Genomic DNA, 262,374 nt, shown 5'->3' with positions numbered 1-262,374 from the left:
TACTTGAGGTGGAGTTTTGGAATGTGCTACACCACAATAAACTTTGGGAAAATGATTAAATACAATTAAATGTGCCCTCCTGTGTGTGTGTGGGGAGGGGGGGGGGGTGCGTATCAGTTGAACTTAACCAATTGTGAACTGATCTCTACATTGGAACAAGAAAAGGCATACACCTAAATCCATGAACACTTTTTTTTTTGTTTTAGATAAGATCAGTGAGTTGCTACAGCCCCAAATAATTCTTGGTGTCTAGAATTTTATCCAGTATTAGGCAACAGTATGCCACAACTCTTTTTTTTAAAAAAAAGAAAGAAAACATTGAATTCAAAAGCTGTATTAACCAATCCAGTGTAGAAAGAGGAAGCTTTCAATTAGGTAAAATGTGGATTTAGATAGGAAAACTTCATAAAATTGCAGCCAGATAAGCTGAACAAAGTTCGCTCAAGCAATAGGCATACGTAGAAGACTGCAGAAGAAACACAGAGTGCCAAAAAAGTGACATGGTAATGTAAATAACTTATAAACAGATTCTTCTGTTACAACATGTTGGTTCTTGACTTAATATATTGTGGTGCTCTGAAAGAGAAAGTTAATCCTATAATTAGTGTGATATCTACAGTAAAGGTGAACATGTCAGGTGATGTTTGTTGTTTTCATCAGGCTGTCATTCATGTGCTTTGCATTCAAAAACTGTGTATTGTATGCATCAGAAATTGCAGAGATGCTTTCAATTGAGTGACAATGTATTAGGAATCATACATTTTGAGAAGCAGTGAAACTCATGACAACTCCCAGAGCTGGCAGCTTACATGCACAGGTCATATGCTCCTGTCCAATTTCTGCGAGACTGTCAATACTGGTGAATATCTTCTTCAGACCTCCATGTGGCAATTTTGTTTCTTGGGGACATGCAGAAGAACCATAGTACTGTCTTACAAGCAGAGTCCATGCATATTTGTGATCTTGCAACATACCACACTTCAAACATTTTATCTTCTGTGACATTTTATTGACCTGTAATTGGTTTTAAATTTCTTGATAAGCTCCAAGAGGTTTTTGTGCTATGCATGTTTGCTAAGATGCTGGTATTCAGAGAAGATTAAAAGGTATGACAAATAAGAAGAAAACATTTAAAAGACAAAAACTTTACATAAACTTACAATTATTTGGTATCACTTTATTTGTTGCAAATTTGATAAGCCACTTCACAATATGGCTATATAAACACAAGTTGTTTACGTATCAACAAGTGTTCAATGTCTGTAAAACCAAAGTCACAAAATTGCCATAACTGTATAACCACAATATTGTCGCTAGCTGTGCTGCATGCTGTGTGGAGTAGTGTTTTGTGCCGCTTGCTGGATTGCTGCGGGTTGCCAGATCAAGTCTGATTATCAACAAATATTCATTATTCATCTTGTCTGGAAGGTTCTCAAAATTTCTTGTGTTTGTATTATTCAGGAATGTTATAATGTTTCTATGAATAGCAGCACTCTCCAACCGGGAGGCTATTCTGTTCTGTCTGGATGTTGATGTGTGAAATGTATATGCTTTCAGTGTTATGTTTTGTACTCCATTGATGACTCTCCTTTTGGATTTGGTTGTGGTTATGATGTGACAATATGAACCTTAAAATGAAAGCCATGCTGTTATGTGCAATACACCAAACTGCTCTGTGTTGATAGACTGAAAATGATTTTCATAAAACTGTCTATTTCTTTTGGATAGTTAATAGTTGTATCATGGCACACATTACAAAATAGAGATAGCCAAGAAAACTCATTTGTAATTGTCTGCCTTTTTATTATTACAGCATGTGTCACAACTTACAGTATGCTTCTATTGTGTTAGCAGTCACACTTTAAAAGTACTTAAGCAAAAAGGAAAATCTTCCTCCACAGTAATATAAGTAGTCCATAAACTTTTTCTTCTTCATTAATGAATGGGGATGTGGTGAAAATGATGAAGGATGCTGTGCCCGGCACGGACTACCATGTAACAAAGAACACAGGAGATGTTGTAATTGCCCATTTCTTCCACAATGCTGCCACTCTACCTGTAGTTTGTACTGAGCATTTACACTAACTCCATATATTGAGCTCTCCTTTCAAAGGAGAGGTTGTAGATTGTGCCAATACTTCATCAGTAACTGCTTAAGCACTTATTTTAGTAGGAACAACCTGAACGCAATGGTATTAGTGTACACAGTACAATTCATTCACTGAAGTGGAAATGGCTGGATGCAAGACCCCCAACTGTTTAGTTGTCAGAAGTCTGACTCTACAAAGCTGAGCATATAGTATACAGATCAGGAACATTTTGAATATTATAGTTTATATGCTTTAAGTAAGTTAGTTTATATCGGAGCACCATTTACATTACAATTTTAATACCTGGAGAAATAAGCAGAAATCACATAGATAGCATTGATAAAATTTCATTGCAAGAGGAATGTAAACTGTGCCAAGGACCTGACAGAAGGGAGGAGATATAAAGAGGATGTCTGAACAACGTCTTAATACCTTACACAAAGCATGCTTCAACAGACACATGTAAACACACTTCAGACATTGATTTTGTGCCATTCAGTCCAAGGTCAGCACCTGGCAGAAGGGGTCAAAAGGCTGAGCCATAGAGAAACTATAGCCTTCTATAGTAAACCCTGCATTTGTGCAATTGATAGACCTGCAGCACGAAACAAAATGTAGCAAAAATTTGGTCATTTCATTTGAGTTGTACAGAATGCAGTACTGCTAGGGAACATTGATGGCAGTGAAGAGACAGTCATGGGCACAAAAATATTTCAGGGGTATTGTGGAAAATAATGTGCAATGGTGTATTTGTTCCCTACATATTAGTTTCAAAAGCTGAAATACAATGCACATGATGTTCCAGTTGAAGAGCTACAGAATATTTCAAGGCAAATGGACATCAGTTGAGAGCTCTCTCCTCTGTATGTTACTAGTGCAGGTATGATATAATGAAAGTACACAAATCATTTTCCAAGAATGTAACAATACCAGAGAAGGAAAGTTGCTACTCACCATATAGTGGAGATGCTGAGTTGCGATAGGCACAACAAGAAGATTCGCACAATTATAGCTTTTGGCAGAACTGAAACTGAGTGTGTGTGTTCAGTTCTCTGAGACTGCAGGTGTGTGTGTGTGTGTGTGTGTGTGTGTGTGTGTGTGTCTACTGCTAACAAAGGACTGAATGGCCAAAAGCTATAGTTGTGTGAATCTTTTTGTTGTGCCTATCACAACTCAGCATCTCTGCTGGTATTGTTACATTCCATCCTGGATTTTCCATTGTTTGATTTTCCAAGAATGAAAATTTTAGCAGTACGACAGAGATAAAACCTTATTATTGTGTTACCAAACCATGCACGTATTAGACTGATTGTCTTTATAGTAGCTTCATGCAATTAATTTCTCACTAACTTACTTATGCCCTGTCTTAAAGTACTCTGGGTGTGAAACGTATTTGGAAACCTAGTCATCTTCATTTTGGGGCTTGTTTGGAAGGCATATGGTAAGAATTAAAAATTGTCACATAACAAAAGCTTTAAGCAGTCTCACATTTTAGGTATGCAGACGTGTATTTGGAGACATAGTATTGTCTTTTAGTAATTCTTGTGGTCAAGATGAAGTGCTAGCATTTGATTGGATGTCTCCTGGAAACTACGTAAGTTTTTTGGCATGAAGGCAATTTGTCTTTGCAGATTGTGTGGAATGAAACAGCAACAGGCAGAGGATACTGAAAATTTGAAATTATGACTTTTTAAAATAACACAGTATACACGGTCATTTCACAACATTAATAGATGTCTCATTTCTTCTGCATGAGTTCTATTTGGAAGCATTTAATTTGTTCTGTCAGTTTCAGTGCCTCCACTGCCACAAGCGGCTTAATTATATTGCTTTTGTTTGAAACACAATTGATTTTAGTGCTTGGTACTTATTACCACTGTCTTGTTGCAGGATGAAATTGTTTTCGTCTATATGTTACCCAAGCCACACAATGATGTATGGTTGAGGATACGTCTGTCCGAACTTCATTTTGTTCTTGATCACACATGCTTTCAGTGAATCACTATGCCACATTCCACATTGTGTTATCAGTGAGAAGCAGGTTTATGTTTCTAGCCCAATTTATTATGCATCATTAAAAAAGCACTAGTTCGCCCTTGTACTTCATGGTTGGAATTAATGCACAATTTTTGCTGCTCTATGTAATATGTGTATTGTTAAAAATTGAAGTAAAATCATAAATCATCAAACTAAATGAAACTATGGAAAGTTCAGGATGGAATAACAGTATTGTTACCACATAGAAGAGACGTGTCACAGACAAATACAATGAAAAGAGTTTTGTATATTTAAGCTTTCGGCCAAAAGGCCTTCTCCTAAAGTAGAAAAAACACACACACATTCACCCAAGCACAACTCATACACGACCCCTATCTCTAGTCACTGTGTTGTGTGAAAAATACACTGTGTGTGCCTCAATCTGAGATCCGTGTATATTCAGGAATGTAACACAGCAGGAGCAAGGCACAGCATCGTGAGTGGCGTAGCACTTGCTGAATGTGGCCTTTTATGCCTTGACAACGCCCATTGAAGGTGTCATGCACACCTCAGAAAATGAACATGCCACAATGTAAAGGCTCAAAACAAATGAAGATTGCAAATCTTAGATCTTAATAGAGTTTGATGTGATCAGACATATTGATTGATGTTTTTGAATTCTTGAGTTACTTATATTTGGATCCCCCCCCCCCCCCCCCCCGCCCCCCCCATGAACCATGGACCTTGCCGTTGGTGGGGAGGCTTGCGTGCCTCAGCGATACAGATAGCCGTACCGTAGGTACAACCACAACGGAGGGGTATTTGTTGAGAGGCCAGACAAACGTGTGGTTCCTGAAGAGGGGCAGCAGCCTTTTCAGTAGTTGCAAGGGCAACAGTCTGGATGATTGACTGATCTGGCCTTGTAACAATAACCAAAACGGCCTTGCTGTGCTGGTACTGCGAACGGCTGAAAGCAAGGGGAAACTACGGCCGTAATTTTCCCCGAGGGCATGCAGCTTTACTGTATGATTAAATGATGATGGCGTCCTCTTGGGTAAAATATTCCGGAGGTAAAATAGTCCCCCATTCGGATCTCCGGGCGGGGACTAAACAAGAGGATGTCGTTATCAGGAGAAAGAAAACTGGCATTCTACGGATCGGAGCGTGGAATGTCAGGTCCCTTAATCGGGTAGGTAGGTTAGAAAATTTGAAAAGGAAAATGGATAGGTTAAAGTTAGATATAGTGGGAATTAGTGAAGTTCGGTGGCAGGAGGAACAAGACTTCTGGTCAGGTGACTACAGGGTTATAAACACAAGGTCAAATAGGGGTAATGCAGGAGTAGGTTTAATAATGAATAGGAAAATAGGAACGCGGGTAAGCTACTACAAACAGCTTAGTGAACGCATTATTGTGGCCAAGATAGATACGAAGCCCACACCTACTACAGTAGTACAAGTTTATATGCCAACTAGCTCTGCAGATGACAAAGAAATTGAAGAAATGTATGATGAAATAAAAGAAATTATTCAGATAGTGAATGGAGACGAAAATTTAATAGTCATGCGTGACTGGAATTCGAGTGTAGGAAAAGGGAGAGAAGGAAACGTAGTAGGTGAATATGGATTGGGGCTAAGAAATGAAAGAGGAAGCTGCCTGGTAGAATTTTGCACAGAGCACAACTTAATCATAGCTAAAACTTGGTTTAAGAATCATGATAGAAGGTTGTATACATGGAGGAACCCTGGAGATACTAAAAGGTATCAGATAGATTATATAATGGTAAGACAGAGATTTAGGAAGCAGGTTTTAAATTGTAAGACATTTCCAGGGGCAGATGTGGACTCTGACCACAATCTATTGGTTATGACCTGTAGATTAAAACTGAAGAAACTGCAAAAAGGTGGGAATTTAAGGAGATTGGACCTGGATAAACTGAAAGAACCAGAGGTTGTACAGAGTTTCAGGGAGAGCATAAGGGAACAATTGACAGGAATGGGGGAAAGAAATACAGTAGAAGAAGAATGGGTAGCTTTGAGGGATGAAGTAGTGAAGGCAGCAGAGGATCAAGTAGGTAAAAAGACGAGGGCTAGTAGAAATACTTGAGTAACCGAAGAAATATTGAATTTAATTGATGAAAGGAGAAAATATAAAAATGCAGTAAATGAAGCAGGCAAAAAGGAATACAAACGTCTCAAAAATGAGATCGACAGGAAGTGCAAAATGGCTAAGCAGGGATGGCTAGAGGACAAATGTAAGGATGTAGAGGCTTATCTCACTAGGGGTAAGATAGATACTGCCTACAGGAAAATTAAAGAGACCTTTGGAGATAAGAGAACCGCTTGTATGAACATAAAGAGCTCAGATGGAAACCCAGTTCTAAGCAAAGAGGGGAAAGCAGAAAGGTGGAAGGAGTATATAGAGGGTCTATACAAGGGCGATGTACTTGAGGACAATATTATGGAAATGGAAGAGGATGTAGATGAAGATGAAATGGGAGATATGATACTGCATGAAGAGTTTGACAGAGCACTGAAAGACCTGAGTCAAAACAAGGCCCCCGGAGTAGACAACATTCCATTGGAACTACTGACGGCCTTCGGAGAGCCAGTCCTGACAAAACTCTACCATCTGGTGAGCAAGATGTATGAAACAGGCGAAATACCCTCAGACTTCAAGAAGAATATAATAATTCCAATCCCAAAGAAAGCAGGTGTTGACAGGTGTGAGAATTACCGAACAATGAGTTTAATAAGCCACAGCTGCAAAATACTAACACGAATTCTTTACAGACGAATGGAAAAACTAGTAGAAGCCGACCTCGGGGAAGATCAGTTTGGATTCCGTAGAAATACTGGAACACGTGAGGCAATACTGACCTTACGACTTATCTTAGAAGAAAGATTAAGAAAAGGCAAACCTACGTTTCTAGCATTTGTAGACTTAGAGAAAGCTTTTGACAATGTTGACTGGAATACTCTCTTTCAAATTCTAAAGGTGGCAGGGGTAAAATACAGGGAGCGAAAGGCTATTTACAATTTGTACAGAAACCAGATGGCAGTTATAAGAATCGAGGGGCATGAAAGGGAAGCAGTGGTTGGGAAGGGAGTAAGACAGGGTTGTAGCCGCTCCCCGATGTTATTCAATCTGTATATTGAGCAAGCAGTAAAGGAAACAAAAGAAAAATTCGGAGTAGGTATTAAAATCCATGGAGAAGAAATAAAAACTTTGAGGTTCGCCGATGACATTGTAATTCTGTCAGAGACAGCAAAGGACTTGGAAGAGCAGTTGAATGGAATAGATGGTGTCTTGAAGGAAGGATATAAGATGAACATCAACAAAAGCAAAACGAGGATAATGGAATGTAATCGAATTAAGTCGGGTGATGTTGAGGGTATTAGATTAGGAAATGAGACACTTAAAGTAGTAAAGGAGTTTTGCTATTTGGGGAGCAAAATAACTGATGATGGTCGAAGTAGAGAGGATATAAAATGTAGACTGGCAATGGCAAGGAAAGTGTTTCTGAAGAAGAGAAATTTGTTAACATCTAGTATAGATTTAAGTGTCAGGAAGTCATTTCTGAAAGTATTTGTATGGAGTGTAGCCATGTATGGAAGTGAAACATGGACGATAAATAGTTTGGACAAGAAGAGAATAGAAGCTTTCGAAATGTGGTGCTACAGAAGAATGCTGAAGATTAGATGAGTAGATCACATAACTAATGAGGAGGTACTGAATAGGATTGGGGAGAAGAGGAGTTTGTGGCACAACTTGACTAGAAGAAGGGATCGGTTGGTAGGACATGTTTTGAGGCATCAAGGTATCACAAATTTAGCATTGGAGGGCAGCGTGGAGGGTAAAAATTGTAGAGGGAGACCAAGAGATCAATACACTAAGCAGATTCAGAAGGATGTAGGTTGCAGTAGGTACTGGGAGATGAAGAAGCTTGCACAGGATAGAGTAGCATGGAGAGCTGCATCAAACCAGTCTCAGGACTGAAGACCACAACAACAACAACAACAACAACAACAACAACATATTTGGATCTGTCTTCACAGTTGATGTACATAGTTGAAACAATACAGAAGATTATCATTGAAGAGGTGTTTGTTATTAAGCAGCTGGAAGTAGTGTGACACACACACCTTCATAAAAAGGCCCTTTGGTTGAAAGCTTAAATGTATAGCAGTCTTTTTGTTGTGCACATCTGTGAAAACTTTTTAAATGTATAGTACTTCCTCTATATGGTGACTAGCAGTGTACCTTTTGCTTATATTGCATCAAAGTAGGACCTAAATAATTATTTTACATTAAGACATTATTTTTGGTAAGATTTGAATAAATTATTTACTTTTAGTGCACTCATCTTTGCTGTTGAGGGGCAATCTGTAATAATTAATCCTACGTGAGAGAAGATGATCTTCTTAGCAAAGACACTTGTAAGCAGCCTTTATTGTTGGTAACTTGTTCGGTAAGCATGTTTACCATCTTTAGATATGGTCCCTCGGCTGCACGCATCTGGTGATGTAGTAACTGCCTGTTGTGATGGCAGTTCCTGTTGTGTTAGCTCTGGTCTGATCTGCTTATGTGGCCCCTTGCCTTAACCATGGCTGGTGTCTTAATTTTAATAAACTGAACCCAATAAATTATTTGTAGTGCAACAGTGGCTCTTGGTTTACATACAAATGATTTCCTTTAAATATTTACAAGCTTTGTGTCATCACCTGCGCTAACCTATTAGTGGATCTGGATACCATCCAGTGAGAGGTACAGCCTTGGACTCAGATCCAGTAGTTCTGAGTGATGGGTGACTGCTGTGTGGTCATGGATTAGTATGGATTCACCAACAGTGTTAATGTGTTGCCACTGTTGTTGGAGCAATAGGTGATGCATTATGCTGCTATGCAGATGTATCTAATTCACACACACACACACACACACACACACACACACACACACACCCTAATCTCGCTGGTGTTGTTTTTAGGGCTGCCCTCCCACTCTCCTGCAAGATGATGCAAGATCCTGCTTCAAATAGACATTAATTAAATAATTGTACACATGTTCTTTTAAACTTTTTACAAGCTGCAAATTTTCTCCATCATGTGAAACTGTTCATTGTGTTTACGTTCTTCGTAAGTGTGCGTGTGCGTGTGCGTATGCGTGCATGCGCCTGATGCGTAAAGTATGAAATTGTAATATGCTTTTTCAGTGCATGTAATTAAAAACTATGGAGGGTTATTCCAGCATCCAAGACTTCTTCACATATTTAATCGATGTTGGAGAAATAATAAGGTACCAAAAGACAGGCTGGAGTCAAAGTAATATCTATCTTTAAGGAGGGTGATAAAAATAAATGTAGTGACTATTGTGGTATAAGCTCCGTGCATTCAGCCTATGAATTATATGCCAAAATCCTGAATGCAAGACTTAAAAAAATTCATGAAAAAGATAGTATCTGAAGAACAATCAAGTTTTAGAAAAGGTCGATCAACTATGGACAACGTTTTTATACAGCAACAATTTATATAAAAGAGACAAATGTTTAATAGGGAAACCCATTTTGCTTTTGTAGATTTTGATAAAGTAGTCAATAACTTGAATGGAGAAATGCTATGGAGTATCATGGCTGATTGAGGTTATCCATCTAGCCTCATAAATGCTTTTTAGTGTCTATACATAAACACCAAATTTGTTATAGATATGGGAAATATAACAACAAACTCAATGACGAAGATGCTGTATTTTTCCAATATTCTTCAGGGAAAATGTTGAACATAAATGAAGTTCTTTCAAATCGTGACACTAGACTAAATGTAATTTTATATGCAGATGACCCAACACTGATTACAGAGAATGATGACCACCTCGGGAGCTGTAAATTGCAGCAGTTAGCCTCAGATTACAACCTAACACTGTCGATAGATAAAATGAATGCGATGGCATTTCAGGGGAGACTACCAGTAGGATCCATAATTGTCGTAAATAATAAAATCTTGGAACAAACCATTCTAAATATCTACACTGCAAAATCACTTACATATATAACTATGATGTGGACCAAAAATTAAATAAATTTACTTCCATATGTGGAACCACTGTAAAAAGTTTGCACAGTAAACACAGGGAAAAAAAACCGGCTGAAATTTTATAAAAAAATAGCAGTATGAACCTCTAGTTATGGAAATAAAATATAGGTAAGAGTAAGACACCAAGAAAGTAGAATACAGGCCCAAGAAATGATGTATCCAAGAAGAATGGAGGGCTGTACAAGGGAAGATTGAAAAAGAAATGAAGGTATAAGGAAAAAGTTAGGAATATATAACCTAAATGAAAACATAAAGGAAAATGGAAGGAACATGTAGACGATGTGGGTGGAGAAAGATTCTCTGTAAAAGCTCTGTTATAAATGCGCTGGGAGAAGAAATGTAGGGAAACCATACAAGAGATGGGCGTTGTAACAGGCAATTTGCCTAATATATAAAGTGAAGAAGAAGATAATTAAAATAAGGAATTTAATATTTGTGGACATCTGTGCGACCATCAAACCATTTCTTGAGTATATTTACAAAAACATTTGACATAATCAGTTTTACCTATGAATAGAATGAAACACAAATTAACATTAACTTTTGCCTGCCAAAAAGTTAAAAAAAATGTTACAAACAAAACATGGTCAAATACTCACCTACAGATTAATGATGGGTGGTACACAGGTGAACTTAACAGACCAGAAACACACCGGTGGCATCACAGCTGCTGGACTTGGAAACTTTGCCAGTGTGAGGGGCTGGTGTGCACTGTGACACTTCGGCCACCGGACTGCAAACTGTCTACAGTCCCGATGGTGGAGGGGTGCTCTTGCAGCTACCTAGACATCAGCCATCATCCTGTTGGAACCCTGGGGGATGACCAGAGCCTTGTTGCTTAGCATCGAACTTCTAGTATTGGGTATCACACCCAGGCACACAACACGGGAAGCACAAGTAAGCGCGGGGTGCATAGCCAGCCAAACTTCAGAGTCCCTGAGCGGACCACGCCTACACTTCTTTACCAGTTTGTGGACCACACAGCATCATGGAGGTAGCTGCACAGTACCCAGGGCAATGCATGTCACAGCACATTCCACAACAATCTGAGCTGGCATGTGCACTGAACGGTCTTGCTGCTGGAAATAAACACTTGTTAATGCTACCAGTGTTTCACTGCAAGCATAGGCATAAATCAGCTCTCTCCTGCACCATTTCTGTCACCCACCCTGACACGTTGTGGCTCTGAGTAGGCTGGCTCACTACAGTTGGTGTCAGTAGTAGTCGTTATACTTCCCGACATGGCAGGTTGTCTTGAGAAGTGTTTGTCCAATGTCCAGACGCTACAGTTCTGTGAAAGAAGTGTATGTTGGGTAACTCTTGGCACCCAAATGCTGGAGTTCGGTGTCACATAGTAAAAATTCCGTACTTCGGTAATTATGTATGGGCAGTGGTACTTGCCATATCACCAGTTCAGCAGTATCGTCTGAAACGATGCAGTGCAGTGAGTTTCACTTAGCTTGTTTCATTCTGTATCTTTTTCAGTTATTGGACATAATTTGTGTGCATACTGAATAGAATATGCTTAACACTATGTTTATGAAGCCATGTGAATCCGTAATGACTCAGACAGGATTCACAAAGTCAATGTGCAGGCATAAGTACCTACACAGAATTCAGAGACCAATAAGATGTTACTGCAGGAAGCAGAAAACATTTTGTTAGATGTTTTCTTGTCTGGAATACCCATAGAGGTGTCACAAAGTGTTCATGAATCCTACTGATTTTACAGCAGCTCTTAAGAGTTATGATGCATATAGAGGGGAGAGATTTTGCCATGAAGTAACAGGTAGATCCACAGTTTATTTGCTTTAGGGATCTGATGTTATAAGTGTGGATGTAAGGGCCATACACAGAAACAGTGTTGGTAACAGAAGTGTTACTCATATGGGAAGGTGTGTCACCAAGCATCAGATTGTTGGGTACAAAAAAATGGGAAACCTTGCCAAGTGAAGCAGCCATTAAAGTCAAACAGGAATACTTTTACCTTCAGAAATCAGTCCCAATAGGCTGTAACACTGCACAAGTTAGTGCACAGACAGGATGATGCTTGGTGGGCTTAGTGAGTGGCGAGGAACAAAGGTTTCTTGTCTTGTAGACACAGGGTCACACATGTCCATTTTCAGTTTGGACTTGGTGAACAGGAGGAGACTTGGGCTACCACAACATAGGTTACATGGAGTTGGCAATAACTGTTCAGTCATTGTGTGGGATGGTACTTGATTTTACTATTGGCTTCAAAAATGGTTCAAATGGCTCTACGCACTATGGGACTTAACATCTGAGGTCATCAGTCCATACTATTGGGAAAATTAAGTTTACTGAGTGTATGAAAGTTTTGCCATATGTGAGTGAAGGATATTTAATGATTCTCATTCTAGGATTGATCTTTGGCAATACACGGTTGAGCTCAGTGAAATATTGCTTCATTCCAGTAGGTACAAGAAAAGTAGTGTGGGTCTCAGCGGGTACCGTTTTGCCTTGGGACTTTGCACATGGTTGAGCCACTCTCGAATAATGAAATGTTGGATGATTCACATTGTTTTGTGCATAGAAGCATTGTGCATGCAAGTAATATAAATGGTGAATATATGGTGCCTGTTAGCACTGTGGAAGTATTAAAGGAAAAAGATTTTGATAGATTAAGTCTATATAAAACCCATTAACCAACGGCCAATACAGCAACATTAGGTGAGAAAGTGGATCACTTGAAGGGTAGTGATTGCACAGTTGTGGGAGAAGAATTGTCAAACTTAAGTTCCTTTTTGGTGCAGATGGATAATTATCAGAAACTCTGGTAACTCAGTACCATATACCTACAGAGGATAGTAGACCAATTTTTAGGAAACCATATCGCACTTAAAGGCATTTAGAGCCATTTACGGAGGGGTTCATTGAACAGCAACTACAGGATGGGATCATAGAACTTAGTGACAGGCTCTTGAGCACAAATATTGTTATTGTTCCTAAAAATCATTGGGTGGAAAGAAGAAATATAAGTTTTGCTGTGATTAAAGGTTTCTGAATGCATAGACAGTTACAGATACTTATCCAATCCCTGACGTTATGGAAACTGTGGATAATTTGGATCAGTGTTGTTACTTTACTACAGTGGATCTTAAAAAGATTATGATCAGTTAAGAGTAGCACTTGAGGATAAGCTAAAGACAGTGTTTACCACACCATGCGAACATTATCAGTGTAAGCATATACCATTCGGTTTAAAAATGCACTTGCTACTTTTCAGTGGCTGTAAGATGGAGTTTTAAGATAGTTAAATCATAAGACCTGAATGGTCGATTTAGATGTCATAATAGTGTATCCAAAGGGTATACCAAAACATGTGAGGTGATTGGAGGCTGTATTTAATAGGTTACAGTCGGCACATTTGAGATTGAACATGGATAAGTGCCATTTTGCTCAAACTTGAGTTAACTGTCTGGGACACACAATTAGTTAGTGTGATGTGCAGGCCAATCCTTAATTGAAGGACGCATTGATTTCAGATCCCATACTGGTTTTTCCACATTTTGAAATAGAATTCCTCTCGGGCAAGGCTTCTGATGAAGCACTCAGCTGTATTTTGGGTCTGATGGTTCATGGACAGATGCACCCAATAGTGTATGCCTCAAGACAGTTAAATAATGCAGAGTGTAACTACTCAGCAACAGAAAAGGATATGGTAGCAGTTATATATGGTATTAAATATTTCCAGTGTTACTTGTATAGTAGAAAATTTCAAGTTGTGATGGATCACATGTCATTAAAATGGTTGCTTGGCCTGAAAGGTCCACCTGGTCATCTAACATGTTGGGCTTTTAAGCTCAGAAAATTCGGTTAGGTGATCCAGAAGCCAGGTAAAAAACTCATGAACACAGTCACATTAAGTCGCAGAGTAGCCATATTGAGTATAATGTGCAAGAGAATGTTAGAATGACAACAAGCACAGCCAGAGGATAAAGGCTTTTAATGCTTCACTTTATTGTACATGAGAATCTGATGTGCAGTCATGAGCTGCAGACCACATGACGTGGTCCCAGCAGCTTTTCAGAATGAAGTATTGAAACAGGCTCATGGCAATGTGTTGTCAGATCGTGGTGGCCGATGAGCAACAAATAGACATATTGCAAAATGGTTCTGATGGAGAACTAGAAAGTGCAATGTGAAATGGTATGTCAAGGGCTGTGTCCCATATGCTCAGAGAATGGATATTTTGCATCAGAAAATCCCTTTGCAGAGGTTACCTGAGGCATTTGACTTGGTGCCCCACTGCAGACTCCTAACTAAGGTACGAGCATATGGGATTGGTTCCCAAGTATGTGAGTGACTCGAAGACTTCTTAAGTAATAGAACCCAGTATGTTGTCCTCGATGGTGAGTGTTCATCGGAGGTGAGGGTATCATCTGGAGTGCCCCAGGGAAGTGTGGTAGGTCCGCTGTTGTTTTCTATCTACATAAATGATCTTTTCGATAGGGTGGATAGCAATGTGCGTCTGTTTGCTGATGATACTGTGGTGTATGGGAAGGTGTCATCGTTGAGTGACTCTAGGAAGATACAAGATGACTTGGACAGGATTTGTGATTGGTGTAAAGAATGGCAGCTAACTCTAAATATAGATAAATGTAAATTAATGCAGATGAATAGGAAAAAGAATCCTGTAATGTTTGAATACTCCATTAGTAGTGTAGCGCTTGACACAGTGACGTCGATTAAATATTTGGGCGTAACATTGCAGAGCGATATGAAGTGGGACAAGTATATAATGGCAGTTGTGGGGAAGGCGGATAGTCGTCTTCAGTTCATTGGTAGAATTTTGGGAAGATGTGGTTCATCTGTAAAGGAGACCGCTTATAAAACACTAATACGACCTATTCCTGAGTACTACTCGAGCGTTTGAGATTCCTATCAGGTCGGATTGAGGGAGGACATAGAAGCAATTCAGAGGCGGGCTGCTAGATTTGTTACTGGTAGGTTTGATCATCACGCAAGTGTTACGGAAATGCTTCAGGAACTCGGGTGGGAGTCTCTAGAGGAAAGGAGGCGTTCTTTTCGTGAATTGCTACAGAGGAAATTTAATGAACCAGCATTTGAGGCTGACTGCAGCACAATTTTACTGCCGCCAACTTACATTTTGTGGAAAGACCACAAAGATAAGATAAGAGAGATTAGGGCTCGTACAGAGGCATATAGGCAGTCATTTTTCCCTTGTTCTGTTTAGGAATGGAACAGGGAGAGAAGATGCTAGTTGTGGTACGAGATACCCTCTGCCATGCACCGTACGGTGGATTGTGGAGTATGTATGTAGATGTAGATGTAGACATTTCAAATGCTTGGACTTGGCATCCTCAGACCACTCAAAAAAATCCATGTGGGCAGTGGTTGTGTGCATACGATCATCAACCAATTTTCACAGTTTATAGTAATGATAGCAATTCCAGACCAATAGGCCAATACTGTAGCACAGGCATTACTTAACGGGATATTGAAGTTTGAAGTACCCCATACATTAGTCACAGATCAGGGTACGAACTTCATTTCAGAACTTATGAAACAGCTATGCCATGTGTTATGTATTCAAAATTTACGAATGAGCCTGTTTTACCCTAAAACCAATGGTAGAGAAAAGCGTGTCCATAAGACCATTTTGAAAATGCTAATCTTCTATGTGAATGGTAGACAAGATCTGTAATATGTGGCATGCGCATACAACTCAAAAGGCCCAATAGGAAAAGGCACCTGAGGGGTGTAATGGAGGAAGGAGCCATCCTCCTCTGATGTTTTAAGTCCTAAGTTGAAACCGGATTGTGAAGTTTGCGAGAGGAATAAGGGAAGCATGAAGAAATGTGCAAAAACCACACACACAGGCTCTGAAATACCAGGAACAGCTGAATAGGTGCATGGGCAAACTACCACAATATTGTATTGGGTGGTGGGTATTGGTCTTTAATCCGTTTACAACAAAGGGAAAGATGAAGAAATCCTTGGCCAAATATCGTGGGCCATTATATCGTGGAAATGACTTCACCAGTTACTGTAAAAGTACAATTTCCCACCAAAACATCTATTGTTTTCATCAGTCAGCTAAGACCATTTAAAGGTGTGGTGGATGTGTTACCACAGTTACCTTCTGAATGTAGGATTATCATCATTTTTTTGTGGTGTTTCTTGTTTTCTATTTGTCATTTACTCATTTTGGAAGGAGGGAGGGATTGATGGACTGTTCCACTCCTCAGATGGCGAGTTCATGGGGCATTGTGCTTTATGTTAGGATTATGCCTTATGGAGAAACAGTTCCTAGCAGAATTAAAACATATAGCGGAAATAACAGAAAGTAATATAGCATTGTTTTTCCATAAAGCTAGGATAAGAGCAGGAATTGATGGAGCAAGGGCAATATATAGTGGTCCACTTACCTACAGCAGGAGTTACCCATTCACCCATATCCATTGAAATGGGGGGTGTTAATGAGGGATATTCTTGTCTCTCCATTAGGACTGGTATAGACTGACATGTGAGGTGAATATGTTTTATGGGGAAACAAATGAGACAAGTTGCAAAATGAAATCTTGCCGAAATGGTCTTACTTCCAAAAGTTAGCGATGCATTGACTGTACTTGGACTTCTCGCCAGAAACTGTGTTGACAAATTGCTATGAAAAGCAGAAACCTGAAGCGTTTCGGAAAATTAGAGTTGCAGGGGAGTAGTGCTATCATTCATGGTACAGCTTGTGATACAGTTGAGATGGATTTCCACATTCCAGCTATGCTCACTGGTACAGTTGCCATGGCACTGACATGGTGTACATTGTATTGATCAGAAGGGTCACTAAGGGTGCTACCCACCTAAAATTTAATCTACCTTAATGCCACACTCAACCTTGAACTTATGCATTTATTAGAGAAATCACAGCAGGGGAAAAACTTAAATGCAGCAGATGTTACAACACAGGAATATATATTTCAGCTGCCGGGTGCAGCATGTTTCTACCAGGTATTTGCATATTTTATTTTGATAATATACAGAGTGGACAGTCTACTGATCCACCAACGCATCAGTTGCCATTCGAGTGGTTAGCTTTCATAGTGTAGGAAAATTTAATGGAAATAGAACACTATTTAATTAGTACAAGCAAGCATTAGATTAAGGACTGCATTGTACTAAAGTTCTGGAAACTGCACATTAAGAGTAAGCTCATGTTAATAGTAGATAAGGGAAAAACCTATGTGGGTCATTCTGTGTAAAATCACAGATACTTTGGTGGATCCCAAGGTGACTATTTCAGAATTTAGTCGTACTTGGTACATTAGCACTTACATACCTTAATCTGAAAACTGCCAAATAGCACTGTCCTAACTCTGACCACTTTTGATGAATTCAGATTTGAAGACTGAAAAGTGTGTACCCAGTCATTAGTTAGATACCAATTTCTCTATTTTCAGAGACCTACTACTCAGTAATAAGTTGAGTTACTGGCTTCAGTTTTTTTATACGTCTAGTATGTAGGCCACTAAGTTGATGTAATGTATAAGAAGTAGGGTACATAATTCAGATTTTTTATGAAAAATGTTGACAAACACACTTTTTTCATGCTGTGTTCTAAATTTGCATTTTTTTAAATTTTTATTTATTTTTTAATCAAAACTTTGCACAGGGAAAGAGTAGAGACCTCATCTCGTGCACTATAACTCTTTAGTCATAGTATTATGTTAAATGACAATGAGAAGCATTTGGCATTGCAATTAGTAATTCTTACCTTCGCCTAAAGATGACTCCATTGCAAAAAAAAGTCAAATTTGACAAATTTCAAAGTCCTTTGGAGGCGAGGAGGGAGGGGGTATGTAGACAGTTGAATCTCAACATGATTTTTTGCTGAAATGTTTACGTATCTGGTAGCAATCTTAGGTGGAAAGAAGAATATCCTAACTAACTTTATTCACTGGCAAAGAACAAAATGAAAATGCCACTTACACATGCCATCCACATTCAATACTACAGGGCATTGGTAAATAAAATCCATTTGTATTCCTCGAAAAATTGTTCCTAAAGTATTTGTGGTTGACCTGAGGTCAGAACAGTAAACAGGTGAGAGGTGAAAACAGTTATCAATCATTTTTCGCAATGTATATGTTGCATTTATTTATTGTCTTTTCTGTGGAATGAATTAGAAGAGACAGCTTCGGTGCACAAATGGGGTGATATATCATCCCTCAGTCACTATAACTTAAAAAGATAACTTCAGTGAAACAGAAAAGGTGCAAGCAATAGTGAGAGACATTAATAACTTTTTAAATGTATACTGGTATAAAAACTCTGCAAAGAACAGTTTCATAAACAAATTCAAATATAAAGAAGGAAAATGTATTTTTAAAATTCTTTTACCTTGCATATAACTATGTTTTTCTTGATATCTTCATGCAAAAACAAAATTAGTTCACTTAAAGGTGAGAGATATGATTTTTTTCGTAGCATTTATTGTCAATTTTATACAGCTGTGGACTGCATCTTCGTAAGGATGGGATGTCCATTTTACATATAACATTGGAGAAGGGCCCCCAAACAGCACCATTCCTATTGGGCCTGAAAGAAATTGTGATTTAGCAGTAGGCATGCAGTTAATCTCAACATCTTTAAATCCAGTTGATGCCGGGGAAATACGCCCTGTGTACCCAATCTCATGGTAAATGAAAGCCACATTCTGCCTGACCTGCAGCTGTTCCCACAAGGCATTTTTATGAGCTTCCATAGCAGCAGTGCTCCCATTTTTGTCTGTTGGAATTCTCTTCATTAGAAAGTTGTTAGTAGCAGTGACTGAAAATGCATGGTTATATCATGTTCCTGGAACTCATTGTACTGTATCCATGTGCCATATATGACTAAATGCCGGCCGGTGTGGCCGTGCGGTTAAAGGCGCTTCAGCCTGGAACCGCGTGACCGCTACGGTCGCAGGTTCGAATCCTGCCTCGGGCATGGATGTGTGTGATGTCCTTAGGTTAGTTAGGTTTAAGTAGTTCTAAGTTCTAGGGGACTGATGACCACAGAAGTTAAGTACCATAGTGCTCAGAGCCATTTGAACCATTTTTATGACTAAATTCTGAAATGGTCACAATTGTCACCTCCTGTGAGATTACATGGAATATGGAACAGATCCACTCGTCCCACTTAGGACTATATCAGAAGCGTAAAGAATGACAGCCTGCTGAGTTCCAGAGACACCATGACTAACACTTGGGTAGTGAAGATCTGCTGGTTGCCTGGGTGCTGACCAACTTGTCAGGTGCCGGCTTGAGGTATGCCACTCCAATAATGTTGCAGCTGCTGGATTTGGGGAGCTTCACCATTGCAAGTGGCTGTGTGTAGCCACCCTCCATCCTCTGAGACACTTTCGCCGACAGACTGCAAGTTGTCTACAGTACAACTGAGGGAGGCATGCTCTTTCAGCCTCCTAGCTGCGTAGATGTCACCGGCCACCATCCTGGTCAATCCATTATGGGTGACTGGGAACTTGATGCTCGGTTGTCAAACTTCTAGTGTCAGCTATTGCACCCAAGTGCATGACACAGGGATGTGTAGCCTGCCAAACTCTGGAGGCCCTGAATAGGCCGTACTCCTGGTTTATCCCTGGATCATAAGTCACACGGCACTGCGGAGGTAGCTGCCCATGACCCAGGGTAAACACGTCATGGGCACCACCAAGGGCATCAGTAAATTCTGCAACTGGCTGCACTGGCCTGTGGGCTGGACAGACTTGAAGTCGGCTGTAATACTGTACATTACCAATGGAAATACACTTATTAATGCTGCCACTGTTTCATTATGCACCCCATTGTAAATCAGCCCTCACCTGCACCCTGGTAGAATTTTTCACACAGCATAACTTAATCATAGCTAACACTTGATTTAAGAACCATGAAAGAAGGTTGTATACGTGGAAGAGGCCTGGAGACACTGGAAGGTTTCAGATAGATTATATATTGGTAAGACAGAGATTTAGGAACCAGGTTTTAAATTGTAAGACATTTCCAGGGGCAGAGGTGGACACTGACCACAATCTATTGGTTGTGAACTGTAGATTAAAACTGAAGAAACTGCAAAAAGGCAGGAATTTAAGGAGATGGGACCTGGATAAACTGAAAGAACCAGAGGTTGTAGTGAGTTTCAAAGAGAGCATTAGGGAACAATTGACAAGAATGGGGGAAAGAAATACATTAAAAGAAGAACAGGTAGCTTTGAGGGACAAAATAGTGAAGGCAGCAGAGGATCAAGTAGGTAAAAAGACGAGAGCTAGTAGAAATCCTTGGGTAACAGAAGAGACATTGAATTTAATTGATGAAAGGAGAAAATATAAAAATGTAGTAAATTAAGCGGGCGAAAAGGAGTACAAACGTCTCAAAAATGAGATTGACAGGAAGTGCAAAATGGCAAAGCAGCGAAGGCTAGAGGACAAATGTAAGATGGATACTGCCTACAGGAAAATCAAAGAGACCTTAGGAGAAAATAGAACTGTTTGTATGAATATCAAGAGCTCAGATATAAAACCAGACCCAAGCAAAGAAGGGAAGGCAGAAAGGTGGAAGGAGTATATAGAGGGTCTATACAAGGGCAGTGTACTTGAGAGCAATATAATGGAAGTGAAGAGGACGTAGATGAAGACGAAATGGGAGATACGATACTGTGTGAAGAATCTGACAGAGCACTGAAAGACCTAAGTCGAAACAAGGCCCCAGGAGTAGACAACATTCCATTAGAACAACTGATAACCTTGGGAGAGCCAGCTATGTCAGAACTCTACCATCAGGTAAGCAAGGTGCATGAGACAGGTGAAATACCCTCAGAGTTCAAGAAGAGTATAATAATTCCAATCCCAAAAAAAGCCGGTGTTGACAGGTGTGAAAATTACCGAACTATCAGTTTAATAAGTAACGGCTGCAAAATGCTAACAAGAATTCTTTACAGAAGAGTGGAAAAACTGTTAAAAGCCAACCTCGGGGAAGATCAGTTTGGATTCCATAGAAACGTTGGAAGACATGAGGCACTACTAACCCTACAACTTATCTTAGAAAGTAGATTAAGGAAAGGCAAACCTATGTTTCTAGCGTTTGTAGAATTAGAGAAAGGTTTTGAAAATGGTGACTGGAATACTCTCTTTCAAATTCTCAAGGTGGCTGTGGTCAAATACCAGGATCAAAATGATATTTACAATTTGTACAGAAACCAGATGGCAGTTATACGAGTCACGGGGCATGAAAGAGAAGCAGTGATTGGGAAAGGATTGAGACAGGGTTGTGACCTGTCCCTGATGTTATTCAATCTATTTATTGAGCAAGCAGTAAAGGAAAAAAAAGAAAAATTCGGAGTAGGAATTAAAATCCATGGAGAAGAAATAAAAACTGTGAGGTTTGCCAATGACATTGTAATTCTGTCAGAGACGGCAATGGACCTGGAAAAACAGCTGAAAGGAATGGACATTGTCTTGAAAGGAGGATATAAGATGAACATCAACAAAAGCAAAACGAGGATAATGGAATGTAGTCAAATTAAATCAGGTGATGCTGAGGGAATTAGTTTAGGAAACAACACACTTAAACTAGTTGATCACTTTTGATATTTGGGGAGCAGAATAACTGATGATGGTTGAAGTAGAGAGGATGTAAAATGTAGACAGGCAATGGCAAGGAAAACATTTCTGAAGAAGAGAAATTTGTTAACATTGAGTATAGATTTAGGTGTCAGGAAGTCTTTTCTGAAAGTAACTGCATGGAGTGTAGCCATGTACGGATGTGAAACAAGGACAATAAATAGTTTATACAAGGAGAGAATAGAAGCTTTTGGAATGTGGTGCTACATAAGAATGCTGTAGATTAGATGGGTACATCATGCAACTAATGAGGAGGTACTGAAGAGAATTGGGGAGAAGAGGAATTTGTAGCACAACTTGACTAGAAGATGGGATTGGTTGGTAGGACATGTTCTGAGGCATCAAGGGATCACCAATTTAGTATTGGAGGGTAAAAATCGTGGAGGGAGACCAAGAGATGAATACACTAAGCAGATTCAGAAGGATGGAGGTTGCAGTAGGCACTTCGAGATGAAGAAGCTTGCACAGGACAGAGTAGCATGGAGAGCTGCATCAAACCAGTCTCTGGACTGAAGACCACCACCACCACCATCACAACAGCAACAATGCTGCCACTGTTTCATTTAGCACCCCATTGTAAAGCAGCCCTCGCCTGCACCCTGCCTCTCACCTGTCCTGACATGTAGCAGCCCTGAATATGCCAGGTCGCTCCAGCACTCAGAGGAATAGGACTCCATTACCTTAACTGCATTTTTTGCTGCAGCTGCAATAAGAATATCGAAAACAGTGCTATGTGATGATATCCTCCAGTGTGTCACTGCTTGTCACAAGAGGGAATGTTATTAGTGAACACATGTAAACTTGGAACAATCTCACTTGTAGTGTGTCAAGTTTCTCCACCTCTTGGTTGGCCATGAGCTGTGAACCCGTAGTTCTCAAAAGTGTAAGAGCATTGAAATATGAAATTGTGGGGAAGGGGGGTGGGGGCAGGTATTAATAAACACATATAGCATTTGTTTTTATGGGCAGTGTTTTCCCACAGAATATGCAATCCTTGATGATGACAGATACTAATCGCTAACACAGTCTCTTAATACAAACACCATAATAATTGTTCAAAGCTCATTTACATATCAGTGCACAGTTGAAAGGTTAAGTAAATAATTTTGCTTGCCTGCCATTATTATTGCATTAACATAGTTATCAACAATTCAGACAATATTTCTGTGTGGTACACTTCACACAGGTTTTAGTCCATGCTCTTATTGCGTCCTGACTCTTACTCATTTGCAACTTGACTGCTATTCACTTCTCCCAGCTATTTATAATCTTGCCCTTTGGCAGGTGTTCCTCACATCATGGTTTTTGACGATTTACAGTAGAATCGCTACAATAATTATTGACACAAAAGAAATAAATTGTAAGGGTAACCATCCCAACTTTTAGAATCATTTACTTCGATCATGTACCAATGTTTTGTATCTTTGTGTTTTACAGAAACTAAATGCGCTACATTCCGAAATACTGATGATACATTCAGTAAAAATTCCCTGGCTTCTACGAGAACCACCACATATAGTTTATTTAACAGAAGTTGAAACTTTGAATATTTCCTTAAAAAATCGAACTATGGAAAGTCTTGGAACATCACAGTTTGCGAAGAAATTTTTGCCACGGTATTATCAGAACAAAATTTTGAAATATTACAAGGTACAAAAATAGTTGGTGTGCTGAAGTTGTGTCTTAATTAATTAATAACTTTTCAATTACAAACATTTAAACTAAACTAATTACTTTCTTGGAATAATGAACAGAATGTATTTTGGTTCTTAGATTTCAGTTTACACACACATTTTTTGCACTGTAATGAAATTGCAATATTTTCATATCCTGGTATCCACTTAATCAATTAACTTTAAATGACAACAGTTACACCACCATTTTCCTTGTTGGATACAGCTGATCTGTAATAATAATAATAAGAAGAAGAAGAAGAAGAAATCCTTTACAAAATGTGAAAGTTATAAATTCATGTACACTTTTGTGATGAGGGGTGTGGGTAGCACTTTAAATGGATCCATTAAACAAGCTTAATTTGTTATATATCATAGTGAAATCTCTTTATAGGAATATGTATCTTAGAGAATTTGTTAGAATGTTGATTCTACATTCAACCTACTGAAGCTAATGGGACATGGAATTTTGTTCAAATTCATAAAGCACAGGAAAGGACAGGAACTTTAAGCAGTCCTTGAGGAAAATTATTCCAGAAACAGAGTAATCAGTTAGTATGCATGTTAAATGTCCCAAGCCGGGCAAGGGGATCTGACTGTAATGGGGCAAGTAAAATTAACAAGTTGCAGAGAGATTTATAGAGAAGCTGTCAGTAGAGTAACAGGTGGGGAAACTAACCCATAGACTGCTATGTGGCTGACAGTAGAACCGCATACCTGATGCCATGTGGCTGCCAATTATCACAGCAGAACCTTACACATGACGCCATGAACATGACCTGGCTTAGTGATGAAACACCCATTACTAAGTGTGCAGCAGTCAATGTTTTCAAAGGGGCAGTTCTGTTAGTTCAGTCTCTAGGTAGAGCTTGTTTCAGATATAAGTATGTAATGATAGAGTCCAAACAGTTGTGAGAAGCCAAGGAGATGAGACTGAGTTGTCAGCTGCAGTAGAAATAGCACTACACGAAAAAGTTGTGTTAATTTCAACGAGTGAAAGCAGAATAGTCATAGAACTTGGGCTTCCAAATGAGACAGTAAGAGTGATCAGAAATGCATGAGATCTTAAATGTTGTACATACCAGGTCATGTTGCCAGGAAGTGTTGAAGCAATAAGCTAGAGGGCTGAGTTCGTGCAATGACAGCCAGAGAGTTCTGAAATTTTTGTTATTGGTGTGATGAGAAAGGTCACACAGATGCAGAGAGGTAAGTTGGATTAATGGAGCTGACTGATATTGATCTCATCATTTCCAAAGGGAACTGCAGGGAGACTGAATGTTTACAGCCAAGGAGATGCTCCCAGTATACACAAATAGGTCACAGTGGCTGTTTATGAGAATAAAACATCTTATGTGCTTTAAATTTAAGCAAACAGAGCACTACACAAAGGACTGCAACAAAGGTGCATGGCACACATTTAGAAAAATCAGGTTTACAGTGCCAAGCTGAAATGAAAAGAATCACAAAATTAAAGATGTGACAAAGCTGCACATTTTGTAATTGGGCATTGTTTCATTAATTATGCCCAGAGTCTGGGTAATAGGCTGTGCCACAGTGAAAGATGTATTAACAACATATTGTGTAGAACGAAGGAAGCACTCAAAAGTCACAGGCACAGCTATGCCTGCGAAAGAGAACAAGTATTCCTGTTACTTTTAATGTTAGAGTAAACAAAGCAGAAAGGCTTTAGCTGAAAGGTTTCACCACTGAAGTGATAGGCCTAAGTAGGTGTTGTGAAGACACATGTAGGTGTGATAGCTGCTGGAAAGGGGAGGGGGGGGGGGCAGGAGTTCATTTTGAATGGGTTGGGGTTAGACGTTCCATGCAAATGGCTTGATCGTTAGAGATTTTCTAACATAGCATAAGGTTAAGCTAGACTATGCAGGAAAAAAGTTGTGAATACAAGGGCCTGACGTATCCTTGAGTGTAGAACCTAAAGGTTATGGGTTCAAGGCTGATCAGCAATTCTACGGGCAGACTGAACCACAAGAGAAAAAGGTAATGTTATTAAAAGTGGACAATCATGTACTGCGAGGCAGTGAAAGGGAGAGTGTACAGGGTGATTATAATTAAAGTTAAACTTTCAGATCGCTGTAAAAGTAACACCATTGGTCAGAATGACATCAAATTGCAATGGAATATTATCAGAGAAGGGGAAAACGTGTGGCAGAAGAAAAATAAATAGTTACAAATTTTGCAATACATGGTTCTGTAAGCTCATAATTTGATAGTGGTCGACTGCAAATGACAAATGAATCATACAACGATGTGTAAGGTGTACATTTGACATTAAACAAACTGTACTACTCAGTGCACATGGGTGTTCAGGTGTAATACTATTAGTTATGTAAGCCCATCCACCATGACAAGGTTGTATCACATCACATGGGAAAAATCAGTTTTTAATTGTCCTGAGGCCACAAACCTCATAAAAAGCATCGATCACATTGGTTTTTAATTGTCCTGAGGCCAAAAACTGCATAAAAAGCATCAATCAAAATCAAATTGGATTATTAATTTCCGTGTTACTGGCGCAAAACATGTTCAATATGCTGTCCACCATTTTCTGCAACAAGTTGAAATTGAGAAACATCATGTTCCACAACTGATCAAAGTGTTTTCAGGGTCACGTTCAGAAGTGTTGCGCAATGCTTGCCCCCAATGCAGCTAAGTTTGCAGTCGGAACACTGAACACAACATCTTTCAGATAGCCCCATAGCCAGAAGTCTCACAGATTAAGATCAGGTGATTGGGATGACCAGGCTGTAGGGAAATGGTGGCTGATAATTCTAGCATTTCCGAAATGGCGCTTCAGCAGCTGCTTAAGTGGACTTTCAATGTGCGGAGGTGCTCCATCTTGCATAAAAATGATACCATCCATGCTGTTGGAGAGCTGGAATGACGTGGTTGCACAAAAGACACTGATAGCGCTTACAAGTGACAGTACAGGTAACAGGAACGGAAGCCCTGTCTCTTCGGAAAAATACGGTGCTATCATAAATGATGCCGTAAACCTGCACCACGCAGTGACCTTTTCAGGATAGTGGTACTGATTGATTTGCATGTGGATTTTCCGTTGCCCATATTCAACAATTCTGTGTGTTGTCTTATCCTGTCAGATGGAAGTGGGCTTCATCTGTCCACAAAATCTTCCACGGCCAATCATTGTCCACTTCCATGCGAGCAAGAAATTCTAAAGCAAAGGTCTCTCTTGCTGGCAGGTCAACAGGAAGCAACTCGTGCACATGGGTAATTTTGAATGGACAGCAAAGGAGGACGTTTCGTAGGATTTTACGCACTGTGCTCATGGGTAGGTTCAATTTTTGGGCAATTCTCCATGCACTGCACATTTGCACACCACCACTCATCTCCTCCTGCCTTGCTGTGACCTCTGCTTTCACTGACGTCGAATCAGTTTGTTTCCTCCCTCTACCAGGTTGCACACCAAAAGAACCCATCTTTTCAAATTTGTGAATCATTTTCTCCAGACCCACAGCAGTCATCGGACGAATGCCTTTTTTCAAACTCTTCAGTGTCTGGAACTTCTGCAGAGCAATGTGTGCACAGTCATCATTTTTGTAACACAGCTTTACAAGCAGAGGGTGATCCTGCCTTGAGACAGTCATGGCGAACATCGCAGGCACAAAAGGAGGAAAAGCTGTGTACTCGGCGTGTTTATACAAACTTCAATGGTTCATGTGCATGACGTGTTTCCATTTACATATTCTGACACACAGCGCCATCTATTGATCAATTTTCACACTTTTTTTTTATTCTTCCGTACTTTTTCCCCCTTTCCAATAATATTCTGTTGCAATTTGACATCATTCTGACTAGTGGTGTTATTTCTACAGCGGTTTGAAAGTTTAACTTTAATGATAATCACCCTGTACATAGGGTGTACATAACCAGAGTCATTTGGTAGCATCCAAAATGAAAGGTGTAGTCAGTGCAGTGGTCTTTGAGGATTAAATTCAGATAAAGAGTGTCAGGTTAGTGATGGAAGGAACAGAACAACTAGTGAAAGTCTGCAAAGTAAAAGGCACTAAAGATGCCATAGAAGGAAGAGAGAGAGGGAGAGAGAGCCAGTAGGAATCAAGCAAATTGGTCATTCAAATGCAGAAGAGAAAAGTGCAATTGTGTAGGTTCGGTTGACTGCCTCTGTAGCCTAATGGTTAACATTGTTATCTTCACTGCTGAAGGAATTAGGTTCCATTCCCGGTACTACCTCAGATTTCTCTGAAAAAGGAAGGAAGAGTAGAGTTGAACATTCTGTCAATCACATGGTCACTAGAGAAAAAACTTTTTCTGAGGTAGGGAGGTCTGGAGTGGAGTTAACTCAGCCTTGAGACCAGATGAGCAGCTGCTTGAATAAAGAAGCAACAGCATCACCAGGATTCGTCTACTGGCAATAATGGATGGAGGAATTGGTGACATGCTGATCACATGTTCTGCTATCATAGATTGCTCTTCATATCACCTTGTAGGCAGCAGTCAGCCTAGTGGAACAGGCCTAACGTGTAATCCCCGAGTGGCATTTACATTTACATGTGGGTTTTCACTGAATGTGGAGATGCATTTGTTCTACGAAGTGACAGTTTGTCATATATGTCTCTAGTGAAGCATAGGATACTATAGTTCTGGAGCACGCTGCTGTTATTGTTGGTTCTGAAAAAGATATTCCAGTGGCAAAAGAAATGGAGAGTTGTAGTGGAATACAGGCAATTAAATGGTGATATTGCTGTAGGTGGTGCATTTCCACTACTGAATATATCTGATATTTTGGACCAAATAGGGCAGGCAAAGTAATGCCATCAGATATTAACAGATGAAGACAGAAAGAAAACTGTATTCATTCCTAATTGCCCACACTAATGGGACTGAAAGGAGCTTCAGGATGTTTTCAGCGGTTTATGAACACAGTTTTGGCAAAGGAATAAAATGTTTTGCTTTTCTAAAGTGTGTAGTGTGCTGTGGAAGAAACGTAGGAGCATAATGAGAGGCTTCAGGAAATCCTTGAATGGTTGCGAGAGCATAATGTAAAGCTGCAATTGGGTAAGAGTGAATTCCTAAAGAAAAAGTTATCTACATAGTTCAGTCCATTACAGACAAGGTAATCTCATCAGAAGTGGTAAAGGTAAAGTTCTTCCCTCTGCTGAAAACAACAAATGAACTGAAAAGTTTCTTATGCTTAGTTGTATATTATCGTAGATACATGGGGAAGTGTAGAAAAATTGTTAAGCAAATTAATGAACTATTAAAGAAAAAGAGTGAAATAAAAATGGGGTAAAAGGAGAAATGGAGCTTTAGAGGAACTGAAGGAGATATTGATTATTCCTCCAGTACTTCAGTACTTTGGCTATGAGAAACCATTCATAATGGTGACAGATGCATCTAACAAAGCACTCTGAGCAGTATTGGCACAAGGAAAGATGAAGAATTCAGTTGTTGAATAAAGCTGAATTGAACAACAATATGACAGAAAAGGAATGGCTAGCGCAGTCCATTAAAACAGACTTTTAGTGTGAAGGATCAAAGTTCGAGACACCTAAAATGGAGACAAACTTGAAGAATTCAAGGTTCACTTCAAAAGTTCTGCATATTGTAAAACAATTGAAGAAAATAATTTATTTTACAAAAAACCTTTACAGGCCTTCAATATAATTTCCACTCTTCGTTATGACAGCTTCCCAACATTTTTGCAACTTCCGTATTACGGCTATGGCACCTCCATTGCTGAACTGTCTGATTACTCGAGTCACCTCACTAGAAGCCCCATCAGTTGAATCAAAAATTTTTCCATGAAGTTGTTCCTTCATTTTGGGGAACAAATCAAAATCTGGCAGGCTCATACCAGGACTTTACAGTGGATGGAGAAGTATTTGCAGTTCATATTTATCAAAATTTTCTCCCACTGGTAGGGCAATATGTGGTCTCGCATTATTGTGCAAAATGAGGACACCAATCACACGCAAGTTAGGCCTTATTTCAGGTGCAAAACATTTTGCAGATAAACGTCTTGTAGAACGCACCTGTTACAGACGTCTACTGGGGCACTTTATTTGTAGCTATGACTCCATTCATGTCATACGCAGAGATCATTTTCAGTTTCATTTTTGATTGTTGGTGGCGGAATTTTTTCAGGCATGTAGTGGGAACTTTTCCATTGTGACATCTGAAACTTCAGTTCTGGCTCAGAATCTTGTATCCAGGTTTTATCAAGTGCAAAAATTCTTCTGTTCAATAACATTGAAGCAATTCTTCTGCAACCTGCTTTCTGCTCTTCCCTCAGAGCATGTGGAACCCATATGGTAGCAAATTTTCTCATCTTTAACTTCTCAGTTATGGTTCTGTAAACTGAAGTGCAAGGCATTCTGGCCTCATTTGCATTTCCTTCACATTTGTCATTGATCCTCTCTCAGAATTTCATTAACAATAACCTGAGAGCTGCAGTCCATTGTAGTTAATGTAGTCTGCTGCAGGTGATGGCCTTTCACCTCTTGGATTGTCCATAGTGATTACGTGACCTTCACAGAAACAAGCAGACCACTGTAATACTGACTACAATCCACTACACTATTCCCATACACCTCCATCAAAGTGTAAATTTCCATTGGGTTATTTCCACATAGGGATTTGATTTTGATGTAAGAATGCTGGTCACTATTAGTTATGTGACCTGCCTTGTTTTCAGCTTCCACTTTAAAACCAAATCACTCACAGCAGAGCCATGCAAACCAGTAAACACACATATGACCATCACACCACAATAACGGTCATGCGTGCGCAGTGTGCAGGACTCTTGAAATGACCCACATATGATTACCAGTTAATCTGCAAAGCAGGCAATTTGACCAGTAATGTGGATACACTTAGAACGTGGTCGAACCATACCCACGAGAAACAGATGGCCTGAGCTCTGTAACGAAAGAAGGTGTAGAGAGTAACCCCCCCCCCCTCCTGGTCCCCTCCCCTGAATTTGCGACAAGTGTAGGCAAACCCAAAGGTAGGAATGGAAGCAGACAGTGACAAGGGAATTAGTTTCCAAGAGAAGGAGAATGCATTAAAAGTAAAGCATGATTATCCTTCGAGAGAGTGCCAAGGCATGTGAAGGATGTTTGAGATAATTAAACCGTACAAACAATGGCACAGAAGGAAGCATGATACAGAGCAGTATATGGAAAAGTGTCCATCCTGTCAGAATGATAAGTACACACAAGCCAAGCATGTCCTTAGAAATCATGAGACAGATAGGGTAATATTTGAAGTGTTAAATGGACATAGTGGGACCTTAAAATATATCAAATCCAGGTAAGAAGTGCATGTGAACTTAAACAGAACTTGAAAAAATTTAAGGCACATGACAAAGTATTACTCTTAAATGATTCATTGAGATGTGGCAGATTCATAAATATTTACAGAACCAAGAACCATTTGTCGTAGTAAGCATAGACACTCTGACTGTAATAATAAAGATTAAAAGAAACAAAAATACATGTGAACATATTAATTTTATATTTTTAATTTCAGGTATGGCACACCCAGGGAGAATGTTCCTACTACTAGAAGTCCCAGTGCAACATGCAAGTTCCAACATGGCAAATATAATAATTAATTCTGAAGCAACAAAAATTGAGGAGCCATCAGGACTGCATTAATGATAATTTGAGGAAAGTCTAGTTACTGTAGGAGGATACAAGAGGACAGACAAAATTTCTAGTTGGTCGGATGAATGGCAGTTTGCTCTAAATGTAGAAAAATATAAGTTAATGTGAATGAGTAGAAAAAACAAGCCCATAATGTTTGAATACAGAATTAGTATCCTGCTTGACACAGTCACGTAATTTAAATATCTGAGTGTAACGTTGCAAAGCGATATGAAATGGAATGAGCATGTGAAGACTATGGTAGGGAAGGTGAATGGTCAGCTTTGGTTTATTCAGAGAATTCTGTAAAGGAGACCACATATAGGACACTGGTGTGACCTAATCCTGATTACTGCTTGAGTGTTTGGGATCTGTACCAGGTCAGATTAAAGGAAAACAGTGAAGCAATTCAGGGGCGAGCAGTTCAGGAACGAGTTGCTAGATTTGTTACCAGTAGATTCGAACAACACCGAAGTGTTACGGAGGTGCTTTTAGAACTCAAATGGGAATTCTTGGAGGGAAAGTGACATTCTTTTTGAGAAACAGTATTGGGAAAATTTAGAGAACCGTCATTTGAGGGTGACTGCTGAATGATTCTACTGTCGCCAACATACTGGGTGGTTATAATTAAACTGTCCGTATTTAATACGGAAATTAATTACTGTATGAGTACCAACCTTGGTAGGAGTAATGTCCAAAGTATGGATTGCATGATTTCCATCTGTCACAGCACCACCGTCCAGTTCCAATTATGGCCACCAGGTGCCATGATCGGTCTTGTTGCAGTGTACTTGTTGATGTGTCAACATGAGCTTGGACAAAAGGAGCAGGGCATTATTGGTGAAACTCTATCATCAAAACAACAGTAATGCTGCAGCTGCACTTTGAGAATATCACCGGCTGAAAGGATTACAGAAGGGTCCTCTTTGTCCACTGGCTGTGCAGAGCATGATGCAGAAGTTCAAATCAACTGGAGAACTGGGTGTCACTCTGGCAAGAGGCCAATGACTGGTTGCACCACAGGTTGGTAGTTAAATCACTGTTGTTATGGCAGACAATGCTGCGTGCAATTCCCAATCATCAGGCAGTGCGCTTGCTGTGTCATGACAGTTGAACATCCCGTAGTCCATTGTATGAAAGGTGCTTCACACCATTCTCAAATGGTATCCATACAAGGTCCATATCATACAGCAGCTTGCACCACAGGACGCACAACGATGTGCTGACATCACTCTCCACTTTCACGCAAGGATGGAAGTTGATGAGGGCTGGCCCTGGACCATCCTATGGACAGACGAAGCTCATTTTTCTGTGACGGCACCTGGTGGCCATAATTGTAACTGGACGGTGGTGCTGTGACGCATGGAAATCATGCTCCATACTCTGGACATTACTCCTACCAAGTTTGGTACTCATCCAGTAATTAATTTCTGTATTAAATAGGGAAAGTTTAATTATAACCACCCAGTATGTTGGCGACATTAGAATCATTCAGTAGTCATCCTCAAATGACTGTTCTCTAAATTTTCCCCTACAGTGTTTCTCAAAAAGAACGTCACCTTCCCTCCATGAATTCCCATTTGAGTTCCAAATGCTTGGCTGGCATGATCACCTGATCTCACTCCCTATGATTTCTGTTGTGTGGCTACCTGAAGGACAAGTTTTACCAGGGGAACATTCACACGTGCTGATCTGAAGCGCAGCATATCGAGAGAGGTAGCCAGCATATCTAGGGACATGCTGCGTTTTGCTGTGCAGAATTCAATCCTGCACTTTCAGACTCTTGCGGTCTTTGATGGGCGCCATATTGAGCCCTTTTTGTCGCAGGAATGGTACCGGTATGTAATAGCATGATGTACTGTAGCAGCACATTAAGAGTGTTTCAGTTAAACTGATTCTGCATTATTTCTCTTCCCCATGTCCTTGACATTAATGTTATCAAGTTTGGTATTCATACGGTAATTAGTTTTCATATTATAACATGTTAAATAGAGAAAGTTTCATTATAACCACATGGTGTATTGGGTGTAAGGATCATGAGAAATTAGGTCTCATACAGAGGCATATAGACAACCGTTTTTCCCTCATTCTGTTTGCGAATGGAACAGGAAAGGAAATGATTAGTAGTGGTCCAGGGTACCCTCCTCCAAATGCCTTATGGTCGCTTGTGGAGTATCTGTGTGGATGTAGTTATAGACTTGCACTACCACTTCGAGAACTGTACATATTATTGTTCCAGAAGAACTCTGATGCAACTGCAAAATTTGTCAAATCAACTTTATTGCTTCAGTTATCTCAGAAAGAGGTAGTGCTTACAGTCAAACATCATCTTAACTGCTGTTATACATCATGCCACTATAAGATAGTTACGTCTTTGTGGAAATATCAAATGCTGTGACAAAGGTTGGGAAGAACATCGTCGTAACTGGCAGTTGTGTTTTTCAGTTTGATGAGTGAAGTAACATATCCAGTGAAACGACATTGCAAGTGTTGAATAGTGGGAATTGAGAGTCGCTTCAACTCATGCCCTGGATGTGATAATGATGTAAGTGTACAATGTTCACTGTTTTTCCTACATTTGAGTAACTTCTGCAGCATTATTGTTCTTAGCCTAATTGTTTTCTAAACATTAAAATAACTTTTGTTTTAAAACTGTTCTTAGCATCATTGTTGATGTGAGCAAAATGACTTTGAATACATTTAAGTCAATTTCATTTCTATTTTCTGTTTTTTAGGGACAAAAAGAGTGATCAAACAAAGAAGATCATGCACCTTGCTCTTGAAGGGCTAATGGAGGATAACAAAAAGACAAGGGAGATACGTTTTTTTTTTTGTGAGAAGTGAAACACAAACATGATCCAGCACTTTAGAGGAACAGCCATCAACCCCACATTGTGAAATAACAAAAAACAAGTGAGCAAGGTGGAGCCACAGACATCAGCATCAAAGCATAAGTTCAACGTGACACAAATGACGGAAGCTTCAAGTGTGTATGTGATTGAAAGGGCAAACACGACAAAATCAGTTTTGAAAAGATTACCATTGACAACCCCTTTGCTGAACAGCAATTCTGAAAGCAGTTCAGATTTGTCCTCTGGTTCAAGCGACAATTATCAACTGTCAAGCAACAATGACTACTATCAACCATCAAGCAGCGATGAATCATAAAATTCAGGTGAAAGATCACTCACCAACAAAGAAAAATGTCCCATTAAAAAACCTAAAGAAAGAATGCAGAATGTTAGTGATTGCCAGAGTAGAAGCTAAAACATTGAGAAACAGTGAAAAAATTATATAACAAGAACAGGCAAAATTGTCAAGGTTCAAAAAATGGGTGCTGCATGTACAGATAAATGTATCCTCTCTTTACATAGAAAGTGGTAGAAGACAACAGGCATCAGCTGTCCATGAGCTACTGGGTGCTGGGAACATTACAAAGCCAACGGGATTTTCTGAATTCATGCGTTGACACACTCATTCTCAAATATCATCGCATTACTGCCAGAGAACCTAGAAAGCTGAACCACTTTCTATTTGATGAAAGATGAGTGGAGGATTCATGTGTGTAAAACTTTCTGATAAATGCTTTGGAAATAATGGAAAGGCAAGTCCGTACTGTTATCAAGGTGAAATGACTGGACTAAGATGGCACCTGCGAACAAAATGGCCCAACATGAAAAACATTGTAAGACTGATCAAAAAATCTTGGAGTCATGTAGGAATCACATAATGTCAATTCCCTTTACTGAGAGTCACTTTGCAAGGCGTGACATAACAAGAGCTTTATCGACAGTGACTTATCCATCACTGAAATGCACAGAGATTACTCTTCAGCATGATGTTCCACTAACCTGCCAGCTGTGAATTTGTGACACTTACATGCATAAATTCAATCCTGAATTTAATATTGGATTTCTTTGCACCAAAGGAGGATCAGTGCATCCAATGTGAAGTTTACAAAAAGCTACAGATAAAGAGAAAGCAGAAATACAAGATGCATTTCAAGAACATCAGGAAGAAAAGAACTGAGTCACATGGAGAAAAACATGGATAAGGAGATACAACTAGCTGTTCATGATTTAAAAGCTGTCTTACTAGTGCCTACAGGACAAACAGCTGCCTTTTTCTACAAATCAAGGCACGACAGTTTCACAGTAAGTGTCCATACATACATTGTTTTCACAATTTTTTTTTAACTCTTGAAGTCTGTTTCACTTATTTTTGTTGTTTCTTGCAGGTGCCTAAGTATTGCAAGGGTTTCTGTGATTCTCTTTCCACATAAATGTAATGTGTTGCTTTTTATGTCACTTGTTTGGAAGTTCTTTCTTTTGCTGACTGTATTACTTTATTTAATTTATAAGATACAAATAATAAAAATGATAACAGAAAAATGAAACTCTGTAAGAATGACCAAAAACTAATGATTTAGAGATACATTGAATTTTTTCTGCACATCTTTTTCAGTCGTATTTGTTATTTGGCTACTAATGCCAGAGAAAAACTGACATATTTGTCAAAAGGGTTGCAAGGGGGTGAATGGGGTGCAATTTAGAAGTAATGTTTGTGTTTTGTAAGGCACACTTAGTGTCACAATAAGCTGAGTTTCAGTTCCATAGATAATTTTACTGTTGTCTATTGAAGTTTTTGGACAATGTTGTTTGGTTTTCTGTTTCTCCTGTAAACTTTTCATTTTGACAGTTGTCATTGTTCTTCTGGAATGGCGATATGTGAATCTAAATTCTATACTGCTGGAAAAATAGAAATGCAACATCTGTAAGCACAAGATAAATTTACTGATAAGTTTTGTGAAGGTATTTTATCATTGTAGGAGTATATGGTAAGAAGTGAAATGTCACAGTAAAGGTTTCCCAAATAATTGAATTAGTATACAGTGTGCCCCCTTTGATGGCAACACAGATGTGTATTCTCACATGCAAACAATCATAAAGATACCGAATGGTATCCCGCAGTGGATTGTCCCAAGCATCTTGCACCTTTTTTTGGAATTCAGCAATTGCTCTTACAGACTGTAGAGGATGAGTAAATTCCTGCTTCACCATGTCCCATACATTGGTGAGAGGTATGGTAATCTTGCTGGCCAGGACAGTAGTTTCACACCTGAAATATCAGGTTGCATCGCAGCAGCCATATGTGGACATGCATTGTCTTGCTGAAAAAGCACATCACTTCCCTGTTGAAGAAATGGTGGTAGCATAAGAATAACAACCTGTGAAATGTAGTGAGCACTGGTTACTTTACCCTGTAGAAACACAAGATGTGACCATGAGTCTTAGCTACACCATGAAGCCTGGGGTGGGACCTGCGTGTTGTGGATGAATACACTCTGGAAAAGGCCAGTCACCAGCTCTTCACCGTACACATGTACATCCATCACTCGCATACAGACAGAACCTACTGTAATCAATGAAGATGATAGATTGCCATTTCATCCTCCAATCAACTCTTTCAGACACCAAAGTAGCCATGCTTGGTGGGTGGTGTCGGTGGCTGCCAAGCCAGATGCACATGATCTTAGTCCTGCTGTGAGCTGTTGGTTCACAGCGGTCCTTGGTGACACAGCAGGTGCAATATGTGCCCAAATTTCTTCCTTGGGTCATGTTCGGTCAGCCACTGCAGTTTAGTAATATGTTGACCTTGACATGTGTCTGTACAACACGATTGTCCAGAATCTGGTCTACCAATACACTGTGCCCAACAATACATCATGGCATCCAACCAGCTTCCCGCAGGTCCACATTGCGACCCTGTTCAAATGGCTGCAGTTGTCAGTGGGAGTATGTACTTGTCTGTGTGGGTGGTTGTACCCTACAATGAATGTTTCAATCGCTGTTAACTTCTAAACTCAGCACAGACAAGCCTCATGAGTGTTGTCTGATCACCAATGACTGTGTCAAATTAATAACTAACACCGCAGTGCCTCAATATGCACATATTATACCATACGCCACCCAACAGTCCTTGAGGGTGCTGTATTTTATTTTATTTTTCCAGCAGTGTACAACAATGTTTTCAGAAGGCAGAGAGAGAAGTAACACAAGTATTGAAGAGGCATAGGGACACACAAAGAGCTAAATGTAGGATTAATAGTCTGTCACCTATTAGGTCAACAAGTGACACGACATGCAAAGATACAAGATTGCAGAAGTTCGTACACCAGCTGGCAAGGCATGAGGAGAGATGGGGTGAGATACTTTTCAGAACACTGGACAAGGCAGATGCCACGTATAATGAACACACAGAGGCGATGGAAAGGAACTCTGAATTAATATTGAAGTTAATTAAAGAACAAGTGCTCTCCCATGAGACACAGCCTTACCAAAGACACCTTCAGTACTGGGTGGGAGAGTTTGCACACTCCAACAAAGTTGAGGGCTATGCCAGCAGTGGCGTAGCTACTGGCAAGGTCACCCAAGCTGGACGGGCCTCTACAGAGGTACAGAGGAGTCGGATGAATCGTGTATCACATAGGGCAGAGGGCTCTATAGGCGTAGGGAAGCCAAACCTACCACCCCCCCCCCCCCCTCCCCTCGCAGGGAAAATCCTGATCCTCCACGTTGGGGTTTTGAGATGGGGGCTAACAGCCCTACCTCACAAAATGTAACTGTCAGTCTAGAAGGATACAAATTAAGAGAAAAAGGTTAATGGGAAAGAAAATAGGTATCATGATAACCCATGGGAATATAAGAGCACTTAAGAGAACTGACAAATTGCAAGAAATTAGAGAAGAATTGTATAAGTCTAGAGCGAAAACTTTTATTTTTATTTATTTATTCTTCATAATTACAGGCCATTATCTGTAAAGCCAAAACACGCCATACAAATCACATTTCCTTGGATAGTAGTAAATTTTATGTTAATTATTTATTTCTGATACTGAATTTGAAAAATGAAGAGGAAAAAAAGAGAGAAATAAAAAACTAAAACTACTTCTACCACTACAAAACTATAACGAAACCTTTAACCAACTACTAATCTACCACAAGCACTACAGCATTTGTTCTCTGTGTGTTCATTTCTTTTTGTTCATTCAACTTGTAGAGGGTTGTATCTGCTACTGAATCCGCCGTCATACTACCCAGGACAACAGCCATTGTCTGCTGGATTCTTTGGGCTTTGGGCAGCATGTCAGCAGCGTTCCACTGTAGCAAGTAATTCCACTCATTACTGTTAATTCTTGAAGTCACACTTCCATGATCACTTGAACAAATAAAATTTATATTCTTGGGACAGTACTTCATTTGGTGGTTGCCAACCTCTGTTATCGTCTCTCCATCTACAAAGTATGTTGTGTAGCCTGGATGGCAGCATGCTGACTTATGACTTATGGTTCAATGCCTCTTGAAGTCTTCCTTGGCCTTCCTGGATACTTTGGCTGCAGTTTCATCTAATGCACACCAGGTCAACTCACCCCTTAGTGCTGCTTTGGGATCCAACATCCTTAATACTTGACATCCATTACCTCACTGCATCCTCATAGAGCATGCAGTTCCACAATGTGTGTTCTTGTATGCTTACACTGCCACAGGTGTTACTGTCATTCGTCTGTCTTCTGATTTTGCATCGATACGTAGCATATGGGCCATGGTGAGTCAGGCAATATATCAGTCCACTCAACGGGTTAAAAAACCTCATATTTAATCTCCCCCTGACAGAGAGAAATTGGGGTATGTTCTCTTGCCTTTGCCTGAAGTGTTTCATTCATTTTGCCACAGTTGTAATATGCGATCTTTTATTGCCATTTTCGAATTGTCCTCCGCTCCAAGCACCCTTCGTAGTTCCATTTGATTGCCTTTCTGTAACCTGGAAAAGTCTCCCCATTTTCCTAATTTCCAAGTCCAGTTGAACATATTTCTAGAATTTCTAACAAAGCATCATTTGGGGTAGTGCAGCAGACGTCTGTTAATCTTAGTAGCACTCCCCATTGAGCTCTTCTCCCTAATGAGGCTGGCTTCACTAGCTGCAATCTATGAGCCCAAATGCTCACACCATATCCTACGACTGGTGCTAGTACAGATTGGTGGTTACTCTGATTGTTTTCAGGGGAAGCCAAAATTGCCTATTTGCAATGGTTATAATTTTATTCATCATGTTTGTACCTGCGTCTTCTCTATGACGTGCAAAGTTACAATACCCCTAGATATCTTGTTACTGTGCTTCTCCTAGTTGTTAAATCATTTAATTTTGTTTTATGGTTTCTTATTAGGTTCCCTTTCAGCAGGAGGTACATTGTTTTGTAAGTGTTAGCAACAGTTTAACACTTTGACACCAGCCCTCATTACATTTGTCTTCTGTAATTCTTTACTTACAAACAAACAGCACATCACCTGTAAATGCCACCAGTCCACTTATGTTACTGCTGTCACGTAATGTCTGTAGCAAGGGTTCCAGTGCTACATCCCAAAACTCCAGACCACACACCTATCCATGCAAACAGCCTTTTGTTACTATCTTTGTTATTTTCTTTCCTGGGCATGTTACAGAAGCATGTTGGCCGTGACAATAATCTCTCAGGCAGTTGTACAGCACTTCTGGGCACTCCAAATCCCAAAGGTGGCCAAAGAAAGACGGACACCATAGGTTATTGAAAGTGCCAGCTATATCAAACGTCATCACTAGAATGCACATAGAATGAGTATCTGTCCTAGCGAAATTGCCTTATTAATAGCGTCTTCAGTTGACTTGCCTCTTCTAAACCCATACTGGTGAGGGGTCATCCTAAGTACCAGTCTGTGATCTTGTAATCTTTTGCATATCAGTTTTTCAAATACCTTGCCAAGAATGTTCAAAAGACAAATTCGTCTCTAGGATTTTAATATCATTAGATCTTGCCCTTTACTAATTATTACCACTTCAGCATTCTTCCATGGTGCAGGGACCCTTTCTTGCGAGAGAGACTTATTGTACAGTTCATACAAGTAACTATCTAATTGGTTTCATTGGGCTTGTATTACTTCGTCAGGGATCTGATCTGTCTTGCCTTCTTCTGCATAATAGTGTTTCCATTAGCAAGGCAGCTGACTGTTCCCAACAGGGATCTGACCTGGTGCTGGAGATTTTTTTCTTTTTCGGTCTTCAGATTATTTGCCTAATTTCTTCTTGTGTAAAGGGGTACACAACTTTATTGTTTCAATAGTCTTCCCGTAACATTTGCTGTAACCTACACGCATCACCTGCATCACCTTCTTCTGCATAAAAGTGTTTCCATTAGCAAGGCAGCTGACTGTTTCCAACTTTCTGTTACCATCCCTTCTAAGCACAGATAAAACTGTTGGTGACTGTATTTTTCTCACAGACTGTTTTGTACAGTACACCCCAGGGATCGGTTTCTAAGTTACTCTCCACGAATTGCTTGCATCATTCGTCCTGTGTTTTCCATATCTCTTCCTTAAAACGTTTAGCATAACTGTATGTTATGCCTTCTGCCACCGAGCAGTGTGTCAGCAGTGCGCAAGTAGCAGCAAGTGGCTTATTTAGCGTTCATATAAGTGTTGTACTCAAGTTGAAAATTTGTTTGAGTGTTCTTAGCGCACTTTTTTAGTTAAATCCGCCAAATCATTGTGTAGTTTCGTATTTAGCAGGGGCAGATTTATATTTTAATATCTGTGACATGTAAAGTCGGGTAGTCGTCTCTCATTTGTTTATTTCCTTCAAATAGTCTTTGTATGTTACTGACAGTACAGTTAGCCTTCTGCCGCCAAGCAGTGTGTCAGCAGTGAGCGAGTAGCAGCATTACTGCATTTACTAGGCAGTCTTGTATTTTAATAACCATTTAAATTTTGTGTCAAATTGTTTGTGCTCTCTGTAGATTAGTTCAGACATTCTTTGCACAACAGTATTTAGCATGGATAGGGACTGCGACTGCTGAGTTGGCATCCCTTCGCTCCCAGCTTCAGGCAGTGTTGGCTTCGGTCACACAGTTTGAGGCTGTTGCCAATGGGCAGCACTGTGGGGGTCCGGACGGGGTTTGTCGGGGACGACCAGCTCGTCCCACGCATCCCCCAATCAGACTTCAGCTGTGGCTGCCCGGAATACTGTCCACATTGAGGCTGACCCCTCACCTGTGGTAGAGTGGGAGGTCGTCTCGAGGTGTGGCAGGGGGCGAAAGACATTCCGGGGGGCTGAACAGAAGGCCTCTCCAGTTTATCTGACGAACCGGTTTCAGGCTTTGTCTCAGGCTAATACTGATCTTCGGGCGGACATGGCTGCTTGTCCTGTTCCAGAGGTTGCCCCTCAGTCTGCAAGATCCGGGCGGTTGCAGAGGGTGGGCTTACTGGTAGTTGGGAGCTCTAACGTAAGGCGCGTAATGGGGCCCCTTAGGGATATGGCTGCAAGGGAGGGGAAGAAAACCAATGTGCACTTCGTGTGAATACCGGGGGGGAGTCATTCCAGATGTGGAAAGGGTCCTTCCGGATGCCATGAAGGGTACAGGGTGCACCCATCTGCAGGTGGTCGCCCATGTCGGCATCAGTGATGTGTGTCTCTATGGATTGGAGGAAATCCTCTCTGGCTTCCGGCGGCTATCTGATTTGGTGAAGACCGCCAGTCTTGCTAGCAGGATGAAAGCAAAGTTCACCATCTGCAGCATCGTCGACAGTACTGACTGTGGACCTTTGGTACAGAGCCGAGTGGAGGATCTGAATCGGAGGCTGAGACGGTTCTGTGACCGTGTGGGCTGCAGATTCCTCGACTTGCGTCATAGGGTGGTGGGGTTTCTGGTTCCGCTGGATAGTTCAGGAGTCCACTACACGCAACAAGCGGCTACACGGGTAGCAGGGGTTGTGTGGCGTGGGCTGGGTGGTTTTTTAGGTTAGATGGCCTTGGGCAAGTACAGAAAGGGCAACAGCCTCAAAGGGTGTGGGGCAAAGTCAGGACATGCGGGGACCAAGCAGCAATCGGTATTGTAATTGTAAACTGTTGAAGCTGCGTTGGTAAAGTACCGGAACTTCAAGCGCTGATAGAAAGCACCGAAGCTGAAATCATTATAGGTATGGAAAGCTGGCTGAAGCCAGAGATAAATTCTGCCGAAATTTTTACAAAGGCACAGACGGTGTTTAGAAAGGATAGATTGCATGCAGTCAGTGGTGACGTGTTTGTCGCTGTTAGTAGTAGTTTATCTAGTAGTGAAGTAGAAGTAGATAGTTCCTGTGAATTATTATGGGTGGAGGTTATACTCAACAACTGAGCTAGGTTAATAATTGGCTCCTTTTACTGACCTCCCAACTCAGCAGCATTAGTGGCAGAACAACTGAGAGAAAATCTGGAATACATTTCACGTAAATTTCCTCAGCATGTTATAGTCTTAGGTGGAGATTTGAATTTACCAGATATAGACTGGGACACTCAGATGTTTAGGACGGGTGGTAGAGACAGAGCATAGAGTGACATTATACTGAGTGCACTATCCGAAAATTACCTTGAGCAATTAAACAGAGAACTGACTCATGGAGATAACATCTTGGACCTACTGATAACAAACAGACCTGAACTTTTCGATTCTGTAAGCGCAGAACAGGGAATCAGTGATCATATAAGGCCGTTGCAGCATCCCTGAATATGGAAGTAAATAGGAATATAAAAAAAGGGAGGAAGGTCTATCTGTTTAGCAAGAGTAATAGGATGCAGATTTCAGACTACCTAACAGATCAAAATGAAAATTTCTGTTCCGACACTGACAATGTTGAATGTTTATGGAAAAAGTTAAAGGCAATCATAAAATGCGTTTTAGGCAGGTATGTGCTGAGTAAAACTGTGAGGGACGGCAAAAACCCACCGTGGTTCAACAACATAAAGTTAGGAAACTACTGTGAAAGCAAAGAGAGCTTCACTGCAAATTTAAATGCAGCCAAAACCTCTCAGACAAACAGAAGCTAAACAATGTCAAAGTTAGTGTAAGGAGGGCTATGCGTGAAGCGTTCAGTGAATTCAAAAGTAAAATTCTATGTAGCGACTTGACAGAAAACCCTAGGAAGTTCTGGTCTCACGTTAAATCAGTAAGTTGATCGAAACTGCATATCCAGACACTCTGGGATGATAATGGCATTGAAACAGAGGATGACATGCATAAAGCTGAAATACTAAACACCTTTTTCCAAAGCTGTTTCACAGAGGAAGACTGCACTGCAGTTCCTTCTGTAAATCCTAGCATTAACGGAAAAATGGCTGACATCAAAATAAGTGTCCAAGGGATAGAAAAGCAACTGAAATCACTCAACAGGGAAAGTCCACTGGACCTGGCGGGATACCAATTCGATTCTACACAGAGTACGTGAAAGAACTTGCCCCCCTTCTAACAGCTGTGTACCGCAAGTCTCTAGAGGAACGGAAGGTTCCAAATGATTGAAAAGAGCACAGGTAGTTCCAGTTTTCAAGAAGGGTCGTCGAGCAGAAGCGCAAAACTATAGGCCTATATCTCTGACATCGATCCGTTGAAGAATTCTAGAACATGTTTTTTGCTCGCATATCATGTCGTTTCCGGAAACCCAGAATCTACTCTGTAGTATTCAACACGGATTCTGGAAACAGCGATCGTGTGAGACCCAACTCACTTTATTTGTTCATGAGACTCAGAAAATATTAGATTCAGGCTCCCAGGTAGACGCCATTTTCCTTGACTTCCGGAAGGCGTTTGATACAGTTCCGCACTGTCGCCTGATAAACAAAGTAAGAGCCTACGGAATATCAGACCAGCTGTGTGGTTGGATGGAAGAGTTTTTAGCAAACAGGACACAGCATGTTGTTCTCAATGGAGGGACGTCTACAGACATGAAAGTAACCTCTGGCGTGCCACAGGGGAGTGTTATGGGACCATTGCTTTTCACAATATATATAAATGACCTAGTAGATAGTATCAGATGATGCTGTAGTATACAGAGAAGTTGAAGCATTAGAAAATTGCAGCGAAATGCAGGAAGAGGATAGGCACTTGGTGCAGGGAGTGGCAACTGACCCTTAACATAGATACATGTAATGTATTGCAAATACATAGAAAGAAGGATCCTTTATTGTATTATTATATAATAGTGGAACAAACGTTGGTAGCAGTTACTTCTGTAAAATACCTAGGAGTATGCATACGGAATGATTTGAAGTGGAATGATCATATAAAATTAATTGTTGGTAAGGCGGGTGCCAGGTTGAGATTCATTGGGAGAGTCCTTAGAAAATGTAGTCCATCAACAAAGGAGGTGGCTTACAAAACACTCGTTCGACCTGTACTTGAGTATTGCTCACCAGTGTGGGATCCGTACCAGGTCGGGTTGACAGAGGAGATAGAGAAGTTCCAAAGAAGATCGGCACGTTTCGTCACAGGGTTATTTGGTAAGCATGATAGCGTTACGGAAATGTTTAGCAAACTCAAGTGGCAGACTCTGCAAGAGAGGCGCTCTGCATCACGGTATAGCTTGCTGTCCAGGTTTCGAGAGGGTGCATTTCTGGATGAGGTATCGAATATATTGCTCCCCCCTACTTATACCTCCCAAGGAGATCACGAATGTAAAATTAGAGAAATTCGAGCGCGCACGTAGGCTTTCTGGCAGTCATTCTTCCTGCGAACCATACACAACTGGAACAGGAAAGGGAGGTAATGACAGTGGCACGTAAAGTGCCTTCAGCCACACACCGTTGGGTGGCTTGCGGAGTATAAATGTAGATGTGTGATCTTCAGACTTTTTCTTCTTGGGTCATGTGGCTCCAGTATAGCTTTCTAGCTCTTCTTGTTTCACGTCTTAGTTTCTGAAACTTCTCTGTCCAGTTGCGAGATACTCCTCTGGTAGGACCTCCGCTGACAGGTATCAATGCCTCCATTGTTCTACGTATAGCCACTGTCAGTTCTTGTGCTTTAACACCTACATTGTCACCAAGCGATGGACTTCCTGGACACTGAAACACCCTTCTTAGTTCTTCCCTCGATCTTATTTTTGGGCCTTATGCACACATTTACTGTGGAATTTTGGATTCCCCTTGCAGTAATGGTATAGTGTATGATATTATCGTCACTCGATGTCATTCCATTCTCAGCCTCCCAGCCTTTCACACTGCGCGCCACTGCCACAATACTGACTTCACATTTGCGTCAATGGAGTACTAGGTGACTAATATTCTGTAGTCTCATCACTAAATTGAAAATACTTTGAAACCAGGATGCAACTCTCCCTTCCAGCTAACATTTCCACACAGGTTATGTGTTCTGAACAGTATTGTAATATTTTGTCACTGTTATGGTGTTGTTAAGTACTATTATCGCTGCCATAGGACACTGCCCATTTGTGACTATCTGGACAGTTATTAGCATACTGGGAATCTTTCCTCTATTCATACACAGTTCTTGGAGGCCCAATACATCTAACTGCAACTCTTCTACCACTCTTGTAGCCTCATGCTGACACTTTTCTTAGCAGTAAGCTGTCCTATCTTTATCTGCATTAGGAATGATGAGTGTATATTCGACAGTCTTACCCTACTTGCTTTTAACAACCCAATGCTATACGATCACCCATCATCACAAAGAGCTTGTACAACATATCTAAGGATAATGATTCATTTCTTGTGGCAGAAATCTGCTTCAGTAACTTCTCCATCTTTCCCACTTTTATTGGCAGATTGTTCACTTTGAGATGGATTATACCTACGCTATCAGGCACAGAAAAAGTAGTATACTCCCCTTCTGGATGTTTTTACCTTACTAGATATCTGAACACTGTAGTAAATGTCATCGGTTCTTCCAGTCTAGTGAGTTGCATAACTTCCTCTAAGCTTTGATAAATCTGTCGTGGATCTGTTCTGGTCTGTGTTTTATTGTTTACTTCTTTGTAGTAGGTGTTTGTTTCCTGTACAAATAGCTCTTGAGTCTCATGTTTTTGTTACAGATTCACGTTCTGCATTGGCGAATCTTCTTTTACTTCTGTAGGCAGTGCAGTGTATTCCTCAGGATGGATGCTGTCGCATTCTGCGTACAACTGCCCAGTTTGTCACAAAACCCTGATTGCCTGTATCATTTGTCACTCCTACATCTGCCCCTTATTTTTCTTCTCTGTTATACTACAAAGTTCTGAATGTTTGCAAAAAAACTTCTGTAGTGCTTTTCCATAGGTGCATGAAGTTCTATTTTGGTCTGTGTTGCATGCTCTTTTCTATGGTACTTACTGCTCACTTTTTGCTAGAAATTCTTCACTTTTTTGGTGTCCCTTTTCCTCCTCGATAGTGATTTATGTTTACTACATAGAGGGCACTTGATGGTGTCATTAGAGCCCTGATTGCTTTCTAGTATTAAGAGACACCTACCTAAAATCCGCCTTGTTAGGAGGTTTTGATATGTGTGACATTCGTCTCGCTTCCCTGTGCATTTTTACCCCTATATTTACATGGCACACAGACTGCCACTTGTTTGATTTTATTGCAGTCTTTTCTTATATGGCGTCCTTCTCTACAATGTCCACAAATTATTACTTGTTTATCACAATATTTTGCCAAATGACCAAGGTCTTGGAATTGAATGCAGCACCTCAGTACTAGATAGTCTTTCACTGAAATCGAATGTAACCCAAGATATACTTTTTGTCACTTCATGAGAGTTGCTCCAACCTCGGAACACACTTCAATAACTTGATGGAGCACTTTTCTTCCCCTTAATCCTGTCCTGAATTGTACTGTAAAGCCAGTTTCAAAGCTTTCCTTATACAGTTCACTTTCAAGGTTCTGCATTTATATTGTGTCATTTAGTGTCTTTACATCTGAGCCCTCTGTGATGTCGTAGAGTATCACTGAAGGTCTCTTTTTTTTCTTAGGCTGTTCACAAATCGGTCTCTCTCGCATCTTTTTGTTGTTCATTATGTTTTCCATGTCACTTTGTGTAGCACTTGTCATGATGACTACATTATTGGTTAACGTGATATTTGTTATCCAAATTTTCTCTTTTGTGGGATTTATTAAGGTCATTAGTTTTTGGTGCACTACCTTTGCCTCTTCAATTGTTCTTGACCTTATGAACAATGTATTTTGTTGCATTGTTTGGGCTGCCGCAATTTCAGCTCGAGGAGCTGTTTTGCTTACATCTCTACAAGGTGGCACTGTTTAGTACCGAATTTGCATATGTTTTTTCTGGTTATTGTGAATTTTCTATATAACTTTCATTTTCTTTTTCTAGTTGTTCCAACCTGCCAATTAATAACACCTGCTCTGTCACCCGTTGCAATATTTTCTCTTTTAATTCCACTTTTCAGTTCATTTGCTCGTCTGTGTTATCTTTTGTTGTATATTCATTGCTTCTCTAATTGTTGGAGTTTTCCCTTCAGCGTTATCATTTAAATTAGCTGTGTCAGTCACAACCATTCCTTTCCATTTCTTTCCTACATCTGTTTGTCCATTAGACGTGGAACTAGCTGCAATGCACAGCTCTGCACTACAAAAAATATAATGAAAAGGACAAGGAATGATTGGACCACGGAAGCATGCTGATGTATAGCGGTGGGGATACAGGTCATCATAGGTGTACACAGCCCAGTGAAGGTAAATAATTAGTTTTGAAGCAGTTAGTGACATGTTGTTTTCTTAGAAATTTAGAGCAAAATTTTTCAGTGTTACTATGATGTGTGCCTATGCTGCACCTATGGAGGAATCAGTGAAGATGAGAACGGTGAATTTTACTCCAAACTGGAGGAGGAAATCAACAAAGATCAAAGGAATGGTGCAGCAGGGAGATGTGATCTCTGTGCTTCTTGTTAACTTCACACTAGAGAAGGTGATTCAGCAAGTGCAACAAACATGGGGAACTATATTTAACCGGCAGGTCTAGGTGGTGGCAAACACTGATGATGCAATGTTAATTGCAAGGAATGTCAGAGCTATGGAGGATAATTGTGCTGCATTGGAAGTGGCAGCATAAGAGTTAGAACTGGAAGTGAATATAGTTAAAGTCATGTATATGATGATGGGAAATCCTGGTGGGGAGAGAGGAGAGACTTCATTAAAAATAAATGGGAAAGAGTACCAAACAGTGGAAAAGTTCCAATATCCATGTTCAATAATAACAGACGATAACAGCATAGCAGTAGAAATTCAAAAAAGGATAGCAGGTGGAAAACCAATGTTATTATTCCTCACAGAATATACACTATGTGATCAAAAGTATTTGGACACCCCTAAAAACATATGTTTTTCGTATTAGGTGTACTGTGCTGCCATCTACTGCCAGGTGCTCCATATCAGCGACCTCAGTACTCACTAGACATCATGAGAGAGCAGAATGGGGTGTTCCGCGGAACTCACTTTGAATGTGGTCAGGTGATTGGGTGTCACTTGTGTCATACATCTGTACGCGAGATTTCTACACTCCTAAACATTCCTAGGTCCACTGTTTCTGATGTGATAGTTAAGTGGAAATGTGAAGGGACACATACAGCACAAAAGCATACAGGCCAATCTCGTCTGTTGACTGACAGAGAACGCCTCTTCAGGTCATAATGTGTAATAGGCAGACATCTATCCAGACAATCACACAGAGTTCCAAACTGTATCACGATCCACTGCAAGTACTATGGCAGTTAGGCGGGAGGTTAGAAAACTCATATTTCATGGTCCAGCAGCTGCACATAAGTCACACATCATGCCGGTAAATGCCAAACGACGCCTCACTTGGTGTAAGGAGAGTAAACATTGGACGACTGTACAATGGAAAATAGTTGTGTGCAGTGACGAATCACGATACACAATGTGGCGATCCGATGGCAGGATTTGTGTTTGGAGAGTGCTTGGTGAATGTCATCTTCCAGCGTGTGTAGTGCCAACAGTAAAATTCGGAGGCAGTGGTATTATGGTGTGGTCATGTTTTTCATGGAGGGGGCTTGCACCCTTTATTGTTTTGTGTGGCACTATCACAGCACAGGCCTACACTGATGTTCTAAGCACCTTCTTGCTTCTGACTGAAAAGCAATTTGGGGATGGCGATTGCATCTTTCAACACGATCGAGCACCTATTCGTAATGCATGGTCTGTGGTGAAGTGGTTACATGACAATAACATCCCTGTAATGGACTGGCTTGCACAGAGCCCTGACCTGAATCCTATAGAACACCTTTGGTATGTTTTGGAATGCTGACTTCATGCCAGGCCTCACTGACTGGCATTGATACCTCTCCTCAGTGCAGCACTTTGTGAAGAATGGGCTGCCATTCCCCTGAAACCTTCCAGCAGCTGATTAAACGTATGGCTGTGAGAGTGGAAGTTGTTATCAAGGCTAAGGGTGGGCCAACATCGTATTGAATTCCAGCATTACTGGTGGAGGGCACCACAAACGTTAAGTCATATTCAGCCAGGTGTCCATATACTTTAGATCACATAGCGCATTCATGTCCATTAGTAGGAATACGAAAATTCAAATATATTTGACAACAGTAATGCAGGCATCAGAAGGCTGGGAGAAGACAAAGAAAGGAGGATAGCTATTGAGATTTTGAAAAAGGTAGTTGAGGCAGTGAGAGATGAAGAAAGCATGAGAATGAAGATGCAGAACTGCAGATACTTTTTGGGCAGATGAATATTGTGGTGAAAATCAAGAAAGGAAGAATAAAATGGCCTGATGATGTACAGAGTAATGCCGGAAATTCAATGTATTAAGAAAGAGTTTATAGGAAAGCCCCCAAGGGGAGAAGCAGAAGAGGAAGACCCAGGAAAAGGTGACTTGAAGCAATGGGAGTCACAAACTGGAGAAGGAAAGCAGTGGACAAAGAATGGAGGCAGGTGACAAAGAAGGCCAAGGTTCTGCAAGGACTGCAGCATTGACAGCATGTAAGTCTGGATCAAGCGGCAGTAACAACAACAACACTTTATCTGGAGTAAATAGAACAATAAGTCATACAAAATAAAATTAAAGCACTTTAAAATTAGGAATGGAAAGGTTCATTAAGTCTTGTGTTAATAAAACAGATATGGAACTGAAAAAAAGAGTCACATTGTTTGTAACAATATGTGAACCAGTGTTGTAATCATCAGACAAATTTGGGGAAATACAAACAATATGAGCATAGGATAAATGAGGTTGTAAATGAACAAATGGGCATATTGCAGCTGCAGATAATAAATCTCATACAAATGGTAAAGTTCCTTGTGTAATATGAGTTAAAAAACATAAATTTCCTGTTTCTCTAGCGGAGTCATCAAGGTATTTACTGCTGAAGTTAACTGATTTACATATATTCATAGCCTGGACTATATCATGTTACATAATAAATATTCTCTTAGTTGTTGATAATGTGTTCAATTTGTACAAAATGTTTCCATCGCCAACAGATTTTTTAGTAAAAAAGAAACCTATGTTTTTATGTAACCTGACAAAGAATTTTTCATAACTGTTGGAGCAAAAAGACAGTATGTAAAGCTGTTGGCGTAACAGTTTAATTGTAAAGAATTAAACAAGAACAAACAGTTGTGCAGAAAAACTTTTCCACTGATATTAACTTTTGAGCAGGAAGAGTGTGAAGCAAAGTTGTCGCTAATAAGTAAAATTCCAAATGACTGTGTGAAGAGAACATTGTAGCTTTAATTTGACGGTTGAATGTAGTTTCTAAAGAGGAAGGACTGACAGTACTATGCAGGTAACAGGCCCCAAATGATGTGCTTATGAAAGGAGTTGGAAAATGTAAAGTGTGTGGAACAAGAGTCTTCATACAGACAGACAAAATTATATATACCAAAACAACTAAGGAAGAAATGACAATGTATAAATTTGGAAAAAAAACTAACATTTCCATGTTAGATTTAGAGTTGCCCTTAGACCATGTGGTTAGCCAACTCTGTGACTTGAAAGTTGTGGAGGAGAAATGTTAAATGATTTAAAGAGAACCAGTAAATCCCCGATTTTGTAAAGAATCGAACACCCAAGTACAAAACAGCTTCAAACTTCTGATTATGGTGCTTTACAAATGAGTTAATGTGTTCAATATTTGATGTTAAGCATCTAAGCGAGGAAAAGGTTTGAAAATATTCTTGAAGTCCATCGCAAATTGCTAAGTGTTCTCATTCTCAAATACTAGATAAACATAGACTGTGTGTGCCATGAGCTACACTGACTCAACGCATATACACATTTTCTAACTATAATACTTGTCCTACTGTGTTAGACTTTTCGCATGTATTTTGATGGGTAACTAAGAAAGCATTTTCAATTTTTAAATTCGGTCAGTAATTATATGAAACACTTGAAAATCAAATTTTTATAGTCCCCAGAGGCTGTTAGATGGGCAACCTGCTTTGGGACCAAATATCATGAACTGTGTTAGCTGCTAAGTAATATAGATGACTCAAAACAGCAGGAGGAGATGACACACTTGGGAAACTTAACACATTTTTGTTACTACATAAGCAAGTATAACACTGGTTATACTGGTCATATTTAAATGCTGCTGTAAACAGGGTTAATATTACAAAAATTGTTTTAAGGCAATATGGAACTAATTTGACATTGACTGCTCTGGAAAACATTTTGTTAGAAGAAACCAATGTCCAGAAAAATATATTATCAAGACAACCTGTTAATAGAAATACTGGAAGGAGAATAATTTATTAAAGGAGTTCTCAGACTAAGACAAATGAGTATCTTTTAGAAATAGAATTAAATTTCAGAAAAAAGTACTGTTATCCTGGGAGGGAGTATGTCACTGTGTCCTTTATAGGGACAACATTGTAATTTAAAACACTTACTGATGTAGTAATATATTCATTTGCAAAATAAAAAAAGTAATCCACAATAAAGAATCAGATGAATCACTTTCTTTATGTGAGGTACCAAGCTGCATGTTTGTTAAGGATACTGTGCCCATCTACCTCAACTGTTGTTTACATACATTTACTTTATTTAATTTCACATGACTGGTCAATTTTTAACAATGAAAGTGAGCACATGCAGTGCCTAACAACATGACAATAGTTTCTACAATGGTTATTAGTGTAGTCAGTAAACATTCTACTTTAAATTTGACACTTTTTCATATTTGTGCTTGCTTTCAGAACTACCATGTTCCCTGCTAAATAATTTGATACTGCAGCACTTTATAATGGTTTGTAGGTTTGAAATTGGCAAGCTGTGTGGAATTAAATAAAGTAAATAAGTGCAGGCAACAGCCGACATGGATCCTTCAGAATGTCCTTCAAGAACCAGGTTAATTGACACTACTCCGAAGAGTAACGCCTATTTTCCCAAGGAAGGTGGTGGTATGTTCACAATGAAATGCCAAATCCTGGAAACAATATACATTGAAGTGCCAAAGAAACTGGTATGGGCATGTGTATCCAAATACAGAGAGATGTAAACAGGCAGAATACAGTGCTGCGGTCAGCAACACAGTTGTTAGATCACTTACTGCTGCTACAATAGCAGGTTATCAAGATTTAAGTGAGTTTCAACGTGGTGCTACAGTCGGCACACAAGCGATCGGACACAGAATCTCCTAGGTAGCGATGAAGTGGGGATTTTCCCCGTGTATTGTGAATATCGGGAACTCTGTAAAACATAAAATCTCCAACATCACTGCGGTTGGAAATAGACAATGTAAGAATGGGACCAACGACGACTGATGAGAATTGTTCAACCTGACAGAAGTGCAATGCAACCCTTCTGCAAATTGCTGTAGATTTCAATGCTGGCCATCAACAAATGTCAGCATGTGAAACATCATCAATATGGGCTTTTGGAACCGAAGGTGCACTGGTGTGCCCTTGATGACTGCACGACAAAGCTTTATGCCTCGCCCAGGCCCTTCAACACCGACGTTGGGCTGTTGATGACTGGAAATATGTTGCTTGGTCGGACAAGTCTCGTTTCAAATTGTATCAAACAGATGGATGTGTACTGATATGGAGATAACCTCATGAATCCATGGACCCTGCATGTCAGCAGAGGACTATTCACACTGGTGGAGGCTCTGTAACGGTGTGTGGCATGTGCAGTTGGAGTGATATTGGACCCCTGATACAGCTAGGTATGACTCTTGACAGGTGACAAGTACGTAAGCATCCTGCCTGATAACCTGCATCCATTCACATCCATCGTGAATTCCGATGGACTTAGGCAATTTCAGCAGGACAATGTGACACCCTACACATCCAGAATTGCTACAGAGTGGCAGGTGTTCCAGTTTCTTTGGCTCTTCAGTGTAGAAAGGAACTAATTAGGGCATAGCAGAAGGGCAACCACAGGGTGCCACACTGTCAGGCCAGACATGCAAGCGAACAGAGGGGCCTGTTAAAGTAATGTGACATAAATAATCAAGGAAGTTCCTTAAATGATAAAGGAATGAGGAAGGAGACAGAATTAATGAAGTGAGGTACTTAGGCAATGAATAGGTAAGAAATGAAAAAGAACAAAAACCGTAAGAGATAGTGATTGTGAAGGGTAATACACTAAGCTATTAGACACCAATGAAGGGCTTAGGACACAGTTTGAGACCATACAGGGAAAGGCTTCCCTACCCTCTGCACAGTCTCTTAAAAACAATGCATAAAGATAGGAAATAAGGAGATAAAAACCCTTCAATATTATGCCGCTTCTGCAGCAGGAGGGGTCTGATGGGAAAAAGCAACATTCCAGGACTGAGTGTCCAGAAGAAGTCAGTTACAAGTCAGAGTAGAAGTCTGAGACACTGAAAAGCAATCTTGGACAGATGCAGCCATATTTACAGGCACTGAATGACCTGCAAGGCTCTGCTGGTCTTTTATTTCAGTGAGTAGGCAAGAGTGGTAACAGTCACTGTCTCTTTAGAAGGAGAAATAATTCAAAAGCCAAGAACGCTCAAATACTGTTTACTGAATTACTGGTTTCAACACACTAAAGGTACCATCGTCGGATCTGTGAAGATATAACGTGACAGGTTTGAGGGAGGGCTTACACGAGTTACACTATATACATTACTATTAGTACATTACCACATACCTGAATGTAGATTAACATTTATAAACTATTGTCCGCAGCTCGTGGTCTTGCGGTAGCGTTCTCGCTTCCTGCGCACAGGGTCCCGGGTTCGATTCCCGGCGGGGTCAGGGATTTTTCTCTGCCTCGTGATGACTGGGTGTTGTGTGTTCATTATGGAAGTCAGAAACTTACACATAGTAAGCTGTTTGTAACACAACTTAGATACACTGTGACGAGTGATTAAAACCTATATACTGGGCTTTACCTGTCTGGGCACTTCCTTAATTTCATGTGCCTATGCAGGTTTTCATAGTTGGTCCGTACTACATTCATAATGAGTGCATAGATGGCAAGAGCCTTTTATAGCAGGTTAGTACTTTTTTAGCGCTTACAATATCTAAGACCATAGTGCCCAGACAGGTAAAGCCCAGCATATAGGTTTTAATCGCTCGTCACAGTGTATCTAAGTCGTGTTATGAACAGCTTACTGTGTGTAAATTCCTGACTTCCATATATGAATTATGAATAAGGGTAAATTATAATATGTAGTTTTGTATGGCACTAATATGGATAATGCCTGTGCTTCAGATGTTTTTACTCTGTAATTGATGTACTTAACAGTATGTGCAGTAAGTGTATGCAAAAGTGTTTTTTGCATGGGTATTTGATTAGCAGTAATAGTAAAGTTGTATTGTAGTAGTAATGAGTGGGACTGTGTGTGCACTGCTCGGACAGCGCTATCTAGTGGCCGGTTGTGAACCACTAGAATCGCAGCAGGTAAGCCTGCGCGGAATAGGGCAGTGTGATGCCGACCATTGTTAGTTGAGCAGCGGTCATGTACCAAATGGTTTTATCTTGTGACTTCAGTTTTACATACCTTATGGAAAAGAATGACCATGAGAGCAGTTGTTTTTTATTTTTTTGTGACTGATTTTATATCAGCTGGTCTGCCTCATGTATGGTGTATAAATGTTAATCTACATTCAGATATTTGGTACTGTACTAATAGTAATGTATATAGTGTAACTCATGTAAGTCCTCCCTCAAACCTGTCATGTTATATCTTCACAGATCCGATGATGCACCTTTAGTGTGTTGAAACCGGTTATCCAGTAAACAGTATTTAAGCGATCTTGGCTTTTGAATTATTTCTACAACAGAGTGATCGCCCCGCTACGCACTGTGTGTTCACTGCAAAAAAGTCTGTAGAAGGACTTGGCTACTATTGTGCTAGGGAGGTTAATTCTGTAACTGATATTCTAAATAAACATTGAATGTTAATTTTATTTTTTTGAGTTTATTATTCTCCTCATCATCATCCTCCAGTCCACCTTACAGAATGTAATCCAGCCAAACAAGTCTCCCTCTCATTTTGGTCTACCTATAGAATGCCCATTATTATGAATCCCGCTGCTCAATCCCTTGCAAAATCCGCACTAGGCACCGCAAACATTCCCCTATGGTAAGTGTGAAGCTATTTGACATCTAATGATTTTGACACTCTTAAGAATGATGTGCTAAGTTCTGTCTCCTAAGACCCACTAATCTGAATCACAGAGCAGGTGCAGTTCTCTATCAGTTTGCATTTTCTTCCCTAGGCAACAGTACAAAACTGTACCAACATGTCTGGAAGTCAAGAAAGATTGCCTGGAAATAACTATTTCAAGACACTGAACTACTTGAACAGTTTCGCACTATCACCATTTGTAGAATCGGTATCAATTCCTAGAGGTGGTTCAGAACCTCGAAACCGGTCGTAACATGTAAGCATAAAATATCATTGAAGTAAACCTATAGTCAGGAGCATCAATCTGATAATTCTTATTATAAATGGGAATGGCTTGTGTCACCTTGTTGTCACTTGAAACACTATTATTCCAGGAACCTATGACTGGTAGAACAGGAGCAAGTGCATTCATGTTCTCTACATAGAATAGAACGATAGAATCTTATCATGCCCAGTCTCCTTTCCTGGGCTGAGCAATTATAGTAGCTTTTCTTATTCCATGAACAAATATCACAATATTTATTATTTCAGCATTTGTGCAAAAACTGACACGAGAAATATAATGACAGTGCTATGAGAAAATTACAGAATTTAGTATTTTTGTCTTCTTTTGAGTCATCCTCCTCGGATGCAAATATGATAGCTGAAGAACTGTTTAGACAATTTATATATGGCAATAACTTGTTAAAATTTTTCAGCAGATCAGTAGATAATTCACTTAAATTTTGTCCCATTTTGGCTTTTTATTTGTCATCAAGGTGTGGTGGTGTAACATCTCTGACTGGAGGAAAGGAAGATCACTGGTCCGGACGGCGAGGAGAGTTTGTCACTATGCCAATTTCACACCTCTGGTATCCCATTTCCCTCAGCGGTGATTTTCCACATAACACCATGATTTTGCTGTTGAGCCAAAAATCTGCCACGTCGGTTACACGATTGAGAATGCTGCCATTACCAACGGCACAACCTCACTGTTTCTTCAGCAATGTCGACAACATCTCTCAAGTGCTCATGAATTCCACATGCAAAATTGCTAAATATCCACCAAGGCTTGGATAATACTACAGTGCCAAACAACATAGCGACAATGTCTTCATTGTTCACCACATCTTCGGACCAACCTCGCATCACCGCAGATGTCAAGCAGTGAACTGTGTCACGACAAGTGTAGAATTTACTGAGTGTGTTTGCGATAAACATTCCAGATTTGACACTGAGCGAGTCTATTCCTGGCACTTTAGACAAAAGTGCTGCAGAGAATCACAATAAACAATAACCGCTCACCTCCATAACATGTTAATCTAAGTGCCTTCGACATCCACACAGGACAAAACATTGCATTTTCCAGCGCTAGTGATTATGAGCGTGTATATGAATGTGTCGAGCATATTATCAGAAGAGACCTATCTTTAGATGAATTAATGATTCGACTATATATATAAAATAAAAGGCATGAAGATATATATGCTGAACATTCCAGTTGGTTTTATAAACACATGTGCTGTGTACAAATTACTTGGCGATATTGGTGGAAAATTTAACACTAAAAATGTTGTTTCACGCTTTTCAGAGAAGCTGCATATTGGCCATCATATTTACATGTACGATTATTACAATAGTCTTGTGTTTGCTGTGTGATTATTAAATCTGAAAATGCACTGCTGTGAAACACCAAAGTTAAATAGGAGGAATGCTCCTAAAAATGAAGTACCTAGAAAACGGAGCCAAGGAAACACAATTGCTCGCTATCTGCAAGGTTGATCATTGAAAATGGATGGAAGAAGTGATGTTAGTTTAATTTCCACCAAATTTCAGAACAGACTGACACAAGTGATAAATGTCATGGCAGCAAATAATCTCAGAACCACTACATTGCAAATATGTCTAGGACTAATAGGAAGGACTAGATGATGTTGACACGTTTCAGTTTGCAATCCCTTTACAACGAATACTTACAGAATCAACTGAAGGAAAAAAAGCAAATCATGAGGAAGAGGTGGAAAATTGTGCCAAACAAGGCAAGTATACTGACAAAACTTACAAGTATAGAGACTGTCCGAGCAATCCTGGATTATGCCTGGCATAACGTATGATAACATGATTAGTGAGAAACGTTTTATAATGGATACTATTAACATTTCTAGAGAGAGCTGTTTCTTGTACGAATAACGTCAAAATGTATTTTGTGTAATATTTTACTGTTCAATGTTTTCAAGGTCAAACTTTTTCCCTTGTTTGTCAAAGATGCAAATTTGCTCATTGTTTGTATTGATACTTTGCAGTGACAATAAATCAGAGGTGCTATTGAGATTTATTGAAATAATGTTCATGACACATACAATGTTATTACACAATCTAAGTGCAACTCATGCTTGTGTGTGTTAACTGTCAGCTTCTAAAGTGAAGGACAAGAATTGCATAATGTTGCTTGAATAATATTTCAATCCATAGCGCACACACACAATTACCAGTCTCTGCCTTATAGATTGGTGGCTCGTGCCTAACAGTTCTGAGAAGGAGCTGAGTCTCTCATGCATAATGTTTTAATATATTACTTTTTTACTACTAACTCTATTCACACCAAATTTTGCAGACAGTATCCATATACACTATTGAATGTGCCTGCAAGCTTATATTGTTGTACAACAAATAGTTCAGGATATATGACATCTATGGCAATGGACCAGTACCCTTGTAAGATTCAGGCCCAACCAAAAAGTGTTAAGCCTACAGCAAACTTATTACCTGGTCCAGAACCAAAAGATCTGAAATTGCCCCAAGAAAGTTGCTTCAGGTAATTAAAGAAGTTTAGTCAGTGAAATTTGATAAACCAGAAAGTATCAACCTAAGGTGAAGCTCACAGCGTGCCATTTGGAGTAGATACTTTAAGTTTTGCATGCAGTCAAAGATGGGCTTCATCACTGATAAGGAGGACTCAATGTACAACTGTTGAAACAGAGAACCACCGTTAAGAACAACGTTGTGATGTAACAGAAAGCAATTGCAGTCAAATCCACACTACCTTTTCTATGGCATTACTTCCACTTACCTTCCTAATTTGTGTCAATACATACTTTTTTTTACATTTATTATACACTGGTGTCCAAAATTAAAGCAACAAACAGAAATTTAGAATGATTGTGTTTATTTTGCCACAAAACAGTATGAACAGGTGATTCTGGGATTCAAATCGGGAGAGCGAGCAGGCCATGCCATGTCATGTGTGCAATATGTTCCATTACCAAGTAAACACCAACCACACATGCTCTATGAGGTGGAGCATTGTTGTCCATCAATACAAAGTCTGGACCCACAGCATCTCGCAACAACTGCACATGATCTTGTCACCATAGCTGACAGCAGTTGCTGTTTCACCCTTACAATTTCATGAAGGGGGGTTCAAGTGAAAAACATAATCCCTCCCCACATCATTAGGGTGGTGGTGGTGGGTAGTGTTTAACGTCCCGTCGACAACGAGGTCATTAGACATGGAGCGCAAGCTCGGGTTAGGGAAGGAGTGGGAAGGAAATCGGCCGTGCCCTTTCAAAGGAACCATCCCGGCATTTGCCTGAAACGATTTAGGGAAATCACGGAAAACCTAAATCAGGATGGCTGGAGACGGGATTGAACCGTCGTCCTCCCGATTGCGAATCCAGTGTGCTAACCACTGCGCCACCATCTTTAGGGATCTTCCTTGATATCGGTCTCTTTCTACAATGTTTGGGTCCCAAAATTGTGTTCCATGTTCCCTCCAGATCCGAATCCATTGAGAATCACTCTCAAATCGGGACTCATCTGTTAAAACAACATTGGTCCACTGTTCGACCAACAAACACACATTGGTGACTCCACTCTAGACATTACCTTCTGTGAAGACATGTCAGAGGTAGACAAGCAGCAGGTCTCCAACAGTAAAGGCCACTCTGCCAAAGTCTCTGCACACCAAAGGCCACTCTGCCAAAGTCTCTGCACACCATTTGCCTCGATACAACACGTCCAGGGTATGCTGCAAACTCACATGCCAGTTGCTGTGCAGTACTAAGGCAGTACTGTCGTGCCCTTACAGTCAAATAATGGTCCTCTCTTCTGAAGTTACAAGTGCTCAGTTACAGTGTCTTTGGGACACATTTTCTGACTGTATACACTGTCGCTACATTCAAGAAATAACAGAATGATTCACACTAAGCCATCGGACCACATCAGTTTACGAGTGTCCTACTTCCTTTCTTTCTCTGGTCCTCCACTGCAGAGTGTCTGGTAGCATCTTCTCTGTGCCATACTGCACTGTCTGTGACTGTGTACACAGCGACTGTGGATGTCAGGCTACCCAGCAAACACTACCTCGTTTCATAGGTGCCCGAAATCATCACTGGCACAGTTGTCTGTTAACCAGAATGCCATCTTCTGTGCGGAACACGGTACGGAGGTCTTGTTTACAGTTTGTATGATTATATCGTGAATTAGACACAGGTCAGGAAAATAGCAGTTCTTTAATTTTGGATACCAGTGTAGCAATATACTAATGTCACAAGCTGAAAGCAAAAAACAGTGTACACTGTTTTGATGTGAGGTATGTGCCATTTTGATGGACAGAATAAGTTCTAAGATTGTGTTTTTTAATAGAAAAATAATTTTGAGAGAATCTTATAAAAATCTTTTATTAAACACTGCGCATATATTTCATAGATTAGCACACATTTATAGATTTTTCAATGTAATACAAATTCTTATGGCAAGAATCTAGTTCACATAGGACATCTTTCCCAAACATTTTTGTATCAGCATAAACGAAGCACAATATAAATGACACAGTGAAAAAGAGGCACTTCACAAACTAACCTTACATACATATATTTTCTTCCTGGCAGTGATAATTTTATGTCTTCTTCATGTTATCCATCCTCTCTAAGTTTAGCACCAGTAGTCTTACTACAACTATGTAGGAGATTACATAACTCCAACAAATTAATGGCCTGCAGAAGCGGATAACAGAAGCTGACAGCAGTAAGCTATTAGTGCACCTCAAACAATCATTTTATTAGTAAGGATCTGTGACTGAAAAGAATATTGTAAACACAATCTAATGAAACTAACTGCAATTCTGGCAGACCAGTGAAACAGTGATCACACTGGTAGTACCATTTTAGTGGCCAATCATTATCTCGTTAAATCATAGTTTTGGGATGCAGTGGGAGTGGTCAACAGATGATTAATTATTTCTATATTAATTTGTATTTTAAATAATGGAAGGCAACTGTTATACATAGATTAATTACTTCTACATTAATTTGTGTATTAAGTAATGGAAGACAATTGTCACACATTGATTAATTATTCCACATTAATTTGTAATTTAAATAATGGAAGACAATTGTCACACATTGATTAATTACTTACACATTAATTTGTATTTTAAGTAATGGAAGGCACACATCACACACAAATTACCAAAATCTTGTTTTAAACATAAATAAAAAAATTACATGTAATGAAGTTAATCAAAACATATTGAATGTGTCTAACAATGTAGTAAGACAACATCAAACAATCTGAGATCAGAATTATCGGCACAGCAAGTAATTAACTTGCAAAAAGAGTTGTCAAACTCTTATCTAACCTACTAATTCTTATTTTCTATTCTCCTTTTTGTGATCTACTGTACATAAAAGTTGCAGATCAAGGGACTACTAAAACACTCTGGTTACTCTACATATTCATATAGAAAAAACACACATTTATGGAGAACAAAGGCACATAATGACTTAAACTAAGAACAGACATGCACTGTCCGGTTACAGAAGACAAGACACATTTTTAATCTACAGTCAGCAAAAGGTAGGCTGTGGCTCTTTTGCAGATAGCAATGCTCCACAGGTGACATTTTTGTTAAATCTGTGGTGTCAAGCAAATATGAAGTTATGCATTTTGAAACTGATGAAGACAATACTGTATTTAATGTTCCTGTTATGACAACCATTCATTTTCTGTTTACTGTGATTATAGTTAATCTCAACTAGTAAAGCTCTTGGCTTAACACCTTCGCTGCGGCTGACGCTTATAAGCGTCACAACAAGCCACGAGCCAGTATCGCTACACGCTTATAAGCATCTGCGCTCACTGTCGGATTACTCAGTCTAGTTGCAGCGTCTAAGCTAGCATAAGAGCGTGTACACCTTTGTGTGGTCAGTTATCGAACATATATTGTTCGTAATGGTGACTAATGAACAGACACCTGGACCTTCGAATGTGAAAAGGAGCAGGAAAAGTGTTAAACTGACAGAGGAACAGTTACTTAGTGTACTAGACGACAGTGATTTTCTGTGTAGTGAGGACGAGGCATACCATGGAGATTATCATTTAGAGGCTGCAGAAGAACTGCAGAGTGATGATAGCATGGAAGCACAGCTTTCGAATCCATTTCATGAAAGTACCTGCCATTTCAGAGTGTTACCGGCCCGCACTCGCACGTTGCCGGGCCGCACTGGAGAGTTGCGCACCTGCACCGATGCCGCAGCGGAAGTGTTAAGCTTATTTCTATGCTAGACAGCGACTGTCTCCAATCTGCTTAATTTCAGCTCATGTTTTTGTATTTTGTGAAAAGGTTATATAATACTCTGAGTGTTGATTTCAGATCCAAGTTGACAATATCTGGAAACAAATTAGATTATTATTGACTTCTTGAAACACCTGACTGTAAAACAGATGAATAATAGACTATTTCTAAACAGGAAGGTTAACTAGCCATGAAAATTATTTCACAAAGAGTTATGACTGATCACTGTAAAATAATATATAGCTAAAAAAAATGTCAGTTATAAAGAAGTCTACATACCTTCAGGTCGAGCTTTCGGCTTAGCTAATCCCACATCTTGCATAAGTTCAAAGGCAAAGGCAACATTATGAACTTTTTGATCAAAATCTTGTGGTGTTAAATGAAAACTATATAAAGGCACAAAGAAACCTTCCAACAAGCCCATCAAAAGAGTTAGATAAACACCATCATGAAACTGTGTATCAAGATCAGTCACATCAAGATTTACTTTGTTCAGATGCTTGTTGACAAATGTAACCAAAGACTGTAAACAAAAGAATTCACTCAATTTTCTGACATCATTAATATTCAAAGCAAATTTTTAAATTGGTAACATACCTTTTTTACAACTTGCAGTTTGTCTGGTGCGTGGTCAAATAATGTATCGAAGGCATCTCTCTCACAGCGCATCCCGAGGTCATCATAGGTAGTTGTTATTTCTTCTAATACTGTCCGATGGCTCAGTGAGCCATCCAGTTTCTAAAGCAATACAAATTCCTCAATACACTGTATGCTGAGTCCCATTAACTTTTTTTTTTACAAAACAGATGATTAATGCTGCATGATTTCCTTTTGCTAATGGCATTTTTATTGCATCTCATGAAGTCTCTACATCAACCAGAACTGAATCAGGTATTTCCATACTCACTACATGGCAATACAATTACCTTCATTGAAAGAGTGTGTGTGTGTGTGTGTGTGTGTGTGTGTGTGTGTGTGTGTGTGTGTGTGTGTGTGTGCGCGCGCTCGGTTTCTATATAGATATAAGATTTTACACAGTTAACATTAAATACCACAAACTGATTTGTTCTGTTGGACAGTCTTTCATCGCATACGTACTTTCTCATCTGTCATGTGCAAACTAATCGAAAGAAGTTCAGTGAAGACTGACTGAATGTTATGCTACCCGTTTCAAAATAATAGTTGCGGTTAGTGGCCATTTTGTGTAGTAGTTTCAAAACTCCTTTTTTTGTAAAACAATCTACCTTTTTACATCCTGCAATACAGTACATCTTTATTTTACCCACATAATTTTTGCATTTGTTAAGAAAAAACATGTTCTGCTAGCCTCCTTTAATGCCGAAACTCTTTTTTCCTCTGATGCATTTTATTACCGGTTTCCCTGCTAGTTTACCAATTTCTGAAGTAAATGATAACTTTTTTATCATATTAACTCTTCCGTTTTTGCTCAACCTCTCCCCACAACCACATAACTGCTTATCAATCCAGCAATGCCCATCACACACAAACACAAACGCGCTTGTAGGGGCAAGTGATGCGAAAGTGTAGTGAGACTGGCAGGAGGGTGAGGGGCAAAAAGACATATTATTTAAATGTTATATTATTTAAATGTTTCAGAGAGAAGTTGTTAGTTATTAAAGGGCAATGCAGATGCCATAGTTGGAAAAAAAAGCATCTGTCATAACATTATACTGAACAAAAGGACTAGAATCATCTTGGAAAAGAGCTATTCATATAAGAAGGCACCTCACTCGAACATAATCCAAACAAAATGCTAGACAGTGATTGTAGCAAGATAACTGTAATGTCTGACTGCTTTTGAAGATAATGGTATGTGTGATGAGGCAGAAATGGAGTAGACAAGGAAAAGTGAGTGTTTTAATAAAGGAATAATATGTTTATGTAACTTGGACATGGGGCTGAATATTATGTATGAGAAAATAGGGAGAAGGGGGGTGAGAGAGAGATTGTTTTAGATCTTGGAGATCTTGGCTAACAGTACTGTCACAGGAATGTAATGGCATGGAAGATTTATTTCTGCATGAAGTGAAAAGAAACATGTTTTCTGGAAATGGTTACTAAATGTTTACATCACACAGGCAGTGTTAGTCAAACAAAGGCTGTGGAGAAGTAGTCTGTGTGAAAAGCATTGCAGTTGTTTTTATTTGCATACTTACTTGCTAAATACATGGTCTACAATCCATGGCAACAAACAAGGAAAATGTCTGAGAACTGTGAATGCCAGAGCTAAGAAAAGGTTCTTTGGATAAAATATCAAACTAAAAACCTGTGTCTCAAAAATTCTAGAGAAAATTGTTTTAGGGCATTATTTTATCCGTTTTCTTGTATGACATGCTTTTAAGTTTCATAAATAAATGTTCTCCTCTTGCAGTACAACAACATGGTTTTAAAAGTCTAAACCTAAACAGACAGTGATTTTTTAATTCTTAGACTGTGCTTTAAAATCCCTTGATCAACATATATTAGCTGTAGGTATTTTTCTAGAACTATCAAAAACCTTTGATTCCTGGATCATAACAGTCTGCTCAAAAAATTAAAAAGATGGGTAGTAAAAGGTGTAGCACATAACTGGTTGTGTTCATATCTAAAAAATCACATGCAGAAGATATCACTTCAGTATGAATTCAACACTAAGAATTAAACAAGAAACAACTCCTTCCTTTCTAGTGGATTGCCAATAAAATATGGCATACTGCAGGGCTCAATTTCAGGTCCACTATTCTTCTTGATTTGTGTGTGTGACTTTGTTGAATACACGAGTCCTCAAAAAACTATCCTATTTGCTGAAGACACCAGTATATTGCTTACTTAAAGTTAACAGAAAGCAAAACAACAGTACTGCAGGTATACTGTGCACAGTTAAACTCATTCCTTCAATATGGAATCAGTTTCTGGCAACACTCAACTCACAGCATAAAGGTTTTTAGAATGCAATGAGCCCTAACAATAATTTGTGGCCATAAAAAGATGCAGTCTTGAAAATCTCATTTTCCGAGCTTGATGTTCTGAATGTTCCAAGTTTATTCATTTATGAAACTATCTTGTTCAACAGAGACTACCTCTTGGAAACAAATTACTACAGAACAAAGATGTACACAACTATTGTACCAGAGGGAAGTCAAATATACACCAAAAATATCACAGAACAACAGCAAATAGAGGAGCATAATTAACATTGGCGAAATACTATGCAATAAAATATCAGAGGAAATAAAAATTGCTATATATCCAATAATTTAAGTTAAACTAAAGGCATTTCTAATAAAGTACTGTTACTAATCTGCAAAAGAATTTCTGAATATGTAGCAAAAAAGTTACTTAAAAATTAAATTACTTAACTGGATAGATAAAAAATCTACTCACCAAGCCACAGCAGAACACACACATTAAAGATGGTTGCAATTGCCAAGCTTTTGGAGTCAGTGGCCCCTTCTTCAAGCAAAAGGGTTGATGGGGAAGGAAGAGGGGTGAAGGAAAAGGACTGGAGAGGTCTAGGACAAGAGGTAGATTTTGGGGAAAGTCACCCAGAACCGTGGTTCAGGGGAGACTTACCTTACGGGATGAGAAGGAAAGACCGATTGTTGTGGTTTGCATCGGACGAGATTTGAACACCTAAGAGCTTAAAGGTGGAAGACAGGGTAATATGCAGATAGAGATTACTGCTTAAATATCATGCATGATTTAATGAGTTAATAAGAGTGAAAAGCTAAGTGCATTGTCCGTAACAGAGGTCGGAGGGGGTAGTAAAAAATAAATGGGAAAGATGTGGAAAACTAAAGTGGATTGAAGCAAATGTAGTTACAGGGAAGAAATGCAGAATCGGAAGAAACTAATGTAAATTAAGGCCAGGTGGGTGGGGAGAACCGAGGACATACTGTACAGCTAGTTAATTGTAAGAGTAGGTTGTTGTTCTTGTTGCTGTTCTTCTTCTTCTTCTTCATGTGGTCTTCAGTCCAAAGACTGGTTTGATGCATCTCTCCATGCTACTCTATCCTGTGTAAGCCTCTTCATCTCTGAGTAACTGCTGCAACCTACATCCTTCTGAATCTGCTTAGTGAATTCATCTCTTGGTCTCCTCCTACAGTTTTTATCCTCCATTCTTCCCTCCAATACTAAATTGGTAATCCCTTGATGCCTCAGAATGTGTCCCACCAACCAATCCTTTCTTCTAGTCAAGTTGGGCCACAAATTCCTTTCTCCCCAATCCTATTCAATACTTCCTCATTAGTCACGTAATCTACCATCCAATATTCAGCGCTTCTATTCTCTTGCTGTCTAAAGTGTTATCATCCACATTTCATTTCCATATATCGCTACTCTCCAGACAAATACTTTCAAAAAGGACTTCCTGACACTTAAATCTATACTCGATGTTAGTAATTTCTCTCATTCAGAAACTCTTTTCTTACCATTGCCCGTCTACATTTTATATCCTACCTACTTCAACAATCATCATTTACTTTGCTCTCCAAATAGCAAAACTCTACTACTTCAAGTGTCTCATTTTCTCATCTAATACCCACAGCATCACCTGATTTAATTCGACTACATTCCATCATCTTCGTTTTGCTTGTTTGATGTTCATCTTACATCCTCCTTTTCAAAACACTGTCTACTGCATTCAATTGCTCTTCCAAGTCCTTTGTTGGCTCTGACAGGATTACAATGTCATCGACAAACCTCAATTTTTTATTTCTCCTCCCTGGACTTTTATGCCTACTCCAATTTTTTCTTTTGTTTCCTTTACTGCTTGCTCAATACACAGATTGAATAACATTGGGGGTAAGCTACAACCCTATCTCACTCCCTTCTCAACCACTGCTTCCCTTTCATGCCCCTTGACTCTTACAACTGCCATCTGGTATCTGTACAAATTGTATATAGCCTTTTGCTCCCTGTATTTTGCTACTGCCATCTTTAGAATGTGAAAGAGAGTATGCCATTCAACATTGTCAAAAGCTTTCTCTAAGTCTACAAATACCTATCTTCTAGGAGAAGTCGTACAATCAGTATTGCCTCGCATGTTCCTGCTTTGCTCTGGAATCCAAACTGATCTTCCTCGAGGTCGGCTTCTATCAGTTTTTCCATTTTTCTGTAAGGGATTCATGTTAGCATTTTGCAACCGTGACTTATTAAACTGATTGTTTGGTAATTTTCGCGCTTGTCAGCACTTGCTTTCTTAGGAATTGGATTATTACATTCTTCTTGGAGTCTGAGGGTATTTCACCTGTCTCATACATCTTGCCTGCCAGATGGAAGAGTTTTGTCATGGCTGGCTCTCCCAAGACTATCAGTAGTTCTAACGGAATGTTGTCAACTCCCAGGGCCTTCTTTCAACTTACATCCTTCAGTGCTCTGTCAAATTATTCATGCAGTATCTTATCTCCCATCTCATCTTCGTCTACTAATCTTCCATTTCTATAATGTTGCCCTCAAGTATACTGCACTTGTATAGACCCTGTATATATTCCTTTCATCTTTCTGCTTTCCCTTCTTTGCTCAGGACTGGTTTTCCATCTGAGCTCCTGATATTTATGCAGGTAGCTCTCTTTTCTCCAAAGGTCTCTCTAATTTTCCTATAGGCAGCAACTATCATTCCCATAGTCTTTCATTTGTGCTGTAGCCATTCCTGCTTAGCCATTTTGCACTTCCTGTCAATCTCATTTTTGAGACGTTTGTATTCCTTTTTGCCTGCTTCATTTACTGCATTTTTATATTTTCTCCTTTCATCAATTAAATTCAATATCTCTTGTGTTACCCATGGATTTCTACCAGCCCTTGTCTTTTTACCTACTTGCTCCTCTGCTGCCTTCACTATTACATCTTGCAAAACTATCCATTTTTCTTCTACTGTATTCCTTTCCCCTGTTCTTGTCAATAGTTCCCTAATGCTCCCTCTGAGACACTCTACAACCTCTGGTTCTTTCAGTTTATCCAGGTCCCATCTCCTTACATTCCTACTTTTTTTGCGGTTTCTTCAGTTTTAATCTACAGTCCATAACCAATAAATTGTGGTCAGAGTCCACATCTACCCCTGGAAATGTCTTACAATTTAAAACCTGGTTTGTAAATCTCTGTCTTACCATTATATAATCAACCTGAAACCTTTTGTTGTCTCCATCTCTCTTCCAAGTATACAACCTTCTCTAATGATTGTTAAACCAAGCGTCAGCTATGATTAAGTTATGCTCTGAGCAAAATTCTACCAGGCAGCTTCCTCTTTCATTCCTTACCCCCAGTCCATATTCACCTACTGCTTTTCCTAACTTTTTTAATTTGCCTACTACTTGCTTATACTATGTATTATTGAAATTTTCTTTGACTTGTCCAATATCACTTGTACAATTTGTGCTGTATGATAAAACTATAAAACTGGGCCAATAACACATCAATCAATCAGTCAATCGACAATCTGATCTTTACAAGCAAAGTAGTTGAGAAGGATGATCGTAACAGGCCATACAAGGTCCAATTCTTAATTACGTTTCACAGGATGCTGAAACATGACATCAGGTGCTAATTATGTACACTGATTCTTTATGGCGGAATTGTCTTACAACTAGATAGTACACCAAAGTGATACTGTGAGAAAAAGGCAGCACTGGCCATAGAACATAATAGTTCGTGTAGGAGAGAAATGATCATATAAAAATGTTCAAAATGGACACAAGGAAAAAAATTCAATGTGCATCATTAACAATAATAATAATAATAATAATAATAATAATAAAAACAAAGCAGGGTGAAAAGAGAAAAGTGAGAAAAACAGACAAAGTTAGGAACACCCACACCTACATTCCGAATTTCCAGCAAGAATTACTCCCTAGCTTATCTTTCTAAATAACATCCAGTATGTTAAACAGATAATGTTGTGAGGTCCCTTATCCTCCCACATTAGAATACCTGTTATATTTCAAGACATTTCTTGAGATCTTGGTGATCACTTTTACCACAGGGTGTGTGTTACATAACTGCAACTACCACTGGTTTACCACTGGCATAGCACTAAGGTGGCAAGTAGATAACTACTGGGTGATTCAAAAAGAATACCACAACTTTAGGAATTTAAAACTCTGCAACGACAAAAGGCAGAGCTAAGCACTATCTGTCGGCGAATTAAGGGAGCTATAAAGTTTCATTTAGTTGTACATTTGTTCGCTTGAGGCGCTGTTGACTAGGCGTCAGCGTCAGTTGATGCTAAGATGGCGACCGCTCAACAGAAAGCTTTTTGTGTTATTGAGTACGGCAGAAGTGAATCGACGACAGTTGTTCAGCGTGCATTTCGAACGAAGTATGGTGTTAAACCTCCTGATAGGTGGTGTATTGAACGTTGGTTTAAACAGTTTACAGAGAATGGGTGTTTGTGCAAAGGGAAAAGTTCTGGACGGCCGAGAACGAGTGATGAAAATGTAGCACGCATCCAGCAAGCATTTGTTCGCAGCCCAGGAAAATCGACTCGCAGAGCTAGCAGAGAGCTGCAAATTCCACAATCACATTGCCACTTGGCACTTATCTGTCCGTAACTACCTGAACGTCAACTACCCGAGGCGATGGATCGGCCGCCAGGCAGCCCGTGACAGAGCACTTCATCACTGGCCTCCAAGAAGCCCTGATCTTACCCCCTGCGATTTTTTCGTATGGGGGTATGTTAAGGATATGGTGTTTCGGCCACCTCTCCCAGCCACCATTGATGATTTGAAACGAGAAATAACAGCAGCTAGCCAAACTGTTACGCCTGATATGCTACAGAGAGTGTGGAACGAGTTGGAGTATCGGGTTGATATTGCTCGTGTGTCTGGAGGGGGCCATATTGAACATCTCTGAACTTGTTTTTGAGTGAAAAAAAAAAACCTTTTTAAATACTCATTGTAATGATGTATAACAGAAGGTTATATTATGTTTCTTTCATTAAATACACATTTTTAAAGTTGTGGTATTCTTTTTGAATCACCCTGTAGAATCTGTCGTCATCGTGTAGCCGCACTCACTACTGTATTCGGGATAATTATTCCCACTCTGTTCAGATGTGCTTAAGGTTTCAGTGTGAAATGATTAATGTTGTATTGTGACATACAGAATCCTGCTAAAACAAAGTGTAGTTAAATTGGCTTTGAAGTGAGTAATAATTTTGATAGTAAATTGTACAGTATGTGAGCCTGCATTAATTGTTATTAATCAAACCTTTCATTGTCTGATTCCTAAAAGATATCAGGAAAAGAAAATGTTTCATTAGATCACAGAGATGAAGAGGAGAGAAGTATCATTGGTTAATACAGCATCACTGAGGGATACTCTTATGTATGGAGACCGGTGACAAGGACTTGGCATCCTGCAATGATCTTCTGATCTGGAGCCCCAGTGCAGTGTCAACATATAATAAGTTAATTTGCCATTTTCAGTGGTACCTCCATTTCTCAAGCAACTTTGGACTGGAGAAAAGATGTAGATAGTGAACTGCTCTTCTGATTATAAATAACAGAGTCTAGTCAAAGTGAGAATCGAGATGTAATTAGTAAGGGCAGTGTTGATTTGGGTAGTTTGGACATCAGTGGATGAATCAGGACTAACTGACAAAATTCATATTGTAGAGACAGCTTAATATTACAGTTCAAAGTTGAGAACAGACACAAAATCGAAAGAGGCAGGAATAGACAACAACCATGCTGATAATGTAGGAAAGCAGAATGTGTTAATGCATTTATTATAAAATCTGGGTGTAAGTTTGGACAAGAAAATAGAAGATAATAAGCACGAGTTGAACCAAATATGTTCTGTGGTTACTCATCTTTAAGAAAGAAAGTCATCATTGCTCAAAAACCTGCTGCAAGAGTAATATGTGGTGCACACACACCACCATTTTGACTACTGCTTCACACTATATTTGTTCCCTCATTAAATTTGTTATAAACAAAAGGAACAATGATGTACATAATTATAACAGCAGAACAAAAAATGACATTCATTATTCAACATTAAGGTTGCCTTTACATGTTTGATATCAAGATGATAATTTTTATCACTCTCATGTAAAACTAAATTTTTTGACAAGCAAGGTTGCTGTTCAACACTGTCGATCTAAAGAAAAAAACTTTTGTAGATATTCGGCATGTAGCTATAGTTAAAAATTAATTTGTGTGATCCATGGAACATGAAACTCAGTAACTAACTGAAGGCTGATAATCAAAAATTAAGTGCATATGTAAACAAAAAAGCTCTATGAGCAAAACCAAAAATTGAAAATAGATTTGAATGGAATGTTGAATAAAAAAGTTATAAAAAATCATTATGACATGTAAGAGTTATTCAAGGATTTGAAAAATGAACTTATGTAATCAACAAATGCCAAGCATTCTGATGACACGCAGGACAGTAAACAATGAGAAGAAGAGAGAGAATCCAAGGAGACTGAAGTTCAATCTCACGGTAACAAGAAATTCAGATTGTTGAACCAAATACAATAATTATCTATACCAATTTTGATATGCAAAAATCATGTGACAAAAGCAATTCAGATTGCAAGTAGATTTCTGATGTATGACAACATTCTTCCAATCTTGAAATTAAAGTTAATTAGCTGGATCAATTGGACAAGATCAAAGAAAACTGCAATACTGATACTGGCTGAAGCTGGAAATGACAGGATACTGATTTGCTGATGCAAGAAAGCTCCAATGATAACTGCTACACTAACTTAATAATAACAGTGCTTAGCAATAATATTAGTACTCTTAACTTAAGGATCAACTATTTTGCTACCGACGGACAATTTAGCATTTCGTGTTCACAAATTGCTGATGATGTGCATTCTACTTGTAATGTTTGTGACTACATACAAGGTCAGTTCAAAAAAATTCTGGAACTTTTGAGCACAAAATTTTTCTATGCTTACATTTTACTTATTGTGTATGGTCACTTTCAAAATACTCTCCTCCACAATTGATACACGACTCCCAATGCCATTTGCACTTCTGGAAGCTGTTTTGGTACACCTCTTGCTGGACCGCACAGTGCCCAATCTGCAAATTTTCTTTTATCGCATCTATAGCAAATCTTCAACCTTCCAATGGGGTTTTCACTTTGCAAATAAAAAAAATACCCGCAGGGGCTAGGTCCGGAAAGTACGGAGGGTGAGGCAGCAAAGTGATTTCATTTTCTGTACAATAGTCACGCACCAACAGGGACAAATATGCAGGTGCATTATCATGATGTACGAGCTACGAACTACCTCACCTGATTTCAGGCCATTTCCTTCTCACATTTTCTTGCAGGTGTCCGCCCTGGTAGCTGAGCGTTCGATTCCCGGCTGGGTCGGAGATTTTCTCCGCTCAGGGACTGGGTGTTGTGTTGTCCTAATCATCATCATTTCATCCCCCATCGACGCGCAGGTCGCCGAAGTGGCGTCAAATCGAAAGACCTGCACCAGGCGAACGGTCTACCCGACGGGAGGCCCTAGCCACACGACATTTCCATTTCCATTTCCATTTCTTGCAGGTATCGCAACACATCCAGATAGCAACATCGATTAATACTTTGTTTTTGTGAATTCACAATGAACCAATTCTTCAAAGTCAAAGAAAACTATCAGCACGGCTTTGACATTTAACCTAACCTGTTCAGTTTTCTTTGGTCTTGGAGAACCTCTCCCAACCCATTGTGAAGAGTGAACACAGGTCTCAACATCATAACCATAGACTCACTTCTCATCACCATTTATGGTTCTCTTTAAGGAAGAACTTGTTCTCATTTGCGTGATCCAAAAGCTCTTCACAGATTGTGAGGTGAAGGCCTTTCTTGAGCCATGGGATGAACTTGGCGGCAGCACAATGCATTCCAAGGTGCCAGGTCCGGATTTCATGGCATGATCCGACTGAAATGTTACATTCTTCTACAATCTCTCAATTTCATTGATGTTCCTGACATGAGCATATCGATGGATGTCAGAGGGCTTCCTGAATGAGAGTCATCTTTAAGTTCCGTCCAGTCATTTCTAAATCATATGAACCATTCGTAACACCAAGCACAGCTTAAGCACTCATCACCGTAGGCTTCCTGCATCATTTGGTGTGTGTCTGTAAAGGTTTCTTGAGTTTCAAGCAAAATATAATGCAGACACGTTGCTTCTCTAACTACATCACCTCAAAATTTGCAAACTGTGCGACACAACGTTCTACTCAATACAGCACTGAACAATAACTAACAGAAATACAACAATGAAACTTCCAGCAGTTATACATCAAACACAGGCATGAGCAGGGATGGCAAGTCAATTTCACTCCAACACAACACTGGCACGAAATTACAAATGTGTCAGAATTTTTCGAACATAACTCATATTGTTAGTGTGGAAAAATTTACAACACCTGCAGAGTTCAAAAGCACTTTGTCAGGTGTATGTTTGTGCAAAGATCAGCAGAACACTGTCTATAATTTACTAATCCACGATGAGAACTGCAATTGGAATTTCACAACAAAGGAGAAATTCCACTGGAATAGTAGATCAAAAACAGCATGAATAAAAAGATGAGGATTGTAAACTAATTTTGGAAATAATAAGAGAAAAAGTAACTGAAAAGGGAAGAAGAAGAAATTTCAAGTTTACTGCTGAGAGATAACATGACGACTCTGGCTTGTGTAGAAATTCATTAACAGGGTTTCAAACTATTTTTTGTGTGTGACTATCATTTACACGTTCAATGGTGTGGGCAGCAAGTGTTTCATTTTTGTTTTCTTTACATTTGAATGGTGTTGGTGCACAGCACATCACCCCCAAGCAATAAGGTGGCTCGCAGGAGGGGTCTGACATTACTTTGAATGACCCCAGGAGTTGGTGTATCTTCTGCTAAGTGGCACTGCCAATCTACGTTGGATAGCCCAGGCTGTGCACCAGTCAGTCCACTGTGAGCAACATCAAAGCTGTTTGTTTACCAACATTTCCATTTGAGATGCAACAATAATATGAGCCTTTCATTGTGTGTAATGAATTAAATGTTACCCATGTTCTTTACAAAGCGGATACCTGCAAGTGCAGTGAATGACACAAATGAAATAATGTGATATTAAATGCGTTTAGTCTGGATACATAAAAACTTTGGTGCTAGTTATACGCAAATACATATTTACTTATGTGAACTGTGTGCCACAAATTATCTCTGCCTCTTTCTAATTTTCTTTCTTCATTTCTAAACTGACTAGATTAACTTTGGAAGATAACACATTTTGTGGATACATTTTATACCTGATATGATTACTCTTGCTGCATGATTGTGTACTTAGTTAATGTTTGTCTACAATGACAATCTCGTTAGAGGATTATTCTCTCTCAAAATACAATTTTCTGAACATAATGGATTTTGTTTAAAGAAAGACTAGAAGTAACAAAATAGGCTGGTGGAATATGTTGATCTGAACATTATTAATTCTTTCTGTGAAAGATATTTTTAAAAAATCTTGTTGGAGAAAAGACAATTCTTCACTCTGTTGCAATTAGCAGACAATGGATTAATTTCATATACATCCTTTACTCATTTTTCTAATTACATTATGTAAATAATAACAGTTCTTAAAAGTATAAATAAGGATTTGTTTTTATAAACAAGTAGTTCAGATTTTTTGCACTAAAGCATGTCCTCATATTAATTGTTGTTGTTCTAAATGATAGACAAATTCTGTAAATAATAGTATTTTTTCCAGTTTTTCCACTTACACTTCCTTGAATACCACATTTTGAAGATTTTTTTCTAATATCTTGTATTTATTTTCTGAAGTTATGTTTTCATGTAATCACATTCGTTAAGAGTATATAATCCATGTGACTTGTTGGTTTATATTATTTAATATTTAATTATGATTTCTTTGCTATCTGTTTGGGTCTTTCCTTTTTCATTGAATTCATGGTGAATAGAAGGCTACGGTCTGTTGTTGCCAATTGGCGGCCGCCAACAATAATGTGTTAGCGCTAATTATCTTTGCACTTGCCCACAAAAGGCAAAGGTCCAATTTCAAGTCTCGGTCTGGCACACAGTTTTAATTTTCCAGTATGTTTCACATCAGTGCACACTCCACTGCAGAGGGAAAATTTCACTCTGGAAATGTACCCTAGACTGTGGGTAAGCGATGTGTCTGCAATAGTCTTTCTTCCAGGAGTGCTAGTTCTGCAAGGTTCGCAGTAGAGCTTCTGAGAAGTTTGGAAGGTAGGAGATGAGTTACTGGCAGAATTAAAGCTGTGAGGACAGGCTGCGAATCATGTCTGTATAGCTCAGTCGGTAGAGCACTTACCCGCAAAAGGCAAAGGTCCTAAGTTCAAGTCTCAATCTTGCAACAGCTTAAATCTGCCAGGAAGTCTGTTGTTGTCATTTGGTGACCACTATCACTAATGTGTTAGCACTAATTATCTATGCACTTGCCGGCAAAAGGCAAAGGTCCAAGTTTGAGTCTCGGTCTGGCATACAGTTTTAATCTGCCAGGACGTTTCACATCAGTGCACACTCCACTGCAGAGTAAAAATTTCATTCTGGAAATATCTGAGTCCCATTGGGACAGACTTAAAATTTCAGTGTGAAGTGATTAATGTCATTCTGTGCGATGTAGAATGATGTTAAAATTGAGTGTACTGAAACTGATCTTGAAATGCGTAACAATTTAGATAATAGATTGTAGATTAACTGTTATCAATCGAGCCTTTCATTGTATGCTTCTTAAAACCTATCAGCAAAAGAAAATATATCATTAGATCAGACTTGAAGAGGAGAGAGAGAGGCAGCATAAAGTAATATAGTAGCACTCAACAGTCTGCTGTAGCTTCTCTCTTCAGATGTTTTATAAAGCTAATGATTTATTACATGGCTTCCCTTCTCGGTGAGATATATGTTTGTGCTTGTACTAATAGCAAATACTGTTAAGAGAAGGATTGGACATCTTTTTTTTCAGCTGCTGTTTAAACACCTCTTCCACCAATGTAACTCCTCTTTGCTGCTTCAATTCTAAATTTTTTGTACACTGCCAAAGGAGGAGATGCTGGTCAGACCAAACTATGCAAAAACTTGAAATAGGAGAAAATTGCTAACCAGTATCACTCTGACTATTATATGAAGATTTTGTTGAGAATATGGTTAATCCAATTCTGTGTTAAAGAATAACAACAACAAGATATACATAAAGCACTGCAGAAATGTAACTAAGGAAAGCATCATAATAACTAATCTGAGAAAGGTAGCCACCATGCGTGCATTTTGTCAAATTAATAGTTACATACAAGGAAGAGACGAAATGAGTCAGCTACACTTCGCCAAAACACTGTATACAAGCTTTACTACACTCTACGTATATTATTCTTTAAATTATTTTTTTGCCTATCAATGTAATCGACTCTAAATTATTTACACTTCAGTTGGCAAAAGAATGACATAAAATATTTAGTTCATACCTGTACAACAACAACATGGACAGCTACATTTTCGGGTAAGCGAACAGGTGCTCTGAAATGGCGGGCCAGAGCAACAAGCAAATGTAAAATTGCAACAATATTCTTTGAATGAATACTTTCAACACTCCATTTTTGTTGTGACCAACGGGGAAGTCCCAATACCTGCAAAATATTACAAATATATATATATAGCAATGAAAAAAAAAAACACACACACACACACACACAACCAACAACAACAACACAGAGTAAAAGCATGTGAAGTGAGATATTTTTGCAGGCTTTGGATCATGAAATTCAACCATCTCACTATGAGACATGCTTCAGTGGCTCAGTTTAAAGAAGGTGTAAGTACTCCAAGTGACTGATTTATTTATTTATTTATTTATTTATTTATTTATTTATTTATTTCTTGTTCCGTAGATCCAGTTAGTGAGTCAATCACAAGGATATGGAACGTGTCAAATTGTACATGTTTCAATTTAAACTTACAATAAATACAAGGGCAATTCAATGGCAAATTGTACATAGTTTAAGTAAGACATACTATAAATACAGTAACAGATACAATGTCAGCTAGATAACATAACAACCATTTGACAGAAAAAGAAGTTTCAAATAAAGGTTAAAGACTGACTAACTTCCTGCTTTACATTGCCACAAATGTTCAAAATAATATACTGCAGAACAGAGAAAACAGACTTTAAAGTACAACCCGACAAGACAAAGAGGAAATGCAGCAATTGCAGGGACTAACACATTATTTAGTCACACTCCGATTAAAGTAATTTGTATTGTTATGCCACAGTGCAGGAACGGAAGGTGAGTTCAAAAAGTTCTTTGCAAACAGGTGAGATGGTTTATGGTTAGCATGATTACATTTGTTGATGATTAACAGAGAAGGGATTTATCATGCCAGTGGAGAAGGCAATGGGACATGCAACCAAAACATTAAAGGTGAGCAAGAGGATGGTCTGCAAATTACAGAAGGAATGACACACATCAGAGCAGAGGAGTTCACATTCCTGCACCAAAGAAGGAGAGGCAAGGTGTTAACAATTAGTATTCCACTGATATAGATATATGTATTATCAGATAGCACTGACATGGGTTTCATTAGAAGTTAATTTTTCATATGTGACTCAAAAATCAAAATATTTGACTACCACTCAGAAATGGACCATGAAATCTTTTCTTTATTTATTTGAAGAGGGTCATATTTTATCTTTGACAAAACAAAACACAAAAAGCAAAAATGTTTTCTAAATTAACAAAACTAATTGGCAACAACTGTATTATCCTTCATAGCATGCAAATTTGAAAATAATTCTATCCACTTTCTCTTACTGGCAAACACTTTCATCTGCAATGCTAGTGACAAAACATTCAGTAACTCACAAGGGGAGGAGTGGGATCAACTTTTGAAAGTCATCTATTATGTGATGGGCATGTAAAAATGTTAATACAATGGTTAAAATAACACAGCAAAGGTTAGAAGTAAAAAAATAAAAAATAAATAAATAAAAAAGAAATAAATAATAAAACACACAATAAATGTAATAAAACTAATGAATAAAGCCATTAAGGTAAATTTTTATAAATAAAATTTTATAACACCTGAAGGGATTCAAATTTACTACTTCTTGCTTGTCATAAATATGTCTTAACCTCTATGCTACACTACTGCTCGGAACAACATTAATAATTTTAAATACTCTAGAACACCATGCAAAATACTTTCAGCTGATTACTCGCAATGACTTTATTCATGCGGGTAATACTGGAGTGTACACCAGTAGTACTTCCTGCTCCCTATTTCTTGGGCATAAACATGATATTGCTGCCCCTGTGCCAAGATTTATAACTTCACTTTGCTGAGTAATACAGTCCACAGTTCTGCCTTGCAATTATTTCACTTTGGCTTATTAAAAATAAGCATCAGTTTCTTATCTTTTCTTTTCAGTGGGCAGTGTGAAATAAGCAACTGACTTAATACTATATATTATATATTAAGGATGACTCTAAACTTCAGGCAATGAACTCTTCAATTGTCACTATGTCGAGGATAGATAGTTTGCTGGAAAATTGTTGCTGCTTGAGTCAACCGCCATGGGCAACAATGTGTAGTTTATAGGGGGCACTATCCACTGTCAGGAATTGTAAAAGTAGAAAGGAGGACTACATTACACATCTCTCCCAGCATACATGCTATGTACTCTAATATCGACAGTCTCTGTCAAGCAAAAACCAAACTGCTCCACAACACGGCAATGGGTGCACTATATGTATTCAACACAGTCGCTTCCTCTAATTCAATGGCTATTTATCTTACAATAAATTGTAGAAATTTTAAAAAATACCAGTTTCAGTAGCAAAACAAAGGAGACTAACCTCAGTATTCATGTAGAGTGCAGTCATAAAAACTAAAGGTACCAAGTGAACTTACCCTGTTGGTAGCAGCTAGAACAATTCCTAACTTCTGCTTCTGACCCTCTTCTGACTGTGTCACTTCAGGCACATCTAACTTTTCTCCACTAAGTTTCTCTAAAATTAAAAAGAGAACAATATGATACATAATTTTCTGTTCACATTAACAAATACCCAATACTTTCAAACTGATTACTATCAATAATCAATATTAACTTTTGGACAGAAGGATTTTTTTGTGCAGCTTCCAGTCTGTTTGCCTCAGTTACTCTATTTCTAATTACTGTTGAATAACAATATTAGAGAAGGAAAGTTGCTACTCACCATATGGCAGAGATGCTGAGTCGTGATAGGCACAACAAAAAGATTCACACAATTAAAGCTTTTGGCCATTAAGGCCTTTGTCAGCAACACACACACACACACACACACACACACACACACACACACACACACACACAGTGTGTATGCTTTAGTATCTGTGTGCACTCTTACTAGCAAAAGAGCAAGAGCTCAAAAGCTACTGTTAACAGTTTTCTATTACGTGTTTCTGAGTGCCAGGCATCAGGCCTCTATAAGTAAGCAGTTGTTTTTCCCTAATTTTACATATTTTTCCATCCAGGAATTTCCATCATTTTATAACTTTACACTCATCATTTTTTCTGAGTTCCTTAGTCAATTGCCAAACTCTGTCATATGTTACATCTTACTTTGCTTTTCCAAAACTTTTTACACCTCTCTGTTATTGATTCACTGACACACAAGCCAGTAACACCCTTCCTAAACACTCAGGCAACAGATCATAGAGTCTCACATTACATGTAAAATGAATACAGTAAGAAGGTTCAAATGTATGTAAGCTGTGGAGATCATTTGGAGATGAAAAGGCTTGCACAGGATAGACTAGTGTGGAGAGCTGCTTAAACCAGTCATCAGACTGAAGACAACATCAACAACGATGATGATGATGATGATGATGACATCTCTGGTGTGCTTAGTGGTGTAGGCTGAATAAATGCCCAGTGGGCAGGACATTTATAAATGGGCATTTGCCTGGAACAGGTTTAAATGCCCTAAATCTGGACATTTATATAAATAAGTACTTTATAAAAAGTTTTAACTGTTATAATATACACTTTATCAAGTACAACCTCTTTCCCCACTACCTTAGCCAGCTTCATCCTGACCCACAACTTCTTCACTTTTGAAGGCCAGACATACCAACAATTAAAGGGAACAGCCATGGGTACCAGGATGGCCCCCTCGTATGCCAACCTATTCATGGGTCGCTTAGAGGAAGCCTTCTTGGTTACCCAGGCCTGCCAACCCAAAGTTTGGTACAGATTTATTGATGACATCTTCATGATCTGGACTCACAGTGAAGAAGAACTCCGGAATTTCCTCTCCAACCTCAACTCCTTTGGTTCCATCAGATTCACCTGGTCCTACTCCAAATCCCATGCCACTTTCCTTGACGTTGACCTCCATCTGTCCAATGGCCAGCTTCACACGTCCGTCCACATCAAACCCACCAACAAGCAACAGTATCTCCATTATGACAGCTGCCACCCATTCCACATCAAACGGTCCCTTCCCTACAGCCTAGGTCTTCGTGGCAAACGAATCTGCTCTAGTCCAGAATCCCTGAACCATTACACCAACAACCTGACAACAGCTTTCGCATCCCGCAATTACCCTCCTGACCTGGTACAGAAGCAAGTAACCAGAGCCACTTCCTCATCCCCTCAAACCCAGAACCTCCCACAGAAGAACCCCAAAAGTGCCCCACTTGTGACAGGATACTTTCCGGGACTGGATCAGACTCTGAATGTGGCTCTCCAGCAGGGATACGACTTCCTCAAATCCTGCCCTGAAATGAGATCCATCCTTCATGAAATCCTCCCCACTCCACTAAGAGTGTCTTTCCGCCGTCCACCTAACCTTCGTAACCTCTTAGTTCATCCCTATGAAATCCCCAAACCACCTTCCCTACCCTCTGGCTCCTACCCTTGTAACTGCCCCCAGTGTAAAACCTGTCCCATGCACCCTCCCACCACCACCACCTACTCCAGTCCTGTAACCCGGAAGGTGTACACGATCAAAGGCAGAGCCACGTGTGAAAGCACCCACGTGATTTACCAACTGACCTGCCTACACTGTGATGCATTCTATGTGGGAATGACCAGCAACAAACTGACCATTCGCATGAATGGACACAGGCAGACAGTGTTTGTTGGTAATGAGGATCACCCTGTGGCTAAACATGCCTTCCTTGGTGCACGGCCAGCACATCTTGGCACAGTGTTACACTGTCCGGGTTATCTGGATACTTCCCACTAACACCAACCTATCCGAACTCCGGAGATGGGAACTTGCCCTTCAATATATCCTCTCTTCCCGTTATCCACCAGGCCTCAATCTCCGCTAATTTCAATTTGCCGCCACTCATACCTCACCTGTAATTCAACAACATCTTTGCCTCTGCACTTCCGCCTCGACTGACATCTCTGCCCAAACTCTTTGCCTTTGAATATGTCTGCTTGTGTCTGTATATGTGTGGATGGATATGTGTGTGTGCGTGCGAGTGTATACCCGTCCTTTTTCCCCCCTAAGGTAAGTCTTTCCACTCCCGGGATTGGAATGACTCCTTACCCTCTCCCTTAAAACCCACATCCTTTCGTCTTTCCCTCTCCTTCCCTCTTTCCTGACGAGGCAACCGTTGGTCGCGAAAGCTTGAATTTTGGGTGTATGTTTGTGTGTCTATCGACCTGCCAGCGCTTTCGTTTGGTAAGTCACATCATCTTTGTTTTTAGATTATATATATAATCCACACACACACACACACACACACACACACACACACACACACACACACACACACACACACACACCTCTTTTACAATTTCCTTTTTCTTCTTCCATGGCTTTTTCAGGTTTGTGCCATACTCGAACCCTATCATCAGTTCTTTCAAACTGAAATCAGACTCATCCAACCAGGCCATAGTTTTACAGTCTTCTAGGGGCCAATCGATATGTTTCCAGTCACCTAGGGTCCAATCAATATGTTCACAATTCCAGGGGAGGTGCCGCAGGAAATGTCGTGCTGTTAGCAAGGGCACTTAGCCCATAATGCCAAATTTTGCCGCACTGTAATAACAGATATGTTCGTCATACATCCCACATTGATTTCGGCAGTTATTTCATGCAGTGTTACTTGTTTATTAGCACTGACAACTCTACGCATGTAGCTCCAACTATAATTCTGTGTTCAAAGTTTATTAATTCCCTTCATGTGACCATAAACACATTGGAAATCTTTTCACTGAATCACCTGAGTACAAATAAGAGCTCCACCAATGCACTGCCCTTTTATACCTTGTGTACGCAATACTACCGCCATTTGTATGCGAGTCCATTCCTATCACATGACTTTCGTCGTCTCAGTGTATTTACTTAACTGGGCAACACAGCGGATCTGTGTCGAATGCTTACCGGAAGTTAAGGTACACATGAGCCAGAGCGCTTGCTTATACTGCCTTCTTGGTATCATGGACAAACAGCGCGAGTGGAGTCTCACACCATCAATGTTTGCTGAATCCTATTAATTCATCAAGGGAATTTTCTGTCTCCAGAAAGCAAATAACATGTTTTTAAATTTGAAGAGACATTGGTATCAGCAATGTAGACCTATAGTTAAGTCCATCTGATTGACGAATCTGCTGAGCAAGTTTAATGGTGTTTCTATTCTCCAGTCACTCACTCACCTCAATATCTGTCATTCTGGTGTTCATGTGATGACTGAAAGGAGGAAAAACAGTAAAAAGTTCCTGAATGAAACAACTTTAGAAAAATAAAATAAAGAATTTTGGCCTTCTCTCTGTCATCTTCCATTTCAGTGCCAGTATGGTCATTGAGTAGCTGGACAGATGGTTTTGATTCATTTCCTGACTTCAGCTAACAAGGAGAGGTCCCCAGTGGTGGTACTGACTCAGGGTGTATACGTGCACAAGGGGGGGGAAAAAAAAAAAAAAAAAAAAAAAAAAAAAAAAAAAAAAAAAAACAACCTCCCAGATTTTTGCCGGAATTCTCGGTTAAAAGTACATTTCCTCCCGGGTGAAAATACACTTTTTCCGTGTTAAGTGAGAGTATACTTTTCCTCAGAACTGTAAAACTTATCAGTTTTTTGAATGGTTATGGTTTTATACATGGGAGTAGAATTTCCCGGCACTTTAGAAAAAGAAACTCAGGGAACCAAACACGCTGTGGGAAGATGTCTGACGTGCAGCAACATGTACGCTGCACATTTTCATATCACGAAAGTATAAATACAAATTCCACCAAACACCGCATGTTACTTTCTGAAGCATTGAAATCGTCATTGCGATGCGCTTTTGTAAGCCAGTCACAGCTCACGTCACATGATCTCGCCAGCCGATGACAGCAGATATTCAGAATATAGGACACGTGATGTAGTCGGCCAAAAGCAACATCACTGTTAGGTAACGCGAATACACAATATGGAAAGTTAATGGTTTAAATTAATATACATAGTGTTGCTACAAGAAAAGAAAAGCTTCCACATATAATGTTGCCCCTTTTTTGCGTGTGTTACACTTTAAGATACATCACACAAATGTGCCAGTAAAATGTGTAAGAACGACATAAACGTTAGATCGTCTGGGCTCGAAATTATTCTAAATCATTGTACTCAAAGAGTTGATTTTTAAATGAAGAGTCAAAATCTCTGGGATTTATGAAATTCATTGTACATTCTCGCACATAGTTCATCTTGTGTAAAATGAAATTTACTTTGAAAGTAACGCTTTTCAAACCACCATTCACAATATTTTCCAGTGACCTGTTAGAAATAGGTTCGTTTCAGCAGTTGCCAGAGGGCGCCTGATAACAAGCGTCTTACATGATGTCATAAAAGAAACAAGACATTCGAGGATGCTCGAAAAGCACGGGTATTTCGTGAACCACACTAAAATGCATAATTCGGCTTAAAGTGCACATTCGTATGTCCAGATTCGGATGTAAATATTCTTGGAGTACCGGTACTGTATTATCTCGTTTGGTTCTTTATTATGGCATAATGCCATATGTTCTAGAAGATGAAAATATGAACAGTTGAAACTAGCCAATAGTGTGGAATTTAACACTCCATTTCAAATAAATTGGCTGGTTCAGCGGAAAAGATTAATAAAAACCAAATTTCTTTAGCAAATCAACAGCGGAAAAGATTAATAAAAACCAAATTTCTTTAGCAAATCGACAGAAATAACTTCATTGTTCTGCAATGCAATTAATGTTTGACTATCAGAAAGGGGAAATAAAATAAAATCTGAAACTAATAACATATTTTAGCCTTCCATAATTATGTAATTCACTTGATAGCTCCCGGTCACAGAAATCAGCTTTATTTCATTTGACGTAAGAGCAATCAACGAAAAGAAAACAGCAAAATCACCAAATGTAAACACAGGTCACGTGAGGCTACCCACTTACCCATTACAACTTAAGACTGCTCTGTAGATCTGCACCGGATCTATGATATTTCTGAACCGGGGCAATACTAGATAGTGACACCCCCCCCCCCCCCTCCTTGAGCGTTTGAGGTAGGACACGAAAAATTTAAAAAATCGACTTTTCAAAAAATGTCTATTTTGTAGTGCACATCTTTCTGAAGAGTCTGATACATAAAACACATGTGTTTGAGGAAATGTAAGACGTTGTTTGGTCTTAAATGTGCCAAAGTGCAGTCCCACGCCTCTTCACACAGCATTCTATCGCACGTCACTGTATTTCATTCTGTGGAACTCAAACATGTAACATTTTTTAATGGATACCATCAAACTATATTCAGGACAGTGGAAATTAAAATTTCCTTAGGTGCCTCTCCTGCTCCCAATCGGCCAGTTTGACAACCTGCCCCCGTTTAGAAGAAACTCAATAAATACTGGATGGGATTATTTGTAACCGGGAGAACAGTAACTCTTGAGAAAATTTGCACTCTTTATTGCCTGTTAGCTAATAACTTGTATGTTGTGTGTGACATAATAGTAATTATAGGATACATAAAACCAGTAAAGACAATAGACAAGCAAGACAGTACACATTTCTTCAATCTTTAAGTCCTTGCATTGTTTTTATCACTAACCTTAGTACAGCTTTACATGGCGCGCTTTCCTTTTGGGTAAGAACCTATTAGCTCAACAAAGTTTGTCAAACGTTTTGCTACATGAAAAAACCAAATGTTGTCCAATACTGAAAATGCTATTAATACGAATAGAACCCAAGACTGGCATGGTTTCTCAATCTGATTACGTGTATTTTGTCACAAAATAGGTCTGCCTAATATTGCAGCAACTGTAACACACACTGAATAAACGACACTGTTTTGGCACAAATGGTCATTTTTATAACATGACAGAATATAATCAATGCCTATTAGGTCTACTACAAGCAAAAAGTTTCAAGTTAAGAAACAGTTTCACATTTCATTCATACGCTCTAGCTTCTGAAGCAGTAGTACGAAATTTTTATATAAATTTGGAACCGTCATATTTTTCCAAAATTTGTGTGATGTCCCCGTTTCTTCTCCTTCCTTGTTCTAACAATTTTGTCATCACTAATTCTGTGAATATTCCTGCCAGGGTTAAAACTTATTCTCCAGTTAACTTGACTAACCCTGCCACAATCACCGTTTTAGTTATTCGGTGTTTTTTCTCTGGTTAGACGTTATTACGTGTTCGTACAACGCGTTTTCCGCGCTGCTCCCACAATAGAACTTCAGCGGCTGCTAGCCGGGGACTGTACAACTGGCCTTTACCAGTGTAGCGTTCTGGCAAAAAAGCTGGAGAAGGTACTACTCATATGCGACTCAACTGCGCATGCGCATGAACTTGCTAGCAACTGCTCAAATGAATCTACTGTAAGCAGTTGTGACGTCACGCTAATCGGAGGCAATTTGCTGTTATGAAGCATTGCATAGTCTTCCTAAAGCTGTTGACACATTTTGCTGTTGGCAGACGCTTGTGTGAGCACTGTGTTTTGTTGCTGTATATGGTGCATTTCCTTGACAACTTTGTTTGCAGTATTATTCTGCAGTAGCGAAATACAGTAATATCCTTTGTTAGCGTATTGGTTCTTACTGGTCAATGTTACAAAAATTTAACTGAAAACTAAAACAATGAAAAATTCCTGGAATTCTAAAAAATACCGGGTTTTTCCCAGTTTTCTCCCGGATGAAAAAATTACCGGGTTTTTCCCGGATCTCCCAGTTGTCCCGGGTCGTATACACCCTGTGACTTTTTGAAACCAAATACATGGTGATGTAGGTTAAGATCCAAGGTATCACAACCAGCAACCGTTCACACTGGTGAAACATTGTTTGTGAGTAATTGACAAAAATATTACTGAATTCTGTGTGATCCTCAATAGCATTAAAAAAGTCGTGTGGCATACAATGGATAGGGTAAGGGTTGCACTTGCAGGGTTTCACTTGTGGGTTTGAATCTTGTCAGAAGTCTCATTTTCATTTTAAAAATCTTTATCGAAATGATTTTGATCATTATTTTTATCCAATTAAGTGGTTTACATTTAATTTTTATTTCTTTACCTTTGTCACATCATTTTAATCACCATTTCTTTATCTCACTCCTTCTCCAGTCATACCGTATTTACTCGAATCCAAGCCGTACTTTTTTTCCGGTTTTTGTAATCCAAAAAACCGCCTGCGGCTTAGAATCGAGTGCAAAGCAAGTGGAAGTTCTGAAAAATGTTGGTAGGTGCCGCCACAACTAACTTCTGGCGTCGAATATATGTAGCGCTACAGAGGCATGCTTTGTAGGCACAAAGATAAATACTGGCGCCAAAACCTCTGCGTCAGTAAATAAATTTAAAAAGAAAGGTGGAAGACGAGCTTTTTTTCTCCGCCCCGAGTTTCGACCACTGCATTTTCGTACATTATCCAACGAAGTAAATACAAATTCCGTATTGTTCATCTTCGAATGTAGCAGAATTTCAATATGCTACGAAAATCCGACTGGCAAGACTGTTAGGGATGTTTGTCAATATGGCCAACTCTACGTTTTGAATTTTTTCCTGCCTGTAAGAAGAGATGGTTGCTAATACCTTATGAAATGTGAATCACATGCAGTATTCTCTTCACCATAAGAATAATATGAATATAAACATTTTGCCATGTATTCTTTCGTGTTTGCTGCTATCTCATTTAAATTCTGTCTGCCTAATAAACTATGAAACTAGAGTGACACAACAGTAAACGAGGAAGAATATACATATCGTGTCATGTTTATATTCATATTTTTCTTATGCCTAATAGTGATACAGTCAGAAATGAAGCACGACAACTGACTAGATTTTTAAATCTAAGATGACTAATTTCTGTGCAGAATTTGATGTACTAAAGAAGCGGCCGCAAAGATTTTCAAACAGACAAAAATTTTCCCCTAACTCTCGTTCAGAACATGTTCTATCATACACAGTCTATTATTTGGTTCTTGTTGATCATTATCAAAGAAAGCAGCAGTTTAAGTAACAACAAATAGAAGTCTCTTGACATTGTTTCGCTAATGAGACGATTCTTTTTTAAAAAAAGCGGCGGTAGCGCGCACAAAAGCAAGCTATGCCGCGAGCGGCGGCAGGCCGTAAACACGCACTATCAGAATGCGACAAACAATGCATGACACAGTACAGTAATGCATTTTCAGCTTAGAGTGACGTAAACACCTATAACAAAGAAAACGGCACTTATCAGATCAAAGCAAAATAAGCAATCGATTCAAAGCAGACGAAGCACATGAAAAAGGAAGGGTAACCATATAAATACGGATGGAGCGCCTGACGCATAGCATTGGCTACCTGGTAAAGCCTAACTGCTAAGCTTTACGACTCTAACCAAACTACTGTAGCTGTATCATCATTCATTCGACCTAAATTGTGTCTCATATTACAATGGACCAACTTTGTATCGATTTGGAGGTGCGGCCTAAAACTTTTCTCTCCCCTTGAATTTCGAGTCTCAGATATCAGGTGCGGCTTAGATTCGGGAATTTTTTTTTCCTTTATTTCGAATCTCATTTTTCAGGTGCGGCTTGGATTTGAGTGCGGCTTAGATTCGAGTAAATACGGTAATTTTTGTGAATGTGAATTTTATATATATAAAATTGAATTCACATTCACAAAAATTCTGAGTGGAAAAAGAGCGACATAAAGAAATAATGAAATGAGGAAGGGGAAGGGATAGCACTATACAGATGGGGGGAGTGTACGGGTGGGGGGAGTGCAGTGTCAGGAGGTTTTGGGACAGGGAGGTGGGGAAAAGAGCAGTGAAAAAGGACAGGAGAGGGGAAAGATGCACAGGCGCACTGGTAGAGGGCATAGAGGGCAGCAAACAAAGAGGATGGGAGACAAGAATGGGGAGGTGGTGATAGGGAATAGGGTTGAAACTGTTGGGTGGAGGGTGTGGAGACAGTATGTTACCGTAGGTTGAGGCCGGAATGATTACAGAAGCGGAGAATGTGTCTTAACGATAACTCCCATCCATGCAGTTCAGGAAAGCTGGTGGTGGAGGGGAGGATCCAGATGGCTTGGGTGGTGAAGCAGCCATTGAAATCAATCATGTTACATTCCACTGCATGTTGTGCCACAGGGTGGTCTACTTTGCTCTCGGCCATAGTTTGTTGGTGGCCGATCATCCTGGTGGACAGCTGGTTGCTAGTCATACCAATATAAAAAGCTGTGCAATGATTGCAGCAGAGCTGCTTCCACAGGCGACCCGGCCCCTGATTGAGTAGGTTAAACCTGCAACAGGACTGGAATACTAAGTGCTGGGTGGGTGGATTGGACAAATCTTGCACTTGGTCTTCGACACAGGTATGATTCTTGTGGCAAAGGATTGGGATTGGGCTGGTTCTTGGGGTTGGTGGGAAGATCATGAGTGTGAGGGGAAATGACATTGTATATCTGTTTGCAGATTAGGTGTGAGGTATACCTGTCTGTGAAGGCCTTGGTGAGACCCTCAGCATAGTGAGCACGGGAGTTCTTATCATTCCAGATATGCCATCCCCAGGTGGCCAGATGGTAGGTGAGGAATTTTTTTGTGTGAAGGGGACGACAGCTGTCGAAATCTGGAGCCAAAACATACCCCTAATTGTCAGCTCCAGAGAAGTCTCAGTCCTATCCAAGGGCCCTACCTTTAGCCCTACACCCAAATTTAACCATGCTGGACCTGTCAAAGACCTACTCTCCTTCTCCTGATCCCTGCAATGGAAGCAATTCTTTACCGCCAATCCCTCCAACCAAAACGTACCTAATTCCAACATTGAATCATGCATCTTCCAGTTCATACCACCATCCAACCATGATCCTCCACCTCTCCAACGTCACCAACTGGTGGTCACATTCCAGGAATTCCAAACCTCCAACTTAGCCTCACCACCCTTCCCCAGGTCCCTTCTTCAGAACACCAAACTTTCAAAAGAAAGAATAGCCACACACAACCTCAAAAACAAATCATGACCTAATCATCTTGTCTGCAGACAAAAGTTCCACCACTACTTTTATGAATCACGGTGACTACCTGCCAGAAGACCTCTGCTAATTATCTGACTACTCTACCTCAGCCAATTATCTGATTACTCTACCTATAAACTTTGCCAGTGTGGTCCCATCCCAGAAGTCCAACACAACCTCCAATCCCTTCTTGGAGCCTTAGGCCTTCCCAGAACCTCTCCCTTGAGTCTATTTTCCTCATCGCCCCTATGACACCCTGCACACCCACCTTCCACATGCTCCCCAAAATCCACAAACCCAACAATCCTAGATGCCCTACTGTGGCTGGTTACTTTGTCCCTCATGAACTAACACCTTCAACCAATTGCCCATAATCTAGTCTCCCACGTCAAAGACACCAATCACTTTCTTCACAAACTCCACTCATTTACCCCCTGAATCCCTACTCGTCACTGTTGATACCAGCTCCCTATACATCAACATCCCTCATGTCCATGTTCTTACCGCTATTGAACACTATCTTTCCCAACATCCTTCAGGCTCCAAACCCATTACTTTATTCCTCATACACTTACTGACTTCTTCCTAAACCACAACTACTTCTCCTTTGAAGGGGAGGTATACAAACAAATCTGCGGCTCAGTCATGGGCAGCCCCATGGCCCTCTTCTATGCCATTTACACAAGGCCTTCCTAGCATCCCAAATTGACTAATCCTAGTCTGGTTCAGGTTCACTGATGATATCTTCATGACTCAGGGCCAAGATACCCTATCTTTGTTCCCTCACAACCTCAGTACCTTCTCTCCCATCCACTTCACCTGGTCCTCCTCAAACTAGCATGCCACCTTCCTAGACATTGACTTCCTCCTCTCTGATGGCTCCATCTGCACCTCTGTTCACATTAAATGCAATTACTAACAGTACCTGCATTTCGATAGCTGTCACAACAAAAAAATCCCTCCCATACAGCTTTGACATCTGAGGACAGCATGTTTGCAGTGACAAGTAGACCTTTGCTTAGTATGCTCTGGATCTCACCAAGGCCTTCTCAGACAGGCACTACCCCAGACCTAGTCTGCAAACAGATCTCCCATGCCATTTCCCCTCATATCCCCAATCCTCCCACCAGCCCCAATAACCAACCACAAAGGAGTGCCCCCTTCATCACCCAGTACCACTCCACACTGGAATGACTGAACCACATCCTTCACTAGGGCTTTGATTATATATCATCATGCCCTGAAATGAGGGACATCCTACCAGAGATCCTTCCCAACCTCCTAAAGTGGTGTTCCACCACCCACCCAACCTCCACAACATCCTAGGCCATCCCTATGCCACTCCTAGTCCCAATCCCTTGCCACAAGGATCATATCCCTGTGGATGGCCAAATGCATGACCTGCCCAATCCACTCACCCATCACTTACTATTCCGTTTCAGTCACTGATTTATCCTACCCCATCAGAAGATGAGCCACCTGTTAAAGCAGCAATGCCATTTACCAACTCTCCTGCAAACATTACACAGCATTTTTTATTGATATGGCTACCAACCAACTGTCCACCAGGATGAACGGCCACCAACAAACTGTAGCCAAGAGCAAAGTAGACATGCAACGGAACATAACATAATTGATTTTAATGGCTGCTTCACCACCCAAGCCATCTGGATCCTCCCCTCCACACCATCAGCTTTTCTGAACTGCACAGCTGGCTGTTATCTTTACAAGACATTCTCCACTCCCGTAATTATCCCAGCCTCAACCTACGGTAACATACTGTCCCCACACCCTCCACGCAATAGTTTCCACCTTCTCTGTAATATCATCTCCTACCAATTCTCATCCCCCACCCTCTTCGTTTGCTGCCCTCTGCCAATGCATCCGTCCATCTTTCCCCGCTCCTCTCCTTTTTCACTCAGTCTTCCCCACCTCCCTACCCCCAAAACCTCCAGACTGTGGCTGCTGGCATTCTGCGCACTCCGCGACACAGTGTTTGTCTCTCTCCCCATCCATACACTACCATCCCTTCCCCATTCCTGTCCCCTCAAGACTGTTGCTTACATCCCAAGTGATAGTGGCATTCTGGCCCATACCGCCACAGTTGGCGGACATGTGTGCATGAGGTGCGCGTGCTTGTGTGTATGAATGATGTATTTTTGTCTTTTGCTGATGAAGGCTGTGGCTGAAAGCTGTAGGTAAGAGTCTTTTATTTGTGCTCATATGCAACTTAATGTCTTTTTATAGTAAGTAGCAATTTATACTTTCCTACATTGTTAATACTATATTAACATTTTATTTCTCTCATCTGCAATAATGAATGTTGTAAAAGTAACAGGGCTAATATTTCACCCACTCTGAAATCAGTAAATAATTTATCAGCCCTGTGGAGAGATTTCTCTATCCTAAAAAACCCATACAGGGATGCCAGCCCCCCCCCCTCCCCACACACACACCGTTAGCCTTATACCCATTCCTATATGTAGTGTGCTCTGATCTATTAAGGCGATCCCATAATTCTGCTTCCAGTAACACTGGTCAATGATTCACATCTAGGATCACCACAGAATCACCAAGGCCTCTAATTTAGGACATCCACTCTGTTCCAAACCAGATGACTTTTTCAGTTCTGGGAAAAATGATGCAAAATGAAACTCAGCTTCCACTCCGTGTGTGAGGCTAGTTGTTTTCATCAATACATCCAGTTGCCTGTAGGAACCAAATGTCACCTCTGAACCCAGGTAGCCGGTGTCACACACAATTCGCAGCCATCTGTACCCAGTGCATTCAACTGTCCCTGGCTGAGCCCCCTAAGTTCTGACAATTCCACCCAGCAAATATCCATTGGAAATGGGCAATATCTGTTTTTTAGGCCTAAAGGGGCAGCTGTTCTGCATTTATCCATTTTAGTGTTTCACCCAAAATACGCATGATCCCTCCATTGTTGGCCGTTCACTCTTAGAAAAGTGTGAATCAGCCAGGTCAGGCAAATCAGAAGGCACTGCAACATCAGGGATTCCAGGTGATACTAAATGTCCACCAGAAGTGCCACGTCTTTCATGGCAGGTGTCTAGACGACACCATGGCTTTAGGCAGCAGCTTTCAGTCAACCGACCACGGCCAACACAGCTTCCAACTGTTTACAGACAGTGGTGAATTTCCCATCCAACAAACGACATAGTCTCCATTCCTCTTCACCTATATTCAACTATACAACAACAAACATACCACTACCCCAAGCAGAATCTGAGTACAACCACACTACTCTTGGGATCACTACTAAAGTAAGTGTTGAACATGAACAAGAGATACTGCTGCTGACGGTGGTGGCTGGTTGCTGCTCCACATCTAAAGTACAACTGTGCCAGTACATGTGCACATTAGGTAGTTATTAAAATAAGTTCCAGAGAGACATCTAATTCCCCAACTTGCAAGAACAGCCAATGAGGTAAGTGTGGCGTAGCTTCATACATAACTATTCAAGAAACTTTTGCCACCATGAAGGAATCACCAGACATGAATGCAATTTACTACACACAATATTTATAGTTTTATGAAGAAACACATGTATATACTACATTTACTTAAAAACTCATTGTTTGGTGAAGCCATGCTGTGATAATAGCCTGTACATGTCATAGTTTTTATTTAAATCCACAGTTTTGATGCACTGATTACTGATGAGTAATTATGATGTAAGATCTCTCAGAACACAGGATTTACTATGTCTATCTCTATGCTATTTATTCAAATCAATTGTCTTCCTCTTAATGGAACAGAAAATGACAAACATGCACTTTAGCTACTATCTGTCTCTAAGCAAAAGCAGAGGGCAAGTTTCCAGTCTGCCATAACACAAGACCAGACAAGAGAGTTAGGATCTGCCATTAGACAAAAAGCTAGAGAACATACACCACTGTAATGGAATTCAAAATAATTGTAAGAGAAGCATACTATTTCACTGTCTAACTACGAAAAGACTCAATTATTGACAATATAATATAATGACAATATAAATATCCAATTACATTATCAGGGTTGCCACAAGTTTCCCCAAGTGAAATTCCCTGATTTCCAGACAAGTTTTAGCATTTTTCCCATGACAAATTTGGGATCTCAAGGGTGAGTTAAGACATATGTTGACAATCTGTCTTTGCAGCCATGGTACAAGAAATAATAGCGCAAACAAGGAAATATCTAAAAAAAATACTTGCAAGCAGATGAAGTTTCCTGATGTGAGCAAAAATCTTAAGGACTAACATCAACATCTTTTGTAACGAACTGTTGTTAGATGGAGAAAGCAAGACAAATGGTGTTTTTCATTAAGACCACTGATGTTATTTTATTTCAATGAAGCAAAACACATTTGGTGACAAGAATACGCATTTCCTTAGAGTCGCACGACAGATTTAAAATACCTTCACTGCTTTCAGAAATAACCTAAAAAAAAGTAGGCCTCTTGAAAGAAGGAAAAGAATTATGTATACCAACACTGTAGGTGACCACCAATAAAATGTTGGTTCTACTATGTTCATTATTGTCTGTTATTACCCATGTGCTATATCTATTATTTTGCATGTATTATGTGATTTCTCTTTTGAGAAATATATGAGTACATAGTGTACAAACTGCCAGCGACTGACAATTTTCTTCTTCTTATCATCCATACTCTCTAACATATGAACTACCTTTGAAGTGCCAAAATGTACTAGAACAAATAAAATGTGTATCAAATGCAACACTGTACAACATACTTGCAGTGAGACAGTCTGAATTCCTGAAATCCATCGATCATGGCTTCTGGCCTGCCGAGGAGCACCACAGTCCTGGGTCCATGGATAAACCATGAAAGTCTGCTGCATTACACCAAACACAAACAGATCCAGCCTGCAGGTAGATCAGTGAGACTAGATCCAACAGGCAAGGCCTGCACATTAGGGGGAACCAAATGGCTTCAGATCGGCAGGTGCGATCCATTACAGATGCCCACAGAAATGGCCTGTGGTTTTGGCCTGGCATGGAAATTCACAAGCCATAGACAGCATCTTGTTGAAATGAGACCACAGTGATCAATCTATGCAACAGATAACTTGTTCAAATACTCTAAGAATGAATAATGAGGATGGGTAGCAACTCACTGTAAAGATGATTGTTGAGCCACAGACAGACAGACACAGACAAGACAATCACACTCTCACAACTAAATTTTCAGCCATGGCTTTTGTCAGAAAATGAGAGCACACAAACATTAACACAATTACTCAGACACAACTCACACACACATGACTGCCATCTCCAACTGGTGTGTCTACAGTCTCTGGAAATCAGATCCAAACAAACTACTACTCACACTTCCCTGACTCTCACTGGCAGCTGCTAGGCTAATAGCAAGAAGTGGTAGCAGCTCTGACTGCAAGCTGAGGGAAGTGATAATAAGGGAAGAAGCAGTAAGAATGAGGGCAGTGTACATACTCAGTTACACCCAGCCAGCAACGATGCACGACACCTCAGTAAACAAACTATTTCATCTACTGAGACAAAAACGAGATCTTTCCTTTTTTTCCCCCAAATTCCCCTGATATTTCCCTGACGTGTTTGAAATTCTGATTTCCAGAACCCGTGGCAACCCTGATTATACTATTTCATTGGTGTGATGACAAAATAACCAAAGGTACGTTATTTAAAAACTTACCAGTGTGCTGTAAAGATTGATTAATCATAGCTTTGAGATTTTTGTTCCTATTCCTCCATCCTGTATCTATAATTTTATAATATCCTGCTACTGAGTCTCTAAGCAATTTGAGTACAAATATCAATGATATAACTAATTTAAAGACCGGCCTTTACAATAGCCAGACATAATAAAGATTGGAAAAGGAGGATATATTATTATACCTCCCACGCCACGCTATCCATAACCAGCATACTGTCTACAAGGTGGCCAATACTGAAGCCTGTTCCACTCTTTGACAATGGCCTTCCTGAGGTCATCCTCATGTTATGGCGACAGCCCAAAATATGACTGATCCACTTCCTTGGTGAACTTGTCTTGAGACATGCACTGGCACCTGGCTGCTGTTCAACAACCACAAACTACCGTCAGACAAATCCTGCTCTCATCGGTGACAAGAACCCATTCCAGATTTTCCCCATGCCAACTTTCTTTGAGCAACATGTTTGTTCTGTTGTTCACACTAGATACCTGCAGACTAAAACAGTCATGCAGAGATGATTGTATACCATCTGGGTCTGCACAGCTCTCCCAGTTGCCTCTAAAAAGACAGTGCACTGTCTTGCATTCTTATCGGAGTATCTGCGTGTCAATTTGCTGGTGGTGGTCAAAGGCTGGTGGCGTTGGGTGCTGGTGATCGTTATAAGGAAGAGCTTCAAAGTCTAGTTTGTCTAGATAGCAGCTGAATGTTTGAAGGAGGTCACTGTGGTGTGTGCCAAATATGGCGGGCAACTTCCTATGCTGATAATCCTTCTTGCCAAAAAGTGGCAGTGTGGACATGGCCTTAGCTTGAAATGACCCTTTGAAGCATGTTGACAAACTAAACAGTCTGTACAAGCTACACCGTCACTTTCAAGATTAGACACACAGTATGTTTTATTACACTGCAATCAGAATGCAGGCGTTTTTTCACCTCTACTTAACAGGTGGCTATACAAAGGGAAATTTTGTGGTCATATAAACAGAAAATAGTATATAGTTAAGGTTTCTGACTGTAATAAACTATGCATATCTTAAGGATAGTGCAAAATCTTTTTTGAAGTGTTTACTAAGTCAATAGGCAGTTCAGGGAAGACACAAAATCCTTAACACTTTGAAGAGTCTTTAAAAGTCCTTACATCATACGAAGAAGTTATAAGAAACCAAATGGATACTGCTCTTGGCTCTTCAATCTATTTGGTGTAATGGTCACTGCCAAGACCAGGTACAATCAGAAACAGCCACAACTTCTTATGATATGCAATGCCACAACAGAATATTAAAACAAATGTTCATCTGATATGACACTGAACAATGATCTGGAAGATAATGTTCACTTCCCTACCAACTCCGTCATCACCCTGACTCATGGTGACTTTAACCTCCTCAGGAGTGGAGGAGGGAGAGGGATGGAGGGAGAGAGAATTTATTGCCAACTGGCATGCAACTTTGAGTGTGGTACCATACTGTAAGACTATACAACAATTACATATTACTGGAATAACGTTATATGACATCTTGATATATCAAGTTCTTGCATTCTCTATTAAATTGTGCAACACAAATTTTGAGATTTTCTTTAATTACTTTACGTTTTCATTGTAGGAGTAAAGTTACTATTATTTTAGGAACACTTACCCAATAGCTTCTGCAGTACCTGCCCATCATATAAATCTTCCTCAATATCTTTGACTATTATCCTCTGATCTGCCAGTTCATCATTTATCCATTCAATGAGTACTGCAATGAGTTCTTTCAGCTTTGGATCTTCAAAGGATCTTGGCTCTATCATTGACCGCTCCTCATTTTCCTCTAAGAGTACAAATATTGAGTATCCATAATTGTTATTTTTGCAAAAAATGTTAAGCCAATTCCATTTCATGATATGGCAAGAAAAACATAATGACAATAATGTTATTATTTACCCAAAACTAATTACAGACATAAGATCACAATGCAGCCTGCAGAGCAACAGGAAGTAAATCGTAAAATAAGCAAGAATGTTAAAAACAATGTGCTAATGCTGACAACTTTGAACAAAGCAACAGTATCACCATTCGAGGTGTCAGAAAACTGAAACAGACAGTTTTGAAAGATGGTGAAAATACACCTACAATCAACACGAGGCAATAGGGGAAACTAGTAGCCTCACTTTTTTCCGCATAACTTTGATGGTTTGCTTGCCTTGAAACACATGCAGAGCAGCCACCTAGACTCTAACTTGACACAATCACTATTATGTTCGATGGGTGAACCACTGCATAATGGAAATTATGACAAGTTAGTTGCTGCACACACATGCACATATACACTAAAAATTTGTGAATAACTACATTGTTAGTTGACAACAAGTGAAAAGCACTTCCATAAATAATAATATGTATGAATGAAAATTAAATAAAGATAGGGATAAAAATACTGAATAGGCAGAAAAACAAATAACCATGATAGTCATGAAGGAAGATATCAATGATGGAAGTACAGGATAAAGCTGAAAGTAAGGTACAAACAGTTAAAAATAATTACAAACCATACAGAAGGGAATTATGCACTCGATATCTCTGTAACATCTATAACTATCTTGCAAAACTCAAGAGTTTGTGATAATGGCATTACATCATTTAGTTATGATCACCAAACTGTCACAGTTTTTTTTGCTTCCATCTGCTGCTTCTATTATTATCTTTACCTCTGTAAAAATTCAGTGGTTCAAATGGCTCTGAGCACTATGGGACTCAACATCTGAGGTCATCAGTCTCCTAGATCTTAGAACTACTTAAACCTAACTAACCTAAGGACATCACACACATCCATGCCCGAGGCAGGATTTGAACCTGTGACCGTAGCAGTCACGCGGTTCCGGACTGAAGTGCCTAGAACCGCACGGCCACCACGGCCGGCTAAAAATTCAGTGCTGTAATGCAATAATTATTTGTAAGTGATGTCAAGCGGTTATTCTACTTGCTAAAGCATGGCTACAATGACCTATGAATTATCATATGCACCTCAGTGTATTGAACATCTGCGTGTTTTATAACAATTTAATGTTAATGAAACGTGTTTAAATTATTTTTAAAAAGAATTTCTATTATTTTAATGTGTAAAAGATGGGAAGTAGGAATTACTAACTCATATCTGTATGTTTTAAACAAAAAACTTATAAGTGTTCAGCAAGTCCCCACATTTATAAATTAATTTGCGATTTGTATGTAAAATTAGTCACATAATTACAATTTATCATGCAAAATGACCCATGGAACATGTTTTTAATTAAGTAACTTATTCTACATCTATGAGGACCATTTCACTTGGAATAATTGAAAGATACATTTGATTTTCTTTGTACCTGTTTACTGTGTAATCTAGTTTTCTGAGATGTTCTACGACTTGGAGGATCTCCTCACTATGGATCCATTACAACAAAAAGTACTTCTAACCTAATCTATCTTAACTTATGTAATTGACCAATGAACTGCCGGCATTATTAAATAGTTTAATTACAGGAACTACTGAGATATGGATCACATCAAGCACTATGGAATAAGGGTGAACTAAAAATGGCATATGAACATTGCCTGATAAATAAAACTATGGCCAGCATTGGTACTTATAAGAATATGAAGAGACTAAGAGAAACTAAATTTAGTTTTTACCAGAATGAAAATTAGATACCAAAAAAATTACTAAGCCCATATGGTATCAAACAAATAGGTGTAGGAAAGGTTCCAACTGAAAAGATAACACTAACATAATTTTAGAGAAAAATGAGAAGGAATGTAGAGAGCCAACTAACATCAGTGATATTTTTAATCAATATTATAACATTTTTAATCAATATTATGTTGAAGTAGTGGACAAACCCTGCAGAAATAAATTACCAGATTAAAAAGCATTGAAAACACATCTGTATTCAGAAATAAATTACGAGGTTATTTAGTCTCTCCATCTCTACATAGCCTAAAAGAATACCTACAAGCTAAACAGTAGAGAGGATCTCCATCCAAACAAGAAGTATCTATGCATATATAAACCAGGAGTCATAAATATACAATATATTATGTATGTACTTTATGTAAGAACACTGCTGATTGTTCTCTCTCTCTCTTTTTTCTCTCAAGTGAGAATTGGACAGGTTTAGCACTACAAAATGAGGCTGCCAAAGTGTATGCTAGTGAAGATTAATTAGAGCATGGCATACAGTTCAAAAGTGAAATAGTGAAAGTGTATAATTGTAAAAATGTGAATATGAGTGTGAAAATTTGTGCAGTATAAAAGTGAAATTAATAACATTTTTATCTTATCCAGATTGTATTGAGGCAATCTTAGATTTGTGCTGGGTATTAATTTGAGGGTAATTAAAATAAGTTTTGAGTGAATTACGGTACTCCAGTGTTATGTTATGTGCATAAACATGCTTGATATTGTCCATGTCCTGACTATGTTTATACAATGGGAATTGTAAACAGATGAATTAATGAATGAATAAATAAATAACCAATTCTTATCTTGACATCTTGAGGTGTTGGGTGTTTTGCCAGATGTCAGCATCATACATGACAATATGTTGATGACAAATCATCTGGTGCTTCCTGCAGAGAATCATGTAGCACCTGATGACAAAGATCCACATTGTCGAAATGTTGTGCATGGATGACACTGACGTCTGGCAGAACATGTCAATAGATCACCAAGAAAGTCTGAAGAATTGATTCTTATGTTATTGTTTTCCTTTAGTCGGAGTCACAAATGGAGGCGGCCAAGTTCAGGCAAGTTCTGTGCACTTGACAACACGCATTCTCTGACAGCCAATAAGTGTTCAGTGGTTTTCTGAGCACTCTGCTGTGAATGCCGAAGCCAGCGTGAGCATTAAATGTGATCATAGTGAGTTATTTAGTGAATTTTTGTTCTACTTGTTATGAGCTGTTGTGGCCAACAACAGGGGTAAGTGACAAATTCTATATGAACAAGCAAGAGACATAATTAACAGGATACATGCTTTTTGCAAACACGCAGCAGAAAACAGAGAACACCACACAGCAGAAAACAGAGGACACCACGCAGCAGAAAACAGAGGACACCACACCTATCATCTGCAAATGGCAATACTGCAATCGCCCTCTGTGGCTCTACCTGTGCAGACCACCTCCATTCACGAAACTGTCTATGTATGGTACCAGAAATTTTATCATATGAATAATTCATAAAATATGCAGAAGTGAGCCATATATCTGTCAAAGTTGACAATCCAACATGAATATACAAGACATACTCTAAAAGCAAGGACCACCTGTTTTTTAAAAAAACAACTAAAGTCATTGTTTTAATTCCATAGTGGGTGAAAACAGACAACAAAAATTGTTGCTCCTGCCAGGAGTGACGTGTATGCCATATCGTTATTCAATTTTTGTGTGCATAAGGATCTATAGTTTCCCAGATTAATCAGGAGTTGTACGTAGCTTATGCGCTAGTAATGGGTGAAGGTAAGGTAGACAACTGTGTCGATACTTTAAACAAGGTTATACAGGTTGGCACAAATAAAAGTGGCCCAGAGGATGGAGTTCCAGGGTACAAAGAAACATGGTAGAGGAAAGGAACTATAGTACTAACGTGACTATAGCAGATGTCGAAAGTGACCACCATTCATCTCTTGGCACTTTTGGGCTCTGGTCAACAAGTTGCTGAAGGAGGATCAAAGCTGGACTGTTGGAATTGCCGCAATATCATCCAAAAAGTTCTGCTACAGTTCTTTAAGACTATGAAGGTTGTTGTGATATGCCTTAGACTTGAGGGCTCCCCACACAAAGTAATCGCACGCTGACAGATCAGGTGACCGGGGGGGGGGGGGGGGGGCAGCTAGGGCCGGGCCGGGACCAAACTGAACTCTGCTAACAACTGTCACTGTCAGGCATGAAGATTGCGTAAATGTGCTATAACATTTGGTATGGATCACGTGGCGAGTGTACATGTGGTCTGCGCGTCACGGGGTGTGGTTATAGGCTTACATTCGCTTCCTGTTATAGCCACTCATCCGAGTCATTTTTATTTGCCCCATTCTGTACAAATGTGGATGATTAAGAGCAGAATGGGAGGCCCAGTATTCAGACCAATGAAATCATGCAATACTGGGTCAAAAACTGTAATTTGACTGACGAGTAGTGTTCTGGTTAATGAATTTCTTCATACTTGATGCTCCATCATTTACACAACTGATCACAGAAAAGATAAGGTATCAAAATTTGGCAAGATGGGTATTGGAAATAAAAGGAAGATTGGTTTAAAATCACAACCATGTCAACGTCATCAGAGGTGGAGCACAAGCTTGGATTGGGAAAGGAAACTGGCCATGCCATTTCAATAACACCATCCCAGCGTTTGCCTTAAGCAGTTTAGGAATAACATGGAAAACCTAAATCTGGAAAGGTGGACAGGGATTTGAATAACTGCATTCTGACCATGAGTCAAGTGACTTACCACTTTGCTCTGTAGTACTAAAACTGCTTGGCAAGCAGCACAAAGAACAAAGAATGTCAGACAGACAACTGTGTTTGAGCCCTACCAACAAGAGACAGATGATTTGCTTTCCACATTATTACAGGTGATGAGACAATTGCCACACCAACTCAGATTCAAAACAACAGTAAATCTAGTCCAACCATTCAACTTTGCTGAACCAAACACATTCACAGTCTCCTTACTATAGTTGAGAAATGATACATTTACTGGGACAAAAAGGAATTCTTTCAGTTGCTTTCATTGAATTAGAGTCAACAGTTCCAGCTGAAGTATACTGAGAAACAACTGCCAAACGTTTGTCCAGGATGGTCCTCCTCCACGACAACATGCTTCCACAAACATCTGCCAGTACTACACATAAGATTCGGCATTTCCATTGGGAACTTCTCTACCATCCACTCTAAAGCCCTGACTTCATACCCACAGACTATTATCTCTTCTTGCACTTCAAAGAATGAGGTTATGGGCAACAACTGGAAGCTAATGAGGAACTCAAGGCTACCACTGTCAACTGGTTCAGTTCTCAGGTGTAGAACTTTCATACAGTGCAATGTACTGAAAAGTGCTTAATGAGTGAACAGTTTTTACATTCGAATTACGATATGTATACAAACTAATGTGATCAAAACCAAGAGATTTGGGATAATGTTCCACATTTTTAGCAGAAGGCTAACAAATTCATAAAAGAGTGTTGTCTGAAATGTGTTTCAGTTACTCTTTATAATTTGTTGTGAACACTTCAAGAGACAAATTATCATTTTAACAAATTATCAGTACAGTACAGTGTTGTATTTTTATGAAGACTAATATAAAGGCATTGTTCCTTTTATCAGGAGTAGGCTAACTTACCTAGTGCATATTCCTCTGGTGGTAAATCAGGGGCTGTAGGATTTCCAGGTGAGTCAATAGCATATTTTCCTTCTTCTTGCACCTCTTGCACTGAAACATTAAATACCCCCAAAAGTTTAGAACAAAGCTCAATCTGAAATGCAAGGAATAAAAACAAATATTTTTAAAACTTTGAACATGAAAACATGAAACACGAGGACTATTTAAAAACATCTGCTTTTGGCCAGGTATATAAAGAGAGCCTATTGGACTACAAAACTGTTATTTCTCAACATTAGCAAACTGTCTTGTATTTTTGAATATTCCACACTGTATCAGATACAAGCAAAATGTTACTATGTTTCTGTATCACAAATGATTTGTAAACATTTCCAGTACTGTTTTGATATTTCTCCTCAGCAATGAGATATCTGGGAGTGTATCCTCCAGAACTTCATTGAAAGCTCTTTCAGAACACACAGAACAATATGAAAGTTTTCCTTGTCACAATTATGTGTTTCTATATTATCAACACCAGCTTCTTTTCTAGAACATAAAATGAATCCAAAGCTATTCCTCTCAACTCCCAATCTTTTCTAGTTATCTCTTTATGATTCATGAAACCAAATTCATCTGTCATTTTGCTGCAAAGCAAAAAATTGAGAAAGAGAAAGAGAAAGAGAGAGAGAGAGAGAGAGAGAGAGAGAGAGATCAATGGTTGCCTGGGTACATAGATTGAGGTATGGGGAGTAGAGAAAAGATTGTGACACTAGGAAGGTGGAAGGAACATCTTCACAATTAAAAAAAACTATCATGAGCCCCTCACCCTCCCTTACAGCTTTGGCAGCTATGGCCACTGCATCTGAATTAAGAACTAGAGAGTTGTTCAAATATACCGATTACCTCACCAGATCCTTTGGATAATCCAATACACTTTCCCAATATAAATCTGCCACCAAAGAAAACAAGTCACTGGCCAGAACATCACTTATCACCCAAGTCTTGAGAAATCAACATATATCAATTAAAATACACTCTTCACCAAGGCTTCTCTCGCTCTCATTGTAGCCCAAGAAAAGTGACAGCCTAATCAAAGTCATTTCTTCACCTTTCAACATCTCCATCCCTATGCTATTCTTGCTCTCAATACAGACCTTCCTCCACTCCCCAAATCTACACGCAGATACAGCAGAGTCCCGCTAATCCGAACCCCGGTAATCATCCAAACTTTCAGTTAACCCGAACATGAAAAATGTTAGTCTTTAAGTATGGAAAACTGTGCGGTAAATGGCTGTACATACAAACTATTTTAATTTGCACAGTACAGTAAACACGTATTAGAAAAATTGGCAAGAAAACATTAGTTTTAAACAATGCCTAACAATGAAAGAAAAGCTGTCAAACCTACTAAAATACAGTGGACATTTTATCCCTACTTTTTAGATGACAAAAACTCAGTCATTATTTTTTGGCGTAATGAAGACAGTCTGTCATATGACACATAGTTGGGCCATCATCTCATAAACATCAAATCAGCAGGTGTAGCAGTGGGCTGTTGCTCCAAATAGCATAATGCGAGGTCAAGGGCTTCTGCTGTGTCACTGTGTGGCAACAGCTCTCCTGGCTCATTCTCACTTCCATCACAGCAGTCCAATTCTTCCTGGTCTTGAGTCACAGCACCAACTAAATCAGCGTCAGTAAGGTTCTCCACACATGCCCCATCTGCTGCTGTCCACTCATTTACATCTCCTTCACTAGCTTCTTCACATCCAGGGATTGTCTGTATCATTTGTAGCAGATTTTTCTCTTCATTTTCAACTAGGTTGTCCTGAAATTCAAGAGATGTCCACAGTTTTCTCAGAGTATTTTCTGAAATATTCTGCCATGCCTCAGTGGCCCAATAAACAACATCCTTCACATTGGTCTTTTCTATTTTGTCCACTACAGGAATGCTATCACCATGGATCAGCAATCCTAAAAATTGTTTTCTGTAAATCAGTTTTATGTTTGCAGTACACCTTCATCCATCGGCTGTAGAAGTGTTGTAACATTTGGCAGCAAAAACTTCGCCACAATTTCTTCATCACATAATTCCTCAGTGCTGGGGTGAGATGGCGCGTTATCACTCAAAAGGATTTCACGGGCAGACAAATGATTTTCCTTAGAAAACTGTCGAACAGAGGAAACAAACTGGCTGTGAAACAAACCATTCAACAGCTTACCATCCATCCATGCTTTTTTCTGGTTGCGATAATATACAGGCACGGACTTCAGGTTGCATTTTTTAAAAGCTCTGGGCCTAGTAGGTTTGCCGTTCAGCATTAAAGGCAGCTTGTCATTACCAGCAGCATTGCTGCATGCTAGTGATCTTTGCACATTTTAAAACCAGGAGCATGGTCTTCTACTTTTGATGCCAGGCTTTTATTGGCAAGGTCCTAAAATAAGGGCAGTCTCATCAGCGTTATAAATTTGTTGGGACGATTACTTTCCCTCTCTTATCATTTTTTTCAAACTCACCTAAGTATTCCTTCACTGCATCATGGTCAGAAGAAAGCTTCTCTCCAGTAATTGTTAGCTGATGGATTCCATGATGTTTCTTGAATCTGTCCAACCAACCCGTACTTGCACTAGAAGACTCATCACTATTCATTAACTTGGTCAGGTAAACAGCCTTCTCCTGAACCAGTGCACCAGTCAAAGGAGTTCCTCTTTCTCTTTCCTGCGTAAACCAAAGGAAAAGAGCTTCATCCACTTTATCGTACTGGGACTGTTTCAAAGTCTGCCAAATTTAGAGTGTTTTTCCTGAAGACATTGCACAGGACTGTTCAAGCTTTACTTGGTTCTTCTTCCAATGGTTGCTTTACCAACACCCATTTCCACTGCCATGCTGAACAGTTATTACTGACCCACACTGCACAAAACGTAGACGACAAAACACTTTCTGTTGTCATGTTTTTACTAGAACTGAAGTGGGTGCACACTGCTGCTACGTGGCAGGAACCATGTAAAACTCAAGAATTTGCTCTTTCCAACAGTACACACTGAAATAACATAGCAGTTACATTTTTTTTATCTGATGATTCTTTTGATATACCCTGTATTTTATTTATTTATTTCATCCAAGAATGATCTCTCAACATAATAGGACCTGTCAAGGTAATACAATAAAAATCAACAGCTCAAAATAGAGATGCACAGAGTACTTGAGTATGACGTATAAGGATCGGGCAGGTGGTTAGCCATGGTCTTGATGAAGGAACCATCCTGGCATTTGTCTGAAGTGATCTAGGAAAACCATGGAAATCCCTAATCAAGATGGCTGGAAAGAGTGAACCCCAGCCTCCCAGATATCATGTCAGTACCTTAAAAGCTGTAGTGCCTCATTCGGTTGGTCTCTATTATACAGCATTCTTTGGTTTTGATTCTATCCTATCCTTACAGAACAAACACTGAAGTATTCTGTGCATCTTGTGATAACCAATACTATATAAACATAATTTTAATCTCACTGCTGTACAGACACCCGCCAAGGGCATCTGGGCCATGAAGATGTTATATGACATCCTAGCACTTTGCTTTTGTTTTCTGTATTACATATTTCTGTCACTGACTATGTTTTTTTTTTTTTCAGCAGGCAGTAGCCTCTTGTATACTTTTTTATACGTGTGACAGTAATCCAGGAATGGTGGATATGTAATACTTTAGTAAAGAACTGAGAAATTTAAATGTCGAAAGAACTTTCTAATGCCCAGAGTTATTCATTTATTTTACTTAGATGTTGCTATTGACATGGCTACTTTTGGAAATGTCTCCTCAAAAATTTATTTATACCATGTGCAGAATTTAGAGAATGTAGTGTCTATGTATATTGATTCCCATATACACTTCATCCCACATCTGATTTGTCAGTGCCCTAGAAAAAGTATGTATATTACATGTGAAGAAAATCAATTTGTAGACTTACAGTTTTGTGTGTTTTGCCAATGTCTTAAGCTTCCTTATCTGAAAGTAGTGATCAGATGGGCAAGTATCTTTTGTTAATACTTTACAATTTCTTTTACTGATATCTACAAATATGTAGCCTAACACTGATGCTGATCTTTGTGATATCATAGTAGCCATGTCTACCATTTGTGCCACGCCAAAAGTGTTCAAAATGTTTACATAGTTATTACTAATTTCACCATCAACATATGTGTTAATATTCATGTCACCACATATCAATATGAGACGTTTTGGTGACAGATTCTTTTCAGTACTTCAGTCAATTTGTTGAAAAAAGTGTCCAAATTACTGCTAGATGAGCAGCAGATGCACAGAATGATTAATTTCCTATGCGTGTCTAGCTTTGTTAGTTCAGTAACTACCAGTTCAAATGCTTTCCAACACTAATTGTGATCAGATCTTTGAGTTTTAAAATGTGTGGCACTTCTGATACATACACATGATCCCCTGTCCCTTCAGGTATTTCTATAAAAGCAATGTGCACATTCATATAAAAATAGCACTATATGCTGTAGGTCATTGTCTCTACACTAGTGCTCTGTAATGAACACCACTATGCTGTTCAAAGGCTGTAATTCAACTTCAGGCAGGTGTACTCAGCTTCTAGTAGACTCCAAATTTGATAGACAATACTAAGCAAATTTCTGATGAGTTCATTGTAGCCTTATCTCCCAATAGTCCCGACTAGCATTAGTGCAATGTGCACCCAGTCCGTAGTCTCCTGCGCAATCTCCACCTTTGCATTCACTCGATGTACAGCACTGCTAAGACAGAACCAATCATGTCACCAGAACAGCCCAATAATGCTCACATCAGTAAGATACCAGTTAGGGAAGCTATCTTCTCAGGTCACCATCTACAAATTCATAATCGCGGTGGTGGTTAGTGTTCAACGTCTCGTCGACAACGAGGTCATTAGAGACGGAGCGCAAGCTCGGGTTAGGGAAGGATTGGGAAGGAAATCGGCCGTGCCCTTTCAAAGGAACCATCCCGGCATTTGCCTGAAACGATTTAGGGAAATCACGGAAAACCTAAATCAGGATGGCCGGAGACGGGATTGAACCGTCGTCCTCCCGAATGCGTGTCCAGTGTGCTAACCACTGCGCCACCTCGCTCGGTTCCATAATTGCAAGTTGCTGTACTGTCCTGCTCTTGAACTTCAAAGTGCAAATTCTGAGACACAATGAAGTGACAAACAGAGTGGAATGAAACAGTAAAGACACATGATAAGGACAACAAGTGGACATTCCGAATGAATTCTGGTGTGTGTGCATTTTAGTAGTCCACTATCAAACACCACTGCAATAACATTATCCTGATTGCTGCTTAAAGCTGTTACATTTCATCATGTTTTAAACACTTCAGTCAAATTCTACATTTGCACTTCTACATCAGCAAATTTTTAATTTTTTGCTACATAATACATCGTTTATGAGTCCTGTGAACTTAATTTCTTTAGCTTCTTGTGTTTCTGCAGTCTTGTTTATTAACCTCCAAACTTAAAGACTGTACACAAGGGGGCAAAATCATTACTAACGGTAAAACACAGAAATCTGTATTTCAAAACAATTTTTGACGGCTCTAGTCGTTTAAGCTAATTCCCACTGTTAGAGTTGGCTGTGGTGACACTTCTAGCCAACACCAATGCAGTAATGGCCTTACAGTCGAGATTGGTTTGCAAAACAGATCTTTTCAAATATTACTAGGACGTGTGCGTTGGATACACATTAGTGTTGTGCATGTTTTTCACACCATCGTTGACAATTACCGATTAAATATTTCACGAAGTGTAAAGGTTCACACCCGAAATAGGCCCAATTATCAAAGGGCGTTAACTGCTATTAAACAAGAAACCTTTACAGAAATAATTTAACTATTAGGAACACAATCCGTTGCCGATTAACGTCTTTTATACTAAGATTCTCCAATAGCATTCTTCACTGTATTGTAATATAGCACTGACAGGAAACAGCTACGCCCATTTTCAAGGGCCAAATATGGTCTGTTCTTGTGGCCAATCTAATTCAGTACCCAGACACAGTAGCAGTACATTCGAAAGAGGTCTTATCTTACCTTCTTTAATGCGCTTCTTCCTTCCTAACGTGCCAATCTTTTCCCAGAAAGATTCTTCTTTCTCATCTTTCTTTGGCGTGGCCACAGCTGGCCTAGGAGACTTTGGCCTCGGGGACGCCATGCTTGATAAACCTGTGAAGTTCGGAACAAGAAAATGTAAACATTCCACAATGCTGATTCATTTCTAGATATTTGCTGACAACACGAAAAATGCAGTTAGCTGAACGAAACGAAAGAATTGACGCGGGCGAACATTTTTGAACACATAATACAACTTGCATAAAATTTATATCATAAGGCGAGTAAATCAACGGAACGTTACTTCCATACCAAATCATGCAACTTCGAGGTCATACCAACATACAATTTCCTGCAACGGCAGATCACCGGTGAAGATGCGGCTGCTTGTCTCAGTCCTACATTTAACAATGCGCACAGTAGGGACTAGCGCTCGTGGGCGACTTTCGTCACTGTGAGTGTGACATCATTCTTGTCCAGTCTGTGGCTATATATGTAGATGCGTTCATATCGTGACAACGGGATAACACTTTTGTCCGCCGATCCATGAACATTTGACAAAATTATTACCTCGGTGCTACATTTTTATTGCTGCGCGCGGACTATTGACAAATTTGTCACTCTGAACGCCATACTCTCCGCCCCCCCATTTCTTTTCTGACTAATAATAAAGTGGGACGCCAGGGGGGCCCATGATGCTTGCGCAGAACAGAGATTTTTCGCCGTACTGCGCATGACGTCAACGTCGAGAAACACCGCTCAGTTCGCGCGCGCTTTCTTATGTGTTGAAGCAAGTAAAGTGTTGTGTTGTTGCTGTTTGTTATCGTGTTGAATCGAGTTTATTCTTTCTGCGACACTTTAACAATGCCGAATTGTGCCGTGGCTGTGTGTGAAAACTATAATCAGAAGACTAAAGGGAGTAGTATTTCCTATCATAAGTTTCCGAAAGATCCTGAAACATGTGCTCGGTGGGTTCAGCTCTGTAGAAGACGTGATAGCATTAACATTAAAAATGCTACTATCTGTAGCGTACATTTTAAAGAAGAGCTGAATTAATGAAACTTCCGCCAAAGAAGATCTTAAAGCCGACTGCAGTTCCTTAACTGCATCTCATTAAAGCCACATCTGCAGCTGCTGCTGCTTCGTCTTCTGTCCAAGAAAGAAATGACAGAAGGAAAGATCGTGAAACACGTAAACGTGCACTTAACAGACTAGCTTCACTGTCACCGAAGAAAAAAAAAAGTGGATCAAAGCACAGAAACTGAAAAAGGCCGCATCGAGGATGAAATGAAGAGGCTTCATAAGGAACTATCGCTACAGACAGAAAAAAAATAAGCGTTTGATAGCTGAAAACAACACACAGAGAACGAGAAACAAATTACTGGCTCATGCATTAAGCAGACAGAGGAAGCTATGCCAAAGCCTTCAGTATCAACGAAGTACTAAAGTGACAACTAAAGTACACCAAGTTTTAAAAAAAGTGTTTACGAACGCACAAATTGAATGTCTTCTGAAATCAAAGAAGAGCACCCATTGGACCCAGGAAGATACAAGCAAAGCCTTGCTTCTGCGCTCTCTGTCCAGAAAAACTTATATTTATTTAAGAAATATAATGGGAATACCATTACCTGGATGTTCTACGTTAAAACGATGGATATCCAATTCTTTTCGTTGTGTTCCCGGAATTTTGACTGATGTATTGTACTTAATGAATAAGCAACCAACAAACTTAAGTCAAGCAGAGAAGCTGTGTGTGTTAAGATTGGACGAAATGAATGTGGACAGTCGCATATGCTACGACCAAGAAACTGACACCATATACGGACCACATAGCTTTGGTTTGTGTGGAACCTGGAAGCAGTCCGTATATTATAACTTTGATACTACGATGAATCGGGATTTACTGATCAGTATCGTCAGAGAGACGCAGAAAGTGGGATTTGTCGTAGTTAGTAGTGTCTGAATTGGGGGGTAAAAATGGGAAAGTGTGGAAGGAATTCCACATCGACTATACAAACACGTGCTTCACCAACCCAGAAGATGAAACGAAACGTGTTTGGGTATTTGCTGATGTACCACATATTGTGAAACTTCTCAGAAACCACCTTTTAGATGATGGTTTCTCATTAAGTGACGGAAGAACGATAACAAAGCGCGTAATCGAGCAGCTATTGTCGAAAGATAATGGAGAACTGAAACTGTGCCCTAAGCTTACTGCTCATCATCTGACAGTTTGTGGAAGAGATCGACAGCGCGTTCATCTTGCTTGCCAAGTCTTTTCCAACACTGTATCAGAAGCAATTTCTTTTGTAATGCCTGAAGGAAAAGGGCACGGCAGAATTCTTCAAATTGGTGAACGACACTTTTGATGTTATGAATTCGAGGGTATCTGTTGGCCAACGACCAGTTTCAAGTGCTTTTGGATTGTGTAAGGAGACATAGGAGGAAGTTCTTCGCAGATTCTACTCCGTCTGTGAAAAAATGAGAGTGGGAAATCATAAAACTTTACTTCCTTTCCAAAAGGGATTACTCACCTCGATTCGGTCACTGCTAGGTTGTTTTTCGGATTTAAAACATGGCTACGGTTTGAAGTATGTATTGACCTCAAGGTTCAACCAAGCCTGCCTTGAAAACTTATTTTCCCAGATAAGAGCAATTGGCAGAGCCTATGATCATCCCTTACCAGTGGAATTTAAAAGCCGTTTGCATATTTTAGTTATGAACAAAAGTATTGCTGACATTCAGTTACGCAGTTCTTGCCCAGTCTCAGCGGAAACTGATCCAAATTATTTGACTTCCAACCTGTTTACAGGACTTGTGCCGGGCATTGAGGAAGCGTTGTCAATGATAGAAGGTGATCAACAAATGAGGGACATTACACTACATGATTTAATTGTTTCACCTTTGATAGAAGATTCAGACTGTTCTCTAGAAGGTCTCCGCTACATCGCTGGATATATTGCCTCCAGGTGCGTCTCCATTGGAAAATCACTTGGTCATCCTAGTGGTAAGACACTCGAAGTGTCGAAAGACCGTGCAAGTTCTGGGTGGATTGAGAAACTGTCTCGTGGTGGCTTAATCATCCCTTCAGATGACTGGTTTGATGTTGTTAAGCAGTTAGAGGTGCTTTTTTTAAATTTTCATGGGAGCAGTCAGTGTAAAGACAGCAATGTGATCAGAAACCTGACGAGACTTTTAATTGGGAAGTTTCCAACTATTCCTCAAGAGGTCATCACAGTGTACGCTAAAACCAGAACCTTCATCCGTATAAGGCACTTCAACACATTTGCAAAGGCACAGAGGGCCAAACAGCAGCAGCAGCAAGAAGCACACAGGTGGAGAGCTTCTGCAGTCCCCTCCAGATCTGATTAAGGTATTTAAATTCTTCTTAAAATTTTTGAATGTGAGTTCATTAAACCGGGCTTCTCTATCATTATGTGTAGTAATGTCTCAACTAAATAGACGTACGGTTGCTGCTTAATACCTGCATGAAAAAGATGGTACACACTATTGCCTACTGTGATGCACAAAATGTGTTTAGTAAACTGAAAGCTCTTGTAATTGTTGCGTTTCCAGTACTATTAAAAATTGCAAAATATATAAAAAGGGACCGAAGCATACCAGATTGTTGTTATCTAACAAAAAATATTGAGTAATAGAATATAAATTGAGGGGGAGCCACAAATCTGTAGTTTTACTTTTGTCATTACCAGAGAGACAATATAAGAGTTTCACAGTCGTAGCAGGTATTAACATTCAGTCCCTGTATTGGTAAGCTTCGATCGAATCCATAATTCATTATATTGCCCTTCACTTTTCGTAAATTAATGTTAGTTTAAACGCAATAGTGCCGTATGCGAACGTCTCGCGCTGCTGACGCTTCTCGACAGTGACGTCACATGGAAGCGCCCGATCGCTGCCCAACACATTGGCCCAACCTTCTATGTAGCAACCTTGGTGGGACACAATCACGATATCGCCTTTATCGCACTACATGGCTGAGCACGAAGACGATATCGATAATAATATTCTTCTAGATGAAGTGAAAAAAACACTACCACTTTTCAACAAAAACTTGAAGGAGTGTTCAGGCACAAGTCTGAAAATTAAAGGGTAGGTGGAAATCAGTGGACTGATATTTTCAAGTGCTTGGGACAACTTGTGTTCAACTGGGATTGACAATCTTATGTTCGTATTTTTTATGATAAGGCAGGTGTAATTAAAAGTATTCATCAAAATTTTCAACAGTTATCCGAAAATACCGGAAAAATTTCTTTTAATATGGTCCAAGGGAAAAACTTCCTCCCTAGCCTGTCACTCCAAAGGGGTTATACCCACAAAAGGTTATATTTCATTATATTTTCTTTTATATCTCATGAGTTCACCATGAAGTTCACAGTATTTGTATACCTTCTCCACACAGGAATTCTGTGATAAGCGCATAGCCAGTTGTTGCGCCGACGGACACTATCAGACAGCTCATGAGGAGTTTGTTAGAAGTTTGTTAATTTCATGTGTTGATGTCAGCTGGTAATGTGTATAGCGTTACATTATGAAATAATGTTTGTAGCCTGAAGTGTATGCAGTAACTGGGTATGAGAAATAAATGAACAATGTAGCATTTGTCTTCTACAGTATTAAATAACTTCTTTACTCGGGATAAACTGAATGAGGTAGCACTGTTGTAAACAGACTGGTCTTGTGTTTGGGATCGTGAAGGTTCTAATATTCATCTAGCCATCGTTTTTCACGTTTTCCATTGTTTATCTAATTAACTTCAGGCAAGCATCAGGATGTCCCTAAAGTAAGGCCACAGCCAACGACCTGTCTCATCTTTGTCAAACTAGACCTGTAAGTATGTAAATACCTGTATATATGCATTATATTATTGTTGTTGTTATTAATATGTAATACTGGTACTATGATAATTGTTGTTGTTATTAATATGTAATACTGGTACTATGATAAGCCAATACCCCCATAAAAGTGATGTACAAATGAATAACTACTGCTACTACGACAACTACTACCTCATTGGCAACAATAGTTTCTCATTAGTTAGTTCTTGTGCACACACTTTCTGGTATATCAGTTACTACCATGAACTTCCAGAAGAAAGTATCAGAAAATTATAAGTGATTTAAGTAAACTGCCAAAATTCTATAGGCAAATTTTATGTGATAAAAGAAGAGCAGTGTTGAATACATTTCTAAAATGAAACATATTCCATACACAGGATGCCAGAAGGGTTAGAAAGGAAAGAAATGAAGATTGGTGTTACTCATCTAATTGATGATGACAGAGCACAAGCTCTTGTTGTATAAGGATGGGCTGGAATCCCCATGACCTTCTCATTGGTATCATCTCGCCATTTACCTTACATTATTTAGGAAAATCTGCTGTGGAAGTCCAGAAATAAATCTGAACTTCACTCATCCTGGATGTGATTTCAGTGTTGTAGTCAAAACTTGTATCTGGAAGGGTCAAAAAAACGAATATAGATATGCAAAAACAATGGTATCATATGAGAATCTCTAAAACATATGACCACAAATCATTAAGTGATGGAAATTTTTTATGGTCCTTAGGTTGACAGCACTGACTCAATACTAGCGTGTGTTATCAACTCTATTGTTCTTTTGCCTTCACTGTGTTGATTCGGTGAATATCCCTATTTGCAGCAGTTATAGAGCGTTTGATTGTGACAGCCCCATCCTGCATATGCATCAAGGAAGAAGTGAGAGGTGTGATTCGTTTACCTTTATTATGAATGTACTACAGTTTCTATAATGCCTTTGCATCATATTGGCAGAGTAGACGTGTGGAAACATACATCATGGACTACAGAAGCCTTATTACACTCCTAAAGGTGAAACAGTAAACAGTTACTATGAGCTACTGTGAGATCTGAAACCCAAAATCGAAACAAAAAGGAGAAGGAAGCTTACAAAAGGAATGATTTTGCTTCAGGGTACCTAGCTCCAAGTAATTTCCATCCTTTCGATCCAGTAAGGGGGCAACTGAGTGAATCTAAGTTTTCGTAGAATGATGAGATTCTGAAGGTGACGCAAGAGTGGTTATGTGCAATGAGACAAAGCATCTTCCAAGATAAAGTTTGGAAGCTTGTCAAGAGGTGAACTAAGTGCCTAGTGGTTGACTGAGATAATGTAGAGAAATTATGTTTCTTGCAACATTGTTTACTCAATAATAAAGTCTCTTTTCTTTAAAAGAATGGCCTTTATTTTTTACTTGTCTTTGAGACACAGTATATGAACATCACAATCTGCTACACATGTTTGACAGTGTCTTGATACACTAGGAATGAGGGACACATTAATGACACTTGTAGCATGTGGACCCCCCCCCTCATGAACCATGGACCTTGCCGTTGGTGGGGAGGCTTGCGTGCCTCAGCGATACAGATGGCCGTACCGTAGGTGCAATCACAACGGAGGGGTATCTGTTGAGAGGCCAGACAAACATGTGGTTCCTGAAGAGGGGCAGCAGCCTTTTCAGTAGTTGCAGGGGCAACAGTCTGTATGATTGACTGATCTGGCCTTGTAACAATAACCAAAACGGCCTTGCTGTGCTGGTACTGCGAACGGCTGAAAGCAAGGGGAAACTACAGCCGTATTTTTTTCCCGAGGACATGCAGCTTTACTCTATGATTAAATGATGATGGCGTCCTCTTGGGTTAAATATTCCGGAGGCAAAATAGTCCCCCATTCGGATCTCCATGTGGGGACTACTCAGGAGGACATCCTTATCAGGAGAAAGAAAACTGGCGTTCTACGGATCGGAGCGTGGAATGTCAGATCCCTTAATCGGGCAGGTAGGTTAGAAAATTTAAAAAGGGAAATGGATAGGTTAAAGTTAGATATAGTGGGAATTAGTGAAGTTCGGTGGCAGGAGGAACAAGACTTTTGGTCTGGTGATTACAGGGTTATAAATACAAAATCAAATAGGGGTAATGCAGGAGTAGGTTTAATAATGAATAAAAAAATAGGAGTGCGCGTTAGCTACTACAAACAGTATAGTGAACGCATTATTGTGGCCAAGATAGACACAAAGCCCATGCCTACTACAGTAGTACAAGTTTATATGCCAACTAGCTCTGCAGATAAAGAAATTGATGAAATGTATGACGAGATAAAAGAAATTATTCAGTTAGTGAAGGGAGACGAAAATTTAATAGTCATGGGTGACTGGAATTCGTCAGTAGGAAAAGGGAGAGAAGGAAACAGAGTAGGTGAATATGGATTGGGGGGAAGAAATGAAAGAGGAAGCTGCCTTGTAGAATTTTGCACAGAGCATAACTTAATCATAACGAACACTTGGTTCAAGAATCATAAAAGAAGGTTGTATACCTGGAAGAATCCTGGAGATACTAAAAGGTATCAGATAGATTATATAATGGTAAGACAGAGATTTAGGAACCAGGTTTTAAATTGTAAGACATTTCCAGGGGCAGATGTGGATTCTGACCACAATCTATTGGTTATGAACTGCAGATTGAAACTGAAGAAACTGCAAAAAGGTGGGAATTTAAGGAGATGGGACCTGGATAAACTGACTAAACCAGACGTTGTACAGAGTTTCAGGGAGAGCGTAAGGGAACAATTGACAGGAATGGGGGAAAGAAATACAGTAGAAGAAGAATGGGTAGCTCTGAGGGATGAAGTAGTGAAGGCAGCAGACGATCAAGTAGGTAAGAAGGCGAGGGCTAATAGAAATCCTTGGGTAACAGAAGAAATATTGAATTTAATTGATGAAAGGAGAAAATATAAAAATTCAGTAAATGAAGCAGGCAAAAAGGAATACAAACATCTCAAAAATGAGATCGACAGGAAGTGGAAAATGGCTAAGCAGGGATGGCTAGAAGACAAATGTAAGGATGTAGAGGCTTGTCACACTAGGGGTAAGACAGCTACTGCCTACAGGAAAATTAAAGAGACTTTTGGAGAGAAGAGAACTGCTTGTATGAATATCAAGAGCTCAGATGGCAACTCAGTTCTAAGCAAAGAAGGGAAAGCAGAAAGGTGGAAGGAGTATATAGAGGGTCTATACAAGGGCGATGTGCTTGAGGACAATATTATGGAAATGGAAGAGGATGTAGATGAAGACGAAATGGGAGATACGATACTGCGTGAAGAGTTTGACAGAGCACTGAAAGACCTGAGTCAAAACAAGGCCCTGGGAGTAAACAACATTCCATTAGAACTACTGATGGCCTTGGGAGAGCCAGTCATGACAAAACTCTACCATCTGGTGAGCAAGATGTATGAGACAGGCGCAATACCCTCAGACTTCAAGAAGAATATAATAATTCCAATCCCAAAGAAAGCAGGTGTTGACAGATGTGAAAATTACCGAACTATCAGTTTAATAAGTCACAGCTGCAAAATACTAACGCGAATTCTTTACAGACGAATGGAAAAACTGGTAGAAGCGGACCTCGGGGAAGATCAGTTTGGATTCCGTAGAAATGTTGGAACACGTCAGGCAATACTAACCCTACGACTTATCTTAGAAGAAAGATTAAGAAAAGGCAAACCTACGTTTCTAGCATTTGTAGACTTAGAGAAAGCTTTTGACAATGTTAACTGGAATACTCACTTTCAAATTCTGAAGGTGGCAGGGGTAAAATACAGGGAGCGAAAGGCTATTTACAATTTGTACAGAAACCAGATGGCAGTTGTAAGAGTCGAGGGGCATGAAAGGGAAGTAGTGGTTGGGAAAGGAGTGAGACAGGGTTGTAGCCTCTCCCCGATGTTATTCAATCTGTATATTGAGCAAGCAGTAAAGGAAACAAAAGAAAAATTCGGAGTAGGTATTAAAATTCATGGAGAAGAAGTAAAATCTTTGAGGTTCGCCGATGACATTCTAATTCTGTCAGAGACAGCAAAGGACTTGGAAGAGCTGTTGAACGGAATGGACAGTGTCTTGAAAGGAGGATATAAGATGAACATCAACAAAAGCAAAACGAGGATAATGGAATGTAGTCAAATTAAATCGGGTGATGCTGAGGGGATTAGATTAGGAAATGAGCCACTTAAAGTAGTAAAGGAGTTTGGCTATTTAGGGAGTAAAATAACTGATGATGGTCGAAGTAGCGAGGATATAAAATGTGGACTGGCAATGGCAAGGAAATCGTTTCTGAAGAAGAGAAATTTGTTAACATCGAGTATAGATGTGTCAGGAAGTCGTTTCTGAAAGTATTTGTATGGAGTGTAGCCATGTATGGAAGTGAAACATGGACGATAACTAGTTTGGACAAGAAGAGAATAGAAGCTTTCGAAATGTGGTGCTACAGAAGAATGCTGAAGATAAGGTGGGTAGATCACGTAACTAATGAGGAGGTATTGAATAGGATTGGGGAGAAGAGAAGTTTGTGGCACAACTTGACTAGAAGAAGGGATCGGTTGGTAGGACATGTTTTGAGGCATGAAGGAATCACAAATTTAGCATTGGAGGGCAGCGTGGAGGGTAAAAATCGTAGAGGGAGACCAAGAGATGAATACACTAAGCAGATTCAGAAGGATGTAGGTTGCAGTAAGTACTGGGAGATGAAGAAGCTTGCACAGGATAGAGTAGCATAGAGAGCTGCATCAAACCAGTCTCAGGACTGAAGACCACAACAACAACAACAACAGCATGTGGACCAATTTCTCAACAACTCAATAGATCGTTTGTGGGGAAGCTATAATTCCTGAGACAGCTATGAGCTCTCAAAACTAATATTTTGCAAATATTGCTGGTTTTGTAGTGCAGTAAAATATTCTTGGTATATCTTTTACTGATATACCATGAACATTATATAAGCTACAGAACCATGCCTAAACCATAAAAATTACACTTTGTGACATATTCAACACAGCTGAAACTGTATGTTGTGTCTGACATAATTCAAGGGGTAAGAGTGCTCTATCTTACAAAATATTATCCAAATAATGTCTTTGAGGCTTTGCATTGTGAACTCGACAGCAAAAGTGCAATCTAAACTAAAACTTTATGAGTTTGTTGCATTGCTTTGACTTTTCATTGGGCACCAATTTCAATAAGGGAGTTGTCCTTCCGTACATACATAGCACAATTAGGAATGGTGGAAAAATTTGCAGCAAATGCTCACTTTTTCTCTTTCTATTTTTCTCCTGCTCTGGCTATGGTTAATTTTAAAACATGAATGTAAAACTGAATCACATCAAAGAATCCAGCAATCATTTGTTTACTTTTTGTTCCTAAATCCTGAAAAAAATCATTGTAATAATGTGCAGAACCAAGTAAATGATAGCCTATCTGCAATCTCATTAATCGTTATACGGCTTTCACAGGTTTTATTCCTGTTCAACAGTGTCACCCTTATACTTGCTGTAAGTATTCTAGTTAACAACAGTTGTGTTGAGAGAACAAATCGAGTGGAAATACCTGGTAAAAACAACAGTAAACGATTTTACAATATATGTCGCCATTTTCATCTTCTGGAGATGGTTTATTATATATATTGTTACAGCAGAATCAGTTGGAGCCTGATGACACTGTCATATTGACAATTCAGAGGAGACAAGATTAAAAGATACATTTAGTTAGCTCTTGGCTCTCGTTTGTATGCTACAGATATTGGCCAAGTCAAGAACATGGAAACTGCATACACAAGTTATGTGAACAGTTCCTAAAATAGCTATTTAACTTCAACACTGAATATAATTCTCCTTCATAGAATATAACACATTTGAACAAGAAATTGATAACATTAAGAGTAAATGACAAATTGGTAACAAATGTGTGAAGTGATGTAAACTTCCCACAAGCATTTTATAACGATTGCTGAATATATTGAGTTGTCAGGTTCAGTAGATGATACCATGGGGTACCTCAGAGAAATTATTGCAAACAGATTCATTAATATGAGTATGGCCTTCACTACACCAGTAGAAGTAATGTCCACCATAGAATCTTTAAAATTAAAACAATCTTGTGGTTATGACAAAATATCAACAAAGTTAAGTAAAGAGTGTGCTTCTGAGGATAGTAACATATTAAGCTATCTGTGTAACCTGTCCTTTATCAGTCAAATATTTCCTGAATTTTTGAAATACAATTAAGTTATATATATATATAGTCAAATTTCCACTTAGTTTCAGTTTTGTCAGCAGTCTCGAAAATTTTAGAAAAGGTAATAAACAATCGGCTTTTTAACCATCTGACAGTAAATAATATATTGCCAAAGTCACTGTTTGGATTACTAAAGAATTATGATATTAGAAGGCCATTTATACATATAGTGAGTCAATTCCTTTGACAATAAATTGCAGACTACTGGTATATTCTATGATCTGTCAAATGCATTTGACTGTGTAAATCACAATATCCTTTCAAGTAAATTATAATATTGTGATGTAACAGGAGATGCTGCAAAGTGGTCATATCTTATATCTGTGACAGGAAACATAGGATGTCATTAAGTAAAGATATATGCTATTCTATTTGCCCCACCCTGTTGGGCACGTATTACATGTGGTAACCCACAAGGTTCCATCTTAGGACCCTTACTTTTCCTTGTGTATGTCATTGACCTTTCATCTCTAACATTGCCAGATGCCATGTTTGTTTTATTTGCAGATGCTACAAACATTGCAATAAATAGCATATCAAATATCGTCATAGAAAGATCAGTTAATGAAATTTTCATGGACATTAATAAGTGTTTCCTAACCAATTCTGTAACACTAAACTTTGAAAAAACACATTACATGAAGTTAGGAACTTATAAGAGGTTTGACGCCAGTATATGCCTAAAGAATGATGGCAAATATATAGAAATTGACAGTATTAAATTTCTGAGGTTACAGCTTAATAATAAGTTCAACTGGGAGGAACACACCAAAGTGCTTAAACAAATCTCTACCTGCAGTGGAAATGTTGTCAGACACAGGTGATATAAAAACAAAAAAGCTGGCATAATATGCTTACAGTAGTGCTTCTGCCTAGTATTTGAGTAACAGTCTTCAGTAAAAGTAATGAGAAGTAGCATAGAAGCTGCCGTGGAGCATTGGCAGCTGGTAACCTCAGTGTGGTGACGTGTGGGCCACAATGAGAGACACACAAGGGAATTGCGAATCCAGGAGAGCTAAGCACAACAGTAAATTGTACCGCACAGTGGTAATGATGTAGCCAGCAGGTTGATGTCACGATACCAAGACAGTTAAATTATGGGCAATGTGACTAGGCGTGCTAGAGGTATATAAATAAGCCTGGAGTTTGAGGCAGAGATCACTTCTCGTCCTGGAAACCAGCAGCACCACCACGACACCAGAGCTATGCAAGACAGCAAGACAACTGGGCTCTGCCAGCAGCAGCCATGAATTTGAGACTGAGCTGTGCATGGCACTGGCACTAAGTCTTACACACTACTTGGTGCCACAGTACTGCTGAACTGTCATTAGAGACTGCTGCCACAGACACTGAGCTCTTAGAGATACTCGGACCACAACACCAGGTACTTTCTGACTCTGGTGCAAGTGCAGTGGGTTGAACCCCCCTACAGCTGTACGCAGGGCCAAGGAGTCAGTCCCCAAATAGAACACTATTTCAGCACAATATGTCGCACTGCTGACATCAATAGCCATGGCCTCCAAAGGCTACCAGCCTCAGCAGTTCAGGGCACCAGCCACAACCCATTCATCAGCACCAGCCATGGGCTATGGGGAAAGGGGTGCTTGCATCATTACAATATGTATTGAAGTCAATAAAAGTCAATCTTAATTGTCAACAGTGTTTTCACTGATGACCCACCTTACATCTTTCCAGAATGGAGTCAGTCACTCCTAAGAGGTGTCAGGAGTGCCGACATTGCCATTATCAGCAGTAGAAGGTTTGCAACCTTGCATCAGCGATATCCAAGCCAGAGCCTACACTGTCTTCATTTGCGTTGTCATGGGCTTGAAACTTAGGGGGCGTGGTTATATGAGGGTTATCTTCAGGAGGTCAGAGGAACCAGCTGAAGGGAAAGTCTGGAGATGATGGATAGTATGCGGGGCAACTTGCTTTGGTGTTCTACCACTTGTGCCAAATCTGTAACAGTTAATTGCTTTCCAAATAATCGTTTTGGGCACATGGTCAAACAATGTGGAAGTGCAGGTGGCTGATGATTAGGCAAAATAAGTAGACTGGTAGAGCGCTCTGTGACTACCTGTTCTGTCTGGGTTATTAGTAGATTATTGCTTTGTGTTGTTTTGAGGTATTATTTCTGAGTTATAAAGCTGAGTAAGCAGTAGGCAGTGGCAAAATCAGAGACAGAAGGTATCACCTATGAGGAGGCTGTAAAGTCGTTGGTGAGTCAGTTGGCTCAGTTAAGGGCAGATAAATTAGTGGCAGATAATAAGCTGGCAGAGAAAGATTAGGAAATACACTCCTGGAAATTGAAATAAGAACACCGTGAATTCATTGTCCCAGGAAGGGGAAACTTTATTGACACATTCCTGGGGTCAGATACATCACATGATCACACTGACAGAACCACAGGCACATAGACACAGGCAACAGAGCATGCACAATGTCGGCACTAGTACAGTGTATATCCACCTTTCGCAGCAATGCAGGCTGCTATTCTCCCATGGAGACGATCGTAGAGATGCTGGATGTAGTCCTGTGGAACGGCTTGCCATGCCATTTCCACCTGGCGCCTCAGTTGGACCAGCGTTCGTGCTGGACGTGCAGACCGCGTGAGACGACGCTTCATCCAGTCCCAAACATGCTCAATGGGGGACAGATCCGGAGATCTTGCTGGCCAGGGTAGTTGACTTACACCTTCTAGAGCACGTTGGGTGGCACGGGATACATGCGGACGTGCATTGTCCTGTTGGAACAGCAAGTTCCCTTGCCGGTCTAGGAATGGTAGAACGATGGGTTCGATGACGGTTTGGATGTACCGTGCACTATTCAGTGTCCCCTCGACGATCACCAGTGGTGTACGGCCAGTGTAGGAGATCGCTCCCCACACCATGATGCCGGGTGTTGGCCCTGTGTGCCTCGGTCGTATGCAGTCCTGATTGTGGCGCTCACCTGCACGGCGCCAAACACGCATACGACCATCATTGGCACCAAGGCAGAAGCGACTCTCATCGCTGAAGACGACACGTCTCCATTCGTCCCTCCATTCACGCCTGTCGCGACACCACTGGAGGCGGGCTGCACGATGTTGGGGCGTGAGCGGAAGACGGCCTAACGGTGTGCGGGACCGTAGCCCAGCTTCATGGAGACGGTTGCGAATGGTCCTCGCCGATACCCCAGGAGCAACAGTGTCCCTAATTTGCTGGGAAGTGGCGGTGCGGTCCCCTACGGCACTGCGTAGGATCCTATGGTCTTGGCGTGCATCCGTGCGTCGCTGCGGTCCGGTCCCAGGTCGACGGGCACGTGCACCTTCCGCCGACCACTGGCGACAACATCGATGTACTGTGGAGACCTCACGCCCCACGTGTTGAGCAATTCGGCGGTACGTCCACCCGGCCTCCCGCATGCCCACTATACGCCCTCGCTCAAAGTCCGTCAACTGCACATACGGTTCACGTCCACGCTGTCGCGGCATGCTACCAGTGTTAAAGACTGCGATGGAGCTCCGTATGCCACGGCAAACTGGCTGACACTGACGGCGGCGGTGCACAAATGCTGCGCAGCTAGCGCCATTCGACGGCCAACACCGCGGTTCCTGGTGTGTCCGCTGTGCCGTGCGTGTGATCATTGCTTGTACAGCCCTCTCGCAGTGTCCGGAGCAAGTATGGTGGGTCTGACACACCGGTGTCAATGTGTTCTTTTTTCCATTTCCAGGAGTGTAGATGTGTTAATGTCACAGACTCCAGGAGTGTATCAGACTGTCGCTAATCCTGTTTATCCCTTCTCTGGTAGAATGCCTGAGGATCTGTTGGCATTTGTGGAAAATTGGTCAGATGTAACATTTGACAGTGGTAGCGAAGTCTTTTGTTAGGCGCACAGATGTGCTACACAATGCACAGACTTTTAACCAACTCACGCAGGGGCTATAGCAAAGGTACATGAAGCAGAACTGTGTCCTGTAGTAGTTGGTGTTAGAGCTGCACCTTATTTAAATTGAAGTCAGCTGATAGGTATACCTGCTTAAAGGAAGTCACTCTAACTAAGGGCCCACCTTCCGAGGATGTAATGTTTCCAAGTAGAGAAGAAATCAGCATATTTCATCAAAATATAAGAAGTATTAGAGATAAAGTTAGTGAACTGCTTATAGATGTTGACTCTGAAATCATTGGTGTATCAGAGCACCACTCAAATAATTTGACAATTCAGAGGCTTCCTGTACCACTCTACAGATTAGCTGGCTCTTTCTCAAGGAGTTCCTTGCGGGGTGAGGGAGTGGCTATCTACATAAAAAACAGTATTCCATTTGAGTCCATAGACATACCACGCCATTGCACTGAACAGATATTTGAATGTTGTGCAGGTGCAGTTGAATTTTGTGAAAGTAAAATTCTAATTTTTGTTGTTTATAGGTCCCATAACTCTGACTTCAGACTATTTCTGCTCAAGCTAGAGAGTGTTCTTGATTCACTTTGTAGGAAGTACCAGAAATTAGTTACATGTGGTGGCTTCAATATAATATTTTTATATGATGGTTCGAAAAAAAAGGATATTGGTAGATCTCCTAAATTCATATGATATGAGGCAGACTGTGTTTTCTCCAACTAGGGTGCAGGGGAACAGTAGCATAGCCATAGACAATATTTTTATTCATTCTTCATGATTAGATGGGCATTCAGTTAGTAAAAGCGTGAATGGCATTACAGACCATGAAGCACAAATTTTAACACTAAAAGGCCTTTGTACTCAAACCAATGTCATATTTAATTACAAACTATGTAGGAAAGTTAATCCAACAGCAGTACAGAGTTTTTTAAAACTTGTCAAGGAATAAGAGTGGCAGGATGTTTGTAGCGCCAGTAACATAGATGATAAATACAATGCTTTCCTCAACACATTTCTTATGCTCTTTGAGAGCTGCTTTCCATTAGAACATTCTAAATGGGGTACTAGCAGTAATGGGCAGCCCGGGTGGCTGGCTAGTGGGATAAGGATATCATGTAGAAGAAAGCGAGAATTATATCAAAATGTTAGAAGTAGTAACAATAAAGCTACAGTATTGTAAGGTGCATGAAAATGTTGTTCGGAAGGCAAAGAGTATGTGGTATGCAAATAGAATAGCTAATTCACAGGATAAAATTAAAACCATATGGTCAGTTGTGAAGGAAGTGTCTGGTTAGCAGTAAAAATATTTCTGTTACTGATAAATGAGATATATGTACAGTATTTAACAATCATTTTCTGAGCGTTTCTGGTGAATTACATAAAAATTTAGTTTCTACGGGAAATCATATAACTTTCTTGGCAAGTGCCTTTCCGAGATTGATGTCTGAAATACTCCTCTGTGATACAGGCAAGAGGGAGATTGAGTCAATAATTAAATCACTGAAGACTAAGGACTCTCATGGTTATGATGGAGTGTCTAGCAGAATATTTAAGTACTGTGCTGCACATGTTTGCCCTGTATTTAGCCATCTTTGAAATTTTTCCTTTAGGAATGGTCAGTTTCCTGAGCGATTAAAGTACTCAGTAGTAAAGCTGCTTTATAAAAAGGGAGAAAGGGATAATGTAGATAATTTTAGACCTATTTCTATGCCATCAGTGTTCGCAAAAGCATTTGAAAAGGCTGTGTATGTAAGATCAATTGATCATCTTATAGCACTCTATTTACTATCAAATGTACAGTTCGGCTTTAGAAGTCGCTTAACAACTGAAAATGCTATATTCTCTTTTCTCTGTGAGGTACTGGATGGGCTAAACAAAATGTTTCGAGCGCTTGGCATATTTTTTGATTTAACTAAGGCATTTGAATGTATTGATCACAAAACATTGCTCCAGAAGTTGGACCATTACGGAATACGGGGAGTACCTCACAATTGGTTCACCTCTTACTTTAGTAACAGGCAGCGAAAGGTCATTGTTCACAATGTTGATAACAGCTGTGATGTGGGGTTTAAGTGGGGCACTGTCAACTAGGGGGTGCTCCAGGGATCAGTGTTGGGACCACTCCTGTTCCTTATTTATATAAATGATATGCCCTCAAGTATTATGGGTAACTCTAAAATATTTCTGTTTGCTGATGACACTAGCTTGGTAGTAAAGGATGTTGTGTTCAACATTGGCTCGGTTTCAAATAATGCAGTACATGACCTCAGTTCATGGCTTGTAGAAAATAAACTAACGTTAAATCACAGTAAGAGTCAGTTTTTACATTTTATAACACACAATTCAACAAAACCTGACGTTTTAATATCACAGAACGGGCATATGGTTAGTAAAACTGAACAGTTCAAAATTCTAGGTGTGTACAGAGAGGGCCGATACTGAATGGATTTATTAGTAAAAAATTATGCCTGGCGGTAAGCTGCAGCGTCTCAGTCACGTTGCCCAGAACTGCATAGAACCACCCTGAAACTCACGTGTTGAACCATCAGCAGCTGAACTCACGTGTTGCTGATGAGGTAACGCTACCGAACTCTTACGATCTGACCGACCGATAGGGAGGCATGGAGGTGGTCAAGTGGGGGTGGAACTGCGGCTGGCTGTCGGGAGCGGACACGCCGTTCGCTCTCTTCTGCTAGCAGCTTCCAAACCGATCAGACGCCCTCCTCACCTGCTCTCTTGGGCTGCAGCCCATTCAGTTTCGGCGGCGTCTCCAGGCCTGCCTTTTTTTACGGCATTAAAACTTCAAACAGTTTAAACTATGTTTTTTTCTTCACCTTAACGGATGCCTACTGCTTTCCCCTCCTGGCCAATCCTGACGCATTAACAATAGTAAACCGTCGTGTAAAGCCCTCGTTCAGGACATTGTTCAAAGACTTTGGCAAATACTGCCATTTTTACTATTCGAACGGTATCAGAAGTGAGTGATCGTTCGACACGAAAATTAGTTTACTTTGCTTATTTTCATTCGCTATTGTCGTATGGTATTATATTTTGGGGTAACTCTTCCCATTCTAAAAGGATATTTTTGGCTCAGAAACGGGCGGTTCGGGCAATAAGTGGTTTGAGTTCACGAATCTTTTGTCGACCTCTGTTCACGAGTCTGGGTATTTTGACATTGGCGTCTCAATATGTATATTCTCATTGTCGTTTCTTGTTACCAATATTAGTTTATTCCCAAGAATAAGCAGCTTTCACTTGGTTAATACTCGGCAGAAATCAAACCTGCATTTGGATCGGACTTCCTTAACTCTTGTTCAAAAAGGTGTGCAGTATACTACTGCTGCATCCATTTTCAATAAGCTGCCACTCGAATTGGTTCAAATGGTTCAAATGGCTCTGAGCACTATGGGACTCAACTGCTGAGGTCATTAGTCCCCTAGAACTTAGAACTAGTTAAACCTAACTAACCTAAGGACATCACAAACAACCATGCCCGAGGCAGGATTCGAACCTGCGACCGTAGCGGTCTTGCGGTTCCAGACTGCAGCGCCTTTAACCGCACGGCCACTTCGGCCGGCCCACTCGAATTCAAAAATCTTAGATGTAATCCACGCGCTTTCAAATCGAAACTGAAGAGTTTCCTCATGTGTCACTCCTTCTATTCTGTCGAGGAGTACCTCGAAAAATTAAGCTGTTTCTTATTGCATTGCTGATAGTGTTTACTTAAACTTATGGACTTTTTTCAGGTCCATGAACATCTATTTTTATCTCTTATTACTTTTATGTTGTAATTTCATGTACTCACACGTTCCACGACCTTGGAGAATTGCTCCTCAACTTGGTCCTACGGAACTTGACGTGTAAATAAAAAAAATAAAGATGGTTTCCAGGAGGTATAATGAAGCAGTTGTAGAGTTCATGGATAATAGTAGTAAACTAAGCATACATACTTATGAGTTAATGCAGATTCCCAGAAAACAACAAGTGAAAGTAGTTCTGCTTCTCGATGGGCACACCTCACATTCTACTGATCCAGATATGCTTGATCTTGCAACAGAAAATGATGTGATCATGATTTATTTACCTCCATATTCAACACACTACCTTCAGCCTCTTGTCAGGTGTGTTTTCAGATCACTGAAACAAGCTTTTCACAGGACAATGCGAAACTGGACATTGTGTCATCCTGGACGTAAAGTCCAGTTCCCAATCTTCCTCAGCGAAGCCTGCAAGAAAGCTGCAGTTCCATCCAATGCTCAATCTGGATTTGAAGCTTGTGGCTTGTATCCATACAACCCGGAAAGAAATCCAGAGGAGGGATTTAAAATTTCTGATCTGGTTGCTACTGATGTGGCAGTCAAGAATGAAGGATATAACACCGACTGCAGAGGATGTGCTCAGGTTGTTCTCCCGCAGAAAGACAATAGAAGACTTGAAACACAGGTTGATAATGAGCCGATACCGAGAACATCATTCGAAGAAATTACTCCTATGCCTGTCTAGTATGACCTGCCATCGAAGCACAGAAAGAAAACTGCTGAAGTTCTCACAGAAAGGAGTCGAAAAGAAGCAGCAAGTGCTAGGTCACAGCGAACTAAAAGCAAAAAATCAACTACAGGTCAGTCTAAGTTTAGCAAACCTAGTAACTCAGCAAATGACAGTGATTATTGTGCTGAGTATGCCAAGAATTACTATGATAAAAATGGACCGCAGGTGGATTGGATTCAGTGTCATTTGCATTAATGGTTGCATGAAACCTGTACAGAGGAAGAAAACATGTGTAATAACTGTGCAAATGAATACTGATTTCATTTGGACGATTTCTTGTCATTTGCTGATTCTTGTTATTGTTGTGGTCTTCAGTCCTGAGACTGGTTTGATGCAGCTCTCCATGCTACTCTATCCTGTGCAAGCTCCTTCATCTCCCAGTACCTACTGCAACCTACATCCTTCTGAATCTGCTTAGTGTATTCATCTCTAGGTCTCCCTCTACGCTTTTTACCCCCTCCGCTGCCCTCCAATGCTAAATTTGTGATCCCTTGATGCCTCAGAACATGTCCTACCAACCGATCCCTTGTTCTAGTCAAGTTGTGCCACAAACCTCTCTTCCCCCCAATCCTATTCAATACCTCCTCATTAGTTACGTGATCTACCCACCTAATCTTCGACATTCTTCTGTAGCACCACATTTCGAAAGCTTCTATTCTCTTCTTGTCCAAACTATTTATCGTCCATGTTTCACTTCCATACATGGCTGCACTCAATACAAATACTTTCAGAAACGACTTCCTGACACTTAAATCTATATTCGATGTTAACAAATTTCTTTTCTTCAGAAACGCTTTCCTTGCCATTGCCAGTCTACATTTTATATCCTCTCTACTTCGACCATCATCACTTATTTTGTTCCCCAAATAGCAAAACTACTTTACTACTTTAAGTGTCTCATTTCCTAATCTAATTCCCTCAGTATCACCCGACCTAATTCGACTACATTCCATTATCCTTGTTTTGCTTTTGTTGATGTTCATATTATATCCTCCTTTCAAGACACTGTCCATTCCGTTCAACTGCTCTTCCAAGTCCTTTGCCGTCTCTGACAGAATTACAATGTCATCGGCGAACCTCAAAGTTTTCATTTCTTCTCCCTGGATTTTAATTCCTACTAAAAAAATAGGAGTGCATATTGATACTACAAACAGCATAGTGAACGCATTATTGTGGCCAAGATAGACACAAAGCCCATGCCTACTACAGTAGTACAAGTTTATATGCTAACTAGCTCTGCAGATGATGAAGAAATTGAAGAAATATATGACGAGATAAAAGAAATTATTCAGTTAGTGAAGGGAGACGAAAATTTAATAGTCATGGGTGACTGGAATTCGTCAGTAGGAAAAGGGAGAGAAGGAAACATAGTAGGTGAATATGGATTGGGGGGAAGAAATGAAAGAGGAAGCCGCCTTGTAGAATTTTGGACAGAGCATAACTTAATCATAGCTAACACTTGGTTCAAGAATCATAAAAGAAGGTTGTATACCTGGAAGAATCCTGGAGATACTAAAAGGTATCAGATAGATTATATAATGGTAAGACAGAGATTTAGGAACCAGGTTTTAAATTGTAAGACATTTCCAGGGGCAGATGTGGATTCTGACCACAATCTATTGGTTATGAACTGCAGATTGAAACTGAAGAAACTGCAAAAAGGTGGGAATTTAAGGAGATGGGACCTGGATAAACTGACTAAACCAGACGTTGTACAGAGTTTCAGGGAGAGCGTAAGGGAACAATTGACAGGAATGGGGGAAAGAAATACAGTAGAAGAAGAATGGGTAGCTCTGAGGGATGAAGTAGTGAAGGCAGCAGACGATCAAGTAGGTAAGAAGGCGAGGGCTAATAGAAATCCTTGGGTAACAGAAGAAATATTGAATTTAATTGATGAAAGGAGAAAATATAAAAATTCAGTAAATGAAGCAGGCAAAAAGGAATACAAACGTCTCAAAAATGAGATCGACAGGAAGTGCAAAATGGCTAAGCAGGGATGGCTAGAGGACAAATGTAAGGATATAGAGGCTTGTCTCACTAGGGGTAAGATAGATACTGCGTACAGGAAAATTAAAGAGACCTTTGGAGAGAAGAGAACCACTTTTATGAATATCAAGAGCTCAGATGACAACCCAGTTCTAGGCAAAGAAGGGAAGGCAGAAAGGTGGAAGGAGTATATAGAGGGTCTATACAAGGGCGATGTGCTTGAGGACAATATTATGGAAATGGAAGAGGATGTAGATGAAGACGAAATGGGAGATAAGATACTGCGTGAAGAGTTTGACAGAGCACTGAAAGACCTGAGTCAAAACAAGGCCCCGGGAGTAAACAACATTCCATTCGAACTACTGATGGCCTTGGGTGAGCCAGTCATGACAAAACTCTACCATCCGGTGAGCAAGATGTATGAGACAGGCGAAATACCCTCAGACTTCAAGAAGAATATAATAATTCCAATCCCAAAGAAAGCTGGTGTTGACAGATGTGAAAATTACCGAACTATCAGTTTAATAAGTCACAGCTGCCTTTACAGATGAATGGAAAAACTGGTAGAAGCGGACCTCGAGGAAGATCAGTTTGGATTCCGTAGAAATGTTGGAACACGTGAGGCAATACTAACCTTACGACTTATCTTAGAAGAGAGATTAAGAAAAGGCAAACCTACGTTTCTAGCATTTGTAGACTTAGAGAAAGCTTTTGACAATGTTAACTGGAATACTCTCTTTCAAATTCTGAAGGTGGCAGGGGTAAAATACAGGGAGCAAAAGGCTATTTACAATTTGTACAGAAACCAGATGACAGTTATAAGAGTCGAGTGGCATGAAAGGGAAGCAGTGGTTGGGAAAGGAGTGAGACAGGGTTGTAGCCTCTCCCCAATGTTATTCAATCTGTATATTGAGCAAGCAGTAAAGGAAACAAAAGAAATATTCGGAGCAGGTATTAAAATTCATGGAGAAGAAGTAAAAACTTTGAGGTTTGCCGATGACATTGTAATTCTGTCAGAGACAGCAAAGGATGTGGAAGAACAGTTGAACGGAATGGACAGTGTCTTGAAAGGAGAATATAAGATGAACATCAACAAAAGCAAAACGAGGATAATAGAAATTAGTCAGATTAAATCGGGTGATGCTGAGGGAATTAGATTAGGAAATGAGCCACTTAAAGTAGTAAAGGAGCTTTGCTATTTAGGGAGTAAAATAACTGATGATGGTCGAAGTAGAGAGGATATAAAATGTGGACTGGCAATGGCAAGGAAATCGTTTCTGAAGAAGAGAAATTTGTTAACATCGAGTATAGATTTAAGTGTCAGGAAGTCGTTTCTGGAAGTATTTGTATGGAGTGTAACCATGTATGGAAGTGAAACATGGACGATAAACAGTTTGGACAAGAAGAGAATAGAAGCTTTCGAAATGTGGTGCTATAGAAGAATGCTGAAGATAAGGTGGGTAGATCACGTAACTAATGAGGAGGTATTGAATAGGATTGGGGAGAAGAGAAGTTTGTGGCACAACTTGACTAGAAGAAGGGATCGGTTGGTAGGACATGTTTGAGGCATCAAGGGATCACAAATTTAGCATTGGAGGTCAGCGTGGAGGGTAAAAATCGTAGAGGGAGACCAAGAGATGAATACACTAAGCAGATTCAGAAGGATGTAGGCTGCAGTAGGTACTGGGAGATGAAGAAGATTGCACAGGATACAGTAGCATAGAGAGCTGCATCAAACCAGTCTCAGGACTGAAGACCACAACGACAAAGAACACTCCAAATTTTTCTTTTGTTTTCTTTACTGCTTGCTCAATATACAGATTGAAAAACATTGGGGAGCGGCTAAAACCCTGTCTCACTCCCTTCCCAACCACTGCTTCCCTTTCATGCCCCTCGACTCTTATAACTGCCATCTGGTTTCTGTACAAATCGTAAATAGTCTTTCGCTCCCTGTATTTTACCCCTGCCACCTTTAAAATTTGAAAGAGAGTATTCCAGTCAACATTGTCAAAACTCTCTATAAGTCTACAAATGCTAGAAACGTAGGTTTGCTTTACCTTAATCTATCTTCTAAGATAAGTCGTAGGGTCAGTATTGCCTCACGTGTTCCAACATTTCTACGGAATCCAAACTGGTCTTCCGCGAGGTCGGCTTCTACAAGTTTTTCCATTCGTCTGTAAAGAATTCGCGTTAGTATTTTGCAGCTGTGACTTATTAAACTGATAGTTCGGTAATTTTCACATCTGTCAACACCTGCTTTCCTTGGGATTGGAATTATTATATTCTTCCTGAAGTCTGATGGTATTTTGCCTGTCTCATACATCTTGCTCACCAGATGGTAGAGTTTTGTCAGGACTGGCTCTCTCAAGGCCGTCAATAGTCCTAATGGAATGTTGTCTACTCGCGGGGCCTTGTTTCGATTCAGGTCTTTCAGTGCTCTGTCAAAGTCTTCACGTAGTATCGTATCTCCCATTTCATCTTCATCTACATCCTCTACCATTTCCATAATATTGTCCTCAAGTACATCGCCCTTGTATAGACTCTTTTCTTAGAACTAGGTTTCCATCTGATCTCTTGATATTCAGAGAAGTGGCTCTCTTTTCTCCAAAGGTCTCTTTAATTTTCCTGTAGGCAGTATCTATCTTACCCCTAGTGAGATAAGCCTGTACATCGTAACATTTGTCCTGCTTAGCCATTTTGCACTTCCTGTCGATCTCATTTTTGAGACGTTTGTATTCCTTTTTGCCTTCTTCATTTACTGCATTTTTATATTTTCTCCTTTCATCAATTAAATTCAATATTTCTTCTGTTACCCAAGGATTTCTACTAGCCCTCGTCTTTTTACCTACTTGATCCTCTGCTGCCTTCACTACTTCATCCCTCAGATCTACCCATTCTTCTTCTACTGTATTTCTTTCCCCCATTCCTGTCAATTGTTCCCTTATGCTCTCCCTGAAACTCTGTACAACGTCTGGTTTAGTCAGTTTATCCAGGTCCCATCTCCTTAAATTCCCACCTTTTTGCAGTTTCTTCAGTTTTAATCTACAGTTCATAACCAATAGATTGTGGTCAGAATCCACATCTGCCCCTGGAAATGTCTTACAATTTAAAACCTGGTTCCTAAATCTCTGTCTTACCATTATTTAATCTATCTGATACCTTCTAGTATCGTCAGGATTCTTCCATGTATACAACCTTCTTTTATGATTCTTGAACCAAGTGTTAACTATGATTAAGTTATGCTCTGTGCAAAATGCTACCAGACGGCTTCCTCTTTCATTTCTTCCCCCCAATCCATATTCACCTACTATGATTCCTTCTCTCCTCTTTTCCTACGCTCCAATTCCAGTCACCCATGACTATTAAATTTTCGTCTCCCTTCACTACCTGAATAATTTCTTTTATCACATCATACATTTCTTCAATTTCTTTGTCATCTGCAGAGCTAGTAGGCATATAAACTTGTACTACTGTAGTAGGCATGGGCTTTGTGTCTATCTTGACCACAAAAATACGTTCACAATGCTGTTCGTAGTAGCTTACCCGCACTCCTATTTTTTTATTCATTATTAAACCTACTCCTGCATTACCCCTATTAGATTTTGTATTAGCTGATTCTTAAATGTATTTACATATTTGTTTTGTATTCTGTTCCTTACAAACGTAGTAAATTTGCTTTCTGAATTACTTATGTAGCTATGTTGTATCATAAATGCACAAAACTAGTGCTGAAATCTCCTTGCAATATAACTGTCGTTTCACCCTGATGCCTGGGATGAGATGCCTATATCACTTTGTTCATAAAAAAATTAAATACCCATATAATTACTAATGGTTTCGTAACGCCAACTGGCCTTTACATAGAAAAATCTCATCAGTGAACAATATTTCAGTGCTGATCCTAAATCTTCAATTCTAACTCGCCTTTTGAACTTCCAAACCTTAAGTACGGCATCTTCCCATGATCTACTCTATATTAAACAGCACATGCGTGCTTTGACAGCTGGCTAAGGATGTCATGGATTATGCTAGGGCATCGGCTAGCACTCTGAATTGGTGTTTGACAAGGGCACAACAACAGATGCAAGTAGTAGAAGCAAGATGGCCAGGCCATTGCAGTCATTAGGGGATAGTATCTGGTATGCACAAATGGAATTCACGAATTTGCAAGAAGCCAACCATCAGACACTATATGGGCAGTTAAGTCCTATTTTTCTGTTGCTGAAACTGTATGACAAAGTGTTGGGGAGGGTGCAAGGAAAATCACAGCCACAATTATATCTAATAGAAGAGCTGAGGAGCCAAAACTTGCCATTCTACTATGGTGGGTGTAATGGCAGATAGTGCACAGTTGTATGTATCAATGAGGATGATGACGAATGACAAGCATGGGGTGTTTAGGTGTTACACAGTGCACATTTGTCCAGAGAAGTTGCAACAGTTTGCAAGTGAGAAAGAAAAGGTTGCTACTATTAGCAGGAGAAGGGGATTGACACATTGTGATGACTGAGGATGAGTTCCAGCGGTGTCAGAGTGGCGTAGTCACCTTATGCCTGAGTCACAAGATTTGATAAGTGGGAGTGAATGCCTCATGCAACTCTTCAGGGGTAAAACAGAAGGACAAGCTTATCAGAAGGAAGTAATCGAACCAGAACCATATTGCTGGAGAGCAGGTTTACATTGGAAAAACTCAGTGTACAGTGAAATGGTGGTGGTTGCTAGTTGCTACAAGAAAGGGTAACTCATGGGGGCAAGGCATTTAGAACTGTGAGGTGGTGGACTATTAATCAATGGGACTATGTGTGAAACTACAGGACCCATGTTTCATCTACCAGCTACTGAGATGGGAGCTACTCTTTTGAATGCAACACAGCCACAGCTGTATTGGCCAGACAACCTCTGGAGATGTACAAATAAAACCTTACCTTTCTTAACGACATTTGGGAAACAAGCCTAGACTAGGAGCTGCAGCCACAGCAAAGCAATTACTGCAGCATGTGGAAGAGTATCAGGATGGAAGACATCAGGTAACCATGACCTTCAACATCGCGATTCTTAATGCTGTGGTAACTCTGATTTTGCTCTGTCCAGTTCTTATGTATTTGAGAGAATGAACTGTGCCAGAATCTGATGCAAGGGTAATTCAAGTTCCTGTAGACTGGATCCCCTGAGCAAGGGATGAAAGACTGATTTACAGGGTCAGAGGTTAATATAGAAATTTGCATAGTAATTGAGAGTAACTGATTTAATACTATATACTTGTATTACAGATTAAGGGGTAGTGGTAATTGCAATACAGAGCCAGGCTGGAGCAAGACCTGAGAAATCGGGTCTTCTCTGTGGATGGGGCAGTGTAGTGCTGCTGCCTTGCCTTTGAGTAAAAATTATATGTCTTCAGCAAAAGTAATGAGAAGTAGCATGGAAACTACTGTGGGGCGTTGAATTAATACTCCCAAGCTGGTAGCCATCAGCGTGGCGACATGTGGGTCACAATAACAGACATGCAAGTGGGTTGCGAAGCCAGGATAGCCAAGTGCAACAAATAAACTGTTCTGTGAAGCGATAAGCATGTACCCAGCAGAGCGATGCAACCACACCAGGGCAGGTCTTTTGTTGTGGGTGACATGACAATTTGCCAGGTTTTGCCGAAATAAATGGGCAACAGAGGCACATTGATAAGTCTGGATTTTGAGGCAGTGATCAATTCTTGGAAACCAGCAGCATCACCATATCACCAGAGCTATGCAGGACAGGGAGACTATTGGGCACCACCACCAGCAACTGTGAGTTTGTGACTGGGCTGCGTCTCCTTAATGAGACTTGGTACTACAGCCTGCTGAACCTGCCATCTCCCCCTGCCCCACTCATGCTGAGTTCCTAGAGGGACTTGGTTCTGCAGCGCCAGCAGCCTCTGAATCCTGTCTGAGAGCAGCAAGTTAAGCCTTGAGCACAGCAGACTCCACTCCACAGATGTATGCAGAGTTGAGGATCCATTTTGCATGTGAAATGGTGTCATGACAAAACACACAGCGCCACTGACATCAACAGTTGTCATCCCTAAAGGCTGCTTACCTCAGTAATGCAGGGCACCATCTCAGCAACTCAGAAGCCACCGCCCATTCATCAGCATTAGCTGGGGAATGGGGAGAGGCATGCGTGCCTCACTACATCATGTACTGAAATCAGTACAAGTTATTCTTAACCGTCAGAAGTGTTTCCACTGGAGACTTTGGCCCCACAACTCACATTGCACCCATCAGAGTGGGATCAGTTACTCTTCATTACTTGCATTCCATACTGTCATATAGTATTATTTTTTGAGGTGACTTGTCAAGGCAAGCTACAATTTCCTGGACTCAAAAAGTGTAATTAGAATTATTTGTGGTGTGAATCGATAAACATCCTGCAGAGGCCTGTTTATGGAACTAAGGGTATTAAATACAGTTTCCTAATATAGTCAATCCTTAATGAAATTTTTAATTAAAATATATCTCTTTCAAAACCAACATTTCAGCTCATGAAATCAATACTAGAAATAACGACAATCTTCACAAAGATTTAAAGTCACTTACATTGTTCCAAAAAGGTGTCATTATTCACGAACAAGCATTTTCAATAAGTTGCCGGCAGCGATTAAAAGTTTAACTGCTAATAAGGTTGAGTTTAAAAGTAGCCTAAAGGGTTTATCAGTGACCAATTCCTTCAACTCCATAGATGATTTTCTTAGTAGGGCCAACTAAAGTGTATATGTTGCAAATAATATTAAATAATACAAGTACTGATACACTCTAACTATTATACAAATTCAGTGCAGTAATCATTGTAAGTAAGTGATATTTTCTATTTGATGGTGCATGGCTACAATAGCCCAAGACTTCTCATAAGTATCTGAGTGCATTGAACTTTCACATGTTTTGTGACAAGTTAATTTTTATCATTTAAATGAAAAGATGTTAAAGATTATTTTTTCTTACCAACATCCAAGACAACCATATTGTGCACCTGCAATCTGACCTGAAGATGGCGGCCAGTTGGACCACCAAAATATCGTGTTGTAAGGACAATGAAATCCGGCTGTATACTCATGAAAAACATCCATACATATTACGATGGGAAAATCTATGTAATTGCACGTTTTCCCTTGCCTAACTCATTTCGTCTTTATCAGTGTGCTATGCTACCTGATGAAAGTATACCACCTATTACAAAATTCTACAGAAACACTGTTATGGGAAAAGAATTATGGCGTTAATCAGGACATACAACATAGTAGGACGACCGTTAATATAGAAACGATACGTTTTAAGATTGAGTCCCGAGCTCGAATTAAGTGTGAGTGAATGTGTGAGAGACATATGTTGTGTGTCCAGACGATACTGTGTGTGTGTGAGAGTGAAAGTTAATAATATCAGGTTAATAACATGTAATTTAACAACTAATGCTATAATTGTGTTTGGTTTGTCAGCTGGACTATTAAAAGTGTACAGTCTCCCACATAGGTGTCATTAAAGAAAAACAGTTGCTATAACAGAAGGCTGTAGATACTGATCTCTGTGCGCTTTGTAATTAGTCTGATTTTGCCTTCGTAGACCCTTTGGGAACAACACAAAGGAGGCTGTAAAATATTCTTAGACTCCTCACTTAATTCGAGTCCCGTTATCAGCATTCAAAGTGTATGGCATTGTTGACTGAGTGACTCCGAGGGGAAGGTTCTGAACGAGTAAATCTTCCACCTTTAGTTTATATTTCAACTCATAAATCGAGACACACATATTTATGTACGACTGGAACTACATCACACACAAGTAATCACATACACGAACACAAATATACACTATGTGCACAAAAATTGTTCTACTGAGCAGAAGACGTAGTGGTATAGACAAGATTTCATTTTAGCTTTCAAATGTGTATTTATTTTATATCAGAATCTATATTCTGTAGGGAGTGGGTCGATTACTTCTGTGGTAGCATGCCTATTTCTGACTCAGAGTCAGCTTAGGCTGTGAACAGTGGAGAAAACATTTATTCCAGGTGTTATATTTATGAAATCTACAGTTACTATCAAATTCATAAAGATTGTTAATAACCAGTTTCTCAAGTGAGAAAATGTATTGTGGAGCTAATTTGAGTTAGTTTCTTTATTTACAATGTTGACTATGTGACGCTTGCCACATATAATCCTTTTCCCCAGCGATTGTAAGTCAGTACACAGTGAACAACGGCGTCTTAGTAGCATCTGCTCAGTTATCTGCATCGAGTAAAATACGATGATTGGAACTTTAATAGTGGCAACTATTTATTTACAGCTCGTACAAAATAGATACGTGTTTCAAAGCTTTACTGGCCTTCAAAGTAGTCACCAGCATTGTGTATAACCCTTTGCCAGCGATCTGGAAGTCGTAGGATACTCTTAGCAGTGCCAGTTGTGTTGACAGTTGGAGCGGCGCGTTCTATTGCCCGACGAATTTGTAGGAGTTCTGAAGCGAATTCTTTGAAGTGTTTCCTTCAGTTTATAAACCGAGTTGAACTCACCAGAGCTTAAGTCAGGGGAGTGCAGTAAGAGGTATAGCACTTAGCACCCCCATCAGTCAAACAAATCAGTAACGCATTGTATGTGTTTGAGCATTGTCCTGCAAACTGATTGGTCAGGTCCTGCAGAATGTGTCATCACTTCTATCTCTAAGTTGGTCGTAGGTTGTGTTCCAAAAATGAACAGCATAGAGACAGAAGTGATGACACTTTCTGCAGGACCTGACCACCATTTTGCAGGACAAAGCTCAAGCATGTACAGTGGAAGCTCTTACTGATTTGTTTGACTGATGGGGCTGCTAAGTGCTACACCACTTACTGCACTCCCCTGACCTAAGCCCTCGTAAGTTCAACTCGATTTATAAACTGAAGGAAACACTTCACAGCATTCCCGCCAGAACTGCTATAAATTCGTCGGGCAATAGACCGCGCCATTCGAACTGTCAACACAAATGGCACTGCTAAGATTATCCTACGACTTCCACATCGCTGGCAACAGGTTATACACAATGCTGCGACTACGCTGAAGGTTAGTAAAACTTCGAAACACGTATCTATTTTGTACGAGCTGTAAGTAAATAGTTGCCTCTATTAAAGTTCCAACCCTTTTAATATTCTAAGTGTAATAAATGATAATTATTAGCAATAACTGATAAAATTGAAAAAGTATTAGTTTTGGCTACATGTGCCGGTAACAGATAAATTTTCTGTGATGAATAATGGACGATTCTTTAACGTGATGCCTGTGCAGTTTATTCTTATTAGATTGATTGGAAAAATTATGAAACTCCCAAATGTTGGTGGAATTTTCATTACAAATGATTACTTCGGTTCATTCAAAATACTAGGGAAATGCCATCGATCTACAGAGGGGATTGCTTTAAAAACAGTTTTGTGACTCACCCTACAATATTGCTCAAGGAGGGGGCGGGGAGGGGGGGAAGACCATATAGGACTAACAGGGGATTTTGAATGTGTATACAAAGAAGGGCCTAACGGATTGTCACAATTTTGTTTGATTCATGGGAGAGCGTCAAAGAGAGGCTACTGAAAATACTAAACTGGTAAACGCTTGAAGCTAGACGCAAACTATCCTGTGACAGCCTACTTACATAGTTTCAAGGACCATTTCCAAGTGCATTATCTAGGAATATGTTGCAGCTTACTAGGTATCGCGCTCGTGTGGATCATAAAGGCACTGACTGCACAGAGGCATTGAAACAATCACCCTTCTCTAGCTCATACGCGAATAGCTGGTACCGGTACGTTGGGAAAAACCTTCTGCGTGTATTTCACAGTGGACTGCAGACTACAGATGTAGATACGCGAGACGGTGACTTGTAAAATAAGTGTAACGACTTCAGAACGTCATGATTTCTAAATGACGCGAAAGTAATCGTTACAGCAACGAACTCAGAATGGCGAAGGCAACAGGCTGCGATTCACAGGGAGCAGCGGACCTTGACAGATGTTTCCAAGCCAGCGGAGCAGCGCACTTTCCGAGAGTACTGCAGCGGAACGGGAGCATGTCAGCAAAGCTTCACGCGGGAGACTTGTACGGCCATACACCGGGTGGCGTGACGGCCCTGCCAAAGCAGAGGTCTTCACGCGAACTGATTGTGGAGCTCCAGCTGTTAGAGAATGCCAGTCAAAGGTCCTTGTACGCGCTGGTCTCCATGTTGTAGTTAGGCAAGAAACAATGTGTCGCTAGAACGAGAAAGAAAATACACTCCTGGAAATGGAAAAAAGAACACATTGACACCGGTGTGTCAGACCCATCATACTTGCTCCGGACACTGCGAGAGGGCTGTACAAGCAATGATCACACGCACGACACAGCGGACACACCAGGAACCGCGGTGTTGGCCGTCGAATGGCGCTAGCTGCGCAGCATTTGTGCACCGCCGCCGTCAGTGTCAGCCTGTTTGCCGTGGCATACGGAGCTCCATCGCAGTCTTTAACACTGGTAGCATGCCGCGACAGCGTGGACGTGAACCGTATGTGCAGTTGACGGACTTTGAGCGAGGGCGTATAGTGGGCATACGGGAGGCCGGGTGGACGTACCGCCGAATTGCTCAACACGTGGGGCGTGAGGTCTCCACAGTACATCGATGTTGTCGCCAGTGGTCGGCGGAAGGTGCACGTGCCCGTCGACCTGGGACCGGACCGCAGCGACGCACGGATGCACGCCAAGACCGTAGGATCCTACGCAGTGCTGTAGGGGACCGCACCGCCACTTCCCAGCAAATTAGGGACACTGTTGCTCCTGGGGTATCGGCGAGGACCATTCGCAACCGTCTCCATGAAGCTGGGCTACGGTCCCGCACACCGTTAGGCCGTCTTCCGCTCACGCCCCAACATCGTGCAGCCCGCCTCCAGTGGTGTCGCGACAGGCGTGAATGGAGGGACGAATGGAGACGTGTCGTCTTCAGCGATAAGAGTCGCTTCTGCCTTGGTGCCAATGATGGTCGTATGCGTGTTTGGCACCGTGCAGGTGAGCGCCACAATCAGGACTGCATACGACCGAGGCACACAGGGCCAACACCCGGCATCATGGTGTGGGGAGCGATCTCCTACACTGGCCGTACACCACTGGTGATCGTCGAGGGGACACTGAATAGTGCACGGTACATCCAAACCGTCATCGAACCCATCGTTCTACCATTCCTAGACCGGCAAGGGAACTTGCTGTTCCAACAGGACAATGCACGTCCGCATGTATCCCGTGCCACCCAACGTGCTCTAGAAGGTGTAAGTCAACTACCCTGGCCAGCAAGATCTCCGGATCTGTCCCCCATTGAGCATGTTTGGGACTGGATGAAGCGTCGTCTCACGCGGTCTGCACGTCCAGCACGAACGCTGGTCCAACTGAGGCGCCAGGTGGAAATGGCATGGCAAGCCGTTCCACAGGACTACATCCAGCATCTCTACGATCGTCTCCATGGGAGAATAGCAGCCTGCATTGCTGCGAAAGGTGGATATACACTGTACTAGTGCCGACATTGTGCATGCTCTGTTGCCTGTGTCTATGTGCCTGTGGTTCTGTCAGTGTGATCATGTGATGTATCTGACCCCAGAAATGTGTCAATAAAGTTTCCCCTTCCTGGGACAATGAATTCACGGTGTTCTTATTTCAATTTCCAGGAGTGTATCTGCGGATTTTACACCCATCCTAATCTACAATACCTGGTATTCTAAATTTCTGGCGAAGAATACTTGTGCATAACTAGCCGAGGTTCTACTGTATCACTACAGAATTCAAATTTGATCTAGATATTGAGAGTTCGTGTGTAAAAACTATTTGTTCTTTTTTTCACTTATGCTATAATTATACATTCTGTTTTCGGGCAAAACAGTGCCATGAGGCGCAGTAGCAATCGATAAATGAGACATTTTATTAGTCAAATCTATTAGTATGTGCATTTCATAGGATCATGTGACAGTTGACATTGTCTCTCAGACAAGTCACTACTACAAAAAATTACGAATGAAGTACGCAAGTATTCATTAAAATGTAGAAGGGCACCTAGTTCTCAGACTCAAGCGAAATATATTTTTAAAAACTCATCATGATATTACGTATCGAGCTTCGAGGAAGCATCTGCACTTCTGAATACTGCATGTGACCTACTCCGACAACAGAGAAACGTGAAACGTGTATAGATTATGGATTTCGAGATTACTGTTGTAAACCCTTGTCAGTTTAATGCAGAATATACACAGTAGATGTACCTTCACAATTTTAGTAAGTGTCTATCTATCACATTTGTAACCCAGCTATCATGTTGGACCATACAAATGAAAGAAATACAGAGTGTTTAAGAAAAAGTCACGTATTCCTACAGGAGGGTAGTATTGGTCAGAACCAGAAGAAAATTTCCTATGACGATATCTCCGGAAGCCAATAATAGTGAGACACGAGGCGATCTATCTTCTCATGGTCATCTTTCTGTACCGAGCGAGGTGGCGCAGTGGTTAGCACACTGGACTCCCAGGACTCGCATTCGGGAGGTTCAAATCCGAGTCCGGCCATCCTCATTCCATACATGACTTCAGCCAAACTCCAAGATGGTTCCCACCTTCCCTCATCCGATGACCTCGCTGTTTGGTCCCCTCCCCCCATACCAACCAGCCAAGCAATCATCTTTCTATTTAATATAAGTAGATACTGCACACACTGCTGCATGTTGGTTACCACGCATCTTGACACATCATTTTCGCAATGAACTCGTACTCTTTCAATACACTTGGCTCCATTCACTCTGCACCGCACGCTCCTGTAATGTTTGCACATTGACTTGTGTTGGGCATACCTCAATGCCTTCAATGTCGCCATAGCCAGGGTCTAATGAGCTGAGGTCCGGTGAAAGTGAGGCCTGCTACGAGACCATCTCGACCAATCCGTCGTCCATGAAACGTTGCGTTGAGGCACTGTCGTACTGTTCATAAAAAATGTAGTGGTAATCTGTCGTGCATTAACGACAATAGATGTCTTTCTGTAAGCGTAGTGTTCCCCAGCGGCACTGGTAATTCGTCATGCGCAAAGCGGTGATACACAGCACCTGGTAATCTGTCTGGTAAAGTATATGGTCCTAATTCTGTCACTGACGATTCCTGCACATATAAGTTTAGTGGACAAGATTGAAACATGCTCGTATGATACCATAAAAAAGCGAATATGTCTTGGACAGAGTTAGGGGTGTAAAAAAAAAGGAAACTAGCTTTTCGACTTACCTGGCAGCTTCAAAGACATTTATATCAAAACATCTTGACATATTTTCGGCTTTTTACTTGTTAGTATTAGTACATCACGTCATGTAAAGTAACGTTGTATAACATGACACACGCCATCATGTCATCTCACATGACATTTGCCATGATGTTCATTATGACACAATGTGTGGTTGAGGTTTAGGATGCATGCATCCCCACTCTGAGATACTTCCTATTACAGATGCTCCCTCACTCTAGGATACTTCCTATTACAGATGCGTAACATGCTCTAGAAGCACATAAATTCGTGTCTATTTGTTCTTACACCCATAACAATGCATACACCAAGGGTGGGTGTGGGAGAGAAATGGTCCCCTTGGGGAAAAAAATGAACCTCCCCAGCCCCAGATATAAAAAAAATTAGCATCCACCCAAGAACAAATCAATCCCCATAAATGTTACCCACCACCACCACCCCCCCAAAAAAAAATTTAGCTATCACATGTATGTTCCTCAGACATGTGATGTAATATATTGTTTACTATGGCTCGTGAATCCTCTGGAGTTTGAGCACAAGATCAAGGATTTAGCCTACAAATTACAATATGCAGGTCTGCCAACACCTTGCGGGTAAGAGAGCTCAATGCGCAGGGGAAGTAGGGCTAACTGACAAAAAAAGCGCGAATATGTCTTGATTTAAATGTCTTTGAGCTGCCAGATAAGTCGAAAAGGTAGTTCCCTTCTTTTACAATCCTAGCCTTGCCCAGGGCATATTCGTCATTTTTTGCTCTATGATAGGAGCATTTTTTCATTCCGGTTCCCAACTTTTACTCCACTATAATTTTGAATCAGATTGCCACAGCTTGACACTTCATATAGATTTTTGTTGTCTCGGGCGACGACATCTAGTATAATTTTTTTTAATTGCCTTTCGAACCATGTTGCTTATATCGTGCAAAGGATGAAGCTTTCATAAAACAACAGGACAACTGTTAATTACATGTATTTGTCTATTCATTTACCAAATTTGAACCGATTCACATAAGTCTGAAACATAGAAGTGGAGCGCAGAAAAACTCTCAAAACCGTGTTTTATGCACGAAAAATCCGAGTGAAGCTATATGTTTGAAAGTGAGTTTTCAAATTTATCGTAAAAATGTATTTTTATTTATTTGATCCAGTTTAAACCGTTTCTGAGCATTCTGTTCACTTAAGAATGAATTTTACAAGCTGCAATTAGCTCGATTTTAAATCATTGTATCTCGACAACGGATAAAGACTACTGGATTAAAAATATCGTTTTGACTTTATCTATTTATCTACTTCGTGGACAGTTTGAACTGACTTGTACAATTATAAAGTATAGAACTTGCGCTCTTCAAGAATCTCTCACAAAAACCTTTCTTTTGTACGTAAAATCCAAAGGAAGCAAGATTTTTTCAAATGGTTAAAACTTGTCTTAGACCAAAGTGCGAAACACCAATGGAACAAATACAAACCATCATCCTCCCTCCACTCAGGAGTTATTTAAGGGTGACTATTTCTCTGCACTTAATATCCGAACGAGGGTGTCTGTTTTTGCGCGAAAAACGTGAACAGTGCACATAGAAATGGTGCCATCAGCCGAGTATTAATTTCAGCCCAATTAAAATCTTTTGCAAAAGACATTTGTTTGGGCACCATCTCAGGATCGTCGTACATGCAGTGCTTAATATACTGTAACATAGATACTATAAGACAGGTGTTTGAATGGCTGTACAAACGGCCGCTGGTCCAGGCTAAACCAAAAACTTTTTACTCCACGTTCCTAGGTGAAACAGGAACGGAGCACTAATAAGAGGGGTCCTCAGCAGTGGAATCGATTTTTTGAAACCAAATATATGATGATGTAGGTTAAGATACCAGGTTTCACACACTGCAGAAATTCATCCTGGTGGGCCATCACTTGCATGTAATTGACGAAAATATATTTTTGAGTTTTGTGTGCTGCTCAATAACGTTTAAAAGCCAAATTGCGTAGTCTGGTTCCATGGAGTAATGGATAGGATAGTAGCTTCACTTTCACGAGCTTGTGGGATCAAATTTCGTCAGGTACAGCACCTTTTTTTAAAATTTTTAAATCTTTATCGAAATCTCACCGCCGGGGACATCTCGTAAGACCGTCTGTAACGATACTGGAGCGACTCTGATGCCTCATCTTTATGATTGGTCAAGGATTTGCATCTCCCCAAACGTGCGAAATGTACATATTACGCAACAGTATGACGGCCTACACTACCGAATACTACGCATTACTTGTCATAAGTAAAACGACACATATTCCAACAGGTATTAGTTTCCGTACATACAGTTGTAAGACGTGTATATTTCTATTGTCTATTGTCAAACCACAATTTATGAAAGATGTTTATATTTTATTAATAGGATTAAGTAGGAATAATTAATATTAGTCATGTTGGAAATAATTGTGGTAGTAGGGAATGTCCGCACCAAAGTATAGTTGGCAAGAGAGACCGAAAATTGATATAATTTTAAAAAGGGTGGGAGAGACCATGTATGGATACATTTTAAGAAAAGAGCGGGGAAGACTGCGCATTGATACATTTTGTAATGATAGCAGGGATTGTCTACACCAGCGTTCGTAGGAAGTCAGTAGTAAGCGAGGTGTGAAGCGAGTTGGTAGCAGGTCTGAAGCCAGAGGTTGAAAGGAGCAGTGTGCCTGCCAGCCACCAGCTATGATTTACAAGAGATTATAAACGGATGTACAGAGACATTAGCTAACTATTATCATAAGAGGAACTAATATTATTGAATTATTTTCTTTGCGAAACTCAAGACTACTGAAGGTATGTTTGCGCAATGCTAGTTGTAAGATTATTGTAAAAAGTAAGTCCCATTTGAAAGTTTGTAAAATCATTTCATTACCAGCAGTAATTATTTGAAGAAACATTTTCAGAATATAATTAATTTTTGTCTGCAGTGTTGCATTACTGATTATAATCCACCCCAAAAACCATCAACGTAAAACTTTACAAAAATTTTATTGTCGTCAAGAAAAAGTGTAACGATGAATTACGTAACTTCAGTCATATTAATTAAAGAATAACGTCAGCTTTGCTATTAAAGAATAACGTCAGCTTTGGTAATAAATACAGCCACTTATTATGACAGCCCACAATAGTATAGTAAACCAGAGTAAGTATATTCATGTCGCAGTTCGATGTAGCAGTCAGATGGCGATCCAGTAACAGTCAAAAAGGTAAGGAACAGTTTTGGGTTATTGCAGATAACGACTGAGGGCCACGACGACGACACATTCTATGTTTCGTCGAAATAATCAGAAAATCACTTTTAATAAGCAGCAATTAAATTTGTATGCGAAGATTGAGAAAGAGTATAAATTTCAAAGGTAAGATTTCATTTGTTATTATCAAGCAAGAGATAGAAATCCTAAGGAAAGGTTTCATAGGTTATGGTAGAAGGGAAAGTTGCGTAACAAAAAAAAAGACAAATAAAGGAGACGGGAAGGTTTCACAGTTATAGCAAGGACATAGCAAAAAGTGAGGGGGCGGGGGATGTCCAATGGATCGGTACTCCCCCCTGTCACCCGAATGTAATTACACACGACTTAGGTGCACATTTTGATTTTTCAGCCACAAGACGAAAAAGAGATATGCATTATCAATAGTCTGCAAGCCAACGAAGGATTTAAATTATTTTTACATCCATAGAGCTATCGGCTATTGCCAATCACTATTTTAACAAAGAACAACGGTTTCTTTTGCTTGAGCTCAGTTGTTGTTTTGTTAATGAGTTCAGTTCTTACTTGCAGTTGAACGTAAGTGCTACTGTTTATTGTTTTAGTGCTGTGTGCTACTGTGAAAGTTTCTAATTATGGATAAGTCTGGGACAAGAAAGGAGAGAAAAATCGATTTTGATTTGTACTCTGGCGTTATGGTGAGATACAAGTATGTACACAATACTACAGCAGCATAATGATCTATCTATAGGAGTTTAATGTTAGCACTGGAGTCGTTATATGGAGGCTGACAGAATTTTGGTATTTAATGTTTCAGCTTTTCGTAAGACAGTGGAACGTTAAACACATTATAAACAACATTAAGTCAATATCAGTGCATAAAGATACACGTAGATTTGTCCATGTCGTCCCAAAACTGCGTTGATCAACAAAAATATCGCCAAATAGCGACTGTTGCATTTCTTTAAAAAGTTTACTCTATTATCTGTCATCAGGGGTCAACAGAAACGTCCGATCTTACTCGTCGGCTTTGACCCGTGACGTAAGCGTGTTGTGGTGTGTGACGTCATTACGGCGCGGAGTTTGGTTTGCGATTGTGGCGTGTTTGTAGATGTCTTGTTTTTATTTGTGGTGCTCTTTGGTGGTGTGTTTTTTAAGGGCTGTGGGTAAAATGTATAGACCGAAAGTGGTTAGTTAGGGTGGGCTGGGTAGGTGGGTGGGTGGTTTATTTTGTTGTATAGTGTTTGTGTGTTGTATTTTGGAGTTGTGGGGGAGGGGGTTGACGTTTGGGTGGGTTGGGTTTTATTTTAGTTCAGTATTTTTTCGTTGGTGTGTGTGTGTGTGTTTTTGTATGTGTGTGTGTGTGTGTGTGTGTGTGTGTGTGTGCGTGCGTGCGTTTGTGTGTGATTGTGGTGGCCAATCTAGTTTGTGGAGCTGGAACTTTTTTGAGGTAAGTTCCGTTTTTTTTTTTTTGTTATTTATGTATGTTTTGTGTATTGGGTATAGGTTGGAAACATCCGATCTCACGCGTCGGCTTTGACCCGTGACGTAAGGGACCTACACATTGATCTGTAGCGTAGCCCTGAATACGAGGTTAGGTTGGGAGTTTTTTTTTTGGAATGCGGCCGCGGCAGCGGCCGCCTATGATTCGAAAATATTGATTTGACACTAATGAACATGTATACGTAATATGAAGCAATTTGATGAACATATTGATCTGTAGCGTAGCCCACTTGAGGTTAGGTTGGGAGTTTTTTTTTGGAATGCGGCCGCGGCAGCGGCCGCCTATGATTCGAAAATATTGATTTGACACTAATGAACATGTATACGTAATATGAAGCAATTTGATGAACATATTGATCTGTAGCGTAGCCCACTTGAGGTTAGGTTGGGAGTTTTTTTTTGGAATGCGGCCGCGGCAGCGGCCGCCTATGATTCGAAAATATTGATTTGACACTAATGAAGCCTGTGGGGGGATGGGGGGGGGGCACTGCAGACTCCCCCCACCGCATAACGACACATGATGATCAAATTTTGAAAAAAAATGAAAAATTTTTTCCGTACCTGCTAAACTGCATAAGTGCCGATGTATGTAGGTGTAAGGGTAGCTTTCGTTTCTTACTTTTCTATTGGGGGATGTGATCGGTAGGTTCTGTTGAGCTATATAGGTTAAGGGAAGTGTCCGATTATGGATAGGAATGTGTTTTTTGGTATTTGGTCAGTTTTGTGATGTTGATTTATTTCGTTGTTTTGCGTGGTTTTGAATGGCGGTCGGTGGCTACATTTCTGTATATTTAGTTTCTCCCCACCCAAAAACCCCTAATTTCCCACGCTTGTCCCGTTACAGTCATTAGGCTTTTTGTGAAACTTGTGTATTTCAGTGTTTACAATACGTATGCGATGTTTTTATATCCGCCATATTGGAATTGTTTATAGTCGTTTCCGCGGTATTTGTGACGTCATGGGTCAAAGCCGACGGGTAAGATCGGACGCTTCTGTATTTCCGTCATCAGTAGCACAAGTGGCAAAATATTGCCCAATCTGGCCACCCAAATTCTAAACTCTGGGGTCGGTTTGTGGAGAACGGAAGTGGTATGTGATGACAGCACATTCTTTAATTCGTTCATCTCTAGACGACTGCAACCTGCATCTCACTCTCCCCCTTTCGTCCAAAACGTATTTACGCTCTTGTAATACTGTAATAACAGAAGCCATCAGTTTTATGCACAATTAAATCTTAAAATATGCATGCATTTATGCACATTTCAAGTCACTAAACATGCACAATTAGAAGAGTAAGTTGCATTGTCAGAATACAATCTTTTGCTGTGATGCATTTTATTTTATTTATTTTAAAAAAATGTTCAGGAGGCGCTTTTTCCAAATTCTTCACTGACTTGGGGTAGCTCTGCGTGTTAAGGCACTTAGCTCAGTATCCCTGGATTCGGGAGAGGAGGTGATTCGAATTCATCTGCCGGCAAAACTGAAAATGTTTTCCTGTTTTCCCATATTCATATTAGACAAACGCTTGGGTTGGTCCCTTACTATAGGCCGCAACCAATTCCTTCCGAATAACGTTGTTTCCCTAAAAGATGTAGCCCCTCTGCTTAATTGAAAAGAGGTGCATCGAAAGTGAGCCGAACATCTCTTTAGAAACTCTAAGCACTAAGAGCTGTATGATAAATAAGTATCAGTGCAAATTCTCCTCATTGAGGCCCATGCATACATAAATGAGGAAATTTGGGGAATTGTTAAGCTGAGTAATTCCAGATCCTTTGGATTTTCGCCACCAAAAATTATTCTAGATTCTCTATCGAACAGAGATCTCTTTATTCCAAAAGTCATGTCGGTAACTATCATGATGTCCCAAAAAATTAGGATCCAATGCATTTCTGATCACTCCCTCAGCTCAAATCCAGACGAAATAAGATGAGTGTAAAATGACCTTGGAGGGTGAAGGGAGATTGGAGCATGACTGCTTCTTAGTATTTTGCCAAAATACTGCACTCTTAAGTAACGAGATTAGACCTGCTCTTGGTAAAAACTCTGAAATTATTATCGAATAAAATGTTTTATCGTTCTCTATGCAAATTTTCAGAATAAATGAAAAACAACAGTCTTAAACTCCTCTTTAACAGATCGAGCCCCCCTTGTCTGCGTCCTTGTTTATAGGAACTTTCCTTCTAGTTTTGACCCATACTGTTTTGTGGAGGAATATATGATACTCCTTTTCAAACAGCCTCTAGATTACTGCTGTGGTTTTGATCTGGTTTTGTAATTGTCGAGGTACCTTTTTTACTTGGACACTGCTCGTACTTGCCTGATATTTGAACTAGCAGCTATACTTATGCCTGTGTTGACATCGGTATTCGAGACTTCTGCCTGAACATGAATAGCAACACTAGACATTGCAACCACAATAAATAAAAAAAATCTATTTGACAGCCTTAAGCAGAAGCAATCATGTATTAGTATAATAAGTCATCTACAATTTCTGTCCCAATTTCCAGTTACAAAACAAAAACTGGATTCTAAAATTCTTAGCTTATGTGAAAGAAGGAATTACGACACTTTTCCGAAACTTTTTTTACAAAAAGTGTTTGTCGGCGGTCTTAGTTTCCTATCAATCTACTTCGCTTTCCTACATTATTGCCATTCACTTCTAAACATTTTTCGCAACACTGCATTAAATTCGTCAACCCTTTTGTACTGAAGTCCTCTGTCTGGCAATTCAGGCAACTGATAACGACGATCTGAAGTAGTGTGTCCCAGTGATTAACCTCACAGTAACTGTTTTGATGTTGAATGTGTCAAGTGCATAAGAAATGCACACATGAATCAAGGTTTCTCTTTTTGAAAAAGCTTAAAATTTGTCTAACCTACTCCATTCCATTAAATGGCACAGAATACATATATTATACCTATAGATTTATTTATTCCTATTCAAGAATTCATCTATGGTACAGAAGGAATTGTCATGGAGATACGATTTCAGTTTGTTTTTGAAACTATTGCTGCTGTCTGTCAGACATTTCATTTCATCTGGTAATTTATCGAAAAGTTTTATAGCAGCATATTTCTCCCCTTTCTGTGCCAAAGATAGGTTAAGTAGAGGATAGTGTAAGTCTTTCTTTCTTCTGGTATTATAATCATGAATGTCACTGTTGTTTTTAAAATGGTCCATGTTGTTGAGAGCAATTTCCTTACTAAGTAAATGTACTGTGAGGCTGTTGCAAGCTTTTAAACAAATGCCTACAAGACGTGCAACTATGAGCCCTATACATTATTCCAACCATTATCTTTTGAGCAGAAAATACTTTTTGCCTAAGAGTTGAGATGCTCCAAAATATTATTCTGTATAACAACAGAGAATGAAAGTATGCAAAGTATATCTTATTAGTTTCTATATCGTCAAAATTGGCAATTATTCTGAGTGCAAAAGTTGCTGAACCTAATCGCTTTAGGAGATCCAAAATATGAATGTTCGAATTAAGATTCTCATCGACATGTACACCCAAAAACTTAGGATGCTCTACCCTGGATACTGACTTCTGTTGCTGTGTTATAGTTATTGAAGGAACTGTACTCCTTGCAGCAGAAAACTGCATGTTCAAAATATGGCTCTGAGCACTATGGGACTCAACTGCTGAGGTCATTAGTCCCCTAGAACTTAGAACTAGTTAAACCTAACTAACCTAAGGACATCACACACATCCATGCCCGAGGCAGGATTCGAACCTGCGACCGTAGCGGTCGCGCGGTTTCAAACTGTAGCGCCCAGAACCGCTCGGCCACCCCGGCCGGCAAAACTGAATGTACTTTGTCTTTTCAAAGTTCAGAGCAATACCATTCGCAGAAAATCGATTAGTAACTTTTCCAAAGGCATTATTTGTATAATTTTCTATTGGAATTTCTTTTACTGGATTAATAATGACGCTTGTATCATCAGTTAACAGTGTCATATCAGCTTCTTGTTTCAGATAAGAAGGGAGGTCATTCACATATATCAAGAACAGAAGGGGTCCCATGATCGAACTCTGTGGAACACCTAACGTAATTTCATCCTTGTTACATGAAGTGGCAAACTTTCTTAAATCACTTAAACCATATAAGGAAACTATTTGCTTCCCATTCTGAAGATATGACAGAAACTACTCGCATGCTATTCCATTTATACCACAGAGTTGCAATTTCTGTAATACAATCAAATACTTTGGATAGCTCACAGAAAATTCTTATTGGTGACATTTAACTATTTAAAGACTGTGTTACATGGGCAGTGAAATTGTATGCTGTCTCAGTGGAACAGCATTTTTGAGTGACTAAGTATCCCATTACTACTGAGATGGCTAGCCACTCTTACATATGTTGCTTTCTCGACAGTTTTTGAAAATGCTGTAAGCAAGGATACTGGCTGGTAATTATTGACATCTGTGGTGTCCCCTTTTTTGTAGAGATACTTGACAATAGCTTATTTTAACCTGTCTGGGAAAATACCTTGAGTTAGTGATGCATTATATGTGTGACTTAGAACATCAGTTGTAACTGCACCACATTGATTTAATATCTTGTTAGAGATGTCATCTACTCCAACAGAACATTTATTTTGCAAAGTTTTAATGACTTTCCTTATTAACAAGAGGTATTTAGGCGAAAATTAATATTACTAAGATTTCTCAAAACTGACTCTTCCGTATACTGCTCAGCATTCTCTTTTGAGCTATTCTCACCAATTTCTTCACCTACACTTAAGAATTTTTTTAATACATTACCTTATTGTGTACTGTTGATTAAGGTGTTCTCATAAACTTTAATACTAATACTACCTAGTCCAGTGTATACATTTCCTGTCTCTCTTCTAACAACATTCCATACATTCCATATTAGTTTGATTTTATTGCCCAAGTTGTTAATTTCATCCGTAAAATACATATTTCTTGATTTTCTGGCAAGTTTTCTCCCCTTGTTACAATGATTTTTATAGTGTAAAATTACTTCTGGGTCTTTAGGAATTCTTGCTGCCTCATACAGTTTTTTTTTCTTTCTGAAGACACTTTAGTACCTGTAATAATACAACGTTTCTTTCAAAACTGTTTAGTGTTACATTTAGTAACTTTTTTGGACAACAATGTTCAAAAAGGGGTATAAATGTATCAAGAAATATGTTACATTTATCATTAGCATTTGGCTCAGTATATACAACTTCCCAGTTAACATTTCTTAAGTTTTCTCTGAAGTGCTCTATAGATATCGGGTTGAGTAACCTTACACTTTTACTTAATGGTTCCTGAACTGTACATCCTGCTACGTTTTGTAAGTTAATCTATTATGCATCAAAGGTCCTATAATCCATTTGTCACAGGGAAAACAAACCAAATCTTTGACATGGGTAGTTTGCCATTGTTTGTTACGCAGACTGTTGTGGAGAAAGATGACAGGCTCCCGAACCCTGTGTGGTATGTGTTAAGTTTGGCCAATGTTTCGCAGCAATGTGGGTCAACGAAGGCCAACGAACTACGGCCAATGAATTCAACCAAACGTTGATCGCCAAGGCATTGGTGTTTGGCCTCTCATCCTCATCAAACCAATGGATTAGGGCCAAGAGTTCGCCCATGTGGAGTCGCAGTTGGCTCTCATAACTCGTCGATGTTGCTCCTTTTTTGTAATTGTTATAAAGTAGCATTTTAATTACTATTTCAGCGTTCGATATTATAAGGGAAGTAAAGAATCCAGAAGTTGTAACCTGTGCAACATTTATTTTATTCTGATCACTTATTTTATTCTGAACATCAGAAAAAGGAAAAAGAAATGGCACTGGCGGACGACCTCGCTTTTAAAAAGTAGTGAGCAGTGTGGTGGGACAAAGTTAAGTCCTACCGTAAAGCTGAATTGGAATATGGGCTGTCTCATAATTTTTTTTTTTTTTCGGAATGAAAGCTACAAATTTCAGTACCGGGTCCATTTCCTTTTCATGTTATCTACAACACTTTCCAACATCTCACTTAGTTCCCTCCAACAGTTTTCAATTTGTTTTTATAATCGCAGTTCGTAGGATCCCCTAAACATTCCCGTTCACGAAAAAGCTACCAGCTTTGATGCTGTCTCTCTGTTCCATTCCATATTTCAGCATTTTTAAGCAAGATAAATACATATCCGGTTAACAGACACAGTAAATCGTTACTGAACCAACAATGTTTCGACCTGGCGTCTATACTAGCACATTTTAATGTTACCACTGGCACTCCGAACAGCAACCAAGCCCAACCGCTTCGTTGGTTTCTATTTGCTGCCTGTACACGCTAAGGAAATCTCGGCCAACGAAGTGGCTGGTTGTCATTTGTTGGCTCTGTGTATGCGTGCCTGTACATGTCAGCTGCAAGTCTTGATCCACGTTCCTTCAAAGCAATGAAAAGAACGCCATTCTCTTCTTTGAAAGCGATACCTATCATTTTTTTAAATCTGAAACAAGAAGACTAATATATGTTTTTGGCCAAGTTGAATGACACTACTGCATGGTTTGCGGCTTTAATTTTGTGTTTGTGAAGGATACCCACATATCATCGCCTGTAACAGTTGGGAAAACAAGAGCTGAAAAAAAAAATCATCACTGTCTTCTGGATGTCGTCCAAAAACGCTTATTCACACTCCACAACAGTACAACTAATATACTTACGTTGCAAACTGTACAGGGACATACATAAATTTCTAGGGTGAAAGGAATGGAAGAACACAGGATGGGAAAGAACTAGGTAGGAAATACTGGCTTCCAGCCACACAGGGCATTGCAGCAATGCAGTGGCGATTGCTGAAAACTTGTACCGGACTGGGACTCAAACCAGGATGATCTGCTTCTCTAGAAAGTTTGCCTTAATCGCCTCAGCCATTCGTACAGACTTTTCATTAGACACAAATTCTCTACTTCCTGCTTGCTGCACCACAACAATCCTCACTCAACATTCTGCTCGCAGTAGTTCGACATTTGTTGTATGTCCACACAGAAAGTTTCACCAAGCAGCCATTGAGCCCATAGAATTAGAGATATGAGTGGTGTCCATTCTGTGAGGCATGTCCAACAGAACAGACACCACTCACAATGAGGCAGCTGGGGCATATAGAAAGAATATTTGGGGTGAAAGGAATGGAAAGGAAATTCGATGGGGAAAAGATAGGAAGAAAATAATGACTTCCAGCTTCACAGGGCTTTCAGACAATGCAACAGCGAGAGTTTAAAATTTGTGCTGGAATGGGACGCAAACCCAGACGTTCTGCTTCTCTAGAATGTTTGCTTTAATCACCTCAGGCATAAGGGCACATTTTCCCTCAGACCAACTTCCTGCAGACCGTGCACGCCTAGAATTAGAGTGGTGCATTTTCTTATACACTCCTGGAAATGGAAAAAAGAACACATTGACACCGGTGTGTCAGACCCACCATACTTGCTCCGGACACTGCGAGAGGGCTGTACAAGCAATGATCACACGCACGGCACAGCGGACACACCAGGAACCGCGGTGTTGGCCGTCGAATGGCGCTAGCTGCGCAGCATTTGTGCACCCCCAACGTCAGTGTCAGCCAGTTTGCCGTGGCATACGGAGCTCCTTCGCAGTCTTTAACACTGGTAGCATGCCGCGACAGCGTGGACGTGAACCGTATGTGCAGATGACGGACTTTGAGCGAGGGCGTATAGTGGGCATCCGGGAGGCCGGGTGGACGTACCGCCGAATTGCTCAACACGTGGGGCGTGAGGTCTCCACAGTACATCGATGTTGTCGCCAGTGGTCGGCGGAAGGTGCACGTGCCCGTCGACCTGGGTCCGGACCGCAGCGACGCACGGATGCACGCCAAGACCGTAGGATCCTACACAGTGCCGTAGGGGACCGCACCGCCACTTCCCAGCAAATTAGGGACACTGTTGCTCCTGGGGTATCGGCGAGGACCATTCGCAACCGTCTCCATGAAGCTGGGCTACGGTCCCGCACACCGTTAGGCCGTCTTCCGCTCACGCCCCAACATCGTGCAGCCCGCCTCCAGTGGTGTCGCGACAGGCGTGAATGGAGGGACGAATGGAGACGTGTCGTCTTCAGCGATGAGAGTCGCTTCTGCCTTGGTGCCAATGATGGTCGTATGCGTGTTTGGCGCCGTGCAGGTGAGCGCCACAATCAGGACTGCATACGACCGAGGCACACAGGGCCAACACCCGGCATCATGGTGTGGGGAGCGATCTTCTACACTGGCCGTACACCACTGGTGATCGTCGAGGGGACACTGAATAGTGCACGGTACATCCAAACCGTCATCGAACCCATCGTTCTACCATTCCTAGACCGGCAAGGGAACTTGCTGTTCCAACAGGACAATGCACGTCCGCATGTATCCCGTGCCACCCAACGTGCTCTAGAAGGTGTAAGTCAACTACCCTGGCCAGCAAGATCTCCGGATCTGTCCCCCATTGAGCATGTTTGGGACTGGATGAAGCGTCGTCTCACGCGGTCTGCACGTCCAGCACGAACGCTGGTCCAACTGAGGCGCCAGGTGGAAATGGCATGGCAAGCCGTTCCACAGGACTACATCCAGCATCTCTACGATCGTCTCCATGGGAGAATAGCAGCCTGCATTGCTGCGAAAGGTGGATATACACTGTACTAGTGCCGACATTGTGCATGCTCTGTTGCCTGTGTCTATGTGCCTGTGGTTCTGTCAGTGTGATCATGTGATGTATCTGACCCCAGGAATGTGTCATTAAAGTTTCCCCTTCCTGGGACAATGAATTCACGGTGTTCTTATTTCAATTTCCAGGAGTGTATTACACTTTATAAGTGCAACAGTGCCTATGGACGTTAAAAAACTAAAAATAGTGTAAATTAAAATGTTAGTCGTGTTTGTTGCAGGATCCTAATAAGAGTCATTTACGAGATATTGTATTTTGAAAGGTCCATACATCAACACTTGTACACTACCTGTAGCAGCACACGCTAAAGAATAATATAAGCGCATACACTAGTTATGTGGATACTGACCAGTACAGAGAAAATTGACCATCACAGGTTGTGTTCAAAATGACCATCGGCAGCAGCAATACACGCTTCCATCTTGGTATGGAAAGACAGCTGCACATGTGATAGCATTTCAGCAGAGATGTAAGAGCAGGTTTCAGTAATATGTCGTTGCATGTCATTGGGTACAGTTGGTATGTCCTTTTAGACAGCGTCCTTCATATTTCTGCACAGAAAAAAAGTCTACTGGCGTCAAAATCAGAAAATGGACTGGCCAAGCTACAGGTCCTCTGCATCCAATCCAACGATTTGAAAACAATTCGTTGAAATATGCTGTAGGACTTCGTGCGCTATGGGCTGTAAAGTCATCATGCTAGTACCACAGGTCGCTCCTAGTCTGCATAGGAACATGTTCTGGCATCAATGGAAGATAGTCTGTAAGGAGGCTGCGATACTTGTGTGTATTCAGTGTTCGGTCTCTGAAAAATGGGCTTATGAGCTGACTGTTCACTACCCCACTCCACAAGTTTACACTCCATGGACACTGACGTTCCAACTGACAAAGCCGACAGGGACAGGGACAGACCAATAGTGCACGTTTCAGCGGTTTACCTGGCAATTATTGGTAAATGTGGCTTCGTCGCTAAACAAGATACATGATACATCTGGAGTATCTCGCCTTAATGCACATGTACAGAAGTTAACAATATTCTCATACACGTTTCCAGACAGCTCTTGACGGAGAGAGATGTGGTAAAGATGGAATACATGTCGATGAAGTATGTGTAGGACACTTGCCTATCTCATACCACTTCCTCTTGTGAATGCACCGAAGCTAACATGTGGATCAGCAGCAGCAAGAACATTAATTTACCGCTGGCCGCGGTGGCCGAGCGGTTATAGCCGCTTCAGTCCGGAACCGCGTGGCTGCTACGGTCGCAGGTTTGAATCCTGCCTCGGGCATGGATGTGTGTGATGTCCTTAGGTTACTCAGGTTTAAGTAGTTCTAAGTCTAGGGGACTGATAACCTCAGATGTTAAGTCTATAGTGCTCATAGCCATTTGAACCATTTTGAACATTAATTTACCAGTGTCCTGTCGTCACTCGTTTCCTTCTGCTACGTTGTCTAGGTGTTACACTACCACTTTCATGTAACTGTTTGAATAGGTTGATAAATAATTTTCGAGATAGTTGACATCTATTGGGATATCTTGCTGCATACACTGTGCAAGAACGAAAGGTATTCTTCCTACACCCTCCATACACCAATAGCTTGTTGGCTTTTTCCGCATTAGCAAATTCCATCGTCCGGTCACAACCTGCTGCTTGTACTATCACACGCTAACTAACTAGCAAATCCTAATCCACTCAAGGAACACACAAGCACGCTGTAATCAAACATAGCAATATCATACCTAGCAACTATGCAAGCTGAATGGCACAAAAAAGTGTTGGTGTGTAAACTTTACAAAATTCGATATCTCGTAAACGATTCGCACGAGAATCCTGCAACGAACACCATTGACATTCTAATTCATCCCACTTTGAGTTTGTTAATGTGAATAGACACTGTTACATTTAAAAAAAGAGCATATCTCCACAAAAAATTCACTTTCTAACAGTTATTAGTCCGTTGACGGGCTAACAACATGAGCCCCTGACTGACAATCTATTCTGTGGAAACTGCACATGAATACCAGTGCAAGTTTTAGGTGATTCACTGATTCACCGAAAGAGTGAGAGAGGGGGGGGGGGGGAGGGAGGAAGTATCACCTAAAGCTTGCACCGTAAATATTGCGGAAATGGAAAGTATTACGGTTTTACCTGTCAAAGTCTAAAAAACGTCGCAGCACCTAAACATAATTAATTTAGAGTGAAGAAATTTCGGGAAATCATTTGTCTAAGTAAAATGTTTAAGTGATTAACATTGTAATGATGATGATGAGGTCCCATACTGCGAAGAGCGTAGGGGACGATGCGGGAGGCCCGCAAAGCCGACTAGGCAAGGTCCTAGCGGGGGTGGTTTGCCACTGCCCTCCTCCGACCGTAGTGGGGATGAATGATAATGATGATGAAGATGACACAACAACAACTTTTTTTATAAAATTACTTTATTTTTATATGTTTACAGTACATTACAACTTTTTGTAAGCAATTTTCAAGTCTTGCCTCAACAAAATACAAAATAGCAACCATCTTACAAGTAATACATACTTAGTAGCATTTACATACAGGTGAGTATCGACAAATGTACCAATCCTTTGTGTCTGAAGTAAAAATGAACAGTACTGCAGCCGTTCAGAAACAAACTGTCCAGAAAACAATGTTAACTATTATCCATCACAGCCCTGCATCACAATCTCACAGCAGTAGACATAAATTTCGGAAAAACAGTCTGGAGTGCTAGTTTCACGAAGTACTGGAAAGTCTCTCGGAAACGTATATGTCCTTGCAAGCACTGGTGCTGGTCCCACACGTACATCAGGAATTGAACTGCGTCCGTAATACCCAGGTGAAAGATGGCGTGTGCTGCATGTGCGACAATCCAGGTAGTCGCCGTCCATTTACCGGCAGGAAAAGGCGTGAAATCTGGGGTGACGATGGTGGCAGCATCGAAACAGTCGATCGCTGTGCGATTCATGAGCCGCAAAATGTCCCGTGCGACATCCCACACTGATTTGAAGCGGGGGTACGTGATGCGATGTTCTACGCTGTCTACCCCACCACAAGTGGCACACAAGTTGGACGGAATTAGATATAACCTGTGCAGCATTTCATTAGTCGGAATTGTCCTGTTAACCACTTTATACCACGTAGCTTTGAATTGAGGAGACAGATAACGGGCAGAGATGTTCTGCCAAGCAATCTTCCGTCGTCGATGTGGGTGCCGTGCTTCATACGTATTCCGCGGCGGTGTTCCCCGAACAGCTTCATATAGCTTCTTCGCCGTCCGATTGTGCTGCTCCAAACAGTCTGGTGAAATATAGCTTTTCTGCATAAGAAACTGACGCACATAAGGCAATCGAAAAGGGGTCACCGTTCGATCGAGAGGAGCAACCTGGGAATCTGGTTGGAGATGCTGGAAGAACGCTGCTGTGGGACTGGGCATATGCTTGCCACAGATGGCGAGTGTCCGATGAACCCGAAGTGTGGCACATTTGGCCGGCAGATCGATGAGCCCAAGTCCTCCCTCCTCCTGTGGCAGCGTGCAGGTGGCGTGAGAGACCTTAAGAATCTCCCCCCTCCATAGCAGCCAGTAAACTGCCTGGACAATAGCTCTGCCTATCTCTTTCGGTAGGTGGAAGATTTGTGCCAAAAACCAGGTCTCAGACAATATAAAGACATTAATAAGTTGAATTTTCTGTCATAGTGCAAGGTGTCGTCGAGAATGCGTTTTCGCTAGAGACCTGATTGAATTAAGAAGTAACCGCCAGTTGTAGGACGTCATTCTCTGTAGGTTGGCTTGAAAACGAACACCTGAAATTTTGTGCTTGTCACTGAGTTACCGTAGACCGTACAGGAATCAAGACAGTTTTTCGACGGTTAACGTCGGCACCTGATGCCCAGTCATCTCGAGGCAGGGGAAATCCCTGACCCCGCCAGGAATCGAACCCGGGACCCCGTGCGCGGGAAGCGAGAACGCTACCGCAAGACCACGAGCTGCGGACGTTGTAACATTACAGGTTAATGTAAGTGCAATGTGAAGCAGTGCAAATGTGAAACGCTGGTACATTAATGACTGGTGTAATGACTGGTGTAACCGCAAGAATTTTGAATGCAAGAATGCAAACGTACATGAATGGTATTGCACAGGTTCTGGATGTCAGTTCATGGGATGGAGTTCCACGCCTGTTGCACTTTATCGGTCAATACAGGTACGGTTAATGCTGGATGTGGATGACGCTGGAGTTGTCGTCCGATGATGTCCCATATGTGCTCAATTGGAGACAGATCTGGTGACTGAGAAGGCCAAGGCAACATATCGACAAGGCAACATGTAGAGCATGTTGAATTACAACACCAGTATGCGGGTGACTATTATTCTGTTGGAAAACACACCCTGCAGTGCTGTTTGTGAATGGCAGCACGACAAGTCGAATCACCAGATTGATGAACTAATTTGCAGTCAGGATGCGTGGGATAACCAAGAGAGTACTGCTGTCATACGAAATCGCACCCCAGATCATAACTCCAGGAGTAGGTTCAGAGTTTCGAGCATACAGACATGTTGGTTGCAGGTCCTCTGAAACGTCCCCTTTTTGAAGAATTATACAAGACTGTGCTTTAACTGACACACAATATTTTTAGCGCAACGCAATCTGACTTTCAATAATCCCTACAAAAGAATGGCCCTGTCTAATATTAACCTATACGTTTCACAAATCACTTACCTCACAAAAATCTTCGTTACTCGAACTACTGCAATACAGCGAGCGCCACTACTGCCAGCTAAATAAAAGATTCAAACTACGGAAGGCACTAACTACTGATAGGCATAGTTAGCAAATGAAAGATTTTAATAGAGAACAAACACTGTATTGACGTTAATAGTCATATTATATATAGCAGTTCATGACAGTCTTACAAATTTCAAAACTCCGCCATCTCTCTCCCCACATCCATCACTGCTGGCGGCTCACCTCCAACTGCGCAACGCTACGCGCTGTTCACATCTAGCTGCCGCTGCCCAACACTACAATGGCAGACAACAATGCAAACTAGCCACAGACTGCACACAGCACACCCAGTGATCTTCATACAGAGCGCTATGTAACGTTGCCAATAAGAAAACATAAACAGCCTACTTACATAGTTGGTAACTTTTTTGGTAGAATAACTTCTTGTGGTGCACCACTTTAATTACTTAGACATTAAGATGTGATTATACATTTCCCTTATCTGCATTGTTATCTTCAGTGTACTATTTTTTCTGCTTGAGCTATGTCATGTTTAGGTATAAGTTATTTCATTTTCTGCTGCTGTTTGCCAGGCATAGTGCTACTAAATTTCACTTTGTATTATTCTTTTAAGCCAGTTTTACTACTGATTTATTTTTCTTGTTTGCTGCTCATTGCCTTATATTAGTTGTAATTTATGCTGCTTGCTTTGCCTTTTGTATTTTTTATCATTGCTGTTTGTGTTAATTGTTTTGTGCTGCTGCGTTGCCTCGTTCCTTAGTTTAGCATCTGAGCTCATTAGATTCAAGTTAGCTTAAGAGGGGGTAGACTATATAAGAAACTATCTATGATGAATCGGAAGAAATGCATTGAGAAGCTATAAGAAAATGGTTTGGCCAAAAAAGTAGTGCACAGTGGAGAAAAACAATTTTTTGAAAGAGGATGTGAACAGAATACAGAAAGCATGCTTGGATAGGATTTTTTTGGTGGAAACAAATGTTGAAATAAGACGAAAGATCTATGGAATGAAGTTTTGGGGTGGACTGCAGTACCAAATGTCACACTGAAAACAAACCCTGTCCTGTATTTTTGTGTTATTACACTATGTGAATTTGTGTTTTTCCTGTCTTACTGTGTTTAGCTAATAAGAGTTATGTTGTAGAATTTTTTTGATAATATGTTATTTTCTTTGTAAAGATGTTTAGACATTATTTATTCTGTTCTGTTTTAATGCTCATGTGTGAAGTTGATGTTTTGAAAGTTATTCTGATCTTTTATGTATGTACTCATGTCATAATTCCTGTAAAACTGACGTATATGTTATTTCGATTCTCTTGTAAAGCCTGTACTACAAATGTTCTCTGTATTGTTATGTTCTTTAATGATGTATTTTGTACCTTTGTAATTGTATTCTTATGTTATAAAATTGTAATTGACACCAGGTCATCAAATTAAGTAACTTGTAAGTTCCATTTCACGGCACACGTTTCTGTTGGTCATAGTATATGGACAATATGTGAGAAGGGACTGTTAGTGTTTACACGTGTGTTAATAATTCAGCAAGGGACTGGATAACAGCATTGCTGGTTCTAAGGACAATTCCAAAAACTTTGTGAGTGCACAAGTGGTGGTTATGGACTTGCTATATTGTCCGCAAGACTCTTCGATGGTGATTGAGCACCTGCACAGTCGCAGCAGATGGCTGCTGGCCATCTCTACAAGGACTAAAGTGGGTCTACACCTTTGCTGACTCACCAGTACCATTATTTCTACAAGGACTGCAGTGGGTCTGTACCTATGGTGGCCCACCAATACCACAATCTCTACCAGGACTACAGTGGGTCTGCACCTCTGGTGGCCCACCAATACCATACTCTCTACCAGGACTACAGTGGGTCTACTCTGTGATGACCTACCTACCAATATTCTTCAAAACGTCGAATGACTCTGCTGTGGGTCTGCTCTGTTGTGGCCCATTACCTGTCAGCATGTCAAGAGTCAGCACTGTCTTTCCGTTGGAAGGACAACACTACTTCTTCAAGACTGCATGGAAATCCACTACTTCCGTGTGCATTTTCTTTACTGCTCAGACTTTGAGAAAAACACTGCAATGTTACTGTGATGAATGATCAGGACTGTCTTAATGGACTGTGAGAAAATTTTAGCTTTTGACCAACATTGTGTCAATAAGTGTGTGCCTTTGATTTCTTTGTTATTGTAATTATGACAAATTTTATCAAATCATTATTGGCCACTGCCCAAAACAATTTTTAAAATTTTTTGTGAAACTCAGCTCGCCCTATTTGCCCAAGAAATTCACAGTGCCGTAGACACTGGCGAGCAGATTGATGCCGTATTCCTGGACTTCAGGAAGGCATTTGATACGGTTCCGCACTTACGTTTAGTGAAAAAAATACGAGCTTACGGAATATCGGACCAGGTTTGTGATTGGATTCAGGATTTCCTAGAAGAAAGAACACAACATGTCATTCTTAACGGTTCAAAATCTGCAGATGTAGAGGTAATTTCGGGAGTACCGCAGGGAAGCGTGATAGGACCTTTATTGTTTACAATTTACATAAATGACTTAGTTGACAACATCGGTAGCTCCGTGAGGCTATTTGCAGATGACACGGTTGTCTACAAGAAAGTAGCAACATCAGAAGACTCGTACGTACTCCAGGAGGACCTGCAGAGGATTAATGCATGGTGCGACAGCTGGCAGCTTTCCCTAAACGTAGATAAATGTAATATAATGCGCATACATAGGGGCAGAAATCCATTCCAGTACGATTATGCCATAGGTGGTAAATCATTGGAAGCGGTAACGACCGTAAAATACTTAGGAGTTACTATCCGGAGCGATCTGAAGTGGAATGATCACATAAAACAAATAGTGGGAAAAGCAGGCGCCAGGTTGAGATTCATAGGAAGAATTCTAAGAAAATGTGACTCATCGACGAAAGAAGTAGCTTACAAAACGCTTGTTCGTCCGATTCTTGAGTATTGCTCATCAGTATGGGACCCTTACCAGGTTGGATTAATAGAAGAGATAGACATGATCCAGCGAAAAGCAGCGCGATTCGTCATGGGGACATTTAGTCAGCGCGAGAGCGTTACGGAGATGCTGAACAAGCTCCAATGGCGGACACTTCAAGAAAGGCGTTACGCAATACGGAGAGGTTTATTATCGAAATTACGAGAGAGCACATTCCGGGAAGAGATGGGCAACATATTACTACCGCCCACATATATCTCGCGTAATGATCACAACGAAAAGATCCGAGAAATTAGAGCAAATACGGAGACTTACAAGCAGTCGTTCTTCCCACGCACAATTCGTGAATGGAACAGGGAAGGGGGGATCAGATAGTGGTACAATAAGTACCCTCCGCCACACACCGTAAGGTGGCTCGCGGAGTATAGATGTAGATGTAGAGCATGGGGGCTATGTAAGTAGGCTGTTTATGTTTTCTTATTGGCAACATTACATAGCGCTCTGTATGAAAATCACTGGGTGTGCTGTGTGCAGTCTGTGGCTAGTTTGCATTGTTGTCTGCCATTGTAGTGTTGGGCAGCGGCAGCTGGATGTGAACAGCGCGTATCGTTGTGCAGTTGGAGGTGAGCCGCCAGCAGTGATGGATGTGGGGAGAGAGATGGCAGAGTTTTGAAATTTGTAAGACTGTCATGAACTGCTGTATATAATATGACTATTAAGGTAAATACAGTGTTTGTTCTCTATTAAAATCTTTCATTTGCTAACTATGCCTATCAGTAGTTAGTGCCTTCCTTAGTTTGAATCTTTTATTTAGCTGGCAGTAGTGGCGCTCGCTGTATTGCAGTAGTTCGAGTAACGAAGATTTTTGTGAGGTAAGTGATTTGTGAAACGTATAGGTTAATATTAGACAGGGCCATTCTTTTGTAGGGATTATTGAAAGTCAGATTGCGTTGCGCTAAAAAATATTGTGTCAGTTAAAGCACAGTCTTGTATAATTCTTCAAAAAGGGGACTTTTCACCTCAACTGGCCTCCTTCTAACCAATACACGGTCATCACTGGCACCAGGACAGAAGCAGTTTTCATCAGAAAACACGACAGACCTCCATCCTGTCTTCCAATAAGCTTTCGCTTGACACCACTGAAGTCGCATTTGGCTGTGGTTTGGGGTCAGTGAAATGCACGCTGCAGGGTGTCTGGCTCGGAGCTGTCCTTCAAGTAAGCGATTTGTTACAGTTCGTTGTGTCACTGGGCTGCCAACTTCTACTCAGATTGCTGCTGCAGATGCAACATACTCCTAACAACCACTGCCAGCAGTCATGTACAGTTCCTACATTCCTGCCAAGTCTTTCTGAAATATCGCCAAAGGAACATCCAGCTTCTCGTCGACCTCGCCCAACCTCAGTGAGGTGTTGATAATAGCGTCCTTGTCGCCGTAAAGGCATTCTTGACTAACATCAACTCACCACGTCTAATCTCAAAATATCTAACGCTCACCATCTTTGCACCGTGTATTAAAAGCAAACATGATTTCCATCCTCATGTAGTGCTACTAGCGCCTCTCTTATATAACTGTCGCAAAACTGAAATGGACTTCCGGACGTCATCTTTCACATGTAGAAACATGCCTACCAACATTCGTCTATGTCGCACACTTTCTCCGTGGTGTTGTAATTTTTCTGCCTGAAAGGTGCCTACAATCTTCCTCTGTAACGGTACCGCCCTGCTACATCGTCCTCGTGCTCGGCGATACTTCAAACAGCAAGATGTCGACACGTGCGAAAAATAGAACAGAGGGGTTGGGTTGTTTGGGGGAAGAGACCAAACTGCGAGGTCATCGGTCTCATCGGATTAGGGAAGGAAGTCGGCCGTGCCCTTTCAAAGGAACCATCCCGGCATTTGCCTGGAGCGATTTAGGAAAATCACGGTAAACCTATATCAGGAGGGCCGGACGCGGGATCGAACCGTCGTCCTCCCGAATGCGAAATAGAACAGAGCTCAGAAGTTCATGTGATGTGTAAGATGTTTTAATGAACTCACTTTGCCACAATTCTGCCCGTCACTGTGGACATGTTACATGATGGGAAGGTAGTCGAAACCACCGTTCCTATATCTACATCTATATCTACATGGATACTCAGCAAATCACATGTAAGTGCCTGGCAGAGGGTTCATCGAACCACCTTCACAAATCTCTATTATTCCAATCTCTTACAGCTCGCGGAAAGAACGAACAACTACATCTTTCCGTACGAGCTCTGATTTTCCTTATTTTATCATGGTGATCGTTTCTTCCTATGCACGTCAGCGTCAACAAAATATTTTCGCATTCGGAGGAGAAAGTTGACGATTGGAATTTCGTGAGTAAATTCCTCCGCAACGAAAAACGCCTTCGTTTTAATGATGTCCATCTCAAATCCTCTATAGTTTCAGTGACACTCTCTCACCTATTTCGCGATAATATAAAACGTGCTGCCCTTTCTGAACTTTTCGGTATACTCTGTCAGTTCGACCTGGTAAGGATGCCACACCGCGCAGCAGTATTCTAAAAGAGGACGGACATGCGTAGTGTATGCGTAGTAGATCTGTTACATTTTCCAAGTGTCCTACCAATAAAACGCAGTCTTTGGTTAGCATTCCCCCACAACATTTTCTGTGTGTTCCTTCCCATTTAAGTTGTTCATAATTGAAATTCCTAGGTATTTAGTTGAATTTACGGCCTTTAAATTTGATTGATTTGTCGTGTAACCGAAGTTTAACGGATTCTTTTTAGCACTCATGTGGATGACATCACACTTTTCGTTATTTAGGGTCAATTGCCAATTTTCGCACCATACAGGTATCTTTCCTAATTCGTTTTGCAATTCGTTTTGATCTTCTGATGACTTTACTAGTCGATAAACGACAGCGTCATCTGCAGAAAACCTAAGATGGCTGCTCAGATTGTCTCCCAAACCGTTTATATAGATAAGGATCCGCAAAGGGCCTATAACACTACCTCGGGGATCGCCAGAAATCACTTCTGTTTTACTCGATGACTTTCCGTCAGTTACTAGGAACTGTGATCTCTCTGACACAAATCACGAATCCAGTCACATAACTGAAACGATATTCCATAAGCACGCAATCCCGGAAATCCAGAAATACGGAGTCAATTTGAAATCGCTTGTCAATAGCACTCAACACTTCATACGAGTAAAGAGCTAGTTGTGTTTCACAAGGACGATGTTTTGTAAATTCGTGTTGACTGTGTGTCAATAGATCGTTTTCTTCGAGGTAATTCATAATTTTAGATCACAATATATTTTCCAAGATCCTGCAGCATATCGACATTGATGATATGTGCCTCTAATTTAGTGGATTACTCCTAGTACCTTTCTTGAATATTGGTGTGACCTGCGCAACTTTCCAGTCTTTGAGTACGGATCTTTCGTCGAGCGAACGGTTGTATGTGATTGTTAAGTATGGAGCTACTGCATCAGCATACTCTGAAAGGAACCTAACTGGTATACAGTCTGGACCAGAAGACTTGCTTTTGCCTATACCCACATCTCACGCCTTGTTTTGACGTCTCTGCAATGGAGATCAGAACAGCGATGCCCAGCGCTGAAATCGCCTGGGTTTCTTATAGATGGCCGAGAAAACATTTCAGACATATCGCCGCTAAGAACCGGCACGAAAATGCCTCAGGAGGTGGCATAAGGGGCTTCAATGAAACCACCCCTTTTCTTCGGACGTTCATTCCCACACATTTCGCGATGGAAAAATGAAAGCTCGTAGTGCAACGAGCAAGAGGACGAAGTTCTTGACAACCTTGGACATTGTTGGCACGACCCCCTCCCCAGACCAAACAGTCCTTCTCTCAGGACATCCTGCGACTGCAACCCATTGAATATGGTCTGTCCCGTTTCGAGTGTAAAGTGAACACAATTTTACTTAAAAATGAACATGAACAGTCACAACCGCAAGAAACTTCCTTTTTTATGAAGTTACCGATTTCGTTCTGTTTTAGACCATCTTCAGACCTGACACCAAGATGGCAGACGGCGGCTGTGAACGTAGCAGGCGCTATTACTCCACGAACGCTAACTGAGTAGACTTTGTGGAGTCTAGCGCCTGCTTCGTTCACAGACACCGTGTGCCATCTCGGTGTCAGGTCTGAAGATGGTTTAAAACAGACCGAAACCGGTAACCTCATAAAAAAAGAAGTTTATTGCAGATGTGACTGTTCGTGTTCATTTTTTAGTAATAAAAAATTCGTTGTGGTCCAAGATAAATGTTCCGTATAATTAGTGACCACAATTTATGCTCTAGTATATAGTGTAGAAACAGTAAGGACCAATCAAAATAATTTCTCGAAATCTGAATGTGAGCGGAAACAGCGAATGGTGTTTATGCTTTTTCAGTCTTTCTGTATTGCTATCTCCTATGACGTGTGACGTAGGGATGCAACACTGAAATGAGCGTGAATAAAACGGCTATGGAGCCCTCTAAGACCGCCCCCCTCCTCCCCCCAGTTCAGCAACATCTTCGTTCCCGCTTGCGCACCTTATGTATGTCCCTGTAAGGAGACAGGCCGTTGACCTACACATAAGCACCGGCGGGACAAGCAGCCCTTTCGACACCCATCAGAGTTCGCATATGACCAGCAATGTGAAAGATTGTGAAGCACGTCTCCGGTTGCTCATCGCACTGCGCACTATCCTTTTCGACTGAAATGCGTTGGAATGAATGCCCCAGAGGAAGGGGTGGTTTCGTTGACACCCTTTATGCCACATATTGAGACCTTTTTGTGTCGATTGTGGGAGATAGTGTGTATGAAATGTTTTCCTGACCCACAGTTCTGTTCTCCACCGCAGAGGCGTCAAGAGGTGGAGTGAGATGTGACTAATTGAGGGGAGGGGGGATGACTAGCTTCCCATCGTGTGACACGTCCACTGTGGCATTAGGCAAAATAGCGGTGAAATTTCGTGCATATGTGACATCATTAACCAACATCACACGAACTTCTGAGCTCTGGCCTTTTTTTCGTGTGTGTCGACACCTTACTGTTTGAATCGTCGCCGACTGAGTGCAGGACAACATTTTATGATAAAAGTTGCTGCACTAGGGAATTGGATGTACAATAATTCACCAGATAAAGTTAAAAGTATGAAAATTCCAAGAGCTTTCAAATATAAACTAAATGTCTTTCTTGGAGCAAAGCTTTCACACAATAAATCATTTTTTAAAGAAGTTCGTAAGTATCAACTAATCTTTTAATAAAAAATGTGTAGTTAGAGTAGTCTTGAAGGGACTAAAAGGAGGCAAAACCTCTACCTGGGGCTTGATCTAGAAACTTCTTGGTCAGAGTCTACTGCTCCGTCTGCTAAACCACAACAAAAGCAGATAAAAGTTCGCTTGACATCTTTCTAAGAGGCAGTCTCCGCCCCTTTCAAACTGTCTATGTAAGTGTACCCAAGAAGTGGCTTAAATTCGAAGAAATAGAATTGACAGCATTTGAGAGATTCATGCCAAGTAAATTAATAAAAGACGGAACAGATCTCGCATGGTACACAAAACAAGTCAGAACACTGTCGCAGAAGAAACGAAAAACAATAACAAGTTTAAATGAATGCAAAATCTCCAAAATTTCCTATGGCTTACAGAAGCTCGAAATCTAGTTCAGACTTCAATGTGGCATGAATTCAACAGTTTCCACAACTAAATTTTAAATATAGCAGAAAATCCAAAGAGAATCTTATTGAATATAAACTACACCAATGGCAAGACGCAGTCAATACTTCCACTGTGCAATAACGATCGTAATACAAAATTGTTGAGGCTTTCGTGGCCACTTGTTGACAAACTGCCTATTGGCTTCTGTCTCGGGTTCTTCGGCCGACGTTCATCTATGAACGTCGGCCGAAGAACCCGAGACAGAAGCCAATAGGCAGTTTGTCAACGATCGTAATGCTACAAACGAAAGCACCACTAAAGCGGTATTGCTGAGCGCAGTTTTCCGAAATTCCTTCACCGAAGAAGATGCAGGAAGTATCTCAGAATTCGAATCAGGAACAGCTGTCAACATGAATAACTTACAATCAAATACCGTCAGTGTGGCGCATCAGCTGAAGTCACATAATAAAGTCAAGTCTTTTGATGCTCTCAAAAATGGTAAAGTCTTTAAAAATAGAGATAAACACTGCACCTTGCGGGCTTTCAATAATAAATAAAATGAGGTGTGGCCCTCAACTACGTACCCTCCGACTCAACGTTGAAATATTAAAAGTTTTGGCTGGTTTCGTTGATTAGGGGCTGGGATACGTAGTTGCCACATTACAGGCCAAATACTGCTGAGTCTACAGTATACGATAGGAATACACAAATGAATCGAATGGTCGAAGGTTTCTGTCACTCGGAAATTGCGAATTATGAAAGTAACATATAAAATTATAAATGAAAGATTGTAATTAAATAAAATCTGCAGGTACTGTCTTGTTGTTGTTGTTGTTGTTGTTGTGGTCTTCAGTCTTGAGACTGGTTTGATGCAGCTCTCCACGCTACTCTATCCTGTGCAAGCGTCTTCATCTCCCAGTACCTACTGCAACCTACATCCTTCTGAATCTGCTTAGTGTATTCATCTCTTGGTCTCCCTCTACGATTTTTACCCTCCACGCTGCCCTCCAATACTAAACTGGTGACCCCTTGATGCCTCAGAATATGTCCTACCAACCGATCCCTTCTTCTAGTCAACTTGTGCCACAAACGTCCCTTCTCCCCAATCCTATTCAATACTTCCTCATTAGTTATGTGATCTACCCATGTAATCTTCGGCATTCTTCTGTAGCACCACATTTCGAAAGCTTCTATTCTCTTCTTGTCCAAACTATTTATCGTCCACGTTTCACTTTCATACATGGCTACACCCCATACAAATACTTTCAGAAACGACTTCCTGACACTTAAACCTATACTCGATGTTAACAAATTTCTCTTCTTCAGAAATGCTTTCCTTGCCATTGCCAGTCTACATTTTATATCCTCTCTACCTCGACCATCATCAGTTATTTTGCTCCCCAAATAGCAAAACTCCTTTACTACTTTAAGTGTCTCATTTCCTAATCTAATTTCCTCAGCATCACCCGACTTAATTCGACTACATTCCATTATCCTCGTTTTGCTTTTGTTGATGTTCATCTTGTATCCTTCTTTCAAGACACCATCCATTCCGTTCAACTGCTCTTCCAAGTCCTTTGCTGTCTCTGACAGAATTACAATGTCATCGGCGAACCTCAAAGTTTTTATTTCTTCTCCATGGATTTTAATACCTACTCCGAATTTTTCTTTTGTTTCCTTCACTGCTTGCTCAGTATACAGATTGAATAACATCGGGGAGAGGCTACAACCCTGTCTCCCTTCCTTCCCAACCACTGCTTCCCTTTCATGTCCCTCAACTCTTATAACTGCCATCTGGTTTCTGTACAAACTGTAAATAGCTTTTCGCTCCCTGTATTTTAACCCAGCCACCTTCAGAATTTGAAAAAGAGTATTCCAGTCAACATTGTCAAAAGCTTTCTCTAAGTCTACAAATGCTAGAAAAGTAGGTTTGCCTTTCCTTAATCCAGCTTCTAAGATAAGTCGTAGGGTCAGTATTGCCTCACGTGTTCCGATATTTCTACGGAATCCAAACTGATCTTCCCCGAGGTCGGCTTCTACTAGTTTTTCCGTTCGTCTGTAAAGAATTCGCGTTAGTATTTTGCAGCCGTGACTTATTAAACTGATAGTTCGGTAATTTTCACATCTGTCAACACCTGCTTTCTTTGTGATTGGAATTATTATATTCTTCTTGAAGTCTGAGGGTATTTCGCCTGTCTCATACATCTTGCTCACCAGATGGTAGAGTTTTGTCAGGACTGCCTCTCCCAAGGTTGTCAGTAGTTCTAATGGAATGTTGTCTACTCCCGGAGCTTTGTTTCGACTCAGGTCTCTCAGTGCTCTGTCAAACTCTTCACGCAGTATCATATCTCCCATTTCATCTTCATCTACATCCTCTTCCATTTCCATAATATTGTCCTCAAGTACATCGCCCTTGTATAGACCCTCTATATACTCCTTCCACCTTTCTGCTTTCCCTTCTTTGCTTAGAACTGGGTTTCCATCTCAGCTCTTGATATTCATACAAGTGGTTCTCTTTTCTCCAAAGGTCTCTTTAATTTTCCTGTAGGCAGTACCTATCTTACCCCTAGTGACATAAGCCTCTACATCCTTACATTTGTCCTCTAGCCATCCCTGCTTAGCCATTTTGCACTTCCTGTTGATCTCATTTTTGAGACGTTTGTATTCCTTTTTGCCTGCTTCATTTACGGCATTTTTATATTTTCTCCTTTCATCAATTAAATTCAATATTGCTTCTGTTACCCAAGGATTTCTACTAGCCCTCGTCTTTTTACCTACTTGATCCTCTGCTGCCTTCACTACTTCATCCCTCAAAGCTACCCATTCATGTTCTACTGTGTTTCTTTCCCCCATTCCTGTCAATTGTTCCCTTATGCTCTCCCTGAAACTCTGTACAACCTCTGGTTCTTTCAGTTTATCCAGGTCCCATCTCCTTAAATTCCCACCTTTTTGCAGTTTCTTCAGTTTTAATCTACATTTCATAACCAATAGATTGTGGTCAGAGTCCACATCTGCCCCTGGAAATGTCTTGCAATTTAAAACCTGGTTCCTAAATGTCTGTCTTACCATTACATAGTCTATCTGATACCTTTCAGTATCTCCAGGCTTCTTCCATGTATACAATCTTCTTTTATGATTCTTGAACCAAGTGTTAGCTATGATTAAGTTGTGCTCTGTGCAAAATTCTACCAGGCGGCTTCCTCTTTCGTTTCTTACCCCTAACCCATATTCACCTACTACGTTTCCTTCTCTCCCTTTTCCTACTGACGAATTCCAGTCACCCATGACTAATAAATTTTCGTCTCCCTTCACTATCTGAATAATTTCTTTTATTTCATCATACATTTCTTCAATTTCTTCGTCATCTGCAGAGCTAGTAGGCATATAAACTTGTACTACTGTGGTAGGCGTGGGCTTCGTATCTATCTTGGCCACAATAATGCGTTCACTATGCTGTTTGTAGTAGCTTACCCGCATTCCTATTTTTCTATTCATTATTAAACCTACTCCTGCATTACCCCTATTTGATTTTGTGTTTATAACCCTGTATTCATCTGACCAGAAGTCTTGTTCCTCCGGCCACCGAACTTCACTAATTCCCACTATATCTAACTTTAACCTATCCATTTCCCTTTTTAAATTTTCTAACCTACCTGCCCGATTAAGGGATCTGACATTCCACGCTCCGATCCGTAGAACGCCAGTTTTCATTCTCCTGATAACGACATCCTCTTGAGTAGTCCCTGCCCGGAGATCCGAATGGGGGACTATTTTACCCCCAGAATGTTTTACCCAAGAGGACGCCATTGTCATTCAACCATACAGTAAAGCTGTATGCCCTCGGGAAAAATTACGGCCGTAGTTTCCCCTTGCTTTCAGCCGTTCGCAGTACCAGAACAGCAAGGCCGTTTTGGTTAGTGTTACAAGGCCAGATCAGCAATCACCCAGACTGTTGCCCCTGCAACTACTGAAAAGGCTGCTGCCCCTCTTCAGGAACCACACGTTTGTCTGGCCTCTCAACAAATACCCCTCCGTTGTGGTTGCACCTACGGTACGGCTATATGCATCGCTGAAGCACACAAGCCTCCCCACCAACGGTGAAAGGTGGCTACACTGAGTCACAGCGCCAGAGATTGCGCCAAAGAGTATTATTTCCGCCGCCTCCACTGGCAGTGCTTGTTGAGGTCTGGTAGTGGAGAGTGCATGTCGAGAAGTCGTCGTGGGGAGTGCTTATTGAGAAGTGGGCAGTAGGAGTTCTGATGTAGCCGTGACTAGTTGTGAGCATGTTGTATGCAGTTGTTCTGATGGGCTAGACAGCCGATGCTGTTCGATTGCGGATGTTGTAATGATCAGAGTGTATGTTTCGTCAATATATATGAAGGTAATAAATTTTTTTTTATTTTTATTTCAAATGTCTTAAACAATAATGCCTCTTGGTCACAGGTTCAGTCAACAAAGCATCTGGCTTGTGTTCATGTATTAGAGTGTAATTCTGGTTTCTATGTGCAAGTATAGTATTTCAGTTTTATTTAATTAATTCAGTGTAAATGGTATTTAAAATATCTTGTCTTTTTGAGGAAGAACCGTGCCAGATGTGTACGTTGAACCACACTTCCACACACAGAACAGCTACACTTGTGCTTTGTTGTTTTGTAGCTTTCATAGTTGCTGGGGACTTAGTTAATTAATTGTGTTAACAGAAATTTTCTTTCATTCTTTGTTGTTATTCTATGCAGTCAGATTGCGTACTAATACCAGTCAGGGCCAACCGGTTACGAGAATTCGTAACCGGACATACAGCTACTAAAATTAAAATTGTTTGCATCATTTTATAATTAAGCCCCCATGCACGTGGCGACCGCTGCTTCGGATCGTCCCTTGGAAGCTTCTGATAGTAAAAATAGCAGACAGTAGTATTGTTGTAGTAATTTGTAGTAATAGAATATTGCATGTGTAGATTTGGTAATTGAACATTTGTAGTTGTGTTGTCTATCTTCTAATGGTATTTTTGCAGAATTTTATTTTTGATGTCTTGTATATGTGTTTGACAATTTCGTGCAATTATGAAGATTTCAATTGTTCGTTAATCGTGTTTGAGGGAAGCATTTCGTGTGAATGGTATTGTTGGTGACAAAGTGTCATATTGTGTGTAATTTTCGTATAGTGACGAATTTTGTATGTTTTGTAAATGATTACGCGACCGATGAAAAAGGCAAAAATGATGGATAGTCAGAATGACGAAATTGTTGACATGGCGAACTCGCCAACACAGGAGAACAGTATGATGAATAATGAAGTGGAGAACAATTTAATAAGTCGGGAAAATAGTCCGGAACCATTTCAAAATTTTTCTCAATCAGAAAATTCACAGAATACGAGATTAACGATAGAAGATTCTGAAATAGTATCGAACACAGATAGCTTTACAGCTATGACGAAAGAAGTTGGTTTTGCGGGAAATGTTAGGGGTGAAAAGAGTTTCGAACCAGTTAATATGGAGCAGTTGATGGATGCTATATTAAATTTGGGATCACAGATGGAAGCAATGGCAACATGGTTAGGCTCACGAATAAGGACATGTTTCAAAAGCATGAAAGATGAATCAAAGAAAGAAATTAGAGAAGAAGTACAACCGATTTTGAATGCTCACAATAATTGTTTAATTTCAATAGAAATTAGACAAGAGGAAAAGGACAGAGAACAGGAAGAAAGAGATCGCGTGATAGTACAGAAATTTTCAGAGTTAAATTTACAATGTGCACATGATAAGGAAGAAATACTTGAAAGAATCGAGGAATCCGTACCAAATGACGGAATAAATAACCTAACACAACAGTATGAACAGTTAACTACTAAATGTGTCAATACTGAAACCCGAGTCGCGACACTTACGGAAGACGTAAATAAACAGAAAGAACAAATAGGTGACTTATCGGAAAGAGTTGAGGAGATTGCAGATAAATTGACAAGTCTTATTTTAAATGGGGACAGAGATTCAGTTGATACAGCTCCATTGCCATTTGCAGAAACCGAAGAGTACCAGAACATAAATAAACATTTTGAAAATCAGGGAAAATTTAATGAACGCGTTAAAAGGGAATTTGAGGCATTACGAAAGCAAGTCAAACAAATTGAAGGCGAAATCGTAGGAAAAGACAGCAGAAGAAATTTAGAATCACAGATAGCAGAGGGGTTTGAAGAAAATAATTTGTTTGATTTACGAGATGCAACAAGAGAGCGCCAGGCGCGCGAACTTGACAATAATCGACATTGGGACTGGGACAGACGCGGTAGGTCTTTGACGCCACGAGGCGAAAACTTTGATTATAAACACTTTTTAACTGTTCGGAAATTTAAGATCTTTCGCAATTCTAAGGACGACATACATCCATGTTCATGGTTAGATCAATTTATGTACGCACTTCCACCAAATTGGCCACTAAGTCACAAACTGGAATTTATGTGCGGCTATTTATGCCCTCAGGGGATTCGCTACACTAAGTGAATACGTGCCGTAGCGTGCACAGGGCCCCGAGCTGTAGTAGTGCTATTTCCCTTTTAGTTTTCTGCACTGCTGCGTACTCTTTTACTATTCTTTGTATCTATCAAAACAAGTCTTCAACTATCAATCTATCTAGAGAGTCGGTAAAGAATAACCGAATATGACTAGTTTACCCAAAAGTGATTTCGGAAATTACCGTTTGGACTTACTGTATCTTCAGCAGCATTCATTCGTAGTTTAAACGAAATTTTACCTGTTTATCTTCATGACAATATTACTTCATATGTTGACGATATTCTTATTGCTAAACGTTCTTGGAGTGAGCATAACAAAATTTTGGATTCATTATTACGTATTTTTGCAAGAGTTGGCATTACAGTGAACTTGGAAAAATCTGAATTTGGTCGTTCTCAGGTGAAATTTCTTGGTCATATTATTTCTACAGAAGGTATTCTTCCTGACCCAGAGAAACTAGACGCTATGCGTAATTATGCTGTTCCTACTACAAAACGTGATGTTCGTAGTTTCCTTGGTGTCTCTAATTTTCTTAGGCGCTTTGTTAGATTGGACAATTTGGCCACACCTCGTTTTTGCGAACTATCTGGAAAGTTCTTTTTAAACGAAAATCGGTCGACAACTCTGTTTGGTTAGTTTGCATTCCGGATGAGTGGGTTAATGAATTGATTTGGTATATACATTTCAGTTAAGCACACTTTGGTCCCAGAAAATGCTTTCATAAATTACGAGAAAATTGCTACTTCAGTAATATGGAAAAACGTATTCGATCTGTTCTTGCCAAATGCAAATTATGTGAAAAGGCTAAGCCGCCAACTATTTCTCACAGAGCACCATTGTTTCCTATCATTCCAGCGAAATTAAAGGAGATGGCTGCAGTCGATTTGTTCGGTCCAGTGGTTCGTTCTACTAATGGTTTTGCGTACATTTTGGTAGCAGTGGAATTGACATCAAAATATGTGTGTTTTACACCTTTACGCAAAGCAACAGCTCGTTCAGTATCTAATGCTTTCATCAAACATTTTCTTAAAGAAGTGGGTCATGTTGATAAAGTTGTATCAGATAATGGATCACAGTTTCGCTCTAAAATTTGGCTCCGTACTCTACGGCGTCGTAAGATTAAACGAATTTTCATTTCACTTTTTCACCCTCAATCTAACGCTTCGGAGAGATGGATGAAGGAAAGCAATAAATTGTGTCGACTTTATTGTCATCAGAATCACATAACATGGGATCAATATCTTCATATTTTTCAAAACATTCTGAATGAACTCCCTAATGATTCAACTTCTTTACCGCCTATATTGATATTAAAAAACAAAGCACCGACAAATCGCATTTCTGAAATCGTTCCTTTTCCGCCTTCACGGAAACTGCGGCATTCTGAAGTTGTGAACCTGGCTCTGCAAAATATTGCATCTGCGGCTGCTAGAAGAGAGAAATCAGCTAAATGTCCTGGTCGTTTAAAAACCTTGTCAGTTGGTCAATAGGTGTTAATTAAGTCTCATCGTCTGTCTCACAAAGGAAAAGTCTTGTGTCGCAAATTTTTTCTGCTTTATAACGGTCCATATAGAGTTCGCAAAATTATTCATGATAACACTGTCGAAGTAGAAACTCTTAAATCCCGGCGCTCTAAGGAATACATCATATATCGAACGTTAAAATTTTTGTGGAATGACATACTTTTGAGAAACTAACAGTTATACGTAAACACACAGAGAGTACAAGGATACCGCGCCGTGTTCTGGCGGCGGCATATACTCAAAGCAACAGTCAAGTCTGCGCGCCGCACAAGGCAGTCGTTGACCGCAAACAATTACTTCTTACGTCACGCGTACCTACAGCTGATCGAGCGCTCAGTTCGAATGCACTGACAGCAGTAAACAAATACACAGTCTAATTTCTCCGATTAAATTCAGTATAAAGCTATAGTGACTTGATAAATTATGTTATTAACGTTCAGTATTTTTCAGGATACGGTTGTATAAAATATTTAAGAACTTCAGGTAAATTCTGTGTGTGTCCGACGTTAAGAGGACTTGCTATCGAGAAATTTTCAGGAAGAATGTAATTTCGAAGAAGAAACTAATAAACTAAAAAGGTAACTACTAATTGAGTTTATTTTTCAGGTAACATATTTCCACTTAGGTATGTACTTTAGACGTAATTTGCTGCTCGCGATTACGTGATTTATACTTTGTGCTAGATTTTATGTTCTATGAATTTACTTGTGAAGCGACGTGCTTGCGTACATTAACTGATTTTGACAATGATTGATTAATGAACAGGATTGTTACTTATGTATATTATGCATCGCTTGGCTGCTATGCTTTTTCACTGATGTCATATTTTTTTTATGTGCCTGCTGTGCTTATTTATTTAAATTATAATTGTCACATGATTAATTGTGCTGATATGGTTATGTATGTAAGTTATACTTTGTGATTTATCTGCTTGCGCCTTCATGTTTACTTATTAAGATTACATATGAACATTTATTTGTTTATGCTGATATGATGCTAATGACCTGTTTATTATGTAAAATATATATTTGCTGCTTTGCATATGGATTGCATATTTACACATTTCTGTTTGGTTGTCATAACTACTCTTTAATTTGGTATATAGAAATGCTGATATACTGTGTACAAACATAGAGTTTAGGTCACACTATGGTATTAATTATAGATTATTCGCTTGGCAGAGCCTCATTGTAGGAATTGTGCTGCATCCACTTGTTGACATTCTGTTGTCTACTGGTATATTTACTCGCTATTGCATGTTTTGCTTACGCTTAGCGCTTTATATTTTAAGATAAGAAAATGAGCTGCTGTAATTCTACGAACGACATTGGTACAAGAAACTTCATTGAAGTCACATGAGCTCGAGGTTTTATGGAAGCTGTATAAATTTATGCTAATAGGAAGGAAGCTAACGACATGACACACCAACACTAGGTTTAGACCATTGACAGTTATCACACTGCATTCTTCGTGAGAAATTGAAATAGCAAGTGACACTTGACACAAGAAATACTCCACATGTTTGCTTCTGTTTTGCCATGATTCTTGAAGTGGTGTACACACTGTGAAATATTACGATTTATTCATTCAAAGTCTTTTGTGATCTTTCATACTACGTACTCGCACCTACTTACTGAAAGTTATTCAAACTAAAGGCTGTTAGAGGTCATGTATGCATTTCTTTTATTTTATGATGGACAAGGTAACCAAAATGTATTTTATAATTCATAATGAGTAGAAGATTTGGCTCAGGTGGACTACACAGAGGTTGTGTGTGGACATTGTGTCTTCGGATTGTATGGGATGATGAGTTGAAGTTTGCACTATAATTTTATCTGTACTTGTTCGAGGAGACTGACTAGAGGAAAGAGTTGTTATGGAAGTGAAATGATATTGGTGATAAGGTTTATATGTATCGACATATTGAAGAGGTATTATTGAGTTATTGAGATTGTGTGAAGTTGATGATTATTGGAGTTTTGGTGGACAAGAGGTAGGGTAAATGATATTGATGATAAGGTTTATATGTATCGACGTAAGAGGTATTATTGAAGTATTAAGTTTATGAGATGCTGATGATTATTGGAGTTTTGGTGGAAAAGAGGTAAAGTAAGTGAGGAGCATATTTTTTTGTTGGTTTATATGGAACAAGGAGGATGAAGATGGCAGACTAGAACACTCAAGTGGAAGGAAGATTGTCTACACACACACTTTGTTAAATCACTAAGCAGTATATACTTTTTTTTGGAGAGAGGAAGTATTTGCATATCTTGGCACACTGACAGTTGTTCAGGAACCGTACATTTTGATTTGGCTTGGCAAACATTGGTCTTGACATGATGACTACGATGTTGACTAACTATTATTGACTGTTATACATTGCTGCCACTACTACTTGATACACATGTCGAACATCAAATCTTTGACAGAATTGCATTTACACAGTTAACACTATTCAACTACACAGTAGCACTTAATGTGGATGATAGATGAGTGAGTGTGTTTTGTGTGTTTTCCTTTCCTAATCCCAAATAATTGGTACCGACCTATCTCCTAAATGTTATTTTACTTGTTTATTGTGGCCTCCACTGACACCCATAAATATTATAGGTTTACTGATATTTATGTATTTGTAGTATTTAATATGACAATTATCTGATATCATTTGTGTGTTTATTATAATTTGTATGTTTAGTGTAAGAGCATTGATAATAATTTTGTAAAAGCAATTGTGTGTGCCTTCAAACTGTTGTTCGTGCTTGCACCTATTCAACATTGATGAGTGCCACTTGAAAATGTTTAATTTCTGCTGATGAACTGTCTAATTAGTGATAGTGAATATTGTGGACTGTTACCTGCACTTGTTCAATATGATGGGTGCCACTAGGAGATGTTTAATTTCTGCTGATGAACTCTGATGAACTGTGTAATTAGTGATAGTGAATATTATGGACTGTTACGTGCACTTGTTCAACATGATGGGTGCCACTAGGAGATGTTTAATTTCTGCTGATGAACTCTGATGAACTGTCTAATTAGTGATAGTGAATATTATGGACTGTTACCTGCACTTGTTCAACATGATGGGTGCCACTAGGAAATGTTTAATTTCTGCTGATAAACTCTGATGAACTGTCTGATTAGTGATTGTGAATATTATGGACTGTTTACCTGCACCTGTTTAACATTGCTAGGTGCCACTGATGGAATTGCTTCTACTGAAATAATTTCACTTGTTGGTGGTGTCTGCACCTGCTCAACATTACTGGGTGCCACTAATGGACAGCTTCTACTGAAATGATGTCACTTGTTGGTGTCTGCACCTGTTCAACATTGCTGGGTGCCACTAATGGAACTGCTTCTACTAAAATGATGTCACTTGTTGGTGTCTGCACCTGTTCAACATTGCTGGGTGCCACTGGTGGAACTGCTTCTACTGAGATGATGTCACTTTATGCTGTCTGCACCTGTTCAACATTGCTGGGTGCCACTGTTGGAACTGCTACTACTGATGATGTCGCTTGTTGGTGTCTGCACCTGTTCAACGTTACTGGGTGCCACTAATGGAACTGCTTCTACTGAAATGATGTCACTTGTTGGTGTCTGCGCCTGCTCGCCATTGCTGGGTGCCACTGTTGGAGCTGTTTAATTAATGCTGATGAAATGTTATAAGACTGCTATTTGCAACTGTTGACCATTGCTGGGTGCTACTGCTGGAACTGTCAACTACTTGTTTATTGAACTATTGACAAGATTTTATGTGAATATTTGTATAAACTGAATTTTTGTGTGTTTACTGTTTATGAAATGTTATGAGACTCTTACCTGCACCTATTCGTGATTGTTGACGCTATTGATTGAATTGTTTAACCACATGATACTTGTGTAAACTATTATGTAAAATCATATGTATGCAAGCATTTGTATTCCTTACTGTATTTTATGTATTAGGTTATTGAAGGGTCAGTGCAAAGCCAAAATTTATTTAGTTATGTGATATTTACTTATTAATATTACTTTTTAATTTTTGTCTGTATTTTTTGAACGAATTTGGTGGTATTTTCACCACCAATGCTGGCAAAAATACCATCAAATTCTAGCCGTGGAGGAGGGGCATATGAAAGGTGGCTACACTGAGTCACAGCGCCAGAGATTGCGCCAAAGAGTATTATTTCCGCCGCCTCCACTGGCAGTGCTTGTTGAGATGTGGTAGTGAAGAGTGCTTGTCGAGAAGTCGTCGTGGAGAGTGCTTATTGAGAAGTGGGCAGTAGGAGTTCTGATGTAGCCGTGACTAGTTGTGAACATGTTGTATGCAGTTGTTCTGATGGGCTAGACAGCCGATGCTGTTCGATTTGCGGATGTTGTAATGATCAGAGTGTATGTTTCGTCAATATATATGAAGGTAATAATTTTTTTATTTTTATTTCAAATGTCTTAAACAATAATGCCTCTTGGTCACAGGTTCAGTCAACAAAGCATCTGGCTTGTGTTCATGTATTAGAGTGTAATTCTGGTTTCTATGTGCAAGTATAATATTTCAGTTTTATTTAATTAATTCAGTGTAAATGGTATTTAAAATATCTTGTCTTTTTGAGGAAGAACCGTGCCAGATGTGTACGTTGAACCACACTTCCACACACAGAACAGTTACACTTGTGCCTTGTTGTTTCGTAGCTTTCATATTTGCTGGGGACTTAGTTAATTAATTGTGTTAACGGAAATTTTCTTTCATTCTTTGTTGTTATTCTATGCAGTCAGATTGCGTACTAATACCAGTCAGGGCCAACCGGTTACGAGACTTCGAAGCCGGACATACAGCTACTAAAATTAAAATTATTTGCATTATTTTATAATTAAGCCCCCATGCAACGGCAAGGTCCATGGTTCATTGGGGGGGGGGGGGTACTGTCTTAACGACTTTAAATGATGAGTACGTTAGTAGGAGTACTTTGAGAATGCGGTATATTTCTGCAAAACAGTTATTGGTGTCGATGGTCGAGCAATTAAATAAAATATAAGTTGAATAACAGGGAAACAATAGATTCCTACTTCACGTAGTTAGTTATGAACAACAACATAGCTCGCGAGATATTCACTTCTGAATGGACACTACGTCTTCCACACAAGAGCACAGGTTGGCACTCCGAAATATTTCTGTCCTCCGCGACCACGTGCAAACTGCTCCACTGTCCAAGTCTTTCCGCCGACTCCGCGTCCGTCGCGCCGTCGCGTCCACCACTTCTCGTGTCCTGTGCCGTCCTGTCCAGAACTGCCGCACTGCTCAGAACTACCTAACTACCTCCTGTCCTTAGCGGAAACGATGCTCCTCCCCAACTTCCATACGTCTCTCTTAGTAACGAGCGCTGTGATTGGCTAGAGCGCTCCCTCCATGTCTCCAAGCCAACATGCACTCACAAACATATTGAAACATACGAAATACTGGATTTACATTTAAATAACTTGAAATTAAATAAATATTCCTATGGCTGGACCATAAACAAGCTCAAACACACATTATTAAACACATAAACAAATTAAATAAACATATATCAAAGGAAAAGCAACAAAAGGTAGGCCAGTAGACCAATGTCTCTGTGCTTTCTAAAACACAGTAAATATTTAACCAATTTCTTCATGAATAGTATATATCGGGAATAAACGAAGACATAGATGAATAAATATATTTAAAAGCATGCTGCTACCGTTTTTTCGTGTGACTATGGAGTTCTTATGGCCTGACGCGATCGATAGTAATCAGCCACTTTGACCTCCAATAACTCATGTACCATCTAAGTTGCAAGCCTGTAAATCATACCAATTTAGGTTTACACTAATAGCTTTCGAAAGACATGTAAATCGACAGAATCGTACGAACCGTTTAGATTTTGGAAATTCGTTGCTGGATGTTACTTGTATAATTTATCATCAGATACTAAACTTTAAACCAATAAATATATTGAAAATCTGATTACGCCATCGGAATCGTCGTGCAGATAATGGTAATGCACATTTTCCTTTTTGATGTATCATGATTCATCTGGGTACTATTAATTTCTGTATGAACTGTGAAATGTCTGCTATTAAGGTTTCACAAAGTCCGCCATCTTTGGCACTCTCAGCATTGACATTTCCTTCATCAACACGAAGCACCGTCCTCGTCACAGCGTCAACATGGAATTTCCAGCCACCCGATCGGGCTGGACCCCTCTTGCTTTGGCGAACGTCCGGCACCACGGTGGTCGGCCTGTGAGCGGCTCACGCCCGCCGAGCGGCCCGTGCGGCCACGCCAACTCCGAACTTAGAATATCTTCAGAGCGGCACAGTTCGCCCATTACCTCACAAACGTAACTACCGACCAATTTCTATTGCCCCAAAGTTTTTGATTTTATGTTGTACAACCAGCTAAATACCTATTGCGAAAAACATGTTCTCATCTGCAACAGACAGTTTGGATTCCAACATAGTAAAAGTATGGCAAATGCTGTCACTAAGTTGTTAACCAGATATTAACTGCATTTGAAAATAAGGATCTGGTATCTGTTGCACTTTGTGATCTCAGCAAAGCTTTTGACTATATACCCTCTGACACATTATTTGCAAAACTAGAATTTTATGGAATAAGAAAACCATCTTTAGCTGTAATGAATAGGAATAGTAAACAAGTTAGTCCTAATTAAAAACAGATGCTCTTCGTTGAAGGGAAGCTTCAGACTTGAGCGCCACAGAGGGGTCTCTGTTACAGTTCTTTCATCATTACAGTTAGCGATTTACCAAACTAGGCACTAGGTAACTCAGTAGTGTATTATGCAGCTGACACGACACTACTCAGTACACACCATGATGCAACAGAACTGCATCAGGCAACATACGAAAAGTTATAACTAGAAATGAATTGATTTTCTTCTAATCAACAATTTTGTAATCCTAATAAAACACTTGTACTAATTCTGGGGTTAACTAAAGCTGTAGAAAATAAACCAGTAAAATTTTTAGGTTGTCATATTGCAAATTAAAGAGGTATGAATATGTTAGCCATGTCTGCAAGTGAATAGCAGGAGTGTGCATCTCAATTGGAAACTGGGAACTGTAGACACTTATCAGTGCCTGAAGGTGGGTTATTGTAGACTATTTCAGTCACATGTTTCATATGGCCTTCTGATGTCGGACCTTCCTGTTATTTCACTAAAATTCTGAAAATTCGAAAAAAAAATAACCTAACCAGAATAATGCAAAGTGAATCCTAAGGAACATAAATGACCCCACTTTATCAAGCTCAACATATTTACTGTTGTAAATCTATACATTTATATACAGCATTGCATTATGTCAAAATCAACTTAAATGACAATATAAAAAGAAAAAGTACATCTTCACAACACAGGACAGAGACAGGACTTTTGATATACCATGGCACAGACTGACAAAGGCTGCAAACACACATAAAATAAGCACTTCCTGTAAGTAGCCGATCCTTGTCCTGTAATATAATCAAATTTCGGATTTATGACTTGCTACTGAAACACCCATTTTACAAGAAAGTAGAACTATCTGAGGTAAACATAATCGACGATAAATTATGAGAATATTTCTAAATGAAGTGGAATTAAATTATAAGAACTTCTCTGTAAAAATTGTTATTAATTTTATAGTTATGTCTTAACGCGTTTCGCTGTAAGTGGTCAGTGGTGACCAAAGGATTGAACTGAATTTCTTTTGGAGTATACTGTTGTAAGAACTCCATATTTAATAATCAATACAAATGCTTACTCGAAGATCTGTACCTAAGGACTGGAAAGTGGCGCAGGTCAAATTAACACACAAGGTCAAGATCAGGGATGTCAGGTAGAAGCAGTATCTTTCAATTACCGAAAAAAAATTTTACTCTCTAACACAGCTATGTACGATTGAATGGGGGTATCAAGTGAAATTTCGATTGGATTGAGTGTTTCTTGGTAGGGAGGACGTGGCATGTTATCTCGGATGGAGAATCATCGACAGATGTAAAAATAACTTCAATGTGCTCCAGAGAAGTGTGTTGAGACCCTTGCTGTTCGTGTTGTATTTTGATGGTCTTGTGGATAATGTTAACAGTAACCTCAAACTTTTCGCAAACGATGTAGTTATCTGTAATGAAGTACTATCTGAAAAAACATCCGGATAAATAATCAGTCGACTCTTGAAAAAATTTCAAAGTAGACAAGGATTGGAAATTTTCTTTAAATGTTCAGAATTCTAAAACTGTGCGTTTCTTAAAACTAAGAAAAAAAGTTTCCTATGAGCACAGTTTATAAGAGTCACTATTGGGATCGGTCCACTCATACAAATACCTGGATGTAACTCTTTCCAGGGATATGACATGGAAAGTTCACACTGGCTCAGATGTAGGTAAAGCAGGTGGCAATCTTCATTTTATTGACAAAACAAGGGAAACACAATCTGTTCACAAAGAAAATTGCTTATAAATCACTTGTGTGACTTTCCTAGAATACTGCTCAAGTTTTTAGTATCCATACCAAATATTGCTAACAGGGGATGCTGAACGCACACAAAGAAAGGTTGCACATATGGTCACTGGTTTGTCTGACCAATGGGAAAGTGTCACAGTTGCTCAAGAAGCTTAACCGCAAGACACTGAAGATAGATGGGAAACCTCCAGAGAGTCTACTTCTAAATTTCAAGAAACTATTTTAAATGATGAAATCTAGAAATAACTACAACCCCCGTGTATCCCTGTCGTAGGGATTATGAGGATAAGATTAGATTAATTACAGCGCACGTGGACTCATTTATACAGTCATTCTTCTCGCACATCACGCTTGAAGTAAATGGGTCGATGTCCTATTAACTGTACAATGAGATGTACCCTCTTTCATGTGCTTCAGAGTGCTTTGCAGAAAATGGGTGTAGATGTAGAAGAAAGGAAATAGAAGTGATGTGCTAAGTTATGGATTCATACCATTGGCATCAGTTCGCAGTACGATTTAGGAACACACACACTGTGTTTGAACATTATGAAATCCTCGAAGAAAACCACCTAGACGTCATAGACAACACGGATTCAGTAAAAATCGTTTCTATTCATACAAAGTAGTGAATGCTATCGACAGTGGATCTCAAGTTGATTCTATATTTCTAAATTTTTCGAAGGCTTTTGAACAGTTCCTCACAAGCAGCTTCTAACGAAATTTCCTAGCTGTAGAACATCGTCACAGTTGTGTGGCTTGATTGTGCTTTCCTGTCAGAAAGGTACAGTTTATTGTAACTGATGAAAAGTCATCGAGTTAAACGGAAGTTATATCTGATGTTCCCCAAGGTAGTGTTATAAGTCCTTTGCTGTTCCTATTCTATATAAACAATTTAGGAGGTAATATGAGCAGCCCTCTTAGATTGTTTGCACATGATACTGTGGCAACTGATGTTAAACAACAAAAAGTGTGAGATCTACATGAGTACTAAAAGCAACCATAACGTTTCGGTTACATAATGAAACACACAAATTTAAAGGTTGTCTGTTTAAGTAAATAGCTAGGGATTACGATCACTAACAACAGGAACCATGACACGGAAAATATTGTGGGGAAGGCAAACCGAGGACTACGTTTTATTGGCAGAACACTTTTCAAGATGTAACAAATCTGCTAAAGAGACTGTGCACACCTTACTTTTCGTCCTCTTTTGGAGTATTGCTGCAAAGAACGCGATCCTTACCAGATAGGCTTGGTGGAAAATATCAGAAAAGTTCAAAGAAGGGCACATGTTTTGCATTATCGTGAAAGAAGGAAGAGAGTGTCGTGAATATGATACGTGAGTTGGGGTGGCAATCATTAAAGCAAAGGCGTTTTTCTTTCCGGCGGGATCTTATCACGAAATTTCAACCGTCAGCTTTCTGCTCCGAATGAGAAAATATGTTGTTGACTCGCATCTGCCCATGGAACTATGACCGTCGCAGTACAATAATTGAAATCAGAGCTTGCATGGGAAGATTTAGGTACTCGATTTTCCCACATGCTAATCGAAAGTGAAGCGGTAGTGATACTGTCTGAATTTGGTTTGATGAACTCTCTGCTAAACACTGAAGTGTGAACTGCAGAGTTGTCATTTAGATGTAAAGGTACCTCAGATATAAAACATTATTTGTATAGATAAATACAGCAAAAAACAAGTTGGCCTAGTGATATTAATTCAGACATGAGTTTCTCGTTATCGTATATGAGCCTCAATAACATTGGAAAAATCTATGTAAAAAATAGCTTTATCACGCTGCAATAGAAAGCACGAAAACAAATAAGAAACCTAGAAATAACACAAAGAAAGATAACAGGAAGCGCGCATGTAACACGCACAGGAATAGATGTAATCTTAAATGTTAGTCCGTTCTACCTACAAAACAGACGTATCTAAATACTGCACAAATCGGAGCTAGCCGTAACGAAGACGGTGGGTAATGCATTTTAAAGTAATAACTCTACATGTCAAACATTCGGAAGAATTTAGTTACTCATCACGTTTCGAGAGATCACTGCGGCGTAAGTGCACGAGACACAGTCACCACTGGTAGCCATATTGATTTTTTTTAATAATGTAGTACAGACTATTTAAGAAACACGTAGAAAATTTACGCAGCATATAGTGTAGTATTAATTCCTGAAGCTTCATCTACTTCTAGCAGAATGTTTACATTTTTGCATAGTTAACGTCAAACACGTCAATTACACCATATGAAATGAAGATTTACCGATATGCTCATTACTTATGAATCACATACCTTTCAGTGTCCCAACTGATTCGCAGTGACTGCTTCTGCACTTTGCATTTTCTTTCTCGTCGGATTTCTGTGCTCGTTCTGGTGCCTCCTTATCTTCCTTTTGTTCAGGCTTCTCTTCCACGTCACTTCTAACTGCCAGTACGACATAATCAGGTTCTTCTGTCTCACTGCTTGGAGCTTGTTCTTGAGTACTGTTGACTTCGGCTGGTGTGGTTTCATGCGAGCTTTTCTTAAGTTTGAACTTTTCGTTTTCATCTTGGACTACTTGCTGCGTATGACCCTGCGTTTCACACTGTCTGTTTTGGGGAATTTTAGGAGTAACGTCTATTACCCGAGGCGGCTGCGGCTTGTCATCTTCGCCTTCATCCTCGTACTCAGAAGTTGTAGGAGAAGCTGGCTGGACGCGCATTTCAATGGACGACTGACGGTACAGTGTCCGAGATACGGGCATTTCCAGTTCACCCTCCATAGCGCTCAACGTAATCAGCGCGACTGGTGAAGCAGTTTATCTGCGTGTGTCATACAGGAAGAGAACCGATACAGGCGGCCGCAGCTTCCGCGGCGCCCATATTAGGAATCCGAGGAAGCAATATATACAAAACTTCGCAAGAGAAATACATTTTGAGTATTATCGGTAGTACAAATTTATCATACTACACTGCTACAGTGAAATTATACCAAAGTCATTGAAACTGACGCAAAAGTAGAAAAATGCGATCAAATTAAGGCAATGCCGTCTGTATCATCGACTGTTGCCTGGCGAATTTCTCGTTACAGCGTCAATGGACTAAATCACTCACATATGATACAGTTATCCACTAACTATTGTGAGAATCTACTGTTACCAAAGTACATTAAATATAAATGAAAATAAATTATCTTTTAAATCGCGCCTTGCTTTTTCAGTTACAAAGTTAAAAATAAGAAAATCGTTAAACATCAAAGGTTACATGTGTATCTTCCTCAGTAGAGGATCATTTGAATACCGAGTTCAGTATTGCTGTTTAGTTTTTATTTATTTTATTATTTGCTGCCACTTACATCGTTTACATATAACAAGTATTTCTTTGGGTTTTGTGAGGAATATTTTGATAATGCTGTGCTGTGTTAGTCATTGAAGGTTTCACGCATTGCCCTCTTGACAACCAAACACGTTTCATTCAGCATGTCTTTATCCATGGTCCTATGCTTTGTTTCTTTGTCTATTACGCAGACGGCACTGTTTCTTTAGAAGTTACTTCACAATAACTATATACCGTGGACTATTAGCTCCCTCCCCCCCCCCCCCACGACCATTATGAACTACACACATATCTATCCAGTTTATAGTCAATTTATTCCTTCCAATTTGAGCTATAGTTCTTCTACGTACTCCTGCCAAGAGATATGAGGTAAATATTTTGAGATCCTCTTGAAGATGTGACAGGACAGCCTCTTTGTGTAACTTACTAAATCTGAAAATCTTCCTACTTGTTCCAGCTGCCCAATGTAATTTTATAATCATTGTTGCTACAACTGTCTTGCAGTCACTAATATCTGTTTTGCATCTACATCTATACACCGCAAGCCACCTGACACTATGTGGTGAAGGATACTTCTGGTATTACTTACTAACCTCCACTTCGCTGGGGCGTGGGAAGAATGGCTGTGGGTAAACCTCTGCATTAGATCTAGTTTCTCGAATTTTACCGTTGTGGCATTTCACGAGACATATGTTGAAGGAAGTAATATGTTGCACGACTCTTTCTGGAACGCACTCTCTCAGAAATTCAAAAGTAAACGTATCCATGATGTACAACGCCTCTCTTGTGGAGTCTGCGACTGGAGGTTATTGAACATTTCAATTTTAATATGTTCGTCGCCATCAATATCAGGTATGTATGTCGCCATTAGGTATAGTGTATTATCCACTATGAGTAGGTTCCTGAACTATATCAGATCTAGGTAGTTTTTAGAGAACCTTTTTAGTAATATTTCGTTGGATGTCTTGTCATACCAACCACTAACAAAATTGTAATTTTCCAAATTGATGGCTGCATGAAGTGATTCTGTGTCAGTGATGACAGCATGAATGGGGAACATTTGTGCCAGCGAACTGAGGTGGACTCTAAATATTTCAGTTACATCTGGGAGTGAATCTGGTGGACAATAGAGAGATATTGTCACGTCATAACTACAGTGAAGTCCAAATACGAAAGTTGGTTCGTGAATAAAATACAGCACTTTTCACTGGAAGCATATTTGTTACAGACACGAAAGAACAGATAGAATGGAACTGACTTCCTGGTCAGAGAGTGGTGCTATATATACAAACATTCTATACTCCAAAAAAAGCAGGTATTACAAACATGAGACATATCAAAACTAAACGCATACATATTATATAAACGGATTCATATATATGTGTGTGTGCATGTATGTTCCACATCTCTCCCTAAATCACTGCACAGATTTCAACCAAATTTGGTGCATATATTCCTTACTGTCAGGCAACAATCGTTGTAGCAGTAAGAGCCACCTACCCATCATAGTTCAGGAGATATGACATCATAAACAATGAGGTAGAAGGAAAACAGCTGCATCATGCATGACATTTAATTTTATATTACTTCTGTGCTACTAACTCTATTCGCATTAAATAAATTTCGCAGGCATATACACACATGCCGCTAAATGCACTTACAAAATTATATCATGGTTCCACACATAGTTCAGGAGATATAACTTCATAAACTTAGATGTGAATGATATACTGCTGCATTGTGCAAGACGTTTAAATTTATTACTTCTTTGCTACTAACTATATTCGCAACATATTTTCCAGACAGTATCCACATATGCCGCTGGATGAATGTTCCTACACAAATATATCACTGTGATGCATAGTTTAAGAGATATGACGTCATGAGGTTAAAAGAACGTCGCATCACACATGATGTTTACTACCAAGACATTTTTACAGTCGTGTCAACTTCAGGAAATCCATGACGGCGCTTTTGACAGTTTTCAACAGTTAAAATCTAACGGCTGCATTGAAAACAATAGCTGCCTATAGAGCAATGAAGAGGCATTGCCATAGCGACGTTTTATCTAGTCGCCTTGTGCACATACGAAGCAGATCGCCCAGCATACAGAAACTGTCCGGTATCATCTCACACCAAATGTACTGAACAATTTCAAAGGAGTTTCACTAATTCATGGAAAAATCAACACATCACAGTTCATTTTTTTTTTCCTTTCTAATAGATAATTGGCAAGATGAATACCCAGGCGAAGCCGAACTTTTCAGCTAGCAACAAATAATTTCTGCTAACCTGACCTAACCTAACATAACCGCACACTAACTAGCGATATGAACTGCTATGCCACATTGCATGCACCCCAGCTCATGGCACTGCTGCTTCTCCTGGAGAACAGTGACCAGCTGTTTCAGAAGTTCACACTGGGGCGATTTACAGCATCTCGGATCTAGGTCTTGGTAGTGGTCCTCTGATTGGCAGTGCTGGCGGATCCTCACTTTCTGGTCGTGTTGCCACATCCTTTGTACAAGAGATGGTCGTCTTAGCTTCCAGGCTCACCCATAAGCTCGTCGTCACAGATATTTGCAGCCACGATTTTCTGTGGGTCAATAAGGGATCGAGACGTGCCTTTATCACGAGAGGTGCTCTGACAGCACACCTTTCAAGTACTTTGGCTTTCTCGAAGGCATCGAAAGATGTGTCTGCTGTCAAGCTATTCGTCGTGACTGCAGCACACATTCTAGCAGACGAATTAAAGCCGAAGTTCTTTATATTTTCAGATGGTTCACTCATTACAAATTTGGAAACTATTGCTATCTTTTGTTTGTTTGAAAGTGACAACCTGCCTAAAGCATACTCGTTATTTACATTGCGGTACAGAGTATGAAAAGTGTGCTGGTTATGTGAAGTGTGTTCCAATGTACCCTAAAAATGTCGCTCTGAGGTCATTAAATTTATTCCTTTGCTCTTGAAAATAACAGAAACAACTAGAAAAAACACCACCGGAAATATACCCGCATGAGTAACAGAATATATTTTTTCTGCATATGTACTCAGCTTGAAAATTTACACGTTTGGAAAAGAAGTCTCCTAAAATAACCGACTTGAAATTTTTCTTTTATACTTTATAGACAGCTGACAGTGAATGTAAGTGACCTTTTAACACTTTCTCCCATATTTCAGTCTGTTTTTATGTTTTTTGTTCTGGTGATGAGTGGTAGTTTACTCTTTCCAGATAATCAACTTGTTTTGAATAGTGACTAGCATTTCCATGTTTCATGCTTGATTTGGAAATTATTGACAATGTCAAGTCCCACAAGCTTTCAGAAATATGAAGGTGAATAAATAAAGTTTGTGCAGATGACAGGACACGAACCATACTTACCATACTTGCAGTTCCACCATCTCACCCACTGTTTACGATGTCACCCACTTCATCACGGTGATGATGTGCAGCTAATAACTTTGTCCTCTGTGATATACCTCCTAAAACCTTCAAATGACATTGAAGCATTATCTGACATTTAATATTAATAAAATGTAACTTTATGAAACATCCTCAATGTCCTAGTGTTTTGTAACATTTATTTATAGGGCATAATTTACAATATGGATGGCTGTAATACAGTGAACCGCCGAAGAAACTGGTATAGGCATACGTATTCAAATACAGACATAAATAAAAAGGCGGAATACGGCGCTGTGGTCAACAACGCCAATAGTATAACACAAGTGTGTGGCGCAGTTGTTAGATCGCTTACTGCTGCTACAATAGCAGGTTATCAACATTTAAGTGAGTTTCAACGTGGTATTATAGTCGGCACACGAGCGATGGGACACAGCATCTCGGAGATAGCGATGAAGTGGGGATTCCTTAATTCCATTGACGAGTGCACCGTGAATATCAGGAATCCAGTAAAACATAATTGCTACTAACCTAACCTAACCTGTAAATCACCACGTCTGGAAACAAATTCAGCAAGAATGGGACCAACGACGAGTGAAGAGAATTGTTCAAAGTGACAGAAGTGCAACCCTTCCGCAAATTGCTGCGGATTTCAATGCTGGGACATCAACAAGTGTCAGCGTGTGAAACATTCAACGAAACATCATCAGTATGGTTTTCAGATATGAAAGCCCATTTGTGTAACCTAGGTGACTGCACGAAACAAAGCTTTATCCCTTGCCTGGGCCCATCAACATCGACATTGGACTATTGATGACTGGAAATATGTTGCCTGGTCCGACAAGTTTCGTTTCAAATTTTATCGAGCAGATGTACGTGTATGGGTATGGAGACAACCTCATGATTCCATGGACCCTGAATGTCAGTAGGGGACTGTCCAAGATGGTAGAGGCTCTGTAATGGTGTGGTGTGTGTGCATTATATGAACCATGATACTTCTGGATAGTACTCTGGCCGATGACACATACATAAGCACCCTGTCTGATCACCTGCATCCATTCATGTCGATTGTGCATTCTGATGGACTTGGGCAATTCCAGCAGGACAATGCGACACCCCACACGTCCAGAATTGCTACAGAAGGGCTCAAGGAACACTATTCTGAGTTTAAACACTTCCGCTGGCCACTAAACCCTCCAGACATGAACATTATTGAGCATAGGTGGGATTCCTTGCAACATGCTATTCACCCCCTCATACGCTTGTGTATTTATGGACAGCCCTGCAGGATTCATGGTGTCATTTCCCACCAGCACTACTTCAGACATTAGTCGAGTCCACGCCACGTCGTGTTGCGTCGGTTCTGCACGCTCGCAGGTGCTCTACACGATATTAGGCAGGTTTACCAGTTTCTTTGGCTCTTCAATGTATAAAACACACCAGATATGAGCTTGATGAAATCCAATATGGCGTCACCCAGGTACTTCATCCAAAATATATCTTTGAAAGGAATGTAGCTAAAACAGTGAGCTTAATACTAAACTGGAGAGACTACTCAAAGGTGTCTCTGCCTACAAAATCGTGATGGTCTTTGGTGGAGTCGCTATATTGTAATGGGCCCTAGTATTTCTTGTCTTCTTCTACTTCTGACTTGTCATTCTGTTTCTTTTTTTAACAAACGTGGTCAATAGTTGTATTGCATACAGTTGCAGTAATTGACAGAAAACAGAAAGTAGTAATCAATTCCAGGTGTAAGTTACATATGATTTAATATATGTTAAAGGAAATAGTGTTCGATAAATTCAAATCCTGTGAAAAGATACCTAAAATATTTTCAGTTTTCCACACTCACGTCCAAACTTGTAAAGAAATTGGGGTATGCAGTACGAAGGGAGTATGGACTCTATCGAAATATAGCATCATTTGTAGCTCTTGTTTTACAAAAGGCAGCTACGGGTTTCGACCAGTAGCTGGTAGACAGCTGTTGAAGGATGACGCCATAAGAAGTTCATTCGGTTTCCCAAGCCATTGGCAAGTGAAAATCAATTGGATAAGGCAACTTGTTCGGAATAAACCATCAGTTTCTGAGGTAAAGCCATTTATTTAACTAGCACCCAGGATACACATTGCTGTTAATGTACCTTTCTGAATTTTTAGTAGCATGTAGTTGTTGCTGATGGATTCTTTTAATTTTGTGTCGAGGAATGAATGAGATCGAAACTGGAAATACGTTGTGTGAATCGAATGACAATAATGAGAAATGTAAGTGTTCAGACTGATGTCTCTCACAGAGTTGTGCCCCTTGGAAAAAAAGTAAGACAATTGCAGATGAAACTGAAGGGGCATCAGAAAATTGGGAACAATGGCAGAATTGATTACAGTGCAGAAAGAAAGAAACTGTGTAAATGTGAACCTGGAAGTGTTCTTCAGGAACGTTTTAGTGGCTTTCCTTTAGATTTTATAGTTGCCAAACTGAAAAACAATGTTACAAAGAAATAGACTAGGCGATACAGTGAACTTACTAAACAATTTTCCCTCATTCTGTTTCTATTCTCCCAGGAATTATAGGTTTGTACGCTCTGTGTTTCTTTTATTCCACTCCAGTATTCTTCGTGGTTTGGTGTCTTCAGTAAATTGCGAACCTGGCTATCTACTAAGAGGTCTTCAACAATCTAAAGCATAATACCAGTGACAAGCTACATCTTAAAGACTGTGCACTTATTTTTGATAGCATGTATATCAGGAAGCAGCTTCTGTGGAACAACAACAAAAAACTGCATGTTGATTTGTGCAACATCGTGAATATAGATGCAATGAATTGGCTACTGAAGCTTTCGTTTTTCAGATAGTGTCACATACTGGAACGTTTAGTGCCCAGTTGCATATTTCTTTATGAATATACTGTCATCAGATGTAATGACTGAAATTGTGAGCGTTTGTATACTGAAACTGTTTTCTATAGGTGTGCTTGTGAAGTCAATGACATGTGAGGGTGCTGCTGTCAACATTTAGATGTTGAAAAATTTTGGATGCTCACTGAATCTGGAAAATTTTGCCCCTTACTTCAAGCATCCTGCAAGTGACAGTAATGTTCATGTAATTCTTGATCCATGCCATATGCTGAAATTAGTCCATAATAATTTAGCTGAAAACAAAATTATGAACTGTGAAGCTTGAGATGTGAAGTGGGACTATCTTTTGAAGTTCCATTATATGCACGAGTGTGAATCTTTAAAATTTGCTAATTCACTGTCTGCTTCTCGTGGGAATTTCTATAACAAGAACATGAATGTCTCTTTAGCAGCCCAGACATTCAGATCCAGTGTTACTGATGCCATTGAGTTTCTGCCATTCAGTTTCTAGAGAGCTCCCAGCACCAAGATTCTCAGGGCGCGTCTGCCACTGAGAATACTTCAGAATTAATGATAAACTGTTTGACGTGGGCAACTCTAGGAGGGTTCATGCTAAAGTCTTTAAACAGCCATTGAGAGCTGAAAATGTAAATTATTGGACTGAATTTCTTTGTTATGCAGAAAACGTTCTTCAAACATTAAGGATTGATGGTGTGTGTGTGTGTGTCATATTACATTCATGAAAAACATTTGTGCTGGGGTTTCTGTTTCTGTCTTGGGATACTGAACCTCTAAGGTATTTTTTAACCCTTAACTCAAGGGGTGTGGTCTCTCAGACCCTGCCAGAATTTTCCAAATCACTCTCGTAGGTCAATTATGGCGGAACGTTTTTATACACCACCTACCTCTTTTAATCGCCAACCCTACAAATTATTATCGTCAGTTGCGATATCGCCTTATTTGATTGTTGTTGACATATGATGGGGTCTCCTAGACTGCGCCTCATGAACTAAGCACCTGCTTTCGTCAGTACAGTACAAAATATGTTAGCAAGAATATGACAGCTTTACATTCTCTAAGTTCGACGAAATTTTTAGCCAGTGGATGGAGAATGATGTCAATGATATAGAACAAGAGGTAGACGTAGAAGACAGCGATTTTTCAGTGGCCAGTGATCACAATTCTGCCAGCACACAAGAGGACCAGTCAGAGGAAGAACTTCAGGACGTTGGTGATAAGGGCTTTTCTGTTTCTCCGACAAAATACTTAGTGTTTGTTAAAATTAGATGTGTTCTGAGTGGTGGTAAAGAGAGATATAGATAGTTTTATGCGAACATTTGCTTTCTACAGAGATACCGTAATTTTTCAGAACGTAAAATTCAGTTCTCTAACAGTTAGTTTTGTGTACTATTGAAAAGGCTTCACAAAAGTATGTTATTTTTGCTTGACATAACAATACAATATGGTTGGCTTTATTTATTGCAATAAAATCAACAAAGAGTATTTAAAAAACACTTATATAGTTGTAACCATAAAAGTTATGTAATATAAATTAAATTTCCACATGATTTACATGGTTTAAAGGTAGGGGTCGCAGAGACCACATCTCATAGTACACATTACAGAAAAATCATCTCGTGAATTAAGGGTTAACATACAAACTTTCATAAGAATTTCTAGAACTCTTTTTTTCTTGCATCATATCTAGGTTTGGTTGGAACAGTAATCCCATCCCATTACAGTTCCAGTCGGCTCTGAGAAGAATGTTGCTCAAGAACAATGTTACTGCAAATGACAAGAGTAATGTAGTTAACACTGAGAAAGTGAACTCTTTCAGTGTTCATGAATTCATGTTCCATAACAAGCAAAGTGAGAAGTTCACTGATAATAATGAAGATACTAATTACTTTGAGGCTCTTGACTCAACAATAGTAGGAGAATATTAGTTATTATATATCAAGATATATTGTGAGAAAGACCTTGCAAACGTTAAGATGTGCTGAGTGCAAAGAAGTTATTACTGTTCCCTACATACGCCCAACTGATCACACTTACTGCAAGAGTCCCATGGCAAATCTGGTTGCATTTACTACAAAGATTGACAGAGATGGTTTGCTTCACCCATCTGTAGCAGTGTATAAAATAGTGCAGCAGACAGACAAATGCTTTTGTTCTGCTCTAGTGAGATTTACCTTAAACTCAGACCATTTTTATTACAGGCTTATTAATTCTGGTTGTTGTTTCCTTGTTGAACAAGCCAACATATTTTGTAAAGTACATACACTGGTCTCTGCAACTGACTGAAACAACATTCATGAGTCACAGTTAATACAATGTATTTCATAGTGTACTTTTAGATTAGGTTGAAGGCACACACAAAAAAGCAACAGCAGGGTAGCTATTATGGCATGGGCGGAGGTTTGAGACAGTAATTACATTTGCCAATGAATGACATGTGTATACATGTGATTATATATCGAATGAAAAAAAAACAGTGAATAAAAATTAACACTTGGTATTTACATTTTACTAATTTGATGACCTCCTTCCTTTCCCAAAATTCTTTCCAGTTAATTGCTAACATAAAAATCTGTTACACGTTTCGTGTTAACATCAAAGATTTTTTTTCCTTTTAGCAGCTGAAATTAGCAACAAAGCAATGGTTTAGCAGTTTTGTTGCCTAATGATGTGTACAGAACTCTTCTCGTTATATGCAGAGAGAAATGCACTTTCCATCACATATGTTATTGTGTAAAAGTTCGCCACATATCTGTTGAAGCAACTATAATGAAAAATTTTTCATGTCAATGTTTAGGTCATTTTGTATTGCTATATAGTTTAGTAATTAAGGAAATAAAGTGAAGAAAGTGAAAGCAAAAAGTCTTTTACACAGAGGTAGATTTTTGAGAAGCATAGTTTGTCAGCAGCTTCAGAAGGTACAAGGCAGAAGATAACAGTCAGATATAAACTAAACACACACAACATCATTTAGTATACATAAATGCTAATTGTATTTATTTTATACCGCAGAACAGTTCGACACCTTGCCACAGTTTAACATTGCAACTGATGTCACGCATCACTTCTTTGCTTCGTGTAATAGTCTCTCCAGTTTAGTACTGAGCCACAGTATCTTTCGTAACGCATACACCATAGACATACATGACGTTTGTGGTATATACAAATAAAGGCACTTGGGATTGAGTACGGTTTTCAAACTACTTTTTGCAGGAATTGACGTAATAGTGACGTAGTGCTGATGTGAAGGCAGCCAGAAATGAGGATATCGATTTATCGTTCGCTATAGAACCGAATAGACGCTTATGGATTAGTTAATGACAGGAGAATCTTAGTTGTAGCAAGAACGCGTTACAGGAATGTGTGTCTGGTTGCGCAATGTGTGAAATATTTGTGACAAGGGAGAATTAAAATGTTACTGCTCACCGTTTCAGTCTCAGCAATTAAAACTGTCCTCTATGGCTCCTGCCTAACCACTCTCTTCGAAATGGTGACATATTCGGAAATTAACAGCGAAGTATTTGTGACACGGAAGAAAATGAATTTCATTGCTGCTCGTTACACTCGCAGCTGTCCTCTCAGGTACTTGCCTAACCACACATTCGGAAATCACCACCTATTCGGAAATGGACAGCCAAATATTTATTTCATGCTTTGTTCTCTAATCAGATGGAAATGTTAAACAAGACCGAATGTTGCAGAACATACTTTTATTACGTTCATAACAAAGTCCCGTAATGTGTTAATATTCAGATGGAAAAAAGTGTGGCTAGATGCGAATCTACCATTTCTAACTTTGAAAATCAAGACGTTATTCACTACGCTACAGATTAATTCGATAGTTTTATCTTTTGTCCTGCACACAGCTATTACTGTGGTCATCCACAAGAAATACACGCCTAAATCGATAGTCGAAAGCCTATAGTAACGTCACGACTGCAAGAAGTAGTGTGAAGTCTACTGAACCAGGCAAAAGGCTGGCGACAGACATCTGGCGCAGCGAGACTGCGACACTCGGCACTTCGTGTGCTGTTTGCCACAGTGTTGTGATGATGAAGAAGGACTTCTTATGAAAGTTAACAGAAGGGCTTTTATTCTACTGGACAGACTCAGAATAAGCCTAGGCAGTTCCAACTAGAATTATTTTAAGCTACTAGAAGTTTCATTTTATAAGGAATGTGCGTCATTTTAATGTCTGGCGATAGAGGTGCGCAATGCTATCGGATTTTGCTGAGTTTTTCCTTGTTCACTCTTAGAACGATGTCGTATGAGAGAGCCCAAATTTGTTTTCACACCTCTTATAGCTTCTGAACAATGGCTTGCTAGAATTATGAAAACTGACGTGTATCTCTTGTTCGTCATCTCTAAGTTACCTCTGCTCGACATTAAGAGGGTCCAATACAAAGTTTCGAGAATGTCTCTAGAAATCGTGTTAAGAAAAAAGCGTAACTTGGGATCTGGAATGTAAAATAAATTTTGATAACAGATTTAGAAAAAGTTTTCTTTTATTTCATCGAAAAATCTGAATAATATTTCTTGTTTACTGAGGCAGTGCTCACAAAGTTTCAGCTTGGAAGTACTATGGGAATAATCAGCACAATATTATCGTCTTTTCTTTTTTTCTTTATTTTTAGTTTCGAAAAATTTGCTTCATTATTTTGAAATGGTATGAGATGGAGAAAAGGTGCTGCAGTCGACGAGATAAATGTTTATTAACATCATTTTTAATTTCTGATTGTGACTGAAAATGACACTTGTAGTCCTGTGGCTTACGTTCAGTGCCAAAGAGAGGAATATACACTCCTGGAAATTGAAATAAGAACACCGTGAATTCATTGTCCCAGGAAGGGGAAACTTTATTGACACATTCCTGGGGTCAGATACATCACATGATCACACTGACAGAACCACAGGCACATAGACACAGGCAACAGAGCATGCACAATGTCGGCACTAGTACAGTGTATATCCACCTTTCGCAGCAATGCAGGCTGCTATTCTCCCATGGAGACGATCGTAGAGATGCTGGATGTAGTCCTGTGGAATGGCTTGCCATGCCATTTCCACCTGGCGCCTCAGTTGGACCAGCGTTCGTGCTGGACGTGCAGACCGCGTGAGACGACGCTTCATCCAGTCCCAAACATGCTCAATGGGGGACAGATCCGGAGATCTTGCTGGCCAGGGTAGTTGACTTACACCTTCTAGAGCACGTTGGGTGGCACGGGATGCATGCGGACGTGCATTGTCCTGTTGGAACAGCAAGTTCCCTTGCCGGTCTAGGAATGGTAGAACGATGGGTTCGATGACGGTTTGTTTGTACCGTGCACTATTCAGTGTCCCCTCAACGATCACCAGTGGTGTACGGCCAGTGTAGGAGATCGCTCCCCACACCATGATGCCGGGTGTTGGCCCTGTGTGCCTCGGTCGTATGCAGTCCTGATTGTGGCGCTCACCTGCACGGCGCCAAACACGCATACGACCATCATTGGCACCAAGGCAGAAGCGACTCTCATCGCTGAAGACGACACGTCTCCATTCGTCCCTCCATTCACGCCTGTCGCGACACCACTGGAGGCGGGCTGCACGATGTTGGGGCGTGAGCGGAAGACGGCCTAACGGTGTGCGGGACCGTAGCCCAGCTTCATGGAGACGGTTGCGAATGGTCCTCGCCGATACCCCAGGAGCAACAGTGTCCCTAATTTGCTGGGAAGTGGCGGTGCGGTCCCCTACGGCACTGCGTAGGATCCTACGGTCTTGGCGTGCATCCGTGCGTCGCTGCGGTCCGGTCCCAGGTCGACGGGCACGTGCACCTTCCGCCGACCACTGGCGACAACATCGATGTACTGTGGAGACCTCACGCCCCACGTGTTGAGCAATTCGGCGGTACGTCCACCCGGCCTCCTGCATGCCCACTATACGCGCTCGCTCAAAGTCCGTCAACTGCACATACGGTTCATGTCCACGCTGTCGCGGCATGCTACCAGTGTTAAAGACTGCGATGGAGCTCCGTATGCCACGGCAAACTGGCTGACACTGACGGCGGCGGTGCACAAATGCTGCGCAGCTAGCGCCATTCGACGGCCAACACCGCGGTTCCTGGTGTGTCCGCTGTGCCGTGCGTGTCATCATTGCATGTACAGCCCTCTCGCAGTGTCCGGAGCAAGTATGGTGGGTCTGACACACCGGTGTCAATGTGTTCTTTTTTCCATTTCCAGGAGTGTAAATCATTACTCACATATCACAAAGGATATGCGATGAACAGATAACTTCATGAAAAGTGTATGATTACAGCAGACAAAAATATTGCTCTTAGTGCCTAGAAACTGAAGTTGTTTTTTGATAGTACGATGTCTATTAGCAAGAGGTAAAGAAAATGCAAAGATAAAATATTGTGGATGACGAAATAATGTATTTATTAAACGTGTGCTCAAAGTCATACGTTTACCATTGCAAACTATTCATAAGGTATTACGCTGCACCGATTTCCCTTCCACTGTGGGCGTGCTCGATTCGCCTAGTTCATGACCTCTTGCTCTCAAGGCAAGAGTTAACCTTTCCTCACACGGAAAGAATTAGCTTCCACTTTGACGTGGAGCTGTACGAGTTATGTGACGTTACTTCCTGCTACTTGACGCTGAGGAGGTATTTCGTTACAAGTGAAACACAAAATAAGTTTTGCGATATTTCAGCAATGTGCCACGTAAGTTTTCTAACGCCATCTACCTCAAAAGCAGAACTTGCGAGATATCGTACTGTATTTGTCGTTTTTTTTCCTGCAGCACATATTTGGTGGGTTTCTTATTATAACTTAACCCTATGGATAAATGTTGTTTCTAAGCACCAGCGCGTTGAGGGCCTCTCGGAATGTATCGTTAATGGTAAGGTTGTAATAAAATGACGGGAAACGTTATATTGGTGGTGAAATAATTTCCATATTTATTTATTTGCATATTACAGCTCGCGTGTTACGAAACAACGCCGTGTTAAGGCAATGCTACATTGAAGAACCATGGGAAATTCGTCGTTCTTGGTAGGACTTGTCTCAGAAAATTCTAACACAAAATACATGGCCATTTGTTTTAAAAGTGTAGCATTACATAGTTGGTAGAGACAATGAGCTATGAAACAATAGGTGGCAGGTTCGCATCTTGGTGGAATCTTAATTTCCTGTTACACCTTCGCATTTTCTAAAAGTAAATTTTTGTACATTTACTAAATTAACTTAAATATTTTCTGTAATATTCGACATTATGTACGTGTAAGTGTGCGCTCTATCAGTACTGAGTGCGTCCAGTTTCGTGAACTGTTATAAGCTGATGTCCTTACTGACTGGACAAGGACGTTTCCTTTTTGTCTTATAATATGTTCATGGATATTGGAGTCATTGTTTATGTATACGATAAACACAGCAACATGGTAAGTATATGGACAAGGGAGAAAATTTGCTTTTTAATAGAGTTAAATTAAGAATTTTACATGCATTCATTTTCATAAACAAACGCTATTGTTTGGGAGCCAGATACATCTGACGGATACCGCTGGGGAGTACTACAGTCGCAAACCGCTTTAACTAGTGGTGCATCCTGTGTGACGTTGGCACTCTCTGCTGAGGTTGTATTTCCAGTCCACGCCAGCATTAGGTGTCTCATCGTGTGTGAGGACGACTTCACTCACTACACCACTCCTGAGCCTGAGCAGCTACCAAGGTCACGAGTAACGAGTGACTCTGAGTGTGTTGATTGCCTCTACTCTTTGCTACGATAAGCATAAAACGTAACTCCCCCCTTCCCCTTCCACCCCTTTCCCTTCGAAGCTTCATGATCACAGAGTGCCGGCCGCGGTGGTCTAGCGGTTCTGGCGCTGCAGTCCGGAACCGCGGGACTGCTACGGTCGCAGGTTCGAATCCTGCCTCGGGCATGGGTGTGTGTGATGTCCTTAGGTTAGTTAGGTTTAAGTAGTTCTAAGTTCTAGGGGACTTATGACCTAAGATGTTGAGTCCCATAGTGCTCGGAGCCATATGAACCATTTTTGATCACAGAGTGAGACTTCAGTTGCCTTTAAGCTCCCATTGTCGGTCCTCGTTTCTGAACTACATTAGATCTTTTTAGGAGAAAAGAAAAATTCTGTATGGTTCTTCTGTTCTGTCTGTCAGCATTTTGAGAGGAACGTCTTAGTGTAATCTACCAGATGCTGCACAATTATTTAGTTGATAAAGTAAGTCATCAGAAGTATCAGTATTTTATTTAAAATGACACTATACTGAACCTAATTGCTCCTGTCATAAACAATTTGTATTTGGTAGTAATATTTCACAGCAATCAGCGCAAAGATAATTAATGAAGCATAATGGCTGTTAAACATCATTTGATTACTAGCCTCATATCATATATGTGTCCTTTCCTACCAGCATCATGTATCTTTTAAATATCGAAGTCTGATGTTTCCTTATCCAGCGACTGAAGAAATTCTATTTGCAAGACTGCAACTCCAACCTGTAATTTTATGAATAAGACAACCTTTATTGGCGATGTGTGTGAAAGGACTACTGTAATTTTGTACTAATGTTTATTTTATTTGTTGTTTCATGCTACAAAACTGTTTATGTTCGGAGAACCACTGGAACTGAAAAGTAAAATTTATCTGACGAGAAAATTAAGAAGATAATTTTCGAGAGAAGGACCAGAAAAGGTAAGGTGCAGCAATGCTTGATGGCAGCGCATCAGCAACAGCTCATATTTGTAGTAAATTTTATTATGTGAAATGCTGTTTAGTTTAAAGTTGATGCAGCACTTTTAATATAACATACACTCACAAAACAATAGAGTATAACAATGAAACGTAAACATTGCTCTAACAAGCTGGTTTTGTTTGGCTACATCATTCATAAAATGGCGAGCCGCCTTTAAGAAAATGATACTGGAACTGAAAATGTTTTTAATTTCTGTTTATGAAGTTCCGTTGCAGACATTTACTATCAAAATGAAATTTTATTAACAGAACTTTTGTGTAGGTATGGCTAAAACACGTAGACAATTGACATAAATGGAATGTAACATTGAAAATGCAGATTTGACAAGGACAGTGTTGTAGACAATGGAAACGACCAACGTGTTTTACGGAATGTCACAGTAACCATATAAAACGTCGAAAATAATGAAAATCTGTTAGGAAATGTATTTAGTAAGATGAATGAAGCTATGTCAGAACCTTTGATGGAGGCCCATGTATTATTGTTAGACGCAACAGCTATGGTACAGCGTGCGTTGACATCAAACGTCAGTGACCCATTCCAAATCATATGAAGCAAATTGCACACAATCCAAACTTAACTTAATAACATACAAACTGATCTCACTACTTTAAAAACTGTACATGATGAGATAAAACCAGAATTAGTCACACTGCAAATCAATAACACTGCACTAAATACCAAAGTTGACGAAATAAATACTCGACTCACTGGTCAGGTTACAGGTTTACACCCACAGATTAAAACAATTAGTGAGCAGCAGGATCAATCAACTGTTGAGATTGAAACTTTGTTTAATCAGAATAAGAAATAAGAGGATCAGCAAAAGTTACTTGTATCTGATGTTGACAAGTTGTGCTCTAATCAAGATACATGAACACAAGTAGTAATTGTTGTTGAGGCACACGCTTCTGTAAACACATGGGTCACAGAGTTAAATACCTAGGTAGATACTTTGAGAGACAGTTTGCAATTGGAAACAGACAATCACTTTAGTCAAGTGAATAATGATTTTCACACTCACCTGGTGGAAAAGGATAAGCACTTTGAAAGTTGTTTACAACAAAATTTGTCTTCGATTGTCAGTGATACAGTTAAAGAAATTTTGAAGAGTGATACACATACCATACATTTGCTACCAAAAATCGACAGACACATACATAGACTGTCAAGTGATTAAATAGGTAATGAACACACAAAGCATACATATGACCAGAATGTCTATGAGTTTAATGCTAATGGTAGATATTCCTGTAAGCCCATTCAGCAACAACAGGCATATGAAAATGTACTACTGTCATATAGCAGTAATACAAACAACACACTGTCTCCAATGTGTTTCGGAAATGAGCATATTTTAAATCTGAGGACAGGAAATATAGTAGCAGAAATGTTACAGGATGAAAGTTTATTAAAATACAGGCAATTCCAAGTCTTCATCCATGACAAGAGAATAGTCCATTCAATTGTTTTTCCCAAAGCTTCTAGAAACCCTTTTCCCCTTATGTTGACAAATAGGCAAAATATCTGTTATGTCATCAGATTAACACAAGGTGAAGCAGCCATATGGCCATGTAACTTTCCCGATCATTGTACATGTTATGAACAATTCGAGGTAGCTTTCCTGAAGAAATTCTGATCAGCTTCAGTTCAGGAGAGGCTTCAAAAAATGGTGTTCAAACCAGAACCATTCATTTCACAACTCAAATGAGGCAGGTGATACCAAGAAACACACAAACATACAAGAGAATGTGGTATCAAACGCTTCAGTTTACATCACTTCAAATGAAGCATGCAATTCCCATCAATCCCTGAACAATATAAGAAAATGGTATGATACACTTCAATTTACCTATAATACACCTCAAATGAAACAGGTGAGTCCAATCAACCCTTCGACATACAAAACAATACAAGGAAATATTACCAAACACATATTTTAACCTATAAAACACCACTAAAAGACACAATAAAAAAAAACATCCACACCTATCATCAACAACAATTGAAACAACACTACAAAAATCTTTTGTAACCTTGTTTGGCTCCTGAAATGACATAGATGATGGGTGGTATCCCATGCTTTAACTGACCCAGTTTTGAATACAGCTGAAAATTTATTTAGCTATAAAACATACATTAATAGCATTACAACAGTTTCCAAACTGACTTTAGTTCATGGCTGCTGTAGTCTTCACGCCTTCTTACTTTACTTTTGCTATCAGTAGCAAGATGTCTGCATGGCATTTCAGTGTACGCATATACGTTTAGCACTACCATCGCCCACTATTAGCAGGCGAGGACACTACATGCTTGTTGAACTGGCTGCCAGCGATTCAGTTGTCGAGAACGGTTGCCGCAGCTTCTAAATACTTAAAACAGTCAATGACATCACTTTTCCCACCAAAAACTGCACTGTTATCGTTCGTATTGCAATTACCAACACGAAAAAATGAAATAAAAAATTTACGTCTGTGAAATAAATCTTTGGCACTCTTCCAACTTCTCAACATCATACAAAAATTATTTTGTCGACAAAAATGTTTAGGGGTACGCATCCTCCAGCGTTCCCCTAGAAAAACAGCACTTATTATGATTGACACAGGTGCGACGATTAGCGCTGTATCTCACAAATTTTATAAGCAAATGGCTGAAGCAGGATCGATACACGAATTTCCGGTTCAGAAATACCAAATCTTGACTGCAGTTGGATGCAAATCAAGTAGCGTAAGTAAGCAAATATTTGTGACTATGAAATTAGGAAATGGTACAATAAAATGGCTGTTTGTTGTAGAAAACCTGGTCATAAATTGCCGGCCTGGCGTAGATTTATTAAGGGAGAAGGACAGTACAATTGACTTCTTACATGGTATATGTTTTATGAAGCAGAATGGCACTCATATCGACATTAGTGTGGATAACCGGACACTGAACCATAATAAACACTGTTCTTGATCCAGTTATTATGTGGATAAGATGATGCTACAAGCAATGAATCTGTATTTGATCATGAAATGAAAAACCTACAATCCCTAATTAATGATAAACTAAATTAAACTACAGCTATTAACGAGCAACAACAAGAAACACTACACAAACTATTGCTCAACTACATGTACTTACTTACAAAGAACCAGGTGTCATCAGTACATTTGTATATAATATGGAAGTTAAACCTCACGAAATCTTTTGCTATAACACATATAAGTTCCTCTATCCAAGCAGCCTGCAGTGGGTGAAGAAATCAAGCAAATGATTAAGTAGAATATCACAGAACCATTAATATCTCCTTTTTGCTGTCCATTATTAACTGTAATCAAACCAAACAGAAATATACGCATAGTTCTGAATCTGTGTGTGATCAACAAAATCACCATGCCAGTTCACACAAAACCAGAAAATCTCGACGAACAATTGCATAAATTTTTAGAGGTAAAGTACTTACCAACTGCTGATTTAAAGAAAATCTTTTTACAACTGCCATTAAGGAAAGGGCCAAGGAAATATACTGCGTTTATTTTTGGTGGCCACAGTTGCCAATTTTGTGTGCTACCGCTTGGTTCGTGAAAGTTCATATGTTTCAAATACTGCTCTAGACACAGTTCTAGGCACAGAATTACTGCAAAAGGTAGCTTTGTACATTTATAAAATCCTTATAGCCGCACACACATGGGAAGACCACAAATACATTTTAGAAAAGATATTATGTAAATTTGCACAAACTGGTGTTACAAAAAATATACAGATATCAAAGTTTACGTGAAATGAGATTAAGTACTTGGAACACATAATCAGTTCTGAAGGCATTACACCAGATCCTAGTAAACTGGATGCATATAAGAATTATCCTTACCAATGTGCCAGAAAACAATTAAAAACTTTCCTGGGTTTTGCCCCATTTTTAGGTGTGATGTGCTAAATCAATTACTCAACAGCAAACACTTGATACCAGTTTTAAAGCAAGAATCATGCTTTGGTTTTGACAGAACAATGTACATGAGTTTTTATCAGAACAAAGGAAACATTCATAAGTTCAAATATTTTGCGTCGTCCTGATCTTAATGAAAATTTCTGTATTGCATGCGATGCCTCATGCACAGGGCTTGAATCATGTCTTTTTCAGATAATAAGAACAAGGGATAACTAAGAGAAAAAAAATTTGGTTTTGCTAGTCGAACTGTAAGTAAGTGCGAACATATGTATTCACCATAGGGTTGGAAATCTTGGGAATTAAATGGCCTTTAAGAAATTTAACTACTATATTTTTGGAAGACACGTGAAAGTATACACTGACTGCCAGGCGTTAACCTTTTTAATGCCATCTAAACTTGTACATACACTATTATTGTGATGGACACTGATATTGCAGAACTACTCGTTCGAAATAGTATACATTAAAGGTAAAGCTAATATAACTGCAGATGCATTGTTGTATCTATCTCAGGGACTATACCAAGACGTAGATGATCTACAACATATGAACGATTATAGCATCATGTTGATGTAGGACATAATGACACCAAAATTATCTTTATTTGAAGATTTAGCCCTCAGCCTAATTCGTGTTATAAGGTATTCAAGGAACTAAACTTTTTTATGTGAACATACATATCAGGGAAACATTCCAAGTGGGTGAACTATTTGTCTCTTTTTGAGGAGATTTACAATAATTTGCCAATATATGACTCTAATTATACACCTATCGAAACTATGTTAGATGTAAAGATATGACTCTAATTATACACCTACCGAAATTATGTTAGATGTAAAGGAAAGTAACAAATGGTTTGATCCCCTTCCAAAGGTTCCTGGACAACTGGAATCCTACTACAAGACATGAGATGTATTAATTACCCTAGCAAATAACACTAGAATCGAAAACACGAATTAGAAACTATAAAACGAATTCAGGATTTTACAATAGACATGCAATCACTTTTGAATACTCACCAAAAATCTTGTACATTGAAGCGGTGTAATGCTAAGTGGCCGCTTCTTTATGAAGGTCCATACATCACTGCTCACATTCCACTTGCAGTGTCGTATTTTTTACAGAATTTTAGAACAAAGAAAATACTTGGATTGTAGCACCATAGAAATTTATGTAAGTTTGATATAAAAGCGTAAACAAAAAAGAGACAAGCAGGTAAGAGAATCACAAACCATGAATCTAAAGCGCACCGTGACTGGAGCTTACAAATATACAAAATCGTCTAAGGTATTTTATTTCAGGTCAGCAGCTAAGAAGAAAGAAGAAATGGCGAGGAAGAAAACTTTATTATAATTTAAATGATCTCTATGCACTAAATGATTTATTAAATTTATTATGCTGCATAATGAAGATTATGCCTATCACTCTGGAATTTTCTATGACAGAAAACTGAGCACGCATGAACCTGACACAAACAGAAATCATTCCTAGAAACGAACCACTTTTCAAAACACAGAATGAAATCACAAACTTTCAGAACATAATGGAAAACGTCAAAGGAAGCAGGCAAATGATGTAGATGAACGAAATCATTACACAACATTGGAAAACAGATAAAGAACCAGAAACAAATTAAGTGCTGTATCTTCTAGCTCAATTTAGAGGAATTTTAATTCTAACTTTAACTGTAGTATTTAATTCATAGATACGCACTTGAACTCATGTGTTGTTAACTGGCTTGTGCTGTGCCTATCTTTCCTTTCTGGTGTCAGTAATAATTAAAGAAATCCTATGGTGACATAAAAGAAATGTAGAATTGCTGAATGACAGAAGTAGTTATACAGACTTTTCAAAGGACGAACGAAATCGTGTAAATGATGGCAGGAGTGTTCTAACGCACCATAAAATGCCGTAAATTCGAACAATGAAGTTCAGTGTAGAATACAGTGAAACATGTGTAAGGCTATGGCAAATAGCAAAAACAAATATAAACAAGAGAATACTACGGGTGTGAGAACTAATGTGGAATTGGAGAGCGAAATGTTCTCGGAAATGCGACAACTCATCTGCCAAGTGCAGCATTGAAAACAGGGGACGACACAGAAATTCTATCACTCTTCTGCACGATTCCGAAAAGAACGAGTGTGTTCTGGCACTTGTTCTCAAATGACCTCTCAGCACAACGACCACCACATGGGTATCATTCTGTATGTGATATCTGCAAGAAAGGAGCATCATAAAAAAAGCAAACATTTTATTGGACATGGATTTTAAAAAAAGACTCTTTTAACAATGACATCGAATAAACATCTTTTAACAATGACATCGAATAAACAGTTAACTTCATAAACACTAACCTTGGAACGATTTTAAGATTATCTGGGCACTTAGGAAACACAGCATATAATAGACAATCTGCAAAAACATTAAAAATCATAAATTGATGATATCAATATATATATTGTAAATATAAGCAACATTTATATTACATCTAAAAACAAATTGTATTTAATGTATTACATTTTATATATTTCACTTGTTATTTCTATGTTAAAGCGTATCATTTCCTCTTCTATTGACGATCTTGATAAAAGGAGAGAAATATTTAACCACATTTGACAAGTATTAAACCGTTACACTCTGTACTGTGGAAAGAGCGGCATATGGCATACTACTGTGAATATCAAGAACTGTTGAAATATGAACATTGCATGACATCAGCTGTGAGGTATTCTACAATAATGCTCAAAAAAGCGCGGAACGAGAATTTAAAACTGATTATTGTATATGCATGTAAAAGAGAACTGGCATATGTATGTTTTTGAAGAATATTGTAATAAAATATTAGAAGTAAATAGTTCAGCCGTAGTTTGCCACTCAGGCTCACTGTTTAGGAGGCAGTATAATAAATCTTTTAAGTGGAAAGAAAAATTCTGTATGGAATAAATTTGTTGAGTAGTGGCAAAGAATTAATTTATGTACATGTGATAGGCACAAGAAATAATATCTCAGGTAATTTTATTTCTAAAACAAAAGACAAAAACGTACAGTGATTATTCTTCTGTTCTGTCTGTTAGAGTTTTGAGAGGAATGTCTTAGTGTGACATACCAGATGCTGCACAATTATTTAGTTGATAAAATAAGTCATCAAAATTATCGGTGTTTTATTTAAAATGACAGTATACCGAATCTAATTGCTCCTGTAAAAAACAATTTGTATGCTTGTTGTAATATTTCGCAGGGATGATTATGGACGTAACTGACGAAGCATAATGGCCATTACCTCATTTTATTAGTAGTTTTGTATCATATATGTGTCCTTTCAGACAAGCAACCTGTATCTTTTAAATATCGAAGTCTGATGTTTCCTTGTCTGGCAGCTGTAGAAATTCTATTTGAGAGGCCGCATTTGATGAGACCATAACGAGTCATGTAGTCATTACCAGCTACTACACATCCATTCCCTTTTGTCGACATTGGGAATCTTCCTGATGATTGATTTCCATTCAGTAATAACTGTTATAACACTTCTTTAATGTCCAGTTAGAATACACATTTTTGAACAATATTAATGCGGCGGAATTTGTAACATGTCTGCCCACTACAACTTATACAGATAAGCAGGTGAATATATAGAAATTAAAAAATTGAAGAGCATATCTATACTTGTTTTGTTTGTGACCCATTAGTATTGCTGGTACAAAATAACTTTTATATATATATATATATATATATATATATATATATATATATATATATATATATATATATACGAGAGAAAAAATGATAATAACAATAATGTTATTCATTACACTATGACAAGTTTTATCGAACTGTGTGTTAGAAACTATAAAAAATGAGTCTTACTGTGATTCAGAGTTAGCTTACTTTTTACAAGCCATGTATTTATGTTTTGAACTGCACGATTTGAAACAGTGCAATCACTGCACACAACATCCTACCAAGCTAGTGTGACAGCAAACAGAAACATTTTATAATCCCTTGTAATACTAGAAGAGATATCATTCTCAGTACTGTTGAGAATGACCTTTTGCTGTCTGTTCTTAAAGCAAGAGATGAACCAATTGTGAGCTACTCCCTGTATTCCTTAATGGTCCTACTTCTGGAGCAATATTTTGTAATCCTCACAATCAAATCCCTCAGTTAAATCAAAAGAGATGGCTGACGTTCGAAACCTTTTATTTCATCCATCTGTAACCTGACAGAGAAAAGAGAATATAGCATTTTCAGTTGTTAAACCACTTCCAAAACCAAACTGTACATTTGACAACAAATTTGTGAAATTAAATGATCAATTATCCTTAAATACACAGCCTTTTCAATAACAGCGAACACTTATGGCATAGAAATAGGTCTAAAATTGTCTACATTATCCCTTTCTCCCTTTTTATGAAGGAGCTTTCCTACTGAGTACTTTAATCGTTGTTGATGGCCCAAACAAGTGCTACACACCCTTTCATCGTTGTAGGTTTTCTTGCACTTGGAGAATATTGTGGAAGCTTAAACCATCAAATTTTCAGCATTTTCTTAAACTAGATCTTTATCTATTCACTACTTGCAAGTGTCAGTGTGAAGTTATGTCTTGACATTATTGTCTCACAGTGCTAGGACTGGAGAAAATTTCGTTTCTACCTCCAATAGTTCCCGTATGTGGTGCACCTTAATACGTAAGTCCTTTATGAATGGCCAGCAGTATGAGCACATTCTGAAAAAACTTCTCTCATCACGAATGAGTCGGCAAATCAGTGACTGCTCTTATTTTCTCTGGGTTGGAATGGATCTCAAGGCCATTAAATGGATGCCCAATGATTTTTACGTATTGGGTGATGAAAAGCCTGCAGTCTGAACATACTTTACCATGGTTGCCAGACAGCTTAGATGTTCTTCAAATGTCTCCACATAAACGATAATGACATCACGTATCAAAGGTGTCCAAGCAGTTTGCCCATCATATATTGAAAGGTGGTTAGAGTGTAACAAAGTTCAAACATAGACCCCATTAGGAGTTATTAAGGTAGTCTTCTCCCCATTAACTTCATCAGCGTCTATTTACCAGTGGTATATCTCTCGTTCAGAAATAATTTGCTTCTTTCAAGCAGCCTAAGGTGTCCTCAGTGCACAGCATTAAGTAGACTTCTTTTCTTATGATTTTGTCCAGCCATTGGTAGTCGACGCATAAAAGCTATGTGCAATCTTTCTTCTTTGCAAAGCCTACAGGAGAGGATCAAGGACTCTCTGAAGGTTCAATGATGTCATCTTGCTGCATCTTCTCAGCTTCCTTCTGGATCAACCATCGTTAATGTGAGCACACGTTATATGAGTGCTGGTTAGTTGTTGAATGATTCCCGATGTTTGTATGGTTTTTTACCACAGGCCACTTGGTCAGTCTTATCTCCACTCTGATCTGAAAATTGACAGAGATCGGTTGACATTTGCTGACATTATTCCTTAGTGAGGCCAGGTTCTATGCTGGAAAGGACCCCAGGTGTGACCAATTGGAAAAATTTTGCATGCACTGTGTATCTTATTTAGCAGTGAAAACTGTCATGGGTGAAAGTGAGGGAAAAGACGGTCTTGTGCAGAAAAATAGTATGGAACTGTCATTTTAGTTGATTGGTTGGTTAATTTGTGTGAGGGGACCAAACAGTTAGGTCATTGGTACCATCGCATTGGGGGAGGATTGGGAAGGAAGTCGGTCATGTCCTTTCGAAGGAACCATCCCGGCATTTGTCTGAAGCGATTTAGGGAAATCAAGGAAAATGTAAGGATGGTCAGACGCAGATTCAAACTACCATCCCAAATGCGAGCCCAATGTGCTAACCAATGCACCACTTCACTCAGTGCAGAATAGTAGCCTAGGTCACATGGTATATGGTGCACTGGCGGTTTTATTAGGACTGAAAATTACACAAATACCTCTTAATTAGGGTTAAACTAAACAGTTACTGCAGAGTCATTTATAGCATTAGCTGTTAAGTCTAAATTGTATTGCTCTCTTGCTCACATGGTAACAGCTGTTGTGACATAACTTTACTGAAAATGTATGCTCTTTTCATAGATCCAAGATCGATTTTGAAAAATCCAATCTATTGCAAATAGTTTGCTCCAGATGAAGTCTCTTTTGCAAGCTATAACTGAAAATTCTATGTAATAAAAGTTTGTTCTGATGTAACATAATACGTACTCTCAGCCACTACATAAAAATTCTTGAAATTATCTGTCCTTTGGATATCGATCTTTTTACTTGTGATCATCAGCTTTCTTTGTGTTGTTCAAGCTTTTGTATTTGTTTTCTTATTTAGAATTTTACTAACATGTGCTGTAAGCCAGAATGACATATTATTCACAGTGGCATAATAGGTTTTCGAAGGGTTGGCTCCCGTCAAATGATCCTGCAAAGCTTTAGATAAGAACATGGCTCATCTTAATTTAGCCCTTTTTTAGCATTTTCGAAACAACTGATCTATTTCAATCAAAGCACAAGGTCCTGTTACGTCTATTCTAATAACTCGTTTTATTTGTGTGATGTTGCTTTCTTGACCGTTAATTAACTAAGAAAACAATAAAGATACATCAATAACTCTTGTAATACCTTTTCTCCTCAAAATTCAATTCCAGTTTCATAATCCATTGATCAAATGGATATGTTTGATATTCATCACAACAATATTTCTTTTATTTTCATTTTGGAATTTTTCTAGTGTTTTTGTATGTTATTAGCCCATCTGTTAGAGATCATAAACTGAACGGTTACCAGTCTAACGTTGCGGGTTGCATATTTTATCCAAATCAAGACGTTGATGTGCTAATGGGCTTCCTTCATTCCTGCCGTAGTTCTGCGAGTATGACGAGCACGAAAACTGTGGCGCAGCGGTCACTTCATATTCGTCGACTCGTTCTCCACTACTGAAAAATGTAGGAGTTTAAGGCCAGTCGTGACTTGTTAGTATGGAATATGAGTACACGATCTTGCTGCTGCAAAGTAGCACCAACAAGGCGAAACAGCTGACTGTCGGGGTTAGATGTACTTTAACGAATCTGTGTTCTTTGAGACTGCGGAGGGTGTAACACGAAAGTTGATGGAAAATACACAGTTACAAGTTTTTCCCATTAGAGAAGGAGTCATATCACGAGTAAGTTTCACATTATAGTCCACGCTTTAGACGAAAAACATACAAATTTAGTATAATGCAGACAAAATGATCATATTCTTGTATATTCCTCTTCCTCTATGAGGAACAATATGTGCTGCATCAAATGAAAACTGGGCACAGAGCAACGTCACTGTTATATCCTTGTGTCAAAAAAGTGTGCCATCATGTTATGTTTTCTCATACTGTCATTACAGACCCAGTAACACCTCGGAATTGTGTTTGTCTTAACATAGTTAGACATTTTCCGAACAGATATTAAATATTAAGATAAATTTAAAGCAGTCTCCGAAAAAGTTTTGTCTGCATAAATTTGTGTATAAATAGAACAGTATTCATTGCTAACCAATCAGTCGGCCGGCCGTGGTGGCCATGCAGTTCTAGGTGCTGCAGTCCGGAACCACAGAACTGCTACGGTCGCAGGTTCGAATCCTGCCTCGGGCATGGATGTGTGTGATGTCCTTAGGTTAGTTAGGTTTAAGTAGTTCTAAGTTCTAGGGGACTGATGGCCTAAGATGTTAAGTCCCATAGTGCTCAGAGCCATTTGAACCGTTTGCTGGCGCTGCAGTCCGGAACCGCGGGACTGCTACGGTCGCAGGTTCGAATCCTGCCTCGGGCATGGGTGTGTGTGATGTCCTTAGGTTAGTTAGGTTTAAGTAGTTCTAAGTTCTAGGGGACTTATGACCAAGGATGTTGAGTCCCATAGTGCTCAGAGCCATTTGAACCATTTTTGAACCGTTTGCTAACCAATCAGTCGCTACATTGGTATATAACTTACTTCTGTCTTTTAGGTAGGTCAGATATTTTGTGACATTTCAACTTGCACTTGATAATGGCTATAAAGCCGACTTGGACATGTGCTGCAGCCATCAAACGACAATCTAATATCCTGCCAATAGTGGTACAACCAACTGATCTGCCAACTATAAAGTCCTGCAGAAGAACAGACGTTTTTAGGACAGAGGACAACACGCCAGTACGTTTTATCTGTCATACCCTGAACATGTGTATGCTACTGCAGAAAAGACAATTTTCGATGGCTATTATGCCGCAAGACATCAACCATCACAACAGTCCTACTCACGCCAGTCAACTATAGGCGATTATAATCGGCCTGTGAGGAGAAGCTCATCGCCATACCCTCGAACAAGGAGATTTGAATATAATCTAAACTCCTTACCCTCGACGAAGTCGCTCCTCAACACGCCATTACCGTTACTCATCGTCATGTAGAGGTACCAATCGCTCGCCTAGCTGCCAAATTAAGATGAGACGAAGGTCTGTGGAGGTGAGGCGGCCACAGATATCAGTCTACCATGTTTGACAATTATCGAGATCTCAGGAAAACTCAGTGATGTCACCATCGACAACCAACCTGTCCAGGTACTAGTCGACTTTTTCTTTAACGTTGAATACTTATCGTCGCCAGATGAAGAAGACTACATTCCATTACACAAAAAGGATTGAGCTGAAGGTCAGAAAAGGAAATGCGTCCAACTGACAGGAAGATGGGAACATGTATTGCAAGAATAAATATAATTAGAATTTTTAGTTTTAATGCAATGTAGTCATAATATTATCCTCACATGGGATTTCTTGAAGACGTCACAAGCAGTCATCAAGTCAGAGCTCTAGATTGATGAAGCTATTCCAACAAGCATATATAACAAAGATTGTCTGGGCATTAGTTTCTAACTGAAGACGTTCTTATTCTGTTGTCATCAGGGAGATGGGTTCGAGTCACTAGTCTAGATGCTCAGTTAAACTGTGAACCTTTCGTCGATTTCAAAAATCTACTCAGGCGCACAAAAGAAATCTACATTCCAGCGACGATCATAAGCATTGCTGATGGTCAAGGAGAACTTCAGGTCACTGACATGAGCAGCCACAATTGACAAACTACATGCGTTGAAACAGTGAAACCAGTCCAGACATGGCAGTTTAATGCCATTAACGAAGAATCACACTCCACTACCACTACAGACAATGCTATCGAACTGCCCATAGGACCTGGCCTCACTGAGGAACAATGCCGCCGAGTGTCAACCAATCTGCGCCAGTTTTCAGACAATAATGGAGGCAAGACAGTAAAAAACCACATACACACTGCGAATCATTCACTAACTAGCCAGTGGTCTTATAGGGTATGCCCACATAAACGATGATTAATCAATTCAGATGATACAGTTGCGGAAAGGTTCAAAGAGAACTTGGGTTTGATTTCAAACACGTACCCAACTCATACGATAATAGTTGGTGGTGACTTTAATTTACCCTCGATATGTTGGCGAATATACATGTTTAATTCCGGAGGTACGCATAAAATATCATCCGAAATTCTCTGAAAATCATTTCGAGCAGTTAGTTTATGAGCCCACACGAATAGTAAATGGTTGTGAAACCACACTTGACTTCTTAGCAACAAATAATCCAGAATTAATAACGAACATCAAAATCGATTCAGGGATTAGTGAACAGAGAGTTGTTGTAGCGAGATTGAATATTGTAATCCCCAAATCCTAGAAAAATAAGCAAAAAATATTCCTATTAAAAAAAGCAGATAAAAATTCACTTGACGCCTTCCTGAGAGACAATCTCCACTCATTCCAAATTAATAATAGAAGTGTAGACCAGATGTGGCTTAAATTCAAAGAAATAGTACAGCAGCACATTGAGATATTTATACCAAATAAATTAACGAACGACGGAGCTGATCCTCCTTGGCACACAAAACGGGTTATAACACAGTAGCAGAAACAACGAAACAAACATGCCTAATTTAAACAGAAGAAAAATCCCCAAGATTGGGTGGTATTTTACAGAAGCTCGAAGTTTAGTGCGGACTTCAATGAGAGATATCTATAACAGTTTCCACAACGAAACTTTGTCTCGAAACCTGGCAGAAAATCCAAAGAGATTCTGGTTGTATGTGATGTATGTTAGCGCCAAGAAACTATCAATGCCTTCTCTGCGCGATAGCAATGGAGATACTATCGAAGACAGTGCTGCCAAAACAGAGTTACTAAACACAGCATTACGAAATGCTTTAAAAAAGAAGACGAAATAAATATTCCAGAATTCTAGTCGAGAACATGAGTAACGTAGAAATAAATTTCCTCGGGGTAGTGAAGCAACTTAAACCACTTAATAAAAGCAAGTCTTCTGGCCCAGACTGTATACTAATTAGGTTCCTTTCAGAGTATGCTGATGCATTAGCTCCATACTTAACAGTCATATACAACCGTTTGCTCGACAAAAGTTCCGTACCCAAAGACTGGAAAGTTGCACAGGTCACACCAATTTTCAAGAAAGGTAGTAGGAGTAATCCACTAAATTACAGGCCCATATCGTTAACATCGATATACAGCAGGATTTCAGAACATATATTGTGTTCGAACATTATGAATTACCTCGAAGAAAACGGTCTATTGACACTCAGTCAACATGGGTTTAGAAAACATTGTTCTTGTGAAACACAACTAGCTCTTTATTCAGATGAAGTGTTGAGTGCTAATGACAAGGGATTTCAGATCGATTCTATATTTCTGGATTTCCGGAAGGCTTTTGACACTGTACCACACAAGCGTCTCGTAGTGAAATTGCGTGCTTATGGAATATCATGTCAGTTATGTGATTGGATTCGTGATTTCATGTCAGAGAGGTCACAGTTCGTAGTAACTGACAGAAAGTCATCAAGTAAAACAGAAGTGATTTCTTGCGTTCCCCAAGGTAGTGTTATAGGCCCTTTGCTGTTCCTTATCTATATAAACGATTTAGGAGACAATCTGAGCAGCCGTCTTCGGTTGTTTGCAGATGACGCCGACGTTTATCGACTAATAAAGTCATCAGAAGATTAAAACCAACTGCAAAACGATTTAGAAAACATATCTAAATGGTGCGAAAAGTGGCAGTTGACCCTAAATAACGAATAGTGTGAGGTCATCCACATGAGTGCTAAAAGGAACTCATTAAACTTTGGTCACACGATAAATCAGTCTAAACTAAAAGCCGTAAATTCAACTAAATACCTAGGTATAACAATTATGAACATCTTAAATTGAAAGGAACACACAAAAAATGTTGTGGTGAAGCCTAACCAAAGACTGCATTTTATTGGCAGAACACTTAGAAAATGTAACATACCTACTAAGGAGACTGCCTACACTACGCTTGTCCATCCTCTTTTAGAATACTGCTGCATGGAGTGGGATCCTTACGAGATAGGACTGACGGAGTATATTGAAAAAGTTCAAAGAAAGGCAGCACGTTTTGTATTATCGCGAAATATGGGAGAGAGTGTCACAGAAATGATGCAGGATTTGGGCATTAAAAGAAAGGCGTGTTTCTTTGCGACGGAATCTTCTGACGAAATTCCAATCATCAACTTTCTCCTCCGAATGCTAAAATATTTTGTTGACAACTACCTACATAGGGAGAGACGATCACCACGATTAAATAAGGGAAATCAGAGCTTGTACAGAAAGATATAGGTGTTTATTCTTTCCGTGCACTATACGGAATTGAAATAATAGAGAATTGTGAAGGTGGTTCGATGAACTCTCTGCCAGGCAGTTAAATGTGATTTGCAGAGTATCCATGTAGATGTAGGAGGAAGTGGACGAGAAGTTGCAAGATAGCATCAGTGAAGCTTCAGTGAGTCCTTGATCCTTGATTCTGTAGTCTTTGCGAAGAAGAAAGATTGCACACGACTTTTCTGTGTCCACTACAAATGAATGAATAAAAACATGTGCACAGAAGTCTACTTGATGGTGTGTGTTGATGATTCCATAGGCTTCTTGAAAGAAGCAAATTATTTTTCAATAAATATATGCTACTGGCAAATAGAGGCTGACTGGTTGGACAGGGAGGAAACTGTCTTCGTAGCTCCTAATGGCCTCTACGAGTTGTACATTATGCCATTTGGACTTTGTAACACTCCAGCCACTTTTGAACGTATGATGGACAAGCTGTTTGAGCATGTTCAATGAATAACGTGATATCTTTCAGCTTTAGTGCCTCAAGCAGCGGCTTGTGTTACTTGAGCCTTAAAGTAACTCGGTATGTTTCTCATTTTAGCATCTGTTGTGGAATCAAGCGCATATGCAAAACTCCATTGTACTGATGCTGTCTCATTGTTTCTGGAACAACATTAAGTCTTCCCAGTTGCATATCACGAATTGCAGAACATACCATGACTGAGGTTCGGTGCTTATTAGTCTTTATGGCACAATCTTCGTTGTATTTTTCTGGCTTTCTTCTAACATACTGTGTATTGCTCATCAAAATTTGAATAGTACATTCATCACTGAAGCATACCTGTAAAAAAACTATCATATTAAATGAAAATGGGATATTTTTGCATGGCAAAGAGAAAATTAAAAAAAAAGGTACTGATCTCCGGTAGTCTGCAGTAAACTGCCCAGTCCAATTATCGTTTCACCAAACTGAGATTTTGTCTATGATTATGAATAGATCTGCAACCCAAGTTAGTCAGTCCTCTACGAACTGTTCTTGTATCAATGGAAGCCCTTGTATCAACACGTTTATTCCTGATGTTGCTATTTGTTGCTGTTCTCTCTTGCAATACCGTCTCTTGCAACTGGTATATGCCACGAGCAGATAGCTTATTTTTTTCTGCCATATATACTATTCCCTTTGAGTGTCAAGGATACTTTGCTATGCAACAGGTTATTAATATTAGCCACTGAAGCTTTTTAAGTCCCACACTTTCGTTGTGAGAGAATGGTTTCAGTCAAGAGGCCTTTATCATGTCTCTTTCTTCTTGGTGAAAGGTCTTTAGCTAATCTAATATTTGAAAACATTTCGAAATTAAGTTAGGTTTCCTAAAATATTAATTTGCCAATGTAAAAACAATAATCGTGCCCAGAAAAGGTTAAAGTGAACTAAAACTATTTTTAATATGTTCCATGAATAAAAATGCTTGTTTAGGGCCAATTTACAATTTAATTTTCAATTACTGCTATCAACAACAGAAAACACTATCTGTATGTCTTTTCTTCTAGAAACACAAATAATACCAACATCTGAATATTAGCAAAATTAAATAATCGTTTTAATGAAATTTCCCTCTACAAGGATACAAGTAGTTATGACAAATACCTACATTTTCTTCAAAAGCTTTATAACATAGAAATTATGTAATATTATGTCAATTCATCAATTTCTTAAGGGGAGTATGAATAGTCTATCCTGTCATGACCTATTTTCTCAACAACGGCTTCATGCAGCTTAATGAAACGTTTGCTGGTTTTTATACCTCCTTCGTGTATTTACTCCTCTTGTTTAGGTGAAGTATACACTATGTGATCAAAAGTATCTGGACGCCTGGCTGAAAATGACTTACAAGTTCGTGGCGCCCTCCATTTGTAATGCTGGAATTCAGTGTGGTGTTGGCCCACCCTTAGCCTTAATGACAGCTTCCACTCTCACAGGCATACGTTCATTCAGGTTCTGGAGGGTTTCTTGAGGAATGGCAGCCAATTCTTCATGGAGTGCTGCACTGAGGAGAGGTATTGATGTCGGTCAGTGAGGCCTGGCACAAAGTCAGCATTCCAAAATATCGCAATGGTGTTCTATAGGATTCAGGTCAGGCAGCACAATACACCAAATATGAAAAACGTGTTTTTCTGGGGTATCCGGATATGGTTGATCACATAATGTATGTTCAGGGAATTAGGATTGAATTTTTCCTATTATATTTTCTTAATTGCATTTTTCCTTATATTTTTGTGCATTTTGCTGGAAATATACAAGCTATTTCTACCACTCTATATGTGTTTTGTAATTAGGGTATTATAAATCAGTTGTAAAAACACAAGAGTCTGTCTTCTATAGTTCCTGGGAAAACAAGTCATTTGTCTGAGAAATGCTTTTCAGATATTGTAATTACAAATTAATAGAAATTATATTTAACATTTTAATAGAAAAAATATGGCAGCAGTGTAGACTGCATTATATAATACATTATTCAAATGCAGCCTCTTCTTCCTCTTCAAAGATTTTGCCACTTTGGACACATTTTTGCCTTGTAGTGCAGCCTTGTCAACTTGCTCCTTGTCCAGTTCCTCCAGCACGCTCACATATTCTAACCAGTCTTCACTCCAAGATCCTCAAAGTCTTTCAGTCTACCAGTATTACCAAACTATGTCTGATGACATCATCATACTCATCAAGCTTCAACGTATGGTAACTCACAAATACATTTTTAGGTACTTTTGTTCACACTATATTCTTATATAACTCATTCACATTTTGTATTTTCCCCATTAGACATTTCTTCAATAGATGTGAATTTGCCAAATCTCTATATACTGGCTTTCTAGCCAACATAACAACCTTAGGTAAAGATTTCTTGTGAGTTTCAGCTGATATATATTTTTTTTATAATTACACCCCTCATCTCAACGAAAGTTGTGAATTGGTTTGTCATCTATTGAATTTTGTGGAAATAGGTTTCCCACACAATCTTTTTTTTATCATCTAGGTTATTTTTATGCTTATTACGCCTTGACCATGGTATTCTGATAGCTGATTGATGATATTGTCTAACAAACGACACATAATAGTCTTGCCATCAGACACTAGTGTCTTCAATAGCTCCTGCATCCTCCGTTATACCAAGAATATCACATGCACAATGCAGACAAAAATCACAACTATTATGCTGAAAGATGGTTACTTTTGCTGTTCATGACATTTCCCATTGCTCTAGAGTAAGGTGCGTGAAATGACGTAGGTGAGGGCCCAAGCAGGCTGGCTCCAGACACTGTGTACAGGTGCAGACGGGTGGGAGGGTTGTAATATAATAGGCAGTAGGTTCACTGATGGCGGGGGGGGGGGGAGGGATATGTGTTGTGAGCTGGTCCATCTGCTCGGCCCATTCGATGTGGCCCCAAACTATGCCATGGCAAGGGCCGACACAGAGGAAGGGAAATGGGCCCTTTTCAATTGACGACTGCAATTTACTTGGCCAGGGGTGTGGGGGGAGTATGGGCCACGAGGCACTGGTCATCGATCCTTAGCTGAATGGAGTAGGGAAAGGAAAACAGACCTGTCACTGTGGAATGATGGGCTGAGTATAGGGGTGAGGTAGGAACAGGGGAAGACGTGACCTGCTACTGGCAGCTCAGACTGACAGCGTGTATTTTTGCAAAAGAACAGTGGAAACTGTGCCTAATTACCTCTGGTGTACTACAGCAAAAATCATGTCATACACAAAGTATTTGATATATTACTCAAAAAATACGTAGCATAAAACTATATCATAGATTTCTGATGGGACTGGGCCCCTCTGCCCCTTATGAACGAACCGCCCCTGGCAAAAAGGTTTCCACTACCATTTAGATAACACCACAGTCTTCTAGGCCTTATGGTTCATGAGATATTAATTTTGAACTGACCATGGTTTATGAAATCCTAAAAATGCCTTATACCACTAATTAAATTAAATTAATATACCTACAGTCGAACAAATTTAATAAATCGTACAGCAAATCAATCTGCAAACTGCAAATAATAATAAATTTTTCAAAAAATAGTCATTTATCTGTCCTTCAGTGGTCATTAATTCACCCAGGGACTGTAGCTATTTTGAAGTACCTGGTGTCTCCACCAAACAATATCGCATTGAAACTACAGTCAGGTCCAAATCTAAACCAGGATCTTCAATATAGTACAACATTTACCACTAAAAGCATGTTTATGGCACTAATATACTGGCAGAACAATACTGATTTCCTGGATGGAGAGTGCTGCTATTTACACAAACATAAAATTGCATAATTTGCAAAAATTACAACCATAAGAAATTACGAAAACCTACCAGACATGATAAGTACTAAATAACAAATAATTGCTGGTGGTCAGATATGAACTGACAACCTGCAGCGAGCCAGTGAGTGACACTAACTGCAAGGTCACATTGCATGCAGCATAGGTTGTTGCAATATATCTACACGTTTTTGCCCACCGTTGACAAACAGTATTGCTCTAGCAGTCTCGCGTGCATCTTCAGTTTCTCTCTTTGTGGATTTAGTTTTCTTGTCCACTGTGACAAATACAATAACTCGATTTCCCATAACTAGGATTTCGATACACACCTAGATTTACAACAACAATCCCCCTGCTGTCAAGCTTTCTTACCTCATATTATGTTAACTCCACTACTTTTTAGGATTGCTACAAACTCTGGGACTTTGCGTAAATGTTTTTGGCAGCTTATCACTAGAATTGTAATCGTTTCATCTGTAGGAGCCATTTTCTTGAATCTTGCCCTAATACTTTCGAGTATCCTATAGATGTCATTATCTGAACCAGATGGAGAATCGCCTAATCTAGAGAAAAAAAAAAGAAAAGAATCTTGTGAGCACTCCACACACAGTCCGTCATCTGGACAGCAGCCTCTAATGTGTAGTACAGCCCTGAGACATTTAGGTGGATCTGACATTTCGCATCCCTATTGCACAAGTCCAGGAAGTGACAGCTTAGCTTTTCACAGAACCTTCAGAGGCTATTATTTAAGCACTCTGCTGCCAGTATGGCCTATCCAGTATGTTGAATTAGGCCCACAGATGTACTAGGTGATCCTCCCCATCCATTGCTACCATACTGCCTGTACATTTGAACTACCAGTGACTAACAGAACCTTACCCTTTTGTGTTTGGTTGCCTACGCTAGGCACAGGCACACAGCAGGTGTCTCATCAGGTATAGTGGCTCTTACTGGCTGACGATCAGTTTCAGTGCAAGACAGCACATTGACCTTAATGGTCAATGGGAGGCGAAGGTAAAACCCTGAGTTCTTCTTGGTGTCTGTCTCCTTATGTAACCACAGTCAGAGCGATTTTCAGCTGTTTACAAACAGCAACCGATTCATCCTATGCACGAGAACCAGTGTAATGCCTGTCTAAACACTAAATAACCACTCTGAATTAGCATCATTGACATCGTTTTATATTCATGATCTGTTACACTGAAAGTTCTGAGTGACTACAAGCATAAAGATTTCAGAAGTGTGCTTGCCTAGGATAATGTGTGGAAACAATGTGTAAGACAAGAAGAAAAACTGCATCCAAGTGGGATGTTAAAACTTAGGAAGGACTGGCCAGACCTGGGGATCAAGATGAAAGGGTAGTAAAATACACACAGATCATTAAGCCAGACATCAACAACAGAGAATGATACAAGAAAATGATAAAGATTCGCCAGGGATATGAACAAGAGAAGTTGATATTGAAGATCTTTGAAAAAAAGCAGAAGATTATAAAGGATGGGATGAAAAAATTCTTGAAGGAGAAAAAGAAAACGAAATCTACGGATGGGCTAGCTGTAGTCATATGGAGGCCATAATGAAAGAAGAAGGAGATGAATCTGTGGAGGACTGACTGAGAGGTCTTCAGCGCGAATCACCCCTCTTCCCAGGTCTGTTCAGAGTACAAGCATTGGTCTGTTCCTCCAGTGTCTTATTTGGTTATGGTAGGATACATGTCTTGTATGCTCATGTCATCTCAGGTCCCTACTCAGGTTTGTGTCTTCTTCATAGCTAGCAATACTGACAGCTTTTGGATGGCAATGTGTAGCCAGTCTTCACAACTTCCCAGTGTGGACATCGCTGGGGGTGGCAGCCAGTGTGTCTTCCAGCACAGACTGGCATCATGACTTCGATGATTCTCTGTTATGTCCCGACAATGTGAGACACCTTGTCCATGACCACAGACAGCGAGACGAAGAAGGCAGCCAGGTCATCACCAGTGACAGTGACTGCTTTTGCACCACCAAGCAGAGCAACCAGTTTGGGGAGAATGAAACATTGGTGCTGATGACAGTTGAAACATTCACGTTCCTGCTGCCTGCCACTGTGTTGTTGTCTTCTTTGTGGTGGCAAGATTTGACCCTTGGAGGGATCAATCTACTTAATCTCTTTCATGCTTTCTGGAGTGCAGACGCGTCTTCTGATGCTTCCTGGGGTGGAGACGGTGCCTGCAGCATCGCTGGCCAGCACGTGCTCGGTACTGGTCGACTCATCCATTGTCCCTGCACTTGGGTGCAGACGGTGGGTGGTCTTCTTTTTGTAGGTTACTCCACGCTGAGGAGCTAGAAAAGTGTGGAATATGCTTTTAAAACTAATGCTTGTTAGCTATCACCATAATTTCCTTCTCTTCTTACTTAAAAAAGAAAGTTAGAATGGTATTACAGTCCATATTGCGAACATGAATACATGGTCCTTTTACAGAGGTTCACAACAAAATGAATGGTGTCACCACCACAGAAATCAGTTTCAACAAAATACACAGGCACTAACGGTAGACATTTATGTTTTGTGGCCACCTCCACTTCCAGCCACCGCAGCAGGAAGTCGCAGTGTACCTTTGTAGTTCTGTTGGTCTATTTTAAGGTGGAGTGGTGAGATATGCAGTTCACAGCTTGAATTTTATTTGTGAATGAGACGGATTCTACACGGAATGGTATGATAAAATACCATTAAAACCACATGTGGGCATATGCAAGCCCTAGAACGATAAGTAATGGAAACAATATATCAGGGTTGCTTTATAATAACGTGTAGCGATAATTGTGGGTGATAGCTTCATGGTGTCATACACTTTAGTGGGGAAATTAATATGTGCTCTTTACGCCAATTTCTGAGCAAAAAATTACGTGTGCTAACGCAGAGCATTGCCTACGCAGAAGAGCAGTGGATGTGGTTTAGGCAGGGTGGTGCACTGCGTAATTATCTATACCTTGAACAAAAGTGCCTAACACAAACGATTAATGGGCGGTGGATTGTTTGATGGAGGGTCATATTTCAACAAGTGTTTATTTCTATATGTATGTTTAGACTTTTTTCTTCATTTTATGGCCAATACCGTCTCCAAGGAAGCAAAGGCATGCAGCAACCAGTCGCAATCCCATTAGTTTTATTACTATTCCAAATCTAGATTTCGGCTATAAATAGCGATCTTCAGTGCATTTGAGTTACAATTCGACAGACTCGCGGCAGTACATGTCACACTATATGTTCTTATAGGTGTATACGCAAAAGGAATCTCAGGTTCCTTCTACCTATACACCTGTAAGAACATATGGTAGGATATACTGCCGCGAGTCTGATAAATTATAACTCAGATGCACTGAAGGTGGTTCTTTATAGCCGAAATCTAGATTTGTAAGAATAATAAAAACTTATGGGATTACGACTGATTGCTGTGTGTCTCTCCTTCCTTATAGTCTACAGTCGCTGAGCACAACGGTTCCTTATGGAATCAAAGTTGGTTAATACTATTTCCTGTAAGGATATCTCACACTTTTTGTGTTAGCAGCTCACAGCCAGTTTCTGGCGAGACGTATCTATTTGAGCTCGTGTACGTAGTGTACTATCTCTGCTATAAGGATTTTGAGCATCCGGTAGTCTCAGTCGTATGTTTGTGTTTACGTTAGTGTTGTGATGGCAGGATTTGTTAGGTTATGTGATAATGCCTGTCCATTGCTTCAGGCTAGACTAGCTGCTTCTGAAGTATGTGTTTTTGCGAGACGGCAGCATTCTCAACGACAGCAAACAAGCACTGATGGTATGAATATTTGGCTTTGGAGCAGATATTAACTGCTCACTTTTTTTTAGTGCTTGTAAGTATTATAACACAATAAAGATGTCACAAACTTCGGGAAGGAAGTAAGCAAACTGTGGTCAAGGTTTGTGTTATTGTCCCTCCTCCCCGGACGTTTCTTTTGTATTTCTTATAGTTCATTTACACATACAGTGTAACGTTTTACACTTGCACCAAGAACAGGGAGCCGCGCTATCTGGACGGTAACTGCAACAGATACTGCTTGTAATGAAAATTACTGTCAGATTAAAACAGTGCCGGAGCGGGACTCGAACCCAGAACATTTGTCTTTCGCTGACACTTGCTTTACAGTTATCCACGCACAGTCCACAACCTGTGCACACAGCTTTCCGAAGTATCTGGTTTCGATTCCTGGCTCTGCACACAGTTTTAATCTGGCAAGGAATTTCAAATCAGCACACATTCGCGCGCGCACGCGCTATAACGAATGATTGAGCAGTTCTCCGTGAACAGCGAGTTGCGAGCGCACCAATAACTCAGTCACGACAGGTAACAATCATTCACAGTCAGAGTAGGCACCTGTTATAAAACGTGGTTTCTCTGCACTACCCCACACCCTAGTTACATTTGTTTCACCCACACCATGCATCCCCATTTAAAATCTACTTAGTTAAGATGTGTGCACCATAGTTACTGTTTCTGAATCATTTGTCTGCTGGACTCCTTACTTCTGAAGTGGCAGACATCGCAAGACTTCAGGTTGTTAACACTTTGTGTGTGACCTCTCCAATAGCAACAATAATGATAATAATTCTGCGTACAGTACTGTGTTGTGCTGCCAGTTAGTTTATATATCCATTTCAAAGTAAGTAATGAAACAATTTCTAGTCTATTGCAGGAACTACCTACAACTTGCAGAAAACATTTTCATGAGATATTTAGTGTTTGTTACATATGTCGTGTTTTTAATTTCATAGATGAATTGTTCAAAATAATACGTAATTGTGTAATTGGTATTCTATGTGAAGTGCCTGTAACCTCCACTGCATGATGTCATGTGTTAATGCTAGCAGTTGAGGAAAAAGTAATTACTGATAACTTATGCAATCAGTATTAAAGTCTTGCAAAATTGTTATATTAATAATAATAATGATGATGTTTTAAAAGTAGCTTAGTTTCTTGACAAACAAAATCACACACTTTTGGTATTTTACCCCTTAGAAAATCTTGTTTTACCTCTCAGGGGGTAACTACCCCCATGCTGGGAACAACTGGTGTAAAGGATAGTGAGGAGGTTGTTCCTCATTTCAGTGTGCTGTAGGTGATAGACAGACTACTGGAAGAGAACATGATCCAGTAGTTCCAGTCCAGTGAGTTATGGGGTAATAAATAGGGTGCTGGGATGCCAGATGTAAGAGGATGTCCCACTGTACCAGTTATTGGGTTTCTTCCCATTCCAGTCACATATGAAGTGTGTGAAGAATAATTGTTTGAATACCTCTGTGAGTTTAGTAATTATTCTAATCTTATCCTCATGATCCCTATATAAGTGATACAAAGGAGACTGTAGTATATTCCTAGACTTATCATTTAAAGCCAATTGTTTAAACTTCGTTAATTGACTTTCTCGAGATAGTTTATGTCTATCTTCAAAAATAGTTCAAATGGCTCTGAGCACTGTGGGACTTAACATCTGTGGTCATAAGTCCCCTAGAACTTAGAACTACTTAAACCTAACTAACCTAAGGACATCACACACATCCATGCCCGAGGCAGGATTCGGACCTGCGACCATAGCGGTCACGCGGTTGCAGACTGAAGCGCCTAGAACCACAGGGCCACACCGGCCGGCTATGTATATCTTCAAGAGTCTCCCAGTTCAGTTCTTTCAGTATTTCTGTGACATTCTCCCATGCATTAAACAAACCTGTGACCATTCATGCTGTCCTTCTCAGTAATTATATGTTCAATTTCCACTGTTTGTCCTATTTGGTACGGCTCCCACACACTTGGGCAATATTCTAGAACCAGTTGCACGAGTAACTTGTAAGCAATCTCTTTTGAGGACTGATTGCACTTCCCCAGTATTCTACCGATAAAATGAAGTCTTGTCATCTGCTTTACCCACGACTGAGCCTATGTGATCATCCCATTTTATATCCCTGGAAAGTGTTACACCCACGTATTTGTATCAGTTGACTGATTCCAACAGTAACTCATTGATATCATACATACATCATTTTTTCATTTTGTGAAGTGCATAATTTTACGTTTCTGATCATTTAAAGCAGGTTGCCAATCTTTGCACCACTTTGAAATCTTATCAAGATTTTAGTGAATATTTATGCAGCTTCTTTCAGATAGTACTTCATTATAGATAACTGCATCATCTGCGATAAGTCTGAGGTTACTATTAATATTGTCTACAAACTCATTAATATACAACATGAACAGCAAGGGTCTCAACATGTTTCCCTGAAGTTACGTCTACATCTGACGATGACTCTCCATCCAAAATAACATGCTGCGTCCTCCCTACCAGAAAGTCCTCAACTCAGTCGCAGATTTCACGTGATACCCCACATGATCATACTTTTGACAATAAGCAGGGGTGTGGTACTGAGTCCACCTGACTGCCTTGATCCAAAGCTTTCAGTGTATCATGTGAGAAAAGTGCATTGTTTTCGGAATCCATGCTGGTTGGAATTGAGGAGGTCGTTATTTTCAAGATACCTCATTATGTTTGAGTTCAGAATATGTTTTAAGATTCTACAAGAAATTGATGTCAAGACGGTAATTTTGTGGATCACTTCTACTCCCCTTTTTGTAGACAGGTGTGACCTGTGTCTTTTTCCAAGAACTGAGCAAAGCTTTTTGTTCGAGGGATCTACGGTAGATTATAGTTGGAAGAGGGGCTAACTCAGATGCAGATTCAGTATAGAATCTGACAGGGATTCCATTGGACCCTGGAGCCTTGTTGGATTTTAATGATTTCAATACCATTGACACTATAGACTGATTCCCAAACAATGGTGGTTCACGCAGGTTTAGGCTTGGACGAGGATTGCATTGTTGCTGGTTCAAAGCAGTAGTTGTGGTACATGCATATGCGTGCTTTACCTTTGAAGAAAGCGTATATCCTGTAAATTATGTGTCTCGGTTGTTTATGTAGAATTTGTTGCTTACCTCCACTATCGGCGATGACAACTTGCAACAAATGGAGTAAAAATACATGAAATTACTTATTACGATCTAGTTTAACACATTGTATAACACATTCACAGGGGAGCACTCAGAACACTGCAACACGCCCCCCCTGCGGGTTCGGGGGTTAGAATAGGACCGCGGTATTCCTGTCTGTCGTAAGAGGCGACTAAAGGGAGCCTCAAATGTCTCGGCCTTATGTGATGGTCCCCTCTCGGGTTTGACCTCCATCTTTCTAAATTATTCCGAAGAGCGAGCCAATGGGGGAAGGGCACCTTACATGGTGCACTGTATCCGTCGTGCATTGAGACCTTTAGCCGGCTTTTTTGTCGTTGGAATGGTGTCCCGCTCGTTTTCCATCTCTTGGGCGAGGATACGTCCCTGGGTGCGATTACCACGCTGCACTCTGCAGTGTTGCTTTTCACTGCGACGACGACCTTGGACATTTTTGCACCTAAGATCCAGCACGGTAGCCAGTCCGTTGTGGTGGGGCCGCTATGTACCCTGTTGTTTGTAGCCCCCTGACAACACAGGGATCGCTCTACTGATGCATGCGCCGTTAACTCCCCACGTATGCCAAGGAGTAGATGCCCATCTCCCTGGGGCATCAGGACTCCCAGCAATGGCCATCCTGCCAGGTGGCTATTGCTGAGGCTGGGTGGTGCCCATGGGGAGGGCCCTTGGTCGGAGTAGTTGGCATCAGGGCGGATGACCCGCAATGAAGCGTGGTACATCATCTCTCGCTGGCGGCCAGCCACCAGCAGTCTCTAAGTGTTTGAGGGCTCATTTTAAAGCTAACGTTTATGACCCCAAATTGTTCCCATCCCTGGCCACACCATGGGAGGAACGAAAGGCAATGAATGACAGTGACGTGTATTCGCCCAGGTATCTCGTCTGTACCAGAGCTGATGGTGACTCGTTTCTATCCGTGAAACCTCAGTTCTTTGTAGAGCATTTAGAGGACAAGTTTGGGGAGGTGGAGGGCTTGTCCAAAATGCGCTCTGGGTCAGTTTTGATAAAAACGGCATCCTCTGCCCAGTCACGCAGGTTACTTGCTTGTGACAAATTGGGGGATGTTAACATTACCATCACCCCACATAAGAGTTTAAATATGGTCCAGGGTATTATTTTCCATCGGGACCTACTTTTGCAGTCTGATGATGAGCTGCGCGCCAATTTAGAGCGCCGAGGTGTACATTTCGTCCGCCGCGTTCATCGGGGTCCGAGGGACAATCAGGTAGCTACCGGTGCCTTCATCTTGGCCTTCGAAGGTGATACATTACCAGAGAAGGTCAAGGTGATGGTCTACCGATGTGACGTCAAACCCTATATCCCTCCCCCGATGCGGTGCTTTAAGTGCTGGAAGTTCGGTCACATGTCCTCTCGCTGTACTTCTAGCCTCACATGTCGAGATTGTGGACGCCCATCTCATCCCAATACTCCATGTGCTCCGCCTCCCGTCTGTGTCAACTGTGGAGAGCCTCATTCCCCTTGCTCGCCGGACTGCAGTATCTTACAGAAAGAACGCAAAATCATGGAATATAAGACCCTGGACCGACTGACCTACACTGTGGCTAAGCGGAAATTTGAATGGCTACATCCCGTGCGCATGATGTCATCTTATGCCTCCACTGTCACTCCCGCTCCAGCTCCTTCAGCTGCAAGACATACAGTCAGCTCTCAGAGTCAGAGGACCTCACCTGCCCCCTTGACGATGGGGGCCCCTTCTCTCGCTGTTGCTCCCACACCGTCTACCTCGGGAGCAGCACCCACTACACCACTGGGGACACCAGTCCCCACTTCTAAGCCGGAGAAGCGTAAGTCTTCTTCGGCGTCTCTCGCTCGGAAGGGTTCCCTTGGGTCCCTCCCTTCCCAGGTTCCTACCAGCGGCACAGCAGACACCAACCAGTGGCTGAAGAAGGCACAGGTCGCTGGACGACGGGCTTCGCGATCCTCTTTGGTCCCAGAGACTGACTCCAATAAGCCCTCTCGACAACGGCAACCAAAGGAACAGCGAGAGAAAACAACTTTGAAGACCTGTAAGACCAAGACACCTGCGGTGGTACCTACTCCACCGCTACCTAAAAGCTTTGCGTCTGAGGATGAGGTGGAGATCCTTGCATCCGCTGAGGACCTCTATCTCGCCGGTGCCTCAGACGCAATGGATAGCACTTGCACGGGTGCTCCATCAGAGGCAGCAGGTACCCCAGCGGCGTAATCTGCCTTCCCAGTCCCGTCACGCCTTTCTCCGCCATGGACAATACCATCCTCCAGTGGAACTGCAGCGGTTTCTTCCACCATCTAGCTGAGCTCCGCCAACTTATCAGCCTTCACCCTTTCTTCTGCATTGCTCTTCAGGAAACTTGGTTTCCAGCAATGCGAACCCCCGCCCTCCGTGGCTATTGGGGTTATTATAAGAACCGGGCAGCATATGAAAGGGTGTCTGGTGGCGTCTGCCTCTATGTCCTTCACACTCTGCACAGCGAGTCTGTCCCTCTCCAAACACCTTTAGAGGCTGTCGCTGTTCGGGTGTGGACGCCACAGGCTGTTACCGTCTGCAGTCTTTACCTTCCACCGGATGGTGATGTCTCGCAGCATGTCCTGGCTGCGCTGATAGCCCAATTGCCGCCACCTTTCTTGCTATTGGGCGACTTCAACGCCCATAACCCTCTGTGGGGTGGGTCAGTGGCAACAGGTCGAGGCGCCGTCGTTGAGCATTTATTGTCGCAGCTCGATCTCTCGATTTTAAATGATGGTGCCTTCACACACTTCAGTGTGGCGCATGGCACATACTCCGCCATTGACCTTTCAATCTGTAGCCCTAGCCTCTTACCGTCTGTCCAATGGAGTGTGCATGACGACCTGTGTGGTAGTGACCACTTTCCGATCTTTCTGTCACTACCACAGCGTCACTCTTCTGGGCGCCCTAGCAGATGGGCTATGAATCAGGCTGACTGGGACTTGTTCTCCTCCACTGCCGCTATTGAGCCTCTCTCTAATGATGACATTGATGCGGTAGTTCAATCCGTCACCACCGACATCGTTACTGCCGTTCCTCTGGGTCCCCTCGGCGGCGGACTGTGCCTTGGTGGTCGCCTGAGATCGCTGCAGCGATTAAAGATCACCGGCGGGCGCTACAGCGTCACAAGCGACATCCCTGCATTGAACACCTCATCATCTTCAAACGGCTGCGTGCGCGGGCCCGCCGCCTTATCCGCCAAAGCAAGCAGGAGTGCTGGGAGCGGTATGTGTCCACCATTGGCCTCCATGTCTCTCCATCGCAGGTCTGGGCCAAGATCCGATGCCTCTATGGCTATCGGACCCCTGTCAGTGTCCCTGCGCTCTCACTGAATGGAGCAGTTTGTACAGACTCTGACGAAATTGCCAACAGCTTGGCAGAGCATTTTGCTCTTAGTTCCGCTTCTTCCAATTACCCACTGGCCTTCCACTCCATTAAAGAGTGGATGGAACGTCGGAGCCTTTCGTTTCGCACCTACCACCCAGAATCTTACAATGCTCCATTCAGTGAGTGGGAATTTCGCAGTGCCCTAGCCACTTGCCCTGATACCGCTCCTGGGCCAGATGGCATCCACTGTCAGATGCTGAAACACCTTTCATTGGACTGCCAGCGGCGCTTCCTCGATCTTTACAACCGTCTTTGGGTCGAGGGGGAGTTTCCGTCGCAATGACGGGAAAGCATTGTCATCCCCGTTTTGAAACCTGGAAAGAGCCCTCTGGAGGTGGACAGCTACCGTCCCATTAGCCTCACCAACGTTCTTTGCAAGTTGCTTGAACGGATGGTGTGCCGGCGCTTGAATTGGGTACTGGAGTCTCGGGGCCTTCTGGCTCCATCTCAGGGTGGGTTCCGTAAAGGCTGCTCCGCCACCGACAATCTGGTGAGCCTGGAGTCGGCCATCCGTACTGCCTTTGCCCGCCGTCAGCACCTGGTCACTGTCTTTTTCGACATGCGGAAGGCGTACGATACGACATGGCGTCATCACATCCTTTCTACGCTTCATGGATGGGGTCTTCGGGGTCCTCTGCCGCTTTTTATCCGCAATTTTCTCTCGTGTCGTACCTTCCGCGTGCAAGTCGCGGCCTCATATAGTTCCTCCCACGTCCAGGAGAACGGTGTGCCACAGGGTTCTGTTTTAAGTGTCTGCCTGTTTTTAATAGCCATTAACGGGCTCGCTGTGGCCGTGGGCAATTCTGTCTCCGCTTCCCTGTATGCTGACGACTTCTGCCTTTACTATAGCTCTATTGGCATTGCAGCTGCTGAACGTCAGCTACAGGGCGCAAGGTGCAGTCTTGGGCTGTAGCGTGTGGTTTTCAGTTTTCGGCTGCCAAGACCTGCATTATGCATTTCTGCTGGCGCCGAACGGTCCATCCTGTGCCGCGGCTTTATCTTGACGGTGAACTTCTTGCTGTGGTGGAGACCCACAGGTTTTTGGGTGTACTTTTTGATGCCCGGTTGACTTGGCTGCCTCATGTTCGGCAGCTTAAACAGGCGTGTTGGCGGCATCTCAATGCTCTGCGATGCTTGAGCCACACCAGCTGGGGCGCCGACCGATCTACCTTGTTACGGCTCTACCAGGCATTAATCCAGTCCCGTCTGGATTATGGGAGCCTGGCTTATGGCTCCGCTTCCCCATCTGCGTTGCGGGTACTGGACCCAATACTACACAGCGGAATACGACTTGCCACTGGTGCCTTCCGCACCAGCCCTGTGGACAGCGTACTAGTGGGGGCAGGTGTCCCTCCCCTGCGGTTACGGCGCCAATGTTTGCTGGCCGCTTATGCTGCCCATGTTTTTAGCTTGCCCGGGCATCCAAACTATCGTCCATCTGCCAGAACGTCGGCCCCGGTCTGGTTGTACGATCGCGGTCCGCGTCAAAGAGCTTCTCTCCGGGCTTAGGGTTTTCACTGTTCCACCTCCTTTCCGGGCCACTTTGCGGACACCCCCATGGTGTGTTCCTCGCCCTAGCCTTCGGCTCGACTTGGCACAGGGCCCGAAGGACTCAGTCCCTCCAGAGGCCTTCCACCGCCGCTTTTATTCCATCCTGGCCACGTATCAGGGCTCTGGCATTGTTTACACTGATGGTTCGATGGTTGTTGGTCGTGTCGGGTATGCACTAACTCTAGGGGACCATTCCGAACAACGTTCCTTGCAGGATGGCTGCAACGTTTACACTGCTGAGCTGGTTGCCATCTTTCGTGCCCTAGAGTATATCTGCTCCTGCTCAGGTGAGTCCTTCTTTATCTGTAGCGATTCCCTGAACGGTTTACGAGCTCTCGACCAGTGTTTCCCTCATTCTCGTCTGGTGATGGCTATCCATGAGTCCTTGCATACTCTTGCCCGTTACGGCCGCTCTGTGGTCTTTGTGTGGACCCCCGGTCATGTCGGTATCCTGGGCAATGAACGTGTTGACCGCCTGGCCAGACAGGCCACCAGTGAACCCATTCTAGACATTGGCCTTCCGGAGACTGATTTGAGGGCGGTCTTACGCCGCAAAGTTATCTCGCTCTGGGACGCTGAATGGCGCGGTCTGACCACCCGTAACAAACTCCGTGCCGTCAAGGAGACGACGACTGTGTGGCACTCCTCCTTGCGCGTCTCTCGCAAGGAGTCTGTCGTCATATGCCGACTGCGCATTGGGCACACACGGATGACCCACGGCCACTTATTGCGCCGTGAGGACCCACCTCTATGTCGCTGCGGCTCCATTTTATCTGTGGTCCACATTTTCTTGGAGTGCCCGCTTTTAGCTGTGCTCAGGCAGAGGTTCGCACTGCCTGACACGCTCCCTGCCCTTTTAACTGATGACCCTGCTATGGCTGGCTTAGTTTTAAGTTTTATTCGGGCAGGGGGTTTTTATCATTTAATCTGAGTGTTTCTGTTTTTTAGTGTTGATTCTGGCTTTTGGCCTCCGATTTTAAACTGAGTTTTTTAATGTGTTCTCGGTGGTTGGCTTTTCCTTTTTTTTTCTCTATGGTCAGCCAACCACCGTCACACTCTGTGTGATTTTAATTTGTTTTGTCTGATCTCTGTCGGCGTATTTCTTGTCCCGTGTCGTCTGACGTCTTTCCTCCTGTTCGTTTTTATTCTCTTTGGGTGGTTTTAATTTTTTGGACAAAGGGACCGATGACCGTTGCAGTCTGGTCCCTTTAATCCCACAAACCAACCAACTGCAACACTCATTGGGTGTTGGAGACTGCGTGACATAGGTGCGCAGAACAAGCCTAAATTCGACCATCATCATTTATGGCACCAACTATAATTCTTATTTCATTCATCTTTTCAGCAGTGTGAAGATTAAACTGGAACAACTCTCCTGGGTTCTCCCTTGTAAAGGAACATTTGAAAGTGGACTTCAGCATTTCGGCTTTTGCTTTGGTATCCTCAAATTTAGTTCCTGTCTCATTCACTAGGGACTGGACACTAACTTTATTGTCCGTAATAACCACTGAGTCCACTTTGGTGGTTATCATGGCGTATTTATTTATTTATTTATTTATTTATTTTTATTGAATGGTAAAAGCGGTTAACACATGGCTTATCTAGTGGTAGTTATTATGTACAGGCATATAATGTTTTCTTTCAAAGAGTAATTGTAAAGCAGTCAGATACAATACAGTGTACCACTTATTTTTGCAGATGAGTTCAGGGTGCTGAATCTGGTTCCAAAGAAGGAGCAAACAGAATCCAGAAGAAAAATTGTAAAACCAGAAGTACTGCCACCACGGTAAGGAATATGGGCTGTTGTGGTCAAAGGAGGCTGTCAGAGATAATAACTGTGTAACATGTCGTCCACTCTAAAACACAGTGAAGTTGAAATAGGAGTTCTTAGATTACCCTCCCGAAATTTTCTGCTTCTGAACTTCTATGACGTGTGTCATACATGTTTACAGGCCGACCTGCTAATAATTGCTCATCTGTCCTGTGAGTGATTGTTGTTTCTTGAACCGTTGTTATTATTTTTCAACGTCATATTAATTTGTATTTTTGTCCCATCTGTCATCATTCATTTCACTGATATAATGTTGTCCTTACCATGCATTTTTCCTGTATTGATCTTGTATTCGCCTTGTAACTGTAATATTTGTGGTCATCTCTATTCTGTATTAAAATCTTTCTCACACTCCTTCTCCTCCCTTTCCCACCACCGTTACTACTACAATCTGCTCCTACTACAGATTTTTACCCCTCTGCTACTGGTCTCATCATTTCGAGTGTAATTATTCCACATTATCTTGCATTTGTCCTGAGCAGTCATTTCCTTTTCTGGTAAGTTTTTTGAGACACATTTCATTCCTCACCGATCTATTAATTTATTTCCATTCTGTATTCGATTACTTCATTCTTAAGTGATATCCAGGAGCTATCAAAAGTGTTGATTTTTCTCATGTATTTTCTTTCACTTACATCCAGTGGTGTGCTCCAAACATATCTACATTTTCAGAAAATTCGGCTCTGCCCTTCTCTGTTGTTGGCACCATTACATATGCATGGTAATATTTGTTATGGTACCACAGAGCAACAGCAAGTGGTGTAGAATATGATATGTTTGTTGTACAGAGACTAAACTGCAAAATAAAATTTATTGAATAAACAGTTTCAGATGCCGTTTTCAGATTTGGCCCATTCTACCAAAAGTGAAATCAAACTCACAAAAAATGTAATCCTTCATTATTGTAGATAAATTTGTGCAGAAAAATTCAAAATTACTAAATCTGTATAAAATACAGGGAATTTTGTTGTAATCGTAGGTGAAGAAAGTTATCTTCTAATAAGAAAACAAACTCTTGAACAACGATTTTGTAAGACATGTTTTATGAGGTATATTATGGTTAACTTCCTGTATTTGGGTTTTTATAAATTCTTTACATAGTAATTTTATCACTGATATATAAAATTTAATTGTTGTTCTGTAATGCAAGAATAACTTTTAATGCAATATAAAATGTATGTTTTATTGTCTATTTCTGTTACAGTACAGCAAATAAGGCAGATTTTGACAAAATAGCATGAAAAATATCAAAATCCAGTTGGCTGTAATTTCACGAAATTTTCATGTTACCATATGTGGATTTTATTCCCTGTCTGAGTCTCAATCCAATGTTATTTCAATGCAAGTTTGTTTTATAAGAAATAAATGTTAGGGAAAAATCGCATATGGAAATAATCAGCATCTTAAAATTTTTAACCTTCAAATTATGTTTTTATAACTTGTTGCATTTTGTCACAATTCAAAACACTATCTGGAAGACACTAAAAAAGTTAATTATTCCCTGCTTTTAATCAGTTTTGAGCTGTTATTTTAATAAAATTAAAAAAGAACTTTCATAAAATAAAACTTCAAAATTTTTGTATCTTAAATAATGTTTGACATATTACATGTTTCTCTTAATATTTCCTGCTTAGCTGAATGGTAACATGCTTGCCTCCCATGCAGTGGACTCGGGTTCGATTCCCAGCTGGGTTGGAGATTTTTTCCGCTTGTAGACTGGGTATTGTGTTGTCCTCATCATTATTTCATCCTCATCACTGGCACAAGAGTTGCCCAAAGTGGCGTCAACTGCAATAAGACTCGCACTAGGCAGCTGAAGTTTGCCGAATGGGGCCTCCCGGCTGACAATGCTATACAATCATTTCATTTCATTTCTTCTTCAGTTAGTTTAAATGATAACATTCTATGTAATATTAGCCTAATAAATTATTGTCATATGTTCATGGGAAAGGCATATGCAAAGATGTATACATACCTCCATGTGATTAAACTTCTTAGTGTGTGAGTAGTGCTTCACATTATGTGCATATTTATACATAAAAAGGTGCACTATACAGTTTTCACTGCTGCAACACCATAAGCAGCCTGCACTGGAACATAATGGCACAGATTGTTCATTGGCACCACCACCCCAAGGAAATTTCGTCAGTTGGGGAAAAGAAAGGAGGAATCTAATGTAAAACATGAAATAGCCATCTGAAGATGAACCTGACAGTTCAAAACCAGTAACGGCAGTGTTTAAATAAATAAATAGCATTGTAAAAAGTGGCTGGTTGCTGTAATCTTCTATGTAAGAGTCGACTTGTATTTTGTACACAGCCACGACCTCAAAGTGTCAGTTTTTGACAAAATAGCATGAAAAATATCAGAATGTAGTTGGCTGTAATTTCACAAAATTTTTATACCTTGTTACCACACATGGATTTTATGCCCTGTCTGAGTCTCGATCCATCACAAGTCTGTTTTAGTTATTTACACAATACTAGATAATATTTCTATCATTTTATTTTACTGAAATTATATTTAGACATATACCATTTTATGGACCTGCTAAGAGTGCTCCTGTTTAAATACAAATTTAATTTTGAATTATGAAACATGTGAAAATGTCATGTGAATGTCCCATTCTGTCACATGGAGTGGCCAATTACAAGTAGTAGCTGCAAACTTAGAAAAATGGGTGCTTGACATCTGAAACTGTTTGTATGGTAAATTTTTGAAGCTGAAGAATATGTGCATCACCTATGCATTCTGCATTCATTTCTTTCTCAGATTGGCCATATTGTCTAATCCTACATTATATAAAGCATATATCTTCTGCCTCATCCCTCCTTCCCACCTTTAATATATCTGTTGTGATACTTTTAATTACTTTTGTATTCATTTTAGTTTATATTTGGGATTTTTCTGCCATATACTTTTCCCTTCCATTAGAGAATTCTTCAAGAATCAGCGTTCACTCTCTTCTTTGCTTCTTCAGTGTGCAGATTAAATAACAGTTGTGATAAACTACTTTTCAAAGTGGGTTAAGCTTTCTTAGCTTTTATAACAACAAATACAATCAATTTTTGACAAAATATTTAATTGGGTAGATAAAAAAGTCTACTCACTAAGTGGCAACTATAGGACGGCCAGGATGATTGGGTTTGTGGATCTTAGGTAGGAGGTAAAAGGTGGGGGTGCATGGTTTGGGTGGGGTGAGAAGTTTTATGGATTGAGGTTTTGTAATTAGGCAAGCTTTCGAAGCCAGTGGCTCCTCCTTCAGGCAGAAGGATTGAAGGGGAAGGAAGAGAGTCAAAGGAAAATGACTGGAGAGGTCTAGGGAAAGGAGTAGATTTCCGAAAAGTCACCAAGAACTGCGGGTCAGGGAAGACTTACTGCATGGGATGAGAAGGAAAGACTGATTGTTGGGGACTGCATCAGATGAGATTTGAAAACCTGAGAGCTTATAGGTGGAAAACAGGGTAATTTGCAAGACAGAGATTACTGCTTAAATTTCATGCATGAGTTAATAAGAGTGAAAAGCTAAGTGCATTGTACGTAACAGATGTGTGAAGGGGGGGGGGGGGGGGGGACAGTAAAAATAGATGGGTAAGACAATGAAAGATGTAGAAAACTAAAACGGAGTGAAGAAAAGAGTAGCTACTGAGAAGAAATGCTGAGACAAAAGAAATTTATGTAAATTAAGGCCAGGTGGGTGGCGAGAATCAAGGACATGTTGTAGCACTAGTTCCCACCTGTGGAGTTCTGAGAAACTGGTGTCTGGGGTGCGTGTGGTGAAACAGGCACCAAGGTCATGACTGTCATATTGTAGAGCATGCTTAGCAACAAGATATTGCATATTGCCAGTATATACCTTCTGCCTGTACCCATTCATCCTAATTCATAATTTGGTGGTAGTCATGCCGATGTAAAAGGCCAAACAGTGTTTACATAAGAGCTGGTATATGACCTGTGTCGTTTCACAATTGTCTCTCACTGACAACCCCACCCTCCCAGTTAATGATGATAGGAAAAGCTTATCGCTTCCTACATTTTTGCTATTCATGCAGTCAAACTTCAGCTTCAGGCACGATGTTTTAATTTATTACTTTACTACTAAACTATTTGCAATATTGTTTGCAGACTGAATGAACCTGCAAAATTAAATCATTGTACAATATGTAGTTTGGGAGATATGATGATGTAAACATTGAGACATGTGAGAAACTAACATTTGCTTAAAATGGAGCACAAATTACTCTGTTTACGTTCATCCAGTGTTTCATAATGAGAGCTCTGAGCAACTTCCAACAAACTTTAAGTGTAATTTCAAACTTTTGATAAACTTTTTCTCATTTACATGCTTTAAGACAAATATATAACACTAATTCATTTGTAAGGTAATCAGACATTTGAAAGTGATTCATATTTGGGAGTTCAGTTCTTCAAAGAATTGAGGGTTTACTGGCAGTGACCCTAAATTGATTAAGGCAAATGCTGGAACAGTTACTTAGAAAACAATAGGCAGTTTCCATCCCCATTCTCATTTTTTCAAGTTGGGGCTCTGTCTCTAATGACCAACAGGATTTTAAAACCTTTTTCTTTTTTGTTACTTTTTGAGCAGGTGTACAAAGTCATATTGGTTTCTAATTCCTTGCTTCTATCAGTTATTGCTTCTCACTTGAAAATCAGTTGTTCTGATATCATCACCATCACACTTCACTGTTGGGAAACTACTTCTAATCCTCCTTATAAGCAGTGCCATTTCTTGGTTACATCCTCTTCTTTTCCAAATTTCTGACTCTCTCTTTTGGTCTTTTTGCTTATTGTCCTATCAGTTCGTATTGATTTTCTATTTAAGATATTTGTTTGGCTTATTTCCTATCCCAAATGTTCATCCTCATATTTGTGTCTTCGACTAATAAACTGGAATATTTTATCTGCTATATATTTCTCATTTAGCTCAGTCTTCACTAATACCTACTGTACTTTCATTAAACTTTATAATTTTTTTGACTTTGTTCAGAATTGAGTTTGGGAAAGTTTTGACTCTAAAAGGGGAAAAAATCACCACTCCATACAATTCAAGTTTATGGTACAAGTTTTGATTAGGCATCCTGTTGTTACACTTGTGCTTTGTGCAGTGCGTTTGGCTGTAGATAAATATAAAGGTGTGTAACATCTGGTTTCTAAGTAGCCATGGAGACAATAGCAGGCAGATGATGTGTTTCATATTGGAGCAGGAAGCTAATACTCATTTATCAGTTTATTATAACTATTTAATTGGATGGATAAAAAAATCTAGTCACCAAGTGACAGCAGAACACACATAAAAGACGGTTGTAATTGGCAAGCTTTCGGAGCCGCTGGCTCCTCCTCCAGGAAGGAGGATTGAAGGGGAAGGAAGAAGGGTGAAGGAAAAGGAGTGTCCTTTACCCTTCTTCCTTCCCCTTCAGTCCTTCTGCCTGAAGAAGGAGCCACTGGCTCCAAAAACTTGCCAATTACAACTCTTTTATGTGTGTGTTCTGCTGCTGCTTGGTGAGTAGATTTTTTATTTATCCAATTAAATAATTTTGTCAATAATTGATTGTTTTCATAGTTTGTTACAATTGATGTATGAGTATAACCTTAAAATATTGTGTGATGTAGGGGATTGGGGGGGGGGGGTCACAAAAAAGGGGAATAAGATGATGAAACGACAATCAGTAATTTATTGGAATTCCTGTAAAATGAATGTCCCTACATAACCGCTGACTGGGATTACACTGTATATACCAACAAAAGCAATCTGGCCAACACTATGTCAACACTCAAGTTAAGAAAAATGTGGAATATAACCTGCAGCCTGAGCTGCTCCTAATATATGCTGACAGGTAAGAAAAATTGCAATGCCAAAATATAATTAATGTAGAATAATGAAATTTCAGGAATAAGTTTGCTCAGGAAACTCATTTAAATGATTTACATTGCAAGATCACAGGTCAATGTAAGCACGAGATAAGCCATTGCCGATGTGAAATGGTAGTACATTAATAAGCAGTGTAACTGCCAGAATGTTGAATGCAAGCATGCAGATGTGCATGCATTGCGTTGTACCAGTGCTGGATGTCAGTTTGTGGGATGGAGTTCCATGCCTGTTGTGCTTGGTCGGTCAGTACAGGGACAGCTAATGCTGTTTGTGTATGGTTGTGGATTTGTTGTCTGATGATGTCCCATATGTGCTCACTTGGAGGCAGGTACGTTGATTGAACACGCTGTGGCAACATGTTGACACTTTGTGGAGCATGTCGGGTTACAGGAGTGGTATGTGGGCGAACATTATCCTGTTGGAAAATGCTCCCTGGAGTTTTGTTCATGAATGACAGCACAGCAGGTTGAACCACCAGAATGACGTACATATTTGCAGATATGGCTTGTGGGATAACCACAAGAGTTCTTTTGCTGTCTTACGAAACCATAACTTCAGGTGCATGTCCAGTGCGTGAGCACGCAGAAATGTTGGTTTCAGGGCCTCAGCTGGTCGCCTCCTGACCAACACACAGCCATCACTGGCACCGAGGCAGAACCAGCTTTCATCACAAAACACGAAAGACCTTCGCCCTTGCCTCAAATGCTTTCTCACTTGACACCACTGAATTAGCAAATGGTGGTGGTTTGTAATGCATGCTACAGGGCTTCTGGCTTGGTGCTGTCCTTGAAGTAACTGATTTGTAACAGTTTATTGTGTTACTGTTGTACCAACTGCTGCACAAGTTGTTGCTGCAGATGAAGTGTGATGTGCCAGAGCGAGACGCTGAACACAAAGGCCTTCCTCCTCTGTAGTGCCTCGTTGGCCGTCCAGAGCCTGGTCGCAAATGTATATTCTTGTGACCACCATTGCCAGTAACCATGTACAGTGGCTGGCTACACTCCTGCCAAGTCTTTCTGCATTACACAAAACCTCACTCAAATATAGTGAGGTGTTGATAATGGTATCTTCGTCACTTAAAGGAATTGTTGACTAACAGCAGTCTCAAAGGTAAGTAATGCTCACAATTGTTACAGTGTGTATTTAAAGCAAACCTGATTTTCATCCTCGGCAGTGGCACTACTAGCACCGCTGTTATGTGACTAGTGCAAAATTTGAATAGATATCATCTTTTATATGTAGCAACATGCCTTCCAGCTTCGTTTACATTGCAGTTACTTCTTGGCACTGCAATTTTTCTCCTGTCAGTGTATTTACCAGAGCTACTGTTTAGCGAAAAAAAAAAAAAAAAAAAAAAAAAAAAAAAAACTGTAATTGCCTGACAGTTGGCATGGAGAGAGGGATCTGCAAACTTGAATGCCGATTATTAGTTTCATTACACGAATGCTATTCGAATTTAGGAGAAAAACCAAGTGGGCTGATGTGTGAATGGAAATTTAGCTTGAGGAGGGAGACAAGCTAGGAATCCCAGCCTTGGTACAAGTTTTCATTCATCACTTCAGTCTGCATATATGCTTCAAACATTGACTGACAGGTGCCATATTTTATGAACATGCTTATTAAAAATAATGTCCAACTACATGGAGTGATCCAATACAATTCTAAATTACTATCCAAATAAATTGTCATTATAATTGACCCAAGAAAAGTTGCATTGTGATTAAAGTTCTGGACTAGTTGAAAGTTCCACTGTAAAATGCAAGAATTTAAATTTTTTTGCAGACTACTGGAAAATCTTTTGATCTTGAGAAGCCCACAACTGATCAGTTCCCCAAGCCATGAGTCATTATATTTCTAAACACTCTTTCCTATCTAGCTTTGTGAGGTGTGTTATTGCATTATTCTTACACTGAAGAAAGGTATAACAATAATCAGTTTTAAGTGCATGCTTCAATAATCAATTTTAAGTGCATGCTAAGGAAATTATAATAGGTGAGAGCGAGCTTATAAAGAAAGTCATGCATGATGATGACTGCCTCATATTATTTGTATTACCATCCCCCCTTGCACCTTGCACCTCCCCCCCCCCCCCCCCTCACTGTCTGTGTGTTACAAACATGTTAAATGTTTCACTAACAGAGGGTATTGCTGTTTTACTTAATAGAAGCAACCAGCTATCACCTGATGCAGACTGGTCAAATGTCTGGGTGGGCCCTCGATCCTTCCATCCTGCAGTTGTACCTCTGCCTGTTCGACAGGGGTATGTTGAAAAAGGAGTTGTTCCAGGAAAATATGGAAATGCTGAACTGATGAAGATTCCTAACTTTCTTCATCTAACTCCTCCAGCAGTTAAAAAACATTGCAATGCACTTAAAAAGTTCTGTACTCCATGGCCTGAAGAGTTGGACAGTGATGAAAAGATAGAACAGTATTTTCCTTTAGAAGTAATTTCATCAGACTATTGTCATTCATCACCAACAATTCGGGATCCCAAGGCTAGGATAGTTACAATTCGGGTAGGTACAAATGAGTTACTTTAGTGTAGTTTTTGAGTTTTCAGTAAATCTTAATAGTTGTTTTTACTTTCAGGTGAAAGTTAAAAACTTTAGTTTAGATGATCATGCAAAAGACAAATTGCAGAGGCTTGTTCAAGAACGCTATGATGCCAAAACAGACGTTTTGACCATTGCAGCTGATCGTTGTCCACTGAAGAAACAGAATTATGATTATGCCATGTATCTTTTGACAGCAGTTGTACATGAGTCTGTTGTATGTATTTTATTTATACTGCTGTTATTCTTATTTTTGCAAATTATGGAATTTGTAGAAATTAATTATTTTTTGTAATTAGAACAACAGATAATGTTTGACATTTTCTGATTTATAGAAATTTGAGGACTGGGAAAAAGAGAAAACGGAAGCTGACATGGAATATTATAGATGGGACACCAATTTATCTCGTCATAGTATTCTCAAACTTTTGAAATGGCCAAACGGTGATGTAGAAGACATAAATGAAGATATATCATCCATTCCTAATGTATCTGAGTACAGGGATGCTGTGTCAAACATATGGAATGAAGGTTCGTCTGTTTTCTCAGTCATGGCATTATATTCATATGGAACATAGAAGGATTATTGATATATTCTGTATCAAGATGCTATTTTCACTTAAATGAGCTGCAGTTTAGTTTATTTTTGTCTTACCTATTCAGATAGCTATGCTAAGTTGCATTGTTATATTGACAATGGGTATTATTTGCTCGATTAATGAAATGGTCCATTTGGAATAGCACTTCCTGATTGCCACATGAAAAATCTGTAGGAATGCATCAGTTCCCTATACTGCAATGATTGTTCTGAATGAGGAACTGAATCAACTGGCTAAGTAGTGAGGAACAAGATTAGGTCATGACATTAAGGAGCCCATATAAGTCTGTGGTTTCTTGGATACTTCAAATAGTACTGTAAGACACAAGATGCTACATTGTTGTGTCAAGCCGTTATGACAATTGCTCACCAGGGGAGTTTGCATGCCACCTGGTAGTGTTGCGGACATATAACACTGTAAGAAGAGTATACAAGCAGACCAGACATTTGCGGAGAATCAGTTTTGTGATGATACAGGCCACAAAAGAGGAAATCTACTGACCTTAGAAACTTTGACAAATGGCAGATTATTATTGCCCAGCAGCTGGGAACAAGTATCTCAGAAATCATAAAGCTGGTCAGTTGTTTACATGCCACTGTTGTGGCATCTGTGGAAAGTCATACAAAATGGTGAAACTGCGAAACAGACAAGTTGGATGTCCATGCCTCATCATGGGTCATGGAGGTCAGAGACTTTCCCACTTGGTGAAGCAGGATAGATGATGACCTTTGGTAAGTCTGATGGTAGAGTACACTGCTGGCACAGGCACAATGTTTCAGAGCACACCGTTCAATACACGATGTTGAACATGGGGCTCTGAAACAGATGATCCAATGACATGATCAGTTACAATTGCAGTTCACATGGGTTAATCAAGACTGGACCATGAATCAGTGTAAATGCTTCATCTGGCTGGATGAATCACATTTCTTGTTACACCAGGGTGATAGTCATGGCCGGACGCATGATCATTCAGGCGAAAAGCTGCTGCTGCTGCTTGAAACATGCACCACACCATGGATACATATTAGTGGGGACAGATTTCCGCTTTAAGGGAATATTTCACTTAGGCTTTGATGGGACCTGCGGTAAAAATGGAAGGTGTTTTCCATGTCAAAATGCCAGAATCGTGCTTCAGGGGTTTGAGGAGCCTGATAGTCAACTCACATTGATGTCTTTGCCACCAAATTCATCCAGTCTAAACCCGATGGACTACTTCTGGAATGCCATTAGGCAGGCCTCCATTCCCACGAACCACTTCTTATTGGAGAATTAGTGTGTTGAAGTTCCCATAATTTTCTTTATATCTGCTAACTTCTACATCATACTCTTTAGTTCAAAACATCTTTTATTAATGCATTTTCCCTTTACAAATATCTTTTTCTGTTCATTCTGTTAGGTCTTCAATTCATTATACAGTGGTTTTATCAATCTTCGTACATTATTCTCCTGTTCAAGTTTTTTGATACTTGGTTGACTCATCTAGTTAAAACTCATCAAGTTAAAATAATCAGTTATAAAGGCAATAAGTGAAGTAAGGGAAAGGGAACCACTCACCTACAGTGGACTGAACTGTGGGGCACAGAAACACATAACAGGGAACAGTATTCACACTAGTTTTTCAGATTGTCTTCTTTTTCTAGTAAAAGTTCTCTCTCTCTCTCTCTCTCTCACACACACACACACACACACACACACACACACACACACACAAAACCAGCACTTTGTTATTTGCAAATTTACTGTTTACATTACCTGCTGTCACTGTATTCTCATGCTTTTTCTGTGGTTTTATGTAATTTGCAAGGCAAAGCATATGAGAGTGACCCTGTCTATTATTTTGGTACTTGTGTTGTTTATAATACTAATAGACAGTGTATAAATAGTTTCACATTTTTTTATTACTGAAAAAAATGAGAAATGTTTTCAATGATTTGTTTAAAAGAGTGTTTGAGGATATTCACATTATTCATAGTTTCTTGAATTTTTATTGTTCAACAGAGTTATATGAGTCAGTAACAGCAGTTTTAGTATTGCAGTTTTACTTTGCTTTATTTTGTTTTTGACTAGTACTTCAGATGTCAGCACTGAGATAAATAGATATGTTTTGTAAGCTGGTCACAATGCCCTATTTTTGAAACTGAGAGTAGTTTGCTCATAAAATTAATTTTTCTTTTCCAGGTGAGAATGAGAATACTCTTGCAAAATACAAGGAGATAACGAAGAAAATTTTCTCACTTCCAGACAAGCATGTTGTTAGTGTTACTGCATGAAAAAAATGGTTTTATAGTTTTGTTATCTGAACACAATGTGTAAATAATTAAAAAATCATTTCATGAAAAAAATAATTTTATTCATTTTTCTCTCTTCCCTAAAACCTGTGACCATTTATGCTGCTCTTCTTTATATATGTTCAGTATCCCCTTTTAGCCCTATTTGATGTTGATCATAAACACTTGAGTGATATTCTAGGATGTGATGCACCACTCTGCTTTTATAAGAATTCTCCTTTATAGAATCCTTATCTATGACTAAGCATATGTGATTGTTGCATTTCATATCCCCACAAATTGTAACAAGCAGTTATTTGTATGAGGTGACTGAGTCCAGTTGTGACTAACTGATTTTGTAGTAATAGGATACTGCTTTTCTGTGGTTTGTGAAGTGAACTGTTTTGCATTTCTGTAAATTTAAAGGAACTATCCAGTCTTAGCACCACTCTGAAATCAAAGTCTGAGGCTCTGCTACAAATATTGTCAAGGTCATTAATATTCAACATGAGCAGCAAGGGTCCAAAAACACTTCCCTTTGGCATCCAAAAAGTTACTTCTACTTCATCTGTTGATTCTCCATTTGTAAAATCCTAATTGAAGCAATAGACTAAAACATGACTGGGCAAGTGTCTTTGGATACCCTGAACTGCATTGTTATGAAATGAAAGTTTCTGTAATAGCTGGGGGATACCCTACAAAGTAAGCTATGGTGCATTTTTAAGGGAGTGATTTCTGCTGTTATCTGCCAAGGAAGAATGCAGCAAAAAGTACTTAGAAACTGCCTGTTTGTTATTTATTCACATTGTCCTTATCTTTTCACGAAGATGTGTGTGCGAAATGAGAGAGTTGCTTTACCCTGCACACAGGCAGCTTTGGGACAAACTATTTTATTTATTAAACAATGGAAAATCCAGGATGGAATAATGACAATATTATGAAACAGGTAGATTGCTACTCACCATATAGCAGAGACATTGAGTCACAAATAGGCACATTGTAAAGACTGTTAAACAAGTATGTTTTTGACTAAATTCTTCATGCAAACTCAACTCACACACACGACAACTGTTCCTGACTGCCAAGGCCAGACTGTGAGCAGCTGCACATGATGGGAGAAGCAATTTGGCTGGCGAGGGTAAGGAGGAGGGTGGGGTGGGGTGGGAGAGGTACAGCAGGCTAGTAATGGGGAACGGTAAAGTGTTGCATGAGGGAGCATACAGGGATGAGGTGGAGAGAGGGTAGGATAGCTAGGAGCAGTTGCGAGGTTTAATGGAGGGCAGGGGATGATGGGGGGAGCAGAAAAGGAGAGAAGTAAAAAGACTGTGAGTCGTTGGTGGAATAGAGGGCTGTGTAGTGCTGGAGTGGGATCTGGGACAGGGATAAGTGAGTGAAGGACAATGACTAACAAAGGGTGAGGCCAGAAGGGTTATGGGAATGTAGGTGTATTGCAGGGAGAGTTCCTACTTGCGCTATTCATAAAAGCTGGTGTTGGTATGAAGGATCCAGATGGCATGGGCTGTGAAGCAGACATTAAAATGAAGAACATTATATTGGGCAGTGTTCTCAGAAACTGTGTGGTCAAACTGTTTCTTGGCCACAGTTTGTTGGTGGATATACATTCGGACAGACAACTTGTTGGTTGTCATGTCCATGTAGAACACAGTGCAGCAGTTGCAGCTTAGCTTGTAAAGCACATGACTGGTTTCACAGGTAGCCCTGCCTTTGATGGGATACATAATGCTTGTGACTGGACTGGAGTAGTTGGTAGTGGGAGGATGTATGGAACAGGTCTTGCATTGAGGTTTATTACAGGGATATGGGCCATGAGGCAAGGAGATGGGAGAAGGGCTTGTGTGGGTTCAGTGGATGGTGGAATACCACTGTGGGACAGATGGGAAGAATTGTGGGTGGGGCATTCATCATTGTGGGACATGATGAGAGGTAGAAACCTGATGGAGAATGTGATTCAGTTGTTCAGTTGCTCCAGTCCTGTGTAGTACTGAGTCATGAATAGAATGGTCCTGTGTGGCCAGATGGTGGGACTTTGGGAGGTAGTGTGTGACTGGAGAGATAAGGCACAGGAGATCTGTTTCTGTACAAGCTCATGAGGGTAATTACGGGCTGTGAAATCCTTAGTGAGACCTTTGGCATATTTTGAGAGGGACTGAAATGGCCACAGGTGGCTAGGCTGTGTGGAAGGGACTTCTTAGTAAGGAATGGATGGCAGCTGTTGAGGTGGAGGTATTGCTGGTGGTTGGTAGGTTTGCTGTGGACGGAGGTACTGATGTAGCCATCTTAGAGGCGGTGGTCAACATTGAGAAAGGTGTCTCAGATCGAGGATGATCAGGTGAAGTGAATGGGGGAGAAAGTATTGGGGTTATGGAGGAACGTAGATAGGGTATCCTCAACCACAATCCCAGTCATGAAGATGTCTTCAGTGGATCTGAACCACTTGAAGGGTTTGGGATTCTAGGTGGTTAGAAATAATTCTTCTAGATTGTCCATGAATACGTCAGCATAAGATGGTACCATCTGGTGCCTATTGCCATACCACTGATTTGTTTGTAGGTGATGCCTTCACAGGAGAAGTAATTGTGGTTAAGGTCGTGGTGACCAGGAAGAAGGTTGTAGGTTTGGAGTCCATTCGATGTTGAGAAAGGTAGTGTTCAATAGCAGCAAGGCCATGAGCATTAGGGCTGTTAGTGTAAAGGGAGGTGGTAGTAATAGTTACAAGCAGGGCACCAGTGGTAAATAAACAGGAATTGTGGAGAGTCAGTGGAGGAAATGATTGGTATCTTTTATATGCAAGGATAGGTTGCGGGTAATAGGCTGAAGGTATTGGTCTACAAGAGCAGAGATTCTCTCATTGGGGGCACGGTGACTGGCCACAATGGGGCATCCTTATGATTGGATTTATGGACTTTAGGAAGGTAGGACTGCAGGGAGTGGTAGTGGTGAGGAGAGAGATAGACTCCAGAGAGAGGTTCTTGAATGTGCCTAAGGATCTCAGGAGAGACTGGATATCCTGCTGGATTTCTGGAATGTGATCACTGTGGCAGGATTTTTAGGTGGATGAATCTGACAGTGGAGTCCTGCCAGGAAATCCATACAATTCAAAACAACAATGATGGAGCCTTCATCAGCAAGTAGGATTATAATATCAGGATCAGCTTTTAGGTGGTGGATTGCAGTTCTTTCTGCAGATGTAAGCTTCAAGGTTAATAAATTCTGTAGATTTGGGGGCTATAGGGTTGGATTATGGTTGGATAGAGGAGTGAACTGAGTCAGGCGGGGTTCAACATTGGTCTTTGGTTGAATATGGTTGGTAGGATTGGTTGCGAAAAAGTGTTGCACTGTAGGGACCGAGAGGAGGAAGGAAAGTCCTGCAGGATCGAATTTGATTGGCCAAAAGGTGAGGCCTTTGGAAAGGGCTGATACTTCCATGATGCTAAGGCTTTTGAGGAAAGGTATATGACTGTTTTTGGGTGTGTTTAGGTTCCGGATTCCATATGGGGTACTTCTTTGAAGGCATCAGCTACCAAAAAATGAAGGGTAAGGCAATGGACACTAGCTTGGCATCATCCGATGCCAATTTATTCATGGGTAGTCTAGAGGAATCCTTCCTAACCCCCGAGAATCCCAAACCCCTCACCTAGTTCAGATTCATTGACATCTTCGTGATCGGTATTGAAGGTGAGGACACCCTATCCACATTCCTCCATAATCTCAGCACCTTCTCCCACATTCGCTGCACCTGGTCATCCTCAAAACAACATGCAACCTTCCCCATTGTTGACCACTGCCTCTAAGATGGCTACATCAGTTCCTCCATCCATATAAAATGTACCAACCACCAGTAATACCTCCACTTCTACAGCTGCTACCCATTCCACAACAAGACATCCCTACTACACAGCCTAGCTGCCCATGGCTGTCGCATCTGTGGTGATGAGCAGACTCTCCCGAAATGTACCAAAGTCTTCACAGACCCAACCTTGTGCAGAAACAGGTCTCCTGTGCCTTATCTCTCCAGTCAACCACCATCTCCGAAAGTCCCACTATCGAGCCACAGAGGAGCATTCCCACCATGACTCGGTACCACCCAGGACTGGAGCAACTGAGTCACATTCTCCACCCTGGTTTTGACTACCTCTCATCATGTCCTGAAATAAGGAATGCCCTACCCACTATTCTTCTCACCCTCTCAATGTGGCATTCCACACACAAAATTCTCGTCCCTCCTCCCACCTTGCCTCATGGCTCATATCCCTGTAATAGACAAAGATGCATGACCTGTCCCAAACATGTACCACCACCACCACCACCACCACCTACTCCTGTCCGGTCACAAGCCTCACCTATCCCGTCAAAGGCAGAGCTACCTGTGAAACGAATTATGTGATCTACAAGCTAAGCTGCAACCACTGTCCTGTGTTCTACATGAGCATGACAACCAACATGCTTTCTATCCACATGAATGGACACCGACAAACTGTGGCCAAGAAACGGCTGGACCACCTAGTTTCCGAGCATGTTCCCAACACAATGTTAATTGTAGTGATTGCTTCACAGCCTGTGCCATCAGGGTCCTTCCTACCAAAACCAGCTTTTCTGAATTGCACAGGTGTGAACCCTTCCTGTAATATATTCTGCTTTTCCATAACCCTCCGGGCCTTAACCTTTGTTGGTCATTGCCTTTCGCCCACCTATCCCGTTCCCCATTCCCACTCCAGCACTACACAGCCCTCTATTCCATCAGCACAGAATCACTTCTCTCATTTTCCTTTCCCCCTCCTGCCCATCATTAAACCTCCTCCCACAAGCAGCACTTTACCATCCCCAACCCTATCATGCTATGCCTCCCTTCCCTGTTCCAGCCTTCTCCTTATTCCCATCACCTCCCAGACCACTTCTCCCATCATGCGCAGCTGCTCGCAGTCTGAGCTCGGCAGCCAGAGACAGTGATCATGTGTGTGTGAGTTGCATTTGCGTGAATGTGTGTATGTGTATGTTGTATAATTTGGATGAAGGCCTTTTGTCTGAAAGCGAACTTGTTTAACAGTCTTTGACTCAACATATCTGCTATTTATTTATTTGGCATTCATGATATGTATATTATGTAGTCATCAGCAATTACAAAAATGACTGATTTTTTTAAACTTAGAAATATGCATTTTATTCAAAAACACTAAACAGAACTACTACTCTATCTCTCTCTCTAAATATAGATGTACTAATTAAATTTTTCTTCACAAAAATTGTTTTCAGATTCTTATTGTCTCTACTGTTTGGAATGCAAACAGATATGTTAATTAACCACTAAAATAGTGATTGCATCTTCTCTACAAGTGTTTTATCAGGTCTGAAAATAGTTTACTAAAATAAATCTTATCAGACACCTAATACCTTACCATTCTGTAGTAAAAGGCCAGTATTGTTTGTAGGGAATAAAACCGTGAGTTTTCTGAGTTCTGTGAGGAATTTCTCTCTGCATTGCTGTAATGTGGAACATGTGAAGATTAAATGATTGTTATCTACAATTGAATTATTGAAATCACAGGTGTCTGAATTTCTTAACTGTAAGCAACAAAATAAGAAGGGAAGCTGCAATGTACCAACATGTTATGAAACTGAGGTAAGTGATGTATGGGAGATTGAACGCAACCATATTACTATCCTTCATTTATGTTTGAAGTTTCCCATTCATCTTCCCACTGGGATTTGACTTCCATGTTTACTGTTGTTGTTGTTGTTGTTGTTGTTGTTGTTGTGGTCTTCAGTCCTGAGACTGGTTTGATGCAGCTCTCCATGCTACCCTATCCTGACCAAGCTTCTTCATCTCCCAGTACCTACTGCAGCCTACATCCTTCTGAATCTGCTTAGTGTATTCATCTCTTGGTCTCCCTCTGCTATTTTTACCCTCCACGCTGCCCTCCAGTACTAAACTGGGGATCCCTTGATGCCCCAGAACATGTCATACCAACCGATCCCTTCTTCTTGTCAAGTTGTGCCACAAACTTCTCTTCTCCCCAATTCTATTCAATACCTCCTCATTAGTTATGTGATCTACCCATGTAATCTTCAGCATTCTTCTGTAGCACCACTTTTCGAAAGCTTGTATTCTCTTCTTGTCTAAACTATTTATCATCCATGTTTCACTTCCATACATGGCTACACTCCATACAAATACTTTCAGAAACGACTTCCTGACACTTAAATCAATACTTGATGTTAACAAATTTCTCTTCTTCAGAAACGCTTTCCTTACCATTGCCAGTCTACATTTTATATTCTCCCTACTTCGACCATCATCAGTTATTTTGCTCCCCAAATAGCAAAACTCATTTACTACTTTAAGTGTCTCATTTCCTAATCTAATTCCCTCAGCATCACCCAACTTAATACGACTACATTCCATTATCCTCGTTTTGCTTTTGTTGATGATCATCTTATACCCTCCTTTCAAGACACTGTCCATTCTGTTCAACTGCTCTTCCAAGTCCTTTGCTGTCTCTGACAGAATTACAATGTCATCGGCGAACCTCAATGTTTACTTGACTCAAGAAAAAAGTGCAAAGATAACAGGATATTAAAGTAAGGTCCAGATACAGCAGCTTCCTTGCCCAGCTGGTCTTCTGTTTCATTACACTGAACGCCTGTTTCAGCTTTTATCCAAAGCATATACTGGATGACTGTAATTGACATTCCAGTTTCAAAACACAGTAAAAAATGATCAACTGCTCAGCAGACTGATGTCACATTTGAACAGACTGTTATTGAAGGAGGAAACATTATGGGGAAAAAAAAAACTAATGAAAATTTTACCCACAGAAGGTACTGTAAGCAGCAGAATATGCACAAATAAAAGCTGTAAGGTATACGACTATTCCTAATTTTGCATCTGAGATGCTTAACACGACTGACTGAATGCAGGATCACGTGATCCATTTACGACAACGATGATTGCACGCCAGTAGGTCTGCAGAAGTTCCGGATGCTCAAGGGTTTAAATAACGGGTTGGTCTGACATCTGCCAAGAGTCTGGAGAAAATGATCAAGAAAATTTGAAAAAGATAGTTTCTGTAGAAGTGTTGTGTGGCAAAGGGAAGAAAACAATTGTTCCGATGTCAGTAGAAGCTCTAGCTGCAGCACTATAGGAGGGGGTTGAGCAGTGGAATTCAAATATGCAATGCATGGGGTATTGCCAGACTTTGGATATGCTTGTGAGCACAGTGCATAAAATTCTACAAAACATCCTGCATAGCTACCCATACATAATTACCCATGTTCAGGAATTGCTTCATGCTTATCTGCCAGTAAGACAAACATTTAATCTAGAATTTCTTATTCACATGGAAGTAGACAACGAGTGTCCATGGAACTTTCTATGAACAGATGAGGCCCATTTCCATCTCCAAGGACATGTCAGTACACAGAATTGCAGAATACGGGCAACAGAAAATCCTCTCGTACATCAACTGGTACCGCTTCTTTCTGCAAAGATAACTGTGTAGTGTGGGTTGACGGTATCATTTATCATAGGACCATGGTTTTTTGAGGAGATGGGTCCTGCAGATCTGTTGTGTGTTCTGTCACTGTTAAATGTTGCATGAGTTTTTTATACACTAGCATCATTCCAGCCCTTCATCTGTGTGTATGTATGGTAGGATCACTTTTATGCACTCCTCTGTACATTGCACAGCCAGTGGAGCAGGTGCTGCAGAGGCAAATTGGAAATGCAAGCATTATCAGCTGTCATTTCCCTACAGTCTGGTTGTCCAGATCACCTGATCTTAATCTGTATGACTTCTGGCTGTGGGACTATTTGAAAGATGCTGTGTTCAGTGCTCTAATTACAAACATAGCTGAATTGAAGGATAGCACTACACAACCCATTCTCAACATGACACCTGAAACAAGCCAATCTGTTGTGAAACACACTGCTTCTTAGTTTCAACTTGTGACAGAAAATGGTGGACAGCATATTGAACATGTCTTGTGCCAGTCTCGTGACAGTTAAAAACCTATTCCATTGTTGCTTTTTATGTGGGTTTTGGCCTCAGGATAGTTACAAAGTAATTTTTCCCATCTGATGTGTTACAACCTTGCCATGGTGGACGGGCTTACCCAACTAACAATGCCACAACTGTTGACTGCCAGACTTGTGTGGTCGTGCACATTGCATAGTACGGTTGGTTTAATGTACAACTCACACCATAGTTGTCACATTGCGATTCATTTGTCAGTTCTAGGTGAACCCATTTATGTTATGATGCTCAAGATACCACCTATACTTTCATTCTGAGCATTGGGAGATTCCATGAGTAAAGTACATGTAACAAGTGCTAAGAATTGCTCCCTGGGATAAGCCTTTGGATAGGACTTAAGGTACTATAAATTGGCTGTGATGTCTTAACATGTATCAGTCTCTTTACAAGGAAAGTTCTAATACCATATATCCAGCTGACGAAGTCCAATTCACCTAAGTTTTCCAGATGTATGAAGACTGGAACATTGTCATAAGTTGATGTCACATCTAAGAATAATGTTATTAAGAACTTCCTTTCTTGGAAAGTTGAGAGAATGTCAGTACACAGACTTCTTATGTTGTCTAGCATTGCTAAAACTTTTATAAAGTCAAACTAGGACTGAGACATTAATTCATTAATTTACAGCCATAGCTCAAAATGATTTTTGATGATTCTTTCCATAGTTTTCTCCATACAAGAGGCCAAGGCAATTTCTATATATGTGGAATGTATATTGGAGTCTGTACCAGATTTCAATGTAGATGCAATAATTTTTGTAGTCCATTTCTCCACGAGTTCTTCCCATCCACACATTTCACTGAATATCCAAAGAAGCAGTTCCAGAGCTTCTGGTGGTAGGTTTCTTACCATATATCACAACGAATATAGTCAGTTTCTTGGGCGGTACTCACAGAAGTTTTCATAGCTACTTCAACTCATGTCTGTGAATAGAAGGGGTAGAGGATGACTGTAATGTGTTTCATGTGGAATAGCCATGGTAGCTTCAGGGCAAGAGCCACTTTTGTCATGAATTCTGACCACATGGGATCCACTCATGGAGAACCAATTAAGATGTATTAGGAATAAAACTAACTTCTGCAACTTGAAGTATTGGAGATATTATTCAAGCTGTTACCGTAATTAGTCCAAGCTTGTTGGGTAAAGGAGCACCATCTCCTTCATGCAATGCTGACAGATTAAGAAAGTGCAACTGTTTTTGTGCTTCATGTAGAGTGACTGTGGGTTAAAAACTAACCCTCAGAAAACACAACCACTTATTTTTACATATAAATTGAAACAGTTTTAAATTTGCAGTATATATGTCACACGTTAGTTTAGAAGATTGAAAATAACGGTGTAGAATTTGTCATGAGAACATGAAAGTGAGAAAATTAAAATTCCTTAAAGTCATTACCGTTATTAGAACTGGTAGCACCTATAATAATTTTATCAATGATATTTTGATGACTGTGTCAATTTCTTTAGCTTTCTCAGTCATATTGTCAAATAATAATAGTTATTGATGTGCTGTAAGAATAGAGGCATATTGAGAATCATTATTACTCCTTTTTAAGCTGCTGACCCAGTTTTAAATTAATGAGATAGATTGCATAAGTAATAGCCTGTCAGCTGTCTTTAATCTTCTGTTGAACCTGTAGAGTTCCCTGGTGCCTTATTTTATGTCTGCAAGTGTGTAGATAAAGGCCTTTCCATCAGAATCCAGAGTCCCATCCTCAGCCGTAAGACAAGGAGGCAAAGTGTTAAAAGAAATTATATTACAGTGTCTTGCACTTTGCTTGTGTAAATTATTGTTCATTAAAACTATTTCTGTTAACAGTCACAAAGATAAGAATACCAAGTTCTTCAAACATACTTAAAAACACAGTTATCTACTTTTCACAATATTCTTTTTGCTTGCTTTAGTGAACAAATATCTTATTTACTTAAGCTGTCTTACCCCACTATATTATGGAGTAAAAGTAAGATAGCAATCTCTACCTTCTAGTGAAGAGAGTGAAATAAACTTCCGAATGCACAGCATACTGAACTCAGCCGCTTAATTAGTATGTCTGTTGTGGGTCTGAAGATAAATTATTGGTATGAACTACAGACTGAAACTGAAGAAATTACAGAAAGGTAGAAATGGATAAATTGAAGCAAGCAGAAGTTGTTGAGAGTTGCAAAGGTAATATTAAGCAACAATTGATTGGAACTGGAAAAAAGATTACATTAGGAGATGAAAGGGTACTCTTGAGATATGGAATATTGAAGGCAATATAGGATCAACTAGGCAAAAAGACAGGGCTCAATATAACATGTGAGATACTGACAAAAGGGGAGGGTCTAAAAATCAATCAAACATAGCGGACAAAAAGAGAAAACCGATGTCTAAACAAACAAGATTGACAGGAAGTGCAAAATTGCAAAGCTATAGAAGCAATCATGATTAGGAGAAAGATAGATGATGCCATTGCAGAAAAAGCAGCACCTGTAAGAATATTAAGAGCTCAAATGGCAAGCCATTACCAAGGAAATAGGGAGAGGCTGAAAAGGTGAAAGAAAACTAAATTAAGACAATATTGTTGAAAGAGAAAAGTGGTAGATCATAATAAGATGGAAAGAAGGTACTGCAAGAAGAGTATGGTGTAGCACTGAAGCATGCAAGTTAAAATAATGGCCCTTGAGAGGACAACATTTTGTCAGAAGTATTGAGATCCTCTGGAGATAGAAACATCCATGACAAAACTTTTCCACCTGATATGCAAGAGATAGGAGACAGGCAAAATACTCTCAGATTTCAAGAAGAGTGTAATAATTCATATTTCAAAGAAGCCAGATGCTGAGTGTGAATATTACTGAACCATCAGTTAAAAAGGACTTCGCTGCAAAATATTGATTTGAATTATTTACAGAAAAATGGAAAAACTGGTAGATACTGACCTTTGGGAAGATTAATTTTGGTTCCAGAGAAATGTAGGAACACATGTGTCAGTACTGATCCTTCAACTTATCTCAGATTGTAAGCTGAAGAAAGGTAAAGCCACATTTACAGCATTTCTAAATTTATAGAAACCTTTTGACAGTGTTGACTGGAATATGCTCTTTCATATTCTGAAATTAGGGGAGGTAAACTGTAGGGAGCAAAAGCTTATGTACAACTCATACAGAAACCAGACTGCAGTTACATGAGTTGAAGGGTATGAAAGGGAAGCAGTGGTTGAGAAGGGAGTGATACAGAGCTGTTTCTTATCCCCAATTATACGCAATCTGTACAGTGAGGAAGCAGTAAAGGAAACCATGGAGAAATTTGGAGAGGAAATTAAAGTTCAAGGAGAAGAATAACAATTCTGGGAGTCACTAGTGTCACTGAAATTCTATCAGAGATGTCGACAGAACAGTTGCATGGAAGGGATAAGGTCTTGAAAAGACCTTATAACATGAACATAAAAGTAAATGAGGACAATGGAATGGAATGGAATTAAATCAGGTGATGCGGATAGAATTAGATAGGAAATGACACTCTAAAAGTAGTTGATCAGTTTAGCTATTTGTGCAGCAAAATAACTGATGATGGCTGAAGTAGAAAGGATATAAAATGCAGACTGGTAACATCAACAAAAGGAAATTTTTTAGTGTCAAATATAAATTTAAATGTTAGCAATCCTTTTGTGAAAGTATTTGTATAGAGTGTAGTTTTATATGGAAGTGAAATGTGGACAATAAACAGTACAGACAAAAGGAGAATAGAAGCTTTTGACATACGATGCTATAGAAGAATGCTGATGATTAGATCAGTGGATTGAGTAAGTAGTGAGGAGTTAGGAGTTATTGTGTTGAATTAGGAAAAAAAGTTATGTGTGGTACAACTTCATTAAAAGGACAGATTGAGTGATGGGACACATCCTGAGACATCCAGAAATCAAAAATTTGGAAATGGAAGGAAGCCTGTTGGTTTAAAAATTGTAAAGGTAGGCCAAGGGTTGATTACATTAAGCAGATTCAGATGGATATAGGTTGCAATAATTTTGCAGAGATGTGAAGAGAATAAAATTGTGTGGGTAGCTGCATCAAACCAGCCATGTGCAACACCTCCCTTTTAGGATTAGCCATTTCAGTTAAATGAGCTTCTTAATTATGCTCTCGTGCTTACTAAATTAGACCTATCATGGAAAGTGCTACACTTCTACAGATATTTTCTACCTTCTTCAGTGATCATAGATGACACACACACACACAAAAATCATGCAAAAATAACTCGCACAGACATATATGTGACTGAGTTGTGTTT

The 262,374-nt window shown here is 40.1% G+C and overlaps 2 protein-coding genes and 1 long non-coding RNA gene across 7 annotated transcripts; 2 read left to right on the top strand and 1 right to left on the bottom strand.

Annotated features, from left to right (window-relative positions):
• Positions 1–32,658: 32,658 nt before the first annotated feature.
• Positions 32,659–35,477, top strand: LOC126259613 (uncharacterized). Its single transcript, XR_007546540.1, has 3 exons — positions 32,659–33,653; positions 33,844–35,262; positions 35,346–35,477. It is a non-coding gene; the product is annotated as an uncharacterized LOC126259613 (long non-coding RNA).
• A 24,687-nt stretch (positions 35,478–60,164) lies between these two features.
• On the bottom strand, positions 60,165–189,503 carry LOC126260908 (beta-parvin). 5 transcript variants are annotated; one of them, XM_049958365.1, is made up of 9 exons: positions 189,021–189,503; positions 108,625–108,756; positions 102,568–102,657; positions 96,844–97,017; positions 78,976–79,073; positions 76,530–76,691; positions 62,684–62,824; positions 62,366–62,609; positions 60,165–62,181 (listed from the first exon to the last, which is right to left on the bottom strand). In XM_049958365.1, the coding sequence occupies exons 1-9, from the start codon at positions 189,487–189,489 to the stop codon at positions 62,105–62,107; spliced, it is 1,587 nt and encodes a 528-aa protein (XP_049814322.1). In that variant the 5' UTR covers positions 189,490–189,503; the 3' UTR covers positions 60,165–62,104. The 5 variants fall into 5 exon arrangements, with proteins under 5 accessions (XP_049814322.1, XP_049814323.1, XP_049814326.1 ...); XM_049958366.1 differs by lacking the exon at positions 189,021–189,503 and adding an exon at positions 108,947–109,329; XM_049958369.1 differs by lacking the exon at positions 189,021–189,503 and adding an exon at positions 108,981–109,328.
• A 39,063-nt stretch (positions 189,504–228,566) lies between these two features.
• Positions 228,567–250,131, top strand: LOC126260091 (28S ribosomal protein S35, mitochondrial). Its single transcript, XM_049957304.1, has 6 exons — positions 228,567–228,753; positions 238,610–238,697; positions 246,797–247,148; positions 247,222–247,401; positions 247,520–247,715; positions 249,965–250,131. Exons 1-6 carry the CDS (start codon positions 228,630–228,632, stop codon positions 250,054–250,056), a joined length of 1,032 nt encoding a protein of 343 aa, XP_049813261.1. The 5' UTR covers positions 228,567–228,629; the 3' UTR covers positions 250,057–250,131.
• Positions 250,132–262,374: the final 12,243 nt, after the last annotated feature.

This window comes from Schistocerca nitens, chromosome 5 (assembly GCF_023898315.1).
Source record: "Schistocerca nitens isolate TAMUIC-IGC-003100 chromosome 5, iqSchNite1.1, whole genome shotgun sequence".
NCBI classification, from domain to species: Eukaryota; Metazoa; Arthropoda; class Insecta; order Orthoptera; family Acrididae; genus Schistocerca; species Schistocerca nitens.
The sequence above is the reverse complement of the archived record's forward strand: the minus strand, read 5'-3'. Positions and strand labels throughout refer to the sequence as shown.

Bases quoted from the DNA above. Each gene is read 5' to 3' on its own strand.
- LOC126260908 (XM_049958365.1), bottom strand. From the start codon at position 189,489: ATGGAGGGTGAACTGGAAATGCCCGTATCTCGGACACTGTACCGTCAG. The intron at 102,658-108,624 runs GTAAGATAAGAC...TTAATGTTTCAG, and splicing joins GAAGAAGCGCATTAAAGAAG to TGCAAGAGGTGCAAGAAGAA. The intron at 62,610-62,683 runs GTATGTTACCAA...TTTTGTTTACAG, and splicing joins AACTGCAAGTTGTAAAAAAG to TCTTTGGTTACATTTGTCAA.
- LOC126260091 (XM_049957304.1), top strand. From the start codon at position 228,630: ATGGCAGGATTTGTTAGGTTATGTGATAATGCCTGTCCATTGCTTCAG. The intron at 247,149-247,221 runs GTAGGTACAAAT...TTTTACTTTCAG, and splicing joins CTAGGATAGTTACAATTCGG to GTGAAAGTTAAAAACTTTAG. The intron at 247,402-247,519 runs GTATGTATTTTA...TCTGATTTATAG, and splicing joins CAGTTGTACATGAGTCTGTT to AAATTTGAGGACTGGGAAAA.